Source organism: Arctopsyche grandis, chromosome 2 (assembly GCF_051622035.1).
Source record: "Arctopsyche grandis isolate Sample6627 chromosome 2, ASM5162203v2, whole genome shotgun sequence".
NCBI lineage: Eukaryota > Metazoa > Arthropoda > Insecta > Trichoptera > Hydropsychidae > Arctopsyche > Arctopsyche grandis.
In genome coordinates, this window is record NC_135356.1 from 12,196,528 (window position 1) to 12,484,885 (window position 288,358).

The 288,358-nt window shown below is 33.6% G+C and overlaps 10 protein-coding genes and 1 long non-coding RNA gene across 12 annotated transcripts; 6 read left to right on the plus strand and 5 right to left on the minus strand.

Annotated features, from left to right (window-relative positions):
• Nucleotides 1–16,151: 16,151 nt before the first annotated feature.
• On the minus strand, nucleotides 16,152–96,952 carry twz (BTB/POZ domain-containing protein twz). Its single transcript, XM_077445914.1, has 5 exons — nucleotides 96,761–96,952; nucleotides 31,662–31,784; nucleotides 29,711–29,923; nucleotides 20,423–20,628; nucleotides 16,152–17,283 (listed from the first exon to the last, which is right to left on the minus strand). The coding sequence occupies exons 2-5, from the start codon at nucleotides 31,691–31,693 to the stop codon at nucleotides 16,862–16,864; spliced, it is 873 nt and encodes a 290-aa protein (XP_077302040.1). The 5' UTR covers nucleotides 31,694–31,784; nucleotides 96,761–96,952; the 3' UTR covers nucleotides 16,152–16,861.
• An 18,296-nt stretch (nucleotides 96,953–115,248) lies between these two features.
• On the minus strand, nucleotides 115,249–128,343 carry LOC143922268 (intermembrane lipid transfer protein VPS13B-like). The gene is made up of 28 exons (XM_077445494.1): nucleotides 128,304–128,343; nucleotides 127,821–127,993; nucleotides 127,634–127,752; nucleotides 127,454–127,557; nucleotides 127,239–127,399; nucleotides 127,065–127,189; nucleotides 126,844–126,975; nucleotides 125,299–125,398; nucleotides 125,048–125,221; nucleotides 124,820–124,975; nucleotides 124,644–124,745; nucleotides 124,181–124,275; nucleotides 123,889–124,087; nucleotides 123,629–123,817; nucleotides 123,269–123,437; nucleotides 123,045–123,196; nucleotides 122,895–122,957; nucleotides 121,848–121,908; nucleotides 121,645–121,761; nucleotides 121,336–121,502; nucleotides 121,007–121,268; nucleotides 120,062–120,348; nucleotides 119,785–119,920; nucleotides 119,532–119,708; nucleotides 119,286–119,456; nucleotides 119,017–119,210; nucleotides 118,615–118,773; nucleotides 115,249–115,745 (listed from the first exon to the last, which is right to left on the minus strand). Exons 1-28 carry the CDS (start codon nucleotides 128,341–128,343, stop codon nucleotides 115,668–115,670), a joined length of 4,062 nt encoding a protein of 1,353 aa, XP_077301620.1. The 3' UTR covers nucleotides 115,249–115,667.
• A 1,495-nt stretch (nucleotides 128,344–129,838) lies between these two features.
• LOC143922947 (intermembrane lipid transfer protein VPS13B-like) lies at nucleotides 129,839–153,476 on the minus strand. Its single transcript, XM_077446378.1, has 55 exons — nucleotides 153,219–153,476; nucleotides 151,872–152,049; nucleotides 151,731–151,797; nucleotides 151,479–151,660; nucleotides 150,392–150,530; nucleotides 150,246–150,317; nucleotides 149,363–149,544; nucleotides 149,137–149,291; nucleotides 148,848–149,060; nucleotides 148,527–148,747; nucleotides 147,086–147,228; nucleotides 146,791–146,984; nucleotides 146,587–146,711; nucleotides 146,378–146,504; nucleotides 145,314–145,500; nucleotides 145,053–145,229; nucleotides 144,847–144,969; nucleotides 144,708–144,777; nucleotides 144,465–144,634; nucleotides 144,319–144,383; nucleotides 142,585–142,722; nucleotides 142,266–142,498; nucleotides 142,085–142,188; nucleotides 141,768–142,012; nucleotides 141,627–141,694; nucleotides 141,399–141,447; nucleotides 140,632–140,724; nucleotides 140,325–140,536; nucleotides 140,157–140,248; nucleotides 139,774–139,987; nucleotides 139,572–139,700; nucleotides 139,444–139,501; nucleotides 138,539–138,735; nucleotides 138,340–138,463; nucleotides 137,983–138,029; nucleotides 137,752–137,911; nucleotides 137,583–137,683; nucleotides 137,317–137,505; nucleotides 137,130–137,239; nucleotides 136,909–137,056; nucleotides 136,688–136,793; nucleotides 136,476–136,607; nucleotides 136,221–136,383; nucleotides 136,039–136,139; nucleotides 135,842–135,938; nucleotides 135,541–135,772; nucleotides 135,301–135,469; nucleotides 133,651–133,781; nucleotides 133,425–133,566; nucleotides 133,201–133,357; nucleotides 133,015–133,130; nucleotides 132,490–132,674; nucleotides 132,259–132,417; nucleotides 130,285–130,498; nucleotides 129,839–130,212 (listed from the first exon to the last, which is right to left on the minus strand). The coding sequence occupies exons 1-55, from the start codon at nucleotides 153,306–153,308 to the stop codon at nucleotides 129,868–129,870; spliced, it is 8,040 nt and encodes a 2,679-aa protein (XP_077302504.1). The 5' UTR covers nucleotides 153,309–153,476; the 3' UTR covers nucleotides 129,839–129,867.
• Nucleotides 153,477–157,104: 3,628 nt separating this feature from the next.
• Nucleotides 157,105–158,530, plus strand: LOC143922948 (uncharacterized). Of its 2 annotated transcripts, none has more exons than XM_077446379.1 (2): nucleotides 157,105–157,294; nucleotides 157,373–158,530. In XM_077446379.1, exons 1-2 carry the CDS (start codon nucleotides 157,172–157,174, stop codon nucleotides 157,580–157,582), a joined length of 333 nt encoding a protein of 110 aa, XP_077302505.1. In that variant the 5' UTR covers nucleotides 157,105–157,171; the 3' UTR covers nucleotides 157,583–158,530. The 2 variants fall into 2 exon arrangements, 1 of the variants encoding a protein (XP_077302505.1); XR_013261673.1 differs by having other exon boundaries at nucleotides 157,166–157,808; nucleotides 157,889–158,530.
• A 4,869-nt stretch (nucleotides 158,531–163,399) lies between these two features.
• On the minus strand, nucleotides 163,400–164,956 carry LOC143922270 (E3 SUMO-protein ligase ZBED1-like). Its single transcript, XM_077445495.1, has one exon. The coding sequence runs from the start codon at nucleotides 164,954–164,956 to the stop codon at nucleotides 163,400–163,402; it is 1,557 nt and encodes a 518-aa protein (XP_077301621.1).
• A 1,505-nt stretch (nucleotides 164,957–166,461) lies between these two features.
• Nucleotides 166,462–169,776, plus strand: LOC143922949 (uncharacterized). The gene is made up of 2 exons (XM_077446380.1): nucleotides 166,462–166,901; nucleotides 166,989–169,776. Exons 1-2 carry the CDS (start codon nucleotides 166,782–166,784, stop codon nucleotides 169,530–169,532), a joined length of 2,664 nt encoding a protein of 887 aa, XP_077302506.1. The 5' UTR covers nucleotides 166,462–166,781; the 3' UTR covers nucleotides 169,533–169,776.
• Nucleotides 169,777–178,391: 8,615 nt separating this feature from the next.
• Nucleotides 178,392–180,541, plus strand: LOC143922950 (uncharacterized). The gene is made up of 2 exons (XM_077446381.1): nucleotides 178,392–178,588; nucleotides 178,677–180,541. The coding sequence occupies exons 1-2, from the start codon at nucleotides 178,469–178,471 to the stop codon at nucleotides 180,015–180,017; spliced, it is 1,461 nt and encodes a 486-aa protein (XP_077302507.1). The 5' UTR covers nucleotides 178,392–178,468; the 3' UTR covers nucleotides 180,018–180,541.
• A 3,013-nt stretch (nucleotides 180,542–183,554) lies between these two features.
• Nucleotides 183,555–187,496, plus strand: LOC143922951 (integrator complex subunit 12-like). The gene is made up of 2 exons (XM_077446382.1): nucleotides 183,555–186,849; nucleotides 186,995–187,496. Exons 1-2 carry the CDS (start codon nucleotides 186,490–186,492, stop codon nucleotides 187,325–187,327), a joined length of 693 nt encoding a protein of 230 aa, XP_077302508.1. The 5' UTR covers nucleotides 183,555–186,489; the 3' UTR covers nucleotides 187,328–187,496.
• A 789-nt stretch (nucleotides 187,497–188,285) lies between these two features.
• On the minus strand, nucleotides 188,286–190,381 carry LOC143922952 (uncharacterized). The gene is made up of 3 exons (XR_013261674.1): nucleotides 190,134–190,381; nucleotides 189,867–190,027; nucleotides 188,286–189,779 (listed from the first exon to the last, which is right to left on the minus strand). It is a non-coding gene; the product is annotated as an uncharacterized LOC143922952 (long non-coding RNA).
• Nucleotides 190,382–218,090: 27,709 nt separating this feature from the next.
• Nucleotides 218,091–242,361, plus strand: LOC143922953 (forkhead box protein F1-B-like). Its single transcript, XM_077446384.1, has 2 exons — nucleotides 218,091–219,069; nucleotides 242,030–242,361. The coding sequence occupies exons 1-2, from the start codon at nucleotides 218,241–218,243 to the stop codon at nucleotides 242,185–242,187; spliced, it is 987 nt and encodes a 328-aa protein (XP_077302510.1). The 5' UTR covers nucleotides 218,091–218,240; the 3' UTR covers nucleotides 242,188–242,361.
• A 9,180-nt stretch (nucleotides 242,362–251,541) lies between these two features.
• On the plus strand, nucleotides 251,542–262,821 carry Pgant35A (polypeptide N-acetylgalactosaminyltransferase 35A). The gene is made up of 13 exons (XM_077446464.1): nucleotides 251,542–251,656; nucleotides 251,797–251,930; nucleotides 253,264–253,332; nucleotides 253,407–253,586; nucleotides 253,801–253,936; nucleotides 254,008–254,344; nucleotides 255,277–255,514; nucleotides 257,077–257,222; nucleotides 257,292–257,444; nucleotides 257,509–257,729; nucleotides 258,401–258,530; nucleotides 259,809–259,949; nucleotides 260,030–262,821. Exons 2-13 carry the CDS (start codon nucleotides 251,831–251,833, stop codon nucleotides 260,159–260,161), a joined length of 1,983 nt encoding a protein of 660 aa, XP_077302590.1. The 5' UTR covers nucleotides 251,542–251,656; nucleotides 251,797–251,830; the 3' UTR covers nucleotides 260,162–262,821.
• Nucleotides 262,822–288,358: the final 25,537 nt, after the last annotated feature.

Genomic DNA, 288,358 nt, shown 5'->3' on the forward strand with positions numbered 1-288,358 from the left:
TTTTCTGCCAAATTTTTATTCTGATTAAAATTTTCAACACTATATTTCTCACGCAATATTTATCAGAAGGTAAGATTTTTGCACTACTCGCATTCACTTCATTTTTTATATTAATATGATTTATACAAATGCTGATAAAATTAAAGAGGGGCCGATTTAAGTTTACACGGTGTCACGACAAATCATTCACGGATTTTACACTCAACTTAAATCGATAACATTAAAGCAAATAAATTTTCAATGTAAAGCATTGTCAACAAAACGAATATGGGTAATAGACTCTGTTGTCGTCACTAGGGATTACAATACTGAAATTACCGATACCGGTGGTATCAGTATTTGACCGAAAACAAGTTTTTGGTACTACCAGTACTATAAACTAAATAAAAGCTTTTGAAAATCCGCAGATTTATCAAAATAATTGATCTGACTTTTACAAACGATTGCAGTGATCATAATTTACACGTTAATTTGAACTCTATATGATTTGATACATGTGTCATTGCATCGATCAAAAACTATAAACCGTTGAGTGTAAAATCCGTGAGTGATTTGTCGCGGAACCAGTTTACACACAGGCGGCTGAACTCCTAGGCGCGGCCCTGCAAATTCGACTCAAGTCGTACATATTATTATTTATTCGAATATATGAAAATCGTGTAAATCGAGAATAAGACTCATTCACAATGACCGGCTGAAATATTTAAAATATAAATTTTGCGCAAAAACGGTGTCCTAGATGGGAGGGGAAATACCATGTTCTCCCTGGCGCCCTTTAATTTACGTATTCATATCTTTTGCGAAGCGCATTGCACGGATGAGACCCGAGGGGGTGGTGGTTCTCAAACTTGGAGTCGCTTCAATATCGAACAAGTACATATTGTCGAAATCTCAAAAAAAAAAACCGTACAGAAAGGTTGGAATTTTGAGATCTACATATATAGAATAACAGTTCGTTGTGTGTGTGTAATTCGTTTCTCATTGGCTGTCGTCATGTCGTTTCTGATTGGCTGTCGTTAAATCTACTATATAAAACAATAAAGTTTGTTCGTATATGTATGTATTTATGTATGTACCTACGTATTTCTCGTCAACAGTCTATTGTTCTGACGCCATCGAACAAATAATTCGCTTTTATCCGATTCAAAGGATTCGAAGTTTCCAAGGGCGCAGACGCCGAGGGTGGAGCCCTAGGGGGCGCAGACCCCGGGGGTGTACATATAAATTTTTATAAGAGACTTACTATATGCTTGTTTGTTCGTGGAAGTCAATTTAATAAAAAAAAACAAAAGGGTATTCAAATAAATGTATATAAAATAAAACTATTCAAATAAATTTAATAAAATGTTTACTATCATATTAGTCATGTTTATATTACAAATACCGAGCGAAGCCGGGTAATAAAGCTATATTCAAATAAATTTAATAAAAAATAAATGAATGTGATGAATACCGAACGAAGCCGAGTGGAAACAATATTATTGTATAAATAGTCAAATTACATTAAAGATGGGTGACATAAAAAACACTTGTATATAAAAATGCAATATTTTATTCAGAATAAATACAAACAAACAGTGATATCTTAAAACTAACAGTTTTATATTATTTTACATATACATATGTCGTCTTTATGTAATGTACGAATTTTAATTCAATTTCAAATGCTTTTCAAAAGGTCGTATCTCCATAAGTAACAATACCAATACATAAATGAAATACTTTGGATTCTGAGCTAGTTGAACAAACGCACTGCTCTTTGATTAAATGTAATTCAAACTCTTATTTATATAAAATTCTTATTATGCGTAACGTACATGTGTTATGGGGTAATTGGATTATTAGTCACATTGCGGTGGTCACAAAGACAATTTTTGCCATTAAAATCGCGAATACGCAATATTTGCAACTCGAGTTTTCGTTAGTATGATAGTTATCGTTAGTATGATGGACTTTTCGGCTGCCAGATGTTCCGTTATAGAGATTTTAGTGACTTTGTGACCAGTAATCACCGAACCGTGTTACGGCTATTGATATAAATATGGCGTTATTATAAAGAGAGGGGGGGGGGTGCAAGGAGATTTGGATAGTGTGATTAAGTTCATTTTTTTTTACTTATTTATTAAATTATTAATCATTTATTAAATCAATCAAGCCTCACCCCCTATGCTCCTCCTACCCCATCAACTTTCCCTTCTCTCCCCACTTACCCTTCTCAAGAGGTATAGGAAAATATGAGGAAGGAGAGGAAGAGGGGGAAGGGCGGGGGAGAGAAATAGATGAGGTAAGGGATTGAGTAATTGATAATAACCAGATTTACCATGTGACAATTTGATATAAGTACATATGTATATTATATATATATATATATATATATATATATATATATATATATATATATATATATGTATATATATATATATATATATATATATATCTTTTTTTAAGGATTTACATACATAGAATAAATAGGCTGGAGTGAAAATTGAAAACTTTATTTAGAAAGCTTGCGTCTTTTGTCGTGACAAAGTTATATGATAATTTTCATCGATTTCAAATCATGTCTTATGACTTCAACTGAACAGCACATGTCGAAAGAATACACATAAAATGAGATTTTCTTTAATTTATATTTTATTAAAAGTTACGATCGTTTAAATGCATGTATGTATGTACATATATTATGTACAAAAATACATGAGATAACAATAGCCATATATTGAAGTTTGAGTACGTTGATTGTGATGAGTTTTGGCCGATTAACAAGAATTCAAATTCACTGTACATATATAGGTCTGTTCATACCTATCCAGCACGAACCGGCAGGTATGAACAGACCTTTATACGAAGTCTCCACACAACAAGCATCGAGCTCGTAACGGGTAATTTGTGTGGCGAAAATGATCTTTTTAGAAAAAATCATTTTCTTCAAAATCCCTATGCCATTTTGATTATAAACTATAATAAAGTTCTTTATACGTACATCAATCTTTATTAAAATTATAAAAAAGGAACAAAAAACGAACATACGAATTTCATGAAAAATAAACACGTCAAATTGTCATTTTTTGATGTATTGGGAGATCATAGCAAAATGTAACAATACATTTCACTTTAGCGCCCCATTACGTTAAAATATTGCATTTCGTTGTGTTTATATTTCATAAAATAAGTATTTTCATGTTTTTTTTGTATTTAAAAATACACATTCATACGTGACTTATAGTTCATAATAGCTTTTATAAACAAAATGACATTGGGACTGATAAAAAAATGATGACTTTCCAAAGACCATTTCCACCATACAATTAATACCTATTGTGAGCGTGACACACGTTGTATGAAAACTTTGCTTAAAATGGCGACTTTGAACGGTAGAAATTAATCATAACTGACTCAATTAAACTGTAATAAATAACTGTTTTTTTTTAATGCATTTCTTTTTCCAGAGTTTATTATGTAATGGCCAGTCAAAATTAGGACTCAATGCTTACTTATGACTAGTCACCGGAGTCTGAGGGGGCCGTGTATTGTTCAAAGGTTGTAAATGCATTGTTAAAGGTTTGCCGTACAATGGATAGCACTGTGACTATCCTACCTCTACTTATGACCACACGTTCGCAAGGGGCTCATGAACACCCAATACGCTCATGAACAAACGCTCTCGGCACTTACCGACGAACATGTCCTTACAAAGTGCTTGGAGACAAACACGGGCACGCAAGGCGCTCACCGAAAACCACAGAGACATAAAGTGGACGAACATCTAGCAAATTTGCACGTGTGTGATCATATGAGAGCATTGATTTCAAATTTGGACGGGTCATGAAAAATGTGTGCCATTATTTGTGTTCTTCGAAAAATAGAGAAACATGATTTCGCAATTTAATTTTTAAATCAGATACTATTTATTTGATATACATTATTCTGATTTTTGATTCAATTTATTGGTTATAGAGAGGCAAGCTTTCAAAAACTACTAGGTTCGGTTTTTCGTGCACGTAAATACATATGTATGTGTGTGTGTGTGTGTGCGTTTAATATTCAGGTGTTTCATTTACACTTTTGATTATAATAATATTATATATTTATGTAATTAGCACTTCAACTGCAGTGGTTCAATTTACTTTGACGAAATACAATTGATATTAAATAACAACGAAATAATTGAAAATAAATACAATATTTAATACACCCAGTAATATTGAAACAACTATATGCATGTATGTATATATATATATATATATATATATATATATATATATATATATATATAATGTATTATTAATACTATTATAAATATTTATGAAGCAATAAAAATAGATAATAGCGCTTTAGTCACAGTATCGTGTATAAAAACAACAGCTGAAGCACAAACATAATCTTATATCTACATGTTAATAATTAATAGTATGTATATACGAATGTGTGCAATTATGACAAATTTTCCATTATGTGATTTTTTTTTTTTTATTTCTTTTATGATAATTATACATTTATATGTGTTATTTTAGTAATCCATTACCATTTTACCAGTAAATCCGTAGACTTCTACTAGTATCATAAAATAAATTAACAAAATGATGATTGAAAACACGAAAAATCTGTGCATATACATATGTATGTATGTACCTATATTTTTGAGATTTTAATGTATGTTATGTATGTATGTATTTTAAAAATCGGTACGTGACGATTGGGCGCCCAGGACGATCGGTCGACCAGTGTTACTCGTCACTGCGTCAACTGGACGACGAGACTGGTGGGCACTGCGTCAATTGGGCCCTGCGTCAATTGGGCGATCGTCGACTGGGCGACAGCGACTGGGTGACCGCCGACTCGGCCCGCTGGTGAAGTGGTCGCCAAGCTTACGTAAACTCTGCGTTTTGCGAGGAACGACCGCGACCGTCTCCGTTATAGGAATTTCCGATGCACTGACAAATATTCTACCTACATACATATGCTTTATACCGCTTTATTTTTCGTTTCAGTTTTACCAATTTTTCGTAACAACACGAATGATACTATTAATTTTTTTCGCTATATTATATTACATATGCTGGAATTTTATATTAAACGTACTTTTATAAATACATGTGTAGCACCTTTTCACAAAAAATAATTGTAAGATGACAAATCATATGTACCTACATATTCTCCAAAATAATATAAAAGAAAAATGATCGATTGAATCTTTCGCGCAGTGCTTTTAGTTTGTTTTCAAACGGACACACTTTTTTTCTTTTAAATGTTATATTTCAGTTTTATCAATTGGATAAATTCACACTCTATTCTCAATTTTCCCAACATTATATTAGTTATACATAATTACAAAATATTTTCTAGTAGCGATTCTCAAAGTTTTCAAGATTATATTTTTTTTCAATGATGAAATACGTTTACGAAAAAAAGCGCATACTTAAATTCGTTCGCGGAGCTCGAATAATTTTTTCCAATTCGAATATGATATTGATTTTTGCTGGTTGGTGATCGTTTACGAGATATGAGCGTTTAAAAAAATGCGCGATTTTTACAGTTTTTTGGCTTTTGCGGTCTTTAACTCAAAACCTAGTATTGCTGTGCTCAAAGTGAGTATTGGAATCAATAGTCAGATGTTTTTCCTATTGATTGTGATATTGCATTGCTTTAAAATACTTATAATTAATTGTCTACCGAATTTTAAAAGTTAAAAATATATTTTTTTTACGGATTTTTTCTCCGTGCTATTTTGCATTTATTTGGCAATTTTTTTATTTCACCTCGTTTATAAGGATTGATTTTCTATTTCGATATTTTTTATTTTTATCTAAACGTTCTAACTCGAGCGGTAATTGCAATTTAAATGCTTTCGTTTTTGTTGCTCAGTATTATTATAGTCACATTAAAATCTATATGATAGTTTATAGTAATTAAGGCTCATTTCGTTTATCAATAATTTAATAAGGTATATTTTTACTAATTAATATATTTTGCTTTTGTAAATTCGAAACATACATACATATGTATAACAAATTATGTTTACATCTATAAATGTCATCCAGCGCTCATCTGTTCATCTAATGTATAATTTCTTTAATAATATTTTATACGTATAAAATATTACAAAGACCTACAAGAAATTATATATTTTCAAATATTTGGACCGAATGAACGAACTCATTCAAAACGTTTTTTTTTTACTATGAGTGGCAGTTTTATTGCCTAAAGATAAATAATACAGGCTACAGATGCTCTGCAAGTCGTTTTGATAAAAGAGTTCTCAAAAGGACTTTTAACAACTGTTTCTCGAACTACTTTTTTTCTTGATTGTTTTACATGACATGTTATACATACACATGTAAGGTTTTTCAACGGGTTTTTTCGGTATCATAAATTCATGGCCCTCAAATTTGGTTTAAAATAATGCAATGACGTAAATGATTTTATACCCTTTATCCTTTTATTAAATTCAAATTATTCTGAAATGGTTTTCATCGTTTTTTCAAAACCTCTCCGATAAAATATAAGTTTTTTATTCCAGAAAAAAATGCCAAAGTTTCAAAGCGATCGGAAAAGTTTTAGGAGGTTTGTCCAAAACTAAGATAAACCTTGTAATTTTCAAATGTTATAATTAGCATGGAAATAATTTTTTCAATGTATGTATGTGTTGTATGAATGCATGTACATACATACATATGTGCATATGTTATTTTGAAAATTTTCAATTTAATATTTATTTTCATCATTCATCAATGAAAAGTAAATCAAAAACTTTATTAATACTATGATTTGATGAATATACTAAATACTGGCGATTCTAGAATTGATTTAATGTTGAGAGTTACAAATTTTACACGTTTTGGATTTTCGTAAGATTAAAAATAAGCACCAATCACACGGTTGATCCCATATTTTCTCGAGTTACGAGAATCTCGTATTTTCATAATAAAATACTCTCGAGAAATGAGAATCTCGAAATTTTACAATAAAATATTCTCGAGAAACGAGAATCAAAATTTCTCGAGAATTCTCGAGAAATCTCTAGACAAGATTTCTCGATCACAACCTCTAGTTCTATGGTTATTGTTGAAAATTATGCTTTTTAAATAATTATTTAATAACGAGTCCATAATGTTATGATGCGTTTAGGTACATATGTATGTATTTACATATATCAAAAATTAGCCGTAAGAATTAAAAATATAGACATTTTCGTCATATTAAAATTTTATATGATAGTTTATAGTAATTCATAGTAATTAAGGCTCATTTCGTTTATCAATAATTTAATATATTACTATGTAGGTATATTTTTACTAATTAATATCTATTGCTTTTGTAAATTAGAAACATACATTCATACATACATATATATAACGAATTATGTTTACATATTTGTAAAACTGTCATCCAGCGCTCATCTGTTCAACTAATATATAATTTCTTTAATAATATTTTTGCAAGCCTATTTCAACCGAATTAAACAAAATGTGCTTTTTATGTATTATAGTTTAAACTTATATTTATATTTGTACATACCATAGATATTTATTTAGAAGGTGCAAATACTATTTTTATTTTTTTATTTCCAATTTTTCAATTTTCATTCTGTTAACCCATTTGAACCCACGCGGTCGGTTATGAACTTACACGATGTATGCCAGCGCGGTCGTTCACGGCATTTTACAATTTTGCATCGTAAAATAAAGGGATCACTCAGGCCGGCCGTAAAACCTTTCGTTACGCTTGGTTAGATGTTGGTGATGAATTTTAAGAAAGTCACACGAAATTAAATCAGTTCCTTTTGGAGTTTTGAGGGAATAACATCGAGCGCTTTTCGACTTGCAGATATGTCGAAGAGAAAACATACGTAAGTTTTTTATTTTTACATATTTTTTATTTATCTTTATGTTTCTAATACAGTAGGACTTACTGTATAGTATGCATAAGAGAAATTGCGTTTACATATCTCATATTCCTGAAAAAAAAAAAATCAAAGTCGACGGCGTCGTATATGACTCCTTGGGATAATGACACATATTTTTTTCCAGAGAATGCAATTTTACTACTGCAGAGATACGGGAAGAAATTGATAATTGGGACGAGTCTCAACTTCCGGATTCCATATACATACATACATATTACCACCCCTGGAAACTGATATTCGGTTAAAGAAAAAAGTAGGGTGGAAATCAATCAACCATTTAGTATAAATATGGATAATAAATATATGGGTGGGGTTGATCAAATAGATAACCATATTTCTAACTATAACATAAGTATTAGAGGGAAAAAATGGTACTTGCCTATTCTGTTTTGGAACATCGATGTAGTTGTGAATAACGCTTGGATTCTTAGCAAAAGTTTTGGTTGTAAACTTGATAAATTAGGATTTATCAGACAGGTAACAGAGATGTTGTGCAAGTATTATGGTCAAAAACGAAAACAATTGGTCCCATTCAGACCCGGCAAAGTTAATCAAAATCAAAAGGAAGTTGGAAGACATTTGATATTGGTCAAACAGAAAAGGAGAAATTGTGGACACTGTAAAAATAAAACGTTTTCCGCTTGTGATAACTGTGAAATTCCATTGCATGACAAATGTTTTGTACCGTATCATAATAATTAATTATTTTGTCTTCATGTATTTTGTTTTTACGACTTTTGAACCCAAAATCTCGTTTATGACATTTCTTCTTTTAAAAGGGTGCACCCTTTTTTTTGTTGACGATGTGTATATGTCACAATATATGTACCTATATATTGTGTATATATATTATACCTACGTGTGTTTTGTTATGCGATTTGAAAACATCATTTTATCGAAGAGATGCGTGTTTGTTATTTTTAAAATTAATTTTATAAATTTCTTGTGAGAATCTATAAATCTCCAGTGAGAAAGTATTATAACTGATTATGTGACTCCATTGTGATTTTTGTTTTATTTTAAAAAACATGTTTCATTAGCCCCAAAGGTCGTTCACGACACCACCTTGAAAAAAATGAAAAATGTTGAAAAATCAAATAATTATCCATCCCTATCCTATAAAAAATATTTCCCATGAAATAACTCAAAGATTTTGGAAAATAAACGAAAAAATAGTCCTGGGCACATGGGATATGTGTTTTCACGCGAGCTCTGGGTTCAAATGGGTTAATGCAATTGTTTCCATTGTAAAGGTGACGTTAATCTAACTGTAACAGAATTTAAATTGTAAAGGTAACGTGAATGTAACGGTAATAGAATTTAAATGTCATTGTTTCCATTGTAACTGTAAAGATCACGACTGTAATTATAAATGTCATTGTTTCCATTGTAACTGTAAAGATCACGACTGTAATTGTAAATGTAACTGTGACTGATATCGGAGATAAATGTAACTACTGTAGATTTATCAGTTAGGATTTTTTGGTCAATCGGGACGATTTGACCTAAGAGGGAGGCAATGTTACGTACGCCGCGGATTAAGCGAATAGAATTCCAGAGACTATGTGATCGTTCAAGGGTTATCTGTTATCGGATTAACTATGTAAGTGCTTGCACTTACTTCCAGGATTATATCTGGACTCTAAGTGCATTTAGGCTAAACTATGACCGTTATTAGTTATTTCTCAGAATCGGTGCGGGGGACCCAATGTCGTGGAAATACATATCCGAATACGTGACTATACAACAGGTAAACAGATTAGGCGCCCTGAGAGATCTACCCCTTATAAGGCGGTACGTAGGCGATAGCATGTTATTCTGGACTTAGCAGTGACAATGCGTGTATCTCCTTAATCATCAATAAATGCTGTGAAACGACTGTTGGCCTTTTTCTTGGATCCTCCACCCACCCCTACGTAACACTATAATACAGCGGTTTCCAAACTGGAAGGCGCGCCTCCCAGGGGAGGCGCGGACTATTGCCAGGGGAGGCGCCAACACTTTTTAATAAAAAAATAATTTTCATACCATAATATCTACAAATAAATAAAACTTCATATCGTAGCTTAACACTAAAAATTCAATGCATGAATGTTTATTTTTATTTTTCTTTCATTTTTATATATACATTTAATTCCTATAAAAAATTATCCGGAGAAGAAGATTTAAAAAATTGCGCCTTTGCAAACGCTCTGTTTTAGCTAAAGATGCCCATTTAATTGCATATGTTCGATATGTCGCGGATAATAATATATTAGAAGATATATTATTTTGCAAACACATTCTTGGGAAGACCACATCCATTGAAATTTTTAATATAATAGACAGTTTTGTTGAAGAAAACGACATAAAGTGAAATAATTGCGTTGTGAACGACATAAAATAATAAATGGACTGTGTACCGACGGAGCTCACTAAATGTCCGGACCCAAAGCAGGTCTTAAAGCATTGATCAAAAAGAAAGCACCACATGCTATCTGGACACACTGTATGATTCTCAGAGCAGCTCTATTGTCAAAAAATATGAGCGAGGAACTGAACAGCATTTTTACAAAAGTTATAAAAATTATAAACTACATTAAGAATAGTCCTTTGAGAGCAAAGCTTTTTGCAAAGCTGATATGGAAGCCAATTATACCTCACTTTTGTGTTATTGTGCTGGCTATCTCGTGCAAAAATGATTCTAAAGGGTGTTTGAACTCAAAGAAGAAAGAGCAACCTTTCTCGAAGAAAACCATCATGAAGAGGCACATTTAAAAAAAAAATTAAAGTTATGGAAATCAAATTTACAAAATAATGGGTTGGATAGGTTTTCACTTTCCAAAGATTTCTGGGCCACAGCCAATATTGAAGCAAGTAAAAATATTTTTACCGACCACTTGGATGTTTTAGTGCTGCATTTTTCCAATTATTTCAAAGACCTTGATTTCTCAAAGTTTTTGTGGATACAGAATCCATTTAACTACAATGAAGAAGACGAATTCGAGCTGACAACCATCGAAAAATAAAAATTGATAGAATTATCATGCGATAGCTCACTAAAACAAAAGTTTCAAAATGAAACCATAATTAAATTTTGGATGAATCTTAGTGGAGAATATGAATCTTTGTATTGCAAAGAAATGCAAGTGCTGCTACCGTTCGTAACGTCTTATTTATGCGAAACGGGCTTTTCGGCACTAGCTGCAATGAAAACCAAATATCGAGCCAGGTTAATAGTCGAAAAGGAGTTACGAGTGGCACTCTCCATATTGCCCCCAAGATTTGATAAACTTTGTGCCAATAAACAACAACATCCTTCGCATTCAATTTTGATGTGTTAGATGTAGTTTAATTAGTAATTTAATATAAAAATAAATATATGCACGTGTTCGTATAAATTTATGTTATAGCAAAACCTTTTTATTATTCTGTCTATTGTAGAGTTCAGTATTTTATTTTTAAATAAAGGTTTATTATTTAAAACGTGTCTATATTATTATATCTATTAACAAATAAAAGGTAGGGAGGCGCGGAAAAAAAAAATTTTTTTTAGGGAGGCGTAGTAGCATAAAGTTTGGAAACCGCTGCTATAATACATAAAAAGCACATTTTGTTTAATTCGGTTTCTTTATTTTTTAATACGATTTTTGAAAAGGACGAATTTCATTTGCAAAAGGGTTAATTTTCATTTGCAAAAGTACTAATTTAATTTGCAAAAGGATGAATTTCATTTGCAAAAAGGATGAATTTCATTTGCAAAAGGGTGAAATAGGCTTGCAAAAATATTATTAAAGAAATTATATATTAGTTGAACAGATGAGCGCTGGATGACAGTTTTACAAATATGTAAACATAATTCGTTATATATATGTATGTATGTATGTATGTTTCTAATTTACAAAAGCAATAGATATTAATTAGTAAAAATATACCTACATAGTAATATATTAAATTATTGATAAACGAAATGAGCCTTAATTACTATGAATTACTATAAACTATCATATAAAATTTTAATATGACGAAAATGTCTATATTTTTAATTCTTACGGCTAATTTTTGATATATGTACATACATACATATGTACCTAAACGCATCATAACATTATGGACTCGTTATTAAATAATTATTTAAAAAGCATAATTTTCAACAATAACCATAGAACTAGAGGTTGTGATCGAGAAATCTTGTCTCGAGATTTCTCGAGAATTCTCGAGAAATTTTGATTCTCGTTTCTCGAGAATATTTTATTGTAAAATTTCGAGATTCTCATTTCTCGAGAGTATTTTATTATGAAAATACGAGATTCTCGTATCTCGAGAAAATATGGGATCAACCGTGTGATTGGTGCTTATTTTTAATCTTACGAAAATCCAAAACGTGTAAAATTTGTAACTCTCAACATTAAATCAATTCTAGAATCGCCAGTATTTAGTATATTCATCAAATCATAGTATTAATAAAGTTTTTTGATTTACTTTTCATTGATGAATGGTGAAAATAAATATTAAATTGAAAATTTTCAAAATAACATATGCACATATGTATGTATGTACATGCATTCATACAACACATACATACATTGAAAAAATTATTTCCATGCTAATTATAACATTTGAAAATTACAAGGTTTATCTTAGTTTTGGACAAACCTCCTAAAACTTTTCCGATCGCTTTGAAACTTTGACATTTTTTTTGGAATAAAAAACTTATATTTTATCGGAGAGGTTTTGAAAAAACGATGAAAACCATTTCAGAATAATTTGAATTTAATAAAAGGATAAAGGGTATAAAATCATTTACGTCATTGCATTATTTTAAACCAAATTTGAGGGCCATGAATTTATGATACCGAAAAAACCCGTTGAAAAACCTTGCATATGTATTTATAACATGTCATGTAAAACAATCAAGAAAAAAAGTAGTTCGAGAAACAGTTGTTAAAAGTCCTTTTGAGAACTCTTTTATCAAAACGACTTGCAGAGCATCTGTAGCCTGTATTATTTATCTTTAGGCAATAAAACTGCCACTCATAGTAAAAAAAAAACGTTTTGAATGAGTTCGTTCATTCGGTCCAAATATTTGAAAATATATAATTTCTTGTAGGTCTTTGTAATATTTTATACGTATAAAATATTATTAAAGAAATTATACATTAGATTAACAGATGAGCGCTGGATGACAGTTATAGATGTAAACATAATTCGTTATACATATGTATGTATGTTTCGAATTTACAAAAGCAAAAGATATTAATTAGTAAAAATATACCTTATTAAATTATTGATAAACGAAATGAGCCTTAATTACTATAAACTATCATATAGATTTTAATGTGACTATAATAACACTGAGCAACAAAAGCGAAAGCATTTAAATTGCAATTACCGCTCGAGTTAGAACATTTAGATAAAAATAAAAAATATCGAAATAGAAAACCAATCCTTATAAACGAGGTGAAATAAAAAAATTGCCAAATAAATGCAAAATAGCACGGAGAAAAAATCCGTAAAAATAATATATTTTTAACTTTTAAAATTCGGTAGACAATTAATTATAAGTATTTTAAAGCAATGCAATATCACAATCAATAGGAAAAACATCTGACTATTGATTCCAATACTCACTTTGAGCACAGCAATACTAGGTTTTGAGTTAAAGATGTATTTCATCATTGAAAAAAAATATAATCTTGAAAACTTTGAGAATCGCTACTTCAAAAATATTTTGTAATTATGTATAACTAATACAGTGTTGAGAAAATTGAGAATAGAGTGTGAATTTATCCAATTGATAAAACTGAAATATAACATTTAAAAGAAAAAAAAGTGTGTCCATTTGAAAACAAACTAAAAGCACTGCGCGAAAGATTCAATCGATCATTTTTCTTTTATATTATTTTGGAGAATATGTAGGTACATATGATTTGTCATCTTACAATTATTTTTTGTGAAAAGGTGCTACACATGTATTTATAAAAGTACGTTTAATATAAAATTCCAGCAAATGTAATATAATAAAGCGAAAAAAATTAATAGTATCATTCGTGTTGTTACGAAAAATTGGTAAAACTGAAACGAAAAATATAGCGGTATAAAGCATATGTATGTAGGTAGAATATTTGTCAGTGCATCGGAAATTCCTATAACGGAGACGGTCGCGGTCGTTCCTTGCAAAACGCAGAGTTTACGTAAGCTTGGCGACCACTTCACCAGCGGGCCGAGTCGGCGGTCACCCAGTCGCCGTCGCCCAGTCGACGATCGCCCAATTGACGCAGGGCCCAATTGACGCAGTGCCCACCAGTCTCGTCGTCCAGTTGACGCAGTGGCGAGTAACACTGGTCGACCGATCGTCCTGGGCGCCCAATTGACCGTGTAAAATTTTTTTTTTTAATTTCTCAAAAAGGCATTTACATATGTATGTATGTGTGTTTAACATGTATCAAATATATGTAAGATCGTTTATTATAAATAACGTGACAAAAAAGATAAATGAAATCGATTTTTTTTATAGTAAAAAAATTACTGGTAAACTGGTATTTAGACAAAAAAAAAAGATTAATTAAAAACGGTAAATAAAAATGACGGTAAATTTGGGCTCCCTAGTATACATATATGTTTGTATGTACATATGTATGCAGTATGTACACGTGTATGTTTTATTTAAAACGCTTTTAAAGCACATTCTGAAAAATGTATTTTAAAAATATGTAAAAATTTCATATCGTAACAAAATTATGCAATTCGTCCCGTTTACGAAGGCCTATCCCCACCCTTTGGGAAAGATGCGCAAAAGCGATTCTCAGTAGACGATTCCAGTGTGCGCACCTTTTCCGCGAAGTGGGGCGAGTATTTGTAATTGTGACGAGCTTTATATGACCTTAATGCAAACATTACATTGAAAAAACTATATACATACATCACAGGAAACGATATTTCAATTATATAATATATGCAGAAAAGCTACACAAAGAGATCAAAATACATATATATATATATATATATATATATATATATATATATATATATATATATATATATATATATATATATATATAAATATATATATATATATATATACAAATACAGTATTTGTATTTGCACGTGCAACTACACCCGATTTCGGTTTGGGGAACATCCACTGTTTAGGGTCACAGCGGGAAGCCAAGGCCACGTGACGTCCCATACTACTCAGTGTCAATGTATCTAGTATATACCCAACAATGTAATACGTATTTAAAGCCTGCCCAGTAGATTGAGCAAAATACGCTTTCGTAAGATAAAAACACCGTACTTCAAATTTCATGAGTAGAGGTAGGACCGGAAGCGTGCCGTTCTTTGTTTATTGTTCGCCATGCATTGTTCATTTTTATTATGAACCTTTTTTTGCACTTTAGCTTTGTAGTTTGCTCTATTACCTGGAAAATAGACCCAAAATGCCCTGTATCCTGGAAAAGCAAGCTTCCGGTCCTACCTCTAGTCGTGAGCTAGCAGTGCAAACTACCTGTGTAGAGAATAAAACAGCGGTGGCGAATCTATGGCACGTGTGCCAAACGCGATGCACAGAAATATACACAGAACTTCGTCACTAAATGAAGAATAAGAAATGAGAACTTGGAACACCGTTCCAGAAGTCTTTAAATTATCGCCAATGCCGATATTATCAATTTTATCTTTTACGTATGCTTATTAGCAGTGGCGGCTCATGTCTGGAGCTGTGGCGAAAAATTACGAAAAAATCGCATTGCTATACATATAATCAAAATATCAAGTGATTAAATATTTAACATAACTCATTATTAATCAGTATGTCAAATATATAAATGCAAGTTGTAAAAATTTGGAGCAGCACCGCAGCTTCTATGCATGAGCCGCGTTGCTTATACTAGTCATTTTCTTTAACGATTTTTATAAAATCCAGTTTGAGAAATATGTACATTGATGAATCTGGTACGAAATATGAAGCTGATATCGTCTGTATTAAAGTAGATGTTTTGATTTAATTTTTCATTGAATTTTGATGTAAGTCAAAAAATGAATAATGATTATGGTCACAAAATAGAGATTTTTAAACGGCTTAAAATTTTCGAAAAAATCGATTTTCTCAAAACAAGGATTTTTGACTTGAAGCTTTCTGCCAGTATACCGACGATATAAAGCATTTGGCTTCAAATCAACAGCATCAAAGATTTCATCAAAAAATATTTGTTGTGTATATAATTTCTATGTACTCGTACTTTATTTTATTTTATTCTAATTTTTTAAGATTTTATTAAAATTTTGAGTTACAGATTATTTAAAAAAAATCTTTTAATATACAAATTTTCATGTGAATAATTTTGTTTCAACTATTTCAACAAAATTTTGAAGGCTTCTTTTTTATTCATTAAATATTTCTTACCACACCTGACGCTCAGTAAAATACATAAATATTTGTAAATTTTGGCACGCAAACGTAAAAAGGTTCGCCACTACTGTATTAAATAATTTAATAATATATATAACAATCTGATAGAAGAATAGAAAAAAGCAAAAAGTGGTTCCCTTAAAAAATTCGTCTGCTGAGTTCACGCTTCTGGAATTTTATTCATGACGTCTATAGTGGTCATCCACGGGAAAAAGATTAAGCAATATGCACTAGTAATCCAGAAAAATGTACGGTTAAATTTTGTACGTGGTGCAATTTAAATTATAAAAAACAATGACATTCAAATAAAATAATTAGCACATTTCAATATTGATCTTTGGCTATTAAAGGTGTCGAGTACCACTGAGTTGAAATATAAATATGTAAGTAATAGAAAAATGCACGCGACTCCTTTTTAAACTCGAAATTTAGACCGCTGGTAGAGAAACAATTTATATAACAAAGGTCAATAGAATATAACAAATTTTGGGTGTGTGTGACATATGTAGTATGAAGATCAAGGAGCGTACGTGTATTTACAATTACAAAATCCACTCTCCATGCCGTCAAATGGATGCGGCGGCTGATTTGACAAACAGATACTCGCAGAAATGTTGACCTTCCAATCCTCCACCATTGGACGTGGCCAGGGTGAAGCCAGCATTCAGCAGCCTGGCCACGGCCTGCAGAGAATTCAACTTGCAGTATCCGTTCAGTGGGAACCTGATGACGTGCTTGGAGTCACTCTGGAGATTCCAGGCGACGCCTGATCGGATGTCCATCACTGCCTGGTTGGTCTCCGGAAACAGCTCACTCAGCAGTACCCTGTCTCCGGACAGCATGATGCGTTCTCCCAAGTCAGGACTCACGTGCAAAGAGACACATTCGTGCTTTCGGATCCGCTCATGTTGTACCTGATGTTCGTTTAGCACACTGTTGCCGCTCTTGGATCTGCGCTCCTTCATCATCTCCAACTGATGCACCATGGCTACGGTGAAAAAATTTCATTAGTATACACTATACAACAATGTTAAATCACGTAGTGTTTAAATTTTAAGATTGTATGTATTCAGGATTCAAATCTTTTGGGGGGGGGGGGGGAGACGCGGTAAGGTGTTCAATGACTCATTTGTGATATTTTACATCAAAATATTTTTATTTTTAACTCTGACTGCTACGATGTTTTTAAAAATCTTGGCGAGAAATGCTAACATCAAAAATGCCACTTTGCTCGAAGAAAAAGATAATTTTCGATCAATGCGTTTTGCCAGTGATGGCGTATGGATGTGAAACTTGGACATTGAACGCTAAGATCCAATGCACTCAAAGACGTATGCAACGCTGTATGCTCGGCATAACGAGGAATGACAGGAAGCGAAACACTTGGGTGAGAAGTATGACGAGGGTAGTGGACATAGTGGATAGAGTACAGAGATTGAAATGGCAATGGGCAGGTCACGTGGCTAAAAGAATGGACAAAAGGTGGACAAAATAAGTGCTAGAATGATACCAGAGAGAATGCAAAAGGGTTAAAGGAAGACCGCAGGGAAGATGGGTAGACGAAATTAAGAAAATGTGTGGGATGAGATGCAAAAGAGACGAGTGGAAGCGTGTTGGAGAGGCCTTCATCTAACAGTGGATGGTGAGCGACTGTAGATGATGATGATGATATACATAGGTGTAATCAGCGAAATGTTATAGTAATAGAAGTGCCTTTAGGCGTCATATTGTTGTCAAGTGACGATTGTCCACGGACAATCCCAAATAATTTTAACATCAGTCGTATTTGATGTTTGGTGCTCGACGTATGTCCGATAAAAAGTTCTCTGTTTGTTTATATTATTCGCAAGATGGGCAAGCATCGGTAAAAATTGCACAATGCATTCAAAAACACACAATAAACAACATAGGATACATTTTTATAATTAAATTGATCCGATTGTATTCCGTGCGTTGTAGCGTACTTATAGAGACGTACCGTGTAATATTGATAGCAATTATTTATTCAAGGGCGCTTCTATTATTATTACATTTCTCTGGGTGTAATACATTTAAAGCGAGTATTCTCTCTATTCAAAGGGTTAAAATAAAGATAGATACCCAAGGAAGCCACCCATAATACCCAGAAGATACCATCGATACAAGTGAGTTTATTGTGGGAAACAAAATTGCGTTTTTCTTTAAATAAAGTACATGGTAGCAATAATAATTTGCAATTGTTTTGGAAATAATAAAGGGAGAGTTATAAATTGTATGTATCGTAGGTATATTGACGGTAACGTCACCGTGGAAGTATTTCTATGTTGAAATTAATATGAAATGTGCCTGAAAACACGCTTGAGGCACGGTTGTCTACACAGGGCAGGCAAACAGTTGTACGAGAGCGGAGAACGGCCCCTCATATTTGTACGGGGACCCCCCAGGGCTAAAATGAGATTGCGAAAAATGACTCCGGGCCACTAGCGCCCATTCAAACTAGCCAAAATCTAAAAATATATACATTCATACATATAACAAACCCATTATAAAAAAACATTAACCTACCAACTATAAAAGAGTGTTGGCCAAGATCGATCAAGACAAAACCATATACATACATATATACATATGTATATATGCACATATGTATATTCGTAAAAATTATGTTGTTTTTTATATTTGATTAACATGTTGAGGTTTGTTTTGTCGAGTATTCGGCACAATACCGATATGTTTGTTTAAAAACTGCGAGCATGAATACGGCTAAATTTGAAGTGTACGCCAATTTTTTTTAATTTATATTAGGTCAAAAAAATCGGATATTTTAAATTTAAATACAGATGGTTACAGAGACGATGCTCTAAAGAAAAATAGTATTTATGAATGGATTTATGGTTTTAATGAGATTTGAGAGAACATCAAAGACGATAGTCGAGTGAGAAGGTCGGATCCAGTTTCTAAAGTAAATATCATATTGAAATTATTGCGAAAAGTAATAATTGAATAGCAGTGCAAATGATAGATCAGGTTTAGGGGATTCTAAAACATTGCGAATGTCGAATATGAAAAAAATAATTGAGAAAATGAAAAGTGATGAATCACTGGATGAATCAAGTATCATATCATCTGAAAGATTCCACTTCAATTTTCTAAATACATCGTGTGCATATCAAATAAATATGTATGTAGGATTTGGTTTCGTGTGGTTAACCAGCGTGCATAGTGCAGAGCGTGTACGGCCAGAGTGTTGGGGGACAATCTGATTGTGTATAGGGCGCTTGCCCCTTGGCAGGTTTGGTATAAATATGTATAATAAACGCCGTTTGCGAAATTTAGATTTCTTCACATCCTGATACTAAATGTATACATGTATACATGTATATAAATATATTTAATGAGGTTTGGATTTCATATTCCATGTTTTTAAAATTGTAACTACAGATCAGCATTGGAAGGAAACATTCCATTAGTGTTTAAAGCAAGAGAGAAAAAGCATGGTTATTTTAAATAAATTGACAATAGTGAAACATTTTTTGTGCGAAAAGCATGCACGATAATATGTCTCAAACGAACGGATGGTCTGGCCGTTTAAAAATATGTATGATATTTTTGAACAAAAGATTGACAAGTATTAAAGACATTACAATATAATTTATATTTATAAAAACAGTAACATTGTGATAGCTGTAAAACACGATAGTTATATGTATGTATGTAAATGTGTAAAAATACAATTGCGACAAATTTTAATGAATAAGTAGCATTTTCATATCGAAATAGTCAAACAAAAATCGCTCTTCATTATAAGATTTATATAAAAAATGTTACAAAATAAACACAATGTCATATATAAAATGTTCACACATACATATATACGCATTATTCGCGCGAAAAATAATACTTTTGCATTAATTAGAATGAAATTTGAAAGTGTACGTACATATAGTGTATCATCTCACAAAGGCGTATAGTCTTAAAAAAATTCTATTGGGTGGGTTTTAATGTATGTATAAGAAAAAAAATACTTACATATTGTGAACAATAAATGTTTTATACATGTTTTTATTATAAGCAAACCGAGATATAAAATACGCCTTCATGAGATGAACATAGTGTACATCGCATACGTATATGTATGTGTAACTTACGAGATATTTCGAAATAGCGCGCCTCCTCCAACAGCAGATCTATATCGCCGAAATTTTCAGGAATGAGTAGTTTGGAGTTGCGCATGAAGTTCAAGATGTGCCTGAACATTCGACCATCCCTGTCAATGAAGTAGTGCTGCTTCAGAGAGTCGAGCACTATCGGGATTACACCGTTGAACAGTTTCGCCAGCTTCGAGTCTGAATATCTGTAAAAACCAAAACGCAATCGTAATGATAAACAACAGTTTCACGTACTATTCGAGTCGGGATGACATCCCACTGCTGCCACCAGCTCGCGGTTCAAATTGGTGGCGGCACTGGGATTTTTTAATATGTACATAAAGAGATTAAAAATATTCATTAAAAATAAGTACTCGCAGCGCAATAAAATTTAACATTTATAATAAAATATAAATACAAATGCACACAGTTTAAATACAAAAAAAAATATCCCTACTACAAACAGCCGTGAAACAAAATATGGTTCATGTCTATGATTTATTTTCACATATGTATATGATTTTTTTCAAAAGAATATGTAAATACACATACATATGTATGTACATACGTATACAGACCATATCATATGGGGGCAGACGGGGTAGCTCTCATGGGCTTTACAATTTTAGTGGCTTCAATTATAAACTGTCAGAAAAATACATTTCACGTGGAAAGTCCTATTTTTTGTCTAGCGGTGTGTTAATTATATTATAGAATATTACATCGTTTCGAAAGTAAGCTTTACAATTTTAGTGGCTTCAATTATAAACTGTCAGAAAAATACATTTCACGTAGGACATCCTATTTTTTAATCCTATTTTTTGTCTAGCGTTGTGTTAATTATATTATACAATATTACATCGTTTCGAAAGTAAGCAGCAAAAAAGCTTTTGTGGTATAAACTGTCAGAAAAATACATTTCATGTCCAATTTTTTAATCCTATTTTTTGTGTAGCGTTAAGTGTTAATATACATATATTATACAATATTAGTTTAGAAATTAAGCAGCAACAAAGCTTTTGTGGTATAATTTTACTATGAAAATAAATTAAACTTTTTTATTTTTATTTTTTTTTAAAGTTTTTTTTTTAAATTGTTTTGAATTTTTCAAAGGGGGAAGCTTTCAAAATATCAGTTGCCCTGGGTTTCCCATTTTTTCTAAGAGGACCTGCACATATAAATGTAACTCAGGCTTTCCCAAACTTTTTAATAAATGTATGCGCCGCAGGTGATTATATTGTTACGTACGCCGCGGATTAAGCGAATAGAATCCCAGAGACTATGTGACCGTTCAAGGGTTATCTGTTATCGGATTAACTATGTAAGTGCTTGCACTTACTTCCAAAGATTATATCTGGACTCTAAGTGCATTTAGGCTAAACAATGACCGTTATTAGTTATTTCTCAGAATCGGTACGGGGAGACCCAATGTCGTGGAAATACATATCCGAATACGTGACTATACAACAGGTAAACAGATTAGGCGTCCTGAGAGATCTACCCTTTATAAGGCGGTACGTAGGCGATATCATGTAATTCTGGACGGAGCAGTGACGGTGCGTATATCTCCTGAATCATCAATAAATGCTGTGAAACGACTGTTGGCCTTTTTCTTGGATCCTCCACCCACCCCTACGCAACAATATCTAAACTCAAATTAAATCTTTTCGTCAAAAGTTGCAATTTTGTCATTTGTTTTTAAGTTTATAACATACTAGTTGTTTTAAGCGGCTTCGCTCAGTATTTGTAATATAAACAGCTTAAACATGGCGAATCTAATAGTATTTTTTTTATTATTAAATTTATTTGAATCGAAAAAATATATATATCTAATCGTCGTCATAGATATTTGTTTTCGATGTTACCAACCAACATTACAAACATACTTACAAAGTCTTTCGAAATTCCATATTAGATTCATAATTCATTGCGGAACACTTGCATACTTTATACGTGGAACGCTATTGTTTACAGAACATGTTTGGGAAAGCTGTTTGTTTTAACTTCTCAGCATATTAAATAAGAGGAACGTTACATAGTATTTCCAAAATTCTAATCTGTCTAATGTGATGAAAATAAAAAAATATCATTCAATTTAATAAACCGGAAGTGGGATTTTTTGCTCTAAGCAAAGTCAAAAATTTTGTGACCATACGATTTTTTCCATACCAATGAACGTATCAAGTTGAAATTTTATATTTGTATTAAAAATATACAAAGCTGGAGTTGATAAGGTTTTGGCTAGAATTCGTGAACCGGAAGTAGTAATTGTTTTTAAAAACAATATTTCATTATTTTATTTTGACCTTTTGTCTTCTTGATAAGTTTATAATATTTATAGTGATGTTAAGTAATAAATAAATTTTGAACAAAATTTGACAACCGAAGGTAGAACTTTTGACTTGCGTAAGTTTCTCTACATTTGCATTCAATTTTTATCGGAAATGCTCTTATAGCCGGTATGTGTGAACGTGTTTGTATGTTTCATTATCGAAGTTTGTTTTTTATACTTCTTATATTTTTCAAATACATACACAGATAAAGTCGAGAGTTGGTGGCATCCAATTTTTTTTAATTAACTTCCCATCCCGATAAAATGAGATAAGAATCAGGGCTGCCCTCCAGTGACTATAAAACCATGCGAAGACAAAGTTCTCAAATATAATATTATAGAATTATAGTAGTTTCTGGTGTTTATATTTATGTACATATGTAGTATTTACACACGGTTACAGGAAACAGTAGTCGTCAACCGTTATGGAAGGAGTGTGTACGATCCGGATTAAACGAGATCCCAACGCGCCGGTTCGGAACATCGCGTGTGTCGATTCGAATCGATTTATGGTCATTGTTGGTCTCTGTACGAGTACCAATTCGAGTACCCCGAGTGCACGGAACACGTTAGCTGGATATCTATCTATTCCTGTATCATAATCGCGATCGCCACCAGAGATTTACAGCGAGCTGTGCTTAAACGAGGAGGCTGTGCCGTACGACCGCAAACCTTATCCGGGATCTTTTCTGTTGACTCGACGATTAATCGGACGTTGAGGTGTGTTAACCGTTCTCGGATACTTCTCGGATTTCCGTACACGCTTACTCCGTCACAATGATGATTGTTCGTAGAGACGTCACAACGATAATGCGAAGTTTATTATAACGGTGTTCACTTTTATTGATATTGGTGGTATTGCGTGTATCGTATCGTTGGGTCAATGTTGTCATAATATGACGTTTCCAAAAAAATTCATATGCCATACAGTGGAGTCACCCCAATTTTGGAACAACGGGTTTCCAAAATAAAATTATTTTGAAAAAAAAAAATATATATACATTTTTTTTCGTCCAATTTTTTTGTACAATTTTTGACAAAAATTATATGAATTTTTAGATTAAATAACGGGTTTCCGGAAACTTTTGATTTTTAACAACGGGTTTCCGGAAACCCATGGAAACCATTAGGGTGACACCATTGTGCCCATGCATACTTTCGTTAGTACGCGTGCACTCGCTACTTCTTACGACGTCACGTCGTCCGTGGATATTTCCAAATTGGCCAAGGAAAACCGGTTTTGCTTGATGCGTTGCGGTGATATGTATGTCCTGCTGAATAATATAAATAGATTTTGTCGGCTACTGGTGCTACGCAGAGTGGCATTTGGCCTAAAAAGCTAGCCAAAAATCAAAAAATTTTACTTTCACAAATTGAGTTTATATGTTGGGGTCCCAAATCAGGTAGATAAATATTTTATTATACATCAATTAATCAAGCACACTCGTCTAACAGATTGCTCCAAAGCGACGAGTGTGCTAAAAAGATTAAGAAAGGAAAAAAAGTACATGAAATACAAGTAAAAATACATAAATAGAAGAAAAGAAAAATAAATAAACATGACGTAAAAATTCTTAACTGATCAAACTAACTCAACAGTTCTAATTGGTCGCGACCTCCGTAACCTAGGAAGTGGTGCAGAAAATGACGAGAGATGTGACAAATGTCAATGGCACCATCCAGTGAATTTAAGAAACGGAAACCACGAGGAATGGGAGAATTGCTATAAGCCACAGTTCTAGCCAGAGGAGTGTGAAAAACGGAACGATGGCGGGTCCATATCAAACTCTCCGGAGCATGAAGACCCAACTCAGCCAGTATAGCCGGACAGAAGGTAGCAGGACGTTACACTGCGGAGTCCTATTTCAAGGTGAAAGGGTATGTTTATCGACCTTGAACTATCCCCGTGTCAATTAATACGAGGGGTTATCCTTTATGACCAACTTGTCCGGTCGTGAATGCCCTATATTAGATAGATCTGTTTTGATATAAACTTTCTGCTTTTTACGAGCCCCTACGATGTTTACCTTCGCTCGTTCGTCTGACAACATTTGGATTTGATATCCTACATTCTTCCGATCGTTTTGATCTACTTTGCCATTTTTCGCGATTTGGTCAACAATATATGTACATATGTATATTCAAAACAAATCCGCCAGTACGATGGTGAAAAATAATCGTAATAGACAATTTTAAAAAATGCTATAATTTTGACCATCTTGACGTCTAATGGTAAGTTGCCGTATTTATTTGCCTGTCCGCCACTCTTTCACTTTGACAGATTTTAATTGCAACAATTTCAACATTAGTTTGGCTTCTCGTGTCAGTGTGAATCGGGTGCTTTTGGCGAGATGCGATCTCGATTCGGCCAGAAAGATCTGGGCGGCTCTTTAATGAAGTATTTAACCAGGGGGAGGTGTTATCGGCCGATCTGGCTACCGGCAGACACCCACTTCCTCGATCGGACCAACTAACGGCCGACAAATAGACGCTCGATTACGAGTGTGTATGGCGGCCTCAATCACTATCGGTCACATCAAACTTACTTACATGTAGGTATTCACAATGTATTGTACAGATGAGACGAAGTTTTATTATATTTCATTTTTACCATAGTGCCGTTAGTCTAATATATAATTTCGAAAGAGACTTTGTATGTATGTACTATGTAAAATTCGTTGGGACCTTTGTAAACAAGTCAACTGATCCATGGCCAGTGACGGACTGGCCATACAAACGACATTGTCTAATGGCAAGTGGGCCCCGCTATCTATTAGAAAATATGGGCCCTCAGTAAAATTAAATAACTTTTTAACTATTTCAATTTATGTGTATCTATAAAAAAATTACAGGATATAGCACTTTGAGTATTTCAACAAAACAAATTTCTTTCGATATACACAAATAACTAATACCTGCTTTTACAGCCTAACGATCGGTTAACTTTTTTTATAAGGGTCGAAATGTAAGTTTTCAACATTTGCGTGGGTCCTTTTGCGCGGGCCCATTTCCAAACTCAAGATTATGCATATATCCTATCAAAATTGTTTTATGATTTTTATGCGTGATTTTTAGCGTGATGGAAAGAAGAAAATTTTCTTATATGGGGGGGGGAGGGAGACAACTTTTTTAACTCTGGGTGAGCCCCCTTTGACTCTTGGCAAGCACTGATTTCAATCCAAGTCCGCCACTGTCCATGACGACATGAGGACGAGCCTTCGCCTCTGGGGCGCAGGCGAAGGTATACATATAATTTCGAAAGAGACTTAGTATATACATAAGTTTGCTTGTTCGTGACAGTCAAATTAATAAAAATAATTATTGTACATAAAAAAAAAGTTTTTTAAAAACATACGCCTTGTATAATTTGTATATAAAATTATTATTTTGAATAAAAACACCAATATTTTTTTTTTACTACCGCCATCAATGTATAAAATTAATGAATACCAACTGTCAAATAGAATGTCGGCGGACAAATTACAAACGCGTCTTACACGATATATTTGTACCATAGTAATGGCGGAGGCTCCATTTACTTATATTGATAACCAAAATGAGCAATATGGCAAAGTATGAAAACGATCGGATAAGAGGCAAACTTTTTCCTGAATTTTAATCGTAAGTGAAACGTTAAGGAGGTATGTAAAAAAACAAATGAATATTCAAATAAATTTATATAAAATAAAGCTATTCAAATAAATTTAATAAAATGTTTACTATAAGATTAGTCATGTTTAAGCGGTTTAAATTACAAATACCGAGCGAAGCCGGGTAAAACCACTAGTCTAATATATAATTTCGAAAGAGACTTTGTATGAATGTAAGTAACATTGGTTGGGAACTTCGTAAAAAAGTCAAAATTTCTATGACGATGAGTCGATTTTTTTTTTCGATTCAAATAAATTTGATAAAAAAACGAATAAATATTTACTATTAGATTCACCATGTTTAAGCTGTTTATATTACAAATACTGAGCGAAGCCGGGTAAAACAACTGGTATTATATAACACAAACTGTAACAACAGGTTGTACCAAATCGTACGTAATATATACATTGATGACAAAAAGGGTAAGTAACCAATTTGTGAGGAACCATTTCAACAATCAAATAAAATAAATTGGTCAATTCTGATTAGGAAATGATTGACGAATTAAATAATTATGAAAACATTTAAGTTTCAAGCATATTTCTTTAGAAGGCGGCTTTTGAACTCTGCCTAAGGGCAGCATATACATATGTACATGTAGTCTCAGAGCGTCACTGATCGAGCAACATAAACTAACCAGTGAGCTTATATTGCTGGCAATGTTACCATTTTTCGGTTCAACAAGTTTAGTTTTGATTGAAAAAGTTTTGACTGGTTGAAACAAAGTTTTAAACATCTATAGAGAGAGAGTCGCGGCACCATTGTACGGCGACATAGCAAAGCCTCGAGGTAGTAGTGTTTGACGCGTGGTTGTTATGCAAATGCGGGAATATAGTCCCGTTCGTTTCGTCGGCATTTTCCACACGGGGGTTAATCCAGGTGAGGCAAGGGGTTGGTTGGTTCATTATTTGCGCGTTCAAGTTAAACAGGTGGACCGTAACGTTATTAACTGGGCGGCAAAATTAAATACGGCCTCACTTTTAAATTCCCGCTTTTCCTCCTCGCTCTCTCCCTTTCTCTCTCGGTCTGCTCAAACAACGGACTCGCAAATGACGAAAGTTTCATGACTAGCCGGAAGGTTTATTAAATTATAGAAAGTGGTCCAGACGAAGAGCGGGCCTCGTTCAAACAATATGCGCTGTTTAACATTTTAATGTGGTGCCGATCCTTATACATACATGTGTATGTATAATACATTGTACATATGTGAAGGGCATTCAAAGAGTTCCCTGAATGTGGTTATTATTTGTAAACAGTTTGCTATATTTACACAATTGCCTTGTTTCATAGGGTATTCACAATGCTACTGCACGATTTTCACGATGCACACTTCACCATGTCAAACTTTACTATTTATTTGCCGTTTATCCCGATGAAGGTTATTATCTCAAGTAGTTTCAAGAGCGGCAAGAATGGAAACAGGAATGGGGGAGTAGGTCGAAAATTTTGTTAGATAAAACCAGCAAACTCTTATAAGTGCCGGGCCACACCGTGACTTGGTTGAGGGTGACCAGACCAAGTGTATGCAGTTGGATGGAGCGTACCCGTCAAATTCTTTCCATACATTTTTTCTGGTCACGCAAATAGTCGGCCGATAAAGCCTTCCGATGTGGCCCGGGTCTAAAAGAGTTGATTGAGATTTTATAATCACCCATGTGTTGTCAGAAATGATAAAAACACACTTAGTCATTGAGAAGATTAATTAAAAATTTCAAAATTTAGTCGGGATTTAAATCCATGACCTCTCAGCTGGTAAGCTAGTGAACTCTGTTATGGCTAAATAAGTGAAAATCAAGGTTATGATTATTGATTTGGCTAAATTTATATTGAAATTTAACATTCAATTTAATCCTGAGCTAAATTGAGTTGGAATAAACTTGATATTATCACAGTTTTATATAAAGACATTGCACCGAAGAAAGCAACGAACGGACTAAGCATTTTGATGAGGATCAAGAGAACATCAAAGACGATAGTCTATATATGTACATATGTATGTAGATAGACGATATGTTTCTGCTGAAAACATCCAGAGCCGAATTAAGGCGCAGGCACACTGACACCCGTGATTTTTTAGATGTATACGTAAAAAATTCTAGCACGAATAGCAAACTAGTGAGAACAGTTATAAACAATGCAACTGATTTAGCTTAGCCTTTTTAAAAGGATAAGCTAAATCTTAGCGAGATAAAATATTTTGTAGCTCAGTTATAAGCGGTGGGGGTGGGCGTTTAGAGGATGTAAAAGTGTTTTAAATTGAATGAAAAATTTAATTATTTTTTCATATTTTCCGAGAAAATTTTAAAGACTCCTCTATGAATAAATACGACAAAATCAAGGACATATCAATGCTACAAAAATTGTTATTTGAAAAGTTTATTTTTCTTTGGAAAATTTTAACCTGACTTTGTTACACATAATATGTATTATATGGTTCCGTTCACAAGCTCACAGATATGAATGTTCAGTTTATATAACATATATGTATATATATTTTATTACATACATAATATATTATATTATGGATGTATGTAGGTATAATAAATGAGGAAAAAACTCTGTATATTATGTATGTACAATACATAACAGTTGAAAAAAAACGAAATCAAAAATTGCACGGAGAGGATACAAAATACAAGACTATCGCTGATAAAACACAAATCATTAGCAACGATAGTCTCGCATTTTTATAGAATATCAGTATGTATGCACACGATTTTACGTCATGGTATGCATTTTCTAGGGAATTCATATATAATTGTAGACAAATTTCATGAAGATTGATAATATGGACTAGTAAACGATTACAATAAGAATACGTAATTATAATTTATGTATGTGTTTGTACGAACTACATTATAATACTCTGCATTTCATTTGGGGATTCCTAAAAATGTTTCAAAATATACAATGTTTTAAAGCGATCGGAACAATGTAGGAAATATTGTGAGACCGATAGGAGATAGGATAAGAGATAAGTGAAATATAGTAAAACCTTGTAAAAACGTAAGAGAAAGCTCGTGTACAGTATTTCTATCATGAATTAACTCAAAAATATATTTGTTTTAAAACACATAAACAATTATGTGAAATCAATACATAATGCACATAAAAATAACACATAATAAAATCGCAACATGTCGCAAGCAACGCGTATTAGGGCATACTAAATGCAGAATATAAAGTTTAATGACATTAAAATGTATTTTGGTGCGCTTTGCGAATAAATGTATTTTATTGAAGTGTATGTATATTCTAATGTCAAAAGTGCACAAGTCACACAAAATCGTATAAAAAGCACTCACTTGGTAAGGGTTTCCAATGACGATGTGTAAATGGTTCCTCCGACGTCGATGTGGACCGGTGCGGAGTACCTCAGGGATGCTGCGACCATTGGTATACCAACGATGGACTTTTGGTTGATGCCCAAGGGTATCAAACCTGGTGGTGTAGGACTTGATGATTTCGACATCGTAGTCGTCGGAGAAGTCGCCGGGGATGCGTTCGGCGAGATCATCCTACACAAATCAAAAATCAACAATTCATGACAGTATTCATTTTAAAAGCTCAAGTAGGTGGAGCAATTTTTCATACTAAATCATGAGAAATTAATAGTATTTTACGAAAATTGAGTTATTATATCGTGAGTTGGGTTTTAATCTAATCTATAATTTGGAAAGAGACTTTGTATGTAAATATCCTTGGTCGTCGTCGTCGTCCGTAGATCGAACACGTGATTCGATTTTTTTTTTTTCGATCCATGGGCGCCGATTTTTTTTTTCGTTTCAATGGATTCACCCCCGCGGGGGCGCAAGGCGAGCTTCATGGGGCCCCGCCAGGGGCGCCACAAGGGGCGCAGCCCCGTGGGGCCCCGAAGGGGGCCCGGAGGGCGCAGCCTTATGGGGCGCAGCCCCATGGGGCTCAAAAGGGGGCGCAGCTTTATGGGGCACAGCCTTATCGGCCGCAGCCTTATGGGGCGCAACCTGATGGGGCGCAGTCTTATGGGGCGCAGCCTTATGGGGCGCTGTCTTATGGGGCGCAGCCTTAGGGGCGCAGCCTTATGGGGCGCCGCCTTATGGGGCGCCGCCTTATGGGGCGCCGCCTTATGGAGCTTAGCCACATGGGGCCCCGAAGGGGGCGCAAGGGGGCGCAGCCTCATGGGGCGCAGCCCCATGGGGCCCCAAAGGGGGCGCAGCCTCATGGGGCGTAGCCCCATGGGGCCCCAAAGGGGGCGCAGCCTCATGGGGCGTAGCCCCATGGGGCCCCGAAGGGGGCGCAGGGGGGCGCAGCCTTATGGGGCGCTGTCTTATGGGGCGCCGCCTTATGGGGCGCCGCCTTATGGGGCGCCGCCTTATGGGGCGCCGCCTTATGGGGCGCAGCCTTATGGGGCGCTGTCTTATGGGGCGCAGCCTTAAGGACGCAGCCTCATGGGGCCCCGAAGGGGTCGCAGGGGGGCGCAGCCTCATGGGGCCCCGAAGGGGGCGCAGGGGGTGCAGCCTCATGGGGCGAAGCCTTATGGGGCGCAGTCTTATGGGGCGCTGCCTTATGGGGCGCCGCCTTATGGGGCGCCACCTTATGGAGCTTAGCCGCATGGGGCCCCGAAGGGGGCGCAATGGGGCGCAGCCTCATGGGGCGCAGCCCCATGGGGCTCCGAAGGGGGCGCTGCCTCATGGGGCGCAGCCCCATGGGGCCCCGAAGGGGGCACAGGGGGGCGCAGCCTCATGGGGCGCAGCCTTATGAGGCGAAGCCCTAAACGGCAACTGATCATGGGGGCGAAGCCCTAGACGGCATTTAATCATGGGGGCGAAGCCCTAGACGGCATTTAACCATGGGGGCGCGGAGGGGCGAAGCCCTAAAAGGCATTAACTAAGGGGGGCGAAGCCCTAGACGGCAATTTATCATGGGGCCGCGGAGGGGCGAAGCCCCAAAAGGCAACTGATCACGGGGGCGAAGCCCTAAACGGCAATTGCTCATGGGGCGTGGAGAAGCGAAGCCCTAGAAGGCAAAGGCTCAGGGGGGCGCCGAGGGCGAAGCCCTAGAAAGCAAAAAAAAAATTTTGATTTTTTTTTTTTTTTATTTTTTTTATTTATTTATTTATTTTTTTTTATTTTTTTTTTAAATTTTTAAATTTTTTTTAAATTTTTTTTTTTTAATTAAATTAGCTTAGTCATGTTTAAGCGGTTTATATTATAAACACTGAGCGAAGCCGGGTAATACAGCTAGTTTACTATATATTCAAAATTTCGTTGTAATTACCTCATTTTCATGGAATTTGGAGAGGAATACATGATGTTAGTTCTCGGCACTGTCAATTCTCTGGCCGCAGACGAGTCGATGTTGACTTTAGTTTCACCGTCGATTCGTATGTCATTTTTTCTCCTGCAAAATTACAAAAGCGGGTAAAATGAATATCTTGTTTTTTACAGCAAATTTGGCAATAGTAAAAATCGAGGTGTGACTTTCCTCTAAAATTTTTTTAAAAAATCTTTTTTTTTTCACCCCGAATTTGTACAAATAGATAGTAAGTTTTTTTTAAATTGACAAACGAAAATAAACCGAATAAACCGACTGAGAGTCAATAATAAACCGAAGAATTTAAAAAAATCAATAATTAATAATATAAATAAATAAATAAATATAAATATTAGAAAATGATCTTCTAAATCAATCAAAATTATGGTTTTTGGGACTTTTAAAATGCAATACATATGGTTATGTACATACATATCCACATATTAATTTTTTATTTTATTCTCCTGTTTCCTTATATTCATTTTTATGTACTATTTTTCTTTTGTTTGTTTTATTATGTAGGCCACTGTGGCGCATTAGGTTCTTCCTGTAATGCCACAATAGTCGAAAAAACTATAAATGAATAAATAAATATATGTAATCGGTGGCCGTCACCACATCGAAAAATCTAAATCTTTATTCATGTTCGTTTACCATGCATGCATATGAAGAGCGAGTGGTATATATGTACATATATCAGTGGCGTGCGGTAAAATTTTCTCTCTTTTTGTCGTACAGTCTTACTTAATGTGCGCGAGCAGGATACAAGAGGAACAGGCTGTTTGTATCCTGCCCGTGCACATTAAGTAAGGCTGTACGACAAAAAGAGAGAAGTTCACCGCACGCCACTGATGTATATTATATATACGTAGTACCGTTTACCATGCATACATTCGTTTAGATCTTTCGACTTAAGATCTTTTGATTTTCGATTTTTGCTTTCCGATATTTGCTTTTTGATCTTTCGACTCGAAGGATCGCCAACCGTCCCGTTACTAACAGCTCATCCCGTTACCATTAATAAGCAAAATATATTACATTTGAATTTTATATAAACATTATTATTATTATATTATACATACATATATGTGTATATGTATTATAATAGTGTTAATGTGAAGATTTGTGCGGCGCGTGTCCGAAGCGGCCAATTACCAGAGTGAACGAGGCGCTAATGGCGGTAACTGGCTTATTATCATGTAATAAGGCTACCGCTGTTTTTGTAGCCTAAATTAACACACGCTGTCCGCCACACACCGCTTTATCATTATTAAAACGTGTTTGTGTGTATATTTTTTTCAACGGGCCCATAGAGCTGGAATACGATAGCTAAAATTTCATATGTGCATCACATTTTTAAATTCTGACCATTTAATTTGTTGCCATAAATAAATAAAAAAATAAATAAATATGAAAAAAATGATTGTTTTTCATTTCTTTAGAGCTAAAAATAATATATGTATTATGAATTTTTATAATAATTTTAAATAGGTTTTTGAACTAAAATTATATAATGCTTTATGTACATACATATATATATATATATATATATATATATATATATATATATATATATATATATATATATATATATATATATATATATATATATATGTATATAAAATTGTCTGTGTGTGTCTCAAATAGGCTCCTAAACCACTGAACCGATTATGATGGAACTTTAAGGATTTGTTGTATGCATGTCCGGGAAGATTACTGTGAAAAAACTTGCCCAAAAACGGGAACGGAAACGGGAATGAGTATCATTGCAACACTATAATTTCAAATGTTTTCGCGTCGTGACCAACGTGTTCGCTGCCTGCGTTTTTCCGACAAATGGGAACGGAAACGAGAACAGGAACGGGAACGGGAACGGGAACGAGAATTGGAACGGAAACGGGAATTGCATGCGTTATTGTGACATTGCAACGCATGCCGGGTTCAGCTAGTATATATATAAGAACAAGTAAAATATGAAAATATTTTAAATAAACACGAATAAGAAAAATAATGTGTAAAAAGATAATGATCACTGGATCAGTAACTATTAAAATAGACTTAAAATTGAATAATATTTTTTTATAAAATAGTAGGTAGCGGAAAAAATTTAAAAATGGCTCAAAAGAAATATTATATACCTAAAAAAAGTCAAAAACAAATCAAAGGTGATCATAAAACGAGCGGTTATTCTAGAAATTAATAGTCTGGTGACAGCAACTTATCCAAGAATGGTTATCATTGCCAATATTTGGACGTTTATGTATTATACATACCTACAATATATTCGTCGTTGCCGAATCACGCAAGCTCCCTCGTTTAAGCCGAGTTAAATCAACAAGATTATCGTCGATTGTGCATATATTGGAGGATTTGAGCCACAGGCTGTATCATTTAACCCGATTACGGGCTTGATTACGTCGATTACACCGACCAGCCGGGGTACAATTTACACGACTTAATTGGATTGGTTTTCATCGAATTGGGTTAGATTTAATTTTTTTATTTAATTTTGTAGACATTAAGCGTTTTTTGCGGTGAAAAACCAACCCGGTGATGGCTTTTTGATACGTGACAACTTTTCAAATTTAAATTAAAAATTTTTCAAAAAGGTTTGAAACTGCTGACGTATGAAATATATTTTTTTTACTTTGTTTTTATTTTATTTCATATGAATTTTTTCCTGGTGTTGTCTTTCGTCTGTTATGATTCGGGGATTTGGGTTCGAGTGTCCTGAGGGCGAATTGACGACATTAATTATTATTCGGCTTCGGCTTGAAGGTATTGATTATGTTGTCTACGCGTTGTTGTTATCGTTCCGCGCCAAAAGAATGACAACTGACGTTTCCTCGGGTTACTGTCAACTTTTGAAGGCCCTCATCACAACAATTGACCAGTGGCATGAGAACGAGAACTATTATTTAAAAAAAAAGAAACAACGCATCTTCGAGATGTTTTTGTCCATTAATCAAATTTCGTTTTTCGGATAAAAGGACGAACAAACAGGTGAATATCAAAATACATACATATATTTATAAATTCTAGATTGAAACTTTTACCGGTGATTACGAATTTAACTAATGTGGCAATTAATTTCCAAAATCACATGTTAAAAATATCAACGGACACAAAACTAGTATGTATGTATGTATGTAGGTATGTATGTAAATCTACATACAATGAGCGACAAAGTTCAGAAGTTCATTTGCCTGTTTGCGTTTTAAAGTTATAAGTCAACTTTAAGACTCAATTAGTTAGACAATTTCTCGTAGCGACAAACTAGTAAGTGGTAAGTTGAAGACGCAGGTGGAGCAAGAGTGAAGGTGCAGACACACAGAGTGGTACGCGGCATGTGTTGTTTTTTTTTAGTTTTGCACATGTAAAAAAATGCCAGCACGCCTGATCTATGACGTCACTATTCAGTGAAAAAACTCACCCTCTGGAGTGTTTTTGGTAAAATTTCATTCTTGTATTGAAATTGGTTTGACAGTTATCGATAACGGTGATTCCCATATTTGAAGAAATGTAGGAGAAACTTGTCTAAACAATAAGATCTAAATATGTACTAATTAACAATAGCACGAAGATACGCCTATCACAGCTGGAAACCACGAATACATCTACGCCTTTTGATCGTGTGGTGGGCACTATTTTGGGGGCGGAATTTTTATAATGGAAAATTTATGACATTATTTTTAGAATGGAAAACTTGTTTCAATAAAAACTTTTATAAGCTTTGAATTTTCTTTTTTACATTATATTCTTACCAAATTCTAAAAAGTCTCTTATCATAATTTAACCCTTTGAGTGCTGATGTCTTTTCTGTTGAAAGCCCGCCACACTGAAAATTTCACCATCATTTCAAAACTAGAATTATTTAAAAGCAGGTATAATAATTGTAGCCAATCCAAAAAATACCCTAGATAACTACCGCCGAAGATTTCGAGTTTTGTAAAGGTGTGTTTAGACTCTCTAATATATCTTACAACAATATAAAATAAATAAAAGAAGTCTATTAATGAATGCATTTTTCGAAATCTTCTTCATTGTTATTAAAATGTAATGCTCACAATCTAAAATACCCAGCAGTTATGGATTTCCATCGGGAAATTCTGCTATGGTTACAAATTCAGAAATTCCGGTGTAAACTGGTCTTTATAAACGTTGAAAAATAAATGACATGGATTACACAACCCATTTTCAATGCATTTTTTTCAATGCAATTTCAAGGCTTAACGAGTAGTATTCTTGTTTACTTTGCACATGCTCAAAATATAACGCCGATCGGCGTTTTTTAGGTCCATAGACTTGTTGGCAAAACGTCGATCGGCGTTCGTCAGTATTCAAAGAGTTAATATATGTACTATAATTTTATATTCTGATAAAATATTTTTCTTATTGCAGCAGCCTGTGCTGTTAATCTAGGTTGATCAACCCTAAAATAGAAGATTCAATGATTCTCCTCTTCATTATGTTATATTATATTTTCATAGCAATGCAAATTTCAAGAAAGCCGACATGCTGTAAGTGCGATAAAGATTGATGGAAAAAATCCCACTACATCAACAAGAATCATGAAGTTATATAAAATCGTATAAAAAAGTAGACCGTTTGGTCTGGAAAGGTTATATTTGAAAATTTCTTTAATGGAGTCACTTTGATTAAAGTCTGAGGTTTGAGTTTTGGCCTTGTCTCCAATTTTAGGAGGGGGGTTGACTTTTGCTGGGCAAACGGATGTAATAAAGCTCGTGGTCCACGGGTCGCCTCTTCGATGGCCTGAGGCACCGAAGCTCTGGTCCAGGGACCTTCCCACGCTCAGCATCAACGAAGAAACTGCCTTCGGGTACTCATTGTCTCGGAGACACAACATGTCCTCATCGTCGCCGAGGTTTTTGATTTATACCAAAAAATATTACATATCGTGCGAATACCTGTAATGCCCACTACTTTTTGTACCTGATCTGCGGACACAATTCATCCCAAATGATCCAACGGATTCACCTTATAAAACTAACTAATATGGGTATGCATACGTATAATGATGTATGTACATATGTATACGATGTTGAGAATGTTCAAGAATTAGTTGGGCTAGTCCAATTAACATAACCGTGTACATATATTTGTAAAGTGCTACAGCCACTATTTATCATATATTTATAAGTAACTAGCTGAACCTCGGCATGCGTTGCAATGCCATAATAACGCATGCAATTCCCGTTCCCGTTCCCATTTGTCGGAAAAACGCAGGTAGCGAACACATATGAAATTATTGCGTTGCAATGACACTCATTCCCATTTCAAATGGACTTTATATACATATATTTATGTGACAATATATACCTGAAATTTATTTTAAACTATTTATGATTCGATTTAGGTTAACGTTTTTAGGAAAAGTTATCGCATGCAGTTATCTAATTCACTTTTTTTTTTATCATTAGGCCTTTCAATGCTAAGCAACGCCGATCGGTGTTTTGCCGAAAAGTTCATGGGCTTGAAGAACGTCGATGTGCATTGTACATTTTAAATGTATATAATAAACAAGAATACTACCTGCTAAGCCTTTCCAGGTAGCATTGAAAAACATGCATTGAACATGAGTCGTGTAATCCGTGTCATTCATTTGTCAAAATTTATAAATTATAAAGACCGGTTTTCTCTGGAATTTCTGAATTTATAACTATAGCAGAATTTCTCGATGGAAATCCGTAACTGCTGAGTATTTTAGGTTGTGTCTTGGCATTTTGATTGTGAGCATTACATTTTAACAAAAATAAAGAATATGGAGCTAGTTTTGGAAAAATACATTCATTAATAGACTTCTTTTGTTTATTTTATATTGTTGCAAGATATATTACAGAGTTTAAGCACACCTTTACCAAAATCTAAATCCCCGACGATAGTTATGTAGGGGTGGGTTGTTTGGATTAACTACAATTTTTATACCTGCTTTCTATTGGATTTTAAAATAATTCTAATTGAAAATGTGGGGGAACTTTTTAAAGTGGCGGGCTTTCAACAGAAATTACTTCAGCACTCAAAGGGTTAGCCGGTAAATACAATTTGCCGATAAGCTGTTGCGTGCGGCAACAGTTTGATAATCTGTTGCCCTGGACAGATACCTGGACATTAACCCCCCGTGCAATAAAACCCCTGAAAACTAACCCCCACCATGAATAAAAATTGACAGTATCTGTAATAAAAATTAAGTATTAATACTAATTTATTTCAGTCAGAAAAATACAATTCGGATAATAATTCAAAAGCACCGACAACTTTATCTGTCGGAACAAATGCGAGAGCTGGTATCATTCGTGATTTCAGTGCAAAATAGGAATCTTCTTGGAAACGTCGTTGCATCCCATTCTCTATAATTTTCCGATAGATATTTTGACTTACATACATAGATGAAAGAAACATTCTTTTAATTTCGCAATCTGGGAAACTTCTTTCTAAACTGTGCCAATTCAAAGTCAACCATGATGATGGTTGGACTTGGAATTGGCATTCAATATATTTAATGTCTCGAACAGTTCAATGTAAGTATCTCGTCTTTTGTTTTGTAGTAAAACACAAAGACAAGGAATGGCTCGGTCATGAATAAGTGCATTCATCGTGTATAGTTGAAAAATAACGCAGGAGCAGTTTCAAAAGTCCCATACAAGAACCAGTGCGATGTTGGTTTTAACAGCCAAAGCCAAAGATTAATATTTGATTTTTATCCTCTCAGCCGGAATCATTTAAAATTATTAATTATTTATTACTTAAATAATTTTTATCCATGGCGGGGTTTATTGTTCAGGGGTTTTTTGCCCGGGGGTTAATATCTAGGGGGTTTTTGAACAGGGGTATATGTCCAGGGGGCATGTGTTCTATAACCTTATTATACGAGGGTTTGTCGGCGCGGCATTGTCTTGACTTTTTCATCATTCACCATTGTGAACATAATATACTAGTGGTTTTACCCGGATTCACTCGGTATTAGGAAAGTTAGAAAAAACAGTCCGCTACGCGAAATTTTACTAATTTTACTTAAAGCGGCATAGATAAAGCGAAGTATTATTTACAAACAGAATGCAAAATGTGAATTTTACACAGAAAATGGTGGCGTCGGGTGAAAATAAAAAGGAAAACTCGAACAATTGCTAATCCAACAGGTTGAGTTGTCTCCGAATGATTCGGCGACGGAGGCGCCTCCCAGTTTGGAAAGCTGGGGGGCCCCCGGGGCACAATCCCGGCCGGGGCCCCCTCAGAGCCCCCTTCAGCCCCCCATGGCCCCTTTGCGGACCCTCCCACCTGGTGGGTACCATTAAAAACGAACGCCTCGGGCTGAATTCCTCCGCCGGCTTAAATATCATTCTCCGCGCATACAAAACGAAACGCCCTCAGGCTCTCTGCCTGCCTCGTCTCATCACCAACACACACACACACACACACACACACATAAACATAAAGCATCCAACACACATGCACATTTGTAAATAATTTACCAAAAAGTTATACAAGCCTAGAGCGTTTTTACAAAAGAAATTAAAAAAAAAAAAAAAAGTTATATACAACTACGCATAGTATAATATACTAACGTGGAATCATATCACCCATTATATATATATATATATATATATATATATATATATATATATATATATATATATATATATACATATATATATATATATATATATATATATATATATATATATATATATATATATATATATATATATATATATATATATATATATATATATATATATATATATATATATATATATATATATAGCGTCATGGTACAAATGCATATATAGTTAATTTAAATTTTCATAAATGAGTCCTCATTAATTGATGGTGTACGTAAGCGACCTTAGTGATGTGTTACCGGGCGCATTATTAGAATACTATGTATTTTAAAATTTATAATCAAACTGTTTCAAAATCGAGTCGAAAAATATAATTCGGTTGTTAATATATCGACTCTTAATAATATGAAAGAATTTTTTTTCTATGAATTTAGGGAAATTGTGAAAAGTCGAAAACAAAATTCGATAATGACGCACAGATATGTATTGGCTACGAGAACTTTCTCGTTTGAATGCTAGTGTAGGGATTCACATATTTTCGAGTTTCAGTTAGACAAAAGTTTGCTTTCGTTTGACGGATCTTTGCTAAATTTTATAAGTTGGTAATAAGCTAAAACTTTTATGTATGCAGATATGAAATTTCAGTTCAATTCACTGAAAAGTTCTTCTTGTAATGCCACAATGTTACAAAACTATAATATAAATAAAGAGCAATAGAATTTGTTTATTTTCTTATTACTTATATGTATGTATTTTCGGTCAACTAAATACATTGAACGTTGAAGTCTGCTATGCTCGAAATTGGATATTTTATTGTTATATTAAAATTGTTTTCGATTTAAATATGTATTCACAGCCACAAGACTTCAAGTAGAGACGAGAGTAATTGCACATAGAATCAATACACCTCTGTTTCGATTGTTTGAAACATTGAAAACAAAGTTTTCAGACAGACGTCGAATTCAGTCGCCGATCAAATATCAACCTTACAACAAAACCATTTGATATCATCGAGAGTACTCATTGTATTCGAGTGAGTACTCACCCTATTCGACTTCTACGATAAGAAATATAATAACAGATAGCAAAATTTCAGTTTAAATATGTACAATGGAAGTTCTCGTTCCCAGTGAACACGCACTTTAAGAAAATATTCGTTTTTCGTCAAAATAAAAAGGAAATATGTCCTGTAGCAAAATATATTCCCAGATTAAAGAATTTCCCATCACCATATGAATACGTTCTACTAAGAACATACATCGTTCTACGTCAAATGGAAGTAGATTTTACACATGGCAGAAGCCCTGTTTAAATAGAGTTTTATTACATCCCTGCTCCACTTAAATGCGTACTCACACGAATATATTATATATGTACATACATAGCCCTCTGACAAAAATACAAAAACCTTACATATACATATATACATATGTACATATAATATGTCGGACGGTACGTCAAAATATGATACTAAGTTTGTAATATTTTTGTGTTTAAAATCTAAAAATGGATAACCAAGGAAGCCCTCGACAACTTTTATATTCAAAATAATGTTGGAAATATGAAAAATATTGCGATTTTCTGAAAATATCATTTCTGCCATATAAATGGTCGTTATGAGAATGATCGATTTGTCTATATAGGAGTTTCTGTTAAAATCGGGGGAGTCGCTTCAAAATTTACCAAATCAAATTAGACTTGAACGATTTTAGTAAGATAGACTTTTCTTGTCAATGTATAAACTTTTTAGTAATAAAAGTAATAGCAATTTTCAAAATATAAACAATTAAAGGAATTAAAATGTAATCCAATATATTGAATTATTGGCAATGAAATTGGTATAAATAATAAATAAGTACATTCATAGTGTACATACATATGTATGTGTATGACTTTCATACACAACCAAATCAATTAAATAAAAACAAAAATAAAATATGACACGTAAAAAATAATCGGGTTTAGCCATAGCACATCGTTAAAAAAAATAATAAAAACAGAGGTGGATGATTTTGTACGACTCCGATTCCGACTGGCTTCGTTTGGAAAAGAATGTTTCAGACACATGTCGAATGCAGTCGCCGATGAAATATCAACCTCACTACAACATAACAAAACCGTTTGATATCATCGAGAGGGTTGATTATTTCACAAAGAACATGGATATAATACATAAGCACCAGACATAATACATATGTATGTCTAGAAAAATACTAAGTAAAAAAATAAAAGTGAAACTCGTTAAAATGCTGCCCTGAACGATTATACTATGTTGCGAAGCTATTGCCATTGCGTTCTAAGACCCCGACACGAATGTTTGTAAATATTAGACAAATGTATTTTCATATGTTATTCAGATATGTCATCTGAAAGCATACAAGTGGGAGGCTGAGCCGTTCTGAGCCCACGTCCTCTGATTTATTTAACCCTTCGCATGTCGTCTTGGAAAGTTATCATCACGAAGACGCTCGATAATTACATATATAAAATAATATATTTTTAATAAAATAGCGCTCTAAGCATCACGGCGTGATATCACTGTCGTAGAGAAGCTTATAAATAACACAAATTGTTACCCGAAGCTATTGTGCATGCATATGCATATGTACGTATAATAGAACCAAGTGAAACGTTAGCGGAATCCAGCTTACCTGTTTATTTTTAAATTTTATAAACGTTGGCGAAATAAAAAAAATGACATTGATGGATCTGCATAGTTGTAGTACTATTAATTTTTGTAAATAATATGAATCTATAGTGCTAGATATTAAATTTATATTTTGGCGGGGATTTAAATTGTGGAAAGTTAATTTAAATTGGCTTACTGATTAATACTAGTCTATCCGAGATAACGTATATCATTCGCAATGTACATATATTTGTATGTACATTGCGAATTTGGCTTAGTGGTAGCGTATATATTTAGCACCACTGAGGTCATAGGTTCGAGTCCTCGCCACTGCTGGTTAGATTTGGGGGTTTTGTGACTCCAAATCGATCGTTTCTCTATCAGAGTTTGCCAATTTTATCTGTTCATTGCTGAAACGGTTCCTGAAAATTGGTATTAGATCTAATCCTGTTGTCACAAAATCTGCCTATGTATAATTTGTAATAATTATACACAGTAATCTGAAATCTATGGATATCTCTATAGACATCTCTATAATTCCGTATTTATTATATGTATAAAAATTGTATTAAAAAAAAAAAAATCTAAAAATAATCCATAGATGTCTCTATGATTATTATTTCTGATTAATTGTTATATGCTATATATTCTGATTGTATATGTATGTATTACTGTATTTCTGATTTCTGATTGTTTATGTATTCCGTATTTCGTTAACGTACACCCGTCGCATTGGAGCAAATCTGTAATGGCGAGTGTATATTGATTTGTAACAATAAAAAAATATATATATATGTATAAATATAAATATATACATATATTTTTATATTCGGCGTAATTTTGGAAATATACATATATGTACATATACATACATAGGTACATACAGTAAAAAATGCTTTTGACTGAAAATGGGGCTTGAGTATCTGAAACAGCCATTTCCTACGATATTGTTCATTTTATGCAAATGCTACGTCGCGTTGTTTTTATCGTTTCCTTTTCAATTGTTTTAATGAAGTGTAGCTTCTTTAATTGAAAAACATGGGAATATTCCGAAAACATGGCAATCAAGTGAAGGGAACAGGGCTCAGATTATTTTAATAAATTTTCAAGGGTTGAGATAGAAAAAAATTCAAACGACTTAAATTAGCGCGATGTGCTGTCCAAACGACATTAAATGGATATAATGAGATTGCTTCTACAAAAAATCGACAGATAATGGAAGACTAAGGAAGAAAATATTGTCAAGATCCCGTTTTAACGATCACATTTATTAATCCTGCTTTCATTCCTACGATTGATTCATTCGAGTCATTTCTATATTTCAATATCTTTTCAATCCTCGAGCTTGATTAGAAGTCCCGTTTTTTACTAACCTCTTATTGGGATTTTGAAAGACATTGTGAAGTTGAGAACCAAGAATGAAATAAAACAGAAAAATAAATGAGAAAAACAACGCGATCAAATACTGATTTACGTAAAATGGACAATTTCGTATGTTTTTTTTAAATAATAAGCAACCCAAGGAATAAAAATATGGTTAAACAATAGAGGAATTCTTAGTAAGATGCGATGCAGGTAGTGGCTGTTTAAAATACTCGAATATTTTTGGTCAACACCATTTTTTACAAGTTGCCTAATACTGTATATAAAAGTATGCATATAATTTTTTGGAAGGCAGCGTTTATTTATTTGTCTTTCAATGCCAAAATCATTACTACATTTTCAAATAATCGAGTTCTAAAGATTAAAAAAACATTTTGCCTTTTCGATGATTTTAACGCTTAGAGCTCGAATCTTTCGGAATTAAAATAATCTGCACATTGACATAGAAAACGACTAGTTGATATTGACAAAATAAGCTTTTTTATTACTGAAATTTGATGAAAATACGGAACAAATATTCGTTTATTTATTTATCGAAAACGATCAATATTTAGGGAAGGTTTTAAGTGTGCGAGTCTAAGTTTTCAAAAGTTTGCCGTTTCGACGGTTTCAAAAATCGCAATTGACGTGAAAGAATCTAAAATGCAAACTGAAAGGCAAGCGCAAATTTGCATACAAAAGCTCGAGAAAATTCTGCAGAAATGGGAAACTCTTTGAGTCATTAAAAAATGAACATAAATTATTCAATTTATCTGCAAGCATAAAACATTTACATAGATATCAAAAGTCACTTTAATACTTGTACATATTACATATAAGTACATATGCATATGAGAAAGTTTTTTATGTTATTTTAGTTAAGTTAGGACTATTATATTGTTTTATTTTCTGAAAAATATATTTTTCCTTTTTAATTTCATGATCGAATGTTACTTTTCAATGAAGGTTAAAATGACTGACCTACATATTAGAATTTATGTTCGTTTATATAGTAAAATTTAGTGTGTTTACTTGCCTGTGCAATTGTAGATTTTTCAATATATGTATGCAGAACTTCCAATCGTGTATTGGAAGGGGTTAAAGTCCATTGGTGGTTTTTCCCCCAACTTTCATTCAACAGAACAAGGGCTGGCTATGCCCGGAAATGCATGGTTTTTCCGAGTAACATCACGCAGTACTACGTATTTATGTTTATATATACATACATACATATACATATGTATGTATTATAAGTATGCATATACTTTATATTTTTTTTATTTGCTAGAAATGAATTTCGCCAGAATTTTCAAGGAAAGCGTAGGTTTTGTGGCAATTCGTTCATCCCACCCACTAATGAATTTGACATCTCTGCTCTATTTAAATATTTACTTTAATAGTACTCAGTCGAATATTCTACGTTTTATAAGTATAGTCGAATATTATAAGTTTTTCGATAAAAATACGGAAATATAATAACAAATAGCAAAATTTCAGTTTAAATACAATGGAAGTTCTCGTTTCAAGTGAATAAGCACTTTAATATACATATGTCCTTCGTCAAAATAAAAAGGAAATATGCCCTGTAGCAGAATATAATCCTAGATTAAAAAAATTACCGTCACTGTTGTTATATGAATACGTTCTTCTAAGAATATACATCGCCCTACGACAAATGGAAGTACATATTTCACATGGCAGAAGCCCTGTTTAAATAGAGTTTTATTACATCCCTGCTGCACGTAAATGCGTACTCTCACGAATATACATACATAGCCCTCCGAAAAAAAAACCTTACATATTTATATTATACATATGTACATATATATAATATACGGTACGTCAAATTATGGTACTTAATTAATTATTTGATGGTACGTCAAAATATGATACTTCATTTGTAATATTTTTGTGTTGAAAATCTAAAGATGGATACTCAAGGAAGCCCTCGACAAGTTTTATGTTCAAAATAATATCGGAAACATGAAAAATATTGCGATTTTCTGAAAAGATCGTTTCTGCCATATAAAATGGTCGTTATGAGAATGGATCAATTTGTATAGGAGTTTCTGTTAAAATCAGGAGAGTCGCTTCAAAATTTACCGAATCAAATCAGACTTGAACGATTTTTCTTGCCAACCTTTTAGTAACAATTTTCAAAATATAAACAATTGAAGGAATTAAAAAATCACTACAAATTGACATGTAATCCAATGTATTGAATTATTGGTATGAATAATAATTAAGTACATTCATAGTGTACATATGTATGTATGTGTATGAATTTTATACACAAACAAATCAATTAAATAAAAAATAAATAAAAGTATGACACGTAAGAAATAATCGGGTTTAGTCATAACCACATCAAAATAATTCAACGATTTTATTTAGTTGAAGACTAGTTGACACGTACCGTAATACTAATAATTAATGAAAATAATAAAAACGGAGTCGGAGTCGATTCCGACTGGCTGACGGAATCAGGGCTGGGCATTCGCTGGAAATACCCAGCCCTGATTTTAATGTAATTAATTCACATTCTGAAAATATTCAATCAATTTCCTCACCAAATGTATAATGAAATGGCTGTTTAATGAAATCTGTAACTTATTTCTCACATTTTTTACTAAAAATGACTAGTATATCCCAAATTATTTTCAAGCATTATTTTATTTTATTTTATTTTTATTTTATTTTATTATTTAATTATGAATGTTTGCTGAATAGTGGTAGAAACATTTTACAAATGTAAACGGCGACTTTGAATTCTCATCAATCGCCAAAGCTATATTGAGCGTTAATTTTATTTAAAATCACGAGAAATATTTCGCTTTAAATATAAAGTTTTGCGTTTAGCAATATTTAAAAATACTGGTGGCCTGTAATACGTTTATTCTGCTTTTCCAAGATTCTCGACATATCGAATTAAAAATAAGTGATGATAATTTGTGAATTAAGCCAAACTCAAATAATGTTTTTGGAACTGAAAATGGGATATCTGCCACTTTCAAATATAACGGCTCACATGTATGTACATATGTATACGAAAAAAAAAACATTATTTTATAATTTTTTTTATATAAATCGATAGGTTATTTTATTTATTTTTTATTTTGAAAAAAAATTAATTAATTTTATTAATTGAAAAATCAACAGACAGGATGTACATAGATATGTATAAAAAAACAAATAGTAAATAAATAATATATGTAACATCCAAGTCCAATAATAGATTTTTACAAAAATGAAAAAGATAAATATGAGGAAAACAAATTAAAAAGTAAAGAATAAAGGCATGACAAAATACGTAGAACATTGCATAATTAAACTATAGTATTAAAATATTTGGAAAAGGTTATAAAATAGAATATAAGAAGAAATTGAAATTTACAAATATAAAACAAATGAAAAAGGTAAATACAAAATAAACAAATGAAAAGGAAAAGAATGAAAGCTATAATATGATTAAATAGCACATTACATAACTAAACTAAAGTATAAAAATATTGGAAATATTGGAAAAATAGAATAGGAGAAGAAATTAATCAATCGGTCAAGATTCTCTTGATGTTAGACCTGAATTGATGTAGGGAAATACCAAATAGATCAACCTCATTCAGCTCTCCGTTAAACATACGATAAACGCGCTGCAGATAAAAATATTTTTGGGAATTAGTATTGAAAGGATCAAGTGAAAAGAGTGCAACGCGTCTAGAGTACCGAACTGGGATTCTGAAATTAACCTTATTCAGTAAATCAGAACAATCAAGGAAACCATTTATGAGCTTAAAGAAGAATATAGCATCAGTATGTCGTCGCCTGACAGAAAGATTGTTAAAAGAAAGGATTTTTAAAATATCGGAAACAGTAGAATGGGTATAGGTAGGAAAAAGGTAGCGTAAGGATTTAATAAATTTAAGTTGAACTTTCTCAATACAATTAATATGGGATAAATAAAAAGGTGACCAGATAATTGAGGCAAATTCAAGGTGAGACCTTACAAAGGAAAAATAATGTAATTTTAGTACATAAAGATCATTAAAGGGTTTTATAGGCACAGAACATTGTTTTAAATCGATGAGACTTTTTATTTGAAAATCTTTCCAGTGGGTTCATCGTGGGAAATCTAAAATGTTCATTTTTCGCTCCAGTCTGACATACGTATGTATGTACATGTGTAGGCAAATATACCACGAATATACATCACTCTACGTCAAAACATAGGCAATATAACAGAACAGGAACCCCAGTTTTAATATCACTGAGCTAGGAGACGAATGTGTGCCTGTGTGTGTGTTGATTGTTAAAGGTTGAGGGCAATGTGTTGCTTTTGAGCGAATTACGAGTGCATTGTGTCGGTCGCTCGCCTATCTGCCCACTTGGTTGCCATTTTCGTAAGGCCCCAGGGTGGGCGGCTGGTGCGAGGAAACTATGTATATCAAACGTATATATGTATACATATATGTATATGTATATATATATATATATATATATATATATATATATATATATATATATATACATATATACATATATACACATATATGTATGCATGTGCATACGATATGTCCATACATATATACATCCATAGGCACAGGGACGTAGCGCAATAAACAACTGAGGCAGCGCCCCGGGCGCAAAAAATCCCAATATTTATGAGCAGATGCTGAAGCAGGCCGGGGGCGGCGGCCGCGACCGCGACTCGTCCGCGCCGACCAAGACTTATCTCGGAGCGCCCGGGGGCAGAGCGCCGCGGCTGGGGCCGGCGCCCCCGCCCCGTCAGATCGATAGCTCGCCTCTTATCTGCGACGGCCGCCCGCGGTGAGCGAGCAAAGCCCCGGGGCGCTGCGCCCTCGCGGGGCCCCCGGGCGCCCCACAACGACACTAACTCACATCGGGACATATCAACGTACCGCAGGAATATTCAACCGTTTTGAAGATTAGGAGTCGTGACTTTTTGGCTGGAGAACATTTAAAGTAGTACATACATACATACATACATACATAGATCCAAAAGACGTATGTACATATGTAGGTGACTCGCTGTTTATTAGCTTCACTCTGTCAGTTTAGTGATATTCCTGCCCGTAAAAAAATTGTGATCTGTTTTTGAACTACTTCAAATCTTCGTGTCGCTTTGGTATCTTACCGACATACGGGGCTAGCTAACATTTAAATAAGGTAATGTCTCCGACATGAAGCTAGAGGAATCTAATCACTAACGAACTCATTGAAAATTACACTCGAATTTTGTGTCAGATTGAAGAGACGAAAGCTAGATAACCAAATACGTCATTCTAGCACCCCTTCACAACTCACAGGCTAAGCAGTTAAACGGTTATAGCAGTTACTTTTTTTCACACTCATTTGTGATGCTAATAACTCGAATTTGCGAGAAACTGATGGGGAGGATACCATTGACCCGTCACAACAATTAAGCAAAGAAAATCGGAAAATAGACGGCATTAGACGGTCGATCTGCGTTCTTAAACCATAAGATCTCGGCAAACAATGACATTGAGCTGTTTTACTTATGGTTTTAAAATCGATGCTCTGATGCTATGCGCAATATATGTACATATGTACATATACATGCTAAGCGCATGCATAGTACATACAATGTGCACAGTATGTACAACTATAATCTTGTTGTACATAATGTGCGCAAAGTGTGAACGTCTTTGTGGAAGGTAGGGATTTTTAATCAAATCACAATTTTATTTAAAGCGGCTATTTAAAAAAAAATATACATAGATCTAGATAAGTCATCAATCTTGTTAGTAAATGTCCACGAGTACATATGTTATAATGCCGATTGAGTACCCCTGAATTATTTATATGTATGTCCAGTGAAAGCACAAGATTCATTTTTCAATACTAAAATATCAAACTCGCTTTATTTGATTTGGTAAAATTGAAAGTAAAAGTCAGAAATGGTACAATTAGCTGATGGTAAAACTTAACATACTCGGCGTTTTTTCTCCTAGACGAAGCAATGGGTCGGATCAGTCAGACCAAAGGAGAGGAATGTGATAAAACGAAGCGAATATGCTTTGTTTTTTTTTCTTTTTTTTAAAGAAATTTATTCATTTTAAACACACATATTACAAATATATAAATAAATCCGCCAAACTATAACAAATAGTTTGTTGGCGGAGATTTACTAGTAAAAGTAATAATTTACCGAAAAATTACCGAGTTATTTTTCAGCTCATTTACCGGTAAGCCGGTTATGGGCTCCGTAATACACATGTAAATACATATGTACATACATACATACATATATAAAAATATATGTACATGCATACATATGTATGTATGTATATATCAGAAAGACTTTGTTTGTTTGTTTGCCATAAAATTACTACCCTAGATAACTACCGCCGAGGGTTTCCAGTTTTGTAATGGTGTGTTTAGACTCTCTAATATTATATATCTTGCAACAATATAAAATAAACAAAAGAAGTCTATTAATGAATTTATTTTTCCAAAACCAGTTCCATCTTCTTCATTGTTGTTAAAATTTAATTCTCACACCCTAAATGCCAAGCCACAATCTAAAATACTCAGCAGTTAGGGATTTCCATCGGGTAATTCTGCTATGGTTATAAATTCAGATATTCCGGTGTAAACGAGTATTTATAAACGTTGACAAATTAATAACACGGATTACACGACCCATGTTAAGTGCATTTTTTTTTAATCCTACCTGGAAAGGCTTAGCGGGTAGTATTTATTTTTACTTTGTAAATGCTCGAAATACAACGCTTATCGGCGTTTTTTAGATACATGGATCGGCGTTAGCCAGTATTCAAAGGGTTAATCGACTTTGACTGATTTTCAATAGTGTCCTATTTTACCTAACCTAGAAAACGGGCATATACATATATATGTAGAAAAATAACTCAAAATGTCTACAGAAAACGGCTTTTATCAAAGTCAACTATGTAATAACAATGGTCATTGAAGTTGATAGAATAAGATAGGATGAAAAAAGTAACTGTTACATATAACTGTTTAAATACGATACATTTGAATATGTGTGGGGGTGGTGAGGTTTGGGGGTGGTGGCTTCTGAAAATCCAACTATCATAGTGTCGATCTGACAGATGATTATGATTAAATTCCTCTAGCATCATATCGAAAACATTTGATTACTTTAACGAGAGTTAAAGAGATAGGAACAGTGGAAGTTATTCGAAATCAGCTAAAAACTAATAAAAAGCTTGTAAAATGACAAATATTGATACACTGCGTTTCAGATGTGCATATTTTGGATAGTGGCGAGCCACTTTCGGCTATTGATTCAATAAATACATACATTATTATTTATATATCAAAATGAAGGCGGCGCTTACAAACAAGCATCTCAATCTTCATACGCGTTTGAGATTCGCGAAGAGCTGCGTCTGGGCAGTGTTACTAGATGGATGTGAACGTGAAGACCAGGATGATCAGCCACATCGAAGCTTTTGGGATCTACAAGCGTATGCAGAAGATCCCGTGGACACAAAAAATATCAAATGAAGCTGTCCTCGGCATGACATGGAGAGGCAGAGAACTTTTTTCCGTCATAAAGCGGAGAAAGATGAAGTACCTCGGACACATGATACGGGGTCCAAAATACGAATTTCTCCATTTGATAACCATGGGGGAAAATAGAAGGTAGAAAATTGATTGGCAGGAAGAAGTTGTCTTGGATTCGAAACATGCGCACGTGGACCTATGTATATGAGCGCCGAATAGCTCTTCCGAGCCGCTGAAGACCGATGCGGATATCTTCAAATAATCGACGAGGTGGCTGCCAGCGTCCGGATTCGGACAAGGCATTAAGAAGAAGAATAAGAAGATTATTATATAAATCGGAGTCGTAGTCATTTGAATTTTTAACGACTCCAACTTCGGTATCAATGTAATACTGAACGTAATGAAACTTTTCACACCTTTATAGTGTGCAATTTAATTTTTCGCTATGAAAAAGAGACCCGGTCATGAAGATGATGCTGATCTGCCATCTTGATTTCCCCCAGGGCCGGAGCGGGAATAAACGACCCGCTTTTGTAATTAGCCGCGGCCCGCTCGACACGCACGACCCTGTCGCCGTCAGCGCTCCATTTCTCTAATTCCACTCTATAATCGTTTCTGACAATTCTTCTCTAGAGACAGAATCCTAGGTTGATCTTAGTCCATTTATAACGATTTTTCAACCCTAAGCCCTTAATCCTCAGATATGAATACATGCGACCGGAAAAACTTAATTGTACAAAGAAATTAACACTTCAAATAAACATACATACATATATGTACATAATTTTCATCAATCAAAAATTGTACATACATATACATGTGTATGTACAATTGTTGTCCATATTGCATTCATTAATCCTTAGATTTTCAATTTAAGAAAAAAAACTACCTATGTAGTACGTATCGTGTCCTCGATGATATGTACTTCTGTTCACTACTAACTGATAGTTACATACATATATCTATGTACATATAATGTATTGATTTATAAAGTAAATTGCCGTTAATATTACATACTATATCATTTTTTTTATTTTTTTCATACATATTTTTGTAGTTTGCGCCTTTATGGCCAAGTATGTATAATCATCGATAAACAATTTATATACCACCATAGAAGACATATATGGAAAAATTCGACAAACATTTTCACAGCATTTTACAATATATCAGTAAAATCAGATAGGACAGGTTGCCAATTTGTTGGAACCGTTTAAATGAAATCAGATAAATTGGCAAGCTCACATATCCAAGGTCTAGCCGGCAGCACCGGGCCAGGGAACGAACCCGTGACCACTCATTTGAAAGCATTATACACAAACCACTGAGCTACATATGCTTCTGGTTTAATTAAATTAAAATTTAAATCCAAATAGAATTTCCCGAATGGAGGCTTTGAAAAAAAATATTTCGCCTGCAGCCTATGTTTTTCATTCATAATCATTGAAAAATATTATATAAGGAAAATATTTTGCTTAACGTTTTAATATAAATTGTTTATTTAACTTTTCCTACATGCGCATATATCTAAGTAATAAGAGATGAAGTTTTTGTGATCATACAAAAACTCAAGATTTGGACTCATTTGAATCCATCACTGATCACGTTTCCATGGTTTCAACAAAAACGTGTGTGTGTGTGTGTCTGTATCTTTTGGAGATAATTTAAGTGCCGCTAGTTTTATCAAACTGAAACTTGATATCAGTTATTGAAACGCTTATCGTTGCTATAAACTTTTTTCAAAAATTCAAGTTGTACCAGAAATTGTACCATAACTGGTTCGTTGCAATTGCAAAAAACAAAAGACCGTTCCATTAGTGTTCAAAGCAAGAGAGCAAAAAAGCAGGGGTCTTCTAAGAATTAACAACAGTGCTCCCTTTTTTGTGACCATTGCACCCAATAGTAGCCGCCTTTTACATATGAAGACGCAGACACACAGAGAGGCATGCGGCACTTTATTAGATAGTTTTGCACATAATCACCACGCATAATCTGTACTATGGCACCCGGGCCTAAAATCCTTGTATTGACATAGATTCCACATATCTATATAACGGCGATTCCTATATCTGAAGAAATGTCGAAAAACATCCCCTTCAGTGTGAGACATGATTTTTTACCACATGAGGCCAAGAACGCACCCGTGGCGTTCGATCCAGTATGTTTATGCCGAAAGTCTCTGCCTATTGATTAAATTGTCTCCTAAACCACCCAACAGATTGGATGAAAACTTTTTTACACGTATAATATAAATTATGAATTTCACGCACTAGAAACTTTTACCCAAGACAATCGAGATTTTTTTACGTTTTTCTCCGATACCTTTCGGATTGAACTGAAATTTCATATTTATAATTTTCAACGTAATATCAAGTAATATAATAAATTTTTTGAAGATCCGTCCACCGGAACTGGCAGTTTGCTCGTGCTCGCTTTTGTGTGCTTTGCTATTCACGAGAAAATTACATTAAAAAATCAAGTGTCCAGTCAAAATTGCTCGGCACATAAGCGCCCTGACAAAATTGCGCCAAAATATATGAAAAAATTAAAATATCAATTTAGATTTCGACTTCGATTTGATTAATATCTCTTTCAACGCTAACTTAGGCAACGCATCGCGGCACATTACGCATGCTTTTGTATCCTACGAGTTGTCCCATAGGAATTGAAGTAGTAATCGACGTCTAAATCAAAATTGATATTTCATTTTTTTCATTTATTCTCCCGCGGTTTTGTTTCTCGCGCAGTGCCGGTTTTAGCCGGCACCGCCCGAGGGCGCTGAGTAAGTTAGGGCGAGAATCGATGGACCGAAAGCGCTTTGAAATTTTAAAATAGAGCGCCGAAGGTGCTACAAAATTTTAGATTAGAGATTTAGAAATTTTAGATTACTTTACTTACTATGCTCAAAATTTTGTGCTCGGCAAATTCTATTCATTGAGGGAAGGCGCATTCTCTTTATATTATATTTCTATTATGCCTCTCAAAAACAAGTAGTTTCACATTTTAGTATCAAAATAGTATTATTTTTAATAGGTTTTGTTTCTCGCGTAGTGCCGGTTTTAGCCGGCACCGCCCGAGGGCGCCGAGTAAGTTAGGGCAAGAATCGATGGACCGAAAGCGCTTCGAAATTTTAAAATAGAGCGCCGAAGGTGCTACAAAATTTTAGATTACTTTACTTTCTATGCTCAAAATTTTGTGCTCGTCAAATTCTATTCATTAAGGGAAGGCGCATTCTCTTTATATTATATTTCTATTATGCCTCTCAAAAACAAATAGTTTCACATTTTAGTATCAAAATAGTATTAAGCTGAAAATTTATATTTGTATTTTTTATGTATTAACTTAGAGTTGATAAGGTTTTGGTCAGAATTCGTAAATTGAAAGTAGTTGTTTTTTTAAAAACAATATTTCATTTTTTTTTATTTGACCTTTTAAATTATTTTTGTTTTCTTGATATTTAATGTGTATTTATAGTTATTTGATGTAATAAAAAAAAATGAACAAAATTCGACAATTGCAAGTAGACCTTTTGTCTTGGGTAAGTTTTCCTAGATTGGCGCTCCATTTTTATCGAAAATGCTCTCATATCCGGAATGTTCTCATATACATATATATGTTTATTTAGCGATTTTTTGTTTTGTTTTGTAACCTTCTTATATTTCTCAAATGCATAGATAAAGTCGTAGGTTGGTCACATCCGAATTTGTTTCTAGGGGCGCCATAGGGAGTTAAGGCAGGCACTGCTCTCGCGGTGTTGTCGCTGCGCGGTAATATCGGGGTGGTTATGTCGGGGCGATTTTGTTCGGGGTACCATCAATTTTTTTAGCATAATATTTTTTTCATATACATACACATATATATTTACACATTTATACACACATACATATAAACAAGCGTATATTTTTGGTATTACGTACGTATGCCGTGGATGAGGAAATGTTGCGCAGCATTTCCGCAAACAACTGCAATGAACGAAACTATTGTTAATTTCAATGATGTGTACAAAAATAGAGTGCATACAATAAAACGATAAATTTCCGCAGTTTTTCGAGTGTTGAACGACGTGTGCAGCCAAGCCAACCCACGGGGGTGACACACGTCAAACAAGGAATTTGCTTCCGTCGAAAGCTTTTGGCATGAAAATTGACACCGATACGGTTCGACCAAAGGCTCTCATACCCGCAAGTTGAGAATCCGGTCGCAATCTAAGAATCGCCGGACCGGGTGGATGGATGGATATATGGGGAGAGCGGATGGAAAGCAACGCGAACAAATTGACTCGGTGCAAACATCTCTATTCAACTGTCGTCGTCGAACTTTGCATGCAATTTCAATGCGATCCGACCGGTCGTTTTTTACATTATTTGCATGGATGGCGTGGTCGCCATTAGTTTCCTCGTCGACGAACGTAACTCTGCGGCCTGGGAAACCGTAAAAGTACATATGGGAATAAGTAACGAAGCCAGTCCGGAAAATGACATGTGATGGACAACATCTAATGGAGGAAAAATGTCGCTACCACATATGTACATACATACATAGATTTAAACATAGCCAATGGTCACAGTGGTTGAACTACGTACCTATGTATGAAAATCGCGAATATGGAATATTTGGCACTCGAGTTCTCGTTAATTTGATAGTTATCGTTTAGTATGATGGACTTTTCGGCTGCCAGATGTTCCGTGATAGAGATTTTAGTGACTTTTGGGCGAGCGCTTTGTGACCAATATTCACCGAACCGTATGTATGTATAAAGATCGCACTGGCCAATTTTTATAATAATTAATAATAAATTATTTATATGTCGGTGTCAGTGATCAGTAGTCAAAATAGTGAAATTTCATCGGGTGTATTTTTTATATACATATATTTTTTTAAAAACAGCATCACAACCAAGGATTCCAAATATTCGTCAAATGAATTAAATTTTAAAATTCGAATATCGAATATTAAAATCATGAAATATTTTGAGTATTCGAATATATTTGAAAAATTATATAAATTTGTAGACGTTGAAAAGAAAAAAAACGAGCATATTCATAACAACAATATTTATTTTAAATTTAAAAATAAAACTGCATTAAAAGTCTTAAATTTCAGATTTGTTCGCAGTTTCGTCTTGATTGATCCCGTTGTATAAAATACTCTTTCAGTTGCGGTCGATGTAGGCTTATTTAATAGATAATAAATAATCATATAATATATTTAAATTCTCGTTTATTTTTTTTTAATTGGTCGAAATTTAGGAACATACTTTTTGTTTTGTTCATTATGTCTTCGCAAATTGGGTCATTGTTTCCGGAAAATGATCCAATTAAATTACATATAACAAATAATAATCGAATAAAATTTAAAATATTCGATTTTTCAAGTGTCAAAAAAAAGCCGAATATATATATTCGAATATATATTCGAATATTCATTTTTAATCCCTAATGATAACGTATGTACATACATACATCAGAGGTGGCCACGCGGGCTTTTTTTTGGCGTAGTTCCTTTTCTAGCATTACCCTATTTGCCTATTTTTTCTATATATGCAGTTGACGAGAGTTTTATATATTAAATATAGTATGTATTTTAGTTAAAATTCATCACAATAAAATTTAAAAAAAGTACCATGTATTATAATAAAATGAATCAATAATAAAAATGTAAATATTTTAGATAAGATCCGTCGTTTCCTTTTTCACTTTGTTGAGGAGATTTATACTTACTTTTGTATTTGGGCTTGCACTTACATTTAACGACATCCGTCCGTAGTAAACAGTATTTCCTATTTTTAACTATTCGGCTCCTTTGAGGGTATTATTTTTGAATAAAATGAACATCCCTACTGGCAGCTTAATAATGTCTTGCTTACAGAAAAAAGTATTTAGTTAGCAGTAACTTCATAACACAAAAAGTCTCAATGAACGAGCATAGCAGATATTAATATACTATTCGTATTTATTGCAGCTATTTGTTTTCGAAATATGTGAGAAGCATTGAAGTAGAATTATACTTCAATGGTGAGAACAATATCAATTTCTTGACTAGTACTCGTCCTTTATTAGTCGAACAAAGGTTTACGCCTAAAAGTGGGACTCGAACCCGTAACCACTCTGTTCAAAGCATTTGTTCGTAACCACTCTGTTCGAACATACAAACATACGAATATCGCATTCGTTTTTATATATATTATAATCAGGCGTGTAACTACCTAAAGCACGGGCATGCGGTGCATGCGGGCCTTTTAGATTTAGGGCCCAAAAGGTTTTCAAATAAAAATACTAGACATTTTTCTAATAAAAATTTTGAAAGCCTTCTTAAAATTATTCATATGACTAATAAGAAACACCATTTAAATTGTTATACTCCAAATTTGATACGCAATACATTGCGTGTCGAATTTTCACCCATGTGTTCTCCTTCTCATGACATTCAATAGTTTTCTGTAATGGTACAGTACCAATAATTGTCTGCAATTATCTATAAAAGCGATGTTAAAATGAAATGTCTTTGAAATATGTAATTGCATACTTCGCGACGACTTTGAAAGCGAGGATAAAGACCATTTAAATTATGTGAGCTCATTACAAATTAAATTTTAATAACAATAGTACTAAAGGGGGCCATTTTCTAACATTTGCATGCAGGCCCAATTTTCCTAGTTACGCGACTGATTATACCTATGTATGTATAATGTACAATTCGACGCGAGCTACTAATATATTCTGTACCTACCTACATATGTATTTGTAAAAGCTCAATACCTACATATTTGTAAAAGATGGAAAAAAAGATAAAGTAATAAACGGTACAATGAATAATAGCGTAAAAATATTCCCATTGAAGATATCACATTACGTACTTCTAAATAAGTATTGTATTTATGTACACTAAAGTGATTATATTTCAAAGCACTCAATTTATGCTTACAACGTCTCGCGTATCTCAGACGAGAAAGTCTGTCAAAACAACATGAAGTCGCAATGCTACACACAATACCCAAATACCAGTGAAATGTTGTATCTAGACGGAATTCGTCAAATAATCAAACTACAGAGTAATTAGCAATTTATATTAATAGGAGGATCATTTTTATTGGTTAAAAAGCTTACATACACATGTATGTACCTATAATAATATAACAAACATCAAAATACGCGATTTCTATTGGTTAGAACATGGTTGGGCGTGGAGTTGCAATAGGAGTCATTAAAAAATTGAACGACCCCAATTGTGACCAAGTCGGTTGATACTTTCTACTTCGCTTATATATGTATTATATTTAAATTATGAAATCACGATTTAACCACTTTTTTATTTATCGGCATTTTCAAATATTTCACACGCTGCAGATTCGTTAGAATACAATAAATCTATTTCTGAAAAAAAATGCAAACGATATCATAATTGTTTGTTTTATTTTAAACTACGATTAAATTATTCCATATTTTGTAAAACCAAAATTAAATTTTTAGGAAATAATGAAAAGTATTTTATCAATTATATTTTACATCGGCTTATCGCCCTTTTTTATGACCTTTGTACTTTCAGAGGTATTGATTTGAAATTTTACATAAAACAGAATCGAAAGAGTTATAAATGGATGTACTTTTCATATTGGAAATAAAAGCGCACTTTGTAAATCATAAAGCTATGGGAAATAAATTGGCAGAGCGAGCGAGACGGCACGAGACACGGCGCGCGCTTAAGTGAGCGGCGCGAAGCTTGCATGCGGTTGGACGTATTTTGCGGACAACTACAAACTGAAGCACAAATTTTCGTACATCGGGAAAATAAATGTCAAATCATTTGTCAATTAGCAACCAAATCCCGTTTCTCGCAAATTTGAGTTTCTAGATTTGTTGATTATTATAAATTAGTATTCTACCCGTTGATTTCAACGGGTGGTTTCGGAAAGGAAAGATACATGAATTAAAATAAAGTAATATGTTATATACTTAAAGGCGCGGGCGCGCACGTAATATTGTGCTTTATCGGCTGTCTGCCAACCCGTACAAATGACGAATGAATGTTTGTGTGTAACCCCCCCCCCTCACTTCCCCGCTACCTATTTACTGACACACCGTTTTTATATACATATGTATATTATGCTACCCATTTTAGTCTGTAAAATGTATGTATTTCTCGAAAAAGATTATGTTCATATCCGAAAAGTAATTAAAAAAATATTCACAAATTCTCTGTCTGTGCAATTTTCCTACGCGATGAAGATGATCCTGAACTATATAGACCATGGACAGCTTCAATCTGTATTTTGAACATGTACATAGAAAGTAAACAATGATACTACCCGTTAAGCCTTTCCAGGTGACATTGAAAAAAATGCATTGAACATGGGTCTTGTAATCCGTGCTATTCATTTGTCAACGTTTATAAAGACTGGTTTACACCAGAATTTCTGAATTTATAACCATAGCAGAATTTCCCGATGGAAATCCCTAACTGCTGAGTATTTAAGATTGTGAGCATTACATTTTAACAACAATGAAGATGAAACTAGTTTTGGAAAAATAAATACATTAATATACTTTTTTGCCTATTTTATATTGTTGCGAGATATGTATATCAGAGAGTCTAAACACACCTTTACAAAACTCGAAATCCTCGGCGGTAGTTATCTAGGCTAGTGATCTAGGGTTTGTTTGGATTGGCTTTAATCTTTATACCTGATTTCTATTGGACTTCTAAATAATTCAAGTTGGAAATGTTGGTGAAATTTTCAGCGTGGCGGCCTTTCAACAAAAAAGACCGCAGCACTCAAAGGGTTAAACAGAAACAATAACTTCAACATAATTACAAAACCTAAGTGTTAACTGGACCATGTCTCGACCTATTTACAATTTACGATTTAAAAACCTATTTACAATTCTTGTTCTCGTTAGTTTGATAGTTATCGTTAGTATGACGGACTTTTCGGCTGCTAGATGTTCCGTTATACAGATTTTGGTGACTTTTGGGCGAGCGCTTTGTGGCCAATAATCACCGAACCGTATGTATGTATAAAGATCGCACTGGCCAATTTTTATAATAATTAATAATACATTATTTATATGTCGGTGTCAGTGATCAGTAGTCAAAATAGTGAAATTTCATCGGGTGTATTTTTTATATACATATATTTTTTTTAAAAACAGCATCACAACTAGGGATTCCAAATATTCGTCAAATGAATTATTCGTATATCGAATATTAAAATCATGAAATATTTTGAGTATTCAAATTATTACATAGATACATGTAAATCTTAAAAATATCTGACATCTATGGTCAGATATTACAAACATCGTATGAATACGATTAGAGGTCGGAATCTGAAGGGGCCGGAAACGTGCCGCCTATTGTTCCATTGTTGTAAATCCTTTGTAAAAAAGGTTCGGCAAACCTTTAGCAATGCATTTACAATCTTTGAACAATAAACAGTCCCTTCAGATTCCGGGCTCTAAATACGATAAATAACGATGAATAACTTTCATGTAACAATATGAATTTTTTATTCGATAAACAACCACAGAGACATCTATGGTGAGCAATATGGCGAAACCAAAGATATAAGAATAACTAAAGGTTTGCAACAGAAAATTGGGATGGGAAGGAAGGAAACGCCAATTTTCACAGGAACCGTTTCAATGAAAATCAGAAAAATTGGCAAATTCTGATAAGAAACGATCGACCTTGACAAACAACGAGACTTAGTGGGACTCGAACCCGTAACATCAAGTACGAAATAATTCAACATTCAGCACTATACCACGCTGCTAGTTAATATGTACACCGTACACGAATAATTGATAGTACTATATTGAAAATGACAGTCTGAGAAAGTTGGACTACAATGAGTCGAGCGGTAGCGAAGCTTAAGGGTCAAAGCTTGTTTCGAGACAGGTGGGGAAGATATAATATGATATTATACACAATAATTGTGGCAGAAGGCGCGTGCGTGAGCCACTTGAGACCTACTTGAGATCAATCATCTCGAAGAAGTGTTATGACGCCTCGGAGGCGCCTGTTTTGCTCCGCACGATGGCGCCCCGACGCGACGATGAGTCACGCGTAGACAGTGGCGCCCCCAACGGTAAAAAGACGCGCCGCGACGCCACTGCGGCGACCCACTGAACCCGCCACAATTACCACAAATTTGCACGCTCGCAAACAGACAGACGGACAGACACTCTCCTCCTCCTCCCCTTACCATCGTTTTACTCCGGTGAATCATCAAGGTAATCCATAAATTCAAATTGCAAATTATGTACGACAACTATAGGTTAAGCTAGGCTGTAGACTGTGGCACCATTGAAGTTATAAATCTGATATGATCATCCATTCATTGGGTATACCTATTATATTTTCACTACGAGAATTACATATAGATTAGTGAAATTATAATTTTTGAAAGATTAATACAATCGTAAGATTATTTTATATAATGTTTTACAATTCAGTAATTAATTTATATCTCGTATCAAATTTTTTCTTTTGCTTTTATACTAAGCCTATTGCTTAGATTTTTTTTACCAATAATACTATAAATATTATAAACATGAAATAAGTTAGTACATGCCTATAAATAATACAAATATAAATTTTCAGCTTGATACGTGAAGGGGTGTGGAAAAAATCGTGTGGTGACCAAATTTTTGACTTTTCTAAGAGGAAAAAATCCCACTTCCGGTTTATTAAATTTGATGATTTTTTTTATTTTCATCACATTGATACATATGTAGATTATACTTGAATTTTCTCGTGAAGAGCACAGATAATTAAAGGCTGAAAAAAATAGTGGAAGAAAAATCGAACAACTGCCACTTCCGGTTGATGGGTGTTTACCAAATTTTATACATAACTTGGTATTAACTTCCATATGTAGATATGTAATTTCAGTCCAATCCACTAAAATGTTTCAGAGAGAAACAAAAAGTCTTGATTCTTGATTGAGGTAAAAATATGTTTAAAATACAGGTGTATTACATTTATAATTTCTATTGTATACATGTAAAAATAATATTTTTACCTCAACCGGAATCAGTACATTTATTTTTGCATGTGCCAAACTATCTAAAAAAAAAACACGTGCCATATGCATCTCTGTGTGCTTGCGCCCTATCACAAAAGAAATTGTAAAACAGATAATGATCACCAGATCAAGGGTTATTAAAATAGACTTAAGACGTATGAATATGAATAAAAACAATAAAAAGCTTGTCCTTTATGGCCTAACCGCACAAGGCGACAGTGCGCTGCAGCGACGCAGCGCAGCACTTTTATATCACAGTTGATATAAAAGGCAACTTTGACGCACACTCGTAGTGTGTTCTCATACAATTTCATACAAAACATATTTGACCGCGCTGCGTCGCTGCAGTGCAGTGCCGCCTAGTGTTGTCTAAGCTTTACCCGCACCGTAATCTCGGTGTTCAGACTAATCTCACAAACTGAAGAATCTTTGAAGTAAAACCAGTGCGGAAGTCCACTGAAGGAAATTTAACATCACGAATAGATACACGAAAGTCAAAGGCATACATACACCTGTGTAATATTTGCAAATATGTACTTCAAAGGATTGAAAATCAAACGACTAATACCTCAAAGATGTGCACATTCGCCTGCATCGATGCATACGTGAGGATTAAATTGTATACATGTACATACATACATACATATATGTATCCTTACTATTCGCGCTTTTGCAAACGCGTATCTCAACATCAAATCCTTGTTAATTAAATATCGATGTAATTAACTTTAAACGTTGCGGCTTTGTCGGAGCGAGTTGATTTGGGATCAATATCCGTATTAAATATCGCAACTAAGCATACATATATTATATTATACACCCTGATCTTCCCGCAATACGTCCCGCAATTGCCAATTACATTTCTTTTCAGTTGTTGTTGTTTAAGTTGGTCAAGTTGTTGATATTATCAATTTATTTATGGAATAAGTATATATTTTATATCAATGGAATTTATATTTTTTAGACGATAAAAGTAATTATCAACGTCATGTTATGGACAACTAAACTTACAGTAGTATTATTAAATACCTTGCATTGGATTATATTGTAATAATATTATATAGTTAAATAACAAATAATTAAAAAAAATAAAGATATTATTTTACGTCCTATCAATGTTACAAAACATTGGACGAATGCGACAGCATGCTCGGTTCTCGTAACTCTCGCGCCCATCGGATCGACTATAGTCTGTATTTATCCGTGATATATGTATGTGAATACGATTTATAAAAGTACGTTAAATTGACGAAAAGTGTTTCTCTCATGGCGACTTGCCGGTTTTCAAGGTATTGTATAAACAAATACAGCACCTTAGATGTTCAAATACCTTTTTACAAGGTTTTTATTTATTACCTCCTAAAAGATTTACACTTTGTATGTAGGTATATACTATTAAAAAATGTGATATCAATATGTACTGACCATTAATTATTTACGTTGACAGCTTCGATACTAGCCGGTGAATAAATATCGATCGTCCACATTAGAATACTGACCAAATATATGTACATATGTACACAATCTTTCGCTGAACAGGTTGTAACGAATGTAAAGTATATTATATGTTTGTAAGAGAAAAACAAGGGCTTGTCCGACCAGTTTCAGATCAACGCGGAATTCTCGACCGAGTGTTGGACTTGACCCTCAGAAACTGCAATATCATATCTACCGTTAATTGACTGTCGATTCTTCAAAGTAACTAATATTGCACCCACATAATATCCCCACACCTATTACAATGTGTAGCTATCTAAAAAAATCCATTCAAACAATAGCCGTAGTTAATAACAATACATAGCACTGAGCAATAAAAAAAATACCGCAGCGGATACTAATCAATCTTTTCTTAGTATGACCCACTGAATTAGAATATGATAATAGTTTTTGTTGGTTTTCTTTTTTGTATGCGATATGAACTTGTAAAAAATGCGCCGTTTATTTTTTTTACAGATTTTTGGTATTTGCAGTCTTTTAACTCAAAATCGAATATTGTAATCAATAGTTAATTTTCTAATGAATCTTCTATTTATTGCATTAAAATACTTATAAGTTAGCGAAAAATAATTTGTGAATTTTAAAAGTCGAAAATATACTTTTCTTACAATTTCTTACAATATATGTATCTATTGGGCCAGTTTTATATTTTAAAACGTTAGCCAGGATTGTTTTTCAATTTATTTTTTTTTTCAAATCATTTCAACGTACTTATTTGAGTGATAAATGATTCGCATTTGAGCTCTTATAATAGGTTTTTTCACACTACTTAATGTAAGCTTTATTTAACCACTTACATAATCGCCATAAGCGAACCGGTGCGCGCTCTTTCGTGTTAAAGACTATGACTAGAAATTAATTTTGGTTTCTTCACAGTGACATCTAAAAATATCCTGTGAGACTAGTAAAATGAAAAAAGTCAATATTTTTTCTTAGTTTGTTATATTATATATTCAAGAGGTAGTATCAAGGGTTGGCACTAAATACAAACATAAAATAATCGAATCGGTTTCTAAAAACGCGTGGCGATTAAGTGGTTAAGGACTGCCTAGTAATTATTTTCATTATACATATAACCAGTAACACAGTTCAGTGGTTAGCTTGTAAAGCTTTCAACTGAGGGGTCATAGGTTCATTCCCTGGCCCGAAATTTTTTTTTGTTTAAATTTTCAACTAAGGTATTGCACAATCGCAATCTGCGATGTCAATCAACAACGATTACGCGTCTCTTAACGACGGTTAACGACGCCGTTGCGTTGCCGTGACATCTTCACGCTCGTTTTCCGGTGTCGGTGTCGGCGCCGGCTCGTGCCCCGACCGGTTTTCCTTACTTACACACACACATATATATATATATATATATATATATATATATATATATATATATATATATATATATATATTTTCCGCCAGATCGAAATAAATTATAATAAAAAAATGAAAATCGACTCCGAGTTTATCAGCTTACTTATCGTAATCATCCGTTCGCAATACGTGGGCAACAATTACCCTAACGCGCCGTCTACTTTATTAGTTAACCGGTGCGTGTCATACGACATATGAATATATAATACATATGTATATACTCGCAATGTCAATGAATCACCGATTCGTATCATGATACTCGAAAGTGGCACGTAGACGCCGTCTCGATGACACACGCTCTATTACGTCTAGACCTGTCGGTTATTCCGAAACCGTATAATCCTATCTATGCATGTCGAAGCCTATACAATTGGAAGAAGATGAGTCATCGCGACGGCTTCGAATATATATAATCAAGTATTTTCTAACTTAACCAGGCGCGTAACTACTATGCCGCACGGGCATGCGGTGCATGTGGGCCTTTTAGATTTAGGAGCCCAAAAGGTTTTCAATTAAAAACATACTAGACATTTTTCAAATAAAAACCTTGAAAGTCATTTTAAAGATTACTAGGAAACAATATTTAAAATTTTATACTCCAAATTTGAAACGCGACACATTGCGTGTCGAATTTTCACCCATCTGTACTACTTCTCATGACATTCAATAGTTTTCTATAATAATTGTCTGCAATTATCTAAAAAAAATTACGTTAAAATAAAATGTATTTGAAATATGTAATTACAAACTTTGCGACTTTGAAAGCGAGGAAAAAGAACATTTAAATTATGTGAGTTAAATACCAATTTAGTTTTAATAACAATAATACTAAATTGGGCCTTTTTCAAACAATCGCATGCAGGCCCAATTTTTATTCTATTTACGACCTTATACAAGGAGGACCCGATACGTATACGAAGTATGTTAATAATAAAGTAATGAACTGATGGCTTTTCCTTTGAAAGGGAGTCAACATCTAATGCGCCTTTTAGTAAACTGATTGTTTGAGTGCATTCTGAAAATGAGAGATAAAAATTTCGAGCAATTGCACTTATCAAATTTTGATTCAGACTTTCTACGGAATGCGACGGAAAATTTTGCAAAACTTCAACAAAACTATTGAGTGTTTGCCACCCTTTTTCAGGCGATTTAAGATATTCTTAGAAGAACAAATCCAAGACAAAGTGCAAGCTGATTTGCTTTTTTGATAGTCGGGGATCGTACATAGAGAATTTGTGCCTCAAGGCTAAACGGAAAAACAGCATTTTTACCGGCAAGTAAAAACAGCTCTCTTGTTCTCCAGTCCCTCTTATTCACCAGACTTGAGTCATCGTAACTTTTTCCTTTTCCCGATATTGAAAATTCACCTCAGAGGATAGCATTTTGCGACATTGGAGATCATTGAAAAGATCATAACCAACCACCTGAGTGATTCCAGCACTGCAATTAACGGTAAGAACACACTGGTCATTGTAAAGCCAAAGAATTTGATCCTTAAAGGCCTCAATATGAGGCAACCCCCCTCCCCCCCAACGAATACAGTCTAAGAGTCAGAAATGTCCTTTTTATGATATAAATAGTCGAAGGAACAAAAATAAAACTGTATATGCAACCAGACAGTTTATAAAGCAATAGCATAGGGTAGGCATTTTAGGCTGTAAATTATTATTCGATGTCAAATGCACTTCCTAGCCGCGGAGGAGCTGCAGACTGGTTTTCGGTTTCAAAGTGCCTTCAGAAGCAGAGCTCTCGCATAATTTAGATACAGGCTGGTCGTTAATTTCACAAGACGTAGCGTCTGTCTGTGAGTCTTGACTCTATTGACTGCAGTCTGACGTACACGAAAAGCTCATTAAGGTGTTCTCTCTCAGGTGGGCGGTCACCTTTTGCTACCGGTATTGTCTGTGGACCACCTCGAACACGTTCTCGAACACAACAGATGACTATCGCCATACATATAGGTATGTATGTAGTTACATACATATGTACATATATGTATATTGATAGCGTACAAGTGGTAGATGCAGTGCATGCCCTAGGATTCAAAACAATGGCATAAACTTCAACTCTCCGTTCAGGCTCAGGGCAACACTCTTAATTTGTCCACTACTCTTGGGTACCATTCCAGCTCTTCTTTCGATGACATTTCATTGCATTAACCATTCCATGGAAAATTACATCTCTTTCTTCTATCTATATATGTACAATACGTGTTAGGAACTCCTATCATACCTACATACATATGTATGTTTTCCAATCTTTCTCATTAGTACATATATGTACATACATACACAAATAGTACATGCATACAATGATTTATATTTTTTTGTGTGTTTTGGACCTGTTAGATTCAGTTATTTGTGTTACATTCAGACATTAAATTCCTAAGCTTCGTATTTATTCCGTACAGATCAGAGATCCCCAAACTATGGCCCGAGAAGGATTTGTCTATAAATCAACGAAATGAATAAATATGTCGATTACTGCAATATGTATAAGCGATAAACACCTGTGTATTCCTAGAATTTTAGATGCTAGGAATTGAACACGTACAATATCAAAATGAACATTTTTTTTGCTAAGCGTTTTGTTGATCACGGTTTTTGGACTTTGACATAAACTTAATCTCTACCATCTTGGCGAAAACAATTTAAATTTCTATCGGGGTCCAAACCTCGAAAGTTGGCAAAGTTTCAAAGCGATCGGAAGAGTTTGGGAAGGGACCACGTATTTTCGAACGAAGTGAAACTAATAAAAACATTGTAAAAATACTGTTTGGAACTGAAAATAGACATGTATAATCAAACTCAAAAAATATGTATATAAAAACACAATATGAAATTAATGTATATTTTAAGTGAAGTGTCATTTTCTCAAGTATATTTATAAGTTTAAAAAATAATAATCAAAAAGATAAACGTATAAAAAAACATTCTAGCTAAAACTCACTTTGGACTTACGCCACTTTCAAATATAACGGCTCACATGATTGCAACTAAAAACCAAGTACATTGTTCGCATTAATATACATAATACTTAAAATGTTGTCTTGAGCGAATTCTTGTTGAACACACCTGGGAATCTGAGATGAGAAAAGCATATACACGAATGGTAATATGCTTCAAAGTGATTAGAATTGATCAGATCTCGATTGAGAAACACTGAAATGCATTAGTGGACAAATATGTATAGTATCAAGTCACCTGGGCGTTGCCGGCGAGGCATTGAGGCTTATTTATTATCAAAGTTGAATTCACAATTAGCAATGCCCAAGGTAAAATCGTCGTTAGCAATGATGCTGTTAATGCATACATATGTATATATATATACCTATACATAATATAATAAAATATTATAAAATGAGAGAAATGGAGCGAAGTCATTGGTGGCACAGAGCGAACGCATTTCCTGAAACACGTTAAACATTTACAATATGATTTATATGCTTATGCAAATAAATTTCCCGTTTATACATACATATGCATTGGGTGCATTGTACTAAATAAATCCGAGTTCCTCGAGCTTTTGAGGCCAAAAACCAAAGCAATATCAAAAATACCAATAGAAAATAAGCGAAAAAAAAGGCGCGATCTGTGCACTTACGAAAGCTCCCGTATATCATACTACATACAAAATATACGCATATTTAAATTTGAATATTAGCCATAAACACTATGTAAATGTAATATATTCCAACTGGCGACATTCATATTCGAATACAATTCAACTAGTAAATTCAATCTCTACAAGCGCAAATACACTTTCAACAATGTGCGCCAGTTGTGGTTTTGATAGCTCATATGCTTTTACGAATGCTTTGGAATTAAATAATGCGCTATTATTTGCTATGTATTACGAATAAAGGTAACGAGTTTCGTATTGCGATAACTTTAAGAATGTGTTCAAAATAAAAAAAAAATGTGACTTTTTAATAAAATTTACAAGTCGAGTGACGTTTTGACGAAAACCTAACCTTTCCATCTCCCTAGTACCAACGAATAGATGAACTGTATTTTCAGTTGTAATATAATTTGACCAGTTGGAATGTAATCCGCCGTATGAATAGGGTTGCCGGATTCCTTCTATGTAAGTCAAACCGGGACAAATCAACAATATTAGACCACTGAGTTTTTTCAAATAATTACATTTGGCAACAATTGAAATCATACATAGTTTTCAATGCACTGTAGAATACTTTCAACTAAATCTCCATTAACGAGAATATAATTTAACTACCCATTTTTCTACAGCTATTTTTCCATTCCTATTTGGAGATTTTAATTCTCTTTTTAATATAATTTTAATGCAACAAATTGATTGAATAAATATGTGACATTTGTAATAATATTTTTCGTATTTAACTGTTTAACCGTTAATATCTAGCCATTCAGGTAAGCTCATCCAGGAAAACACAGAATATTGTGTAATGGTATTGTCCACTGTTTCAAATAATCTGTCTGTTTCATGAAACTTTGCTACTTCTTTATTATCGAAAATTGGGACTTTTGGGCGTCCCGAAAGATTCTTACGGGATACTGGGACACGAGGCTTAAAACGGGTGACATTCCCGATTAATCGGGACACCTGGCAAACTTACGTGCGTAATACGGAATATATTCCAAATAGTCAAAATATATTACAATTGAAAATGCGCTTCAACTATGTATAACGGTAGTTGGTACTAGGTTAGATGGAATATATTCCAACCAGTCAAAATATATTAGTGCTGGAATATACACTTCAACTGTAACATAGGTATAGGTATATACCAATTTGAAAATCAATGGACAACAACGTCAAATTTCCGTTTGCGGAATTGTGCGATCGAATGTGCATGTGCAAGGTACAACACGATGCAACTGAAAGCGTTCCTTGATTTATATAGTGTTCCCTCATTAAAATACAAGACGCCGAGAACGAGTTGTCGATGCTGCGATTGACCCTTTCTAATCGTAAATCTCTCACTTCGATCCTCTTGGGTAAGACAAGCGATGTTAGAGATCGTGGAGCTCACTCCCAAATCCGGAAAATGGTCCCCAATAACAATCAATCGCACCTACGCAGTGAGCATTACGTGCATACAAGTTGTATGTACGATACCAGCGGTCATACCCAGGTCTGTACAGGTAGTATAGTTTGTATATGAATGTACGTGCATTCAGTGTCATAATTAAGCGGGAGTAAGGTCAGGAAATGTGCAGGGGGGGACTTCGAAAGACCTCCGCTATACAAATCTACAGTTTTGAACTTGTACAGTATACTATTTCATTGCGAACACTAAATTGTATGACTATTTCATCGCGCAGAAAATTTCATCGCGGGGCAACTTCATCACGGTGGCATTTCATCGTGGGAACATTTCATCGCAGGTACATTTCATCGCACGAACTTTTCACCGTCGTGGCATTTCATTGCGGGAAAAGCTCGCCGACAGATTTCATGCAAATATATATTTTAATTATAACAAACTAGTAAAAAAATTCAAACAAAATATTCTAATTTATTCTATTTCGTTGAAGCTTGAAAGTTTTCAATTAACTTTAATAAAAAATAGCAATTAAATGTGATTCCAAACAACATTACTCCAAGAATTTGAATAACGGTAGATGCTCTCAATATTTCATTAAAATATTAACATATTTACATTTCACAAAGTACATAAAAAATTTAAGATTAATATTTTGGATAATTTGAATATTCTGGATATTCACAGTAAAATAATCGTGGACAATGCAACGTTTATATTTATTAACAGAAATATTGATCTCGATTCAACATTTTCAGGAGCACGATTCTTCTTGGTGGAACATTTAAAATAAGGATTGTTTTTTTTAATAAACCTTATGTGAAAAAATCTATTGCTTGAAATAATAGTTTTTATCAAAATCAATTGAAAACATTCAAGCTTTCTTTTATCAACAAAACCGAATAATTTATTTTTATTTTATATATACAGGTACATAAATACCCATTTATTTTTTAAACATTACAATCATCAAAGAGACATATGTATGTATATGGATACATTTTAAATATCATAAAATATTGAAATGCTGTAAACTCAAATTTTGCCAGAAATGGACATTGAAACGTTTCCAATGAAGTCAGATAAATTGGCAAACTCAAAAACAAAGGAAACGATTGACCTTGGAGTAACATATCCAAGGTCACAAAGCCAGGAATAGAACCCGTGACCACACACACAGTCGAAAGCACTACATGCTAACCACTGATCTAGGTCGCTGGTTATAATATTTAGTTCGAAAATTTTTACTGTAGTACTAGCTGAATCCGGAATGCGTTGCAATGCCACAATAAGGCATGCAATTCCCGTTCCCGTTCCCATTTATCGGAAAAACGCAGGCGGCGAACTTGACTAAAAAAACAATAGAAGGCCGCGAACACTTTTTCAATTATTCAATTGTTTGTTTATTTTACCCCAACAACGTAGGTTGCGAACTGATTTGAAATTACATATTTGCCATGCAATGCCACTAATTATTTGCCATGCAATCCCGTTTTTGGGGTATTTATTTTTTACAAACCATCGCGGACATGCACACAATAACTCTTGTAAGTTTCATCACAATCGGTTAAATTCTATAGGAATGCATACGTGACAGACAAACATTGATTTGTATATACACACATACATTTATATATGTTATAATTGAAAAATATTCACATGAAATCTGTCTGCGAGCTATCCCGCGAAGAAATACCCACGCAATGAAATGTATGAACGATGAAATGCCACTGCGACGAGATAAAATATGTCCGCGATAAAACGACTGGGAAGAAATGACCGCGAATCTTATTAATTGTACTCTAATTTAGATGGGGGGGAGAGGGGCAAAATTGAAACAAATAAGTTTAGTATTGAATAAGCTTAAGTCTACATGGGAAATGTGAATTGATTGCAAGGTTAGTTCGTTAGTGTGTTGAATAAAAAGGGAAATAAAAAAAAATTGATTTGGCTTGGAGGAAAAAAGACTTGGCGACGACTGTGAAAATTATATTTTTTCTGTCGACAAACGTCTTATCCTGTTCGTTGTGGAAATGTTCATCAGTGTTGTAGGTGGGCAGAAATCGCCCCGGGCGCCTCCCTTGAACCGGGCGCCCAGTTCAAAGTTGACTTTAATAGTCGAAGAATGTTTGTATTGTGGCTAAAACAAACTGTTCTCGTTCGTTCGACGACGCCTCGCACTCGACTACAGGACGCTCTTAAACGAAATAATTTTTCAGAAATAACCAAATATATGTACATATATGTATGTATTAAATACTTTCTTCTCTTTTCTCTCGGTTGCTCAATGCCGAGCGCCATGGTCATTGATGTCATAATGCATACAATTGACGATCCGCTTCCGTGCTAAGTTAAAAGCGTCGAATTCATTGATGTGGTCAGACCATCTCTTGGGAAACCGTCGTCTCACTCGCGTTCTCTCCAGCGTTCCGGTGACTACCAACCTCTCCAGACTCTCCACATTTTTCTTGGCCCGTATGGCCATATGACCAAAGTATGAAAGAACCCTTTTTTTCTCTAAGAGTCTGTCGAGACTGTCTATTTCGAGTCTCTAAGAGTCTGTCCGAGACTGCTAGTTATTCGAGGATGGAGATGTTCATGCGTCTTGCAGTCCATTTTCAATTAAATATGTACATATAAACAGAAATATGTATTTACATAGACGTAGTCAACAGTCATTTATATTTAAGGCGAGCAGAGGGGGGGGGGGGAGGGTGGATTCTACTTGTTGCCCGTGCTCCTTAAAGAGTCCGATTTCGGGAAAAAATTGCAAACATCTCCCTCCCCGTGTTTGGATATTACATCATATGATCATTTCATGGCAGTGGCTTATTATCACTGACAGATTTCATGCAAATATTTTTTATCCGCAAAATTAACCTTTAATTACTTTATCTATGTACGTAGTAACAATAGATGAAGTTTTGTGTTCATGCGAAAATTCAAACTCGAGATTTTCACTGATTCTAACATTTGCGCTCAATTTGTATCGAAAATGCTGTCTTAGCTATTACATAGTATTTCATAATGCTGCCGATGTGTGTGAATCTGTCTGTACGGTTCAATATCGAATTTTGTTTTGTGATCTTCTTATATTCCTCAAATACATAGATAGTCATGGGTTGGTCACATTCAATTTTTTTTCAATTTTATGTTGACTATGTACTTTTTGAAATGAATATTGAAACTTAAAAAACTAATTGAAAACTTTCCAGCTTTCTTTTATCAATAATTATGTGTAATATATTTTTTATTTATTTTATTTGATTTATATATTTATACCAGGAGGGCCTAACAGGTATATGTTAAGAGGGCTGGACACCAGCGCCTTGTTGCATAGAAAATATTAGATAGCACAGTTGCATAGAAAATATCTTTCTATTTAAATTATTAATTATAAATTATTTTTTTTTTAAAAATTGGTCCAGTTTCGGAGGAGAAAATTGGAGAATACGAAGCCTCGATTTTGTCGATTTAAAATACGTATTATCTGGTCGAAGCGCAACTGTCGCATTCACTCAATATATATGTATATTGATATATATTGTCGCATTCACTATATATATTGATATATATTGTCTATATATAATATATATATATATATATATATATATATATATATATATATATATATATATATATATATATATATATATATATAATATATATATATATATATATATATATATATATAATATATATATATATATATATATATATATATATATATATATATATATATATATATATATATATATATATATATATATATATATATATATATATATATATATATATATATATATATATATATATATATATATATATATATATATAAATATATATATATAAATATATATATATATATATATATATATATATATATATATATATATATATATATATATATATATATATATATATATATATATATATATATATATATATATATATATATATATATATTGATATATATTGTCGCATTCACTCTATATATATATATATATATATATATATATATATATATATATATATATATATATATATATATACAGATATACACACAACCCCACTCCCCCCCCACACACACATGCATATGAATGCATAAATGACGTGCCATGAAAATCTCTGCTTTTATCGCACAACTTTACTTACGTGTGCGCGCGAGCGAGAAACAAGGTGACTCGGTATGACGTCACGTAGTACCCTTGTATTCTTCTCTCTCACACGTAAATAAAAACAGGGAGATTTCCAAAGCACACCACTAGTTTGTATGCATATGCAAGCAAAATTGTAAACGGAATAAGCCGGAAGTTTTTATTTTATCCACATTGGATCAAGTACTGTGATCGTGCAAACATTCAATCTCGGTATTTCGGGATTAGAAATCTTTCAATGTATTATTTTAGTTTCTGTATTTTAGGAACCATTTCAAGCCTGTGGAGGGCGCACATCACTGCATATACATATGTACATATGTACATATGTATCTATACGGGCGTTTGACGTCATGGCGACAAAATTATTTGCAAGAGATGTTTCTACAAGTCGAAAGAAAATATAATGCAATGGCATTTAATGCGTCATTGAAATACGGTTCGAAACTTTCAAAAACATGCAAGTGTCATTCGGTTGTTGTTCTGACAGCTGTCTGGATTGGAATCGAGTAGTTAATTGTTATGTTTCTGTTCAAACGTAGACATCTATTAATATTTGCGTAATAAATAGCGTCTCTTCTGTTATTTGTAAATGATAATACATAGTTCTTATCGTGTTCTTAGATCTCCATCCTCCCATCCCTAGATTGATTACGTATGGCGATGGCTATGGTGATTCGATTAAACATTAAACATCGATCCACAGAGACATATGTACATATATGGAAATCAGCGAAACATACAACTCGAAATTTTGCGAGATGGCTAAAGGTTGCCAATTTTTTGGAACAGTTTCGATTTAACGCTTTGAATAAATTAAAGTGGTCACAGGTTCAAATCCCACTGGTTTCTGCTGGCCAGACCTTGAATTTGTGACTCCAGGTCGATCGTTTCCTATCCACCTCACAGAGTACAGCGGTCGGACTACATGCCATCTCGCTTGCACCCAAATATTACGCGCTACAACCATATACACAACGAAAGCATTTAAATTGCAATTACCGCTTGAGTTAGTACGTTTAGATAAAAAAAATATATTGAGATAGAAAACCAATCCTCATAGACGTGGTGAAATAAAAAATTTGCCAAATAAATGAAAAATAACACGGAAAAAAAATCCGCTAAAATTCGCTAGACAATTAATTAGAAGTATTTTAAAGCAATAAATTATAACAATTGATAGAAAAAATATCTGACTATTGATTCCAATACTCACTTTGAGCGTAACAATCCTAAATTTTGAGTTAAAGACCGCAAAAGCCAAAAAACTATAAAAATCGCGGATTTTTTTAATCGCTCATATCTCGTAAACGATCACCCACCAACAAAAATCAATATCATATTCGAATTCAGTGGGCCAAACTTAGTAAAGATTGGCTAGTCTCCGCTCTGGTAACTCAAAAACGTGATTTTTTGTTGCTCAGTGTAATCAATAAAAATATTTTTAGGTGATACCACCACGCACCCCTAGCGAGCCCACTGACATACATATGTTCATACTTATAAAGCAAAATTCAGTTAAAGGCGTAAAATGATGCTGTGGCGTATGAGGCAGATTCGCGCGCCTAGCTCCAAAGTCAAAAATTGTAGGAACGGAACGACAAACCCGGTATTGGAACATTCGAAACAGACCGAAGAGGAACACACACAGGAAATAATATACTATATGTATAATATAATATGTACGAAGGAGCGCGATCATTTTCCCGGCGAAGGTAAATTGCTGGGATGTGTACACACCGGCCGTCAGCCTTAGAGTTAAGAGCGAACTTTTTAATAAACCAGGAAACATTTTGAGGGATGGGGTCGGAGTTGGGGTCCACGACGAGGAGGTGGGTGGTGGGTGGCGGACGCTAAGGGGCGCCGGCCCTACCCTTCATAATAAACGGCTCCGCTGTTTGATTTGCAGAATACGCAGATATTAATAACTTGCCTTGGGCGCGTACTTGCGCGCTACGGGATTTTATTTAATGCGGACTTTGTTATTTAACTTGCGACTTTTGTAGAAAACATAATACGTTGTTGGGCAATCGGGAGGGGAGTCTCAAATCAGAATTCAACTCGCGAACCGCAAGTCGATAGCTGTTTTTCGTATTAAATTTTGTTTCAAAGAAATATCGGGAGAAAATATCAGTCAAACCTCGCAGACAGTATGTGATCGGATTTTAATGAAACATTGCACAAAACTTAATTGGGGATGAGCCCTATTTTCACACATCATCTCCTCCCATCTCCTCACCCATTATACTCTTCCTGGAATCCTTCTATATATGTCCCCTTTTCTCTTGAGTATTATCTCACAAATCTAAATTGCCTCTTACCTGATGTGTATGTAGTAGATTTTACTGTTTTCCTTTATGTACATACATCATATACATATATATGTAGGGTCTACCTCACGAGACCGAAAGTGAAAAGGTCGAAGAAGCAAATATCGGAAGGCAATGATTGAGTCGAAATATCAAAAAAAAAGGGTGCATGGTAAACTGTACTATGAATATACATATAATATATATATCAGTGGCATGCAGTGAAATTATCTTTCTTTTTGTCATACAGCCTTGTTTAATGTGCGCGCGCGGGATACGGGAGGAAAAGCCCGTTCCTCTTGTTTCTGTTGTATCCTGGTCACGCAAATTAAGCGAGGATGTACGACGGGGGGGGGGGGGGAGAGAGTTTTACCGCACGCCACTGATATATATACATATATACTAACCGTTTTTCATATGTATGCATGATAAACGAAGATTTTCGACTTTTTCACGGTCACCCACATATATAATATCGCTATTTTGTCTGTCTATCTGTCTGAGATAACGCTCGCCGTATTACAATAGTAGTTTTGATTCGATATATGTATGTACATATGTACGTCACAGCTAAACCATTGCCAAAACGTATATACGAATACAATAACAGAAGAAAAAAACTTTTATATATACACACTACTAGTGATTTTACCCGGCTTCGCTCGGTATTTGTAATGTAAACCGCTTAAACATGACTAAATTAATAGTAAACATTCATTTGTTTTTTTATTAAATTTATTTGAATTGAAAAAAAATAATATTCAACGACATCGATATTGTTTTCGATTCACAAACCGACACATTTCTTTTATTTATTTTTTATTTAATAACTTAATTTGCCAACACCCATGCGATGATATGTATGTCGTCAGGTACAACACTAGTATGTATGTACATATATAATAACAATAGATGAAGTTTTGTGATTATGAGAAAGTTCAACCTTGAGATCATGTTTTTAAAAATGAGTGTGTGGTAGTTTTTTTATTTATTAGATATGTACATATATGTAAACCATTATTCGATTTTCATTTTCGACGCGAAGCGTGAGAATGGTCGTTTGCGACATCGAAAAGCCGAATGGGAAATTCGTCGTTTCGCATGCGATGATGATGATTCGTCGTGATTTCGCCGTACATGGTCAACCCTTTGACTGCATCATCGTCGAGTTTCTCATAGACGTACTCGCATTCGTACATACCACGGGAACAACTTCAGGTGGGAGGTGTGGGAGTGCGGCGGGCGTGGGCAAAACGGTCACGAAGCCATCTTGTCCTCACGCGAGGCCCTCAAGCCCTCGCCCGCGGATAAATCCGAGCCCTTCCGGTGGGCGAACGACCTCCTCAAACTTTCCTCCTACCCTCACCCTCCCCCCACAAATCCTAATATGATCTAATTAATCTAATCGTACTGTTGACTTATTAAAAAACAAAACTCCAACTCGGACTCTATCGAATTGCGTTAATTTTCGAAAATCTCTGGACTACTAATAAAGAGTGTCGAATACATACATATGTACGTATATAGTGAATCATTAACTTGATATACATTTATTTTTTACAATCTTTTTATTAGCTTCACTCTTTTAGTTCAGTCAAACAATTCTGATCTGATTTTGACTCTCTTCCGTATAATAATAGTACAAAGTGGTTCAAAATAATTAGATAAGCTAATGTCTCCGATAAAAAGCTAGAGTTTAACTCATTAAAATTTAGATCGGAGAAATGACAGCTCGCTTTCCATACGCTTATTTCTACCACCCCCTTGCAAATCAATTAAATAGTGGTAAAAGCTGCTTTTTTATTATTACTAGCCTCTTCTTACTTCGCTTTCGATTTTTTCGTCTGATTTCGTCTGACAAAATTTGGGTTCTTATCCGATCGTTTTTAAACTTTGCCAGTTTGCTCCGTTTGGTCATCAATATATATGGAAATCAAATCCGCCAATACGATCGTGAAAAATAATCGTAATACACACGTTTGAAAATATACCATTATCGTTCTCGGTGACGTCTATTGTCCACATTGCCGTATTTATCCACACGATGCCGATCGTTGTTTCCCTCTTCACCACCCTCTTGCTATGTCAGATTTTAATTGTTTAAACGCCTATAACTTTTTCTTTTTTCACTCTATATTTATTAACTCTCATCTCATATAAATTTAAAACTACATGCTTTAACACTTTTTAAATAACTAATAGATTAAATAATTTTTATTTATGATAACACAAATGATAACGGATTTGTCAAATATCAATTTTCTCCTTCAATGGACCTAAACATGAGAAAAAGGCATAAATAGAAAAGCTCTATCTCGGATCTCTATCTCTATCCCTATCTCTATCTCTATCTCTGATGATACTCGAGGTATTGGTGAGCCACACTTAGTTGGAAATTCAACATTTAAATATATATTATTAAGTAAAAATATGTACGTATATGCGATTTAAATGCAAAATTGGAGTTGGAGTCACTCGAATTTTTAACAACTTCGACTCCGACACCGACTCCACAGCTTTGGTTTTAACTTCAATTTCAAATCACGTATCAATAATGCATGTAAAAAACTAGCCGTGTCATTTTTTAAGAACTGTTAATTTAAAAAATATATATACCAAAAATCTATATACTCAAAATTAGGTTTATATCTCAGAAACACGAAACTATCAGAACGAAATTTAATACTAAATAAACTAATTCTAAGAATGCGTACCGTCCGCAAAGAAGTTTCCTCTTAAAAATAAAACTTGTTCGCCGATCTCTGCTTATGATATGCAACAATGCGAGTCACATTTGAATGGTATTTAATGCGTTTTTGAGACTTCTACTTTGTGACCGTAAAGTGTTGTCGAAAAAGAGATGACCCGAGGCCAGAAATCATGAACATCTGTCACTGGCTCTGGCAATGGCTACGGTGCGGCCCTCGAAATGGACACGCCTGGCCTCTCGCAAAACCAAACAATAAAACGATACAATTCCATGGCGCCAACGGTCATTCGTAGCCGCCTCGCCCCGGGCCAAACATCGCACAACACATATACCTATTATATTATTTGTTATAAACACTGCCGTTTTAAATCACAGTGGATTAAGTCCAATTTTCAACCTCAATTAAAAAAAAATAGCTTACAAGCCTCTAAAATCTAAATGAATGTAAACGTTACAGTTAAAGTGTATCTTCTAGTTGTAATAAATTTTGACTAGTTGGAATATATTCCGTAAGTCGATTCATATGGCGAATTCCAACAGGTCAAAATATATTACAACTGAAAATAAAGTTCATCTATAAGTTGGTACTAGGTTAAATGGATAGGTGAGGTTTTCGTGAAAACGTCACTCGACTAGTAAATTGAGTTAGAAAGTCAACATTTTTTTTTTGTTTTGAACACATTCTTAGAGTTATCCAAATACGATACGCGTTACCTTTATTCGTAATACCTAGCAAATATTAACGCATTATTGAATTCTACAGCATTCGTAAAAGCATATGAGCTGTCAAAATTCAACTGTTATATTACAATTAGCGAACAATGTTGAAAGTGTATTTGCGCTTGTAGAGATAAAATTTGGATGTGACCAACCTATGACTTTATATATGCGTTTTTGTAAGAATATAAGAAGTATTCATAAAAAAAAAATCGATAAATAATGACCCACACATAGAGGCTATGAGGCATTCTCGATACTTTTTCAAGCTCTAACGTATGTAGAAGTATTCGCGTTTTGGCTTTTCAGTAAGATAAAAGATCTACTTCCGGTGGTGAGATTTTGTTCATATTTTTTTCATTACTTAATGCCACTATATAAATTATAAGCATAAAATATCAAGAAGTAAGACATAATTTAAAAGGTCGAAATAAAATAATGAAATATTATATTTAAAAAAGATATGGATTGAGTTGAAACTTATACTTATGACGATTTTCACACATACCTTAATATAATATTTTTTTTTATATGTTGACCTCAACCGGAAGTAGTGCTTTTATTCTAGACCTGTGAAGGTTTTTTTATGTTACTCATTAAAACTTTTCGGCCCATTGATTATTTTCCATTTATATTCAAATAATAAATAATTATCGATTATAGATTTCCATATTACATGTTATTATTTATGTAAATATTATTTATTATTAAATTTAAAGGATGATGCTCGTTAAACTCAATCTATATTATCTATGGTAATTCATTTTTTCGAGTACAATAAATGAAAAGTGAACATTCAAGATCCAGATTTCTCAGTGGAACCCAACAACACTTTGCCATGTGTACTTTGTACATATGTACATATATCGTTTCATTACCAACAATTCAAAAAAATATTGTTCACGAGCTAAAGTTTATATACGAAGACGTTTGTATAACAAAGGTATTCGGAAATGTTACATTTTTAACAAAAGGTTCGTGTAAATCCTTGGAAAAGTACACCTATTCTACGTTCAGAGAAAGACGTGCATATTTGCATAGTAGAGGAAATGACACATAACGTGGCTTTTAACAATGACGATTGCAAAATTTTGCACGACTTGACATTTTCCAAAAACGAAAAGAATAACCCAGAGACATCGACGAGCGGTCCATAGAAAAACTCTTATGTTGCACTGCAGTGATGACCAACCGTTCAAACCGTATTCCGATCGAGGCCTTCGAGACATTTACAGTTGAAAAATACTTGGCCGCTAGCATTTATTTAAATTAAGATTTGTCTGTATATCGACAAGCTTGTCTTTAGTAATCTGTCTATTGCAGCGTCTCGTAACTACGACAAATGTCATCCCCAGACGCTCTTCAAGATGCCAGTGCAAACAAATCCATAGATATATTTAGGTATATATGTATATATATATATATATATATATATATATATATATATATATATATATATTTATGTCATCCCCAGACGCTCTTCAAGATGCCAGTGCAAACAAATCCATAGATATATTTAGGTATATATGTATATATATATATATATATATATATATATATATATATATATATATATATATATATATATATATATATATATCTATGGAATTTTTTTTTAGATTCTATATCTCTGGACAAATCTTTTCGTGGATGGCCACTTTTAGAACTATCACATTGGCTTAGAGCTTGCTGAAGATTTCTCCATGTAAATGAATTCACTAAAAAATATATACACATATTCAATAAAAATTCGTAATGCAGATTTTAAACGAATCACCATGTTATGTTTGTGAGGGAGCGGGATCAGTGTTGGTGATGTCTCCAGGGCAGCGTCGTCAAATCAAAGATGGTTTTTGATATCTTCGTTGTTTATTCGTATAATCCGACGGATTATAAGTATAATCCGACGTGGTCGTATGTCGGATGGCATTCAGCGTCGTTTGAATACATAGTATTTACGGTAGCTTAAAGTGTACGATCGACATGTTGATATTTGTTGATCGACAACTACTGGGAAGAGGATGATACTCCTCTTCTGCTCGATAGGTGCTCGACTAACTGTTGGGTATCAACTGATAGTTAGGTATCGACTGATTCTAATTCTAACCGAAGCAGGACGTTTTATTGTAATTTTATTAGAAGGGAGGAGGTGTCTTCCTTTGAATTCTGATGCACACCTGGATATCGGGGCAGCTGCAAGGACATCCCTAACAATGCGGTTTGCGAGAACATTCCGATAGAATGATGCAATAAGGACCAGGTGAACCTTTGCCGTGAACATTGAAAATATATTGAAAAGACATTAAAAATGTGCATATATGTACATACATACCCTTAATGGTTTGCATGTGACGATGCATTGATTTGATAATAGGAAGATGCGTTGATTTCTAAGGTTAAAAATGTCAATGCGTTGAAATCTTCAAGATTTATAATGGTAAGGGATTTCAATATACATACATATAACAACTAACATTGATTATAATTAAAACTGGACTCCAATATATGTATAATATAAGTAAGTATCTAGCGTTACCATTTTTTCTGCAATCAAACCAGTTAAACTAGCATTTATTCAAATTGATTGCTTTAAACTTCCATACTATGTACATATATACATACATACCTACCACATTCAGAAGTATTATATTATATAACAGATTTATTACAAACTTCACATAATCTTCAGCTAAAAAAATTCCGATTCTAATGTAAATTATTATTCTAATAATAGACAGGAATGGTGTTTTTTATTCGATTATTATTTAATGGATCACTCTATTAATTTCAATTTAGAAGATCACTTGCTTCGACAAGACACGAGAAAAAAAAAACGAAAAATTATCCACAAAATGATATAAGACAGGAATGAGTTAAAACGTTATTTTGCAAACAATATTCATGTAGTCGAGACAATTTGGCGCTGTGTTTATTGGCTACGTATTTCTACGACATAATACAATAATGCTTATAATCAAAATCAAATGAAAAATTCATCATATTATCATTGAAATAATTTTCCAAACATCAAAACAGTATGTAACTCCGTAGTTGTTGGTATATTTATCATTAGGCAAATTGTTCACTTTCAGATTGTATTCAATGGAAGATTGTAATTGTAGAAGTAATAATATGTAGATAATACACTGTATACAAAACGAATAATTTTCGTATCTAGGACAAATTGACTAATATTGTGTATATACATATATTTTATTTTACTAGTCTATTATACAGAAAATTACTCATTCAACGATTTGAAATATGTAAAAACAGCTTTATAGAATACTAGTTGTTTTACCCGGCTTCGCTCAGTATTTGTAATATAAACAGCTTAAACATGGCGAATCTAATAGTAAATATTCATTTGTTTTTTTATTAAATTTATTTGAATCGAAAAAACATTCAACCATATCGAATCGTCGTCATAAAAACTTTGATTTGTTTTTCGATTCCCAACCAACCTTACATACATACATACATACAAACTCTCTTTCGAAATTATGTATATATTAGATTTGTTTCCTATAAATTAACACAATTTATATATTATGTTTTTACTTCAGAATTTACATATGTATGTACATATTGCAAGCTCGGAAATACGGATTCTTAATATAGCCAGCTCGGAATTAATTTTACGATTTTTCACATTCCAAATGTGATACAGGTTTTTCATTCCAAATTGACCCTTTTTCATTTCAAATTAAACCCTTTTCATTTCAAATTGACCCCTTTTTAATGCCAATATTCCACGCCGCAAGAAGTTGTGTTAAATTTTCACAAATTTTATATAGATACTATTATGTACATGTGTAAAAAAACGCAAGCACGTTTGATCTATGCCAAGACAAAACTCACCCCTTGGAGTGTTTTCTGCGATATATTCTCCTTGTATTAACATAGGTTTGTCAGTGCTCGATAACGGTGATTCCCATATTTGAATAAATGTAGGAGAAATTTGTCGAAATAATAAGATCGCAGGAATGAACAATGACATAAGACACGCCCATTCACAGCTGGCGTCCCCTAGACATGCCGTGCCATACGCGTCTAGGTGTGGGTTCGCGCCTTTAGCGTGATCGTTCCTCGTGCACTTCAAATAGAGATAAATCAAATGAACTTTTTACTATTAATAATAATACAAAAAACAACAGAACCGTTCCGAGCTAAAATTTTACTACACATTATTGTCCGCTATGAACGAGCACGAACAGATAGGGTTAATTTCGTTAAGAGTTAACTTGCCTCGAGCTAACCGCAGGCGTTTTGTTCAATTCTGAGTTCCCCTCGAACACATTATATGTACATATATATACGTATGTACATATATGCATGTATGACGTACATACGTACTATAATATGTATGTATATATCTATATCTATGCGACTTTAAATTTCATACGGCAGGACTGGATTCAAATTTAATTTGAGCCGATCATAACTATTTATAAATAAAAAGAAAAACTAGCGAATTTACGCCCAATACAGCGCGCTTGATCGAAATTTCCCCCTCGGAACCGGAACCGGAAACGGGACCGGGACCGGACGTTCGGAAACAACGTCACATACGTGCATTGTGTATGCATACTTACTAGTTTCACCCCTAGAATACAATTCAATACAAAATTTCACATCAATACAGCTTCAACCAGCCTTTTATGTATATTAATTAAAGGAATTGATTTCACAAGAAATTTCAATAGATTTAAAAAAAATGTATATTTATTATATGCAAATGCAAACATAATGTGCAAAATATTCATGAATAAAACAATACTTGCACTCCTAATGAATTAAGATTTTTTTACATATTTACTCTTATGGTCGAAGTGTATTTTCAGTTTTAATATACATACATATAATATTTATTTATTTATTTTAAAGTTCACAATATTGTGGCATTACAGGAATTCCTAATGCGCCACAATGGTCAAAAAATAATATATGTACATACAATATTCGAACTGGTGTTTTAGGTAATTCATATTCGAATACAATTCAACTAGTAAATTATAGCTCTACAATAACAATATCACCGCATATGGATATGGTTAGCTTTTGACTGTTAGCACTTAAACTAAAACTAATAGTTCGTGTATGAGCAAAACTAGTGCGAACTGGAGTGCACAATTATACTATGTATATTAATTATTATTTTTATAACAACGGACGGATGTATGTATGTAAATATGTTTGTTTATATGTGTGAGTGCGTGGACATGTATGGAGATTTCAAATAAACAAATTTTAGAATACCAGGAGTATACGTTATGCATAGGGATGTGGCGTAGCGACCGATCGTGTCAAGGAGACGCAGGGAAGCGGGGAAACGAGGTAGCGGGGAAGTGAGGGTGTGTGGAGCGTCTGACATGTGCTCCTGATATTGAGCGAGTTGGAACGGGTGGAGTCAGCGTGAGATGCGCTGCGCGGGATCGTACACACACATTCATTCATCATTTTGACGTGGGCGAACGGCGCATTAATATGTGAGCGCGCCTACAAATTACCTTACATTCGATTTATTTCTAATATAAAATTTCGTAAGAGACTTTTTGTATGAAAGAATGTATATATGTAAGTATCTTTGGTTGGGAACTTCGTATACAAAACAAAGTTTCTATGATGACAATTCAATTGATTGAATATTATATTTTTTTCGATTCAAATACATTTAATAAAAAAAAAAACAAATTAATATTTACTATTAGATTCGCAATGTTTAAGCTGTTTATGTTATAAATACTGAGCGAAGCCGAGTAAAACAACTAGTATATAATATATAACTTTATTTTAATTGGTGTATCATTCCTTTCCGAAGCCAACACTAGTTCGTACATAATTCGTGAAAAATACTATACAAATTTGAGATCTGTTTTTTTATAGTTGGAGATCAGTACTACTATTATTGTTGAATTGTAAAAATGTTCTCTTGTGGAGAATATTCACATGTGCACGAAATTGTAAAAATTGGTCAAAACAGGAAGGAAAAAAATAAAACATTATTTACCGACCATAATTCATATAATGTGGGTGTACAAATTTTTTAGTTTAATACTATTTGTTTTATACGATAACATATCCATACGAGAGCAATGAAAACGGGAATAAAACTGCATTGAAAGCCAAATTTATATATGTAAATTGTATCACCATTTATCATAGCACCGATTAGTCAGCGGGGCAAAGCAGAGTCCACACGGTGTCGGAAATGTGCACGTTCATAATATACGATGTGTGTGTACATACATGAAATAATAATAGACAGAGATTAGACAGTCACACGGAACAATGAGATTTGAACAACAGACGCGATAGTGAATCGAGTCTGACATTCAAAGAGACGTAAAAGGTGTACAACAGCCTCGCCGGGGGCGGCTTCATGACCGAATTTTGATGAGGTAATTGGTCAGCTTCACGCACAACTGTTACGTTACGGGAACTGACACAAATCCCAAACCCGTGTGGAATTACTAATAATATCTATATACGTATGTATATATGCATGTATGTACATACAGTGCCGGTTTTAGGAGGAAGGGCTGGGTCGGGTGGTGCCCGAGGGCGCCAAATAAGTTAGGGCGCCGCTTGATGCGACAAAGGCGCTTTAAATTAGAGCGCCATACAAAATTTTAGATTAGAGCGCCAAAGGCGAAATTTTTTTCTAAGGGTGTTTAGAAAAAATTGCCCGAGGGCGCCATTGGGTGTAAGGCCGGCACTGTGTACATACATTTCCCGTAACTCGTCAATTAATCCATTAAAAAATAGAACCTTCAAACCTATACAATGTACATATGTTTGTACATATATATGCACATATCGGGGGTAAGTCCACGATTTGTCTAAATTGAGTTTTAAATGCAGTATTGGTCGTATTAGAAAATTTTCATTAAAGAACTGTGCTAGCTTTCAATATTTACAACTTTGTTAAATTTTTTCACTTACAAGTGTAAAGCGAACATATGTAGATTGAAAATATTTATTAAAAAACTTATGCATATATGTATGTACTAATTACAAAATTTACAAAATTTTTGCATATATGTTCATATGTATACAAAATAATAATTTGATATATCAACAAATTAAATTACTTTAAAGTAAGTAAAATATATCAACAAATCACAATTCGATTGTACATATCCACTTTGACCGACATTAAAAAACAATACATACAAAAACAATCAACCATTGTCCGTAGTAGAACAATATATGAATATATAATATTGGGCACCCCGACAAAGCCGCGCACGACAAAACCGCGCCGAAGATGCCGCGAAGTCAAAAGTAAATTCCTATATATTATATCTTATATCCAATAAAAATACAAACATACTCATAATTAGACATCAGAGTTATGTGAGCGAAACATTGACAAAAAAAAGTTTTTGTAAGAACCCAATTGGGGACTTCATACTTTTCACAAAATTATCACATACCTAATATTGGTTTTTTGGAAATTTCCGATTGCAGTGAAAATGATTGAAAATAATTTTATTTCAATGGTATCAAAAACGTCAAACTATAACGGAATATAAAGTAAGTGCCAACAAAAGTTATAAAGGTTTATGACGGTTGTAGTTTAAGCCTAAAACTACAGATGATTTTTTAAATATTTTGAGTCTTTCAAATAACCGAATTCGATTGCATAAAGTTAAAGATAACGAACCTTCTATACCAGTACTTCTCAAACAGACTTTTTTTCCCTATCCTTCCGTCACCTTAAAATAACTTGTTTTATTAAATCAAATTATATTTTTTGCGCGGCACTGACTGGGCTGTTCTGCGCGTATTTGTCGGCGCGGTATTGTCGGCGTGGCAATGTAGTGCGCGCTTTGTCTAGTCACCATAATATTCCCTTAGGCGACGCCCGGTATATATGTATATGTACAAACATGTGTGTTTAAAACCACCTTATATGGTAATATATGTATTATATACATACTGAATAATCTGAATAATCTTTCAATTTTGTAATGAAAGTCTAATGGTTTTTGCATTGAAAATGTGTGCTAAAACTCATTTATATACGCCGCAGATTGAGGAAGTGCGTCGCCTAAGTAATTATAATTCGTCTTCTCTATGTATTATATTATCACCAGATAGATATATGTTCAAGTAGGTATATATGTATATACATTTTACATATACACAATAAATACACATACAAATATGTATGTTCGTTACTAAAAACCGAAGAAGTCATACATACATATGTACATAAAACATGACTGGCTTGGGCGACGCCTAGTTCCTCCACGCACATATGTACGTGCATTTGTATATGCAATTCTGGCATATATTTCATTAAGTACTAGTTGTTTTACCCGGCTTCGCTCAGTGTTTGTAACAGCTTAAACATGGCTAATCTAATAGTAAATATTCATTTGTTTTTTTATTATATTTATTTGAATCGAAAAAAAAATATTCAACCAATCGAATCGTCATAGAAACTGACTTGTTTTCGATTTCCAACCAACTATAGTAACAAACTTAAAAGTCTCTTTCGAAATTATATGTTAGATGTAATTATATATTAGATACCAAAATGCGGCAGCTCCCCCTGGCGCCCCCCGAGGGCATTCGCCCCCAGCACCCTTCGCCCCCGGCACCCCCCGCCCCCCGTCCTCATGTCGTCATGGAAATTTTGAATTGTTTTTGTAGTTCTCAACCATTCTCAAACCAACAATATTTATTTACATACAAAGTCTCTTTCGAAATTATATATTAGATATAGCATGTATGTACAAGATAATGTTCCGCAAAACTTAAACGATGCTATCATAGAAAACTTTTCATTTATTTAAAACAAGTTTTGTCTTATGTTTAAAATTTAATATAAATTAAATTTATAAGAAGTACATATTACATTCATTTATACAAATTTTGGCCTGCTGATATATTTATTTCATAAAATTTACATATTTTTTGTTGTTTAAGATAAATATCTCTCTAATAGCTATGAAAAACTTTTTTTATACAAAATAATGACAGAAGCATATAAATGGCCGTTGTGAATGTGGCGCGTCGTGTATGAGAGTTTCTGGCAAAACGGCGAATTTGAATTCTAATCAATCAATTTATTAATTATTAATTATTTATTACTATTTTAAACAATTTTTATCCATGGCGGGGGTAACTTGCACGAAGAGTTAATGTCCAGGAGGTTTTTTGGCCGGGGTATGTGTCCGGGGGGTACGTGTCCAGGGGGCTCGTGTCCGGATACCACTACCTAGTATTCCTTCTTGAGAATTTCTCGAAAAAATGCCAAATTAAGAATTCTCATTTCTCGAGAAACTTTACAAAACATTTTTTATTATACAAAATATATATATATATTTTTTTAATATTTTCAAAAATTTTCCAACCACTGCCCTTTATAAAGCTACTAGCTGTATTACCCGGCTTCGCTCAGTATTTATAATATAAACCGCTTAAACATGACTAAGCTAATAGTAAACATTTATATAAAAAAAAAAAATTTTAAAATTTGAAAAAAAAAAAAAAAAATCGGAATTTTTTTTTGCCTTCTAGGGCTTCGCCCTCGGCACCCCCCTGAGCCTTTGCCTTTTAGGGCTTCGCCCCTCCGCGTCCCCATGATTAATTGCCGTCTAGGGCTTCGCCCCCATGATCAGTTGCCGTTTAGGGCTTCGCCCCATGAGGCTGCGCCCCCCTGCGCCCTCTTCGGGGCCCCATGCGGCTGAGCTCCATAAGGCGGCGCCCCATAAAGCTGCGCCCCATAAGGCTGCGCCCCATAAGGCAGCGCCCCATAAGGCTGCGCCCCATGAAAGCTGAGCCCCCTTTGGGGCCCTATAGGGCTGCGCCCCCTCTGGAACCCCAATGGGGCTGCGCCCCCTTCGGGGCCCCATGCGGCTGAGCTCCATAAGGCAGCGCCCCATAAGGCAGCGCCCCATAAGGCGGCGCCCCATAAGGCTGCGCCCCATAAGACAGCGCCCCATAAGGCTGCGGCCGATAAGGCTGTGCCCCATAAAGCTGCGCCCCTTTTTGGGCCCCATGGGGCTGCGCCCCCTTCAGGGCCCCACGGGGCTGCGCCCCTTGTGGCGCCCCTGGCGGGGCCCCATGAAACTGCTCGCGTTGCGCCCCCGCGGGAGTGAATCCATTGAATCGAAAAAAACAAATCGGCGCCCATGGATCGAAAAAAAAAAATCGAATCACGTGTTCGATGACGTCACCGATCTACGGACGACGACGACGACGACGACGACGAAGGATACATACATATTTACATACATACAAAGTCTCTTTCCAAATTATAGATTAGAGAAGATACATACAAAGTCTCTTTCCAAATTATAGATTAGAAGATGTACATTAGAAAGTGCAGGTTTATACCCAATGTGCATACTACTTAGAAGGGGTCTGGGAATGATTTCTAACTTTCTAACGTACCTTTTCTTATCTTATTTTGACCTGGACATTGCAAACGCGTCAATCTTTCGAAATACTCAATTATCCTCTGAATGCATATAATACACCGTAATTTTTGACCCGACTTTTTTTCTATTACTATTTATTTTTATAAGACTCGGCAGAATGCAAAAAGATTTAAGAATATTTTTCATTTTTGGTAAACCAAAAAGGTTTACTTTTCATGTTGTTTTTGTAAAATAGCAACGGTTATTAATGGAGAAAGAATTTAGTATATTTGAATCGATGGGCAATAGAACAAATGATTGACAGTGCTTATTTGAAGCCTTGTTGTCAATAAAACCAACGTCAACACAAAACGAGAGAAATTTTTCCATGGCCGAAAATAAAGAACCGGGATGGGATGTCTGTCTCTTCTTTAGATGGCATGTGTTTTTTAAAGCGATATTTTAAAAATAATATGTAATAATGTATCTAATATTAATTCATACATATGTAATAATAAAATAAAATCAACCTTGTAAGAGATTAAGTTAAATGTAAATTAACGTTGTAATTAATAAAATAAAATTGAAATGTGTTACTATTTTTCTAGTTTTTTTATTATTTTAATTATGTATGTATACACTAAGATAATAAATACAAAAATTACATAACAATAAAGCCAAAACATATATTTGTATTCTTGAATCCAATTATGTCGAATAAACGATACTTTACTGTGTTATATACATTTATTCATTTATCAAAATTTCTCGAGAATTTTCGAGAAATTTAAGAAGTTAAATTGAGAATTGTTATTTCTCGAGCCATGAAAATCGTCGAGAAATCAGAATCACCCACTATTTGAATATTTAAAAAATTATGTATATATTGTATATGTATATAAATTAATATTGTATATGTATATAAAGTTTAATACTATAATATGTCGCTCGGGGGCAGCCAGAAAAATGGCTTCATGGGAAAATATAATTGGGTTTATATAAGCTTTTCCCAAGTACATATATAAAAATATACCTTTATCCATGCCTAACGATGCTACGCGAGACACAATCTCAGACTTACATACATACAGCCATTTTAAAGGTGACACAATTTTGTACCCTCGCGTATAGCGTAGTTCTACATGTGTATCATCCCTTATACACACTAACATTACATTGTGGATAGTTCTACGTCGAATCGCGCACATTTTAAGTACATCCCTACATATGTATAATATTTTGACATGTGAATTTGAAAACGATGAAATGTATCAAATCGCCACTTGGTACAATCGACTAGACTTGGTCCACTTTAGTTCGTAAATGTGTGTCGATAGTGTCCGCCTCGGGCGTGGCCCGCAGCTTTGCGCCTCGACAGCATCGGCAAATGAATATATATATATGTACATATGTATCGATGTATGTATGTATAGTTGCTATAACGGGGATGCCCCGGGCCTGGTTTCGTGTTCACATATCGAATACACATGTGTATGCACAGGCCCGTGCAAAACTGTCAGATTTGCTGTAGACAAATCGAAACTGTATTTAAAAATTTCATAAACCGCTCAATTGTGAATACAAGGGGTCGTCTATAACAGTGCTTCCCAATTACTTTCATGTCACGACCCCTTAAATCTGAAATAATTAATTCCCGGCCCCTAAAAATTTTTTTTTCCCAGTTAAAAGGTTTAAATTTGGCAGTAATTATTACAATTATAATACACATATTTATATTCAGCACAAAATTATAGGAACTTGCTTAAAAACTATACACACATGAAACAATTTAATGCAATAGATGAGGTCGCATGATATCGGGTTCAATGTCAGAAATGCTCACTCGCAAAGCATCTACCAAAGTCTCCGTGGAAAGGCATGACCTTTGCTTATTTTTTAATATAAGTAATGACGAAAATGCTGTTTCGCATGCGTACGTAGTCGCGAAAGGAATAAGAGTTAACAGGGCTTCTTTTCCAATATCAGGATATCCTTGGTGTCGCCTTAACCAAAATTCTGAAATATTTTTTTCATTAAATTCCACTTCAAGCAAATTATCTGATCTGATATCGATCAACTCTTCTTGGGCTGTCCACGTAGTATGATCATATTTTAAGGACTTGGCAAATGGTGTTCTTATCCAATTGTTCCATATTGATATATGACAAAAGTCAAATTCATATCTTACAAAAGTCATATTGATATCTTACAAAAACCATTAACTGTGCGCAATTTGTAATATCAGTAGTTTCATCGAGCTGTATTGCAAAGAATTTGCTTTAACAGAAATTTTAGCTGACTTAAATATATACATACATTCACTAAATATGTAATGTGGAAAAATATTCAATTTGTACTTTCTACTGAATATTTTCGTGGCCCCCGCGAGAAATCCTACGGCCCCCTAGGGGGTTGCGACCCCCAATTTGGGAAGCACTGGTCTATAATACGCTATGTAAATATGTACATATTAAAGTGAAGGAATGCGTTTCAAAAAATGGTTCTCGTTGGCGAATCAGAAAGATATGAAAATTAACATGACGCCAAATTCGAACTGTATCAATTAGTGATAAATGAAATGCTGCGGAAATATGTATTTAGACCTCAAAATTAGCTGACAGCGACACATGTAAGTTTCCGACCAGGTTGCATTCCAAAGCGTCAATCCACATTAGAGCGAAAATACATCGAATTGTATGGGACGTTACGTGTCCTAGGCTTCCCGCTGTGATTGTAAACAGTGGGTGTTCCCCAAACCGAATTTGACTACTTGCATGTGCAGAATGCAGAAAGCATCTTAGAAATATTTATGAATAAATTTTGACAAATATTTGATAAACATTTTTTTTCTGGATAAGTCGACAGCTATAAGGGCGCGATCACACAGCGAGGGAGCGGTATGCTATACGCGGGATATTTTTTTTAGATAGTTTTAAACACACACAAGTTGTAGGGTCATACCCGGTACGATACGCCGGATCTTACGGGATCGTGCGGGATCGGAGTGGTCTCGTTGAAATTCTATAGAATTGTTTATACTAACTTGACGGTGATATATACCAATTCGTCGACGCTCGGACGACGCTTGACAGTGATCGATAACGGTGTATCCCATATTTTTTTTGACATCTCCTCCCAAGCTTCATTGCGAATGTTTTGGTCCTTATATTTTACGGATCTGACGTCATAGACACATTCGTACTGTGTCTATGACGTGTCTAATTAAGTAATTAATACAATCCGACAAGCGGAAATAGAACTTTTGTCTTATTGAAAATCTAAAATGTGTGAGTTTCCGAACGTTTCCTCAAACGTTCTCATTGCCGGTAAGTGTGTACATATGTATGTATGTATGTGTACATATATTTCTCAAATGCGTACAATGCGAATTTTTCAACATTAAAAAATGCATTCAGATACGAGAAATCTTTCAAAAAACACTGCCGAGACGTTTGAATCGTACGGATTTGAGCAGGGCGCTTACGTCATATTTGAGTTGGAGGAAATATAAAAAAGTTAAAATCAGTGAAGAAGCAAATTTCGAGTGAGACGTACGTACATAGGTATGCATAGAGGTCCAACGGAGAAAATAAAATATTATGGTATTAAAAAAAATGGCTTCTCGGATGCGAGCGTAGCTTGAGGCCCGGCGCGGCCCTGATAACGCGGTTGGGCCCCTGGGCCCTGAAAGCGGATTTCGCCCCGGGCCCTATTCTTCCTTGAATCTCTACTAATTTTGTTTAACCCCTAAAGCTCCACGCCACATTTCATCCTGTCTATTATATTATACATATACATACATACATATATCTACTATCCTCCCAAATTACGATAGCCATCAATAGTACGAAAATTATCCGCGCTAATGTTAAATTAGGACCCACCCCATCGTAATTACATACATACACGTATGTATATAAATATACATATAGATTTTATATAAATACAATAATAATAATACATTAGCTCCGGGGGAGGAAAGACGCCGAGCATGCATTCACGCCATGTACGCTCAATTGCGTGAATGTTTAACAATTTTACCATCGATAGATTTCAATTATGTGTAGGTACATTCGTTTGTATGATTTTTCGACTGTATATGATCATTAATAATTATTATCAAATGAAACTCTGATCCAATATTTACAGAATCCGATTCAATATTCACCATTTTTATGCATATTTGTCTTTTTTATGTTGGTTCCTGAAATAGTTTACGAGACCTATGTACATATATATGTAGCTATTAAAGCAATATTTTAAATATTGCAATAAATCAGGAATAGTGAATATAAGATAATGATAATTTTTCATTATTCACTTCAGTTAACTGTCCCACAATTATTAGTTCCATTGGTTTCTAATTCTACTGGTATTTTTCTCGTTTACATTTTAATTTTATGAGGCTTCGAAAGGGAATTGACATGTGATTTGAAACTACAGTTGTAACTATCGCCCAAAACATATTACGCTATATTGAAAAGAGAACAGGAACAAAACAGCATTAATAACTCAATTCAGTCTTGATTGTATATTGAAATCATTCGAGTATGTAAGTTGAAATAATTACAAAATTCTACAGAAATATTTGTTTTGCTTAATGCAAATCTTCACACAATTCTTCACAAAGGTATTCTTATCTTGATACACACCTTCTTGTTTTATTTTATTGCATACAAATTAATACATACATTATTCATATATGGTAAACTTCTGGAAAGTAATATTGTTTGAGACTATTTATTATACATGCATACATACTGCAATTTTCTTTAAAACAGAATTTGATTGCAGATACATACATTTGATTGTGATACATACGAAAAAATTTGTGACTGACAAATGAACCCGGCAACCCCCAAGCTCAAAGATTAGTGAACAATGTGTTATTATTAGACACCGGATAGTCACACAGCTATCCATTGTTCCATTGTTGTAAATCCTTTGTAAAGAAGATTCGGCAAACTTTTAACAATGCATTTACAACCTTTGAACTGGGCCCGGTGACTGGTTATTATCATTTAAATTACGCACAAAAATCTTTCGTATGCATACGTATATATGTATATGTTGTATTTATCTACATATGTATATCTATAACAATGAATGTATGTTTATTTGTCTGCTATTTTCAACACAAGACCGCCAAATTAAGCCATACTATCTCATGGCACATTAATTCAGACTGAAGACGAGTTTTAAAAGATAATTCAAGGATATATTTCCAACTTTCATCAGCCGAGCAACGTCGGTTAGTACACTAACTAAATTAATAAACTTGAAAGTGTTATTTTGTAGATGCGTAACATAAATGTCAAAAACAAACTTAATAAAAGAATCACTAATAAGTTAATAACCATACTCATACACTTTTGAAGTATGTATCTCGGTAATTACAACAAAATTTACATTGCAGGTATTACAGGTTACACTAAAGACAATGAAAATATAAAATCGACTGTACATATGTAATTATGCCCCCAATATTAAATATTCCAAAATAAATCATCAGTTTATCACATTTCATACTAACCTGAAAAAATACAAAATAAATCCCTTAAAATAATTTATAATACACCCATATATACTAACCTGAAAAAACTGCATGCTATATATAATATTCCGTTTGTTACAGACATTACTAACAAACTAACCAGTAGATTCTATGAAAGAATCACTAATAACCATACTAACACACTTGTGAAGAGTCTCGGTGATTACAACAAAATGTCTATACCCTTCAGGTATAAACACAGATTACCTAAACACAATCTGCTTTAGGTCATCGACTTTAGAGAGTCTTTAATTAATATTATGTATTAGATGTATTATGAACATTTATAAGGATTGTAAATAGGTTTTTGAGCTCTTTTTCCTATTATGCTTTAGATTAACATTAGAATAATATAATACTGTGATTACTAACCAAATTAAATTAAAATTGTAAAATAGAAAATGATCAGCAGATCAGTAGCTATTAAAATCGATATAAGATGTATTGTGAACATAATTTCGTAATAATAAAAAGCATTTAAAAATCAAAATCAAATACTAACCCGAAAAGACTAAGTTCTAAAAAAACATTCCGCTAGTTGTAAATATTGCCAATAAACTAACTATGAGATTCTACACATGACAGAGTCACTAAAAACTATACTATACACTTGTAAAGAGTCTTTGAGATTACATATGTACAACAAAACGTTTAAGAATTAATACAGATTACTTAAGCACAGTTTGCTTTAGATCGTTGATTTTAAAGTGACTTCAGTCAAACAGTTCAAAGTGTATTATTAACATTTATAAGAATTGTTATTGTAAATTGTAAGTTGTGCGGTATATAATATATAGGTATACATATATTCATTAACATTAATAAAACAAGTGAAATAATATATAAAATAGACAAAGATCACTGAATCAGTAGCTGTTACATACGTAGATATATATGTATATTGTTAACGTAATTAACATACGAACAATAAAAAGTATTAAAAAAAAAGCTTGCGTGTTTAATTATCTCAATAAATTAATTGTTTCGAATTCCGCATTCAAATATAATGTGTGTGTGTGTGTGTGTGTGTGATTGAGAAAAAAAACAAAAGAACGCTTTTATTCGAACACACTCAATTGTTTTCAAATGCACATTCGTGGTGTCAAAATTTTGCGAAAACCGCTCAGAGATGGCGCGCGCTGCGGATTCGTGCGGCGGCAATTCAAACGACAAATAAAATTTAGATATTGCTTAATTATGGCGGTTAATTATTTGAAATTCTTACCTTTTGGGGCTCGAGGCCTCCTGAATGATAGCTCCGCGGCCCTCCAGCGCGCCCGGGGGCACCCTGAGCAAGTCGTGGGGGAAAATGATGGTGGCCTTTGAACGCTAGAGCGAATGTGTCGTGTCGCGCAGAGTCACGTCGCGTCGTGCACGAGCCGCAAGTCTACACTCGACAACGCGCGCAACACTACTGAGCGAGGTCTCCGTGAAATCGCCTTTTAGTACTACGGACTTAATTGTCTCTTTCCCTCTCGCACTCTCCACCCTTCGCATCGCTGCGTCTCTTTCGCTAGCTCGCGCACACAACCCCTTCCCATTTTCCGAAAAGGTTATCGTTTTTCAAATCGCTTACGGAAAATTTCTTATCCACCTTCGTCCACATATCAATGTGTAAAATGAGTATATATGTATATACATGCATGTATTATCTACTCAGAAGACCCTAATATTCAGGGCAGTCTTTTAAACAGGCAGAGCTTGATACTGAAAATAGTCGGATTTATTTTAGGAATTTTAGAAGTATTAAAAATAAAGTACTCAAACGCTCTCGATACACATTTGAGCGCTAATGTATTAAAAAATTCACACATTTTGGATTATCAGTAAGACGAAAGTTCTGCTTCCAGTAGTTTAGATTTTCTTCATATTTTTTTAAATGATTACTATTAGTGGCATAAATATTTTAAACGACCAAAATAAGATAATGAAATATTGTTTTAAAAAATAAATACTTCTTTTATAAGCAAAACGGTAAGATAGTACATAAAGAATACAAAATTTTAGCTCGATACATTCTAAAGTTTGAAAAAATCGTGTGGTAGGAACATTTTTAACAATTCCAAAAGGAAAAATCCGCACTTAATATAATCTATATATATGTATGTACATATATATAAAAATGAATGTCTGTGTGTGTGTGTCTCGAATAGGCTCCTAAGCCACTGAAGCGATTACGATGGAACTTTCAGAATTTGTTGTATGCATGTCCGGGAAGATTACTGTGAAAAAAATTCGGGAAAAAACGGGAACGGAAACGGGAAAAACGGGAATGACATTTGCTATAATTTCAAATGTTTTCGCGTCGCGACATGGTGTTCGCTGCCTGCGTTGTTCCGAAAAATGGAAACGGGAACGGGAACGAAAACAGGAAAGGGCAATGATAAATGGGAACGAGAACGGGAACGGGAATTGCATGCGTTATTGTGGCATTGCAACGCATGCAGGGTTCAGCTAGTCTAATATATGATTTTGTATATTGTATATATAGATTTTGTATATATGTATATGTTATATGTATGTATATTTACTAAATAATATAAAAAACGCAAATTGAATCCATGAAATTGTTTCGTTATATGTGTCAAAATACAAAATAAAAAACTGAGAACTTCTGGAAAGTAATATTGGTCGAGACGAGAGTGTATTTATTATACATATACAGAAATTTTCTTTAAAACATAATTTGATTGCAGATACATACATACATATGTACATCGTAAAATGGGCAAGGTTTTAAAAATTTCGACTTTTTAATTCAAATCATTACGAAAATGAGCCACTGAAAAAATTTGTGACTGACAAATGAACCCGGCAACCCCCAAGCTCAAAAATAAGTGAACAAAAGTGTTATTATTAGACACCGGATAGTCACACACCTATTCATTGTTCCATTGTTGAAAATCCTTTGTAAAAGAGATTCGGCAAACCTTTAACAATGCATTTACAACCTTTGAACTGGGCCTGGTGACTAGTTATTATCATTTAAATTACGCACACAAATCTTTCGTATGCATACGCATGTATATATCTATGTATATCTATAACAATGAATGTATGTTTATTTGACTGCTATTTTCAACACAAAACCGCCAAATTAAGACATACTATCTCATGGCACCTTAATTCAGACTGAAGACGAGTTTTAAAAGATAATTCAAGGATATATTTCCAACTTTCATCAGCCGAGCAACGCTGGTTAGTACACTAACTAAATTAATAAACTTGAGTGTTATTTTGTAGATGCGTAACATAAATGTCAAAAACAAACTAAATAAAATAATCACTAATAAGTTAATAACCATACTCATACACTTTTGAAGTATCTCGGTAATTACAACAAAATTTACATTGCAGGTATTACAGGTTACACTGTATTACATTGTATTAAGACAATGAAAATATAAAATCGACTGTACATATGTAATTATACCCCCAATATTAAATATTCCAAAATAAATCATCAGTTTATCACATTTCATACTAACCTGAAAAGACTAAGTTCTAAAAAAACATTCCGCTAGTTGTAAATATTGCTAATAAACTAACTAGGAGATTTTACATATGACAGAGTCACTAAAAACTATACTATACACTTGTAAAGAGTCTTTGAGATTATATATGTACAACAAAACGTTTACGATTACAAAACGAAGCGATTACGATGGAACTTTCAGAATTTGTTGTATGCATGTCCGGGAAGATTACTGGGAAAAAAATATGGGAAAAATCGGGAAAAACGGGAATGAGTGTCATTCGCTATAATTTCAAATGTTTTCGCGTCGCGACCAGGGTGTTCGCTGCCTGCGTTGTTCCGAAAAATGGGAACGGGAACGGGAACGAGAACAGGAAAGGGCAATGATAAATGGGAACGAGAACGGGAACGGGAATTGCATGCATTATTGTGGCATTGGTTCAGCTAGTCTAATATATAATTTCGAAAGAGACTTTGTATATACATACATATGTACATATGTATGTACATATATATGTAACATTCGTTGGGAACTTTGGAAACAAGTCAAAGTTTTCATGACGACATGGGGACGGGGGACAGGCCTTCGCCCCGGGGCAGCGGGGGCGAAAGGGTGGCGGGGGGCGCCGGGGGCGAAGGCCTGAAGGGACCGCTGGATTCTGGTATAATATCTTATATATAATTTCGAAAGACACGTATGTATGTAACTATCGTTGGTTCGTAGAATCCGCAACGTTAAATTTAATAAAACAAAAACAAATGAACATTCAAATAAATTTGAATAAAACCAAACTATTCAAATAAATTGTTTACTATGAGATTGGCCATGTTTAAGCGGTTTATATCTCACTCGTCTCTCAACGCTCCGTGCGAACGGACGTACCGAAGACGTACTCTCTGTGCGAGCGCTCATAGTACAGCGATACGCCATACCATCAAAAAACCCACACCTTTTAACATACACAACAAACACCTCCCACAAAACGAACACCAAAAGAACACATGTTGGCACCATGCGAGGATCCAACCTGAAAAAACGACTGAAGAAGACACTGATAACTTCAACCGAAGCTCCTCAACCAAGCTGCTCTCAGACCGCTCAGATGGAGACCGAGTGGCAGTTTCCAAAACATACGGCAAAGAACGTGAAATATGTTGCTCCTGAATTTAAAATTCAGGAGAAAAACAAATTTGAAGGGATCTCGGAAGTTTCCGATGTTCCCAGAAGCGGTGGAAGAATCCCGCCCATCATCATGACAGCTACTGGCACTCACGGCAGCATGATCGAGTCGATCAAGAAGTTTGTAAAAGACTTCACAATGACTTACATTGGTCAAAATAATGTCAAGATACAATGTAAAAGTCTTGAAGACTTTAAAAAACTTCGGGATGGATTGACACCGGACCGACAATTCCATACCTTTTCCAGAAAGGAGGAAAAGGAAATAAAAAGTGTCGTACGTGCCTTGCCGAAATTGCCGGAAGCTGATATTAAAGATGACATCATCAGACAGGGATTCCCAGTAACCAAAGTCGTACAGATGAAGATGAAGGAGCCTAGGAGCAACGCCACCGAGCTATACTTGGTGTTCTTCGAGCCATCGGTATCGGCAAAGAAGATTAAAGAAATCCGGTACATCTGTTACACAAAGGTCAGTGTCGTTAAGTATACTAGTAAATCTCAAAATATTACTCAATGTTTCAGATGCCAAGAATATGGACACGCTGCGAAAAACTGCAATCGGCAGGCCAAGTGCGTCAAATGTGCCGGCGCTCACCTCACCGCACAATGCAATCAAGGGATAGTTACCCCTGCTGTGTGCTCAGGCTGTTCAGGATCTCACCCCGCTAACTTCAAAGACTGTCCAAAAAAACAGAGCTATCTGAAAATGCTGGAATCGAGGAAGAATCGAGCATCAATTGTCAAAGCCAACCCTTGGAAACTCCCAGTGGTGCAGTCACAAAATATCCCGGTCGTTAACGAACATAACTTCCCAAAGCTACCGATCATTAAAACTCCTTCACCAAATATCCCTAAAAAACCCCACCAACCAACCAATCCCAACACTCAACCAACAACAGACCTAACTTCCATGGCGTCTATGACGAAGATGTTGAAGATCCTCCAGGAGATTCGTGCCAAGGCCAGCGGTTGCACCGACAAACTAGAGCTGGCACTCATGCTTGTAGAATATCTCGATGTCTTTGATTAACGGGAGGCGCCTGAACATTCTAGCTTGGAATGCTCGTGGACTTAAGAATAAGATTGACGAACTAGAGTCGGCGATCGGTGAGTACTGTGTTGACATAGTTTTAATCTCCGAGACCTTCTTAAAACCTCATATCCGTATTAACCTACCTAGCTTTAACTGCTATCGCGAAGACCGAGAACAGCATGGAGGGGGAGTTGCCATTTTTATAAAATCCTCAATTAAACATTGTCGCGTAATAACTCCGCCACTTAAAAATTTAGAACTAACCGCCATTGAACTAACAATTAACAACACCCGTCACATAGTAGCATCCGCTTACAATCCTCGCCAAAAACGATTATTGGCATCCGATCTTAACAAAATATTTAACATTGGTAGTTCGGTAGTGGTAGCTGGTGACTTTAATGCCAAACATCCGTTATGGAGTTGCGTAAACACTGACCAACAAGGCACAACTCTTTTTAAATACATTCAACTAACAGATACAATCTTACTTCATCCGGATACATACACACACTATCCCACAAATAACTCACAACCATCCACACTAGATCTTGTCCTCGTCAAGAACTGCCCAAAAATATCGACACTAAATGCCCTTCAAACCCTGTCGTCTGATCATCTCCCGATAATCTTCTCAATCGACGGGAAACCCGAGGAAATCATCAAGCATAGTTGGGATTACGGGAGAGCTAACTGGCGAGAGTTCAAGTCGTACATAAATGACCAAACTATTCTAACTTCTACCACACTCACAAACAAAACAGAAATCGACAGCTCCATAATACACCTTACGGAATCAATAACTCGATCCAAACACCTCCACATACCTAGGACACAATACATTGAACGCAAACTAGAGATATCTGACTTTGTTGCAAATCTAATTAAAAGTAAAAATAAACTCCGTAAAATTTGGCAAACATCAAAAAATCCAGCATTGAAAACATTAATAAATAAGCTCACATATCAAATTAAAATTAGAATCAAAGAAATCAAAAATGAAGTTTGGTCTAAAAAATTAGAAAAATTAAGCTCAGTTGATGGCTCTCTATGGAAATTAGCTAAAGCGATTCGCAGGACAAAAAACTCGATTCCTCCATTAGATGATGCAGGAATCTCAGTGACGCGTGATTGCGACAAAGCAGAACTATTATCAAAATTTTTCCAAAAACATCACACACTCACACAACATTACAATCACATACCAACGCATAATAAAGTCAACCGGTCCATTAAAATCATCACAAAAACTCCCACTAACAGTACTAAAAATATAAAATTGGTGCATCCGTGTGAAATCCAAAATATAATACGTAATTTAAAAAATAAAAAGGCACCTGGGCGAGATTCAATAGATAATATCATAATCAAACAACTTCCGTTTAAAGCTTTAGTCTCACTATCTAAAATATTCAACGCATGTTTACTCACCGGGTATTTCCCAGAATACTGGAAAACAGCCAACGTAATTCCCATACTTAAGCCCGATAAAAGCTCAAAAAACCCGGCCAATTATCGACCCATTAGTTTACTTTGCACGCTTTCAAAAATTCTGGAAAAAATAATATACACTCGTTTACTTAAAGTCGTAAATAAGAAATTAATAAATGAACAATTTGGATTTCGCACTGGACATTCCACGACCCAACAACTAACAAGACTAACTGAACACGTGACGAAGAACTTTAATATGAAGAGAAGTACCGGAATGGTATGTCTCGACATAGAAAAGGCCATCGACACGGTTTGGCACGATGGACTCATTCATAAGCTCCTTATTAACAAAATACCAAACTACCTAATTCTCATCATCAAATCGTACTTAACTCGTAGAAAGCTTGTTAGGTTAGCGTAAATAATGAATTATCGTCTCCAAAAATAATCGCAGCTGGCGTTCCGCAGGGGAGCTTGCTTGGCCCACTCTTGTTCTCCATATATATAAATGACATACCTATTCCAAAAAAACTGTCACATAGCCCTATATGCAGATGATACAGCTTGCTTCACAAGTAGCAAAAAACCAGACACTATTCTTAAAAATCTTGAATTTGCAATTAAAACAATGACTGAACACTTCACTAAGTGGAAAATTCAAATTAATCAAACTAAAACAGACGCCATATTCTTTAGTGTTAGAAAGCATAAGCCAAGTTCAGATCTGAAAATCCCCTCTGGAGAAAGTCTGAAATGGCAGTCAGTAATAAAATATTTAGGAGTAACGTTTGATAAAAGAATGAGATGGGCACCTCACATTGAGGCAGCGAAATGCAAGGCGATGCGGGGTATATCCTCAATATATCCAATATTTAATCGCCATAGTTCTTTATCAACGCTAAATAAAATAAAATTATATCGCGCGCTCATATTACCATTATTAACCTATGCTTCACCTGTATGGAACAACGCCTCGAATACTAACCTTTCCAAGCTCCAAGTAATACAAAATAAATCCCTAAAAATAATTTATAATACACCCATATATACTAACCTGAAAAAACTGCATGCCATATATAATATTACGTTTGTTACAGACATTACTAACAAACTAACCAGTAGATTCTATGACAGAATCACTAATAACCATACTAACACACTTGTGAAGAGTCTCGGTGATTACAACAAAATGTCTATACCCTTCAGGTATAAACACAGATTACCTAAACACAATCTGCTTTAGGTCATCGACTTTAGAGAGTCTTTAATTAATATTATGTATTAGATGTATTATGAACATTTATAAGGATTGTAAATAGGTTTTTGAGCTCTTTTCCTATTATGCTTTAGATTAACATTAGAATAATATAATACTGTGATTACTAACCAAATTAAATTAAATTGTAAAATAGAAAATGATCAATAGATCAGTAGCTATTAAAATAGATATAAGATGTATTGTGAACATAATTTCGTAATAATAAAAAGCATTTAAAAATCAAAATCAAGCGGTTTATATTACAAATACCGAGCGAAGCTGGGTAAAAACACTAGTTACATACATACATATAACTTATTCTCCTTGTTTTGTAACACGATTTAGTTATCAGCACTCAAAATCCTATAGTTACGTTTGAAAACACAAATCAAAATTCACATGAATATATATATTTATGTACATATGTACAATTAAAGATAAAATGTGTTATGATCCACGAAAATTAAAATCTTTCTGGGAAAAGTGGTAAAGATGACATCGCTTTTCATCGCGCCATACTTCAATCAATGGATGTGAATGTAAATAAAATTTATTTTAAATTATATTCATTATTCCAAGTATTATATGTATACCATAATATATTGCGATTGTAAATAGGTTTTTGAGTTATTTTTCCTATTATGCTTTAGATTAACATTAGAATAATATATTACTGTGATTACTAAACAAATTAAATTAAATTGTAATATAGAAAATGATCAGTAGATCAGTAGCTATTAAAATATATATAAGATGTATTGTGAACATAATTTCGTAATAATAAAAAGCATTTAAAAATCAAAAAAATAATATATTGCACACAGTTCCTGTGGCTGTAGACATACATATTTAGGGTTTCTGGACTCGACCTGGCCGGGTAATGTCTTAAAACCCGGACCTGGACCCGGCCTCCAAAGCCCGCCGGGTCCGGGTATTTAAAATTTCGAGTATTAACGTAAAAATTCAAAATCATTTTCAGTTGATACATTGAAAATATCCAAATATGTATGTGTTATTTATAGGTTCTGCGTGTACATGTTATATATATGTACATGACCTTATTTGTTCGAGAACTTGTGACTTCTGACTTGTGACATCTGAGAAAACTGTGAATGGAACGCAACCGAAAACGATACATACTAAAATTTCGCTAAATTTAGAATTTCACTCATATACGGCGTACATATTTTTAAGTTAATTTCAATAGGTTACAATGTTTAACAAAGTTCATTGATTGAAAAATCCTCGGGTTAAATAATAATGTAGCAATAAGGAATTTTAAATTTAAAAATCAAAAGCATATTGATTATTTTAATTATGAAATCGTTATGAAACGTTAAACATAATACATCAATATGTGTATGTACAGCAGTGGCGGCTCGTGATAATTTTTAGTGGCGGGGCTGCACTGAAAATATGTCTAAAAAATGTCACTATAATTATTCTATCATGTCATAACAGGACAAAATAAGCACAATTTTTGGCGTACGACCACTTACATGTGGATTTAAGTATTATTGAAAAAAAAACTAGCAAAATTCACCACCCATTAAAGGGGTGCGTCCAAACGCGATGAAGATTTCGAAAAATACGCTGCTACTCCAGTAACATTGCTAAAAAAATTCGTTCTTGCTGGTTTCGCGACGCGGATTAAAAAAAACCCCAAAACCTTTCAAAAACTTAACCCCCTAATTTGTAACGAAAAACATTAACCTGTTGACAATGCATCAATACATCGGTTGTTTCATCTGCCATAACAGCTAGATAAGTTGCTTTTTTTTATTTCAGCACTTATTTGTTCCCTACACACGTTCAAAATACAATCTAAAAGTTAATTTTGAATAGTTTTTGATGTCCCTTTAAAAACCGAAGAAGTTTGAAAATGTTTTTTTAAAGAATCGTTGAAATTTTGTGAATATTCTAGAAGCCCCCGAAAAACTCCTGGATTTTTTGAATTATCTGTTTCATCGTGTCCCCTCATTGGCATTTCAAATTTACCGCAAAATTTAACGCAATCAATAATTTTAAATAAAACATCCCGATTTTTTTTTGACGTTTTCGTTATGCTTATCTATTTCCCGTCGACAAGCTTCCCAAAATCGTGAGATTACACAAATTTTTTAAGTGTTCGACACTTACCTCGTGTTTTTAAATTTATCGTTTACATAAATGTTTTAAGTCAAAAACTCCTGTTTTCGTCCAAGATGCTTCGCCTGGCGACTCGCCTCCAAACAATAGACACGGATAACAAAATAACGCGTTTTTTTCTGTACATCTCGTTAACCAATTGTATTTTTTATAAATGTCTGGATTAAATTTTCGCGAGTAACTAAAAGATCTACTAGTTGCAGGCTGTGAAATAATTAAATTGGGCGTGAGGCAGCCTAATGCTTTTATAGCGACTTTTTCGGTAAGTTCTAGTCGCGAAAAGTGCAAATTTTGTAAATATTTTACTGAATTCTTTTGTTCTTCCATTTTTAAAAGAAAAAAATTCTTAATATATTTAAATAAAAAATTACGAGAAAAAGTTAAACAGATATGAAAAAAGTTTGCTGTTATCAAAATGAAAACGACTCACCGAAGATTTGATGAGGGCTCGTACACAACCAATTAAGAGTAACGAAAACAAATAAAGCTGTGATCGTGCGATTCAACTAATCAAATGTAAGATCAAGCGCGCGAAATCTTAAACAAACTGACAGATGAATGTCGAAGGCGAAGACTGCCGACTGTAGACGGCAGACAGGCGAAGGCTGCCGACTGTCCAGCCCAAAATGGCAGAGTGAGTGAAAGAGAAAGAGCTATCTGCAGTTGCAAATAGCTCTTTCTCTTTCTCGTTCCGAAACTCCGGGCTGCGCAGCGTTCAGCTCGGCGCTGTAACACTTTACAGCCAGTACAGCAACATTTTAATTCATCTGTCACCATACAAGTTAGTGGGGTCTTCAAAACTATCACCCTTTTGGATATGGGTGATATTGTAAGTAATATTTACTCTGTCGAAGGCCCCAATAGTTAAGTCCATCCAACTAATAAAAAAAATATCATTAATAAATAAAATATTAAATGTATTATTAAATATATATCTTAGAATTTTATAGGAGGGCCTGCAGCCCGGCAGCCCATTAGGACGAGCCGCCACTGATGTACAGTGATAAAAATAAACATCAAACGTAATAGTTATATATAATAGATGATCTTAAAAAAAATACAATTGATGATAAAACCCATGTCAAAATAACAATTTTAGCCAGTTTCATATAACATATATGCACCGTAAGACAAAAAGGATTAGTTAAAAACCTTTTTAGCGATAGTGGACTTTTCGCTACCGTTCCTAAAAAAGGAAAAACCACAAGTTCCTTTTTTACGGGCTACATTCAGTCTTAGTTAAATTTTCGTTTAAAACGTTCATTCTTTATTTGTTTCATTTCATTTCACATTTATCCGGCCTGTTTTTTTATTGATTCGCGACTATTGAACTTATCTACTTGACTTCCCGCTACACATCTACAACCTGGACCGCCCTTGGATTCATCTTAGAGAGTGCAGTAATTAAATAAATGTATGTATATAATTTTTCTTTTAATTAATCATTTTGAGATTTTTTATGTTGATGTGGTGAAATCTTAAAATTAATTAATATTGGGTATCTTATTAAGTTTCACGTGTTTTGAAATTAAACAATACACTTATGTACCTTGAACCCAACAATGAAATATCATGATATCATAAATTCTATTAGGACAATGATACATTAAATTATTGGAATTTCATCCGTTTTAAACTATGAAACTTTTTAAACTTTTATTTGAATTTGTATTTGTATTTCTTTATTATATATTTGTATTTGTATTTCTTTATTATATATTTGTATTTTTTTTTTATTATATGTTTGTATACCATATTGTATTTGTATTTCTTTATTAGCTTTAGATCATCGACTTTAGAGAGTCTTTAGTTAATATTATGTATTAGATGTATTATGAACATTTATAAGGATTGAAAATAGGTTTTTGAGCTCTTTTTCCTATTATGCTTTAGATTAACATAAGAATAATATAATACTGTGATTACTAACCAAATTAAATTAAATTGTAAAATAGAAAATGATCAGTGGATCAGTAGCTATTAAAATATATATAAGATGTATTGTGAACATAATTTCGTAATAATAAAAAGCATTTAAAAATCAAAATCAAGCGGTTTATATTACAAATACCGAGCGAGGCTGGGTAAAATTTCTTTATTACGTGTTTTTATGGCCTTTTACATAATGAATAATTTAAAATCTAGAAGATTTTGATTTTGGACCCGGACCTGGATCCGGACCCGTCGGGTTTTCAAAATATTGGACCCGGATCCGCCGGGTTTTGAAAACCCGGGTTTTCAGAAACCCTAGACATATTATATTTATACTATCGATATGTATAGAATGAAAATCTATTAACTGCCATACTCATATTTTCTAATATATAATTTCGAAAGAGGCTTTGTATATATGTAAGTTTTGGTTCGTAGAATCCGTGAAGTTAAATTTAATAAAAAAACAAATGAATATTCAAATAAATTTAAATAAAATAAAACTATTCAAATAAATTTAATAAAATTTTTACTATTAGATTAGCCATGTTTAAGCGGTTAATATTACAAATACCGAGCAAAGCCGGATAAAACCACTAGTATTATATAAATTACATCATTTTATATTATTGATACAAGTACTGTATTTATTGTAATTTTTTTACAATGAAAATGCTTATTGAAACAGTAAAAGCAGAAGAAGAAAAAGCGAATAAAAGTAAACTGCCACTAATGACACACTCAAAAGTGCAGCACGTGACGCGTGCGTGGATTCAAGTTGTAAGCGGCGTGTCTTCATGTCATTATTAAATCGTAGTTTCTCTTACATTTCTTCAAACTAATCACTGTCAAACATATGAGAAGGGACACGGCGGTATAGATTTGGCGTTTTTTTTTTGCATGTTCAAATCTATATTGATGTACATCTTTACTGTTTAGTACTTTTCCTAAATGTTATGTTGCATTTCTTTACTAAAGCATTTCAGTAGCTCATACTTCGTTTCATTAAATGGGATTAGTGGTATTCGAATCACCTCTAAAATACACGCACAGTTTTTTTTGAAAACTAAAGAAACGTGATCGGTGAACGACTTTGAGTTCAAATCAGTCAAAATCTCTAGGTCGAATTTTCTTATGATCACAAGACTTTATTTATTGTTTCTATGCATATATGTATAATAGATAAGGTTTTATATTTATAACTTGGAAATGTACACTTGACGTACTTGTACACTTTAACGGTGCAAGTGCTTAATGTTGATTATTTGATATGGTAACTGAATAAACAGACATAGCTTCTTATGTTAAAATCAGTGAAAATCTCGAGTGCATCATTTATTTTATTATATTTAACATGATTTAGTAAAAAGATGTCTCGTAGACACCACAGAAGGAAAGAGTTGATATTACTAATAAACATGACAAAAATGCCCTTTACGCTATCACAGTTTTCAGCTGTTGACATTAGAGTTGATTGTTATAATGTAGTCACTTTACGAAAAACCGCAAATGTTTCGAAAACCAACTACAGAATATTTTCATCAGTAGTCAACATTTAGTAATTCAAAATCGTACAATTCAGTGTATCTTCCTCAGCAAGAGTTTTGAGAACACCAGCACAGTAAAGCCGTTTCATTGAAGATATGACACCTTGGTCCATAGGTTGAAATAGACTTATACTGTAACGTGGGAACATGAGAGAGAGAGAGTATCCACTATCTAAGTACATCCGGATTAGGCTAAGTATGTAAGTGCCCGAACAAAAGATACGCTGGAGTTTGCACCGAACAATAGACTCATCACGGTAGACCTTTACGTGCCTAGATTACAATAGATATATAAATGGATCGGGGAAGCTGTGATGTGCAACTTTTCCTTTATAAGGCGGTACACACGGTAAATCAGATGACTTTGGAGTGAGCGGTGGATCCGTGTGGACCTCTTTAATTGTTGAATAGATGCTGTGAAGCGACTTTGGCCTTCCTTTGGATCCTGAACCCACCCCTACGCAACAGTACCATTATGCAATAAAAATTTAGCTATCATAAAACTTATTCGTTTCATTCGGATGAGGAATATTATTTATTAACATTACTGCTTTATTTTTTAAAAAATCTCTCACATCAGGAACCCATTTAGCTTTGAACCAATCTTTGAAGATCTCTCTATACAATCCATGCTCCTTTTTGGTTATAATAATCAACAGGAAGATTTTTTATTTTAGTCCCGCCTTAATGATCTAGGGTTTGTTTTTGCTTTTCGAAATCTGAATCTAAATTTTCGCATGATGACATTTTCTACTCTTTCGTTTGGAAGGACATGCAGTAGATACTATCACAGTATCTTGTGAACGCCTCCATTTCTTTTTTTTTGTTTTACTATGTATGTATGTATGTATATCTCGAACAGTATGATATTTCATATTCTTTGGCGAAAACACACTGAGTGGTATGGAACGCCATGTCCTTAGCTCCCCGCTGTGACAGTGGATGTTCCCCAAACCGAATTCGGGTGTAGTTGCACGTGCAGAGTGCATATGTTTCTCCAACATTTCTTCAAATATCGATCACTGTCGAGCAGGGATAAATACAAGGAAAAAATATCATCGAAAACACTCCAGGGGGTGAATTTTGGGACTGCGTACCATGCATGTGAGCTGGAGGTGCTGCGTTTTTTTCGCACGTTTAAAAGTATCTAAAATAAAATATGTACCACGTACCATTCAGTGTGTTTTCACCCTTAATGTGGATTCCCCATTTTCGAATCTCTCAATAATATAATTTTTTATTTAATACTGAGTAAAATTTTCTTGCGTTTATTAGATCTATGTAAGATCTAAATTTTTTGCGTTGAAAGAGTATCTAACGTATCTAACGAAAAAATCCCACTGATCGACCAATACTCCAAATCTACTCATTATTACGTATTACCATTCAAAAATAATGAAATAAATTAATTCATATCAAGCATGGATAATCCGCAAGCCGGATAATCCACACCCGGATAATTGAGAGTACACTGTACATTTAACGCGTCAATCGATTTAATTTGTTGTGGCTCTCTGAGTAATAAACAATGTTTTAAGCAACCCAACGAGTCTCATTATTTTACACTACAGCCTATGCCTCCTGACAACCAGATTCTACAATATGGTTAATAGACAGATTTTTTTTAAATAAATATCACGAATGGCTTACAATTTGTTCGATTATCTCACCATAACAAGATCTCAAGAATGAGCCAGTGTGTTGAGGAGTTGAACAACCACGGCACGGTTTACGAGTTCACGAGTATATGTACATACATATTTGTACGTAAATAGCTCCCCTTAATCTTAATATATAATTTCGAAAGAGACTTTGTAAGGTTTAATGCACATACATACATATGTACAGTGGCGGACTGGGACTGAAATAAGTGCATGCCAGGAGTCAAAGGGGGCCCACCCAGGGTTAAAAAAATTGTCCCCCCCCCATATAAAAAATTTTTCTTCTTTCCATCAGGCTAAAAATCAAGGGCAAAAAATAAATAAAATAAAAGGCATAAAAGCGGCTTTTACTTTCGGTAGAAAACAATCAGGGACGTCATTTCAGCTTTTTCTTGGGGGGCAGGCAAAGATTGGTCAAATGAAATTTGAAAAAATAAACTTATTTTTGAAAAAATAATTATAAAAAAATATTATGTAAAAAGCCAAAAAAGCGCCTCAGGCGAAAAATTTTTTTCCAAAAATCTTCACATGATAAACAAAAATCGACCATAAATCGAATCAAAATTTATCACTATATCAAAAAATATACGAACTTTCGGAAAAATAAACGATACACATCTGTTTTTGAGAAAAAAAAAAGTAAAGGGGACCTTTCTAACGATTCGCTCCATGGGATGAACAATTTCTAAGAATGTTACCCAAAGCATACCAATTAAAAACCAAAATATACTTGCTTCAAAATAATAAAATCTTTTTTTTTCAAAGCACATAGCAGCGATTATTTTATTAGTTACCCAAAAGTAACATACATAAGAAATAAACGCAGCATTCATAGATCCATAGTATCTCATTAATCATTAAATTCATAATATTTTCTAAATTCACACTATTCTTTAATTTAGGGGGGCGAGTGCCCCCCCAAATTACGTCCCTGAAAACAAAAAATGCATAATATTTTCAATTAATATTAATCAAAAATTGGGATTTTGGGGAGGGGGCCCCTATCCTATGTTTCTATATACATGGATGTGTCTAGATTAGGAATAGATTTTATATTCGGAAACTGTTTAAAATTGTGTATTTAAATCTTACTATATCGTCGAAGTATAATCAAATGCTATTTTGAAAGTATGTATGAAGTAAATTTAAATCGCTGGTTTATGATGAATCGTCCTATCAAAATTGTTTTAAGCAATTCAGTTTATATTATTCATGGAAATTTGTTTATTCCCATTTTTATTTCAGTAGGTAGTTGTTACATAGGTATTGGTGTATGCATAATCTTGAGGTTGGAAATGGGCCCGGTAAAAAAACTCACACAAATGTTGAAACTTACATTTCGAGCCTTGTAAAAAAAGTTAACCGATCCTTGGGCTGCAGGTATTAGTTGTTTGTGTATATCGTAAGAAATTTGTTTTGTTGAAATACCCAGACTCTAGGTCCCAAAGTGCAATATCCTATAGATTTTTACACACGTGAAATAGTTAAAAAGTTATTCAATTTTACTGAGGGCCCATATTTTCTAACGGATAGTGGGGCCCACATGCCATCGGGCATGTACGCTTGTATGGCCAGTCCGCCACTGCATATGTATATATGTATGTAAGGTTTGAGTGGTAGAATCAACAAAAAACCTGTATATTGTTTGCTATCAATATTTCCTATTGGAAAATAGTGCCACGAGCATTTAGTGCCATCTACTGAAAATTGATTTAATTAATAAATTAATTTTTCTATTGGTGTTCTATTTTGTTTATATTTATATTGGTAGTTTTTACTTATAAAACACCCGATTAAATTGTTATCGAGTATATCACTGGTATTTTTTATAAATATATCTCTTTTATTTGCTAAGGAGTTGAATTTCAAACCTCCTAAAACAAAAGACTGAAGAAGATATCTACTATGTAGGAACCACGTACCAAGTAGCCATAGGTATTCATAAATAGATAATCCATATGTGAATTAAAATGTATATAAGAATAATGTAATATTTTAATATACAGTGCCGGTTTTAGGAGGGTTGAGTCGGGTGGCACCCGAGGGCCCCGATCGAGGCGCCGAAGGCGTTTTAAAATTTAAAATTAGAGCGCCAAAGGCCCTACAACTTTTAGATAAGAGCGCCAAAGGCGCCTCTACTTTCTAAGCTCAAACATTTGCACTCAGCTAATTCTATTTATTGGGTGAATTTGCATTCTCTTTTGTATTATAAATAACGTTTCTCTGTGCCGCAATGTTATCTTGTACCATACGACGCTGCGAAATCCTCTGTAACATCGCAACCTTTTTTCGATATCCTTCAAAGATTTTTTACACTATTTTCAGCTTTAATATATCGCTGGAAGATTCTAACTGATTACGTGCAATTATATTTCTAAAAAAATTTTCTTAGATTCGAACAGTCAAACGACTATTCAAAAACGTGGGGTTATTTGTATTTTGTAAACAATCTACCGGAAAGAGCCGGTCTTCACAGTAAGCTCATCGCGAATTCATAATCTGATATTATTAGTAATGAACTTATCAATTTAAAAGCCTTTCTTTCAAATAAAGTTCAAAGTAAAATTATTCCACTCGTTGTGTTAAATTTTATAAAACAGCATAATTTACATCCAAACATTTGGGTTTGTTATGTGAATTTTGCTGACACTGCTTGAAACTGAAGCAATTGGTGAATGTATTTTTTTTAAACTAAAATTTATTAAAACTTATTTCTGGTCTACAATGTTACAAAATAGATTTTCCCGTTTTGGAACTCTATCTATTGAAAACAATATCCCAGAAAATCTAGATTTTTCATTTAATTAATTTATCGATGATGTTTATTGAAAGTGATGTGGTGCATTTATTAGATTGTGATAACATAATAGATAAATTTGCGGGATCAAAAGCTCGAAAAGTACCAATTTAAAATATTTTCCTTTTTTTCTTGATTGTTTGTAAATAGATGTTTGTTTATATAATTGTCTAATATATAATTTTTTGTTTGTATAAGTTTGTAAATAGATTTATATTATTTAATAAATAATTGTAAATACAAAATAACACACGTTTTTTTATAATGTACATACCTACAATTCACAATTGAAAAATAAAGTCACTTTATGATTAGTGGGGGGGGCCTCTAAATTACATTGTGGCCTCCGAAACGCTTAATCCGCCACTGCTTACACCCAATGGCGCCCTCGGGCATTTCTTTTAAACACCCTCAGAAATGTTTCGCCTTTGGCGCTATAATCTAAAATTTTGTATGGCTTTTGGCGCTCTAATTTTAAATTAGAAAGTGCCTTTGGCGCATCATGTGGCGCCCTAACTTATTTAACACCCTCGGGCGCCGCCCGATCTAGCCCCCCCCTAAAACCGGCACTGGTTGTGCCCGATGAAATATCATAGCATGGGTTATGGCATATTAAGATATTAATTTTAAAGAAATTAAAAGAAATGGTCGGTCCTGTGTTAGATCCGCACGCGGTCGTATATTTTTCAAATACCTTTTAAATATATTTAATTTAATATTTATATTTAATTGTTTAATATGAAAAAAATGGTAAAAACTACCAATAGAAAAATTAATTAACTAATTAAATAAATTTTCAATAGATGGCGCTAAATTCTCATAGACTTATTGCCTTAGAGGAAACATCGGTAGCAAACAGTATACATATATATATATATATATATATATATATATATATATATAGAAGTATTTTTCTTTTGTTATTGTATTCATATATACATTTTGGCAGTGATTTAGCTGTCTGTATTTGACGTAAATATACAGACAGACCGAATAGCGATATTATATATGTACATATATGATGATAATGTAGTCGAAAAGCGGATAAGAGCTTTTGAATTGTGGATCGAAAATCTTAGCATTTTTTATGCCCTGTCAATTCTCTGTCAATTTTGTTCAATTTTGATACCCTGTCAGTTGAAGCTATGTATGTACATTTGTGCTCAAACAAAAATAATGGTACATATGTAGATGTATAAAAATATAGGAATGGGAATGTAAAAATGAAATAAAAACAATCGCTTTCGACAAAGTGAGATCCACTTTAGAGTACGTGCATGTTTTATTATATTGCAGAATTTGCAAATTCGCAATTTTGCACGTTAATGAAGAGAGAAAATGCCCTGAAAAGGATGGTCGGACGTGTTGTATTTTCGTACGATGTTCGAAGGGCCCGAGGCGATATCCCGTTGCTGGGATGCTGGGCCTGACAGCGCCTCGGGGCCCCCCCCGGCTGAGCCGGCTTGACTGGCACCAGGGCAAGAGATGAGCCCTCGGGGCATCAGCCCGGACGAGGGACACTTAGAGGGGCACCGCCACCCCTCTGGGTGGAGAAAAGGTCGGGGGAAGAGTCGCTGGAGGGGTCTGTGTCTTCGCCCTGTGGGGTTACTCCACGCCGCCCACATTTGTGCGTTACTCATTTTATCGCTTCGGGCTGAAAACCGTCAGAAATGTTTAAAACAGATATCGACGATTTCCTCTCTGTGTTTATTTAGTTCGTGTGTTTTATTTTGCCCGTCACACTGAAACAATTTCATTACAATTTAAATAAAAAAAATGGCATGTTTACATGACATGGTTCGCAAACTCGTTGCTAAATTTAAAACAGTGTGTAAAGTGACATCTATTGTGCAACAACAAAAGCTTTTTGAAACTAAAAATCAAGTTCATTTGTTTTCATTTAAATTATTTTAATTTTGAGTCACTATTTTACAGATTAATTTTATAACTGGATGGTCGGCTGCATGCTCATTTCGATTGAATTTCAGCATGTACGAAAGACGAGATATTCATGGGGTTGCGCAGATGACGTTTCGATGTACATTAATTCTTAAAATTGAGTTGGATCTTTCTGGCAAGTTTAAAATGGCAAAAGCCGAGACAAAAGTATGAAATGAGCATGCGTCCGCTTGGTTTGCAATCGTTTGCGGCGCAGGGAGCAGAAGGGTAATATCCTAAACAATCGAGAGATCGAAATTAGCCTTCAACGTTACAGAAATATTAAAACATGTTCCCAATCGATATGCATTCTAAATCAATAACAGAATAGTACATGAATCCCCAAACCACGGTCCATGGCCGTTTTTTGTCCGGCCCTCATTTCAAATCTTAAAAATCTATATAAAATCCATAAATGGTAGACAACTCTAGTTAATTTTGATTAGAAAATACAGAATATTCATATATATATATATATATATATATATATATATATATATATATATATATATATATATATTGTGGTAATATTATATTTAGCCCTCGACTTAAAAACATCCTGAAAATGATGTAAACAACTCACTTTAAAAAAATCATATTTATATATATTTATTTATTTAATATATTTGGGTTTTATTTAGATGTACCGTATTCGCATTTTTAATCTGATAACTTTTGTGTATTGGAAATGTTGTTTAAAAACTTATCGTACATTCTTATGCAAAATGATGTACATATATATTATAAGAAAAAACATACAGTAAATCAAATGGATAAATTATAAATGATGCAGATATGTTATGATACTGAAAAGGATCATCTGACTATGCTTGATTGCCTTGTAAAATAAATAAAACTGTATAACATAAAAAATTTATTCACATTTGAAAACGACGAGCACCAGCAATAAAAACCATAAATAAACAAAATACTCAATAATTTTTTATAAACCATGAATAAAATATCTCAAAATACATAATATATTATTATTAGATATATTGCTATAATGAATCAGTCTTGAGGCAAACACGCTATAATTATAATAACTGGAAGTAATTTATTTATATATATGTATATATAAATAAATTATATATATATATATATATATATATATATATATATATATATATATATATATATATATATATATATATATATATATATATATATATATATTTATACATATTAAGGTACATCGAAATAACGAATTTCGAAATTTGGAAATATCTTAATATAATCATTATGATACAGAACGTCTTTTCCAACTTAAGCCATTTCCAAATTACAGAATTCGCTGTTTTCAATGTACCCTAATACACATATTTAGTTTTATAACACGGGAAAACCTTGATTAAGACTATGAAGACGCGCGAATAAAATCATGGAAGCACAATGACTTGAATGTTGTGAGGAAAGAGTTAACCGGTACAACTTTTCCTCTAAATGCTGGTCTTCGACTACACCGACATATGCTGCGATTCTAGCTCTTAAAGCAGGATCCATCTACAAGTAAAAAAAAAAACAATAAACAAACTCGTTTATTAATCAAATGATATGTGTATTGAAAAGGATACCTGTAATTCTGGTTCTAATTTGGTATTTGATGAGGTGCCGAGTGGACTAGCTCCGGTTTTTCTCAATCCCAAAACTAGTTCACCAACAATATTATCACTTTTGATGACTCTCCAACAGTCCAACTCAACCATTTCAATCACTTTATCATTGTGAGTATCCAGCAATATTACCCACTGTTGAAAATTGTATAATTATATATTACACAAACTTCAAAATATAAAATCAAAAACGATATCTAAAAATACAGTGTAATAATTGTGTAACTTCATTCAGTACAAAATTTATGTAATAAATAGGGCAGTGGAGTCAGAGCATTTTAAGCTGAGTCGGAATCGTAACAACCGACTCGAGCTTATTTTTATTACAGTATGTGTCAACTAGTTATACTGAACTCCAATTAAACTGAAGTAAATCTACTAATAAATTCAAATTTAATAATTTCTTTATAAAAACGTGATTTTAAATTACATTATTTAAATATTATTATGTATATGTTGTGTGACTAATTCTATTGCTTGAACTTTAGTTTTTTATAAATTGTATGTATAAATATGTATTTAATTTCTAGTTATTATTTTTTTTTCCGTTATATTTTTGACCATTGTGGCGCATTAGGAATTATAAAAAAAAATCGTATTTTGATGTTTTGTATCCAAAATCGATAATTTCCTCCGTCTCATATTTCTCTTATTCTTATTTTACGTATTGATTTATCGGTGCATGAAATTCATACAAATGTACTTAATTTTTATTTATATCTATTTCATTACCAATAATTCAATAAATTGGGTTACATGTTAATTTTTAATAATTTTTTTTAATTACTTTAATATATTTATATTGTGAAAATCACTATTACTTTTATTACTAACAATTTCGTACGTTGGCAAGAAAAGCCGATCTTACTGAAATCGTCGGAGTGGGAGTCAATTTACCAAGTCCAACTAAAATTGGAGTGGGAGTCAAATCATAAAATAAAGTCGAAGTCGGAAAATTTAGATCCGACTCCACAGACCTTGTAATAAATTTAACACATTTGAAAGTCGAGACTCGGTTTAGATTATCGTTTGTGTAAAAAATAAATAATGAAGAATATACCTTATTGGTAATAACAATTGTAACATTCAATCCCGTATCTCTATTGATTCCTTGACATATGTACAACAAGGAAGAACACGCAAAAGTATTTCCCAATTTCAATCTAAAGTTCTCATTCTTAGAAGGAGTCGAATTATTCTTTATTGGGGTCCAGCGAGGCTGCAAGACATACAATAAATATATACATACATATATCAGATACATTTTCATTATAAAGCAAACCGTGAAGATTGAAGACAGATAAGATTGCACAACAATGATTTCAACAGAGTACCAGTACACATTCAATAACGGACTTGGTCTTAGAATCTGACGAAAAGTATGATGAAATGAACTCAAACTGACATTTAGTCAGCTTTTCAATCTTACCAGTCCTCATACCATCAAAACATAATCAGTTACCATAGGATGTTGATCCCAACCAGCTTGACACAGCAATCCCTGTCCGGTGAGAGCCAAGAAATCCGCAGTCGCGCTGAGAGGCTTTGTAATAACACCCATGAGTCCACGAGTCAATCCAGCTGCTACGGCCACCGGACTGCCACCTTTCTCATACCCGACGACTAGAGCTTCGTGAGCAATTCCACCAATCGCTCCTGGAAAAATACAAACGATAAATGAACCGGTGCTACTTTAAAACGTCGACGTCACTAGAAGCGTATCACAACTACCGAGTAAACTTAGGCCGAGTCCTTGTAAGCCACGTGTGAGAGCTTGCACAAGTCCATCGGGTCGGTGGCGTCTCGCCCGCTCCGTCCGACGCATGTGGTCTTCATCCAAACTCAGCCTGTCCAAATTCCTTGCCACGCTACCCATCACCATGCTCATCGACTCGACGGTACCTGCGCAAGCGAACATTTAATAATAAAAATGAAACATTTTTAAACGAAATATCAATTACCAGCATGCATACACACCTTGGGTTAAATGTTTCAGTAATGATGCTGATCCGTGCGTCATTCCGACCACGAATCCCCAAGGACCTCTCATCAGTCCCCGACAAGGCTCTCTAACGAGATCGCGAAGCCCAGCACTGACTCTGCGAGCGAGTCCACCCGGACTTCCCAAAATTTCCAACGATCCAACGACCCATCCTACACAAGACCAAACGATTCAATTAGTACGCATTCAATTGAAATATCGAATTTTTTAACATGTAAAATGTCTCACCGGCTCCGAAGATGGCTTCGGACAAATAGTGCATCGTCAAGGCATGACCGAGACGATAGCTAGACGTTAGCACGTTGATTCTTTCAAATTTGGCAAATTGCAATGGACTGTGGTCTAGCGCTATATATAATACCATCTACAAAAATAATACATACATACATACATGAAATGTTTTTGAACAAAAAATCAGTGCACAAAACAGTGGGCGAAACTCAAGCCTTCCAAACATATTGTGTACGTATAATAGAATAGTTCTCACATTACACGTGATACTTACACTCGAGTGCAGACTGAGTAATATATTCAGCGGGTGTATCAGCAACTTTTTGAATTTGATCGGATGTGCTATGGCCGATCCCTCCCATATGATATACTCGGGGATGCTGACGAAGGTAACGCTGCCATTCTCGTCAGAGTCTAGATGCGTGAAGTTGTTCACGTGGGAACAGGTCGTCGGCAAGGACACGGGCACGAAATCCGTGAAATAGTCGAGCAGCGTCGATATGTAAGTGTCTTCCACATACAAAGAAATCGGCCCGATCGTAACTTGCAAGTCGTACAGTCCTGAAAAATATACACAACCATGAAATGATGATGTCTGCCACGCACATAATTATTAGGGACATAAAGTTTTAACTGTTCCAGCAACGACGGGTATGACATATCACCACGTATGTAGAAATCAAATTAAGTGAGGATGTACGACGGGGGGAGAGAGAGTCTTTTACCGCACGCCACTGTATGTATACTAACCGTGTTTCATATGTATGCATGGTAAACGAAAATTTTCGACTTTTTAACATTCGATGCGGTGACGGTCACCCAAACAATGGATACCCCGAATTGGCCTAACGGGACTCAGTAAGTGGCTGGTAGAATTCTCAGAACCTGAGAGCGTGAGACTCACTTAAAACTGTATGTGCCTAAACAATGGTTAATAAATGGATCGGGGAAGCTGTGGTGGGCAACTTGCCCTTTAAAAGGAGGTACACTTGGTACAGCGGGTATTCTGGAACGAGCGCTGGGTGCGTGTGGACCTCCTGAGTTTGGTCTTTCATTTGGATACTCAACCCACCCCTATGTAACAGTATTTATCTTTTTTCAAATATATTCCACTAAAAAAACTGTCGGCGAAAGTATATTTATGAAGATACATATTTAAAAATAAATTTCCAGAAACTGTTAAAAGGTGTTCTCTAACTTGAAAGTGTTTGGTTCGTACCTGAATATGTGACGGAGCACTCGTCCCACATTTCCATGTTGACTTCGCATTTGAACAAGCAATTCTGTCGCAGCGCGTCCACCACTTTAGATATGTTGCAAATCTGGGAGCCGATCAGAGGTTTCCAATCGATCGAGGCGTCTGTGGAATTTTGAAGCGCCGGTGCCTGCTTGATGATGACGACGTGGAAATCAAAGCCGCCGTTGGGAAAGAGCGGGTTGTCGATTTGCAGATCTCCGATCGTCAGGTGCGTCAGGAAGCCCTGTAGCAGAACAGGAGTTACTCATGGGAATAATTAATTGAAATGTGCACAGACGATGATGACGGACCTTATTGCTCGGACTGCAGGTTCCGACGACGCTGTCGCAAATCAAAGAAAACACGTTGCAGCTTCTCGAGCCTTCGTTGGCGTCTTTGTTCATTATCATGCAAATGTTCACACCGTCGAATATGGACGTGATCTTAAACACTTTCAAAAACGTACCGAGATTCGAATCTGAAAAAAAATATATACGTTTACAGGACGGCTTTGGTTATATGGATAAATGTCATTCTATTGCAAGTATGTACATAAAAACATTGAAAAATGAATTGGATTTGTATGCAGTAAAGATTTCGTGCGTTCGAATTTCTATTACCGTTGAATGAAAGTGATGGAGAAGGTTCTGTATTTGCCGAGTATGCGTTTTCTAAAAGCCACACATTTTCTTGATCACTCTGGCAATCACTTGTTTCAAAGTTGTCATCTCTTTCTGCTGAAATTAAATATTATACGATTAATTTAGTGTATGCCGGTTACATAGGTTTGTAGAGAAATAAACATAAACATTATTTTAGTCACCTAAATCAGGCAATTCGGGTGATTTTGACGAAAAATCATGAACATTTTCCAAACTCGACTCCTATTTATGAATGTAGAATTAGTAATAATAAAATAAAATTTTATTTAATAATATTAATTTACATAAGTATATGGTTTTGGTAAATGAAACCAACCAACCCAAGTAATTTTAACAATTTGTAGTGCAGCATACATTTTCTATTAAAAACCTAATATATGAATTTTTTTTTACAATGTACTCTCAATTATCCGGTTGCGGATAATCCGTGTTTGAAATAATATATATATTATTTAATTTCATTATTTTTGAATGAGAATACGCTTCTGTTGCGATATGAAAGCACGAGACATCTTGAGCATTGGTCCGAAATGATTCGAATGTTCAGTTTTTTTATTTAATTGATTTTTGCTTTAAATAATAACCTCGTACAAACAGGCAAAACCCTGAAAAAAAGCATAAGGCGCACGCAACAAGAAAATTGTACTCACTAGAATACAAAAACTTGCGTTAATTGAGAGATTCAAAAATGGGAAATCCACTTTAAAACTCGCCGAAGAATTTGGAATTGGTGCTTCAACTATTTATCAAAAGATATAGCAAAACAGAAAAAGAAGTTGGAGAAATTCACAAGAGATTTTGATATTACTGCAGGTGCAAGAGTATGAAAATGTCATTATATGAAGAATTACATTCAACCATGCTTACATGGTTTAATCTAAAACGATCAGAAGTTGATTAGATCAATTTCAATGTTAGGAATAATCTTTCTCCATGATCGAACCAATGTTATTTGTTTTACTTTCGACTAAGATTTTGCTATTTCGTATATTCTGCGATTCAAATGATCTGAACTTTCAATGCACGAGTGATACGGTTATCACTCAAACAATAGAAACGGTATCAAAAATTGATAGGTCAGATTATCCACGTTTTTCAATTATCCGCGCCCCCAACATTAGTCTGGATGATCAAGAATACACTGTATATTGAAAAGATTACTCATATGGGTTAGTTCTCTTACACAAAACAACCTCCATATATCTCACCATGATTTCAGTCGGCATGCTGATCAATAAACGTTGTCTTATATCACTTGCAGAAATGTCATCCTTAAAAAATGTTTTTTATTTTAATAAAAATTGTAATATATATATATATATATGTATGGATATAAAAAAAAGGTAAAAAAAATCAACCTGAGTCACATTATTGACAATAACGGTCGTTGCAAAGCAATGACTATTAACCATAACCTTAATATCTTCAACATAGCCAGGCAGTTTGACAAATTTTTCCAAACTGTTAGTACCAACGTCGACGGGAACAGACCAAGTGTGAGAATTACACTCTGAAAAACGGGTAAATCCACCATCAAAACTCAAGTGCAACGATTAAATTTCCATCACTCAAGGTTACATACCGGTATTTTTTACATATGCAAACGTAAGGTACAGATTATCTTCAAATCCTGATGACGTTCCGCTGAATAGCTCTGGATATTGAATACTCTGCATCGGCATGGTATAATAAACTTCTTCACCGGGCTGTAACGTACAATGCCAATCACTATTCCAACATTCTTCCACGACCTGAAAAGTCGAAACTGTTAAAAGCATGTTTACACGAGGAGCATTTTTGGTTTTATAAGAAAATATTGATGTAATTGTTGGAAATTCTTCACGTGTCATAGATTTATCACCGTTAAAACAACACCATCAACAACAAGTCGAGTCAAAACATGCTAAGAGCAAGCAATTGGCTGTAACTAAGATTTACTTACATTTTTAGGAAGGAATTCATGTTTGGTATCATAATTGTAAGTGTCTGTGGTGACGAATTCTTTCAACACTTGAGCAATCGTTATAGTTATATTAGCTTTGTTCATGATCAGGAATTGTGGAGAAGTGTCTTTGTGTGCTGTTATAAATACTTGTCCTCGGTATTCTTGACACGAAAGTACAACGGGTATCTGAATACACACATACATATTATAAACATAAAATAATACACACTGCGTACATATATTATTCAAACACTTACACTTTTAGAACTGCTTTTCACCGAAACAGACCTCCGCTGCGAGAATTTATCCAATCTAATCGGACAGCTGAAGGGTGAATCGAGAGAATATCTCAAGTAAATATAGAGCAAAAAATTTTCATCTTCGGAACTATCTTTACTTTTACTAGTCGACGGTGTCGGAAGAACGTGAAATTTATTAATCGGTATTCCAACGCAGCTGTAAAAAAAAAACCCGACAAATTATTGAAGCAATCTTTTATATACGATAGTAATTATTAAGAAATTTGATGTTAATATTGTATATTTTCACCTATTTTGAGTTGAAGGAATTGTGACAGACATTTCTGTGGCATTTTGGGGAAGATATATATTCGGCGTTGATAAATGCATCGCAATTGGAAGCACCTGAAATTAAAAAAAAAATACATTTATTAGTTTATTTATTTACAAGCAAAGTATTCGCTTAATTAACTCATTATGGGGCGCCCGAATTGTTTCAAAACTCTCTATGAGAGTCTGCGTATTTTTCGTGAATTATCAGATCAGTATTTCTCAAACTGTTATGATTGCTGTATACAATTTATATTCATTTCAATATATTTTCATGTAATCAGCGCCTATCTTATATGTACATCATTGTGTAATTAATTAAAATGAAAGGTTCAATTTGAGAAATATGTGTTCTATTAGATTGTTTTGTCATGTTTTAGCTGTTTATATTACAAATACCGAGCGAAACCGGGTAAAACCACTAGTATATTCAATATACAAACCATTATATCTAGCGGCAGTTGATTGACAAACACATAATTGGAAGAAAGTCTGAAAATATTTATATTCTGCTTCATTTCATACGCCATACTAAACACGCAAATCTAAAAGCAAAAGAAAATAAACATTAACAATATTTAAAACAACTCGCCTTCAGAACAGACGCAAAATTACTTACGCTTTGATTACAATCTACGGTGAAGGTCGATGTACCCTCGTACGAGACACAACCTTGTGGTTTCCGTTCGTATGGACCTAGAGCGGTCGACAAGATGCGAAGCGGTCCGGAGAGATACGTCTCCGACGTGAAATGAACCCGACAGAAGAACGACTCCTGAAACGCAGTCAATGATAATCAAAACCATGCGATACTACGAGATTAGAACTAGTAGACGAACAATGAAACCTTAGTTATAATAGGCGGCGGGATGATCACTTCTAGGTGGTTGACCGTGCACAGCTCCTCTCCGTTCGGTCCATGCAGATTCACACGCAACCCTGAACAGTTTCCGAACAGGGCCCATGGTGCCATGTCGACGACCATCGAATCGATGCCGCGTATAGCCGGTAAATATCTCACCTGCGATGTAATATACATACGTATATAGAAAAAAATTCATATGAATGTTTACATTTGCTTTATGTTATTTGACGTACGACAATGTCGGTGCTGTGCTGGTGTCCGACGGGGTTCCACTGTAACCCGTCTTCAGAGAAAATATACGGCCATTCGCATTCGCTCGTGCTATTTTCGCTCCTGTAAATTGTGTGATTCAAAATGTAAATGTTCACTCCGGTCCGCTCGTAAACATACCAGTTTGTTCATACAATAGAATTGTTGGTTTTGGTTTAAGTGCTAACAGTCAAAGGCTATCTTCAAATTTACTTCAAATCGCATGAAATTTCAAATTGTCAAAACCTTTGAGATGTCAAAACGCTAACTATTTGATTCCTATAGAAACCACATTACAACGCTACTATAATTCCCGTTTCCGGATTTTTTTTTAATATTGCAACCCAGGTAAGCATACATAAATAGAGGATGGGACAATTATACCTAATAGTTTGTGCATAAACAAACTAGTTTGTCAATTTGTTCTTGGATCATGTATGAACAGAATAGTATGTTCAAGAACGAACAGAATGTACACTTGGACTGTAACATGCGTATATAAGTACATACATAAGATTAAAATATGATATCTTATGTTTATGAAAAAATATGTATTTGGATTTCTCTCCATTTTTTCTCCATTTTCTCTCCATATATGAATTTCAATGTAAATTTTTATTTATAAGAAAATGTTTTTCATTACGTAGTCAAAATAGTATCTAATATATAATTTCGAAAGAGACTTTGTATGTGTGTAAGTATATATATATATATATATATATATATATATATATATATATATATATATATATATATATATATATATATATATATCTTTGTTTTAACCCTTTGCCCGCGGCAATAAATATAGCGAACAAGCTCTGTACGCGGCACCGTTTTCGCAAATTTGGCAATCGAGTTTTCGACCTTAAATACAGATTTTAATATTTACTCAAGTAACCAGATATGTTAATTAACACATAAAGTATTATTTTAAACAATAAAATACATAATATATCTCGTAGTTTTGGATTAATTGTCAAATAATCATTCTTCATACAATTTAGACGTATCGTCGCCATTGTTCAAAAGACGTGACGTCACATAAACGAGGTTTCAGTATGGTTCCACAAAAAACTAATTTTGACTGGTATATATTCATTATAAGCAAATTGAATAGATGTCATTCAACTCTCAGTAATATATTCAACCAATTTTGAACCTTAAAACAGTTGAAATAGGCGCATATAAGGCTCAAAATCCCGTGCAAAGTTCAGAAATTCTATGGAAGACAGCCGCGCTACAGACTTGTCGCGCAAAGCTTCCATAGAAGACGGCCGCGGGCAAACGGTTAAATACAAAATTTATCTATTCAAAATTTATATGACGACGATACGATTTTTTTTTTCAATTAAAATAAATTTAATAAAAAAACAAATGAATATTTACTATTAGATTCGCCATGTTTACGCTGTTTATATTACAAATACTGAGCGAAGCCGGGTAAAACAACTAGTATCTTATAATAGAAACGTCAAATGGATGAAAAAATATCGACAATACAAATCACTCTGTCTAAAATAATTTACCATTGCTTCATGTTGAATAAAATAGCATCTATGTCCACCACGTCTTCCTTGTTTGGGAAAAAAGTGAGTTGATCTACCATATCGTAATGAAGACATATTTTGTTATCGCACTCGTTCAAATTTGCATTTTCCCTAAACAAAATTTGAACTCGATTAGAAAAAACAGTCAACAGTGTGTGATCAAATATTTACATATAAACGTTGCGAAAAATATTAATTACACATTGCTGACGACAAGTTCGTGTTTGGTCTCCGTAATTCCCGGAGTGGTGATGAAATGAATCGAGCCTCTTCCGTCGACCGAGTACACCGACGATTGAGAATATTTTTCCGTATGCAATTTAACCTGAAACAATTTCGATAAGAATTAATTTTACGAATCAAATGAGACTTACATATTTGTTGCACGATAAAGCCGGACTCACTGAAACATTCGTGGGCAGATGAGATCGTAAAATGTACAGAGGACTCAAAGTGACCAAAGTTCTTTTGTGGACGTTGTCCTTGGTGATTCTACACCATATTGAAATATATTGTATTTCACCTTTGACTGGAACTGTAATTACATTTTTAGTATTAATCAAATTATAAATGCGATTAATTTTAATACAAAATTGACCGTCACCTTTAACCAACCAAGGCATGTTGCCCTTCGAGCATTCGATCAACGGAATATCACCAGACCATCCACTATCGGAATCCACAAAATGTAATCTATAAATCAATAAAAATCATTAAAAAAAAAAAAAACCAACAACAATTAATAATACACTTAATAATTCGATCATACCTGATGGCACTTTCTGTGCTGGTATCGAACAGTAGCGACGGAGACCTGACTCCGGCGTCGACTGAAACTGTCGCCGATCCAGATAAGCCGTGCAGTTGTAACACTTTCTTGTGATACAGCTGAATGAAAACAGTTTTATTAAATAGAATATAATCATTTCGGACACTGACGGAAACAGTGCACTTACTTTCATGCTGAACTTGTTCGGTAGGACGTTCATGATAATCAACTGTCCCATGAAAGTGACACAAAGTTGGACAGGACTTGAATTCTCCACTAAAACAATAATCGTCAAGGGGCTCAGATCGTTTTGATGTTTTAACTTCAACGTTGTGATGCCAGCTTTTTCAATACAAATCCCTAAAATGACACGTCAAGAAGATCGGTCGTTAAAATTCGTATTGGAGCAATGCGTTAAAGGAAAAATCATCAAGTGAAGGCAACTTATTTTTAATACTTCATATATAGCTTAAATGACTTGCAAGGAACACTAAACGCAATTGTTGTGCATAGCTTCAGAACGGGGCTAACACTGAATGGCAGAAAAACAAAGTAGATGATATTCAGTAAGTCAGCTCATAATATTTAGATTACTCTCTAAAAATGGACAACAACATGGTGGAGGGAGTTAATCATTTCAGATATCTTGGGTGAAATTTGTGAAAATAACCAGGAAATTCACGCCATAGTGAAGCAAGCAAGAGCTGCATTCTTAAAAATGAAAATTTTCTAACCATACGTAATCTCAGCATAACACTCTGACTAAGACTTCTACAATGCTACGCTTTCAGCGTCTTTCTGTATGGGACAGAAGCATGGATCATGTGTAAAAAGCTGCAGATCTTTGAGATGTGGACATACAGAAGGATGCAAAGAATCTCATGGATGGCACGTAGAACCAATGCCGAAGTACTGGCCCTGATGGGTAAACATGTCGAAGTGCTCAACAATGTGAAAAGGCACCAATTAAGGTATCTTGGAAATGTGACGCTGAACCAAAAATACGATCTCCTGCACCTAGTAATCCCAGGAAAAATTGTAGACCAACGCAGTCGGAGCCAGCGGAAAATATCACGGTTGAAGAATATTCCTCAGCACCCGAGGACTATTCAGAGCAGCCATGGACAGAGTACGGATGGAAATTCTGGTTGCCAACGTTTTAGGAGGACAGGGGTATACGAAGAAGCAGATATATATATGGGAAATATATAATGAAAAGAGTACTTGACGGATGGAAAGGTGGCATAACAATAGGCGACAGAAAGATTTATAATATAAGATTTGCGGACGACACAGCGTTGATGGCTGGCAATGGGGATGAAATGGCTAAACTACTTCCTAGAATAGAAATAGAAGATAAACACCTGGATCTAGAGATAAACGAAAATCTTAATAATTGATAGATTCGAGTCTCTCATAAAGTACAATGCTTTATAAGACTATGAGGAAGTAAACGATTTAATCCGAAAAAAGAATAGGATTGGCGAAACCAGCAATGATCAGTCTGACAAGGATATGGAAAAACCGTTATGTTCGGTGCGATCTTGGGTGCTCCTCATTGCATTGTATGGAGTTGAGACATGGACGCTTAAAATGAGAGAAAGAAGCATGTTAGATGCCTTCGAAATGTGGTGTTGAATCGCAAGACGCCCGAATATCTCCACCCTCAAAAGGCTGACAATTCAGTTAGAAGCTCTCCACAACATGTAGGAAAAGGATTCTTTCCTACTTTGACCATATTGCCACAAAGAATGTGGAGAGTGAGAGGGCGATCTCCCATAAGATGGACAGACCAAAATAAAGAACTGACAGGATTATCCCTAAACGCTGCTTTCAACTTAGCACAGAACCGGTAGGAGTGGAGGCAGATCATCTACTGGATATCAGATGACTAATGACCATGACACTTGTATTGACCAAACGAGAAAGAGGAATAACATGCTTTTTATAATACAATATAAATAGTATATTTTATTTGCCGAGTTATTTTTCCCAATTTTCAGCAGTCTAGATGTAACAAGTTTAAAAACTACTGGTATATATGTAGTATTATAAACATATTATATATATGATGATTATATTCTAATTGAGGGATTGTTTAATTTGAGATCGTAACGTTCTATTATTGTATTTGTTTTATATTCATGTTAGTTTTGTTTTTTTTTTTATTTTCATATAATAGTATACTTTTTTCTTTTTTTGTTTAGCCATAGTCTACATACTATGTATTGTCTCTATGGCAAAATTGTAATAAATAATGATTGCCACACAAGATAAAATAACACACAAGTTGCCTTTACTGGTTGAAAAAAAAAACAAAAAGCACCTTCAGATAATTTCCAATTGCCTAAATTCACCGTCAATCTAAGAAGATTTTTTTTATTCGGCATCCTCCAAGAATACAAATGACATTTCCTCGACTCCAGTATAATATTTTCTTCAGTCTCGATCTGACCGAATTTGAGACTCATATTGGTATCATTACATATCAAATACTTGGTGATCATCATGTCTGCCTTCATATTAGCGCAATCGTCACAAATCTGTTTTTCTTTAATGACAGCATCGTCAATGGAAGGCTGAAACGTAACACGATTTCGTAAGTACGAGAACAACCACTCGAACAGCTGCAAGGTAAAAATTGAAGTTACCGGTATACTCGACGACAAGATGTCCTGCCAGAGTTTGTATGACACATAGAGCATATGAGCGTGTTGAGGACCACCACGTATGTTCAATTGTCGGGCGTGAATCAAAGATCCAGCCGCATCGTCATAGCCTTCACCCTTCCAAAAGTTGATTGAAGTATCGGTACAATCGACTATCCTATCGAGTAGCATATCGCCGTCGTTTATTACGTCACAACTGAAACCGAGACATCAAATATTAAAATAAAATAAAGCAAATATTATATAATATACATATATGTATACAGTGTACTCTCGATTATCGATATATGGTTGATTAGTGGGATGCTTCGTCAAAGAAAGGTTCACTTCAGAACACAAATCATTCAAAGAGCGTATTACATCATGTGGAAATGCATCAGAAACTCATACAATAACGACTAATATTATCACTTATCGTTACCATTTCAACCATTCAATTCTAAATTCATACATCCTCTTTTATTAAGGATCTTGGTATATTACTTAATAATAAACTCGATTACTTTGAAAATATTTTCTTCATTATTAATAAAGTATATAAATCTCTTGGATTCCTACTGCGCTCAACTAAACCCTTTAGTGATCCTGATATACTTAAATTACTTTATTTTTCCCTTGTAAGATCTCACCTTGAATTTGCCTAAATTATTTGGTCACCTTTTTATATACATAGGTATATCCCATATTAATTGTATTGAAAAAGTCCAACTAAAATTTATCAAATCCTTACGCTGCCATTTTCCTATCTACGCCCATACTAGTGTTCTCGATATTTTAAAACTCCTATCCTTTAACAATCTTTCTGTCAGGCGACGACTCACTGATGCTACATTCCATTTTAAGCTCCTAAATGGTTTCCTTGATTGTCCCGATTTACTGGGTAAGGTTGGTTTCAGGATCCCAGTTAGGTATTCTAAACACGTTGCACTCTTTTCACTGAATCCTTTCAAAACCAATTCCCTAAAATATTCCTATCTACAGCGTGTTTATCGTATGTTTAACGGGGGGCTGAACGACGTAGATCTATTAGGTATTTCTTTGCATCAATTCAGGACTGCCATCGGGAGAGTTTTGATTGATTGATCCATTTCTATTTCTATTATATAATATTTATCCAATATTATATCACTCTATGTTTAGTTATGCACTGTTCTATTCAGTCATGTTTTAATTTTTGTTATTTTCTTTTGAATTTGTTTGTCTCTATGTACCATTTTATGTAATTTGTAAAAATCTATAATTGTGCTCAGATGTTATTTTGTTACATTTATTCTTTATTTTTATGCATTTCTACATCTGTTGTCTATTAATTTTTCTATAAATAAATTAAATTAAACTTTTATTAATTGACAGAGCAAAAAACCTAGATCATCTAAGGGGACTGAAATTAAAAATTTTCCTATTAATTATTCTAACCAAAAAGGAGTATGGATGGATAGAGAGATCTTTGAAGGTTGGTTCAAGACTAAATTGGTTTCTGAAGTGAGAGAAATTAAAAAAAAAAATAAAGGGTTGCCACAGAAAGTCAATAAAACAGATTTACCGTGCTGTGGTTCTCAAAACCCTTGCTGAAGAAGATAATGACTTGAATAGTAAAATTTTGGTTCAAAGTAAAGCCAATAACACTGGTTCAAACATGGAGAAAGATTTTTCCTAACGTGGAAATAGATTTATCAGATTTTGAAAAGACCGAGGCAAGTAGTACATCTGAAATATGCAGATTAATAGAAAATTTAAAATGTTGATTGGGAAAATTAAGGAGTGGTTTGATCGCGATTCAAACGAGCAAGGGTTTTAATGCATGAGTGATGCGGATGTTCGAGTAACAATATAAACCATATTAAAAATTGACAGTTTGGATTATCTGTGTTTTTCAATTATCTGGTGCCATACTGCCCAGCATTAGCTTGGCTAATCGATAGTACACTGTATTATAACAATAATTATCATATACACCTTATATCAGAATCGAATTTAAACATTGCCGTATCGCTATTCCAAATATTGGACTGCAAATGGGTGGAGATCAAAGCTAGACTGCAGAATATGTGCGGCGTCGGTAGGCATCCGTCAGATTTGAATAATTTCAAAGAGTCTATAAGAGGTGGTAATGATCTGCAAATGTTTAGAAATAAACGGTATTAAAAGAATACATACAACTAAAATGTAATTTTAATCGTTACTGACCTTTGTCGGTAGTTGTTGTATAAATTTAATTCAGCTGAAGAAATATCGACGGCCATTTGGAACTTCGGAACTAAGTTTGGAGTGAAATAAGAGTCGATTCGAAGACAGGCGGCTAAAGCTTGAGGTCTTACAGGGAAAGATAATTCTTTTGCCTCTAGATCTGAGAGTACAGGTTTGATTGAATCCTAGTGTGTGAAAATAAAACGTTAATAATACTAATAATCGAATTATCACAATAAAAATTAATATATAATATGTATGTATGTATGAATGTAAGTACAAAGTACTTAAGGTGATATTTTTTTCTCGGAAAAGTGCATATATTGAATGAAAAGTGAGCCGAATCTCGGATGGACTGATCCAATTCGTAATTCATGATCGTGAATATCAACTCATGCAAATCATTTCATGATTACATATTTGTAAGGGAGAGAATAGGAAAAGTGGGTCTTATATGTATGTATGTATATCTTCATATTGTCTTTGTCAAATGAAATGGAATATAAAATTGGTATATGTACGTACGAAAGAACAATACGACTCCTTGTTGAAATGGACCACTCTTTTCTGTATTCGTTTCTGTGCAATGTCGCTGTCGTTCAAATGCATCACGACGCGCCACATCGAAGACAAAACCGTACCTAAACGGACAAACCATCGTAATGAAACATGAAATATAAGACGCAAGACGCAAAATAAAGAATATCTTACAATGATCAAACTTCGAATAGTCCAACTTGACACGGTCGTCTTGCTTGATATAAAACTTTGCATAGTAATGGAAGCCGTTGGTAATGTCGCAGTAATACTCCAGAGTGCACACGACAGATTCGTTCAAAGATATTTTCTTCTCACTTTCGTTGGTAATCTAAAATAAATAGAACAATAATCAAAACAACATTTAAAATTTGAAATTTGTTTGATTCGATGCATACTTGAAAGGGCACTGGAAAACTGTGGACACGGGTTATGGCCCGAGGCTGGGGATAACGCCATACTAGACCGTTCAATCCGATGAAAACTTGGTAAGGCAAAGGATAACCAATTCCGCCGTGTATGAACTTGAATGCTCCAGCTCTGTATAATGGCCGTAAAAAAATCATTTTAGTTATATAATAAAATAAAAAAATGTATAATATGTATTACATATAAATATATAACCGTAGATCGTCTTTATAGTGTTGATCATACGCTGTGACTTGGTTCCATAAACAAGGTAGTCCAATTGCGTATATATTTTCTTTAGATTTATTAGCGGTGTTAGAATTCGCAGTTCTATTAGATGACTCCATCTACATAAATCGAATAACAAATATACATACATATAGTATTACTGTAAAACCACATATAATTTTATAAATCCCGGCATTTAACATGATGTATAAAATAGGTAATCAAGTAAGAAAAGTATTCGGATACGCTTAATATTGCAACTATTTCATTTTTACAATTCAGCTAAATCTGATACATGCAAAACGATACCGAGGAACAGCACGTCATCATTTGGTGTCATACTTGGCCAAATTCGATTGGCCTCCATAATGGCCTCCATAAAAATCATTTATAATTGTGTATATACATATATATATATATATATATATATATATATATATATATATATATATATATATATATATATATATATATATATATGTATATATATACAATATATTTATATATAAAAGGGTAAAAGGAAGACCGCAGGGCAGATGGATGGATGGAAATTAGGAAAATGTGTAAGGTGAGATGGATGAGAGTTGCGCAAAACAGAGACGAGTGGAAGCGTGTTAGAGAGGCCTTCATCCAGCAGTGGATGGTGAGCGGATGGCTGATGCTGATAATATGTATATACATATATATATAAATAAACAAATGAAAAAATAAATTTGACCCGCGATAACAGGAAAATACCGAAATTTATATCATTAACAGTTAAAATATGAAATTAAAGATGTAGAGGGTATAACATTCCTTAATCCTGACAAAAATGGATCGAAATTTCACAGAGTAATAGAAAAAAAATTTTTTTCAAATACCTTTTAAATATATTTAATTTTTTAATGTGAAAAAAAAATTACTTACATATAAACAATATAAAACACAGATATAAAAATTGATTAATTAATTAAATAAATTTTCAATAGATAGCGGTAAATTCTCAGCCTAGAGGAAAAATTAGTAGCGATCAGTATATATAGAAATATTTTTCTTTTATTATTATATATTCGTATACGTTTTGGCAGTGGTTTAGTGGTTTGGTTGTGACGTATGTCGAATCGGAACGACTATTATAGTACGGCGAGCGTTATCTCAGACAGACAGAATAGCGATATTATATATACATATGATGGCGGTGACCGTCACCGGACCGAATGTTAAAAAGTCGAAAATGTTCGTTTACCATGCACACATGTGAAAAACGGTTAGTATACATATCAGTGGCGTGCGGTAAAAGTCTCTCTCCCCCCCCCCCCCCCGTCGTACATCCTCACTTAATTTGCGCGAGCAGGATACAACAGGAACAGGCTTTTCCTCCAGTATTCAGCGCGCGCACATTAAACAAGGCTGTATGAAAAAAAGAGATAATTTCACCGCATGCCACTCATATATGTATATTATAAATACATAGTACCGTTTACCATGCACCCTTTTCTTTTGATCTTTCGACTTAAGATCTTTCAATTTTCGATCTTTGCCTTCCGATATTTGCGTTTTCGGGCTTTTCACTTTCGGTCCCGTGAGGTTAGACCCATATGATGGTAGTATAATATTTGGAAGGAGGATAAAGCAGTACATGTGTATATAGATTACCAGTGCATAATTGCAGTTCCAATAATTGAACACGCCCAGCAATATTTTTATGTGTTCAGGGCTCAAGTCGATCAATAACCTGTCGGTCTGTACAAATATTCGTATCAAAGGTGATTTCGACGACTTGCCCATATGTTGCCACATCTCCCAAATTATATTCACATCAAACCTAAAATAATTGAATATTGATTAAAAATTAATAATAGCACGCCACTTAAGACAATTTTTTTTCAAACTCACCCGATCGTCCAAGGGTTTATCAAAATTTTCGTTTGACGGTCGTCGGTTTTTCTCAATGACACCGCTAAAGAATCTATTAAGCCGAGATTGGTGATTTTTTCCGGTCTGACGTTTAGCGCTATGCTGTGTTTGTACGATGAAAAACTAAGGAGCAGTTCGAAGTCGATTTGGTCTTGGACGATCATCGCGAAAACAACTTGAGACATAGTCAAATCTATACTAGAATACGACACTGAAAACAAAATGAAATTTAATATTAAACTTTTAAATATTAATGTATCATAAATAGTAAGCAATTTACTTAAAAATTTCTTCAACGCTTCAAGATACGACTGAATATTTTCGCTTGTCGTTGATGTACTTTCTGTTTTAACTTTGGAATACGGTGAGCCTAGTAACTATAAAACAATTCAAAATTACATATATTGTACGTAAATTTATAATACTGATTTTTATATAAAATATATAACATATGAATATAAATAAAAAAAAACATACGAGTTTCTTGATTTTATTCAATTTCAATATACGATCCAACGAAGATGTGATTCGAATAGGACATTTGATATCAATTTTAATAAAATCTTTTTTTCCTACACCTGAAATGAAATAAAATGTACCATTGATTTTTATATAATATTATAATTATGTCAGTATATAAAAAATAAATTATAACTCACACTTTTCACGTTTGACGGTCAAAAAAGCTGGAGATATTCCACTGAGAGGATCCGAAGTGCCTGACTTCGTTTCGAATAAAGCAATCAAAAAGTCGTTTGATTTTGGTAAGCCTTCACGCAAGCAATCATCGCCGAGGCTCAAAGACACGTGAAAAATTGAAAACTAAAATCAATTATATTATATGTATATACATATATACCTATACAAATGTAGATGTATTTCAAAATACGCATTTCAAAAAGTCGATGTCTAACCTGGCTTTTGGTCACAAAGTGATGATTCGAGAATGAAAAGTTAGGTTGATGAACGACGGCATATAGCAACGGTTTCGAATGAAAGTTCTGAACGGTTCGTTCACCTTTGTCATCTTTTGAGTCAGTATTTTCCTGAAGATGCAATAAATTTCAATTGAAATATCGTCAAACACCAAATACTACGTGATAAATGTTGTTAAAATTTCACTCACAATTACAGAAGGAAAATTAACATCAGATGTGAATATCTCAAAAATATTCAAACTGATTTTGCCAAATGTTATAAACACATCGAAGTAATCTGCCGATGGTGACAATCTGAAAAAACGTTTGGAAAAGGGTTTTCAATATTTTAAAAATGAACTTCAGCAAAATAAGTAAACTGTCGTCACTTTGTGATGCACACATGTATCTGTATAATAAAAACTGATACCTATCTATAGCACTTTTGGAAGAATTTGAACTTTTCACTGCATATTTGGGTGAACCTTTACTAGTGCCAGTAAAATTTGACATCATATCACTAACTATACCAGTATCCACAGACGTGGGCGTATTTCGTTCAATGTTAAAATTTGATTCTGAAAATTAAGCACAAAAACAAAATTTAAAAATAATTTCAATAATAAAATTGCGCAATCGTTAAATAATTACCTCTAAAGTGTTTTATGAACACTGTATTATTTATATACTTATAATACGAACACACCGAAACACCAAATCTTTCCAATTCGTTGGAATTAGGATCTGACTCCGCCTCAGAACTGAAATTATAAATGAAACATGAAAGATGCACTCTGAATACTATATTCGAATTGTAATTAAGTTCAAAGTTCATTACATTGACATTTTCTCTTTGATTTTTTTGATCACAATTGAAAATTCGTCAGTTAATGTCTGAACCAATTTGAATTGCGGAATTGATAAATATATTTCAATATCGGAGACGATGCTGACATCTATAGTCGGACCGCATACCAGTTCCGAATGATGGAATATCGACAAAGCCAACACCATACACACGTCGACCCTGAAATTGCACAGAAATGATTAAAATACACACCGTCCGATATTCAAAAGTACGTATACAAATGATAAAATATATACTTTTCTAGAATATTCACGGTGTACGGTGAGCTCGACTGTTTCGACAGTGTGCTGTTCCACTGAAGGGCAGGATTTTCACTGACCGTAGGCTGTGATTGTATCTGAACAAGAGATTGAATCAAAACTCGAAAACAGCACATAAAAATAACATACTAAATCGATTGCTTACATCTAATGCATAAGAATTTTCAATCTGTTGCCATTGAGTTGTATATAAACCGATTCCTTTAAGAGTGAATTGACATTGCCTGTCTTCTAATTCACTCCCCGGAATGTTGAGAAAACCTATTCTGGCCGCTTGCTGATAAAGATCGGGTCTCAGAGGTGATCTGTGATAAGATTCAATTTCAAAAATTATCTGTTTACTTTTTATTTTATTATATTACAATATTATACATACCTGCAGACAGGATTGTCGGCGACTGGAAGCAGACTTATTTGATCTATCTGAAAATTCAGAATTGTGTCATCGATAAATTATTCAAAAAATGACATTCATGATTAGGACATTTGGAACCAGTATGTAGATGAAATGATCAAATGAAGGACAGTTTCAGTAATAAAAATTGGATAAAAAATTTAAGATCATTCGTCAATGGGTCGGACTATTTCCATGACCCGTGAATTGAAAATCTAAAGATTTCAATTTAAGTTTATCCTGTTTCGTCTGTTGTTGATAGAATCAGGAGTTCAAATATTTCTCTAGACTGTGGAAAAAATCGATAAGAGGTACATATATGAAAAAGAAAAGACTCACCTGTAATATAAGCGCGTTTTCCGTATTAGCATTGTCACCTAATGAAACAACGGGCATTATGATTCTAGTATGATATCCTTCAAAGTAGCATAAAGCGAGTTTCTGAGAATCCCAAGACTTGGCACTGGAAAAAACGATAACAATAAAACAAAGAAATTTTTTTAAAACAATGAAAAAGTGAAAAAAAAAAAACACTGACATGCTTCTAGAAACATTTCTTTCACGGATGCTATTGGGAAACGTGTTATTTTCCATACTAGTCATATGACATTTGACAGATGAATTTGATAACAATGATAGTAAGAACATAAACGGCTCCAATGATTGCAGATTTAGAATTATATCCAAGGCCTGCAGTGAAATTTCGATTTCTGATATGAACAAATTGTCCGAAACCTAAAAATCAAAATTAACACAAAAATATATGTACATACATATACAGCCGTGGATAAATTTACTAAGCCATTTGTAAAAAAGGGTTTTAACAGAATATACTTTGGTATTTGAACCTGCAACGCATCTTACTCTATTGCTTAATCGTACTTTTTTTCTTCCTTAGGTTATGGAAGTTTTTCTTTCTTAAATTCATACGATCGATGAAGAAAATTTGATATTTCATTCCCATCACTTCACCAGCTAGCTTAGAAGGTCCATGTCTGAGATTTGTAAAGACACGGTCGTTAAAATAAGATCAGTGTTTTCTTCTTTATTCTTTCTATTTTTGATCGATTTTTTATAGAACCAATCACACTGTATCTCTTTAAAGTCATTTGGACTGCATGTCGCCATAATTTAAGTTGTTTAAAATTTTTTTCTATCCCAACCCTTGAAAATGTATTAAAATAATCTGAGCCCTGTTCCCTTCACTCGATTTCATTTTTTTTTTTTTAATAATAAGCAACACAAGGTAGAGAAAGTAGGGTCAAACAATAAAGGAATATCTAGTACGATGCGATGTAGGTAGTGGTTGTTTCAAATACCCGAGTATTTTCGGTTAAAACCATTTATTACAGGTGCCCTGATGCATTTATTTATCCACGGTCGTATATTTTATACAATTTAATTTCATGTGAATATTTTATACGATTTCATTTCAATACTTACATGTAATTTGGGTTTCGATTTGCACATGTCACCCCACTTATTGTGCACACTGGAACATCTGAAAATTTACATAAAATAATATAAAAATCCTCACAGAATGTACGAGTAATTTACAGAACGATAATTACCTGGCTCTTGTCACGTTGACGAATAAAAAACAATTATCGCCAGACGACTTTGGAATTTTAATCAGTTCTCTACCCTTGAGTATGATGCCACAAAAGTTGCCTAGTTCCCACGGATCACTGAAAGAGCATCTAGAAAAAAAATCACGATTTAAACCTAAATTTATTTACATCTACACAATCGCATACGTTTCTTCATGTATACCTTTTATAATGATGAATACTGGCCGTTACGACTTTCATATTCCACTTCAAATATTCAGGTTGTAAATCCAAGCTGGACACAATGTCATCGGCCGCAAACACCAGCTTTAATTCTTTACCATCATCACCACCAGATGAAGCATACGCTTTCATGCTAATCCGTGACACGGTCCATTGAATCCACGCACTGATCGTAGACGTGTTTTTTCTAGCATCTATAAAATTTAAAATTTAATTAGTTTTTGTATAAATATTATAAATGTAATAATATATATATATATATATATATATATATATATATATATATATATATATATATATATATATATATATATATATATATATATATATATATATGTGTATAACGGATTGTTAATAAGAAACCTTGATTTGCCAAGTTCGCAATATCTTCCACTCTATTGTCAATTTTATTCACATCGGCAATATCACAGCTGCTATCTACCAAATCGGAATCTCTGTAAAGAAATTAACAATTGTATATTAATAAAAGTCTAATCTGTTACGCAAATTATATAAAACTTGTGCAAATACTTTGAGAAATCTTCTTCTTGTAAGTTATCGACAATGTTATCACTGTTGCTGATGTTGCGTTGCTTCCTGCCGTAATTGTTCACATCTTGCACGAGATGTATATTATAAGCCGTATCCTCGACGTTTTCGGAATATTTTTTTCTAGCGTGTATGTTCATTAAGATGCCGAGAAGTTCCAAATTACTGTGAATAATAGAATTCAGCAAGATCATCTGAAATGATTCGGTGCGAAAACAGTCAATAACTACAAGGAAATAAGGTATGTACATATGTGTGTATAATAATATGAGAAAATATTTGAAATTACCTGGATTTGGTTTAAAGACACCGAAACGAACTCTGTATCTACATGTATGCAGATTCCGATAGATGTCAAACAACCTAAGACAACATCTGTATCCTAAACGATGGAAAAAACAATAAAAGGTGAAATTTACCAATTATGCCATCATCAGTGTACATAATGGCGAAATTGACAAGCATTGGTTTATTTCGTAAAAAAATTGACTAATTAAAGCCATATTTGACTCTACACTCATTTAAATCTATTGACAATATCAACTTGATCGATTTGTCACTGAAAAAGCAAAGCTTTTTCTGATAGACTAGTAGTGTATGTATATATAATAGTGCATTTATTGTTGTTTGTTAGATTAGTGGTTTTCAATCTTCCACAGCTACAAAGCAGTGAAATAAGAAGTAGTGCTTTGTTTATTATTTTTAAATTAAATACACATGAGCCGTTATAAATTCTTCTTCATTAAAACATTAAATATAATGTTGAGTTTAACAATATTTAAAAATAGTCGTGACCTGTAATATGTTTATTCTACTTTTCCGAGATTCTGGACATATCGAATTAAAAGAAGCGATAACAATTTGTGAATTAAGTCTAATAGAAATAGTGTTTTTGGTACTGAAAATTGGACTTTTACTACTTTCAAATATAGCGGCTCATATATTGAATACTATGACTAAAAACCACTGGTCTCCATATAATGGGTCAGATTCTAGTTTATCCATTTTTCTGGCATATGTAATTATATATGTATACTATTTTACAAATATACTTACGGTATTCGACAGATCAGAGGAAGCCAAGTTCAATTTAAATTTTGTGTTACTATTGAAGAAAAATAAAATTAAATGTATTTAAGTATGTTTTTTTTTTTCATATTTACGATAAATGCAGTCAAACTTGTTTATTACGAAAATATTTCTATTAATTAAGAAATTATATCAATACTTCGCGTTTCGTAATAACCAAGTTCAATAGTAATTTAATTAAAAAAAAAAAAATACCTTTTAATATTTATATTTTTTTCTAAATTGGTAGTATCTTGATTTTCACCCACTTTTGGAGTGTTTACCTTAAATTATAACATTGAAAATTGTAAGCAAATACAATTCAAGATATTTTACGATTTATTTTTTTAAATTTACCAGTACGGAAGATTCTTTACACGACGCCGCATTCTCTTTGGAAACAAACTTTTCCCTTTGACATTCATTCTTCTTTTTTCCCATCTTAGGAGTAAAACTAATAGTCAAATCCGACGAAAAAGGTTTGAGAATGTACGTTTCTTTGATTTTATTTTCAGCAACGTCATTTACAATCATTCTACAACACGACAATGTGGAACAGCTGAAATCCTTCATCGCGACCGTCCAAGGATAGGAAATTTTGGCTAAAAAAAAAAATCATAAACATAACATTTTTGCACAAGATTTGCACTGCAAAACTGCTCAATTCGACTCACTATGATCCCAAGCTTCACCAGGCAATTTAACGGGAAGGCCATATATGCAAAAGGGCAACAGGTTTTGCTTCAAACTAGAACTTTTTAGAAGAACGCTAGGCAACCTGAAATAACACATGCATACATAGAATGAAACGAAAGTATGATTTGAATTAAATTTAGCACTGAAATAATGCGATACCTTAGGATTAATACATTTTCACGCTTTTCCCCGTCGTAGTTCTTGGAAACGCTCTCTTTTATAGCATCGCCGACTAAATGAAAATCGAGCGCAGAAACGGCTTCGATTGGGAAATAAACTGTCACAATCTCCAACTCGAAGTATATGGCGACATTTTTGTGTTCGAAATATTTCTTAATAAAGCCATCAAAGAAATACGACTCTTGTTTCGGCTCTTCTTTTTTATGCATAGACTGCAATATATATCATTAAAAAAATTTCATCAAATTAAATACTCTACTATGTATATAAACAGATCAACTGAGTGGTGAAATCTCACCTGTAAAACATCTTTAGAATTGTTATTTGATTGTGGTGTGCTGTTGGGCGCACCGTGAATGTAATCTTTTTCTCTATCGGAGCTGGATTGGCCTAAGGAGATTCTGTTCAATGTTCTACTACTACCTCCGATTCGATTCTAAAATGCACATAAATATATAATGAAACAATCAATACCTATATAACGACATGTCGCACTAAAAAGTTTTTATATTATGATATACAAGCGACGTATGTATTTAGACCGGAATATATGTACATATCAGCCGTATGCGATGGGTCTACCTCACGGGACCGAAAGTGAAATGGTCGAAAAAGCAAATATCGGAAGGCAAAGATCGAAAATCTAAAGATCTTAAGTCGGAAGATCAAAAAAAAAGGGTACATGGTAAACGGTACTATGTATAAATAATATATATGAGTGGCATGCGGTGAAATTATCTCTCTTTTTGTCATATTCGTTAAATTGTTAAGTTAAATTCGTTAAATATCAGTATTCGTTAAATTGTGTGCAACCATTTTTAATGCACATACATACATACATATATTGAAGAAGATAATTGGGATAGGCGCTTAAACTATTGCTATGGAGACTACATGCAGCTGGTGATGAAGGGCTGCAGAGAAGTTTGACTGTCATTGATGGAATATTTGCAAGACAATGTAATGTCGCACTGCAATCGACTCTTTAATATTGCTCGATGAATTGGTAAGAAGAACATATACATATATATGACGGAACTACTATAGCAGCTTCTTCAGTCGAAGAGTTGAATGGCAGGGGTTGTCGCACTGTGTTTTCAACTCATGTTTTATGTAATGATGGTATTTGGTACTTATGTGCAAAAGTTTGACCATAGGTGTCTTGGGTAGCCTATGATCAAAGTTGTGTACATAAAAGTGTCTTGGGTAACATTTAGTGAACCAGTGACCACTAAGTTTGAAAGAATTACATGCAATTAAGTAAATATAAATAAACTTTTTGTAAATTTTTATGACATATTGTATGTTTCTGTTTTTAAAAAATAAATATATATACATATATGTACATAGTACGGGGTGACCGTCACCGCACCGAATGTTAAAAAGTGGAAAATGTTCGTTTACCATGCATACATATGAAAAACGGTTATATATATATATATATGTATATATATCAGTGGCGTGCGGTAAAAGTCTCTCTCCCCCCGTCGTACATCCTCACTTAATTTGCGCGAGCAGGATACAACAGGAACAAGAGGAACAGGCTTTCCCTCCCGTATCCTGCGTGCGCACATTAAACAAGACTGTGTGACAAAAAGAGAGATAATTTGCCACTCATATATATTATATATACACAGTACTGTTTACCATGTACCCCTTTTTTTTGATCTTTCAACATAAGATCTTTCGATTTTCGATCTTTGCCTTCCGATATTTGCTTTTTCGGACTTTTCACTTTCGGTCCCGTGAGGTAGACCCATGTTCAAATGTCATAATGCATGCAGCCTTAAACAATATACACACAATATGCAAAATGCATTAATTCGCAAAATTTTATAAAAATCGCTCATTGATACAACACAGTAGTACATAAAAAAAAGTCGCAACAATATTTAGCCCCCTTATTAAAAACTTCGGTTAAATAAGAGGGTTAAAACTTAAGAGTAAACATAATTTTCAGCAATTTGCAGCAGGTTCGTAAAAGTAAGCCAACATTCAAAATATAATTAAAAAATATGATCGTATTCATTACCACAATTTCGTCCAAGGATCTTCTACTGTGACGTTTCTGAAGAAGGTTTTGGCCGCTGTCTGTCACTGTGAACATATCGACAACATTAGAACATCGAGAACATTTTCGATGCCATTGTTATCACGAACGAATTTAAAAACACTCACCAGGCGTGGAAGACATCTGACTTTTCTCGTCGATCTGGTGGTATGAATACGTGAGCCATTGGCAAAGTAACGGATCCATGACCAGTGAACATTCTTCGACTTTAACCGTCACGAACGTAAGATATTGTTCACTTGACGAAAATTGAGTGACTGCCTTGATCAACGGAGTGCTAAATTAAATAAATACCATTAAAAATCTGTAAGCCTCGGTTGTTTTATAATATTTAGCACTTATTCTATTACCTCAATGAGCTGTTGCTCTCGGGAGCCGACACGATCCATACTTGTTTGACATTTGATACATCAGGCGAACCTTGGAAAAATTTTTACGTGCATTTAAATATTTAAATTTGATTTTGATAAACATTTTGAAATAAGTTACCTTTGGAAGAACCGATTGCAAACACTTTAACTGCATTTAAGACCATTCTATGTGTTTGTGTTTCTGAAAGGAAAACACTCCTGGTGGATAATCCTTCAAAATTTATATCTAAATGAACCATTTCTGAAAATTAAACGCAAAAATTATTACTACACACTATTCAAAACTACATGATAATGTGCAAAACCTCCAAAAAAGCTGCTTACCACTATCGCCGAATGCATCGTTAAGTATCGACGTATTCATCAGCATCATTTGACTTTTGGAATATGTCACATTAGATTTTTCATTCATTTTAGATACATCAGTTTGGGGAAGTGCACTCATCAAGATGTGATAAGCCGCTAACATTTTCGCCAAAGTACCACACACTGTTATATTTTCTAAAAATAAAGATAAAATTAAATAACTATTGAATGTAGTAGCACAACGCCTCATTTTCAAATCTGATGTGTTTTTTGTCTAACCCATATTGAAATTATAGTCGTCGTGTAATATCAGGTCGTTTTTCAACCAGTATTCTTTCAAAAGTAGATGTTTCGCCGACAAATGAAAGCTGCATTGAGTAATAAAAGGTATGTTAACGTCATACGAGCTTCTAAAATCTTCATCGTCACAACTCATATCCAAAGATCGCAAACTGGATGTTTTTATCTGAAAAAATAAAACATCACTATAATTTATAATAATTAGACGATTAATGAACACTTCAAAAGCAGATAAACACATGAAACCAAACTAGACAGTACAACATTGAGTCACAAAATTAATTTTTGAAAATAATATCACTCGGATGAACCCAACCCCATTGTCGAGCATTATTCATTATCGAATCATTCATTGAATTTCCACTGAGAGTGAAATAGTGAAATACTTCTGGATAGTTTGAGGTCGGTGAGCACACACTTTATATCTTTAAATAGCCCCAAAGATAGAAATCGCAAGCGAATAGATCAGATAACATCTTCAAAACGAAACATAACGCTGATGTGACATTTTGTGACGTGTGCTATTCTATATATGTATATACCAAGGTTATTGAGTCGCTTTAAAATTTACCGACTCCAACCAGGGCTTTACCTTATGCTTCGACTACTACTTGAACGATTTTAGTAAGATTGACTTTTCTTGCCAACATATAAAATTGTTAGTAGTAAAAATAATAACGATTTTCAAAATATAAAAAAATAAAGGAATTAAAAAGTCACTAAAAATAGACATGTAACCTAATTTATTGAATTATTTGTAATGAAATAGTTATAAATAAAAGTAAGTACATTATTTATAATGTAATTTAAATTCATGATTTTTATAAAATTATTAATTGATTTACTTTAATAAAAGAGATTCGGGTTGACAAATTCCGTAATATTATTAATTAAATAAAATAATAAAATGGAGTCAGAGTCGGTTTATCTTTTACGACTCGGACTCCGCTTGAAATGCTACAACTCCACAGCCCTGGTATATACACATTTACACTTCCATTACAATAAATAAAAGAAAAAAAAATAATAAACATATATCAAACCTTATCCTTTTTTGCTTTGTGTACAAGAAAGCATTGCATGTTTGTAAAATTTAGATTATTATATTTATAACAAGTGTCCAACATGATAGCAGGTGGATCAGGTAATTGACACGTTACGTAAGTCAATCTGAAAAAAAGAGCATTAATGATATTATTACTATTATTCGAGGTTAAAATTTAGGCGCACAAAATAAATCATTCTAAAATACCTATTTGGATACATGGGGTTTGAAATGGAACCGGTCAACGTTTCAATCTCGATTAAAATAGATCCTATATTTTTCAATTTTTCACAATATGATAAGTTGCTTTCGGCTGCCGTAACCGACACTTTCTACAACAAAATGAAACTGTTAGGTTTATCACAAATAAAATAGTATATTTCACATAAAGATTTTGAATACAATAACAACCCTGCGATTGATTAAAGGTGTTCCAGAGCTGGACTCGCAGAAGGGAGGGTTTTTAATCGACGAACAGTGGTCCCAAATGGCTATGTGAAATTTGGGCTTTACCGCTGTTACTTTAATGTTACTTTTCGGAACGTATTCAGATAGTGCATCATAGTCGTCTGTTGTCGGAGGGGGCAATTCGAATGACTTTATAGCTGCAAATTCGATGTGTATATAATAATACAAGTATAACGGTTTTTAAACGTCTTAAGTACATAAGAGATAATGCAAAAGGGTAAAACATAAGGAAACATACGAGGTTTTCGGACGTAATACGGAGCATAGTCGTAAGCATCAGCGGCAAGTTTTATAAGAGACAATCTGTGTATCATTCCGGCACATATGAATGCGTCAAATGGTCCAAAAACGGCATTCATCGTAATGTCTTCCCTAAAATTGCTGAAATACAACATATTTTAATACATTAACCACTATAATATGAGCCATTATATTTGAAAATGGCGAAAGTTTAATTTTCAGTTCCAAAAAGACTATTTCTGTTTGACTTCATTCACAAATTATTATCACTTCTTTTAATTCGATATGTCCAGAATCCCGGAAAAGCAGAAAAAACGTATTACAGGCTACTAATAATTTTAAATATTGTTAAACGCAAAACATTATATTAAATGTTTTGCTAAATATTTCTGGAAATGAAGAAAAGTGTACTTATGTTAATTTCAAATATAACTGCTCATATACATACATATGTAAATACGTATGTTCATACAATAAAAAATTAGACACTAATTTTTATTGTATGAACGACGAATTTGAGCGATTTGATTATTTTATCGTTTCAAAAAACTTTATTATATTATTAGATTCATATATGTACATTTATATTAAGTATGTACGTAATTTGTATATAAATTAAGGGAAGATCTTTTTAATTTATTTGGAGAATACATAATAAGAAGAGTACTCGACGAATGGGAAGATGAAATAACAATAGGTGGCAGAAAGATTTCTAACATAAGATTCGCAGACGACACGACATTAGTGGCCAGCATGAGGATGAAATGGCTGAAATATTTCATAGAATAGAACTAGAAAGTAGACACCTGGGTGAGATAAACAAAAATCCTATTTGTTGACAAATTTGAATCTCTCATAAAGTCCAATGCTCTAGTAGACCATATTGCCAGGAAGAATGTGCGAGAGGACAGATTCCTAAGAGATGGTTAGACCAAATCAAAGAACTGATGAGATGATCCCTTAACGCTGCCTTCAACTTGGCACAGATCCGGGAAGAGTGGAGGCAGATCGTCTATTAAATTCCAGACGACATCAATGACCACGACGCTCAGTATTGAATAAGTGAGGAAAAAGTATAAATAAATTAATTAAGAAGAGATTGAAGTTAAGGCTATTTCATTAAAGTGATTTTGGAAATTGGATGAAACAGTTGTCTTTTCCGTTTGGTCACTAAGAAATTATGATCAACCTACATAGGTCTGGAGGAACTTTATCGAGAGTCAAAGGTCATATTATTAAGGATCAATTAAGAACATATGTTCGCGACGAATTTTCCAAGTTTTGGGGAAGAGAGGTTTATTAAACCATATATTGATCCATTTTGATTGAAAAATTTTTCCCGGGACACAGGACATAAAACATTTCGTGATTTTCCGGGAATTTCTGTCCTGGGTCGACTCAGGCAAAAACCATAATATACGTATATGTAATATAATAACCTATATTCTAAATCTGTTCCAATTGCGTTCATATTCCCTTTGCTTACGTCCGGTATGGTGAGGTGATAAACATAAGTGAATGCAAAAGCTGGACAGACAGCCAACATTTCTTCTTCTTTAAGCGATTCCACGATACATTGCGAGTCGTATTCAATTGGCCAACTCGATTCTTCTTCTTTTTTATTTTCAATTGACTTATAATACACTTGATTATTAAAATCCTGAAAAAAATATCATACAAAACAGTTCAATTATATTTTTGTTAAGATAATTTTACATCCCAAGCGAAGATAGATAATATGCAAAAAAAAAAATAAAAACTTGAATTGAATCAATGTCGTTGGCTCCACACGCACAAATATTCTCCGGATAAAATACGATATGTTGAACTCCTCCTCGAAAACAAAACCTTTCAAAGCCGTGTGAAGAAGTTTCACACAAGACGTATTTTAATTTCAAAGAACAAACATTGATGTATCGAAATTTACGCTGATTGTTATATATTCCGGTGATGTCTTGCGCTATATCAGGGACCTGAAAATTATTCAATATAAAAATAGTTAAAAAAAATATTTAATTCGTTACAAGCTTAACATGCACATATTTGCACCTTGAAAGAAAAAGCGACTTCATCGAAGTTAATGCTGAATAGAATAATAGGATTTGTGTTGAGTGATGAATCTTGTTCTTCACCGTAGCCCAGAGGAAATGGTTGTACGAAAGACCACATCCAACCAGACCACGTCTCATCGTAATTCATTTCACCTACAAGTAAAAAGAAAGAATCAACAAGTTTCTAAAAGAAAACGTACGTTCAAATACAATTTGAAATTTACTGGAATCGGCAGAGCCGTCGTGTCTGAGAGATTTGGAAGATTTTGGTGACGTGTGACGAACATTGTCAGAAGAAGATTCAGAGCCTTCGTAAATGCCGAGTTTTTTTTGTTTGAGGGCTAAGAATAGTTGAGTTATTCGAAGTATCATGGGAATTTGTTGATATGAAAACCCAAACTCCAACCTGAAACATTTACATACAATTTAATTTTGAAATTATGTTATTATACATAGATTGTATTGATATTGTTTGTATGTTTATTCCACAATTATGAATATGGGATCATTTTTTTTTAGAATATTAAAACTAACAAAAATAAAGAAAATTTAAATGTATCAAAGATCATCAGTTTTTAATAATACTTCATTCAAAGGCTGTCAACACACTGTGTTTTTAAATCCTCCAAACTTCATACAAAAATAATTATGATTTAAAAGATTCGATTTCAAACTTCCATTCATAGATATTATACTAGCATCTTTATCCAAAATATCGATAAATAAATTAAAAAATATATACACATTGCTATGGTTTGAAGCTTGACTTTTTTTCCAAAGAATTCATCGATAATATCCAAAACATAATATTATTCAGAAAAGATTTCAAATTCCCAGATATGGAAATGGATTTGGTTTTTTCTCGGGTAACATACATATTTCCCAAATTGAATCTTGCATTTAAACGAATAACACAATGATCTCTAAGATAGATATTGTTTAATTGATACAAAGGCTTAGGACTTATTTATGATTTACAAAACCTATTATTTTTACCGTTAACTTTCCGAAAAATACTCATATTTTCAAAATACTCAATTAATATAATTAATTCTATATACATTTGAAAAACTAAAGTACAGATATAATAAAAAATGTAAAACTTACTTTGGACTGCGTATTGAAATTCTGGTATTTAACGGTCTTTTGTTTGATACTCCTAAATAAGTGCTATCTAATCTGAAAATTACATTAGCATTGAATTTAGAAACGATTTTTTTATTTAAGACAAGACTTTTAAAAATAAAACAAACCTCAATTCCAATTCACACTTGTATAATAAGGGTTCTAAATAAGTTTCTATTTTTCCAGCTGCATTTCTTTTGTCTAAACATAGCGTTATATCACTTAGTGATATTAATTTCCTAGTGTGCAAGTCGTCTAATGTGATTTCTGTAAAAGAGAAACATTTATTTACTTACGTAATGTTATATACCTCGCTTATTAATCAAATTCACTTTTCAAACGCTCATGTACGTGCATAACAAAACTAAAAAAAATCTTATAAGGGGATATTCAGATAAGACAGGATTGCCAGATTTGGTCAAAACATCACATAAGAAATCATTTATATACATACACCTTTTGATAGATATTTCTAAAATTGTAGTTTACATAAAAATGGAAAACTTATATATTTACTACAGATACCATTAACCGTTTGCCCGCGGCCGTCTTCTATGGAAACTTTGGGCGACAGTCAAAAATTAGTTTTTCGTGGAACCATACTGGAACCTCGTTTATGTGACGTCACATCTTCGTACAATTATGAAGAATGATTAATTGACAATTAATCCAAAACTACGAGATATATTATGCATTTTATTGTTTAAAATAATTCTTTATGTGTTAATTAACATATCTGGTTACTTGAGTAAATATTAAAATCTGTATTTAAGGTCGAAAACTCGATTGCCAAATTCGCGAAAAAGGTGCCGCGTACAGGGCTTGTTCGCTATATTTATTGCCGCGGGCAAAGGGTTAACTACTTAAGCAGAATATACCTATAAATTATATAAAACTTACCCTTTACATATACCTCATACAGACACAGACATTCATATCCTCATTCATTATACCAACACACAAATATCAGTCATTGGAGTATCAGTCGACGATCAATCACACATTGGAGTATCAGTCGACGATATGAGTTATACTATTTTTGATAATTTAGAAAGTAATTGTAAAAATATTATTAACCAAATTTATATATGTAACGAATTATATATACTTTCCACACTAAGAGCTATACGTATATTATGAAACAAAATTGCTAAAAGAATATTACTAAGAAAATACCTAAATATTATAACACTTGAGATCTAAAAATAAATATACCTGCAAAAGTCGGCACCCAGTTTCCATCAACATTGTCCAAATGAAACTGTTTAATATTAATCGAAACCACTATGTCTTCTTCCACGTACTTTAGTATGATGTTATGACATCGAAACGCAATATTACTAACAATACGATTGACTAACGATTGTACGTATCCGGGCGGAGCATCCAACTTCTCGCTGAAATCATCATTCAAAAGCTCAATACATACAATAACAAAATGCAAATCGATCAAATTCTATTGCAAACCTATTTTTCGGCGGAACCGTAACTGTAACTTGCGGCTGCTTTCCATCAATCAATTTAAGAACGCATTCTAAAACATACAATTGTAAATTTTACACGAAAAAATGTGATAAACTTGTGAAGCATGACAGCGTGGTTTCTCACCGATCGTGTTGATGGTGACTACGATCGGCTCAGAGACTATTTTCATCCATGGAACCTGAATGAGCAGCTCATGTATGTGTCCGGAAGACAGGGTGAAGGGAAGGTTGAGTTCTTGCTGTATTATATCCGGTCGTAGTTCCAAATTGTGCAAACTCACACTTCCCCCCCATAGTGATACCTTTGGAATAAATGTAAAATATTAAATCAGAGTTTAACCCTTTATACTCACAAGCTCCTCCTTTTCATGATAGGTCTGAGTAAGCTTGTTCAGTTCATCATTTTACTGACTGAAATACAATGGATGTACTATCAATATTACTTGGCGATTGAAACTTCTGTTTCTACTTTTGTGTGTATCTCGGGTGACTATTTTACTTCAGGTAAACTAAGAAGTGGAGAGACTTTGATAAGAACTTGGAAAACTACGCATCGCTCAGTAATTCAAGATTTTGACGATCTTGGTTACAAAAATAAAATAAAAAAAACGATGATTTTCTTTGGATTCTTTTAACAAAAATGCAACAGATGTAATCAGGGATACTATGCCTTGAATTATGAGAGACTAATATTTTTTTGCAAACTAATTTAAAAATTGCTGACGTACAGCTAAAAATTGAATATTTCGCGAATGGTAGATAGCTGGTTAAAAATCCGTTTTTATATTACTGATTTGTGAATCGCTATTAAATAAATTTTATTATTAGTTTATAGAAATCAATGTTTATCTTCCGAAATGAGTTTAAATCTAGTTAACTATGTTTCTCGCACCCAAACACAGTATGTATGTGGATTAACTCAAAATCATTAGGCTTGCTTTTAAAATAGTATATATTTATATGTATTTACGAGTTACTCGTTTAGTAGCTAAGGATATGTTTAGCTGTAAATAAATGTATGATGCAGAATTCATATTTAATCATTATTGATATTTTTAATATACGTATATGTTTAAATATAGGTTAAATTCCCACACATTAATTTATAGTTGGCCAATTGAAAAAAATCTGAAAGGAAAGGATTAAGAAAAATAATGTTGAATACAAACATAATCTTTAAAAGTTCTTAAAACAAGAGTATTCGAAAAATAGATTCGTTAAAAATTTTAACCACACAATGAAATCGATACTAAATCAAGATTAATTGCGTCGACTGTTAAGAGGCACATTTTAATGTGCAATATGTAAGCGATAATTTTTTTAAAAATAAATATATATATACATATATTTAAGGCTTCAGCTTCGTTTGTAGTGAATAAAAACGATTGGAATAAAATATGATTCAATAAACACGATTGGAATAAAATATGCGGTAAAAATGCACGTGACGTATAAGAGCTGTCATTCGTACTTGCGTGTCTTCTGTTTTGAAGTCTTTGATGTATTTCTCGACGTAGCTCAAAAGGATGGGCGTGACGTAAGATTGGATCTTGCGGAACATGACGGTGGACCGAAATCTTGAACTTTTCTACGAAATCATTGTGGAAATTATTAAAATTTAATTCGTAAATCCAAAAAAACAGTCGACAGCTACACAGTCAAACGTCACATAGCCCAACGGCTGATTAACAAGTGTCTTAACGTCAACAGTTACGACCAGTAGCGAATACTTTAAATATATATTTTTCATGGTAATTGGACGGTTCAGTGATTACTAGTCAAATGTGAACCGGTCATAGGACAACCGGTCGCTCTAGATCAGTCACACGTGATCACGAGGAAACTGGTCACACCCTAAAACTGGTCACGAGAAAACTGGTCACACCCTAAAATCGGCCAACCAGTTTTCTCGTGATCGATTTTCTCGTGACCAAAGGCGCCGGGGGCGCTGGGGGCAAAGCCCCCACGGTGCCGAGGGCATCGAGGCGCTGGGGGCCCCGGAGGCCCCGGAGGCGTCGGCGGCGCTGGGGGTGAAGTCCCCGGGGTGCCGAAGGCATCGGGGGTGCTGGGGGCGCCGGAGGCGTCGGCGGCGCTCGGGGCGAAGCCCCCGGGGTGCCGAAGGCATCGGGGCGCTGGGGGCCCTGGAGGCGTCGGCGGCGCTGGGGGTGAAGCCCCCGGGATGCCGAAGGCTTCGGGGGCGCTGGGGGCGAAGCCCCCGGGGTGCCGAAGGCATCGGGGGTGCTGGGGGCGTCGGCGGCGCTCGGGGCGAAGCCCCCGGGGTGCCGAAGGCTTTGGGGGTGCTGGGGGCGCCGGAGGCGTCGGCGGCGCTCGGGGCGAAGCCCCCGGGGTGCCGAAGGCATCGGGGCGCTGGGGGCCCCGGAGGCGTCGGCGGCGCTGGGAGTGAAGCCCCCGGGATGCCGAAGGCTTCGGGGGCGCTGGGGGCGAAGCCCCCGGGGTGCCGAAGGCATCGGGGGTGCTGGGGGCAAAGGCGTCGGGGGTCGGTGATGCACAAAACGTAATTCGTAATTCGTAATCACTTCGTAATTTGTCATTCGTGCATCAATTTCTTTCCGAAACCAGTCGATTCAATATCTTCAACTTTATTTTTATTCGAGTTTCAATTCCTTTTCGAAACCACCCGTTGAAATCAACGGGCCCAACACTAGTAACATTATATTTATTGACTCATCCTGTGATTTGTGACGTCATCCTGTGATTTGCAAATACACACTATAACTTTTGTTCTGACAGAAAGTATAGCCAGCGCTGTTCCATTAGCAGTTATCACTACTAAAGTCTAACAACTTTTGAGAATTTTTCAGCATTTGCTCTTTTGAAAGATTTCTGGGGAACATAAATCCAAAATATATAGTGACTGCCGATTCTCATGCCGAACGCTTAGCTCTCACTAATGTTGTTAAGGATTTGGAGATGGATCTATGATTGGAGTTTTAATAGTGGATAGACAGATATGATATAGATTATTTAAAAATATAATTATTTCCAACTCATCCCATCTCATGAAGCTGAAATAAACTTTATTATATTTAATAGTTCAGAGGTATGCAAAAAATACTTAGACTGGTTTAAACTTTTGTTTTCCATAAAAATATTGTTTATTTATGGTTCCAAACTGACTTAAATATCACGATTAGATTATAACCTTGTTTTCACATTGTTCTACCAGAACTTAAAATTGATACATAAATTTTTTTGTATATATGTATGTATCTTCATATTTTTTAAATTATGTATATATGTTTTTAACTTATCTAAATAATTAATGTTTTACATATATTGTTTGTTTATAATGTTTTACCTTTATTACTTATTTATATTGTTAAAAGCAATTTTTCTTAAGATGTGTAATTCTGTTATTCTCATAATTACATATATGACTTTAATATTAATCAGCTAATCACTCACCATATAAAGTTTATCTCTTTTAATTAAAATAATTTAATAGTTCTAATCATTGTCTTTTACCTATTCTCTTGCGAAAAGTCCATTATCGATATTGTGTCTTAAAACTCATGAAAAGAATTCACCGAAGAACGGAGATATCTGATTTTTTTTTATTTGGTGATTCTTCAATGATTCAATGTTGAAATCACTTATTTCATGTGTCTTTTTTGTGTTTTACATTAATGAATATATATTTTTTGTTACGATTGTTTTAAATGTTATTAAAATTATATTTTAATGCTTTTATATGAATAAATGCTATTCTGTTGCTTGAGTGGCCCGTATATAAACCCAATTACCCGACTCTTATTTCAATTTAAAACCGAAAAATCAAGGTGGACGAGAAATGGTCAAGCATCAAAAAAAAAAAAAAAAATAGCCAATGTTTGGGAATTCCGAGTTATATTATATTTACACGATCAATAATAAATTGGGATTTATTTCAGTGAATTAAGATTTCGAAACATACTTAAGTAATTATAACTCTATAAAATTGCAATATGATACAGTTATTTTCTTTCTTAAATATAACATGTAAATTAAAAAGCAGAAATAGTAGATTGTAAGCAGAATATACTACAATGACAATTCATATGTGTGTAGCGGCTGGCGAGCTTTTCTGAAATAAAATTATTTTGTGGAGTGAATAGCTTGTTACAGGGACGAGGAAGAGATGATAAAAATTATAACCATTATTCTCAAATGCTTATATTATATTTTCCAAATAGCAGTTTTGTGTAAACAAGATTTAGGTAGACAAGTTTTGAAATTATGAAAGGAGTATCTATACAATCAGAATGATATTTGAAAGTTTAGATTTGAATAGGATGTGTGATTGTAGAGTGTTGAAACAATAAAGGTTTTATTTGTTTATTTAAGATATAGCCAAGCTTAATAACTAATTATATTCAATCACACAAATAATAATGTATTAATATATACACATACATTCACATATGTACATAGATACATACACACTGTTTGAGGTGTTACCTTACAGCTAACATTAGTTTATCAATATTACAAGTATATTTGTAATTTCATCTGGCAGCTTATTATAAGTAACAACACTTCCATACATACACGTTTTTCCTACTCTTATTTAATTTTAAATTCTGTGATTTATTGCTACCTTTAATGCTATATTTATATAAATGTAACCCTCTGTGGTGACCGCCGGGGTTCTGGCAGTACCAATGCGATGCACGGTCAGTCACCGTTTTGCGGGAAGCATTCTCTTCGTCAGAATAAACAACACCGTCACTGTTGCACTCGCCTTTCCCCATACCTCTAATAAAATATCTATCGAAATACCTAGGTAACATTTTCTTATCTAACTTATAAATAAAAACCGACATATATATTTTCAGAGTATCATCAAATTTATAAAATACTTTAACACGGATCTTATACTAATATACCTATTTATGTGCATCTAAGATACTCTTCGTGGCTCTATTCTGTAATGTTTGTAGCCTATCTTAGCCTAGCCTACAGAAAAGATCCACAACACATAAAATGTGGTCGGACAATTGCATTATATATGATAACTGCCTCCACCACATCCACTACACTATGAAAATAGCATTGAAATCACTTGGAAACGATCCACCTTGAATTTGTTAGACCAGCATACAATGAAATCCATCCCGGCAAAAAGCTTTATGGATAAACCGTCATCTGATGTGGAACCCACGGGGTTATGTTTGTATTCTTTAGAAAAGATGGACATGATAGAGGAGGGGCAGTAGATGTTAGATATGCGTTCAGCTATATCAGCGGCTTCGAAGAAAAGTGACTGACTGACTGACTCATGAATGGATTATATATGTCGCGGTATGAATGGACACACGTCAAATGTCAAATGTGAAAACGTAAACAAATGTCTGTTTGTGTGAGTGTGTGTGTGAGCTATCGACGCGACACCGGTGGCGACTACTAGTAATTACGTCAATTCGGATGGGAAACTTAGATATGCGTCTTGGACCAGCTCCGGCCGCATCTTCCGTCTCCAACTTCCAGAGACCAGATCCTCATCCAGAGCGTCTGGAGCAACGCATTCGGACCTGCTGTCAAATTCAGGTCGGTGCTGCTTACAATTACATACATATTGTGGTTAACTCTTCTCACCGCTTGATCCTACTATTTTTCCATCTGCAGGTCAAAAGAGGCGATGGATTGCCAGACAGGGTGTGTCTTTCGTGTAAGACCAGTCTGGAATTGTTGATCAGCTTTCGAAAGGCTTGTTTCCGAAACAACGAATCGTCTCCACTGAGGTTAGACGATTGCTCGAAGATCAAGAATGAAGTTATTATTGGAAGATTTAATATGGGACGATATGGGACAATCGACAATTCACCGAAAGAATAGTGAAATGTGCTTAAAGTCATTTCCCAGTGAATCTGAACTTAATTTACTCAAAAGATCACATCCTGGGGAAAAGCTGTTCAAATGTGATATTTGTTCAACATCATTTACTAATAAATATAGACTGGGATAAAACCACATAAATGTGAAATTTGTCTAAAATCATTTACTCAAAAATCTAGCCTCTGGACACATAAAAAATTACATGATGGGATTAAACCACATAAATGTGAAATTTGTCTAAAATCATTTAATCGAAAAGATGCATTTGTGTTACATTTGAGATCTCACACGGGGGAAACGCCATAGAAGTGTGAAATTTGTCTGAAATCATTTACTCTAAAATCTTACCTCGAGATACATAAAAAAAATTGCATGCCGAGATAAAACCACACAAATGTGACATTTGTTTAAAATCATTTATTCAAAAAGTTACACTTGTGGTACATTTGAGATCTCACACAGGGGAAACGCCTTACGAGTGTGAAATTTGTCTAAAATCATTTTCTCGAAAATCTAACCACGAGCAACATAAAAAATTGCATGCTGAAATAAAACCATACAAATGTGACATTTGTTTAAAATCATATATTTATAAAAGTAGACTTGTGTCACATTTGAGATCTCACACGGGGAAAACGTCTTACAAGTGTGAAATTTGTCTAAAATCATATACTAAAAAATCTACTCTCGAGAAACATAAAAAATTGCATGCTGGATAAATCCACAAAAATGTGAAATTATTACTCGAAAATCTATCCTCTGGTCACATAATAAATTACATACTAGAATAAATATAAAAAATTGTTATGATATAAATACTGTTAATATTCTTACATTTTGGCTATATGCGTGCCATAATGTTTCTGGCGCCCCCCTTATTGCAGTTTATTTAAATAATTTTAAGAGAAATAATAATTGAAAATTAAATACACAAATCTATTATTTGGCTTACTCGTTTTATTTATTTTAAATGTAATAATTTTTATTTATTGGATGAAATTGAGATAATTTTGGTAAACGTACTTCATCATCCTAAGCCCGGGGTCGGCAAACCGTGGCTCTTTTTCCAAAGTACTGTAACGTAGAGATTAAGTAAACGGACTACTAGACAAATTTGAACCGGTCTCTCGTGATCACCCGTCACGCTAAAACTGGTCATATACTAAAACTGGTCACACCCTAAAATTGGTCACGAGAAAACTGGTCACACCCAAAAATTAAAAATTGGTCTTATGATAACTGGTCCGCAAAAAAATTTTTTTTCTGATTATTTTTTTAACATTTTTTTAATTTTTTTTATACACCCCGGGTAAAACCGGGTAATAAAGCTAGTAACAAATAAAAATAATATTATATATAAGTAGTAAAATTTATTTTGTTGAATTCAAAAAAGTACAATATCTATATATCATATATGTACTTAGACAAAAATGAAAAGTGAAAATGAAAAAAAAACTAATGAGACATGAGCTTGTTTGTTATTAGGTAAATTATTAAGTCGTGGTATTGTCGAAAACAATTAATTCCACACGTAATGGATCATGAATATTTACACTATTACGATATTTTGTCTTTATTAAACTAATGGTTGAGAAACCAGTCTCGTGAAGGTAAAAGAGTTTCAGTGCATATTCTTAAATATCTGGGAAGAATTCTGTTTCAATTTGATCTAAAAGGACGCAAGTGAAGTTGTGGTTTTAAAACACTTTTTTAATTCTTCATTTGTAGTCAAATCAATTAGTTTATCTTCCAAATTAATTAATTAATATACGTTATAATAAGCTATTGTTTTAATTTTTTTTACTTCTTTGTGCACGGACCGGCTACAACCGGCACACGGACCAGTACTCGGCCGCGTACCATAGTTTGAGTAGCACTGGACTAGACATACATATAACTAGTCACCGGAGCCTGAGGGGGCCGTGTATTGTTCAAAGGTTGTAAATGCATTGTTAAAGGTTTGCCGAACAATGGATAGCACTGTGACTATCCTACCTCTACATATCACATATGTATCTTCGAGCCAAAAGCCCTCGTGGGCGTTGGTTGTGGTCGGGGGAGCAGTATTTAGCAATTGGTCGAATGCAATACACCTAAATCAATTCACCGAATGCTATTCCACCAGTGGCGGTTCGGGCATTGGGCTGCAGCACTCCCAGTACAGTACAAATGCATGCTATTTTTGTCGTCCTCGTGGGCTGCGGGGCTGCGAACCTTCCTGTATAGTACATATTCAAGCTATTTTTCTTTTCATTCTCACGAGCCGCTACTGTATTCCACTAATGACGCTTTTACCGAAAATGACCGTAGGCCGAATGGTAAATTCGTCTAATATCTTTATATCGAAAGACAAATTCACCGAATTTCGAGTTTCAAACCAGTAGTAGCCGAGTTTCAAACCAATAGTAGTAAATTTTATTATTTAGAAATTTTTCGACGCGATATCAACAGATGGCGTAGTAACATAGACATAAACATAATGTTATAACATTTCTTTGCAAATAGCCCTTAAACTCTACATACACCATATTGCACCCCACAGAAGATTTAAAAAGGATTTCCCACCTAAAGGCGAGTGAACTGAATTAAGGACAGAAAAAATTAATTGCTTTTGTAGCTTTGTATTACCTTTTGCTATATATACTATACTATATTGTATAGCAACCATTGTACATATTTACAATAAAATTTATGATAAAATAAAGTAATAAAACGGAATAAAATAAAAAAGAATCAAAAAAGATACAGATTTTTTTATATATTTTTTCCAATCATCAATATTAAAAAAAGGTGAGAAGAAAACGCATATACATACATATAATAGACAGACTACTACAATTTCCACGATTGCAAATATTTAAATATACGTAATGAATATAAATTATTATGAATACATTTTTTTTTTTTTTTTTTTTTTGGTGCCATCTTATCGATTCCCGATAAATCATCACCAGCGATATCGTTGCTCTTCAGATCATGTACGGGCACTACGGAATCATCACTCCGTCCCCAAAATTGTGAATTGGGCTTCTGAATCTCTCACATTCAGAACACCAATTCGTGAGGCTTTTTTCGCTTTAAACGCCTCTGCTGGTGAGTTGTGTCCAATAGCTGCAACGCTTCTATGTTAGGGTGACGGTGCAGTCTCAACTCGTGCCTCCCGGCGCATTCTCGGATGACTTCTTTTACTTTTTTGATTTTAAGATCCTTGTGGATCTCTTCATTTGTGACGAAGCGATATGCATCGGTGATAATCCTCAAAAACTGGTTTTGACATCTTTGCATTTTTTCGATATTGGATGGCTTACTGCATCCCCACAGTTGTATGCCATATGTCCATATTGGCTTCACGATTGCCTGGTATATCAGTTTTTTGCATTGTAGGTCTAATTTGGAGTGTCTTCCTATTAGCCAATGCATTTCTCTTTGTTTAATTCGAATCTGTTCTATTTTTTTTTTAATGTGATGCCTCCACGTAAGCCTTGAGTCAAGATGCAGTCCTAAATATTAAGCTGACAAAGCTTGTGGAACTTGGATTCCGTTTATGAAAGTCTGAGTGCTGACACTATTTCGTCGCAGTGCAAATGTGACCTGCATTGATTTTAGCTCGTTGAGTTTCATTTTCCAGTCCTTGGTCCATTTGCTGATCTTGTCCAGTGCACGCTGCAGGCGTTCAAATGCTTCCTTCTGTGACTCGCTCGATGACATAATGACTGTGTCATCTGCAAATGTTCCAATGAATGTCTCTTCGCTTGTCGGGATGTCAGCAGTGTATATCAGGTACAGTATAGGCCCTATTACGCTTCCCTGTGGTACTCCTGCAGAGGCTGTGAAAAAGTTAGAGAATGCCTCCTCATGAGCAACTCTGAATTTGCGTCCGGATAAGTATGATTCCAGTAATTTGACATAATTTCCAGGTAATGACTTGCTGATTTTGTGGATAAGTCCTTCGTGCCATACCCTGTCGAAGGCCTGTGAGACATCAAGAAATACAGCTGGACAATACTTTTTTTCCTCTAGCGATTGCTCTATTTTTGAAATAACACGGTGCACTTGATCGATGGTAGAATGTTTCGACCTAAATCCAAATTGGAAGTCGGGAACATCGGTTAAGGGCTTGAGTCTTTTTAATAATAGTTTTTCGAATAGCTTAGAGATCGCAGGCAACAAGGATATTGGTCTGTATGATGTCACTTGTTCGGGTGACTTTTCAGGTTTCTTCAACATTATGATTTGAGCAGTTTTGAAGCACTCTGGCACATGCTTGAGCCGGAAACATGCATTGTATAAGTACATATGTTAGCATGATAATAGCCTTTTTTGAAAGTTCCTTGAATAGTCCCGGTGAGATTTCGTCAATTCCAGGTGCCTTTTTAGGATTTATATTGTCATCTATTTCTTTAGCTACTTCCATAGGGGTGACAGTTTTGATTAGTTGCTGTGGTTGATACATTGGTGTATAATCAGCATCAGATTGAATATTGTGTGGTTGGAATACTGTCTCTAAGTGTTGTGCAAACAGCTCAGCTTTTTCTTTGTTGCTTCTTATCCACTCTCCTTGCGCATTTTTCAGAGGTGGTATTTGTAGAATTGGTCGTTTGAATTTCCTAGTTGCTTTCCATAGTGAGTGATTTTTATCAGCTGCAGGGCCCAAACCTTCCAAATATTTTTCAAAACAATTTTGTTTATGCTCTTTAATAAGTCGGTTAACTTTGTTACTTATGTGGTTAAATTCTCTTTTGTCTGCAATATTTCTGGATTATGAATACATAACAAATGTAAATCAGTTAGTAATTTATACTACATATGTATTGTAGATTGCAAAACACAATGAAATATAAACAATAATAAGAAGACAAGAAACAAGCAATACAATAAATAAATATTTGAATTGAAATAAAATAGGGCTAAAAATTAAAAAATATAAATTCAAATGAAATTAATATAGTTCGGTATCCAATTAGCGGTTTGATTTTAAGCTCATAAGTTCTTAAATATTGTGTGTACACATGTATTATTTTGAATGCGGAAGCATTTAATGCATTTAATCCCAAAGCACACTATTTAAAAAATTCGACCTCATTTCTTACCATTTAATGAAACTCACCATATATGATAGATGTGTCGAAAATGTTTATTAGGTATTATTGTAACTCTTACCTTTAGTTTTTCATATACCTGATCACAATAAAATATACATTTTAAAATACAACTTATTATATTATTTTGTTTTAAATCAACTTGAAATTATCAATGCAAAAGTGCCATCTATCAACGTAAAACAACTTTCATCCGATCGATTTGTATTTCGACATACTGAGGTTAGGTAAATATGAAAATAGGTTTGGTCGTCGTCCGGTATCTTGATATTCGACCTACACGCTTCGGTATACTCGTATTCGGCGAATTTACAGTGAATCTGTGGTAGGCTTGGGCATAGTAGTTCGCAACTGAGATCGCTCAGTTTAGTTCGCCGCTCCTAAACGAACTAGTTCGCTCTTCTAGTTCGTCAGCTCCCAGCTCGAATCAGTGAAAGGCAGATCGTTCGCTCGTTCGTTCGCGTGATCGTTCGCTCGCAGATTGTTCGCTCGTTTTGGCTCGATGAAAGAATAACACATGACGCAAAAAAGAAAACAAAAATAATCAAATTTTTTATATTTTTTTAGAAATAATCAACAATTATATTACTATTAGGTACTGGTTAGTTCTTGTAAAAAATATCACTTACACTTATAAAGTTGTTACCTAACAATTAAACATAATGACTTGTTTGAGTGAGATCGTATGTATAAAAAAAAATAAAATTGAAAAAAAATATTACATATTACTGTGTAAAAATATCAATTTGGACACTTTATTCGATGACAATAGTGTTCTACGTTCATTAAGGACTTGACCCGTCGCTGAAAAAACGCGTTCGCAGGGCACAGATGTTGCTACGGCACAAAATCTTTTCAAAACATACGCGTAAACGTGAGGGTATATCAAACGACGTTCATGCCACCATTGAAGCGGATCTTCTTTACGATTTAGATACTCTTCATTTAGGTATTTATCTAATTCGCGAATGCCAGCAGCAAGCTGGTTATCTGGCCTAGTAATTTTTTGTATTTCTTGGTCGTATTCATCCCATATGCAGCTATTTTTATTACTAGGTATAGATGTTGATGCGTCGCTGGAAGTAGGAACAGCCTCTGGAGTATCCCCTTGAACTAATTGTACTTGGCCGATTTTATTTCTAAGGGCTTGTACTACCATTTCACAGGCTCTTTGATTTTTGAATCCCCTCGTCTTAAATCGAGGATCCAAAATCGTACACTCTGCGTATAACATATTCTTCTCTATATCTTTGAAACGATCTTCCATGCCTTTCTTTAGCAGAGACTGCACATCAACTATTTTTGTATTGTAAGAAACATGTTTTTGTAAAAAAATTTTTAGTAAATTACACAAAATTATTATTTTAGATAAAGTGACGTTTTTCTTGGCACTTATTTCTACGGTAATCTCGTAGAATGGACTGAGTAACGGTAAAACTTCCTCTATGACTTCCCAGTCCCCTTCATTTAAAGTTAAATCAGGGCGTAGAAGTGCAACGGTAGCAATCACTGCATCCTTTACCTGTACTATTCGCTTGAGCATGTCAAAAGTGGAATTCCAGCGGGTTTGTACATCCTGCTTGAGCTTAAGAACAGGCAAATTCATTTGCTGCTGCGTAGCAGCCAATTTATGTTTTCCTTGTGTGCTACGATTAAAAAACTCGACAATATTTTTAACTCTTCCCAAAACGTCACATATCTTTTTCGTAGCTTCTTGTACAACAATATTTAGAGAGTGAGCGAAACATGAGATGGACCGCCAATCACCAAGTCTAACAGCAGATAAGATATTTGCTGCATTATCGCTAACAATGGCGGCAACTTTGTGTGAAATGTTCCACTCTGCCATAACAACTTTCATAAAGTCGCACAAGTTTTGACTAGTATGTCGCTCTTTATAATTGATACAACCAAGTAATACTGAGTGAAGTTTAGTCTCTTCATTTATAAAATGAGCTACAATAGCTATATAGCTGTCGTTATTTCTAGACGTCCAACCATCAGTACTAAGAGACAACGCTGGTGCTGCTTGTACCTTTATTTTTGCTTCAGCCATGACGTCATTGTGAATTCTTGACATTAAATTTTCCGATAACGTTTTTCTTGATGGTAGTTTATAGCCTGGGCATCGAGAAACTAATTCAATAAGTTTACGAAATTCTGTTTCTTCTACGATTCTTAAGGCGTGATGCCCTTTAGCTACCATCTTGACAAGTTGTTTATCAATTTGCTCAATCTTTCGAACTGGCGGTGGTCTACGAATGTATTGGGTCATCGATTGTTGGGAGTCTACTATATTTGATGATGCTGAAATTATATTCTCCAATTCACATGTGCTTTGACTTGATTGAAGTGAGTTTAAACTAGGTAATATCGGTGTTTATCTTTCAGCAGTTAATGGGATCAAAAGGTGTTTTGTTTTCGTATGTCGGGTTAAATTACCATTCGATCCGCCCGCAATACTTATTATTGTTGAACAATGGTTACATTTCGCTTTTTTATTATCAATGTCTTCTGTAAAATGAGTCCACAAGGGGCTATGTTTTCTTTTTGATGACATCGTAACAAATAGCCTATAACAAAACACATTAACCCTATACGTAAACTATTTTTAAAGTATATTAAAGAAATGAATTTGTAGGAATCTCGTCATCGTCATCGTCATCGAAACATTCGAGAATATTCCACAACAACAAACCACATTCCTTGCAGAACTCACACACGTAAACAACCCGTGCACTTCTTGGAATCAATCGCCAAATCCTTCGAGAATGATCCACCCTTCACACTCGAGCGGAACGAAACCCAGACGACGCACACCTGCAGCCATTATATTAAACTCAGGCGGAACGGCGCCAAATCCAACTCAAGCGGAACGGTGCCAAATCCTTCGAGAATGATCCACCCTTCACACTCGAGCGGAACGAAACCCAGACGACGCACACCTACAGCCATTATATTAAACTCAAGCGGAATGCCCCTACCAGTCGAGTGGAACCAAAACGGTCGAAACACGCCGCCACCATTAAACTACATCGAGCGGAACGGCGCCAATCGTTCCAGAAAAGTCCACCCCATCGACAAAAGCAAATTCCTCGCTTACGCATCAACAAACCACCACCATGGGTCAGGTGATTCCAGAAACACTATAAAAGGAGGTACAACCCAAACAACGCCAGTCGACCCACAGCAGCAAGCGTCGACACACAGCAGCAGACCAGTCGACATCCAACTCCTGACCTGCCACCACTGCACTACGCGGACTTGGAAGATCAACCAGCCGAACGAGCCAGCAACACACTGCCATATCCAGAGACCTTCCGAACATAGCCGAACGACGAGCCAGCAACACACTGCCGCCTCCAGAGACCTTCTGAACATAGCTGAATGCCGAGCCAGCGACACTCTACCATATCCAGAGACCGCTGAACGACATACTTTTGCCCACAAATATAATACCTTTGTACAACCATAGGCAAACAATAAAACTTTATAAAACAAGCACAACGGTGTTTCGTTAGGCTGGGATACGGTCAACACATCGCTACCCCGCCTACAAATTAATTGTTAATAGTAATTGTTATTATACATTAGAAGCATAAGCTACCTGATAACGACAGAGTCTTATTATTTTAAAATTTATTTAACGTTCGGTTAACGTCACTCTCGTTCATTCGGTCACAAACTAATGAAATTCTTGTGTAGTTCGCGAACGAACTGTCTTGTGTAGTTCGCGAACGAACTAGATCGTAAGAGAGTGAACAAGACGCGCGCGCATGCGCATGTGCAGTGAGCGAGCGGCAGTATTGGTAGTGTAGTGCTGTCCCACTCTCACTCATTCGGTCACGAACTAGTGAACTAAGGAACGAGGAGTGAGGAACTAGTTCGACTAGTTCGACTAGTTCACCTGTGGGAGCGCTCTTACGACCTAGTTCGTTCGCGAACTACACATACGCATAATCTGTGGTCGTTGCGCCGAGTTGGTGGCCAATGACTACATGCTACCAAATTTAGACTAAATATGTCACTAATTAATAATTAGTAATAAAAAGCAAGGCGTGGCAAGTAGTTGCTGTCAGAGTTGATGGAGTGCAGAGACGATGGAGTGCAGGCTTTGTCTTGGACCAGCTCCGGCCGCATCTTCCGTCTCCATCTTCCAGAGACCAGATCCTCATCCAGAGCGTCTGGAGCAACGCATTCGGACCTGCTGTCAAATTCAGGTCGGTGCTGGTTACAGCTTACAGGTTACAATTACTTATTGTGGTAACTCTTCTCACCGCTTGATCCTACTTTTTTTCCATCTGCAGGTCAAAAGAGGCGATGGATTGCCAGACAGGGTGTGTCTTTCGTGTAAGACCAGTCTGGAATTGTTGATCAGCTTTCGAAAGGCTTGTTTACGAAACAACGAATCGTCTCCACTGAGGTTAGACGATTGCTCGAAGATCAAGACTGAAGAAGTTTTATTGGAAGATTTCATATGTGACGATGAGCCTTCGCAATCGACAATTCACCGAAAGAATAGTGAAACGTGCTTAAAGTCATTTCCCAGTGAATCTGAACTTATTTTACACAAAAGATCACATCCTGGAGAAAAGCCTTACAAGTGTGACATTTGTCTAAAATCATGTACTAATAAATATAGACTTGTGTCACACTTGAGATCTCACACAGGGGAAAAGCCATACATGTGTAAAATTTGTCTAAAATCATTTACTCAAAAATCTTACCTCGAGAGACATAAAAAATTGCATGCTGGAATAAAGCTACACAAATGTGAAATTTGTTTAAAATCATATACTCGTAAAGTTGAACTTGTGAGACATTTGAGATCTCACACGGGGGAAAAGCCTTACAAGTGTGATATTTGTCTAACATCATTTAGTCATAAATCTAGCCTCGAAACACATAAAAAATTGCATGCTGAAATAAAACCACACAAATGTGACATTTGTTTAAAATCATTTATTCGAAAAGATGCATTTGTGTCACATTTGAGATCTCACACGGGGGAAAGGCCATACAAGTGTGAAATTTGTCTTAAATCATTTACTCAAAAATCTTACCTCGATATTCATAAAAAATTGCATGGTGGGATAAAACCACATAAATGTGAAATTTGTCTAAAGTCATTTATTCAAAAAGCTACACTTGTCGCACATTTAAGAACTCACACAGGGGAAAAGCCATACAAGTGTGAAATTTGTCTGAAATCATTTACTGTAAAATCTTACCTCGAGATACATAAAAAACTGCATGCTGGGATAAAACCACACAAATGTGACATTTGCTTAAAATCATATGTTTGTAGAGCTGAACTTGTGAGACATTTGAAATCTCACACAGGAGAAAAGCCATACAAGTGTGAAATTTGTCTAAAATCATTCACTGAAAAATCTATTCTCGAGAAACATAAAAAATTGCATGCTGAAATAAAACCACACAAATGTAACATTTGTTTAAAATCATTTATTCGAAAAGATGCATTTGAGTCACATTTGAGATCTCACACGGGGGAAAGGCCATACAAGTGTGAAATTTGTCTGAAATCATTTACTGTAAAATCTTACCTCGATAGTCATAAAAAATTGCATGCCGGGATAAAACCACATACATGTGAAATTTGTCTGAAATCATTTACTTACAAATCTAACCTCGAAGCACATAAAAAATTGCATGCCGAGATAAAACCACACAAATGTGACATTTGTGTAAAATCATTTATTTCTAAAAGTCAACTTGTGTTACATTTGAGATCTCACACGGGGGAAGAGCATTACAAGTGTGAAATTTGTCTGAAATCATTTACTCAAAAATTTCACCTCGATAAACATAAAAAATTGCATGCTGGAATAAATCTACACAAATGTGAAATTTGTTTAAAATCATATGTTCGTAAAGATGAACTTGTGAGACATTTGAGATCTCACACAGGAGAAAAGCCTTACAAGTGTGAAAAATCATTTACTGAAAAATCTAGTCTCCAGAAACATAAAAAATTGCATGCTGGAATAAAACCACACACATGTGACATTTGTTTAAAATCATTTATTCGAAAAGATGCATTTGTGTCACATTTGAGATCTCACACGGGGGAAAGGCCATACAAGTGTGAAATTTGTTTGAAATCATTTACTGTAAAATCTTACCTCAATAAACATAAAAAATTGCATGCTGCGATAAAACCACACAAATGTGACATTTGTTTAAAATCATATGTTTGTAAAAATGAACTTGTGAGACATTTGAGATCTCACACAGGAGAAAAGCCATACAAGTGTGAAATTTGTCTAAAATCATTTTCTCAAAAATCTAACCACGAGCAACATAAAAAATTGCATGCTGAAATAAAACTACACAAATGTGACATTTGCTTAAAATCGTTTAGTTATAAAAGTGGACTTGTGTCACATTTGAGATTTCACACGGGGGAAAAGCCTTACAAATGTGAAATTTGTCTGAAATCTTTTACCGAAAAATCTAGTCTCAAGAACCATAAAAAATTGCATGCTGAAATAAAACCACACAAATGTGACATTTGTCTAAAATCATTTATTCGAAAAGCTACACTTGTCGCACATTTAAGAACTCACACAGGGGAAAGGCCATACAAGTGTGAAATTTGTCTGAAATCATTTACGGGAAAATCTAGTCTCAAGAACCATAAAAAATTGCATGCTGGAATAAAACCACACAAATGCGACATTTGTTTAAAATCGTTTATTTATAAAAGAAGTCTTGTGATACATTTGAGATCTCACACGGGGAAAACGTCTTACAAGTGTGAAATTTGTCTAAAATCATATACTAAAAAATCTTATTTTGAGAAACATAAAAAATTGCATGCTGGTTAAAACCACACAAATGTGAAATTTGTTTAAAATCATTACTCGAAAATCTATCCTATGGTCACATAATAAATTACATACTAGGATAAATATAAAAAAAATTGTTACGATATAAATACTGTTAATATTCTTAAATTTTGGCTACATGCGTGCTATGATGTTTCTGGTGCCTCCCTCATTGCAGTTTATTTAAATAATTTTAAGAGAAATAATAATTGAAAATTAAATACACAGAAATATTATTTGGCTTACTTGTTTTTATTTATTTTATATGTAATAATTTTTATTTATTGGATGAAATTGTGATAATTTTGGTAAACAAACTTCATCATCCTAAGCCAGAGGTCGGCAAACCGCGGATCTTTTTCTAAAGTACTCTAAAACAGGTCTGGGCAAACTTTTTGGATGAAGGGCCATTAGAAATTAAAAATGAGTGGCGGGCCGCAAGTAAAATACTATTTTTAGATATTTATTTATTTATTTATTTAACATATTAGCCACAGTGACATTACAGAGATCTCCAACGCGTCGCTGTGGCCGGTCATTCAGTAATAATAACATGATAACAGTAATAATAACAATATTAACACAACATTATAATTATAACAATATTAACACAACATCATTAAAATAACATCATTATTATACATTATTCATTATCGTTAAAGGAATTAAAACATAATTCTTTTTTAGTTAAAACAAAAGAGTAATTTAATTTGACGAATGAAATTGTTTTAGAGTTCGTTCGAAGAGAAAGAAAAATTGGTTCAGTATGTGTGCTCGTATGTACATACATCCTCAGTTTGGCTGCGGCTGTCAAGGCGAATCCACGCCTTTTTTGCTATTTTTTAGAGACGTGGCTTTAAGTGACAGTGTGGTTACGAAGTTCCCGAGATTTTCCCAAAATTATAAATAATAAATGTTAATTATTTTAATAAGTAAGTTATTCACAATAGTTCGACCGTATATCGTATTATATATCTACTTTTTTAAAAACACTTTAGATAAATGGAGAGACATAGCCAAGCAAAACAGTTAATAATAAATGCTTGTTAATTGGACTATTCGTCACATTGGGGTGGTCACAAAGACAATTTTTGCCATGAAAATCGCGAATACACAATATTTAGCAATCAAGTTCTCGTTATTATGATAGTTATCGTTAGTATGATGCACTTTTCGTCTGCCAGATGTTCCGTTATAGAGATTTTAGTGACTTTGTGACGAGTAATTTGAACCAAATGCTTACATGTGGTGTGCACTTACACAAAGATCTAATTCTTCGACGATTCCTCTCATTGATATAGATTTATGCAGGAGCCCCAAAAGTTTCCAAATGTTCATGAAGAAAAAATATCAAAGAGAACATGTCTGTCTTCTCCAACAGCAAAAAAAAAAATAGAGAAACCCAAAATCCTATGTAGACGGTTTTGACGAAGACGTCATTAGGCGTACTTTCAACAACTTTCATGTGACCGAAAAAAATTTGCCAACGCTTTCTCGAATATTAAAAAAATTAAAACAATGCATAGGGTTTACAGGCAAGCGCAATACTCTTCATAAGCTTTTGTAAAAAATTGGATTCCACTGGGAAAAAAATGTGCGATAACAGGAAATTGTTATGTGAGAAAATGTGCATTTTTTTATAAAAGGATCACATTTTAAGGTCGATAGCTCGATTTACGTAGAGCAGAAGGAAGACCAATCGTGTATACCGATGAACCATACATACATTCAGCACACGTTAAGTCAATGGCGTGGGGAGATTCTTCGGGAAGTGGCATCCAAAGGAGCGAGGTTTATAATTGTACACGCAGATACAGAACGAGGCTTTATTCCAAATACCCTTTTCATCTATAAGGCTCACCAAAGAACCGGAGACTATCACTATGACATGAACTTCGACAATTATATGAAATGGTGAACCGAGAAATTGATTCCAAATTTGGAACCGAATTCTGTTGTGGTGATAGATAATGCTTCTTATCGAAATAAGATTCTTGACGCAGCGCCGACTTCAAATTTCAAAAAAAACATAATGAAGCAGTGGTTGACGAAAAAAATATTTATTTCGACCAGCAAAGATAATACTTTATAATAACTATTTTTTTTTTTATATTTTGCATTTTTATTTGTATTGTATTGTAGGATTTTAATATAAATGATTATAATTTATGTATAATAATGTGGGTAATGCCGAACGGTTGTTGCACGTGAGTGCTATAGTATTAAGAGTTGGTACCCCAACTGCCGGCCAGTCCGGCTGAACGCTGATTGGTCGAGAGCCAGTGGGCCAGAGTCATGTATCATAATCGTTACGAGATAGTGCGTACGCGCACGCGTGTATACTTTAATGTACTATAAACGTGCATTGATGAACCAAGATCGCCTTTAACTATCTCTCCTGAAATCCACCCTATATCTCAACCTCTACAGTATTTGTACTTTTTTGGATTTTAAATTGCATTTGTTTTTTTTATATATTGTATTTATAAAATGCAATAAATCTAAAAAATAAAGTTACTTTCATTAGTTTCATTTTTGAGAAAAACTTTAAAAAATTAATTGCATATATGCGACGCATACCTTGCAGTCAACCGGTAGTTTCCAATACTGAAGCAATTTTTCTTTCTCGGCGATCGAACTCTACATCTTTAACAGTTTTTTAATTTTCGGAGAAAATTTTGTAGTTGAAATTCTTAAAAATGCTGAAATTCTTAAAAATTTTTCATCTGATGCTTGATTGTAAAGAATTTTTATTGATATTCATGATTGAAAATGTTTGTTTACATATGTAGGTTGATCAAAAAACCACCAGTTTGTCGAATTTTTACCAACCTCCTTTATGTTTCACATTAAGACGTCTTTTTTATTCCGTATTAAGGGTGTTGTAAAATCTTTCAAATTTCTTCATGACGATGTAATTCCCTTAAATCAGCATCCCACTGTAAATATATAATCTTAATTTATATCCCGTTCCTTATTAAAATTACTTAGTCTTTAAGAACATTGAAATAATACAGTTTTTATATTACTTTGATTTTTATTTTTACCTTTATATACTTCTTGAGAACGTGACTTAATGCTCTGCATATGGAAATAACAGCTTCACTTATAGTAGACGTCGAAAGAAAACTGGAATATCTCAAGCACGTGAAACTACTGCCAGTTGCAAGGTACCGTAATGTTACGGCAAGTTTCTCTCTCGGTGTATATTAGCAATGAATCAAACAAATCTTCACTCATTCTAAAAAGGTTCTGGTTATCGTTCATGACATCGCCTAGAACCATTTCTTCAGCGATATTCAAGTGTGAATATCGATTCTTCTGAAGCAATGAAGCATCCACTGCTTAATCCACCGCCTTTTACGTTTGGGCGTCCTCAACGCATCCTCGAGTATGATCGCCAAAGCCGCTTTTCTTCTCATGTCCATGTCCATCTTTCGCAAAGTAATGTAGGCATATAGTAAAACTCATGCTATATGATCTCATCAGGCCACTGCGGCACATATCCAGAAAAGTCGATCGCCTCATAAAGAGGTCGGTGCACCGTAGACACACGGCGCACGGCCCCATTACCCCACGAACGACGTCCAGGCGCACGAACCCATAAAAACCACGCTCAAAAAAACCACGAGTACCAAAAACAAAGCTTCTGCGCTCAACACGTGTCACAAGTACACGTGCCCGAAACCAGGTCATTGCACGTCTAGAGAACAAAGACACGACACGTGTCCTGGAAATGTATATAAAGCAACGCAGCAACTCCAGCCAGCAGAGTGAGCCTTTAGAGTTCAACTATATCACATCTCCGAAGAAACTTCTTCGTACATACAATAAAGCCCGCTCCACAATCTCGGCAAAACTGTACGAGAACAGCCAAATACGAGAGTGAAGTGAACATATTCGTTAAGTCCCGCCTACATTCGTGCGGTCTCCATTTCGTGGCGGTATTTTGGACCCGAATCAAAGGGCTCTCGTGTAGTTTTGTGTTCGCACGAGACCTTCCCTCCACACTCCCGTCGCGTCAGTCGGCCGCCAGTAACCGCACTGCGCGCTCGTCGATTTTATTAACAAAAATGCCTACGAATTGGACGCACGATCTCGAACTAACATTTATGGAAATATACCAGTGTCATCCTATTATATGGGATCCTAAACATCGGGACCATAAAGACAGAAACAAAGTACACGATGCGTGGAATAAAATAAGTGAAATAATGAATATACCTCTCAAAGAATTGAAAAGCAAGAAAGACTCCCTTATGACAACTTATAGGATACAAAAGCGAAGAATAAAAGCATCGGAACATTCAGGCGCCGGCACTGATGATATATGTATATACGCCGATATGGTTCGCTTTTAGCGTGATGGATTCTTTTTTGGGGGATATCATGGATGGCAACAGTAATAAAAAATTCCAACGTCTCTTAATAACTATTTTTTCTCGAATTAATAAAAAATTGTAATATGCTATTGCACATAATGCTACAGCGACAGACGTTTCTAACACGTCCATCTTGTATGACTACCGAACAGACAAATGCGCGAGCGAGAATGTGGTGAGCTACTTTCAGTCTCGTGTTGTTTCGGCGAGACCCGAGACCGAGAGTCTCGACGAGAATGTGGAGCCCGCTTAACCATTGTACCAATTGAACAAAAATAAACGATCCTCTTTCAAACCACACAACATGTGTTTGGTTGGGTCGGGATACGGTCAACATACATACCTTCCCTGCCTTACAGTAGTCTCGCGCGTACCCTTCTAAGCGCGAAAAATAAACAGCTTACGCAGAAATTACAGATCGATTATACTTATTACAAAGTTGTATTAATTTATTTGAACTCTTAAAGGTCTGTTCATACCTATCCAGCACGACCCGTATCCTGCAAGTGTTATGCTGCGTACGGACCAAACCAACGACGATTTTGGTCCAACGTTTTAACCAGCAGGATAAAACCAGTAGCGTACAATATATCGAAATAAAAATTAAATTTAAAAATTGAAATTAAATATCAAAATTAAAAATATTATTATTATATTAAAATTAAATTCAAATATTAAAATAAAATTATAATCAATATATTAAAATTAAAATAAAATATTGAAAGTTAAAACAGAACATGCCCAATTTAAATAAATTTTCGAGATTGACCTAAAATTAGATCATCAACAATCACATACAGGTAATCCTCGACTTTTGTTTGTCGAAGATGTTTTGACTTACGAAGATACGCACTAAGATCGAAAAAAAAAATCAAAGAATTATTATTTTTAGTTCCCCGTAATGCGCAGTTACTGAGAATATCTCATGTATAAGTATGGGTGACCGAGCGATGGTCCCAACCCGGTATGTTGTCGGTTTATCAAACGAAATTTTTTTAGTCTTCAATTGTTTCTCTCGTCGAAATAAATCAATTAATTAAATCATTTCAGAGGTAAATTTTATCGGATAATGTGTGATTATTAATTTTATTTCGACGAAAGAAAAAAAACCCTTTGACAAATCACCGACATCCGACACCGCGTTTTTTTATGAATTGTTTTTTTTTTATCGATCGTTGACGGTAGAAATACAGTAACATCTCGTGACGACTTTAACAATATTTTTTTTTTCGCTCGTAAGCAGAGAAATTATAATATTTCTCTGGTTTTAAATGCGCATCGTCGTAATTCAAAACATTGTTGTAATTCAAAACATCAACGATGATCTAATTTTAGCTCAATCTCGTTCTTTAGCTTGATTTTGATATTTAATTTCAATTTTAAAATTTAATTTTTATTTCGATATTTTGTACGCTACTGCTGGTTAAAAAGTTGGCCCAAAATCGTCGTTGGTTTAGTCTGTGGCGGCTCGCTTATACGACATGGTCGAGTTTGGTTGCCTTCCTGCGAGTGGGAACCAACTCGGCTGGGTTCGGAGAGCCACTACTCACTCTGTCTTCAGCTGTCATATAATAAACACGTGCATTAACATGCCAGTCGTCTCATTCGTTCATCCTCCATAAGTCCGTAAGCACCATTATGCAAGTGCGGATAGTATTATGGAGGATGAACGAATGAGACGACTGGCATGTTAATGCACGTGTTTATTATATGACAGCTGAAGACAGAGTGAGTAGTGGCTCTCCGAACCCAGCCGAGTTGGTTCCCACTCGCAGGAAGGCAACCAAACTCGACCATGTCGTATAAGCGAGCCGCCACATCACTCCCCCCCCCAGCATCAGCGATACCAAAATTACAAAGAAACAAATTTTACAAAAGAAAAAAATTATTGTTACACAAAGAGAAAAAAATATTACGTGGGGAGAAAAAAAATTGTTGACGTGGGTCATCCGCTGTGTACATAGGTGTACCGCCCTGAATGGTCGGTAGATTCGAGGGCGGTGACGTCGCGAGCAGGACGGTGGGTGGTCCGATGGTCGCGCCGATGCGATGCGATGCTGCGGCGGCGCCGCTCTTCCGAGGCTGATGTCGGTTGGTGGGGCGGCGGGGGCGGCAGGGGCATCGATGTGGTTGATGATACTCCGAGCTGGACCGTGAGTCGTTGTGGCTCGTGGAGGTGTTGTAGCGCTACCGCCCGTCTCGGCGTGACGACGCTCGTGGGGACGGACGGGGCCTTGATGATGATGATGATGATGGTGCTGAGGTGGTGTATGTCTTGTGGTGCTGGATGACCGTTCTATGTGTAGTGGATCGCGCATGACTCCACATCCAGCTGTCAAGATCGTCGTCTCATTCGCTCCCCCATTTTTTTTAAGCACCTGTCATCGACGTTGTGGCTGGACTCCAGTCGATAGGTAGGTAGGTAGGTAGGTAGGTAGCCGTGTCTGCTCGTTTATTGTCACCCGCGGGCCGCGACGCGTGTTGATGGCGATGGGGGCGCGGCGGGTAGCTTCCCCGCCTGGATCGGCGAGGCAGGGATGAGCGGCATGTTGAAATTGATCGAGGCTGCGTGGCTCGATGTCGGGGGTCACCAGTATGGAGGATGAACGAATGAGACGACTGGCATGTTAATGCACGTGTTTATTATATGACAGCTGAAGACAGAGTGAGTAGTAGCTCTCCGAACCCAGCCGAGTTGGTTCCCACTCGCAGGAAGGCAACCAAATTCGACCATGTCGTATAAGCGAGCCGCCACAGTATTCTTTGGTACATTCTACATACATATATGGACGCGCATGAATGCATAAATGCGCATGCGCGAATGGAGTATGAATACGTCCATATAATGTACCAAAAAATACTATCCGCACTTGCATGACACCTGCAGGATACAGGTCATGCTGGATAGGTATGAACAGACCTTAAAACAGATACTTTGTACATAAAAATAATTTAGGTTTTTGTTGGTGTCAATTGACGTTTGTGTGCCTAACCTCATTTTTGTTAAGCTGAACCCCCCAGGTACTGGCAGTAAACCAAGGTGCAACGGCAGTAAACGAGGTATAAATCGCGGGTGCTAACGCACTCATAATGGCGCTATTTACCGGCGATATGTACGAAATTTTCCATATCCAGTTCCCATATTGCAACCTATGGTTGATATTTGGGAACTGGTTATGGCAAATTTCGTAAATATCGGTGTAGATATCGCTAGTGTAAACGGTGCCACGCGTACTATTCACGGTATTACTAGACCTAGAAATATCGTTCGTTGGGTAAGCGAACTACTAGTCAAATGTGAACCTGTCACAGGACAACTGGTCGCTCTAGATCGGTCACTCGTGATCATCCGTCACGCTAAAACTGGTCACGAGAAAACTAGTCACACGCTAAAACTTGTCACACGCTAAAACAGGTCACGAGAAAACTGGTCATACCCAAAAATTTAAAATTGGTCACAAACAAAAATATTCTCAAATACTTTTTATTTACGAAATTTTTATTACTATCGACTAGACATATGTTCGAGCCAAAGACCCTCGTGGCCGTCGTTTGTGGTCTTCGCGAGGAGCTCGCGGGTATCTGTCAGCTCATCTGACGCTCTCTAGCCACGCCGAGAAGGTTGGCAATCACTTTTGCGTTCATTTCGCTTTGACAGTTCGAATGTCAAATCACTAATCTTAATTCACCGCGGTAAATGTACCGCGGGAGGTCTATGAAAACACTGATTGTGTTAGTAAGAGGATCCTTTATTTATGTTCACTTGTTACAATAGTAATTATATGTATCTTTTTGTCCCTTGGCCAGTTTTTTCGTGACCAGTTTTAGCGTGTGACCAATTTTCTCGTGACCAGTTTTAGCGTGTGACTTATTTTCTCGTGACCAGCTTTAGCGTGTGACCAGTTTTCTCGAGACCAGTTTTCTCGTGACCAGTGTTCTCGTGACCAATTTTAGCGTGTGACCAGTTTTAGCGTGACAGATGATCACGAGTGACCGATCTAGAGCGACCAGTTGTCCTGTGACAGGTTCACATTTGACTAGTAATCACCGAACCGTTCGTTGATATTGTTGCGTCGGGGTGGGTGGAGGATCCAAGTAAAAGGCCAACAGTCGTTTCACAGCATTTATTGATGATTCAGGAGATACACGTATTGCCACTGCTCAGTCCAGAATCAATTATATCGCCTACGTACCGCCTTATAAAGGGTAGATCTCTCAGGACGCCTAATCTGTTTACCTGTTGTATAGTCACGTATTCGGATATGTATTTCCAAGAGATTGGGTCTTCCCATACCGATTCTGAGAAATAACTAATAACGGTCATTGTTTAGCCTAAATGCACTTAGAGTCCAGATATAATCTTTGGAAGTAAGTGCATGCATTTAGTTAACCGATAACAGATATCCGTTGGTCTAAGTACAATTCGCTCAATCCACGGCGTACGTAACAATATCTTATGTGTTTGACGCGGCCATTTAGACCAAATATGCCACTGAAAAAAAACAGCAAGGCGTGGCAAGTGGTTGCTGTCAGAGTTGATGGAGTGCAGAGACGATGGAGTGCAGGCTTTGTCTTGGACCAGCTCCGGCCGCATCTTCCGTCTCCATCTTCCAGAGACCAGATCCTCATCCAGAGCGTCTGGAGCAACGCATTCGGACCTGCTGTCAAATTCAGGTCGGTGCTGGTTACAGCTTACAGGTTACAATTACTTATTGTGGTTTACTCTTCTCACCGCTTGATCCTACTATTTTTCCATCTGCAGGTCAAAAGAGGCGATGGATTGCCAGACAGGGTGTGTCTTTCGTGTAAGACCAGTCTGGAATTGTTGATCAGCTTTCGAAAGGCTTGTTTTCGAAACAACGAATCGTCTCAACTGAGGTTAGACGATTGCTTGAAGATCAAGACTGAAGAAGTTTTATTGGAAGATTTCATATGGGACGATGAGTCTTCGCAATCGACAATTCACCGAAAAAATAGTGAAACGTGCTTAAAGTCATTTCCCAGTGAATCTGAACTTATTTTACACAAAAAATCACATCCTGTAGAAAAGCTGTTCAAATGTGATATTTGTTTAAAATCATTTATTCGAAAAAATGGACTTGTGTCACATTTGAGATCTCACAAGGGGGGAAATAATAAATTTCATGATGGGATAAATCCACATAAATGTGACATTTGTTTAAAATCATGTATTTCTAACAGTAAACTTGTGAGACATTTGAGATCTCACACAGGGGAAAAGCCTTACAAGTGTGAAATTTGTCTAAAATCATTTACTGAAAAATCTAACCTCCAGGTACATAAAAAATTGCATGCTGGGATAAAACCACACAATTGTGACATTTGTTCAAAATCATATGTTCGTAAAGATAAACTTGTGAGACATTTGAGATCTCACACGGGGGAAAAGCCATACAAGTGTGAAATTTGTCAAAAATCATTTAATCATAAATCTAGCCTCGAAGCACATATAAAAATTCATGCTGGGATAAAACTACACAAATGTGATATTTGTTTAAAATCATTTATTCGAAAAGATAAACTTGTGATACATTTGAGATCTTACAAGGGGGTAAATAATAAATTTCATGATGGGATAAAACCACATAAATGTGACATTTGCTTAAAATTATGTATTTCTAAAAGTAAACTTGTGAGACATTTGAGATCTCACACGGGGGAAAAGTCATACAAGTGTGAAATTTGTCTGAAATCATTTACTGATAAATCTACTCTCGAGAAACATAAAAAATTGCATGCTGGAATAAAACCACACAAATGTGACATTTGTTTAAAATCATATGTTTGTAAATATGATCTTGTGAGTCATTTGAGATCTCACACAGGAGAAAAGCCATACAAGTGTGAAATTTGTCTGAAATCATTAAGTCATAAATCTAGCTTCGAAGCACATTTAAAAATTCATTCTGGGATAAAACTACACAAATGTGATATTTGTTTAAAATCATTTATTCGAAAAGATAGACTTGTGATACATTTGAGATCTCACACGGGGAAAACGTCTTACAAGTGTGAAATTTGTCTAAAATCATATACAAAAAAATCTTATTTTGAGAAACATAAAAAATTGCATGCTTATTAAAACCACACAAATGTGAAATTTGTTCAAAATCATTACTCGAAAATCTATCCTATGGTCACATAATAAATTACATACTAGGATAAATATAAAAAAAATTGTTATGATATAAATACTGTTAATATTCTTACATTTTGACTATATGCGTGCCACAATGTTTCTGGCGCTCCCCTCATTGCAGTTTATTTAAATAATTTTAAGAGCAATAATAATTGAAAATTAAATACACAGATATATTATTTGGCTTACTTGTTTTATATGTAATAATTTTAATTTATTGGATGAAATTGTGATAGTTTTGGTAAACAAACTTCACCATCCTAAGCCAGAGGTCGGCAAACCGCGACTCTTTTTTTTCTAAAGTACTCTAAAAGAGGCCTGGGCAAACTTTTTGGATGAAGAAATTTAGAAATTAGAAACATTAGAAATTCACATTTCCATTGAATTATTTACTTTTAAATTGAAATAACATTATAATGTATGTAATGTTAATATGACATAAATGGCAATTAATACATAATGTTTATAAAAATAATCATGTTTTTTATTTGTTTTTCTTATAATTTTTTACTGTGGTAAAGGGGGCGATTCTTTCAATATGGTTAAGAAACACTGATGTACATTATAGATGTTCGAACCAAAAGCCCTCGTGGCTGTGGCCGTTGGTTGTGGGAGCTCAGGAGCTCGGTTTTGGATTTGTTATCGCACTAAAGATATATTAAAGACATTGGGGTGGTCACAAAGACAATTTTTGCCATGAAAATCGCGAATACACAATATTTGGCAATCAAGTTCTCGTTACTATGATAGTTATCGTTAGTATGATGGACTTTTCGGCTGCCAGATGTTCCGTTATAGAGATTTTAGTGACTTTGTGACGAGTAATTTGTGACCAGTAATCACCGAACCCTGAAAAACACCGTTCTAGCTCAGAGGTAGTTGAAGTTATAAGCAGAATTTGAATAAGTTTTGTTATTTCCACACGAACTTTGTATAAATTGATTGCAAAAATAAGTTTTAAAAATATTAATACTATGCATTCCTTTCCTTGAGTAAAACCCTTCTAATTCAGTTTGAAATTTTTCTTTATCTAGCATTCGATATGATTCAACGGTTAGTAGTAGATCTTCCATTGGCATTTTCTTTCAGTAATTATCAAAATTTTCTTTATTAAATAATTTCACAGCTTTTACTTGATTAGAAAAAGTATATTTTTCTTTTATATCCTTAATAATAACATCGCACATATTTTTGGCTTCTATAATATGTGCGATAATATATGCATATAATATTGTTACGTACGCCGCGGATTAAGTGAATAGAATCCCAGAAACTATGTGACCGTTCAAGGGTTACCTGTTAACGGATTAACTAAGTGCTTGCACTTAGGATCAACGGATATCTATTAACGGATTAACTAAGTGCTTGCACTTACTTCCAGGATTATATCTGGACTCTAAGTGCATTTAGGCTAAACAATGACCGTTGTTAGTCCTTTCTCAGAATCGGTACGGGGAGATCCAATGTCGTGGGAATACATATCCGAATACGTGACTATACAATAGGTTAACAAATTAGACGTCCTGAGAGATCTACCCTTTATAAGGCGGTACGTAGGCGATATCATGTCATTCTGAACTGAGCACTGCCAGTGCGTGTATCTCCTTAATCATCAATAAATGCTGTGAAACGACTAAGGCCTTTTACTTGGATCCTCCACCCAACCCTACGCAACAATATACATATGTAGGTAAAAGTGAAAACCCTCGACAGGACGCATATCTAAGTTTCCCATCCGAATTTACGCTATTACTAGTACTCGCCACCGGTGTCGCGTCGATAGCTCACACACACACACTAACAGACATTTGTTTACGTTTTTACATTTGACATTTGACGTGTGTGCATTCATACCTACCGCGACATATATAATCCATTCATGAGTCAGTCAGTCAGCTGATATAGCTGAACGCATATCTAACATCTACTGCCCCTCCTCTATCATGTCCAACTTTTATAAAGAATACAAACATAACCCCCTGGGTTCCACATCAGATGACGGCTTATCCATAAAGCTTTTTGCCGGGATGGATTTCATTGTATGCTGGTCTAACAAATTCAACGTGGATCGTTTCCAAGTCGATAAACATTCCCGTGATTGGGTTCCACTGATTTCAATGCTATTTTCATAGTATAGTGGATGTGGTGGAGGCAGTTCAACAGCATGCTGCATTTTTATATGAAAGAGGTGGAAAAATGACTAGTATGATCAAGGTAATGAATATTATGACAATGAACATTTTATAAAGCTACATATGTACATAATAAATTTAAAATTCTTTTCTTACAGAAAATATACATTCAATGTTAGACTATTCAATGTATAGGGAGAATAGGAGGCGCCAAAATTAAATTTATAGAAAATCCCTTTACTGTAATAATCACAACTCCGCTAATGAAGAGAGACCAAACCATAATAACATTATATTTATTGACTCAACGTCATCCTGTGATTTGCAATAACACTCTATAACTTTTGTTCTGACAGAAAGTATAGCCAGCGCTGTTCCATTAGCAGTTATCACTACTAAAGTCTAACAACTTTTGAGAATTTTTCAGCATTTGCTCTTTTGAAAGATTTCTGGGGAATATAAATCCAATATATATAGTGACTGCCGATTCTCATGCCGAACGCTTAGCTCTCACTAATGTTGTTAAGGATTTGGAGATGGATCTATGATTGGAGTTTTAATAGTGGATATACAGATATTATATAGATTATTTAAAAATATAATTATTTCCAACTCATCCCATCTCATGAAGCTGAAATAAACTTTATTATATTTAATAGTTCAGAGGTATGCAGAAAATACTTAGACCGGTTTAAACTTTTGTTTTCCATAAAAATATTGTTTATTTATGGTTCCAAACTGACTTAAATATCACGATTAGATTATAACCTTGTTTTCACATTGTTCTACCAGAACTTAAAATTGATACATAATTTTTTTTGTATATATGTATGTATGTATCTTCATATTTTTTAAATTATGTATATATGTTTTTACCTTTTCTAAATAATTAATGTTTTACATATATTGTTTGTTTATAATGTTTTACCTTTATTACTTATTTATATTGTTAAAAGCAATTTTTCTTAAGATGTGTAATTCTGTTATTCTCATAATTACATATATGACTTTAATATTAATCAGCTAATCACTCACCATAAAAAGTTTATCTCTTTTAATTAAAATAATTTAATAGTTCTAATCATTGTCTTTTACCTATTCTCTTGCGAAAAGTCCATTATCGATATTGTGTCCTAAAAGTCATGAAAAGAATTCACCGAAGAACGGAGACATCTGATTTTTTTTTATTTGGTGATTCTTCAATGATTCAATGTTGAAATCACTTATTTCATGTGTCTTTTTTGTGTTTTACATTAATGAATATATATTTTTCGTTACGATTGTTTTAAATGTTATTAAAATTATATTTTAATGCTTTTATATGAATAAATGCTATTCTGTTGCTTGAGTGGCCCGTACTTAAACCCAATTACCTGACTCTTATTTCAATTTAAAACCGAAAAATCAAGGTGGACGAGAAATGGTCAAGCATCAAAAAAAAAAAAAAATAGCCAATGTTTGGGAATTCCGAGTTATATTATATTTACACGATCAATCATAAATTGGGATTTATTTCAGTGAATTAAGATTTCGAAACATACTTAAGTACTTATAACTCTATAAAATTACATTATGATACAGTTATTTTCTTTCTTAAATATAACATGTAAATTAAAATGCAGAAATAGTAGATTGTAACCAGAATATACTACGATGACAATTCATATGTGTGTAGCGGCTGGCGAGCTTTTCTGAAATAAAATTATTTTGTGGAGCGAATAGCTTGTTACAGGGACGAGGAAGAGATGATAAAAATTATAACCATTATTCTCAAATGCTTATATTATATTTTCCAAATAGCAGTTTTGTGTAAACAAGATTTAGGTAGACAAGTTTTGAGAGGAGTATCTATACAATCAGAATGATATTTGACAGTTTAGATTTGAATAGGATGTGTGATTGTAGAGTGTTGAAACAATAAAGGTTTTATTTGTTTATTTAAGATATAGCCAAGCTTAATAACTAATTATATTCAATCACACAAATAATAATGTATTAATATATACACATACATTCACATATGTACATAGATACATACACACTGTTTGAGGTGTTACCTTACAGCTACCATAAGTTTATCAATATTACAAGTATATTTGTAATTTCATCTGGCAGCTTATTTTTATATAAGTAACAACACTTCCATACATACACGTTTTTCCTACTCTTATTTAATTTTAAATTCTGTGATTTATTGCTACCTCTAATGCTATATTTATGTAAATGTAACCCTCTGTGGTGACCGCCGGGGTTCTGGCAGTACCAATGCGATGCACGGTCAGTCACCGTTTTGCGGGAAGCATTCTCTTCATCAGAATAAACAACACCGTCACTGTTGCACTCGCCTTCCCCCATACCTCTAATAAAATATCTATCGTAATACCTAGGTAACATTTTCTTATCTAACTTATAAATAAAAACCGACATATATATTTTCAGAGTATCATCAAATTTATAAAATACTTTAACACAGATCTTATACTAATATACCTATTTATGTGCATCTAAGATACTCTTCGTGGCTCTATTCTGTAATGTTTGTAGCCTATCTTAGCCTAGCCTACAGAAAAGATCCACAACACATAAAATGTGGTCGGACAATTGCATTATATATGATAACTGCCTCCACCACATCCACTATACTATGAAAATAGCATTGAAATCACTTGGAAAAGATCGACCTTGAATTTGTTAGACCAGCATACAATGAAACCCATCCCGGCAAAAAGCTTTATGGATAAACCGTCATCTGATGTGGAACCCACGGGGTTATGTTTGTATTCTTTAGAAAAGATGGACATGATAGAGGAGGGGCAGTAGATGTTAGATATGCGTTCAGCTATATCAGCGGCTTCGAAGAAAAGTGATAGGTTTCGACCGTTTCCCGGTCTATGAAAACTCAGTTGGGTTTTGAAGAGGATCTTTATTGCTCGATTAATACTGTTCGGTGATTATTGGTTACAAAACGCTCGCCCAAAAGTCACTCTCTATAACGGAACATCTGGCAGCCAAAAAATCCATCATACTAACGATAACTATCTTACTAACGAGAACTCGAGTGCAAAATATTCCGTATTCGCGTTTTTCATGGCAAAAATTTTCTTTTGGGCGATCGCAATGTGACTAATAATCCAATTACCGATTAATACAGTTGTATTTGTTTGTACGGCGAAGTAGGTAGTTGCTTCGCCGGAATAAGCCAGGTCGAGCTCCTGAAACTCACTGACATCTGAGGACGATGCGCTGGTTTATATACTCGTTGATTGTGCAACGCGTAGCTCGGCTGGTGAGATCATGTTCTGGAAGATTCCTAAAGGGTCCAAGGTCTTCCTTTGTGTGCTGTGTTTGATGCGTTGTTAGTTGGCTCCTTGGGGGTTCCAGTGTACTCGTAATTGCGTATCTGGAGCGAGTTTATGGTGTCTTTGCCCTAGTTCGGCCAAGGATGACTTTCGTGTTCGAGCAGGATGTCATTTGTACAGCTTAAGTTCGATGAGGAAAATAGGTGATATCATCGACCTAGTTTCGTATAGTACAAGTTGTACTATATTCCTACAACTTGAATGAATCTAAACGTTTTCGTGTAGTGGCAGTACTTTAAATGTCCAATTTGTATTTGAGTTGGATATTAGTTATTGTCGTTTGTTCGAAATGCAAGTGGCAAATATGTCGATCTCGGAATTCGAAATCGTGGATATAAAGAGTTTATTTTTTCATCCAAAGTAATAAATTATTTTCAATATCGTTATCTTGTGTGTGGACGGCCCCATTCTCAATTAAAAAATACAGTTTTATGTAAAAAACTGTATTTTAAATACAGTTTTTATAAAAACGGTTTTTTTCCAGAGGTCCTGGTTTTTTATCATCTCTAGTCATATCCTTTATAGTGTTTACTTTTTTTGTCTTTTACCATATTAATGTTTTATCTCATTATCTATACTATACTATCGGCTTCCGCCGTCTTCCCCATGTATTCTCATAAATAAATAATATATTTTGTAGAAAAACACCTGTTGCTTTGTTCTGTCTTAAATAAAATAGCAGTGAGATTAATTGATGTCTAGTGATGATTCGCAATAAAGAGCAACTAATTGTCTAGTGATGATTCGCAATAAAGAGCAACAGTTGGTTTTTGTACAAGTCATGCAGTAGTCGACCATTATATGGGTCACTGAAGTATTGATTAAAACATTTGGCCTTCAGTTAATATTTTATCGGCTAGCAACACAGAACTTTTTCACTATCGGTTTTTCGTCAGCCACAGCTTGTCAGTCTACGACGTCACGATGTGTGCTTTAAAGCTGGACCCCAGCATCTGCGAAGCTCTGCGATTGCTGCACTCTTCGAGCAGCGATTCTACCGACAAATTGCGTTCAGCTTTAGATGAGCTGATCGCTAAAATTGACCCATCGCGCACCATGGCTAACGTCTTGCCGAAGAAATATTTGGATATAGGGCGAGAGAAGGAAAAGGAACGCGAAAAGGAGAAAGATAAGGAAATGGAAAGGGAACGTGAACGTGATTGTGATGAGATTTCCCTGGAGTTGCTGGAATTGGAGCTCACCTGTGCTGTCTGTCGCCATCTAGCCATAAAAGAAGGCAACAAGCTCATAGAATGCGATTTCTGCCATAAACTCTATCACCAGGTATGTATATATGTATATATATATATATATATATATATATATATATATATATATATATATATATATATATATATATATATATATATATGTAAAAACATCTGATTAAATCTCATGACAAAAGAAACTCAACCTTTGACTTTTCTAGGAGTGTCACAGTCCAATTATAAGCGAGACCGATGCAGAATCTGCCTGGCCGTGTATGACTTGTCTCGACGCTCTAGACTTCGACAATGCGAGCAGCATTAATTCTCCGCTGATGGTGATCGAATGTTCTTCGTCGTCGACTGCCAGCGGTCCGATGTCTCCGGAAAAAGCCAATTCCGTGAGCCCCCCGCCTCAAATCCCGTTGGACGAGCTGCCTACTCCTCCCAAGGTTGTAACACCGACTAAAAACATCATATCGGGCGATCAGCGGCTTCAGATTGTCAAAAAGAAGTCGAACAAGCATCGTGAAAATAAGCGAAAGAATAAAAAATAAACACATTGCAATTTTTGTTTAACGTTTAACTTGTATAATCGTAATGTTACATTTGGCCTCTTGGTGGTATATTCGGTATGTTGAGAAAATTGTGAAATGTAACAAGAAAGGGTAGCCCTGAAATACTACATTCTTTAGATTTAATTTAATTGAATGTTTCAAATTATCTAAAAAAAAAAAAAAATATATCAAAAATTAAATAAGTTTATTTGTGAAATTTACTAAATGTTTAAAATAAATAATTTAATCTCAAAATTGATGTAATATTTAATGTAACAATATGTCCTTACTAAAATGAAATATTTGAATCTCAAATTGATGTATTGTGCTTACTATTATTTATTGTAATGTTATATCATGAATAATATCAAATATTCTAATCTCAAAATTGATGTAATATTTATTGTAACAATATGTCCTTAATAAAGTAAAATATTTGAATTTCAAATTGATGTATTGTGCTTATTGTTATTTATTGTGTGTTCCACGCTTCTGAGGGATTTCGTAACTACTCCTCGGTGCCTCCACATGCATGCACTAATCCGTCAAAAACTGCAGCCGTCGAGCCTGATCGCTTATATTTCATCGGGAGCAATTCAGTTCGTAGCTTTGAGATAAGATACATGCACCAGACCTATATTTTCATGTTTCGTACATATATAAAACATTGCTAATTGTTGAATATGAGTAAATTGAGTAATTGTTGAATATGAGAAGTGAAAAATATGGAATAGTACAAGTGATATTGTTTTGAGTCGCTGACTATCACCGATTTAATTACCAATGTATTGATAAGTAAGTAATATGTATGTACAATAGAACCACGATTATCCGTATTGTTAAAAACAAACACAAAGTTTACGATTTTGCTGCTTTGAAATGCATAACATAAAAATTCTAAAATATATATGTACCTAAATCTAAATTACAGGGACAAAATTAAAAAAAAACCTTTTATGCACAGTAAATACAATGATTTATTATGTTTTCAACACATTATACATAAACATATTCTTGAATATATATTATTTGGTTTGATTTTTAAATGCTTTTTATTATTACGAAATTATGTTCACAATACATCTTATATCTACATATTTTAATATCTACTGATCTACTGATCATTTTCTATTTTACAATTTAATTTTATTTGGTTAGTAATCATAGTATTATATTGTTATGTGGTACGATCTTACAACCTATGTATATACTTATGTATAATACCCTTTAACCTTAAGTTTGAACATCCGTTTCATTTTTAACTACTTATGATGTTATCTTTATATTGTTGTTTATATGTTATTTATAAGTTATCCCTCATTATTTATGAGACTTTCAATATCTGTATTGCTTCCACACTGTACAATCAACTATTCTGTTCAATCCTATCTACTTAACTTTTATCTATTATAATTTATAGGAGTTTCTAGCACGATTGTTATATAAGACGACATAGTTAATGACCTGTTGAAATCCAAAGTATTACTTTTAATAATCTTTATTGCTATAGCTGCATTTTGTCCCACGATACGTGTAAACCCTAAAATATTATTATCACTATTTATCTCTATGATAAATTGTGTTTCTACTCAATAATGTCTCGATACTCTCAAAGGATACATAAATCAAATATTAAAACTGTCTTACACATGGATGTTGCTCTGTATCTTAATCACTTTGTTATTTACCAACATTCTGTGATTGGTTAAAACTTATCATTCTTTTGTGTATAAATGCTCATGTTAGATCTATTGAATCTCACTTGCGATCAAACACTCTAACTGATCACTTGCGATCAAACAGTCTTGTGATTAAACTGCCTACTAGTAACTTGTGATTACTACATAGTTACTTGCGATCAAACAGAGTCTCACAAGGCACTTGTGATTAAACTGCCTAACTAGCACTTCGAGACTAGTAACTTGTAATACAAACTTGTACATTAATCTCGTTTATATTTACTGCTAATTAAAGAATATAATCATTTGACAAAATCTGTGACTATAATATTCTACACCATCTCCTAGTTGTCCCCGTAACATAAAAATTGGTGGCAGCGGGTGTGGATATAGCTGAACAACTGGACATCACTACTAAAACGAAGGAACAACCGTTGTATATACAACTTCGAAGTGGACCAGGTGGATTTTCATCCTTTCGAATCTAGCGAAAAATCCAACTACCAGAATCTTCTAAGCGGAGACTTCTGACGTCTAACTGGACAACTGACAAGAAAGCAGACAGTGTGCAGAGCCAATTCACAGTATGCAGAGAGAGCAGATCTACCATAGAATCTTCAAAGGAAACGGTGCAACCTGTGACGGTGACATCGCAAGTCCGTGACGCAGAACTAGCAGCACGTACGAGTACAACTCAAGATCCAAGCAGATCCAGCACTATGTGTATATCATCATCAAGTTTCATCAACAAAAAGGAGAAAGAGCTCAAAAACCTATTTACAATTGAATATATATTATAATATATAGATTACATATACAAAATGTTTTACAATGTAACAAAGATAAACAAATATTGTTACCGACGATTTATTTATGTAGATGAGATGTAACAAGTTCATTATAAAATGACGAATTCACTTTTAGATACCGTCCATATTAAAGATGATGCCGATGGCATAATCATCGCTCTTGTACAAAACATGCAGAATGAATCTCTGGCAGCGTCCCATTGGCTCCGAAGCTGAGAAACGAAAACGACCTTCTTTTTTACATATAATTACTATTGTAACAAGTGAACATATATAAAGGATCCTCTTAGTGTTAGTACACAATCAGTGTTTTCATACCTCGTAGCTCTCTGCGGTACATTTAGCGCGGTGAATTAAGATTAAATTTTGATTTGACATTCGAACTGTCAAAGTGAAATGAACGCAAAAGCGATTGCCATGCGAACCTTCTCGGATGCGAACGTCAGATGGGCTGACAGATTCCCGCGAACTCCTCGCGAAGACCACAAACAACGGCCAGCATATCTAAGTTTCCCGTCCGTTTTTGCTTTGCCACCGGTGTCGCGTCGATAGCTCACACACACACTAACAGACATTTGTTTACGTTTTCACATTTGACAGTTGACGTGTGTGTACTCCATACTGCGGCATATATAATACATTAATGAGTCAGTGTACACTTTTCTTCGAAGCCGTTGATATAGCTGAACACCATCTTACCCCTCTATCATGTCCAACTTTTCTAAAGAATACAAACATAACCCCCTGAGTTCCACATCAGATGACGGTTTATCCATAAAGCTTTTTGCCGGGATGGATTTCATTGTATGCTGGTCTAACAAATTCAAGGTGGATCGTTTCCAAGTGATTTCAATACTATTTTCATAGTATAGTGGATGTGGTGGAGGCAGTTATCATATATAATGCAATTGTCCGACCACATTTTATGTGTTGTGGATCTTTTCTGTAGGCTAGGCTAAGATAGGCTACAAACATTACAGAATAGAGCCACGAAGAGTATCTTAGATGCACATAAATAGGTATATTAGTATAAGATCTGTGTTAAAGTATTTTATAAATTTGATGATACTCTGAAAATATATATGTCGGTTTTTATTTATAAGTTAGATAAGAAAATGTTACCTAGGTATTTCGATAGATATTTTATTAGAGGTATGGGGGAAGGCGAGTGCAACAGTGATGGTGTTGTTTATTCTGACGAAGAGAATGCTTCCCGCAAAACGGTGACTGACCATGTATCGCATTGGTACTGCCAGAACCCCGGCGGTCACCACAGAGGATTACATTTACATAAATATAGCATTAGAGGTAGCAATAAATCACAGAATTTAAAATTAAATAAGAGTAGGAAAAACGTGTATGTATGGAAGTGTTGTTACTTATAATAACCTGCCTAAGTTTATCAATATTACAAGTATATTTGTAATTTCATCTGGCAGCTTATTATAAGTAAGTATGTGGTCGGACAATTGCATTATATATGATAACTGCCTCCACCACATCCACTATACTATGAAAATAGCATTGAAATCACTTGGAAAAGATCGACCTTGAATTTGTTAGACCAGCATACAATGAAATCCATCCCGGCAAAAAGCTTTATGGATAAACCGTCATCTGATGTGGAACCCACGGGGTTATGTTTGTATTCTTTAGAAAAGATGGACACGATAGAGGAGGGGCAGTAGATGTTAGATATGCGTTCAGCTATATCAGCGGCTTCGAAGAAAAGTGACTGACTGACTGACTCATTAATGGATTATATATGTCGCGGTATGAATGCACACACGTCAAATGTCAAATGTAAAAACGTAAACATTATGTCTGTTTGTGTGAGTGTGTGTGTGAGCTATCGACGCGAAACCGGTGGCGAGTCTAGTAATTACGTCAATTCGGATGGGAAACTTAGATATGCGAAGTGGAACGAAAAAAAAAACGGTTCGGATCCCTGGTTATAATGTTATAAGATCGCCATCTACCGAATGACTGAGGCTAGTGGATGTTTTATGTTAGGAGAGGCATCTAGCGAAAATCATTTGGATACATATATTCGATGAAAGTTTTATTCGTAGTTGTTGATTTCAAACAGAGTCCATTCCTTTGAAACACCTATATATTTGTACTGAGTACAAATAATATTTATTCTTATTATTTAATACTGATCATTTCAATAAAATAATACTGACCATTTAATTAAATATGTATATCTATAGAAGTGACCATTAGAATATTATAGTAGACAGCGAGGCACGAGCAATTTTTGAAAAAGGGGGGAGGGCAGTAGAAAAATAATTCAGGGCAGGGATGTTATTTCAGCTTTTTCCGGTCTCTTTTTTAGTCTCTGCGTGTATTTTATTAGACCATTTTTATTTGGGAAGAAGTTTCTAATTGACATGTTTAAACTTATTGTAGTTTCTGCTGGCCTAATCTTTTAGTAACGAATAGTTTATTTGATTAAAATGTTCAAACCAAAGTTCCTGGCCTGGACAGATCTGGGGGGGGGGGGCAATACCACTCCCCCTCCACCTCTCAAATAACATCCCAGATTCAGGACAGTGTTTTAAGGATTGCAATAAATTAGGGGGGTTGAATATAAAAATGAACACTCTTTTCCACTATTAAAAGTTCGTTGACATTTTCTAAACGGAATTGATATGTAATTTGAAGCTAAAGTCAACGTTTTATAATGTTTCAATGTTGTATTGACTGCTAAAAAATTGGGTGCTATTTGAAAAGTTACTAATATGCTTTGATAGAAAAAGAAAACGGGCATAAAACTGCATCACTAACAAGAAAAAAAAAGTGTATAACAAACAACGTTCTATTTTCCCAATATTATTAGATACATATCAGGAAGGCCTAACAGGTAAACCCCAATGCGCCTTCCTAGCCAATTACAAGCAATGCACCATTTTTATTACACAAGTCGCTGAATTACGAGACACTGAAAACCTCGAAATTAACGAGACATCTATGAATTTTTGTAAATAAATTTTATTGTACATAAATCGTACTCAAATAATGGTGACATAGAGGGTAGTGTGGGGTTTTAGCCAATTTAAAACTCTGATAGGAAATGATCGACTTGGAGTCACAAATATCCAAGTCTGACCAGCAGCATTACAGATAATATACTCGGAATAAATTCTTTTCAATCGAGGTCAACTGACGGTTTCGAACCCAGCGACCTCTCGGCACTAGGAAAAAGCCCATCCACTGAGCCATGCTGTTGTGACCATAACACCGACGAGTAGCCTACCTCTACTCTACCTACTCATGACTAGTCTTCGGTGGTGGAGTTTCCATTTCCCAGGAAAGAGGGTTAGCTATTGTTAATTACTATTGTCCTACAAAGCTAGAGATCAAAAATAGACACTGGCAATAGAAATCGACAATAGTGAACTTTTTCTTTTTAGGCGAAAGCATCCTGACCGCCTTGCCTTTCCTTACTCATGACTAGAGACCGGCGGTGCGTTTCCATTTCCCAGGAAAGATGATTGACTAACGTCAATTACTATTGTCCTACAAAGCTAGAGATCACAAAAAAGGATGATAATAGAAATTGACATAAGTAAAAAGTGAACCCATTTTTGCAATCTGGCGCCGATCCTTACTCATGACTAGAGCCCGGATAACCAAGGTGCCATTTATTGTTCAAATGTTGTAAACGCATAGGTTTGTTGAAAACGTTAAAGGTTTGCCGAACCTTTCTTACAAAGCATTTACAACAATTGAACAATGAGCGGCACCTTGGCTATCCGTACTCTACTCATGACATATCTTATTGTGGATGTATGTATGTACATACATCAGTGGCGGCTCATCCATATGGGCTGTGGGCTGCAGCCCTCCCAGTATAGAACATATGCATGCTATTTTTGTTTACATTCGGTCACCGGCATGGTCAACAAGCTACCACAGTCCGATTCATCTCTGCAGCCCCACTACTGTGAATTCCCACGAGCCGCCATTGACATATAGCAAACGTAATCAGAAGACTATTAGTATTTAAAAAATATCTTTGGGTATATATACAAGCTAGAACAATAGGAAATAAATGAAACGGATCTCGCTAAGAACGCAGTAGGTGCTCTGACTCAAATACGATTTCCAGAATCTCGAAACAATCGCCAGAATGCGAAGATTTTGGCTAACGACCCGGACACTCGTCGAGAATTCTCAGAGTGGTCGGCCGAAGACAAAATTTCGCGATTCGAATAATGGGCCTTAAGATTTGTGATCTGACATGGTTCTGGCGCACCGTATGGTTAATCGTTCCTCAAAGGAAGTATTGTTTATACGATCGACTGGTGCAATGAGGTGATGATACGCGATTCCCGGACAAATGTTTACGTTGGGCCCACCATGTATCTATCTGCCAGCGAGCCGGCAAACCGCCACTCCCCAATCTGTAAAATATAATAATATACCACATGAAAATAATACCTATCCATCCAAAAATCCGATCCAGGAAATTGCCCCCTCTTTGATTTTAAATGATTTTTATTGTTCATATATTATGTTCACAATACATATTAAGTCTATGTTATATATATAAAATTGAATGTCTCTTTGTCTGTCTGTCTGTCTCGTATAGGCTCCTAAACCACTCAACCGATTACGATGGAACTTTCAGGATTTGATGTATGCATGTCCTGGAGGCTTACTGTGAAATAAACACGGGAAAAAACCTCTTAATAATAATAGTCGTAATTACGATTTTACCATGAAGCGCCATTGTGTAGTCAAGGAAATGTGTTTGTTGGTAGCCGCGTTACCAGTTGTTTCACGACTACACGGTGTTGAAGAGACGTTACTCCGTGGCGTTAAGTGCCAACCATCACTTGAAACGGGAACGGGAACGGGAATTGCATGCCTTATTCTGGTATTGTAACGCATGCCTGGTTCAGCTAGTTCTAAATAAAAAATAATGTGTAAAATAGCTACTGATCCAGTGATCATTATCTATTTTACACACTATTTTTCTTGTTAGTATTTAACCAGCGGAATAAACTAGTGGTGAGCATACATATGATGCTTTGAATAAAGTACTCACGGGTTCAAATCCTACTGCTTTCTGCTGGCCACACCTTGGATTTTTGACTCCAGGTCGATAGTTTCTTATCACAGTTTGCCAATTTATCTGATTTTCATTGAAACAATTCCGACAAATTGGCAACCTTACCCATTTTCTCTCAAATATCGAGTTTTCAGCACTCTGAATTGTATAAAATGCTGCAAATTTAAAAAATCTGAACATTAATGTATCTATGAATGCTGATTGATATGTATTTTCTGATTTTCGCTGAATTGTTTAAAGATACTGCAAATTTACAAATTTGACCATAGATCTCTCTGTGGATATTAATGTATTTATTTTTATTTATTTATTTTATTTTATTTATTGAAAAATCAACAGACAACAGGATGTACATAGATATGTATAAAAAACAAATAGTAAATATATAATATATGTAACATCCAAGTCTAATAACAGATTTTTACAAAGATTATAAAAAAAATGAAAAAGATAAATATAAGGAAAACAAATGAAAAAGAAAAGAATAAAGGCAAAATATGTAAGACATTGCATAATTAAACTATAGTATTAAAATATTGGAAAAAGGTTATAAAATAGAATATAAGAAGAAATTGAAATTTACAAATATAAAACAAATGTACTTTGTATGATACTAATAATATTTGTATCAAATGTACAATGTTTCTGGCCAGAAAGGGGCATTGGGGTTACCTGTTAGGCCTTCCTGGTATAATATTGAAGCGTATGCGGAAAGGAACTGCCGCGGCGGTTATCTCAAACGACGTGCCGTTTGACATAATTGGTTTCGAGGATTATCTCCAGGCAGTCGGCTAACAATGGAGAACACCGAATTGACTCAATGGTCGTTTATGGCAATCGGTCGCTTCCTGCTAGAGTTCTCAGAACTGACAGCGCGAAAGCGTGGGACTGCGTGCCTTGGAACGTGGGACTGTATGTCCGTGTACGTCAGTGAGCGACCTGCCCTTTATAAGCAGCTACTTAGGCCATATCAAGGCATTCTGGACGGAGCACTGACTGTGTGTGGATCTCCTTAATCACCCAATAAATGCTGTGAAGCGACTTTGGCCTTTTATTTGGATCCTCCACCTACCCCTACGCAAAAATATTAATATCGTGTTTTAATGTTAGCATATGTGTTACAGTGAAGTGTATCTTTCAGTTGTTATATATTTCGACCAGTTGGAATATATTTCATGTAACCTGGTACCAACTACCGTTATAGTTGAAGTGTATTTTCAGTTGTAATATATTCTGTCTAACCCACGTAAGTTGATTCATATGGCGAATTACATTCGATCTGGTCAAAATATATTACGACTGAAAATATAGTTCAACTATAAGTTGGTATCAGGTTAGATGGAGAGGTTAGGTTTTCGTGAAAACGTCACTCGACCAGTGAATTGAATGGAAAGTCACATTTTTAGAGCTATCTTAATACGGCACTCATTACCTTGATTCGAAATACCTAACAAATATTAACGCATTATTGATTTCTAAAGCATTCGTAAAACATCGGAGCTGTCAAAACTCAACTGTTATATTACAACTGGCGCACATTGTTGAAAGTGTATTTGTGCTTGTAGAGTTATAATTTACTAGTTCAGTTGTAATCGAATATGAATGACCAAAAACGCCAGTTGGAATATACATATGTATGACAACTGAAAATACACTTCGACTTTAACATATACAGAACTATAAGAAAAAAAGGCTCAAAAATCTATTTAGAATTATTATAAACGTTAATAATACATTTTATACATATACATATGTGTATTATTTATAACTAAAGACTACTTAAAGTCCATTATCTAAAGATTGTCTTTTGGTAATCTGTGCTAATAATACCTGAGGAGTATAGACATCTTATTGTAATCACCGAGACTATTTACAAGTGTTAGTAGATATGCTTATTGGTGATTCTGTCATAGAATGTCCTGGTTAATTTTTTAGTAATGTCTAAAACTAACAGAATACTATTTTGAGACAAGTCTTTTTAGGTTTACTGATCCATTCCCCGTCACTTTTTTTTCAAATACGAACACATACATATTGTTTGTTTTCAACTTTAATTCAAAACATTCACACATTAGTTAATTTGATAAAAAATATACTGAATCGTTTGCGAAGTAAACCTTAGAAGAGGCTTGTAAAAATTAAGCACCGTTTAATTTTAATCCTTTTAAAAATTTTAAAAACCTTTCTAAAATTATATAGATTTTAGTGTGAAATAACCAAGCGAATGTAGATTCGTTATTCATTAGATTTTTTCTCCTGAATCGAGGTCCTTCATTTACCATGGGCCCCGGGGAATTTCCCCTCCCCCTGTCATCCCCAGTATGTATGTAAATACTTAATAACAATCCAAAAGTATTTCAATTTATTAAAATATGATTAGTAAGATTACATTAAATTTTATATATATTTATTTATATATATTTTATAAAAAAATTGATGGAGATTTGTCTGCAGACAAGTCTCTGTTCGACACGAAAAATGGTTCAGAGACGAGATATGACTTTTATTATAGATCTATGCCCAGTAAACACGAATCTGGTAATAAAAAATGTTGATTGGCTCGAGATTCGGAGATGTGTTTTTTAAATCTTGGTGTTGTTCGGTCGATGTCTCAAAATCTGTCAATTTTCTGTTCAAAATGGATATAAGAATCTATAGTTGGGTATTTTCTCTTCCATTTACTACTTTTAAGTACTTTTCAGCATTCAAATCTTTCTAAGTAGTTGCCCAGTTCAAATCAAAAGTCAAAAGTACGTATTTTCACTTGTGATTTTTTCCCACTGTTAATACTATTTTATATTAAGTTTTTTCTATTGAAACATGTTTATTGGGATAGTGTTCTGACCATACTATTTTTTGTTTTTGTTTAAAACGATTAATTGAAAGTGTGCTGAGCTTTAAATCGGTAAAATTGCGAGCAAAAAGCTCATACTAGTATTTACTCGTATTTACACGAATCTGAAGTGAATTGATAGGGAAAATTTATTAAATTATCTTTATATGAGAATTAAATAAAATTGCACTTAGAAAAATCATATTTCGATTATTCTTTTGGATTAATAACATAAATTCTATTGATAACTGGCTTACCTCGATAAAAAAACGATTTTTTTTTAAACATTTTTTATTACCAGATTCATGTTCACTGGGCATATACTTATGTATCTATATGAAAAGTCAAATCTCATCTCTGAACCAAAAAAAAGTCGTCATTTGTCGAACAGTGTAATTGATAAATAAACTTAGTATTATTGCGGTTTTATTATGTCGGTTTCATTGGGCTGACCCACTCATCACGTGAATTTAGTTTTGACATTTGCTAAAATTGAGTCATTATTATACATATATTCATGTAATTCATTACAAGAAAATAGCCCCAATTTCCTTTAATAAAAATCTCCATTTTTGAATTATTATTTTTTTATAAACAAATTTAATCACAAGCGGAACTGACTAAAAATACTTATGTTATATACTTTATAGATAAAATCTTAAAATAATAAAATTATTTTAAGTTCATTATTCATTTTTTATTATTTTATAAATTTTCATATCATTGTGTGAATTTACATGTGTATATTTTGTAAACGGTTGTGGCGATTGTTGAGAAGCACTGTCGAGTTTAATATAATGGCATTCGAGATACTAGATCTGCTTTAAAGATGCCTCTCCGTAGAGAATTTTCCCGCCTGTAAAATTTTAAAGTCGGGCTTTGAAAAATCAAATATAACTTTTATTCCGTTTTCTAAATTCATTAAATCAACATTGAAACTGATTTTGAAACGCGTCAGATTAATCCATCGATTTAGATTAATCCAAAAATTTAAAAAGTTAAAATATTTATTATGCTTTTGATAATTTATCGTTTAATATGATACTTCACGTGAAAATTTTCCATTTGGTAAAAATAATAGGCATGTTAATATAAGTTTAGTAATATTGAATTTTTAACGTGAAATTTGATATACAATTATTTCTACCTAAATACAGCCAAATTTCGCAATAACGAATACCTAAGTAAAGAAATATACATCCAGTTTTATAATAACAAATTTTCACTATATATACATATATTTATATTGTAGATCATTACAAATTGCACTTACTGATATTAGTAATTCAATTTTATATAAGTACTAGATGTTTTACCTGGCTTCGCTCGGTATTTGTAATATAAACCGCTGAAACATGACTAATCTAATAGTAAACATTTCATTAAATTTATTTGAATAGTTTTATTTTATTTAAATTTATTTGAACATTCATTTGTTTTTTTATTAAGTTTAACGTCACGGATTCTACGAGCCAAAACTTACATACATAAAAAGCCTCTTTCGAAATTATATATTAGAAAATACGAGTATGGCAGTTAATAGATTTTCATTCTATACATATCTACTATTGATAGTAAAAATATAATATGTCTACAGCCACAGGAATTGTGTACAATATATGATGGTATAGAATACATAGAATAATGCATATAATTTAAAATGAATTTTATTTACATTTACATCCATTGATTGAAGTATGGCGCGATGAAAAGCGATGTCATCTTTACCAATTTTCCAAGAAAGATTTTCATTCTAGTACTTCTCATTTTCGTGGATCATAACACATTTTATCTATAATTGTACATATGTACATAAATACTTATTTTCATGTGAATTTTGATTTGTGTTTTCAAAAGTCACTATAGGATTTTGAGTGAACTAAATCGTTTTACAAAATAAGGAGAATAAGTTATATTTAACTAGTGTTTTTACCCGGCTTCGCTCGGTATTTGTAATATAAATATCGCTTAAACATGGCCAATCTAATAGTAAACATTTTATTAAATTTATTTGAATAGTTTTATTTTATTTGAATATTTATTTGTTCGAGGACGTCACGGATTTACGTACCAACAACAATTACATAGTTATTAAGTCTCTTTCGAATAATTTAATATACACAATACAAAAAAGTTAAATATGTATGTTATTTTTAAAAAATATGTCCTCTAAATAAGCAATTTGAAATTTGTAGTAACTAGATCTATTCACAATGAATCTTCAGAGAGACCTAATATTGCATAATTTTATGGTCCTACCAATAAATAATATTGCACCCAAACTTTAATTTTGGGGAAGGGTTAGTTAAACAAATATTTCTTTATAGAAAATCAATAAATCTCAAGCATTTTTAAAAAACTCGCTGAAAGAATAAAATTCGGCTTTCTTTTTTATTACAAAGAGGGCACTAACTATTTATCATTAGAGGTTGCAATTTACCGTAAAATTCCCTAAACCGGTGAACTACCGGTACAGCGGAATTTACCGGTTAGTGAAAAAAAGATTTTTTTTACTTTACTTTTTCTAAAAACGTTTACCTAGATTGAATCGCTAAAAATTAAAAATAAACCTTAGATAAATAATGTACATAAAAGTAAATTCGTAACGATAAATAAATTAAATTTTTCTATTATTTATGTATAACCATTTGAAAGTTTCGATTATGATTGAAACAACCGTCTGATCGCCTTTTTATACGATTTGGTTGGTCTGTGTTGGCCAGTGTATTTGTCAATTTAAAATTGCCACATTCAATACTGAAAATAAACAAATTCCAGACAACCTGATCCACAATACATACGCTATTTACATCAATTTTTACTTTATCTATGTACGTAGTAACAATAGATGAAGTTTTGTGATCATGCGAAAATTCGAACTCGAGATTTTGACTAATTCGAACTCAGAATCGATCACTGATCTCTGATTTTTATGATCTAGAAAAAATGTGTGTGTGTCTGTGGATTTTTTGAACAACGTTAGTCCTATCGCTTTTAAAATTTTGTTTGTTACTGAAATTCTTACAGAACGTATTACGTCCAGATTTCGATTCCGATTTCGATTTCGACTTTGATTTTAGTTCCGATTTCCGATTCCGATTTTAGTTCCAAATTCGGATTCCTGTTTCAGTTCCGAATTCAGATTCCCTTTTCAGTTCCGGTTCCAGATTCCTTTTTCAATTCCAGTATCGGATTCCTGTTTCAGTAACACGACCGGATTTCGATTTCAGTTCCTGTTTCAGTTCTGGTTCCAAATTCTAATGTCAGTTCCGGATCCACATTCCTATTTCTGATTGGTTGACGTTAAATTTTTTTATTTGATTCAAATAAATTTTATTTACCATTACAATAGCCATTTTTATGCGGTTTTTATGTATATATATATATATATATATATATATATAAATGAATGTCTGTGTGGGTGTCTCGAATAGACTCCTAAAACACCGAACCGATTACGATGGAACTTTCAAGATCTGTTGTATGCATGTCCGTGAAGATTACTGTGAAAATAAACGGGAAAAAACGGGAATGAGTGTTATTGCAACGCAATAATTTCAAATGTGTTCGCTGCCTGCGTTTTTCCGACAAATGGGAACGGGAACGGGAACAGGAATTGCATGCGTTATTATGGCATTGCACCGCATGCCGGGTTCAGCTAGTAGTATATGTATAATATATTTAAAAAGTACATCGTTCAGATCATGTTCGATAATCTTGTACGGATACATTTGGCTTAGTGTTGCGATGATTTTTCAATCACAAATTTTATAATTACAAACGGTATTTGGTAGGTTGGATTTTAATGATACCGATTTAATTTAGTATGAAACCGTCTCAACAATAAATGTCGGATAAAAGTCGTCAAACTTTGACAGGAGTCGATCGATCGGTAACCTATAGATTTCTACTAATCATTATTACACTGAGACAGAATATTGAAAAGGTGAATTTAAGGGTTGATTGAGAGAGTGGTGACTTAGCAAATCACTTTCTCCGGAATGGGTGGATGTGTGGGAGTGATTGAAAGGGAGAAGGGGGGGGGGATGCACGTGTTCTTTGAGACCCACCATCGTCGGCGCCTTTGCGGCGCGCTGACTCTATTTACGCGAGCCGAGATTAAAAACTAACGTTTGTTTATTGGTTCTGGTGAAGACTTTCTACGCAGACGTTGAACGTACAAAGCGCCGCCCACTATTAGCGCCCTGGTGCGAGGCCTATTTTACTCTCAGTCGGGGCCCCCTAAAATCTACACCCGACCGTTCCACTCTCTACTACCCACCTCTGGATCGATTTTTTTTATAATTTCATACTACATTTTCTAAATGTGTGTTTCAGTTTTTAATTTAGAATAAAAAAAAAAACTGCAAACGTGCAATGTATTTCGTGATACTCAGACGTCGGCAAGCTTTTTTGGCGGGTCAAAATCTGACAATTAACAAAATGTTTTGGGTCAGTGGGTATTTTAATTTTTAAATTATTTTAGTGATAGTAAAATACATTTTATTGAGAACTTATATAATTACATTATTTTGAACTTGAAACAAATAAAAAAAATAAAAATTGTCAATTTATGAACGTTCTCTTCGTTATCAATGGTTCCCCTGAATTTGAATTGGTGACATCAACTTAGTGAAGTCTGATTTATATTTAGTCACCTTACGACGGTTACAACAAGTGTATGAATTTTCGATAGTTGAGTTGCTCCTACATACATATAGTAAAAATATTTTCTTACATGAACCTAACGCGGATAAAATGGCAAAGCCTATTTTTTTCATAGATGAAAACTTTAGGAAGTGATATTCAACGCTTTGATTTGATTACCTTACGTTTTTCCTAAATCTTTCTTCAATGTTTTGAATATATCCGTCTACGACATGGAACTTTTAAAAGCAAACATTTCTAAAATTAAATTGTCAATTCAATATTCAAGTGGGTCACTTGATATTGTCAATTAGGTCACTTAGTGACTTGCAGTTCATTGGTTGCCGACGCAAGCTCTAACAAACTGTAAACTTCACAAAACTGTAAAATAAGTTTCACTTTTTACTTCTTTACTTTATCTATGTATGTACGTAGTAACAATAAATTAAGTTTTGTGAGTATGCGAAAATCTGACCTCGAGATTTTGATTGATTCAAAATCAGAATCGATCACGGATCACATTTTCAAGATCTAGAAAAAAATTGTGTGTGTGTATTTTGGAGCCGATTTGAACACCGTTAGTCTCATAAAATTTAAACTTCGATGAGTTACTGAAATGTTTATCGAAACGATGTAAATTTTTTTCAAATATAGCGGTTCCAAAAGGAATCTTTTACTCCAAACTAAGGTTTTTGATTTTTTCGAGTTTTTCTCCGAAACCTATCAGCATATTAAAATTTAGTGAACAACCCAATACCGGAAATCGCAGTTAACTAAGCTTTATCTTTAACTATTTTTTTCGATACTTTTAAAGGTTTGCACTTTTAGGTTTGCACGAAAAATTCCAGTATAATTATCCAGTATGAACGTATCGAGCTGAAAATTTATACTAGTATTCTTTATGTACTAATTTTGAGCTAAGGTTTTTGTTAGAATTCGTAATATTTGTAATAATTTGTAATAATTTATAATAATGATTTGTAATAATTTATAATAATGATTTGTAATAGTTTGTAACGATTTGTAATAATTTGTAATAATGATTTGTAATAATTTATAATAATGATTTGTAATAGTTTTTAATGATTTGTAATAATTTGTAATAGTTTGTAAAAATTTGTAATAATTTTTAATAATTTGTAATAATTTGTAATAATTTGTAATAATTTGTAACAATTTGTAATAATTTGTAGTAATTTGTAGTAATTTGTAATAATTTATAATAATTTGTAATAATTTGTAATAATTTGTAATAATAATATGTAATAATTTGTAATAATTCATAAAAATAATATGGAATAATTTGTAATAATTCGTAAGATTCGTAAAGATTTGGTTAGAATTCGTTAGAATTCGTATTCAAATTTTGATTTTGAAACTTTTTGTATTACTCAAATTCATACATAGATAAAGTCATGGATTGCTCTCATCAGAATTTTTATTTTTTTTTACTTTTGATCGATCAATTAAGAATAAATAACAAAAAAATACGATTGATTTTCAAATGCATAGGTTTCGAAACACATGCGTTTGTATTTCAGGAGCCCAAACGACTATTTATTTCCCATCACATCGCATACTAAGTACCAACACATGTACCTATGTATATAATGGGAAAAAATTTTCTTCGTAAAAACTTCGTTTTCACTGCCTTTTTTCCGCTTGTTGGGTGTTCCCGTACGGTTCAACGATGTTTATGTCTATTTTTTTTTATTTTACTGAATTCCGACGTCCTGTTTTTCGGATGCTGCTTGAACCAGAAACGCACATCGCGCCCTACACGTTGCAATCTGTCGATTTGATCGCACGAATTTTATAGTAGGCATATTATATTTTATATCCCATATGTAATATATCTTCACATGCATACATACACGTATATATAGATATATCTGGAAAACGTCAAATTCAAGGTCTTTTCCGAAGTTTACGACCGTAGTTTACAGCCATTTATCTAATTTTGATATTATGTATGTATGTAGAAACTCGACAACTCTCAAAAGTATATGTAATTAACACTGCATACAATAATAAGGTGATTTGGTGTTTAGGGAGGGGGAGGGATGGATGGCATTTTATATTATTATCGCTATACTGCTAGCTATCTTTTGATGCGATTATGTACAATTTTAATTATGAAAGTTAAATACAGACTGCAAAATTGTATCTTTACGTTCTCGTTTATTGCGTTTTCTCGAATCGAAAGTCGAAATTGATGTTTATTTTCCGTTTCCTATTTTTTTTTGCGCTTGTGACGTCAATCAGCCAAAACTATAAATATCTAGGTAACGTACATTTAATCGTTGTTTCGACCTTAATAATATGACCTCAGGATTATTCGTCAACGATAACGTTTTGATAACTATATATTTATGTGAGTAACAAACTATAGCAATCATGTAAAAGTAGGTTTTAGCGGAACTAATCCATATAAATCATTTTTTGGCATATATGTACATATATAATTTACTAAACAGTTTCTATGTGGTTTTGTTTAGCTTAAATTGAGTTGATCTTCCTTTCAAAACCTATACTGTCAAATACAATGTCTGAATCGTCAGCGAGAATGATATAATATGTGGAAAATGATAGCTGTTTACTTAGTTACCATATCAATTGTGTTGAACATGGACAAAGATTATTGCAATCAATTTTTGAACCACTTACTCCAAGATTTTTTTGAAATTTCTCTTGTACTTTTGTGCCTAATAAAAATTGAACTTTATAAAACCAAATTGAAAAGTGTTATATATGTATTTTATTTTATACAAAAATACTAACGATTACAATTGGTTCCAGGACATTTCATTGTACGACCATAAATCTTCTTCAGGACAACTCGCCGACAGATTTCACAATTTGTTAATTATATTATATTATACGGCAATAAAATTTTTCGAACGAAATACATTATTTATTTATTTATTTTTACACATGTATACCAGGAAGGCCTAACTGGTAAACCCAATGCGTCAAGTATTATTAGTATTATACGATAAAGTAAATCCACATCAATTAACATCCACAGAGACATCTATGGTTAAATTTGTAAATTTGCAGCATTTTATACAATTTAGCGAAATTCTAGATTGCTGAAAACTCGAGATTTTGCGAGAAAATGGGTAAGGTTGCCTATTTGTTGGAACCGTTCCAATGAAAATCAGATAAATTAGCAAATTCGGATAGGAAAAGGTTGACCTGGAGTCACAAATCCGAGGTCTGGCCAGCAGAAACCAGTGGGATTTGAACCCGAGACCACTTAAATGCTAACCACTCGTATATGCTGCTGTTTTATTGTTTGTTGATAAAAGAAAGTTTTAAATTAATTTTAATAATATACTACCTATAAATGTGTATGATGCAAAAAATCGTTTCTCCAAATGTCCAGACATGATTACAATTCAACGTGAATGTTAGTGTCATTTACATAATTCATTGCTATTGTTTTTTATGATTATGCTTTTTTGTCTGTGTATATACATATACATATGTATACATATATTTATTTTTCTTTCTCTATTTTTTCTTTTTATAAGAAATTCCCTTCTTTGTTTTTTATAATTTGTAATTATTATTATCCGTTATTTTATAGCTTATAAATTTTTATGAGTATGTTAAATGTGTTGTTTGTGTATATATGTACATATATGTATGTTTTGTTTTTGTCATGTCTAATTTCTATAGTTATTAATTTGTTTCTTTTCTTTTCTGTTATATTTTTGAACATTGTGGCGTATTAGGAATTCCTGTAATGCTACAATGGTCCAAACTTTAAATAAATAAATAAATTATTATAAACATATATTAATTTAGAGGTAGGACCGGAAGCGTGCCGTTTATTGTTCAATTGTTGTAAATCCTTTGTAAAAAAGGTTCGGCAAACCTTAAACAATGCATTTACAACATTTGAAGAATATACAGCCCCCTCAGGATCCGGGCTTTAAATATTATACATTGGCTATGGACCTTATGGATATGGACCTTAAAGTTTCGTATGACATTTGCAATGACGTAAACTTTGCTTTTCAAATAGTCCCAAAGAAAAAAGTCTTGCGGTGTTGCAATTTTATATTACATGGATGAAGTCTCACCTCAAAACATGACAATCTAATATATAATTTCGAAAAAGACTTTGTATCTATGTATGTAAGGTTTACGGTAAGTTCTACGTAGAAGACCGAGCTGGATCAGCTTTGAAAGCGTACCTAAAAATTATAGGTAAATGAACTATTTGAAACTTTTGTCATAACATTTGGAAAGTACATAACAGTGCGATATGGTGTCATTGTAAATTATCGTTAAAGAGAACACACACGAAAGGGAATTTTTCTCCTTGACGGTGACGTGTTTCACTCTTTAGTGACGAAGTCCGAAATATGCATCAGCGATTCCCAAGCGGCAAAAAAATTGCGGTTTGAAAAAGTACCACTTTACCGGGTGGTCTTAGTACCGTTTTAGCATGACCTGTGGTTTCGTATCAATTCTTGTCAATTTTATATACATAGGTTTACCAATAATTGGTGTCCCGCCGATCTACTTTTACCCCTTATTTGACTCATGACCTTCACAAGCATTCGCATTATTTCAAAAGGAAACTCTGCAGTTCCGCGAAACCGTTTGGCCTTTAATTAAATAATATGAAAATGAAGCTTTTGTTTTACTTCGATTTTTTTTTTCTTTTTGTCTAATACATCATTCAAACCGTGTGGTTTTAACTCAAGATAATAATCTAATACTATTTTTGGTTCATATTATCATCACTACCTTACATACATATGTAGTTACCAAAGTATTATACATACATACATTCCATTTTATTCTGTTCGTAAGTGTAATTTTCAAAACTAGCCGATTACAGAAAATACTTCAATGCGTTAATAAACAATTTAGTACCTATACCAAATTTGATGGTTGAATAGTTGAAAAACATGTATTATATCACTTCTATATACATATGTGTTTAGATTACAACGGAGGTACTTGTATTACTATTTTAAAATATATATCTTCAATAGAAAGGGTGCTTGGTCGTGAAAAATCCACTCGCTGTGCATTTTTTGACAATTTTGAAATAATTTGTGTTGAAATACTTAAAATCTTCTATGAAAATGTGTCTTACTGAAAAATATTCTGCATTAAACAGAATCTTTATAGTGCATGCATCGAAGAGAGTAGAATCCGATTGAATTTAAATTCCGAATAAGGTTTTCCGATTGGACAAATTTGAAACTTCCGACTGATCCGTAATCTTCTATAACTCTTTGGCTAAGACATTTGCCGTAGATGTAAATGCTACGACAGACCCTTCAAGAGATAAGATTGAAAAATTTTCTGATTTCACTTCGAAATTTTTCATCAAACAAAATCTATGTTTTCAAATAAGATTTTGGAACCATATTGACAAAAAAAACTTTGTCATTTCCAAAAATCAGCGTTGGGTAGATGCTTTTTGCACAAAAAATGGTTCACTTTTGTCAACCATGCTCTTTTGTTCTCTTGCCTTGTAAATTAATGGAGCGGTTTATTTTTATTTTAAAAGCACCAAGCCAACACCTAAGGTTAGTATAGTCTATATAAATAGAATATATGAGTATGTACATACAAGATATTTTATTTATCTCTCGCATATTCGAGTATATAAGCATCTCGAAATTGCTGATATTATAAAATGCTACCCACTCGGCCTATATGATACTGTATAATTCTTTGTAATTGGCCAGGAAAGCGCATTGGGGTTAACCTGTTATTTATTTATTAAATTAAATTTATTATTTTAAAATAATAACAACAATAAAATGACCAGTGTAACCTGACAGGTTGCCCCAAAGCGTCACACCAATTATATATATCTGTTATGAATTTACATGAATTACATATTATATCTACATATGTATGTAATTTCAAAAATCTTGAACCTCATTGTTGATATGGCGAGTATAAAATCAGACGCATTATTTAACAATATTTTGAGTTTTTGAAAGAAACTTGTTTGCAGATACATACATACATATGTCTGCAGCATATCTTTTCAAAAATGTTATTTTTGAAATTATTAAATGTCATACTTCACACATTTATATCTCTCCTCTTCATAACAAACGTATTACGCTTCAAATTTTGTATTCATTTTAATGGAAAGTTCATATTCATTGTATTTATCGACAGTCAGCATCATTAGCATTCGTACGTCAGCGATTAAAGCATATTTTTATACTAAGCGTATTACAATATGAATTATATGTAGGAACAATACCAACTTTATGATGAAAAAAGTTTTCACTAATAAATACATTAGATACATACATACATACATATCTATCTGAAAATATATGCAATCTTTCGTTCTTTGAGAATAGTATTAGTTTTTTTTTATTTTCGTTATTTTTTTTGTTGTGGGGGATGTTTCTGGCTCCCTCGGTTTATTTTCCTGGAATGGTTTTATTTGGGGACCCCGATTGTGCTTCGTCGTTATTTTTATGGTTTGGTTTGTTTACGCGCACTGCAAGACGGTTTTGAGCGCCACATACGCTACCACCGCGGCAACATGTGTCGAAGAGATTCACCATATTGTTTCGAATCGGTTAACCCTTTCGACGCGGGAATCATGCCGATGTGACGAGATGAATCCATGCCTCGTCTACAATGAATAAAATAATAAATAGATACATTATTTTTTCATTTATGGCACATTAAACCATACATATCATGTATGTATTTGTGTATATACTTTATATACAGAAAAAAAAATAAAAAAATATATAATTGTCACAGTCGATGGTTCTGCCGTTTAGTTGGAAATTAAGAAGAGATTTTTCGGATGAAACTAGTCTAAATACCGGGATTACGGTGCTGGCAGAAATTTCTTTAAAAATATTATTTTTACAAAAATAATATGGAAAAAAACATAACACAACATTATATAATGAACAATGGTGATATGAGTAATGACAGTCATATTCCATTTGTTTGCCACCCATTTCTTCCACCCGTTTCGACGCCAGCTTGCCGTTTCCACGAAATGGTATGAACGGCCTGTATTGTGTCGCAGATATTGTGCTCAACCGCAATGATGTTTGAAGCATATTTTAACTGATTCGAACTCAGACTCGACCACTGATCACGCTTTCATGATCTAGAAAAAATGTGTGAGTGTCTGTGTTTCTGTGTGAGTGTCTGTATGTTTATTGTGTGTCAGTTTATTTTGGGGATTTTTTGAACACTGTTCGTCCAATCGAACTGAAACTTTTATCGATACACCGTAATATTTTTCAAATTTTTAAGTTGACCGGAAATGGTACCTCCTCTTATAGGTATCCTCTTTCTTTTTAAGTTTTTGAATTAAATTATATCCCAAACGCCTCATCAAATCGGACTGAAATTTCTTGCTTGTAATAGAAATTATTAATATTATACCCTAATATTTTTTCCTAAGCCGAAAGTAGTACTTTTAATTTAGAGAATCAAGATTTTTATGTTTTTCTAAGAAATCCTTTAATTTATTGAACTGAAATTTTACCAAGTTATGTACATATGTATATATAAGGTTTTGGTCGGAATTCGTAAGCCAGAAGTAGAACTTAGGTCTTGTGTAAGTTTTCCTACATTTGTGCTCAATTTTATTGAAAATGCTCATAGACGGTATGTGTGAACGTGTATGTATGTACATACATATGTTCGATTATCGAATTTTGTATAGATAAAATTGTAGATTGGTCACATCCGAATTTTTTACATATAGTAAATGTAATTGGAGTTTTTCTTATAATAGGTGGATTGTTTCGATGAATACTTACTAAACGGTACAAACTATTTGTAAAAATTTAATCAATTAAAGCGATGTTTTTAACTTTATTTAATTACATTTTCAGATGTGTTTTATTTAATCTTAGAAATTTATGGATGCGAACCGAAAATTTAAAGAATGTAGCCAAACTCTCAAAATTAGTACGCCAATACGAGAGTATTTTTTGCGTGAAACATCGGGAGACTTTGCAAAATGCAATTGAACGTTTTTGAAATATGAGAACATGCAATTGAACGTTTTTGAAATATGAGAACATGCAATTGAACTTTTTTCTTATACATTTGAAATCGGATCGGAAATTCCCAGCACCGCAAACACGGTGCTGAAGTAACCTTCCGGGATTGGAAGCACTAGTGAGTACGTACCGTTTACCATGCACCCTTTTTTTTATCTTTCGACTTAAGATCTTTCGATTTTCGATCTTTGCCTTCCGATATTTGCGTTTTCGGGCTTTTCACATTCGGGCCCGTCACGGAGACCATTCAAAAAATCCCCAAAATATACAGACAAAATATTTTTCTATATCCTGAAAACGTGATCAGTGATGGATTTGAATCAAATCAGTCAAAATCTCGAATTTTCCCATGATCACAAAACTTCACATATTGTGTATAAAGTAAAAACGTAAATTATGAAAAAATATATTGATTACAATATCTACATAGTGCTTGGAAGACAGCGATCATTATAACTAGGATCATCTGATCAATTGTTATAATTCATAATATTGTGTGTGATTCATAATTTTGTATGCGATTCGTAACTTATGAAGCAGTAAACAAAAAAATTGTCAGACAAGATACTAATAAATTAAAAACAACTAAAAAATTTGTCTTTAAACAAATATGTATCTATATATGTACATACGTGAAAACTCGCTCGTTTTTTAGATTAATGGTAATAATTTAATGAAGAGGTTTTAAATTTGGTGTTTGTGTTTATTTGTTTATTATCCAGGAGACTTATTTGTGTATTATATGTAAATAAATGTTTATCTCATTGAAATTCCTTTGAAATGATATATCTGTGTACATAATTAAGTACATAAATTCCTACGTGGTAGTAAAAAAGTGTAAGCTGGGCTTATCGGAGATGAGATCATCAGATGATGAGGTGACACCAATGTCAGTATGCTACAATGTACATATATGTACATACATACATACATATATATGTACCGGGGCTCGAAATGGACGGAAGCGTTGGGAGCGCTGCTACCTTTCGTGAAATCCAGAAACGTAGCGCTCCCTTTCGTGAAAAATTACAAAATTTCTGTTCCCTCTCGTAAATTTTGAAAAACAATGAAATTCAATAATTAATGCGGAAAACCATAACAAATAAAAATAAATACCAATATTGACAATATTGTTCGACTATATATGTATATTAGGTTAAAAGTTTTTTTACATAACGATCAATTTGAGAAACCCTTACTTATCACACACAAATTTGTCAATCTACATACATATGTATTATGGTCTGATAAATGGTATGATAAAATTACATTTATTTATATAATTTTAGCTATTTAGCTAATTAAAAAAAATATTCTTAATTACTTCACTCTAAAATTTTATGTTTAACTTATATGTATGTACTGTCCCTCAAAGAGGTGTCTCCTTGCACCTCGCAAGAATGCATCCACGGTCTTAGAAGACCTGATGCACTCAGGGAGGGCATTGTACATGAGCACACCCCTGTGAAAAACACCCCCAGCTGTCTTCTTTTTCTTACTCTACTTACAACTAATTTGTCCTTATTTATACTATAAAAACTATGTATATCTCTATTCCTTTATTGTATAATCCTTAAAGTACTTAGGTAATAACTTATGATCTAACTTATAAACAAAAGACAATATACCAAGATTTAAACTAATACAAATACTCATCCATCCCAATTCACCTAACATACTTCTAATACTTTTTAATCTACCCACATTCAAAATACCTCTCATAGCTTTATTTTGTATTTTTTGTATCATTCCTAAATCTTGGCCATTAAACATGCTAAGCACAGTGGCACAATAAACCACACGTGGTAATTACAATTGTATTATATACTAAAATTTTACTTTTTCTGCTTAAAATATTTCTTAACCTACATAATACACCAACGTTTTTAGCCATTTTTTTAATGATGTATTCAACCTTAAAATTCAGTCTCGAGTCTATGTGGATTATTTTATATTATCAACTATTTCAATAATTTTATCATCAATTCATTAAATACATTTTTATTATTCAACCACAACATTTTTGTTTTATTCACATTCAACTTTAATTTATTTTCACACAACCAATCATTTACATAATTTAATTATTTTTTAAAATTTCAGACATTACATCAACATTTTTTCCTATGATATATATTAATGTATCATCTGCAAACAGATATATTTTACATTTATTAACTATCCTAACAACTTCATTTATATATATTATATAAAGTTACGAGTAATCTATCACCCCCATTAAATTAAGATTAACTTCTCCTTTAAATAATAGGTGTAATATCTTATTTTTGCTTAAGAAGTACTTATTGATAATAATAATAATAAAATTACGTAAGGTTATTATAGTACAATAAAAAAATCAAAAACATGATTTGAAAATTATCGAGCGCTCACATTCGTGAAAATGTTCATTTCGAGCTCTGGTGTGTACCTATACTAAGTGTAAATTTCGTTAACGATAAGAACTGGGATATTTATTTTCGTTAATTTCATTTTGTATCTGTTACTAATTCGTAAATCGTATAAAATAGACATGTATTAACTGTAAAATGCTAGTTTATTGTTATTTAGTAATAGCTACCGTACTTATTTATAATAAAAATAGCGATAGATTCATTTTGGGTTTGAATCAGATACATCTTACTGAGATGAACCACAACAAAGAATACATAAATCAATACTAACCTAGACAAAATATTCCAGATTAAAATACTTAAAGCAATAATTATATACAGATAAATGTAATGGTTATTCAATAAGAATCAACATTACATTCTTAATTTCAAATTAAAAATAATAATATATATAAATTATAAAATTGAATACAAGCATACTGTTGCAAACATATTGCTAAATTTAATGAGCTTACTTCTTACATAGTGCATAAAAGATGAACTTATCATCATATTACTTGGTCAGATCCTTTATGCAGAACTATATTTGAATTGCAGATATCATTTGATAACAGCCACAGTGTTGTTGCAAATGAATTATGCATATTGTTTGACTCGGGCTTAAATAGACATTCAAAAATGCAGATTGTCTCGATTTTCCGAACTGAACGGAAGCCAATGCGAGATTTCAAGATTTCAAGAGATGTAAATTGTAGTCTACGAATTGAAAGTATCCATAGTTTTACACATGTAGACGTGTATAATTCAATGTTCAATAAGTGTACATCCTAGAAATATTTCAATAATACAATTTAGTGTAACATCGTATCATTTGCTTTCGGATCTTTCGTTTGCATCACGGAATAATTGCAATTATATAAAACGTGCATATATCTAGATGAAAAAATTCTATTTACATTAAGTGAAAATGTTTGTGCGAATAAACAACTTAATTACTTTCAAACAAAATGTTAAGGTTTGCCGCAGACGTGGCAAAACGGGAATTAAAAACGGGAATCCACATAAATGCCCGTCTCGTTGAGTTCACATTTACTTCTAAAGAGTTCAAGTTGGTTGAATAACCAACAAGTTGAAAAGTTGCCGTTTGAGCTAAGGTTAATTAAAAATTTGTTTTTTTTTGTTCAACGTGAATGAATTGTGAAATTATTTATTTTAAATCGTCGATCCATTCTGGCTGTGATAACGAATGGGTACATTACCAATGTACAGGAATGTGTTATTTGCACTAATGTGTGTTATCACTAATTCCAGTTTTTTTTTAAATAATACAATATCTCTAATCTAATAACAAACAATTTCTTACATATAATACTTTTGTATAATGCAATATTTTATTCAAAATATTTTATTCGTATGTCACGGGTTTTCTATGATATTCCCCATGATATTATGTGCTAGGTCACATTGACCTAGTACACGTCAAAAATTACAGGATTCCAATTTCATTCACACGTTGATAAAACCGCGATAAAATTACATATCCTTTTAAATAAATGTATTACTAATGACCTTTTATACAGCTGTTGGGTAATAGAGTGATATTAAATTGTTATGTACAATGCACTACATATGTACATAATATGACAGGGAAAAGGGATATGATAATAAAATTTATTTGTGATTTTGTTTAGACGGATATTCGAATATATGTATGTATGTATATATGTTTATTTTTGTTGTTTTGTTATGAAAACGTCATTACATAACATTCTGTATTTTCCACAAATAAATTCTGAAAAATACAAAAAAATATTTTTATGACCCTTTTAATGTACTAAATCAGGAATAAATCAGGAATGGCGCAACTAGGCACGCGTGCCAAAGGTGGCACGTTCAAACATTTTTTTTACAATTTGCAATTTTGTCAGTTGTATGTAGAGCTTCGTCAAATAAATTCAAAAAAATATGCTTAATATGCTTAAAATGTAGTTTTCTAATAAAAAAAATCAAAACAGAGAATTTTGTTTGCGGTCGCTTTGTCGTTGAATCTAATGTCGTGTAGATTAATGGTCGGCTGGATCTTTTGTCGTTGACTTACATACAGTCGTTGGATCTTTTGTCGTGGAACTGTTTTTTTTTCTTAAACAACACTGTTCGACAAATGACGACTTTTTTTTGTTTCAGAGACGAGATATAACTTTTCTTATATCATCTGCAAACGGATTCGTGTTTTGTGCGTTTACGCTGAAGGCGCGAGTGTGTGTCACTTCTCACAAATGTTGAAAAACTCTCATTGGCTGTAAGTACGATAACTCACTATGCTAGCGCTCTTTTCGTTGTATACTACTCTATACACCACTCTATATCGTTGTATACAATGACGCATATTACAGCGTACAATGTACAACACAACACAAATCCGAGCTCTACTAATATGAATTTTTTGCTCGTAAATTTACCGATTTTAAATTCAGCACACATCCAATAAACCCTTTTAAACGAAAACAACAAAATAGTGTGGCCAGAAAATTATTCTAATAAACATGTTTCAATAGAAAATACTCAATATAATATAGTATTAACAGTGGAAAAAAATTCCAAGTGAGAATACGTGATTTTGACTTTTGATTTGAACTGGACGACTACTTAGAGAGATTTGAAAGCTGAAAATACTACAAATAAAAGATAAAATACCTGACTATAGATTCCAATATTCATATTGAACTGGAAATTAACAGATTTTGAGAAATTGACCGAACAGCACCAAGATATAGAAAAATCGCGCGATTTAAAAAACACATATATCTCCGAATCTCGAGCTAATCAACACTTTTTATTACCAGATTCGTGTTTACTGGGCATAGATCTATAAGAAAAGTCATATCTCGTCTCTGAACCATTTTTCGTGTCGAACAGTGTTGTACCCGATGAAATATCATCGTAGGGTGTTGGCATATTAAGTTATTAAAATAATATATTAATTAAAAGAAATGTGTCGGTCCTGTTAGATCTGCACGCGGTGGAATTTTCTTAAAATATCTTTTAAATAGATTTTTTAATATTCATAATTAATTGTTTAATATGAAAAAAATGGTAAAAACTACCCACCTTCCTACATATAAACAATATGAAACACCGATAGAAAAATTATTTAATTAATTTAAAAAAAATTCCAATTCATGGCGGTACATTTTCAGAGATTTAGCGCATTTAGACATGGGTATCGAACAGTATATATACATAGAAGTTTTTTCTTTTGTTATTATTGTATATATGTAGTGGCTTAGCTGTGACGTACATGTCGAATCGAAGCGACTATTATAGTACGGCAAGCGTTATCTCAGACAGATAGACAGACAGAAAGAATAGCAATATTATATATATATATATATATATATATATATATATATATATATATATATATATATATATATATATATATATTTATATATATATATATATATATATATATATATATATATATATATATATATATACATATATATATGTATGTATATGATATCGAGCAAAGGGACTATTTTGTTAGATTTTTTTTTAAATAACCCTCCCCCCCTCGAAAAATATTGGAGGCCGGATTTTTAAAATAATATTTGACGGCCCTGCGCGGAACTGATAACTATTCTTAGGTGGTGGAGCGTGCTTTTGGAACAAAAAATTGGGGTTTTGGGGCTATTTTCCAGTATAGAGGGCAAACTACAAAGTTAGAAAGCAAAAAAAAAGGTGCACCATAAAAATGAACAATTGTGCGCAGGATTACTATGTGCACATGATAACTAATTGTATTATACTGATAACTAGAGATAGGATTGTGCATTTTTATGGTGAACCTTTTTTTTTTTGCTCTCTAGCTTTGTAGTTTGCCCTCTTTCCTGGAAAATAGCCCCAAAACTCCCATTTTTTGTTCCAAAAGCACGCTCCACCGCCGAATACTACTGATATTGATTTTTACTGATATTGATTTTATACGTTACTGATTTTTATTTTTTATTTTTTAATGTTTATTTTTTATTTTTTATTGTTTAAACTTTTCTTTTTCTTTCACCTACATACATTCATATATGCGAAAGTTTATAAAATAGTTTTTCTTATAATAATAATTTTTTGTTATCAATTTTGTACTTAATAAAACTGTAAATTTTCCTAAATAAAAAAAAATAACTAAGCTTCGGCACGACCCTGCGCACCATTGTTCATTTTTATAGTGAACCTTTTTTTTTTGCTCTCTAGCTTTGTACATGGTTTGCCCTCTTTCCTGAAAAATAGCCCCAAAATTCCCATTTTTTATTCCAAAAGCACTCGCCACCGCCGAATACTACTGATATTGATTTTATACGTTACTGATTTTTATTTTTTATTTTTTATTTTTTATTGTTTAAACTTTTCTTTTTCTTTCACCTACATACATTCATATATGCGAAAGTTTATAAAATAGTTTTTCTTATAATAATAATTTTTTGTTATCAATTTTGTACTTAATAAAACTGTAAATTTTCCTAAATAAAAAAAAAATAACAAAGCTCCGGCCCGACCCTGCACACCATTGTACATTTTTATAGTGAACCATTTTTTTTTTGCTCTCTAGCTTTGTAGTTGGCCCTCTTTCCTGGAAAATAGCCCCAAAACTCAAATTTTTTGTTCCAAAAGCACGCTCACAGATAACAGCTTATCACATTTCCTTTGAAAGTTGTGTTGTGGTAACGTATATGTACGTACATATGTATGAGGTAAATTAACATGAGCGTGTGTTACTCATTGATGATAAGTTCACGGCGAGAGTGCACAAAGTTTGGTTCGGTGATTACTAGTCAAATGTGAACCGGTCACACTAAAACTGGTCACACCCAAAAATTAAAATTGGTCGAATTTTTGGCTGTGACCAGTTTTTCGTGACCAATTTTCGGGTGTGACCATTTTTCTCGTGACCAGCTTTAGTGTGAGGGGTGATCACGTGTGACCGATATAGAGCGACCGGTTGTCCTGTGACTGGTTCACATACATATGACTAGAGGTAGGATAACCAAGGTGCCGCTCATTGTTCCATTGTTGTAAATGCATTTACAACATTTGAACAATACGCGGCACCCTCTGGGTCCGGGCTTTACATGTGACTAGTAGTCCGTTTAGCCAAAGTTTCGTCGACGAAAGCACAGACAGATAATGAAGATGCGTCGTGGGAGGAGTGAAGCTTGAGCACGCCTACGGAGCGTTGTGATTGGTCGAGGAGCGCGTTGGCGTCCCACCCCACTCTCTAGAGGTGCGGCTCATGGTAGAGCTTGGTGAAGGAGAAGTACTCTGGCTTATAAGCCGAGCGCGCTTCGCCACACATGTTTGTATATGTTTACGCGCCGCGCCGACGCGTATTAATTATTTGAAGTGAGAGCGGCGAGCTCAATGTAAATGTTTACCGCCGCGTCGGCTCCATAACAATTACATTATAAAACCCGACGCGATATGATGAAGAGCGGCGGTGGAGAGAGCGCATTCGACGAGGCGCCACTCGCCGAGCTGGCCAAGAAGGCCGGAGGCTGCCCCTCGGCTGCACCCCTAAACGACCTGGTGAAGAAGGTGAGTGGAGCCAGGCGGCAGGAGAAGCCTCCATACTCCTACATAGCCCTCATAGTCATGGCCATACAGCACTCGCCCACGAAGCGGCTCACCCTAAGCGAGATCTACTCCTTCCTGCAGCAGCGCTTCGCCTTCTTCAGGGGCTCGTACCAGGGGTGGAAGAACTCGGTCCGGCACAATCTGTCCCTGAACGATTGCTTCATCAAACTCCCGAAAGGGTTGGGACGACCCGGAAAGGGCCACTACTGGACCGTCGACCCGGCTTCGGAGCTCATGTTCGAGGAGGGTTCTTTCAGGCGCAGACCGCGCGGCTTCAGACGCAAGTGCCAAGCTTTGAAGCCCCAGTTTGGACCTCAGGGAAACTACTTCGGCGGGGGGTCTTCTGGAGCTTCTGGAGTGCTCGGGAGCGTGCAGCCGCCCACGTCTTTGTACGATCATCAGCCTTTGGCGCCGCAGGGTCAGGACTATTCCGCCTGTTCGTATGGACCCCCTCAGTCTCAGATGATGCCCTATCTGCAGCCCGTGTACGAGTATGGGGGTGGAGGCTCTCCGATGGGGTTGTACGGGTCTTGCGGCGGGGAAAGGGAGTGGTCCTCGGCTCAGCCGTGCATGAAGCCCTCTTTGAGCCCCATCGGCGAACAGCCCTCCAGAGATGCCACACCGCCCCACGTGGACAACTACATCAACTACCACTACAACATGGCCAACGATCAAGGTAAAAAATGTGATTTTATATAACGGATGAACGGTGGTGAACGTTTAAATTGTCAAAAATACAAATTGTTTAGTTTCGTTTGAAAATTTAATTAATATATCTAATTTTCTTATAATTGATTCCACAAAATACGAAAAGGTTAAAATCATTTGAGAACATATAACACAGCAAATTTGTACAGAATGGAACAATTTTCATAAAAGTTTGAACAATTAAAAATGATGCGTGATTCAGCCATACAATATTTTAAAAATACATATGTACTAATTACATATAACCTAAAATTTAATATTATAAATATCATATTCCTCTCAATTTTCTCTCTTTTTTATTGCATCGTTTAATTTATGAATATAATTTTAAATCTACTATTTTAAAAAGTTGTTCATTATCACATTTTATATAAAAATTATATATTATTGTTCTATTTTTGTTATTTGAAAACTAGCTTGATCATTTTATTGGTTATGTACAAAACAGTTTAAAAGTTCACCGCGAATATTTTATTGAATTACTTAACCACAATTTACACAGGTATGATAATTAACACTTATTATAGACGATAAATGAATTATTTTTAATATTAATCAATGATACATATTTCCGAGCGACAAGAAAACGTACATATTGCTTCAAAAAGAAAATGATATTTCAAGTTATTGTTTTTAATTCGTACACCTGAATTGTTTGGCAAATTTTATTTATTCGTATTCACTCGCCGATTATCGCAAAATAAATATTTTGCCTCCGTTCGATGTGTTGATTACAATATCAAAACTTTTATTTGTTTAACCTAAACAAATATTTATATTTTGTCTTGTGCTTATTTGGGCCGTTAAGAGCCTTTTCAATAACATATTATATGTAACGTTACCTCAAGTGGATAAGTGGATTATGACATGAAATAATATTGAAATCGGTATTAATGTTCACATAAAATTGATCTGTTAGATTATCATAGCTAATAACGAGTGATTTTGAATGGTTCTAATATTTTCCAATTAGCTTGCGGTTAAAAATGATATTTTTATTTCGGACTATTTCAACATTTTCGATATTTTACATTTTACTGTTTGTTTTTCATAAAACATACATACAGACATAATGTTTAATTTTGTTGATCGCACTTTTGCAAAAACTTCCGATTGGCAACTTAAATATTTACAAAGTAAGACTAATTGAGAAGAGATGTTTTAGTAATACGACACGTCTATGCCAAAGCATTTCATCAAAATATTTACTCTATAATAAGAACGACTATTGAATTATTGGCACAATTTCTGATGCAAAAATTAGTAGTAGAAGTGTATGCACATACATACATATGCTCTATTGTCAGAATAGTAGAATGACGCGTCATTCAAACGTCAATTTCATTGTATTCATCTCAGAAAACATTGTCTTAAGATTGGACGATTTGACAGTTTGACTTGTCCGGATAAATGAATTCATGCATTTTTCATACAAAACTACTGCTCTCCGTGAGAAGTACATATGTAGTTATCGATATTGGAATTTATTTTAAATTAATTGAAATATTGAATTATTTCAATGAAATTATGTATGTTCATATAACATATGAATGGTCAAATAATAAAAAAAATGTTAGAAAGAAAGTTAATAAAATATGCAATCATAATAAATGTTTTCAATCATAAAACATCAAGTATAAATGCATCGACATTCGACCCTTCATTGATTAAAATGAATTTGCAATATTTTTAAAAACCATTTTAGCGAGAAATTAACAAAGAAAAGCGATACGTTTAGACCACCCGAGTCGCATTTTTTTCATGGGTAAAAATTAGATCTTACAGAATAGATAAATAGTAATTCTAGCAAGTAGTGGTTTCCATCAAAAATTATTTCAATCAAATAAGTCCATTACTCATTAAATTTATGAAGAATTTTTATTCCATTTGTAAAATATATTTGTAGTAAGTTTACATATTTTTAATTTCGGGACCTTTGTATGTATATATATGTATAATATATAGTCAAATTTTTTCCCACTCTATTGATTCTAAATGTCTAAAATATTGATAGTAACTTTTTAAACATCAACCACACGAAATGTTTTGGTACTCGATTACATAGACAAATTTGTATGGGGTTAAAATTTTAGAAAAGTTAATTGATTAACTTATTTTATTGGTTTAGTGATCATTTTCGATATCTTTTAATGTATATAAATTTGGGATTGATTATTTTGCAAATTAGTATGGAAAAGAGTCTATTCTTTCTAAAAAATATAAAAAAAAGTTGCCTTATTAATAACGAAAATAAAAAATATGTAAAAATTAAATGATATCCATAATTTTTTTTCAATCCGCTATTATTTTAATCAAACTAAATTTGATGACGAATGTTCATTGTAATGTTCATTGACATTTTACAATAAAAAAGGACATATTATTATAATATAAAACAAACAATATTATATTTAAACAAATGTGCAATTATGAGCTATGGACGTGCACATTCACTCTATTGTCACGGATATTCCATTAGATCCGTCTTGTTGAAGCGTGTGGAATCTATTGTCGATTTGGGTATCACTTTTGATCCTCAGCTCACCTTTCACAACCATATCAAAAAAGTCGCTGACGTTTCCTTTCGTCGACTTGGATTTGTTTTGAGATATGCAAGATTATTCTCCAATCCTTTGTCTTCTCGCTTGCTTTTCAATTCGCTTGTGAGAAGTAAGCTAGAGTATAATGCGATTGTGTGGAATCCGCATGAAGCAAATTACTCTCTGATGATTGAGAAAGTGCAAAAAGCATTTCTTCGTTTCCTATATAGGAAAGAATATGGGTATTACCCATATCTCTACCCCACTCCTTTCCTTTTGGGCATGCTTGGGTATAATTCCCTTGAACTTCGGAGAAACTTCTCATTAATTCGTTTCGTTCTCCTGCTCTTACGTGGTAATACGTCATGCCCGTTGTTGCTGGAGCAGTTGGGGCTTTATGTCCCTATTCACTATGTGCGTGGTAGACATCATCATTTGCTGGCTGTACCTCCTGCCCGCACAGTCCTTTTTCGAATGGCTCCTATTCCAAGAGCTATCCGACTTCTTAATGAAATCGTTGCTGCCGAGACTGAATGTGATATTTTCCACCTTAGTGAGCGTAAATTGTCGGAAATTACTCTAACCCATTTATCTGGTAGTCTGCGCTCATCATTGTTTTCATGATTGATTGTGATTTATGAGTGAAATTTTGATTAACTCTCTTCCATTTGGGCCTTACAGGGATGTTTTGTATTTGTAGTTGTTTCTTACATATTTATTGAAACTGGCTGTAGGTGCAAGGCATTCCTTATGCTATATTTTATTTGATATTTTTACTTTATCTGTTATTATAAATGCTATTTTTAATGTATGTATGGATGTATTTATGTTTATGTTTAATTGTTATTTTGTTTTTTTTTCTTTTTTGTGTTATATTTTTTGACCATTGTGGCGCTTTAGGAATTCCTGTTATGCCACAATGGTCTGTTTAAAATAAATAAATAAATAAAATATAGCATATTATCAGTCAATGTGCTAAAAAAAAACTTAACGTTCAAATTATGGGGTTTTCATATTTTGCTATCGTCTGAAATAAAAAACAGCATGCATTAAGACTTTTTAGCTTAAAAGTTTTCATGAACATAATTTCATTATTATTACATAATAGGTACATATTGGAAAAATACAATTTCATAATGCAAGTACTGAATGTCGATTATTTGATATGGCAATCAAGTAAACAATTTGTAAGTATTCATGTAATAAAAAATGGTATTATATCTGAAATTAATCATTAAGATGATACTTTTTGCACTGGAATGTACATACATACATATGTAGATTGATTTCAAATGCCAAAGTTTTTTCATATTTTTTTTCGACGTTTTGGAAAGTCGGAACGCCGGCGCTCGTTCACTTCCTATACTCGCTCGCTTGTATATATCATAACTAAGAATTCCATTATCACCTTCTAATACGTTCTATTTTCTGGCTTTGATCAGCTCGGAATGATCTGATGTTTAGACGGGCCGAGACGCGCCTTTGATAATGGCGCCTTAATGCGGAGCCGAATCCATTATTTACAGACCGACAGCCCCTACGAATACGCCTTATACCTACAGGGTGAATGCAGAATTACCTGTCTTCACATTTTAAGTGGGGTCGTGACTTTCGTGCTGTCGGAAAAAAAAATCGCAAAAAATAATATATACTGAACTGAATGTATAAAACTATAAATTTGTTTAGCGATTAAAATTTGTATAGTGCATACAATTTTTTTTGTTTTCGATAATTTTATTTATTCGAGCGATATTTTTTAAAGCTTTACGGTTTGTCGATTTACACTCATCCCATAAAATAATTCGGCAAAAAGTCTGCCGTAGAGTAATAAAACGGCCCAGAATTAGCAAACAAGTCGTCGGATGATGTCATTTCATATCATAAAATATGAACTCTCTCCGTTTCATTCAATGTTTTTCTTAAATGTGCAACGGCTTCTGACTATGAATACATGTGTTGCTTTTAATCGTACCTACTCGAATCTGTTTGCCAAATAAAAAAAAAAAAGCCACTTGATTAGTCTCGACGATATTTGAACAATTGAACAATATGGGCAAACAATATCTTGTATCAGTTCAAATTACGTGATTAAAACACTTGAAACTTTTACATCAAGATAAATATAATGTGAATCTACATACTGATACTATTATTTTTTTATCGAAAATAATTATTAGATTGAGTCACTTTTGCGTATTGGAAGTATTTTTTGATCAAATTATTCAGCTATTTAATAAGGGCGGAAAATTACAATTATTACTTACATATTCAGATTCGTGAAATAACAATAATAATTTTCAATTTAAGTACATACGTACATGTGTATTAAACAGAAAGTCTTGTAAACAATATGGTTAAACTGAATCATCATTTACAGCCGTTCACCATCCACTGCTGGATGAAGGCCTTTCCAACACCTTTCTACTCGTCTCTGCGATGCGCAACTCTCATCCATCTAACCTCACACATTTTCCTAATTTCGTCTACCCATATTCCTTGCGGTCTGTCTTTTACCCTTTTGTATTCTCTAGGGTAAAATTCTAGCACTTCTTTTGCCCACCTTTCCATTATTCTAGCCGCGTGGTCCACCCATTGCCATTTCAATCTTTTCACTGTCCACTATGTTCACTAGCCTCGTCATACTTCTCACCCACGTATTTAATTTCCTCTCTTTCCTCGCTATGCCAAGCATTCAGGGTTCCATGCTTCTTTGAGAGCATTGAACTTTATGTGGCAACTTTGTGTTCAATGTCCAAGTTTCACATCCATACGTCATCACTGGCAAAACACATCTTTTTCTTCAGGCAAAGTGGCACTTTTGAAATAAAAATCAAAAAGTTCTTTCAAATTATACATACATATAATATTTTATACGTTTATAACAATTTAGAACAAATTATAAATTTAGTTTAAATTGAAAGTTGAAACACATGCCTTAATTCATATTTATGTTTTTCCAAAGGGGTTTAGTTTTTTTTTGTCTCATAGTATGAATCTAGAGCGAAATTTTTAACATTTATTGAATCATAAAAGCTTTATTAGTTTGGGAAGTACATACAATGCTTCAAAGCAAAAGATTTTTTGCTCATGGTGAACACACATGGTTTTGGAGATGCATGCTATTGAAATCGTTCGATTTTTTTGAGGTTTCAAGTCTTTCATAACACAATCTTAGCATTTGTGTGCATTATTTGTTTGTTTGTTTTATTTTAATGACTTAACAATATGTATGTATGCGCGTTCAAATGCAGAGCCGTAACTGACGCAGTGTCAGTTTTCGTTGCATTTATGCCTTTATTGGTGTTAGACCTCGTATCCGGTTACGCAAGGGACAGAAGAATATCCTACCCCGAGAAAAAACGTACGAAATGGGGGTCTACCGAAAATATGTATATTGAAAATTAACACACTGCGCAATCGCGAAAAGAAATCGCTGAAGTGGAGGTACCGAGGGCCACGTGTGTTCTACTAACTGACTAGCATATTGACTTATTTACGATGACTTGCACTCGAGAGCCTTTGCATCATCTCGTGTCACTTCAAGTTCAAAACACTCGTTTCGTTGTCTTCTGGTATATTTCTTCCCGTCCGTCGACACCCCCCATGGTGGTGAAACATTCAAATACTGTTGATCGTTTGCACTCTGTATTTAACCAACCTTATCTTATTAGAGATGCATTAAAACCTGATATATGTATGTATGTACATATGTAGCATCTATCTTCCAGTTATAATATATTTTGACTATGTATATAGTTGGAATATATTCCATCTAACCTGGTACCAACTACTGTTATGTTTGAAGTGTATTTTCAGTTGTAATATTTTTTGACTACTTGTAAATATATTCAGTCTAATTCACATAAGTTGATTCATATGGCGAATTAAATTCCAACTGATCAAAATATATTACAACTGAAAATAGAGTTCAACTATAAGTTGGTACCAGGTTAGATGTAGTGGCTAGGTTTTCGTGAAAACGTCACTCGGCTAGTAAATTGAGTTGGAAAGTCACATTTTTATTTTGAACACATTCCTTAATTATCTTTATTCGTTATAATACCTAGCAAATATTTACGCATTATTGAATTCTAAAGCTTTTGTATAAACATCTAAGCTGACAAAACTCGGCTGTTATATTACAACTAGCGCACATTGTTGAAAGTATATTTGCAGAGATTGTAGAGATATAATATACTAGTTGAATTGTATTCGAATATGACTGACCTAAAATGCCATTTGGAATAACATATATCTAATATAAATTTCTAAATTTAACTATTTTATCAAAAATATATAAAACTTTCATCAGACCTAGACTATAATACGCTTTTAACATATGGAATCATCATTTTAAAAAGGATATTACATGTATTGAAAGGGTTCAAAGGAGAATTACAAAGATTCCTTCTGAACTCAAATCACTTTCTTATAATGAAAGATTGAAAAGAATGAATCTCACTACATTGGAGACGAGAAGAATTAGAGGTGACTTAATCGAAGTCTATAAAATTCTTAATAATCATTATCATAAATTGTCATATGTCTAATCTTATTTCATTCAACATAAACACTCACCTCAGAGGTCACTCGCTTAGACTCCAAAAATATAAATCTAATAAATTGATCAGAGATTCATTATTTTCTAACAGAGTGGTTTCAGTTTGGAATAGTCTTCCTAATGATTTAGTAACTTCTGATAATATTAATATTTTTAAGAATAAACTTTTGTCTATTGCATATACATATGTATAATTTGTAAAATATGTTTGTTCAAACCCCTTGGGCCTATCAGCTTTGCCGCCTCCTCCAAGTATATTAAATAAATATATAAATTCGATATAGACTTTGTATGCAAATATATATATATGTATGTTTATAAGTATCTTGGGTTGGTAATTTCGTAAACAATACAAAGTTTCTATGGCGACAATTAATTGGTTGAATATTATATTTTTTTCGATTCAAATAAATTTAATAAAAAATCAAATGAATATTTAATATTAGATTCGCCATGTTTAAGCTGTTTATATTACAAATACTGAGCGAAGCCGGGTTAAACAACTAGTAATAAATAAAAACTAGTAATACATGATTAATTTTCTGAAAGAAATAATGAGATACGTATCTATTAGGTCTATTCTAAGGCGGATATCATTCTCACACTGACTCTTGAGCGTGGTGCGTACTGAAGTCCTCCTCTCTCTCGCATCTGTGAGGCATGTGTACAAAGGGCTTCCCGCGAAAATAATTATTTCTGTTGATATTGATCAACTTTTTTATTTCGTAATTATATGATTCGAATCATAGAGGTTTTGATGAGGTGTATGTAAAATAAGATTCTGTATTAAGTATATTTGGAGAAATAAAATAACATATAAGCCCTGGTCACTCGCTATCCATCACAGTGTGGCCAGTATGTCCGTTACTAATCTTTTTGTCATTCAATTTTGCAGTAGCTGTATTTTGCCGAAGTTATTGCTTCCGTCAAAAATAGACTACAATCCATTCGTATTGATTTCGATGAAGAGGTTTAAAATGAACGTACAAATATCTCGGGCATTGTTTATTACTGAAATAGTTCAAGTGTTGTAGAACGGTATAAATACTGGCCTACTTTCGAAGCAACAAAGGGTTACCTTTTCACACCACATGTAGGAAGCAAACATAAACATACGAATAGTCATTATAGAGGTTCATACACATCTCTGTGCGCTCTTTGCAGTCAATCGATGATAAATCTTAACCGGCTGTCGTCGGGAGTCACGGCACTCAAAATATGGAATGTAATCATTCCATATGGAATGCAATCATGAAAAGTGATATATTGATGTAACGAATGACCCGTAATTTCGGGACAACATCCGTGTTCACTTCAAGACAGGTTCAAGTGTTTCTGTTGATTCGGGAGTTTTGGTAATGTTTTCAAGTTTATCTTGTCGGTGGCATCCATTTTTTTTAGCTGTCATAAGTGGAAGTACGCGTTATTTTTTTTTATGTAGAGATGCAGCTACATTTGTAACGTATCATTAGATGTGGATTTTGAACCTATTCAAATCAGTTTGTAACACCGAATATTTACTAACGATTCGGTGAAAATATTTTCTCTTATTAGTTGATATGATCACTTTTTTTAATTATGATGCAAAAAATGAAGCTTTCAATTAATACCAATATTTCGTTTCTTTGTCACGTATTTGTAAAATAGGGCGGGACAAATTTTTATTGTGAAATATACCTACATATATGAAATGTGTCGACATATGTGTGTATGTGTAAGCATTTGATCCTAATTTTTTTTCACTTCATGATTTCACATTCAAAACTTCAATTACATCTCACCGCCTCCATATATCATACTTCATGAACATTGTTTCGAAGACAAGTTTGTTCTTTGCAAATTTATTGATACATGTTTGAGTGGCAATGTGGGGATACAATACTCATTTTGGATTTTTTAGTGGGACTAAAATTTCACTTCCGGATATCGAATATATATTATATATGATAATTAATATCGTTATAGAGATTGTAAGCATTGACTATCAAGAAGATATAAATAATTTAAAAGGTCACAATAAAATAACGAAATATTTTAAACAAAATCACTACTTCTAGTCTACAGATTCTAACAAAAACTTCATCAAATAGTAAGTAAAAACTATAAATGTAAATTTTCAGCTTTTTACGTTCAATAGTGTGGAAAAAGTCTCAATTACCGGTTTATTAAATTTGTTATTTTTTTTGTTTACATGGTTGTTGATTTAAAAATTATATATAGGTACTGAGTTTTTCTTATGAAGAGCTCAAGACTGAATAAAACAGTAGAAAGAAATGAGATCAATACTATACATAGCCCATATGCTGCAGGAAGATCGGTGGTCGATTCCGAGTTCAAATCAGTCGAAATCTAGAAATCAAATTTTTTCGCGATCGTAAAACTTAATCATTTAATGTATTTACTAATAATTTATGATCATACTTATATACATATGTACATATTACGGTGTATTTTCAGTGTAATGAATAATGAAGATGAGATAAATTACTTAAAACTGTATAAAGACACATTCAACTGAGCTACTCATTGTGGAGAGATCTTTGAAGTATTTTGAGCATCAGTTGTTTAAAAACAGCTATAACAAACAAATTGGTGAAAATAAATCATTTTGGGCTATACGTTTTAGGATGATCTCTTTTTGAATTTTCCATCGTTACCACTCAATAGTATTATATGTAAGAGCTAAATGACAAACGATCGTTTAAAACTACATAATTGCAGGCGTCGGGTTTTGTTTACTATTTTGTCTAAATATGTATACGCATTCAGAACGAGCTATGTGTGAAAATTACTATGAGTTTATTTATTATTATATGATTACTTTCCGAGTTAGAGTGCCTGGCTTTTCCTGTGTAATAGTTTTAGCACTACTATAAAAATAAGTTGCGAAAACTGTTTCCGGCGACTAGATTTTCTTTATTTTTGAAACCATGTAAGCCATATATTAATATATAATTCAGTGGTGTCACCCTAATGGTTTCCACGGGTTTTCGGAATCCCGTTGTTAAAAATCAGAATTTTCCAGAAACCCGTTATTAAATCAAAAAATTCATATAATTTGTGCCAAAAATGATATAAAACTTGAAAATTTAATGAACTTTCGTGTAATAGTACGTAGAACGAAAAAAAAAATGTATATATAAATTAAAAAAAATATTGGAAAACCGTTGTTCCCAAATTGAGGTGACACCACTGTATATAAATATATAAATTAAATACTTAACTTACCTAAATTAAATTTGTCAATTATTTGAAAGATTCAGCAAATTTCGATATCCTAATGGCACATTTTTTAATATCAGCGAAAGCTGAAAATATTTAACTAAAATTTCTTATACCTACATATGTATGTTTGTATATATCGGATTTGGTGGTTCTTAGTGATAACTGTGTATTTGTATAGAATGCAAACATACACACATATAGGAGGAGAAAGTTCTCGGGGCCCATACCATTTAAAGGGTCCCAATTCTGGAAAAAATCATAAATAGCAGGGCTCACGAAAGGGTGGAAAAGAAGAAATTTCTCAGGGTTATTTGAAGGGCCCCGATTATGGAGAAAATCATAAATAGCCGGGCTGACGAAAGGGTGGAAAAGAATAAATTTCTCATAGTTATTTGAAGGGCCCCGGTTATGGAGAAAATCATAGCAAATAAAGAATCTACACTTACAGTGAAATGTTTGTTATTTTCAAAAGCTTTTTTATAAAAAAATACTTTCTTTTAAAAATTTCAAATTAAAAGTGATTATTTATTTATTAAAAACAGAAACATACAGTATTACCAAAAAGTTTAAATATATTTACAAATCCATTATATGAGCCGTTATATTTGTAAGTGGCGTAAATATAGCGGCTCATATATTAACCCCAACCATACATACATACATTGGTGTCACCAAAGGTTGCCCAAAGTAACACCTTAGATCAAACTTTAGTACATAAGAACCAAATACCAACATCATACATAATGCTTATACACAGAATATGAATTGAAAACAATGTATGACAACCCCTGCCACTGCAGAAGCTGTTATAGCAGCTTCGTCATATATAAATTTTCCCAATTCATCGAGCAAAACTAAACAGATAATTGCAGTGCACCTCAATATTGCTGTCTCTTCACTCAATTCAACCTAGAAAGTTGATTGCACGGCATTACTACATTCTGCAGTTCTTCTTGCAAACATGTTGAGATTATTTATGCGAATTAACAATTACGATGCAATAAAGATTTATTCAATCTGTTGATTAAACCTTTCACTATCACTTATTTTAATACGATACTATTTACATTCAATTATTCAAATATTTTCAAATTTAGATAGTGTTATTTTGATATTATTTTGCCAGAGCCCCGGTTCGTTTCCGGCTGATCTGCATTAGACTATTTATTATTTATTTATTTATTATTTATTATAGTTTTGGACCATTGTGGCATTACAGGAAGAACCTAATGCGCCACAATGGCCTACATTTAACAAAGATAATACAAGTAAAAAAAACAGAAAAATTAGAAAGCAGAATAAAAAAATAATAAAAAGTAACAAAAGGAAAATAATAATACAAATAAAATAGTACATAAAATGTACAAAGGAGAAAGAAAAAGTAAAATAAATCAACAAAATATGAATAAAAAATAAAATCGAGTAGATTAAGATTCCACTCATTCATCACATTCAAATTAAGAAAGTAATGATTAGAGGTAGGATAGTCACAGTGCTATCCATTGTTCCATTGTTGTAAATCCTTTGTAAAAAAGGTTCGGCAAACCTTTAACAATGCATTTACAACCTTTGAACAATACGCGGCACCTTCTGGGTCCGGTGACTAGTAATGATGAGCGCAGGTTACCAGATAAATATGTTAAAATAACATCCGATAATCTACGCTCCCCAAGATGGAAAATATCACATTCAGGGACGGCAGCAACTATTTCATTGAGAAGTCGAATAGCTCTTGGAATAGGAGCCATTCGAAAAAGAACTGTGCGAGCAGCAGGTACAACCATCAAATGATGATGTCTACCACGCACATAATTATTAGGGACATACTGTTCCAGCAACAACGGGCATGACGTATTACCACGCAATAGCTGGAGAACGAAACGAATTAACGAGAAGTTTCTCCGAAGTTCAAGGGAATTATACCCAAGCATTTTTACAAACGTATTTACAAACATTATTTCGCGCGGGTAAATCTTACGGTGCGAATTTTACGTCCCCCGCAGGCTACGAATGCAACGGAAGACACGTATTTCGCGTCCCCCGGAGTGCAAGTGTTAACTTAAACAAATTTGCATATTTTGTACGTGCATACTTATACATACATACATACATGTACAGCCGAGCTTGCGCATTTTTCTAAAGAGAATCATAGAACATGAAAGCATTTCAACATTGACAGACACCCACGTGAGTGTAATTGAAAGGTCCTCCTAATACTTCTAGTCTGTCCCGTGATGAGACAGTGCTGTGCGAGGGTGGCGGAAGTGATCCAAAAACTGCACATACATATATATATATATATATATATATATATATATATATATATATATATATATATATATATATATATATATACATATTAAAATATATAATAATATGTATACATATGTACATATTTCCAGTCGCCGTGTGTGGTCCGCTGTGGTGGGATCGCGTTACTCGCTTGCCGTTGGCCTCAACACCCAGTTACGCGGCCAATTTATTTTTAATTCTAATCGCATCCACCACAACACCAATTAAACGTACACAAGACTGTCTCCCGTGACGTCACGATATTCATGCCTGCCATTGACGCACTCTACCCAGAATAATTACTTTCAGGTCATTGTATATTATTTCTTTATTGAAGAAAAACGGCGCTTTAAGTACATTTGTATTTAAAAGACAAGCTTATTGTATGTGGACAGAATTTTCTTTACTTTGAAATTTTCCAGTTGAAGGGACTGGATCTGTCGTGCATTTCATTGGGCAATTTATCATAGTGACAAACCGGTGAGCAGGAATTTCAAAACATTAAAAAAATGAATCATTTATTTTTATTACGGTCAATTGTATGTGTGTGTGTATATCAGTGTTCAGAAAGTGGGTTCTTTTTAAATGTATTTAATTTTTCCAGAATTATCCCATTTGCCTATTTTTACTTTATCTATGTATGTACGTAGTAGCAATAGATGAAATTTTGTGATCATGCGAAAATTCGAACTCGAGATTTTGACTGATTCGAACTCAGAATCGATTACTGATCACGTTTTCATGATCTAGAAAAAATGTGTGTGTGTGTCTGTGTATTTTGGGGATTTTTTGAACACCGTTAGTCCTATCGAACCAAAACTTGGTATCGGGTACTGAAATTCTTATAGACATGACGAAAATTTTTTTCAAATTTTTAAGTTGACCGGAAATGGTCTCCTTATTGGTGTCCTCTTTTTTTTGTTTTTGAATTCAATTATCTCCCAAACCGCTAACTGAATCGGATTAAATTTTTTTTACATGTAATAGAAATAATAATATCTATAACCTTATATTTTTTAAATATTTTTATCTGAACCGGAAGTAGTAGTTTTACTCTAGAGAATCGAGGCTTTTTATGTTTTTCTCAGAAACCTTTATATCTAGAAGTTTAAGCGTAATAGCAAGTTATGGATAAAATTTGGTAAGCATACCTCAACTGGAAGTGGCTGTTTACTCTTGTTCGATTTATTTTTCTCCTCTATAAATGCAATATATATTTTAATAAAATAAATAAATAAGTACTAAGTAGAGATCGGACCGGAAGCGTGCCGTTCATGGTTAATTGTTCGCTGTGCTTTGTCCAATTTTATGAAGAACCTTTTTTTTTGCACTCTAGCTTTGTAAATAGACCCAAAACGCTCTAATTTCTGGAAAAAGCACGCTTCCTATCCGCCCTTTAGTACTGAGTATTGTGATAAAATAATTCAATAAAAATGTCAATATGTTCGTGCTAAATATTTTAGATGAGATCTGTCGTTTCTGTCGAGGAGGTTTATACCCATTTTGTATATATGTAGGCTTGCACTTACATTTAGCTTCTCGAATGCTGACCAACGCCGTTCGGCGTTTTGCCAACAAGTCTACGAGCCTGATAGGTGTTGTTTTTTGTTGTTTATGTAAAAAATAAACAAGAATACTACCCGCTTAGCTTTACCAGGTAGCATTGAAAAAATGCATTGAACATGGGTCGTGTAATACGTGTCAATGTTTATAAATACTGGTTTACACCGGAATTTCTGAATTTACAACAACATCGGTCCGTCCGTCCGTAAAAATCATTATTTCCTGTTTTTAATTCTTCAGCTCCTTCGAGGGTATTATTTTTAACAATCGTAAGAGAAAGTAAGAAGAGGTTTGTAATAAAATGAACATCCCTGACAGAAGACGATCGATCTGGATTTGATAACCATCCAGATCTTGCCAGCAGCTATAGACGTACTAATCATCGAGAAAATCTACTGGTAAACAATTGCCCAATTAGCACGCCATGCAGTGTTTGCTATCATTGTATGAAAAGTGCCACAATTATAGGTATTACCTTGCGACTTATAGGTATTGCGTTAATATGAAAATGTATGAAATCCCGCAATATTATTTTCAAAAATGTTGTAAAAGCGATACGATGCAAATATAGTTACATAGATAACAATCTCTACGACAGGTAGATTGTTCAATTTGTTAGCGATGGAAAAGCGATGTCACCTTTACCACTTTTCACAGAAAGGTTTTCATTCTTGTACTTCTCATTTTCGTGGATCATAACACATTTTATCTCTAATTGTACATATGTAAATACATACATACATATTTTCATGTGAATTTTGATTTGTGTTTTCAAACGTCACTATAGGATTTTGAGTGCTGATAACTAAATCGTGGTACAAAATAAGGAGTACGTTATATTAAACTAGTGTATTTACCCGGCTTCGCTCGGTATTTGTAATAAAAACCGCTTAAACATGTCCAATCTAATAGCAAACATTTTATTAAATTTATTTGAATAGTTTTATTTTATTTAAATTTATTTGAATATTCATTTGTTTTTTTATGAATCAACAATAATTACATACAAAGTCTCTTTCTAAATTATATATTAGATTTTCTCAAAGTCAGATTATGTTTGTTAAGTATTCAATGTTTATCAATACGAATAGTCAATGCAATACAACAGAATTTTAATATATATATATATATATATATATATATATATATATATATATATATATATATATATATATATATATAATTTAAAAAACTTTTTGGTTGATTTTACAAGAAAGTTGATTATTAGCATTTCAACAGATGACATTGTATGGAATGGTGTATGTCGGATGTAAAAAAATTCAACAGTGAAAACTCCGTATCGTGTTTCGAAAGCTTTCAAGAGCTTAATTTCACACGCGCCTGGCGCGTTTAATTGCCGGGCAAATCAACGCGTTAGAACTCCCCCGCGTGCGAACAAACCGCCACATTGTAAACAAAATGGCGACGAAAAAAATTGCAAAGCGTCGCTAAAATGGCGCAAAAAATGGCGATCGCGTCGTGACATGAAACGAAGCCGTAAAAAGTCACAATAGGTGATGAATAAAAAAAAACGCGAAATGTCAGTGACTTTTAATGGACGAATTCAACTCGTCAGTGAGCTGTACTATAATAGTACATATATTTATTTTTAATTGTAATCAAAAATAGCCTATTTGTGAGGCAAAAATATATATGAGGGATAATGAGAACGTATAATGCAAATTTTATAATATATAGTTTGAAAAAGATGAAGTCATAAGCGTTTAAGCAATTAAAATCTGACAATACGAGTGGGTGGCGGAAAGTCAAACATATAAGGCTACCACTAACCACTAAACGTAAAGATCTCCAAAAATTTCGCAATCTAAAAAGTGTTTATTACGTTTATTTTTCACCATCGACCTATCAGAATCGGTTTAAATTTCTATCGGTGACCATACCGCGCAAAATGGCAAAGTTTGGAAGCCAATCGACAGAATGTGGGAATTTTGCTTGAATCATTAACGAAGTGAAACATAGCATAGCCTTGTTTAAAAAAATCATTTCAATCATATGGAATGTTGATAAAATAAATGCTGATCTTCGAGATTTTGAGATTGATGTTATTTTTTATTATAAATATTAATTAAAAAAAAGTATAGTCCCAAACATGACTTAAATTTTCTGTATCTTTTTTTTTTATTTTTTAAATTTATAATTTTTTTTTTTTATCTTATCTTAACATATACAATTTTGGAATCATGCCTTTCTTGTGATTCGCAAATTTGTATGAATTCATCATCTTTTACATTTCACATAGAGCTTAGACCAAATACTTCAATTTCAGTTCAAAAATTCAATATAATATATCGTTTATGCTTGCTTATATTTTATAAAATTCAAAAAATATTTGATATTTTTTATTTTTAAAATAAAGATCTTAACATCAAAAAGATTTTTAAAAAGACGGCTTCCGCCATACAAACGTTTTAGAGTTGCTGTAAAAACGGTGACTTTGAGTTCTCGTCAATCAGTATAAATAATCATAATCGACCCAATCAAACTGAAAAACGTGACTATTGAGCGTTCATTTTTTTGAAATAATAAAAAGTTTAAACTATTTAAAAAATATATACATATGTACATATGTATGAAAATAGACTAGTCAAAATAAATCGATTGGTTGGAAGCACAGAAGATGGTTTAAAATAGATGATTTTTATATTGAACGTTCCCTTACTACGACTCAACTTTACCACTAGGTCCATCTTAGGGAATTGAAAATTCTCATTTTCGCTCCTGCATAATAATGTATATACATAATATGTGCCTTTAATTTTGACCGCTTGAATTTTGAATCCAACTTTCAATCAATATCTTAATCTATTATTTAAAATCTTCTCTGTCTTTTTTCACTCATTTTTAATAGATGAATTCTGACATAGACTTGAATCAATATCCAAATCTTGTCAGCACTGATATCAAATAGACCTGCTGAGAATTCCGGAAACTTTATATTTATAGGCAGATTCTAGAAAGTTGTATAGAAGTTTTTTGCCTTCAATGATGAGCACGGTCAAGCTATGACTAAGGTTTGCGTTGTTAGTTTTAGAGGTATGAACTTTCAAATACGAAGCATCGCTTTTAGTCCATCGGAGTTCCGGCACTGAGGAGTTTCACCGTATTTATAGTGCGTTTCGTTTGCTTTGATTTCGGACACACTTATTTTAAAATCGTCGGTTGGCGCCAGTTTGTCCGTTGCGTTCATCGCATATTTATGCTTTCGTTCGGCTGTTTTGTGTGGAATTCACAATAAATTGGCGCCAATTTGCAACCATTGTTACTGAAAAACATAATTGTTTGGAGCGCGCAATGCACACTGAAACCGATCGAAAATACAATCTGAACAATTCCGATACCCATTTGCGTCCGTAGACTGTGTAAGAACGAACAGATGTTATATGCAATTATTAAATCTAATATTATTTATACAAGGAAATCTTGAATTGGGATGCTGTTTTAAGCATGAATACCAGCGGCGGTTTACCATACATGAAAATAAGCGCGCGCTGGGGGCCCTGAATCCTGGGGGCCCCGTAATGGGCATTTACCAAAATTTACAACTTACAAATTTTTATCATTGTTCACAATACGTTCGTAAGCCAAGAATAAATAAAATTAATACCTATTTTATTGCAAAAACTATTAGTGTTTCAAAAACATATAGTAAATAAATAAAAAACATGATTTTGTAAAATCTTAATGAAAAAACATATATGTACTTAAAAGCATGGTAAAAAACGATGATGACATTTTTTTTACTTAGGTGGGGGCCTCAAATTTCAAATGCACCTGAGACCCCCATTTTACTTGATCCACTACTGATAAATACCTTATATATCTAATTAAATATCTTTTCATAAAGATTTGATATAAAATTGTATAAAGTTTATATAAATGTAAAAAATTGTCGAAATTTCCATGTTAGAATTTTTGTTAAATTTTATTGAAATTCGTTTCTCATTTCTTCCGAAAAAATGCGAGGTTTGTTTACCTTAAAATATTGGCTAATAGTTTTAGTCTATTTTTTGTCTGTAGGATATATTTTCCAATGCCATTTTAAAATGAAAGTCGAAAAACAATAAATAGAAAATTGCTTGATGTTGAAAATTCGGTAAATTATTTTTTTTTATTAAAAATTTATCTACATATAATCAAATACTACGAAAAATTTTGATCGTTTTTCGAATACTGCAACGATAATACATTTATAATATTTTCCCTATTCAATTTTTGGATTGTGAATTGATCAATAATATGTATAATAGCGATGGTACATTTATAATATTTTACCTATTAAATTATTGGATTATGAATTGATCAATAAGCGCGAAACATTAAAATAAAAATTGAATTATTATTTGAGGAAACTTAATCGAGCTTATTATCTCTAATTATCTTCATATTTTTCTGTAAGTATGGTTAGTATTTCACATTCATATATAATCAGCCGAAACTATTTGATTTATTTTAGACTTTCGATCCTCAACAAGGATGTCATTGAAGTCCTTCTTCTACCCGATAAAAAAGGACAACTTCTTTGTACCTATAATTGCATTTACATATATATGTATTTAATTAGGATGCGTTCTGTAAAGACCGTGTCTTTTTTACCCACCCACTTTTTATATGAAATGAATATCATTATTCTAATTAATAATCATTATCTTGACTCATTCTTGTCGCTTGAAAGTTACTCATTGATATGCATTATGCCTAGGTCACTTTCTGCAGGGAAATACAGGACTACGACTCATAATGACTTGATACATTATATCGCCAGTTATTAAAAATTGACAAAAAATCGTCATCGTTGATTACGGTAATTTTAAATTATATGCTTTAATTTTCATACATCGCGCGTTTTTTTCTTTTGGTGCATATCTGTTGTTTATTTTGCATTTTTGCGATATATGTATGTATGTATATTCATACACATTTTTATTTATTATGATTGAATTATTGCAATATGTACGTCTTGTCCTCGATCATATGGAGCTGTTTTAAATGATTGATCTACTAGATTGGCGGTCATACTTATTTTTTTGTATGTATGTAGTATGTTGTATGTAGCATGTTGATCAATCAGCAAATCTGGAATAAATAAATCACTGGAAAACATATGACTATAAGGAAAAGTTTCACTGTATGGATTACCTTATGTTATAAAAGTTATTTGGTAACTTAAAGCACATTTTAAAACAAATGTATTGTAAAGTTTAGTATAAAACTACAGAATTTGAGCTTTTATACTTTGAATGAAATTATTAGGATTTTATACAAATTTTCGCATTATTGTAATAATAAAATGGTCGAAGATTCATTTGAAAACATTTTTATATTATTAAACTATATTTAATTTTTTTAATTTTGAGGCGATTAAATAACCAATCATAAGTTAACCTTATATGTTATTTTATTTAAATATATGTACATATCGATGGCTTGTTGCACAGATATTGTTTTCCCATTTCTGAATTTGTATATTGAATTTTAAATTTGTAGATGCTGGAATAATTTAAGTGGTTTTCCTTTCAAGGTAATTTATATACATATGTATGTATAGCACATAAATTATCTTGAAAGGAAAAACCTGAATTATTCCAGCATTTACAAACGTAAAATTCGATAAAATTGAAAAATTAAAAAACAATATCTATCCACCAAGCCATCGATAAGTTACATATATTTTTTAAAAGTATTGTTGAAATTACAGTACAATGTTTTTTCCCAAGAAAGCGTTACTCACAAATTCTTCAGGGCACCTTTTAAATATCAACGTATAAATTAAAACTGATATATGTACCTATGTATGTAGTATTTTTCTTGAGAAAAGAAGATGTATTCTTTTTGGGTCCTCAATTATCGTTAAATGAACTCTCCGTTTCTATACTTGGCTAGGTACTAAGATTATCATAGTAATCATTCCAGAAACATTTTCCTATATCTCTACTATGTTACGACTTATCTCAAATTTGAATTCAATATTTATTAAATGCAAATTAATTATTTTTCATAAAAACTATTATCCTAGAAACTTCGATTTAAACGGTTTTGGTATCATTACATACAAATGTACACATGCATATAGTACCTGTAATAAACATAAAATTATTAATCTTATTTAAAATTGATGACAAATTACATATATTCATGCATAGAAACGTGGAGTTCATTTAACGAGAATTGGTGAAACCATACTAACCGATTATTTTTACAAGTGTGACTGGTGAGATAAAATATGCCGTATTGAGATGAAAACAGTATAAATTCTAATATGCATATAACCACAATTATATATAAATAAATACATATTTTTGATAAATACACTGCCGTAATAAAGAAGTATGAATATAACATAACCAGGAGAGATAGGAAACGGAATACGTGGATGAGAAGTATTACAAGGGCAATTGACGACAGAGAGAATGAAGAGGTTGTATTGGAAATGAGCGTGTTACATGGCTAGACGAATGGACGAAAAGTGAACAGAGAAGTGTTAGATTGGTACCCGAGAGAATGTACAAGGGTGAAAGAAAAGCCGCGAGGAAGATGGGGTGAATGACATTACAAAATTGTGTAAGGTGAGATGAATGAGAGCACAAAACAGAAACGAATGAAGAGGCTTTCATCCAACAGTGACTGGTGTACGTACGACTGTAAATGATGATGATGATGATTGTGCCATATATTAAATAAAAAATATATAGATAATGCCAATATATTATTTAGAGAAAATAATCTAATCTCGCGTTTATCGTGTTGCATATAAGCGTGGTTTTTATAATTTTCCAGAGGACTCACTTATCAAATGAGTTACACAATGTATTTACATATGTATGTACCGGTCTCCGTGACGAGACAGAGTGTGAAATTACAGAAAACGCGAATATCGGAAGGCAAAGATCGAAAATCGAAAGATCTTAAGTCGAAAGATCAAAAATAAAAGGTGCATGGTAAACGGTACATACTCACTTAATTTGCGCAAGCAGGATACAACAGGAACAAGAGGAACAGGCTTTTCCTCACGTATTCATGCGCGCACGCAGAATCTTTTTGGCAACTATACGTTGAGGTATGCTGAAAACAACTGTTAAAGTATAAAAAAAAATTGCTAGGTAATTAAATACCCAACAGGGCCAAAAATGTGATAAGCTTTGCTTTGCGCTGGGTGTATAAATATATGTAAATCTGCCTACGTGACCTCCGCTTCATTTTTCGCATATGACGTAAACTTGATAGCAGATTATTCTAATCGGAATATTTTAACCGCATTTTCGCCGTAGATGGAACAGGAAGACGATTCGTCGTTGTTAAACTGTATTTTCGTTCATTATAAAGTACTTAAATATAGAAGTTTATTTTTAGTGAAATTCAATTCCAGTCGGAATTACTCACACGTGCTTTTGCCCATTGAAAATCAATTTCTCGTAATTGAGGAAAAATAGTAACATAGCTTTTTCTCAGTTCGATAAGGAATAGTCTTTTTATATACCACATTCTTTAATATGCATACCCCAATCGGTTTTTATTACCCATTTTGATAAGAAACGACTTTGATTTCTTTTGTCTTATCATTCTTATAATATATTGGTACTATTTACCATCGTATGTATGTATATGTATGTAGACAATTTGACCCAACCAATGATGATCAAGTTCATAATATGCTTTTATTCTTTCTATCCCTTTCCCCTTTCTGAATTGTGTTCTGTTCGATCCCTTATTGTCTATTTGCGAATATTCCATATATGTATATCTATTTTCTACGCATATGTTTCTTGCGATTGACTATTCCATGTAAAATTAGTATGACATGGTTTGTCATTGTTTTTTAAGTGTTTCGATTTCGTTTCGGCAAATCGAGAGATCTCGTTATGTATGATGAAAGCTTATCAATTTTCGATGATACATTTCGGTCTGTTGTTCCTCAGAACCACCAGCTCTATTCAATTTCAACATCTAAAATACATGTATTGTTTATTTTAACTACATACATACGCATGTGTAGGCAATGAGTCTTCAAATGAGTAATTTGAATTTGAGAAATACCTCGCAGAAGGTGATGAAAATTATACAACAGAAATTTCGCTGGGAAAACAGTGTCGATCATCTGTTTTTTGAATATTTCAATATATACCAGTATATATGTATATATATAATATATATCATGGTCAGCCTTTCGCCGTTCATTTTCTTCTGTTACTACACACTTTTATTTATTTTACACATTAAGATTTATTTGCATACAACTTCCAACTAATAAAGCTTTTTTTATTACAACACATGTACAAAATTGATTCAAATGATTTTATTTGCTACCTTTCAAGAACTCAAAATGTTTAATAATGAACTACATTTTATTCAAAAAAAAAAAAATTATTATATGTACATATTTATATATATTTTTTTAACACAGTTTTATTTTTTTATATGTAAATTTGATTGCAAAACACCACTTTTGTTCAACAAAAGATTTTTTTTAGACATATTACGGAACATTTCATAGCACTTTTTTGGATACATTTCGAGCATTTCCTTAGTTGATTCATCTTCCCATACAATCATAATTTATATACATATTCTTGCAGTTGGCGTTTTGCATTTTTGTAAAAGGTTTTGGCAAATCATTATTTTTGTGCGGATTTATTGCAGTTAATTTGTTTACTGTTATTTCTGGCATTGCATTGTTGAGCGTTTTGACTTGTCTTTTAGCGTGTTTCTAATTTTTTTTTGTTATTTTTCAGCCTTTTCTTCTGGAATTCGTAGTCAACTGACGATGACTGTGCCTTGTCAGTCGATGGTCAGCCCTGACCGTAAGCACTATTTGCCACCCCTGGCTCCATCGCCTCTCAACCAACCACCATCTCTCTATCAAAACGTGAAATATGCGACGAATCAATAAGAAATAGTGAAATAAAAATCCAAGAACAGACTGCCGCTGGTTCTGGGATGTTCCACATAGAAGATAGCAACGATATTAATAAACATTATTATATTTATTCGACTGCTAATCAAAGTAATGTTAAAAATAAATACAAATGTAACCAAATAAAAGCTACTATAGCTATTTCAGATTAAAAAATGCATACACTAACGTCGAAAGATCGATTCAGTGGTGTAAAAAAACCAAAGATAGATTAAGGTACGCGAATGATAGAACGAGCTATTAAAAGTACAGTAATCGTTGATAAAAACTAGAGACAGGATAGCAATTCATACAATACAATTATTTATATATAAAAAACCATACGATGCTGCCAGATAAAAATTTTAACAAAAAATAATGTTAAATTTAATTACGGTCCTTAATATGTAGGTGCATCAATTGTACATACATACATATTTACATATACTTAATATAATGTTGAAATTTCTTTCGAAAGAAATGATGAAAGTGAAGACATATTTATTTAAGATAAATTTAAATGAAACCATGAATTGTAATTTTTTTACAACTGGCAACAACTGGCAGCTAAGTGAACTATTTGTAATATTACTCAAAAAATTATATTATATTTAGAAATCACAACGATTTTTTCCTCGTACATACACGAAGATTTTTAAGTGTGTATTATTATTTTGATTATTACTTTTGTTATAATTGTATATATGATATAAATAATATTGGAATTCTGCGAGTTTTTCTACATACAATAAATAGCAAAGTGTGTTTAAAAATTAAGTGTTAAATCATATACGTAATTTATATAAGCAAAATCGAATTTTAAATAAAATAAGCTATTTTAAATTGAATAATTATAATACAATATATAATTTATGTTACTTAACTTTCTACTTTCCATATTTTAGCTATTGAATAAGATTTCTATGTCGATATTGTACTGTTTAAGTATTATAATAAATAAAATTTAATATTAAATTACACAAAGTTTTTTATTATACATATGTACCTTGCCTGACATTATTGAAATTTTAGAAATATATTGAATAAACAACACAACCAACTTTAATCAGATGAAACTTGAGATAATTGCAAGCAAACTTATCGCGTCGCATCTTATCAGTATGCACGTAACCTATGCAGGTCTAAAATCAGAAATGTTTCACGACATACTTCACATGAATTTTCTTATACAGAATGTTTGAAAGATTTCTATTGGATAATAAAATGGACTTAAATACACATGCAATTGGCATTATAATTTGACAAGTAGTCAAATTTCGTGGATACACACAGTAATGTTGGTTTTGACTCACCGTTGCTCAATGGCCTATCATTGACAGAGAAACACACGGTACAGTTCAGCTTCTATTTCGGCTTGAAGTTAAGTGCTTCTGTCTTCACCTCTGTTCTTCTTGGTCTTTCTTTTATGGTCTTCCGTGCTCTGTTGACCCTTCAAGTGCACACGACAGTTTTACACTTACAAGTGCATCTCACCGTATGACATGTTACCTCATTACACGACGTGTATAGTCTACGCATCGAATTATGTACTTTGGTATTTTAAGTGAAAATCGTATGCATATACACATACTTTCTCGAGATGTCGGCATACTTAAAACTTGAAAATTGTTAGTGTTATTATCAAAATGTCTAATAATATAAAAATATTTCTCAATACATACTCAAAATATGTTTTTAAATACATGTGTATGAAAATACAAAATACATGTACGTATCTATCTATCGTGAATTTGTTCCGATTTATTAAAAAAGATTTCTTTGCCTATTTTGAACAACAATTTATAAATAGTTTTTTAGCTATCCAAACTTTTATTGAATAGTTTATTTTCTTTAAATTTATTTGAATAGTTTATTTTATTTAAATTTATTTGATTATTCATGCGTTTTTTTTTATTTAATTTAATGTCACGGATTATACGAACCAAAACTTACATACATACATACGAAGTTATATATTAAATATCACACACACACAAACACATTTTTTCTAGATCACGAAAATGTGATCAATGATCAATTCTGAGTTCGAATCAGTCAAAATCTCAAGTTCGAATTTTCACATGATCACAAAACTTCATCTATTGTTACTACGTATGTACATACATAGATAAAGTAAAAATATCGGAGCAGTAGAGCACAACAAATTTCCGTACTAAATTATAATTCTGTTCTGGCAAACATTTTTATTTAATTCCAAAATATTTTGGCTTCATATAAAAATTCGAAATATTAATCAGTTCATTTCCATCCGCTCTAAAAGGCATTACAAATAAAAGCACCAATGACACATAAATACGTAAAAAAAGCTGAACTGTGCCCGGAATAGATCATGCAGAGAGACACTTAATAAATTCCCTATTTAAACGGTTAGAGGGTTAATTGCCGTTTGTGGCCCAAGCGGAATTATTTACTTAGGTGTACCGTTTACGATTGTATAGTTAAAGAATTGTTATTATTGCTACTACTAAAAAGAGTCGTTATCCTTACCAATAAATCGTATTTTCAAGAATCTGAACAATTTGCTGCAGTTATAGAATATATGTGTATTTACAGTGACTTCATATCATGATAATAATATACATGATATGAAGTCATAAGGAGATTAAATCAACCGAATAGAGTATCATCACTAGTCACCGGAGCCGTGTATTGTTCAAAGGTTGTAAATGCATTGTTAAAGGTTTGCCGAACAATGGATAGCACTGTGACTATCCTACCTCTAATCATCACTGATGATTCATCAGTTGTATCACCGCTTTATTAAATCTATATTTTGTTTTAAAATCTAAATCGGTAATAAATAACGAGATCATTTTACAATACTAGACTAATGTGCAATTAAAAAGTATGGAATTTGGTCAATTTTCTCATCAGTCGTGTATGTTTATAAGGTCATTGGATATTGATTAATGGCGCTTATATAAAAAGACAACTTTTCAATTACATATTGACCGAACTAAATTTAATCTAAAAATATTCAACGTGCTAGTTTCACCGCTGTATAAACATTTGCTACTTTAGAAAGATCTCCGACAAAGATAAATGAAAATAAACATAATTTATTTAAGCTTGACCTCTCAATGATTTTGAAGCATAATAATGACTAATGTAGTCCATCGCCGATAATATATGTACATACATATGTATTTTTATTTTTATTTATTTAAATATCAGCTACAGTGACATAACAACATATTCACTTTAATAAGAATTATACAAATACTATATGTATATAAGAAAATTGGCGAGATAACTACATATGTTATAGATAATACATTTTTAAAATCATATTCAAATGTGGGGAAATGGTGAGTAGGATGGTTTTTGCCAATTTGATGGAGGAACCGCTTCAACAATGAAATCAGATATTTAAATTGGCAAACTCTGATAAGGAAACGATCGAGTCACAAATATGCAAGTCTGACCAGCAGCATTAAATATTATACCCAAAATAAATTATTTTCAATTAAGGTCAGCTCATGGGATCGAACCTGGCGTCCTCTCGGTGCTTAGTATCAACACAACCTACAGTCGAGTAATCATGATGAAATATTTACAGACGAGTATACTAGATATCTTTCAAAGATTCAATATACTACTAAATAATGGACCAAAAGTTTAATTTTTTTCTTATCTCCCTCAAATTCGAGTTCATAGCATCTCGAATTTATTTATTTAATTAAGCATAATTATTTATCGATGTTTTTAATTGGCCATGAAAATTGAAAATGAAAATGTGGGTTTGAACTTTAATTTCGTATTTCATTCTGTACCTTCAGATTTTCAGTGCTAGCTTTGGGATTTAAATTTCAAATTTCCAGCACGGTGTTCCCGGGACTAAAACTGAAAGCACTAATAGGACTATTACAATCACAAAAAATCTAAAAGCATTGATATAATAATAATATATATAAAAACTGACGCGATGCATGTATGTTTGTGGGTATGTGGCGGATACGTCGACCAGTATGGGGATTTCAAAAAAAAAAAAAAAAATTAGAATGCCAGGAGTATACGTTGTGCCTAGAGATATTTAATAAAATAAATACAAGCGAACGAGTAAGCATGAACTAAAACGTTTGACCACCACGTGGACTAAAACGTTTGACCAAGTACATAGAGCAACGGCGATACATTTTGACCAATGAGCGCATTTTACGCATCCGCTATAGGGATATAGCGTGACGACTGATCTTGTCGAGGAAACACAGGGAAGCGGGGTAGCGGGGAATGGGGGTGTGGAGCGTCTGACATGTGCTCCTGATACTGAGCACCTGACTTGGAATGGGTGACGTCAGCGTCAGATGCGCTGCGCGGGAGCTATTAATAATTAACTAATAATATATAATAATATTATAATAATATATAATATATAATAATATTAGCTATTAATAACAAACTAATAATTAACTATCAATACGTGCACGTGCCTATAAATTAACTTACATTATATTTATATATATATAGAATATATAACTTTATTTTAATTCGTGTAATTCACAGTAATTGATAATATCATTTTTAATCTATCCGAAACGATTAATAAGAAGAGGTTAGTAATAAGTGAAAAGTAAAAGAGGTTTGTAAAAATGATTTGATTTATATATTCGGTCGAATGATTTTCTTTCGCCATCTTCACATATGTATGTACATATGTATGTATGTATATATGCATTTGTCCACTCGATCTGCATGTCACCTTTTTTTCTTCTTTTATAATTGGCACTTCAACCATTTTCGTTATCCTTCATTTGGCGAGTCTCTGTTTTATTATTTATTCACTGCTGGATAAATGCCGACTGTTTATTTTGACTGGTTCGCAGGTTAAGTACACATGCCAATTGATTCTCGATGATTTCAAACAAAAAACACCGATGAGGCGACGATTGATATGCAACGATGTCGCATTTATAAACGGACATATGAGTGATTTTAGATTTTGCTTGAAATTTCATTTTAAATTGACTAAAATTGGAAACCAATACAGTACACACTAAATATGTACATACGTCTTCTTCATATCACGAGACACCTCTGAAACTCTAACCAGCTGAAGAATCAACTTTTCACCACTCGCTTTCATCATTTATGAACACAAAGCTTCCTTTGGATCGTCCCAATATTTTTATGCCAAAAATGAATTATGTATAAATAAAGCATTCTGTTCAGGAACAATAACCACTTTCCGGGAACTATTTGAACTATGTATGATTTGAAAATGGTTGGTTTTATTTCTAAACTGATTTTTCACCTTTATTATTTGCATGGAATAAATATCAAAACAAATTTGTTATTCCTCTAATAGAGGGACAAATATCAATATGATAAAATAGGATATTTCAATTACATACATATGTTCGAAATTATGTTCACAATACATCTTATATCTATTTTAATAGCTACTGATCTACTGACCATTTTCACTGGATGTGGATATATATATATATATATATATATATATATATATATATATATATATATATATATATATATATATATATATATATATATATATATATGTTTTGTTATTATTATTTTACACATTACTTTTAATATCTTAATGAATGTATTAATTATTTTCCGAAACCACCCGTTGAAATATCAACGGCCACAACACTAGTCTAAGATTTTTACAATTATTGATCACTAATACAGTTCTAATGTATAGGACATATTTAGATACCGCAGTGTGTTCTCTTCTACTTTGGCACGTGCCAATTTTGATGGTTTCGTTACCTGTCGCAAGGGGCAATAAGCTTTTCAACCAGATTACTGTTGGCTTGGATTTGTTTAATCTTAAATATGCTGATCTAATTGAGGTATATTTTTTAATTTGAGATCATTCTTGAATCCTTTATTTTTACTCGGTGATAGTGACAATCTGTAAATAAATACTATTTGTTTCTTATACATTTAAAGTCTGACCAATAGATTTTTAAATACTCATTAAAACTCGTCAATTATTTTTGTATTTCCCGTCATCTACATTATATGTACATACTTTTGTAACGATTACGTGTTAATTTTGCGGTATTGTCCATCGTATGATGTATTTCGTAAATCTATTTTTATATTGGTAGCGTGGAGCCACTCTTAGTCTGAGGATATTTGCGGAGACCACATCCTCAACTGGGGCATCAGAACAGACCACACAATGGCGAACAGTGTCACCGTATTTTTATATTTATGTACGTTTATATGTATGTAATACCGTTTTCCGACGGACGTGACTTGATTTACTAGAGGACAGAGTTCAGTCAATGAAAAACGTTCCGAGTTTAGTACATACATAGGTACCTACTAACCACATCCAGGTTGACGATTCATTCAAGATCCAGGAAGTTTAGTTTGTTCACATTTCCGCTTTCATCGATCGCCAACAGCGTTTTCTTATTCATCACTTCGTGTTACGTTGAGTTTTCTTATTCGTTGTTAGTATAATTCATATGAAACGAATCTAAAATGTTGGTTATGACGTTTTAAAAATTAATCAGAGTGATGTTTCCGATTGATGAAAAGATTTTTTTAATAAGCTTCTTTTTGATATTGTTGCGTAGGGGTGGGTTCACGATCCAAATGAAAGGCCAAAGTCGCTTAAGAGCATTTATACAAAGATTCGGGAGGTCCACATGGAACCACTGCTCACTCCAGAATATTTTATCTACCGTGTGTATCTTCTTATAAAGGGCAAGTTGCACAGCACAGTATCCCCAATCCGTTGGCTTGTCTATTGTCTAGGAACGTAAAGGTCCTGGCGAATCTATTGTTTACGCACAAACTCGCCCAAGTCTGTGAGAACTCCAGTGTATTATCCAAATTTATTATCCGCCTTTACTCCTCCCGGTTCTGTGCCAAGTTAAAGGCAGTGCTAAGAAGGCTGTACACCAGCACCTTGTCCATACAAACGTATTACACTTCTTTCTTCCTCAATAAGAGAAATTATTTTTTTAATATGCTATGGATATCCACCATTAGCATGTTTCTGTGGTTTTATTTTTTTGATTAGTTATTTTTTATAGGAGCTAGGAGCCGCCAAACATCTATAAAATCGCCTCTTTTTTACACCCACGAAAAGAGTTCAGCGTGCTTATTTAACGGTTGATTTAAAAAAAAATTTTTTTTTAATAATCATTTTTTTAAATTGGTCCAGTTTCAGAGAAGAAAACTCGAGAATACGAAACCTCGATTTTGTCGATTTAAAATAGATATTATCTGGTCGAGGCGCAACTGTTGCATTCACTCAATATATATATATATTGATATATATTGTCGCATTCACTCAATATATAAATTCACTCAATATGTATATCGAAGAAAGGAACGGCAACGAAATTAAGGTTTCGGGTATCCAACCCTCTTAAGGGACAGTCACGCCAGTTCCTTGATTTGTCAGACCATATCTTGGAAGACCGTCCTATCGCTCGCCTTCCCTCCAGTGTTCCGGTGACTACCAGTCTCTCCTGGCTCTTCACATTCTTCCTGGCCATATGGTCAAATTATGAGAGAACCCTTTTCCTATATAATGTAGAGTCTCTTTGAGACTGCCAACTCTTTGAGGATAGAGATGTTCGTGCGTCTTGCGGTCTATGATATGCTCAGCATCCGTCACGAGCACTACATTTCGAATGTATCTAGAATGTCCCTTTCTCTCTTTTTCAGGGTCCATGTACGAGCAGTGGCGGACTGGGACTAAAATCAGTGCTTGCCAGGAGTCAAAGGGGGCCCAACCAGGTTTAAAAATTGTCTCCCCAACCCCCCCATTTAGGGAGGGGGCCCCTATTCTATATTTCTATAAACATGGATGTGTCTAGATTAGGAATAGATTTTATATTCGGAAACTGTTCAAAATTGTGTAATTAAATCTTACTATAATGTCGAAGTATAATCAAATGTTATTTTGAAAGTATGAAGTAAATTTAAATCGCTGGTTGATCATGAATCTATTATGGAAATTTGTTTATTCCCATTTCCTACCTCAGGTACATATATACATAATCTGAGGTAGGAAATGGGCCCGCGCAAAAGGGCCTACGCAAATGTTGAAAACTTATATTTCGACCCTTATAAAAATATTTAACCGATCCTTGGGCTGTAAAAGCAGGTATTAGTTGTTTGTGTATATCGTAAGAAACTTTAGGTCCCAAATTGCAATATCCTGTAAATTTTTATACGTAAAATGAAATAGTTAATAAGTTATTTAATTTTACTGAGGGCCCATATTTTCTTTAAGGGCAAAGTCCGGGCACATCCCACAAATATCTCTACTATAAAAAAAAAAACAAATTTGTGTTTATTTATCCCGCTCACCACATTGTCAGCAGAACCGGTTCATAATTCAGTTCGGGGCAGTCGCTTATCTGCGTGGTCCCGTGGTCGCCGGCTTCGGCTTACCTGCTACTCTGGCACTTGCGAGTGGCGCTGTGTAGAGTGTAGACAACCAGTCGAAGCAGAGAAAAAAGATCGGTATTATTAATTATTGGTACATTTGATTTCTTATAGGTTTTCCAGAGTAAATTATTTTGTATTATAACATATAAAGACTGCATGGACATACATATACTGTTTTATTTTACCTATAGGCCGGTAGTATAAGCGATAATAAATTTAGTGGATCACGAAGGAGAAATATAAAAATAAAAAATATTTTAGGAAACGCTTTATACGATTCGAAAAATACACGACACCGTCAACGTTTTTCGACATTTTCACTATTTTAGAAGATATGCTAAAATTATCAATCACAATGATAATTTTATCATTAAATATTTTTTATTAATTACATTTTTGCTTTTTCAGAACACACAATGAATGAAGTCGATAATTTGTTAATAAAAGTCATTTTTATTAGCCACCTCTGAGTATAACTATATTTAATTTATAGCAATAATAAAAACCAAATATAATTTGCCACTCTTAATCGTCGCCTAATTTGCCACGGGACATCCCTTCCCCTTTCCTCTTTATCATAAATAATCATATTTATGGACGACCTATTGATATTTTGACCATTTATTCAATGTATAATAATTAGAGGTAGGACGGGAAGCGTGCTGTTTATTGTTCAATTGTTGTAAATGCTTAGTAAAAAAGGTTTGGCAAACCTTTAACAATGCATTTACAATATTTGAACAATAAACGCCCCCCCCAGGGTCCAGGCTTTAATAATAATACACAGCTTAAGAGTTAAAAAAAAGCACAAATGTTAAATTTGTATATTTGTATTATTACAATGCTTTCTTGGTTCTCAAATTAAGATTGATTATCATCCAAAAGGCCGAAAATATAGATTGAATAGTTGTAAGCTTGCAATGAACGCTATTAAGTTTCGACAGTTGGTAGAGCTTGTGAGTTGGCAATGCGTTAAGTTGACATCTGGACCGGTTTACACTGACAGTATTGAATTGAAAGAATAATTCGCCCTCGAAAATCAAACTGCACGCCTTTTGTAATCAAAACTATTTACTCATAATCTAATAGATATGTTTATAATATCATAGTACTAAAAATTTGAACGGGAAACACATTGGCTGTCAAATTAATAGTGTCCTTGACGAGCTTAATCCAAATGCTCTGTATCTGTTCCAGGTGCTGTTACTGATGAGCGAATTCATTCTTCAGAATGATTTTTAACAATAAATCATTCATTTGTGGAATCATATGTGCTTCTCTAACATGGGGGGTCTCAGTGTATCTCTATTGGCAGCTCACTTCTTCTAATGGTGAATTTTCATTTTAATTTTAATTAATAATAAAACGGGATGAACATTGAACGCCCCATAAAATATTAAATAACAAAAACAAAGTTTGATTTTTGTGTATATAATAAATCAAATTGTTTAAGTTAAATGCAGTGCTTTATGATGATCCCGTCAATTCTTTGATTTGATCTGACCATCTTGTGAAAGACCGTCCCCTAGTTCGCCTTTCCTCTAGTGTTTCAGTGACTAACAGCTTTTCTAGACTCCACATTTTTCCTGGCAATATGGCCTTTTTCTACATATTGTGGAGAGTCTTCCTGAAACTGTTAGCCTTTTGAGGATGTAGACGTTCAAAACAAGCACCACATTTCAAAGGCATCTAAGTTCCCTTTCTCTCTTTTTTTGAACGTTATTGTCTCGAATCCATACAATGCAATTAGGATCACCCGAGATCGCACCAGACGAATTTTCATTTTCCTTTTTATATGTAGAACGGTTTTTCCATATATTTGTCAGACTGATCATCGCCGCTTTTGCCATTCCTATTCTGCAGATTTCTACTTCTCTTGAGATCAAGGCACCTATGTAAGAGTATATAATCTTTGACTCACTCATATTCTTTTAAAGCATTGGATTTGGAGAGACTTGACTGTTAACAATGAAGTTTTATGTTTTGTATCCAAACGCAAGTGTATACTCTATTGTTATTCTACAGAGTAGTTCAGCCATTCTATCTTCATTACTGGCCATTGAAGTTGTGTCGTCTGCGAATCTTATATTTATTGGAAACCCATCTGCCACCTTTCCATCCTTTCTTATTATGTATTTCTCATATATATGTACATATATTAAAAAGATCAGCAGAAAGTATGCATCCCGTAGGACGCCTTTTTTGCACTTGAAATTTTAATAGTGTTTCCAAAAGAAGCTCATCTATTCTTATATGTATATAAATAATGCCACATTCCATATCTAGTGCATCTCATTCGAACGCTGGTTTGTAAAAGCAAGAAAAAAAGAGAAAGCGATTTCAAAAACCTGTTTCAAATAAAATGCACAATCAAGTTTGGCGCGCTCGGCCAATGAAGTGTGCTAAATTAAATAATACATAATATATTTTTTAAATATTAGCATTTTGAAATACACTATTGCCAAAGGGCTTAAAAAAATGCATTAAAAATTAATATTGAAAAAATCTCACCTCTCGGCAGAATCTGTGAAGTAAATATGATTATCATATTACTGTTTGGGTGTCAATATTGTTGTTGGGTGTCAGATTTCTCAACAAACTTTTGTTGAGAAATCTGGTCATCTCATTTCATTATTGTTTTACGTTTTTGATTATACGTTTTAGATATGATATCAGGCTATACGCGAAAAGGTCCGAACAACAATGGAATCCACAACTCGTTACAGAATGGAGGTATGTCGGCGCTAAGTAATAAAATATTTTTATGATATTATAAATACAATATGTGCACACTATTACTGTTGCAGATAATATGATTGCGTCGTCGAACAAAAAAGATGAATACCAATTGAATTCTAAAAACTCTTTAAGCTACAGCGACAAAAAGTCGGAACGAAAAAAGATGCACGAGTTCAAGAAAACCGACAATGAGAAATTGGAACGTAACGACGTTGTGGATACAACTCCTAAGAAAAGTCAAGATATTGGTAATTCGTAAACAAGTTGATTTGAAAAGTCAACATTATATGCATTACATTAACATGTTCTATGCGCGTCTGTTTTATATTGTTTATTGTATAATCAATTAATTATTTTGTGTATGTTTTCACATTTGCAATTAGCGTTTTATGTATTTCAATTGAGAATAGCATACGCTGATTTATTTATATATGTATAAATATATACTTTTCGTTATTATAGATGAAAATTTCGGCCTGATCAAAACCCCCGATGATAGAATGACCCGAGACGAAGGTTATAAAATGTACGCCTTCAACACTTTAGCATCAATTCGAATCGGAGATTCACGAAATATACCAGACACTAGAAACGAACTGTAAATATATTCTCACTCAATAATTCTTTATTTTTTTAAGTTGACTTATATGTAATTGCTGAACGTTTCAGGTGCAAAGACGAAACATATCCGCCCGATCTTCCCGACGTTTCTATCGTTATTTGTTTCTACAATGAACATTTCAACACGTTGAAAAGGTCAATACAATCCATATTAGACAGGACGCCCCGGGAAATCTTGAAACAAATCATTCTGATCGATGATTATAGTGATATTGAAGAATTACTAGACAACATTTACGAATACGTATACGATCTTAACGTTAAATTTAACAACCATAAGATTCACGAACAAGCGTCCAAAGTAGAAATAAAATTGCTCAGGACTAAACGACGCGAAGGTTTGATCAGAGCTAGACTTTTGGGTGCCGAAAAGAGTGAAGGAAAGGTAATTTTATCAATCATAATCAGTGTTGTCATCCAATTTCTGTAACAATGACAAAAAAAATCTTCCGACGCATACTGTAATTTGCTAAAACTATTCCTTCAAATACACAACTAATAGTATCCTTATAAATATCCAATAAATTATTATATTTTATAACAGTGTCAGATCTGCTTGTCAGGAGACAGTAAAATAAAACTCATTGAAAGGTTCACAGCATTGTTTATTTGTCGGAGCGCCACAATTAACTAATCGTTCGCCGCATTATATGTTACAAGATGACAACTTAACCATTCTTCAACTCAAGCATGCCAACCTTATCATTCATACATGCATTCTTCTAGGTTAGAAAACTAAATCCCACAACAATGTGTCAGTTAATTTTATTATTAGACTATTTTCCAATTATATTCAAACAATTCTGATACTATGGACAAACATTCAAACACACACAAGTTTTTCGTTCCAAATTCACCCTTTTTCATTTCAAATTGACATTTAAAAGGGGTCAATTTTAAACGAAAAAGGGTCAATTTGGAATGAAAAACCTGTATTACAGATTTTTAAATTATATATGTATATGTATATATGATTTATTCTTTTGATGCTCGATGGGATCCAATTTATCATAAATTATTTATAACCATACTGCTGTATAGACATTTCTATAATAAATAAACAATAACACATTCAAGTTAAAATCCGCGATTGAAACTCTTTTCAAATATACAATTACCTTTAAACTTTTATCAAATATTCAATTACCGGTGATTCAAAAAACACATCTGGCAAGTGAAAGTTTATTTATGAATACATTTATTGTAACCACAGGTTTCCGGAAACATTATATGACAGCATTGGAAATTCGTTATATGGCAGCATTGATCATATGTATATGCAGTTATTTTACGGTATATGATGTGTTCTCATCTCAGGTGCTGGTGTTCCTCGACTCCCACATTGAAGTAAATAAAGAATGGCTGCAACCGCTTCTTACTCGTCTGTACGAAAATGTCACCTCGGATAAACCATGGTCAAACCGAGTCGTGATGCCCATAATTGATGTTATAAACGCCGATACCTTTCAATACAAACCCAGTCCGTTGGTTCGGGGTGGATTTAATTGGGGACTTCACTTCAAGTGGGACAACATTCCTAGGGACGTGCTCCAAAGTAAGTTTTTTTATTGTCGTTTTGTTCATGAGAAATTGTTCAGTTGATCGATTGAAAAAATTAAACGATCTTTAATATCAACTTCGATAACTTTTGCATGACACTTAAGGATTAACTTAACTTTTAATGAGACTAACTTTTAACTAACTTTTGCATGAGACTTAAGGATTTGGAAATTTATCTAATTTATTTCATTTATCTAATTTAATTAATTAATTTATTTAATCTATCTAATTTATTTCATTTATTTAAGGATTTTAACTAACTTTTGCATGCGACTTAAGGATTGGGACTTATCGCCGGCAATCCATCATTGCCTGCTATGATAACAATGAACAACAAAAAATCTCATTTTTTACTTACCAGAGCGGAGACTAATCAATCTTTACCAAGTTCGGCCCACTGAATTCGAATATGACGATAATTTTTGTTGGCTTGTTCTTATTTAAGAGATACATATAAGCGTTTAAAAAAAATGTGCAATTTTTACACATTTTTGGCTTTTGCAGCCTTTAATTCAAAATCTAGTATAGTTGTGCCAATAGTGAATATTGAATCAATAGTCAGGCAGTTTTTTCTATTGATTGTGATTTTTTATTGCTTTGAAATACTTATAATTAATTATCCTTCCTTTATCCTTAGTGTTCTTTTTACCCTTTTCCATTCTCTCAGGTACCATTCTAGCACTTATTTTGTCCATCTTTCGGCCATTCATCTTGCCACGTGGCCCGCCCATTGCCACTTCAATCTCTTCACCATATCCACTACCCTTTTCATACTTCTCGCCCACATATTCCGTTTCCTTTCTTTCCTCGTTATGCCTAGTATACAACGTTCCATACTTATTTGAGTGCATTGGACTTTGTGTAACAACTTAGCGCTCAATTTCAAAGTTTCACATCCATACTGGTAAAACACATTGATCGAATATCTTTTTCTTCAGGCAAAGTGGCATTTTTGATTTAAAACCGCATTCATTCATCCAAATGTACTTCATCCTAATTTCATACGTCTCTTTAGTTCTTCTTCATTACTACCGGACATGTCTATTATTTGCTATTACTTTTACTATTTTATCATCTACTGAAATGCTATCAGGCATGCAATATTTGGTAAATATACATATATAATAATAAGAGCACTTGATGGATGGAAACAGTTCTCAACAATGTGATGTGATGTGGAACCAGAAATACGATCTCTTGTGCCTAGTAGTCCAGGAAAGGATCGTAGGCCAATGCAATCAGAGCAGCGGGAAACATTATGGTTGAAGAATCTTCGTCAGCGGTACAGCCTCAGCACCCGAGCACTATTCAGAGTAGCCGTGGATAGAGCACGGATGGTATTTATTGTTGCCAACATTCTAGAAAGACAGAGCATATGAAGAAGAAGATTATCACAATATTACTGTATATTTACTAAACCAGTTCAGAAAATCAGATTCATTTATAACAGTGAACAGATAAATCAATTTTTTCTATGAGTACAATATTACATGTCAAAGCTGTATACAAGTCTGTATTCTATTATTTTTACAATGCTCGAACTGTTTTTGTTTAAAGCAAAAGAAGATTTTGTAAAGCCTTTCAAATCACCGACGATGGCAGGAGGACTGTTTGCAATTTATCGGGAGTATTTTAACACGATGGGCAAGTATGATTCCGGAATGGACACTTGGGGTGGCGAAAACCTTGAATTGTCGTTTAGGGTGAGTGCACTTTCAATGATTTAAACGTCTTAATCGGTCTCGAATTTATAAACAGCGAGCATATTTCAGATTTGGATGTGTGGAGGCACACTAGAGGTTATACCATGCAGTCGTGTGGGTCACGTGTTTCGTAGGAGAAGACCGTACGGCTCCCCACAAGGTGGCGATTCGATGCTGCACAATTCTTTGAGACTCGCCCACGTGTGGATGGACTCTTACCTCGTAAGCTTTCTTACAAACGTATACATTTACTTAAGACGCAAGCTAATTCTCGCCTTTTCGCCAGGATAACTATTTGAAGAAGGTTCCCAGTGCGATCAATGAAGACTACGGTGATATATCGGAGAGGATGGCTTTGAGGGAATCGCTCAATTGCAAATCATTCCAATGGTATTTGGATAATGTGTATCCAGAAATGATACTTGACACAGATAGTGAGAATAAAGTTAAGCAAAAGATGATCGCGCTCGCTGACTCTCAAAATAAATTTCAACCATGGCATTCCAGGTATGTTTAATTTTTTTTAATAAAATATATATATATAAAAAACTCCACAAAATCTAATTGTTCCAGAGAGTATTTTGAATAGTCATACTACAGTCAACTATCTTTCAATCTCTTTAGCTTTTATTTTCTTTGATTTCAAAACAATTTAAACTTTTGTACATTGTTTTGCCAAAAATTGGATATTATTTGGATAAGTTTCCAATGTGCTTTCATAGAATGTGTGCACTGCATTAATAACTCAATTAACTCATTGTGGACAGGCGAAATATTCCGAAAACTCTGTGAGAGTCTGTGTATTTTTGGCAAAGTACCGATAAAAATAATAGATTTTGTAAATTAAACATACATATGTAACTCCTAAACCTTTATATCAATTAAATTTAAAATTAAAACACAGCTTCTTTACAGTTGTCTTCGACTTATATTTCTCAAACTGTGGTGATTCAGTTTTGTATAAAATTTATACATTTCAATATATTTTCACATAATAAACGATATTTATCTTAGTTGACTTGTAAGCTCCTTAGTTGACTTGTCGATGTCATGACATTGAAACTAAATGCTTCCACAAGTATTTCATATTAAAAAGTATCATAAATTGAAACTATAGGAGGTTCTGGCTTCGAAGACATATTGATTTTTTTGTTGTAATTATTTTCATTGAATTTCAGAAAGCGAAACTACGTCGATAGCTATCGATTACGACTAACGAACACCACATTATGTATTCAAGCTGCCAAAGACATTAAAACGAAAGGTGGAAGTCTTATTTTAGCAACCTGCACTCGTACGGCTAATCAGGTAATCCATTAAATACATATTTTATATTTTTATATCAAAATGCCATTTATGAAAAAAAATGATCAAAGTATTGACACATGTTGTATGGATTGATACTATTTATTTAATACTTTGAAAAGGCGCCATAGCCGATGGACCCAATTTTAGATTTTCCCATGATCCCTTAGTGACATTTTTCTAATGCTTTGTTCATATACGAACGTTGGCAACCACCTCGTTGATTATTTGCAAATATCCGCTTCGGTCTTCAGCGCCTCGGAACAGTCCACGTGCGCATGTTTCGAAGCCAAGACAATTTCTTCCTCCTGATTCATTTTCTGCCTTCTATTTTTCCCATGGTTATCAAACAGAAATTCGGACCCCGTTACATGTGTCCGAGGTACTCTTATCTTTCTCCCTATCATGCTGAGGACAGCTTCAATTGTGACTTTTTTGGTCCATGGAATCTTCAACATACGCCTGTAGATCCACATCTCAAAAGCTTCGATGCGGCTGATCATCCTGGTCTTCAGAGTCCACGTTTCGCATCTATATAGCAACACTGACGAGACGTAGCTCTTCGTGAATCTCAAACGCGTACGAAGATTGAGATGCATGTTTGTAAGCCCCGCGTTCATTTTGATATACGCTGTTCTAGCCATATCGATGCGGATTCTTAAATCTTGATCTGGGTCCATCTCTTCACTTAACGCAAGTACCCAAGTGTTTAAATCTTATGACTGTTTCTAACACCTCTTCATCCAACGTTAGATCACCGGTGTCTGTTTGCAATTCGTCACATATATGGTTTTAAACTTGTACATATATAAATTTTGAAATCATATTCAAATAGTGGTAAGATGGTTTTGCCAATTTAATGAGGAACCGCTTCAACAATGAAATCTTAAAAAATATTTTTCAATCATGGTCAACCCATGGGATTGAATCCGGCAACCTCTCAGTGGTTAGCATTAACTCAACACCAAGCTATGCTGCTAGTATTGAATGATAAAATGTTGAATGATGAGAAGTAGTATGCTTAAGAGGAGAGGCGACAAAAACAATGAAGATTTGTTGAGATGGTGATTGAAGCAGCAATGACTAGGCCATGTAGATAGAAAAATAGATGAAATTTAGACAGTAGTAGAAACGTTCTAATCTGACCCAAGAAATTGAAGGTCACGAGTGAAATTGATGTATGAATTGAGGAATGAGGATCAGATAAGAATGTAAGCAGTTGATTATAGCATAATGACAATGGTATATTTTGATTTTAATATATGTAGTTAATGTTTTCAGATGTGGCACGAGACCATTCTGAAAGAATTGGTGTTGGGTAGGATGCTTTGCTTGGACTCGAGCAATTCTGGTATACAACACCCGATTCTATCGAAGTGTCACGAGATGGCCGGAACGCAAGAATGGCACCATACAATTAGAGTAATATGCTCGTTTGTTTAATATATATATATGTATATAATTACTGTTTTGAAATTGAAGTGATGCATTTCTTTCCACAGGATGGGGTGTTCATATATAATATCGCAGCTGGAACATGTCTCGGAGTGGACGAAAAATTGAGGGGCTCGAACATTATCATGAAAATTTGCTCAACAGCCAATGCAATATTTTGGGATTTTCTTCGCAGTTAATAAATTAAAATACATATCTGTATACATATTTTGATTATCTATATACATAATTGTATGTTATATTTGAATACCAAAAATATTATGTAGATCTTAGATTCGATGTATTCGTATTATATACATGTTATATCGAAGTGGTCTTCGTTTTGTTGAAAAATTTTGATCTTTATAGTTTTTCAACGAGTGTTGTTGTTGTTAAGGTTGTTATAAAGCTTTCGGCGAGCCTGTTTATTTTTGGGATTTGAAATTAACAAAATGTCGCACTCTTTTATTTCAATTTTTATACTCCTTATTCATTTAAGGTTGTTATATATGCAATATTAGACTGTAATAATTTTTTATCAAACCTGAACAACTATGAGAGTTTGTTCAAAACGGAAAGTAGCGTTTTTTAGGTTATTTACTTTTGATTGAAGGAGCAATTAATAAAAAAAAGCAATAACGAAGTAATAATTTTTGACTGCTCTTAACTGAACATAACAATAATATATGTTATTTTTAATGGCGTCTTTTCTTAAGTTTCAGTTGTATCAGTTGTACTTTCCATAATCAAGGTTTGACAATTTGAGTAGCCTTCACACAAACCCGGAATAAATTTCATCACAATCATTATCAAAGAACCATTTTATCATGACTGGACAGTGTTCTTCTTTAATGAAATATATTTTCATTCTCAATGATTTCAAGTATTATGTCAATAGCTGAAAGTCATTTCCCAAGGCAGCACTTTTTGTACTGCGTGTATATTCGGCACTTTTAAATTTTCACCAAATAACCGGGGGCAAAATGACAAACTGGCCGGGACCGTACTTTAAAACCAAGACCAGGCTATGTAATATGATTTTTTTTGCTTATTTTAAATTCCCAAACGACTAAAATGATTCTAATAAGAAAGTTGTACTCGTTGGAAATTCCAAAAGATCGAATTTTTTCAACAATGTGAAGAACGCTTTACTAATATACAATAAACACAGTGAGATTTTTGAATTATATGTACGTAGTTTAGTTATTATGTATTTAGATGGAAATGCCTTAAAAAAAAGCTTGTAATAAAAAAAAGGGGTTTATTTTCATTTTCATATGCACTCGGAATATTCAAATTTGAAAAAAAAAACTGTCTTAATAATATTTTATTGCACGTCATGCAATCGGGGTTCCTTCCAATTGTAAATTTGACTTATGAATGATGTATTTTTCACTATTTTTTTAAGTAGTTTATGATTTAAATATAAATGACTTTTCTACAACTCGATACGCACAAAACAAATCGTATTCAAAAGGACCGCTCAAATATATACGGCTTTAATTATGACGTGCAATACAATATAACATGTACCTTATACATATGTATATGTAAATACCGAGTGCGACTTGAAGCAAACAGAACCCCTTGAAGGTTTTCAAAGTTTGTTAAGTTTTTTTTTGATATTATTGAACTTTGCGTTCAAATGACAGCATATTTATCTCTCATTATACGTGCACGCAGGGCCAAAGTTAGATAAAAAGAGGCTCTAAGCTATCCCATATCTAAGAGGCCCCTCCAACCCCCATTCTCACTTTATTAAAACACATAACGATCATTACTTATTTATCTTATATGTCTGTGTGTGTGTCTCGAATAGGCTCCTAAACCACTGAACCGATTACGATGGAACTTTCAGGATTTGTTGTGTACATGTCCGGGAAGATTACTGTGAAAAAAAAACGGGAAAAATGAGTGTCATTGCAACGCAATAATTTCAAACGTGTTCGTTGCCTGCGTTTTTACGACAAATGGGAATGGGAATTGCATGCGTTATTGTGGCGTTGCAACGCATGCCGGGTTCAGTTAGTACATATATAAAAACAATGTTTTTTTTTCTCTTTGTCTGTCTGTCACGTATACGTTTCTATACCATTCAACCGTTTGCGATAAAACTTACAAGAGTTATTGTGTGTATGTCCGCGATGGTTTCTGTAAAAAAAAAAACCGCCCAAAAACGGAAACGGGAAAAACGGGAATGAGTGGCATTGCAACGCAATAATTTCAAATGTTTTCGCGTCGCCACCCGCGTTGTTAGGGTAAAATAAACAAACAATTGAGTAATTTCAAATGTGTTCGCCACCTGCGTTTTTCCGCTGTTAAACGCTGGATAAGTCAGATTACCACGACTTTAACTCGGAAACGGGAACGGGAACTGCACGCGTTGTTGTGGGATTGCAACGCATGCCGGATTCAGCTAGTAATTATAATAAAATATGTACTACAGTACCATAATGTGTTGCTGTTAAATGTAATATGTCGTGATTAATATAACTTATAATTATCTCTGTGATCTATGATAGATTTATGCAATAACTAAACTTTATAAAAAAATGTGGTAATGAAACAAATAAGAATTTTCGAGAATTTAAAATTGTATGTCTATGAAAACCAATTATAGTTATTAAAATATAATACACACATATGTATTATACACATTTGTAACATAAATTTTAAAATTTACAAATTAAAAAATATATGTATGTATACCTTGAATTCCTCGAAATGAAGATTTTTGCACAAAATTAACGAAATCACTAAAGTATAAAATTGTGTTTAACTATTTCAGCCATTATTAAGTATCGAAACCAACAACTCAACTCGAAAGTTACGAACGAAATGATCGTGAAATACATTTCCGAAAAATGAAAATATTTTCTTTCAACACGTATCAACAATATCAGCAAAAATTTGTTAGAAAAAATCATTTTTTACAAAAGAAAAAGTCGGAAGACGGCTCATGACTCACGAAACGTTCTCTGACTTCATAAATTATGATATTGCCTAAACGTAAATTCCCATTTATTTTCTGAATAGAGTCTGTATACTTTAAGCTTTTTTAAACTGTTTGATTTTTTGATTTCTAAATGCTTTTTAGTATTACTAAATTATGTTCTTATGTATGTATATCTATTTTAATAGCTACTGATCTACTGATCATTTCCTATTTTACGATTTTATTTTATTTTTGTTAGTAATCATAGTATTATATTATTCTAATGTTAATTAGTACAGCATAATAGGAAAAATATGATGCTCAAAAAACTATTTACAATTTTTATAAATGCTTATACTAAATCTTATACATATTAACTGAAGACTTAAAAGCAGATTGTGTTTAGGTAATCTGTGTGTTATACCTGAAGGGTATAGACATTTTGTTGTAATCACCGAGACTCTTCACAAGTGTGTTAGTACTGTTTAAATTTTCAATGTGCACATATTTATGAGCGTAAGTTTTTATTATTAAAATGATACACCTTGGCTGGAGGGCCCCTAGATTCGGAGTCCCTAGACTGAAGCCTAATCTGCCAGTAGGGTAAATCCGGCACTGCGTGCACGTTATTCAAAATTGCATTATTTCCAGGGTTTATAGGTTGTGTATATGTGAAATAAGTTTCTTCCGATTTTTATTTTATATTTTGTATAATAGAATAATGAAAATTTTCAATTTTTGTACATAAATAAATGACATATTTTATTTTTATTTTATTTTTATATCATATTGGGTCATGGCGACATAACAGGTATCCCTGAACCGTCACTATGACCAAAAAATCAAAATGCAATGAACACAAATAATACAAAACGCATTATACATACATATTACATTTCTACAAGATGAGATTTTCGATGATTTGATTTAGAAACATATTTTCGTTTACTTGTCTCATATTGAGAATCATTTTGATATTGTCTCTCAATACATTGTTGAATTGTTTGATTGTCAGCTATCGTGCAGTGTTGTTCTACCAATTATACGATCTGTTTGTGATATTACATACTTATATATTGTGCTTGTCACTTTTTTATGATATTTGTATGATATTAATTTCAGTGATATTATAGATTTGTTTTTTTTAAGATCTACACATTTTTATCGATTTAAATTTAACTCACACTTACTCTACAGTATATACACGAAACAATTACATTGGATATTTAAAATGTTTTTACACTAATCTCGAATATAACTTTTTTACTCTTATGTATAAGATTGTTGTGAACAATCGGCTTTTTATTTTCTTGTACTTTTTTTCTTAACAAAGGGATACGATTATTGTATTTTTTTTGCCCAATCAACCATGACAATTAATTTTTGTTAGATAATTGTTACTGAAAAACAACTGTTTTAAAATAATAAAAGCAATATTGAAATCTTGCTAGCAATTTCTTCATATTATATATTTACAATATAATGTAAGTTGAATGAACTGGATGATTGAAGATATTGTGTTTCTTCTGATATCTGGTATCAAACTGTGAACTCAATGTTATTTACGATTCTAATGCTTTTAAATACAATGAAATTTTATCTCACAAATGTATTCGAATATGTATGTATGTAGGTTTGATAATAAACCAAACTATTTTTATCAACTTCACATTTTTATTATCCCGTTACAACTCATCATTCAAAATAAATCACATTGCGTTATATATATGGTAAATAATAATAAAAAAATGATTAACTGATAAAATAAATATAACTTATTTTCCATACTATGAAATATATGCACCAATGATAAAAATTCATAGCCGTAACATTATATATACAATTTTAATGGCAAATAAAAGTGAATTACGAAAAAAAAGCTGCAAATCATCTGTATCCCTTTACCAGCCTTTTTAATTATTAAATATTTATAATAAAAAAAAATCAAACTTCATATATTATTAATGCGTAGGGGTGGGTGGGTTGAGGATCCAAATGAAAGGCCAAAGTCGCTTCACAGAATTTATTGAATGATTCAGGAGGTACACGCGCACCCAGCGCTCGTTCCAGAATACTCCCTGTACCAAGTGTACCTCCTTTTAAAAGGCAAGTTGCTCACTACAGCTTCCCCGATCCGTTTATTAATACATTCTGAATCTGGGATTCTGAGAATTCTACCAGCCAGTTACGCCTCTCGTTAGGCCAATTCGGGGGTCTCCATTGCTAACCCCCGAATGCACTTAGACAGCGGATAATCCCCATAATGTTCCCACGTTACAATATTTTAGGGTTTATATACATACATAATTGGTAGTAAATTTAAAAATTAAAAATTCAAATTTATTTAATTCTTAAAATTTTGTACATAAATCTGCACCATTCTCGTTCTCTTTAAAAATCAGTTGTATTCGAATCATACTTTTCGGGCGTCTGTAAATACATATATTTTTTTTAAATAATTGCAAAATATTGTGTTTTTCTTTTGCGTTCTAGTGTGCTGTTGATTATTCAAATATTCAAATATTACATTAAATAACATTTGAATAAGCAATAAAATATTCAAATATTTTAGTGCTTATTCAAATATTTTATTACATTAAATTTGTAGAAAATATATCAGAAATAGCATTTTTTCTGTGAAATCGTATATATGTACATACATACGTATATGTAAATACATATATGTAAATACATATGTATATGTGGATTTATCGTTTTTTGATACCTACATATAAACATATAGTATTGTTCTTTGCAAAATATGCATACATATTATTAGCTTTATTTTTATACTGGACAATAATATTTGAATGGGTTATTTCTAATTTGCTTTTTTCAGATTTAAATTATATAAATTACTACGATTCTCCTTTAGAAAACGCACTAGTGTCTATTCTATTCAATTTCAAATTGAACGGAACCGCACCGTCCCTAAATTAGGGCTGCCACAATTGATGAGATGCCGTCAATAATTCAAAATCTAAATCTGAGAATTATGGTGCCTCGCTTTCAATTAAAAGCACACAAAATTTATTCAGTCTATCCCTAGTCATTGAAGAACTTTTGACTATTTAAAGTTCACTGAAAGATATTTCAGCTAATGCTGTGGTTACTAGTAAATTTTATATCTTATCATCATATTTTTATAATTTGCAGCTAAATTATATATATATATATATATCAATCTATCAATCAAAAAACTACTAAATGGTCAATTTTTTTTTAATTTTCATTCCAAAGGGAGAGCAAAATCTTTGCATTTAGTATTCCACTTATAGGGCGGGTGATAGGTTCCAACCGTTTCCCGACCTATGGAAACTCAATCGATTTTGAAGAGGATCTTTATTGCTCGATTAATACAGGTGTAATTGTATATATCTATGGCGAAGTAGGTAATTGATTCGACGGAGTGAACCAGGTCGTGCTCCTGAAGCTCACTGGCATCTGGGGACGATGCGCTGGTTTATATAGTCGTTGATTGTGCAACGCGTAGCTCGACTGGTGAGATCACGTTCTGGAAGATTCCTACGGGGTCCAGGTCTTTCTTTGTGTGCTATGTTTGGTGCGTAGTTAGTTGGCTCCGTGGGGGTTACCGTGTGCTCGTGATTGCGTATCTGGAACGAGTTTATGGTGTCTTTGACCTAATTCGAATACGGTTGACTTTACGTGTTCGAACAGGACGTGATGATGTCAAACGGGTTTGGTGCAAACGATCGACAGACAGACTGAACCACAGATTAATTGGATGGCTGCTTTAAACGCAATTCTCGACTTCACGAATGATAGATTGCATATCAGATGACGAGTAACCTTTCGATGTGCACAGATGCAATTATTAAAATTGAGTTGGATCTTATTGGCGAGTTAAATAAGGCAAAATTCGGAACTAAAGTATCAGAAGCACAGAACGTATACAAGGTAGGTATGTTGGGACTTCGGGTAGATTTCGCTTAGTGTAAGTGCGAGCAGTGCGCACGCATAAGGTACACGTGTCGTTAATCTGTGGTTCAGTCTGTCTGGCGCTTGTCGATCGTTTGCACCGCATCGATGTCAAACACCAACATTTTGTTGGTGGAATGATATCAAACACCAATATTTTGAGGGATTCATTAAAATAAAATTGTTTTTTATGGCGTTTAAACAATATGTTAATTAATTCATACTACATATTTTCGTCGACGCTTATTTCCTTTATTAATGAAATTTTGAGATATGAAAAAATGCTAATTTCCACCTAGGACTCGAAGCCCTAGTTCGAGAATAGTTCGCCTCACACGGAACTTTGTATACAATTAAGTAATTATAGGTTGCTCGGTGAAATGGCCGTGAACCGAGCGCAGAAACGAGCATATGGTTAGCTCTGGCAACTCGCATTCGACTCGTAATTCGCACTTGTCATTGGCTTCTTGCCGCCCTAACTTTAATGCTTACCTTGAATTCTCACATTTACTTGTTTTTCTTTTGTTGTTTATGTCTAATTAATATGTAGCTAGATAGAATACTAGGACAAGCAATGCCGCATCTAGGAGTTTGGCCGCTCGTGTGCAAACTTATGTAAATCGGCCGCTCTTAAATCATATTAATTCGGGGTATAGTGTTGAAAATTTTAATCACAATAAAAGTTAGCTAATTTATGAAAATATAGCATTTTTACTCCCAATCCCACATCTAGGACACCAATGCTCAACATCCTTGAAACAATATATTATACGTGGCAGTCTCAAAGATAATAGAACATGAAAGACCGATATATCTGTGCGGACCGAAACTATACCTGCTATCCTAGGGCTTCCAAGCCGGTTTGAACCGAAACCGAAAAGCCGGCTTTTTGACCATTTATCGAAAAACCGAAAACCGGCTTTTTGGCTTGATCAACCGGCTTTTTTAGGTTTTCTTTAATTAATGTTTTTTTCTTCAAAATTAACAATTATGAATTTCAAATTGAGTATAAACTCTCTTAGGTAATAGGCGTATATTTCTTTGAACAAAAAAAGGTACATACTTTCTTTCTTGAGCGGTTTCTTTGAGATTTAGTAATGGACGAAGACCAATAAAATATTATTGAAAGTATGTAGTTTCAATGACCTACCCAACTTCAGGTATAAAAAACGTTACTATCGCAAATCCTTGTACATACTTGTCAACAACAAAACAGTAGTCGTAAACTTAAATGATTTATGGCAAAATGCATAGGAATTTCCGAAATATAATTGATTTTTCTTCGAAGGAATTGGAAGGCCACATACCTACTTTTATTGTGGATTTAAAATGAATTTGTTTATGACATTTGCAACGGCTTGTTTTTGGATTTTTAAGCTAAAACAGATGCGTAAAAACAGCTTCGAAATGTCTTTATCTTTAATATCTCTTTATCTATATCTTTGAATCTCGGTTCCACGATTCCACAATTATAGTTTTTTTGCGAGGTTACACATTATTTTTTTAATAATATATTCGTGATAGTAGCTTATTTAAATCATTTAATTATTTGTGCGTATTTAGGATCTGCCATTTTACGGTTGTGATATATTATACAAATTGTATTTATTGTAATATTTGTAATAATAATATAACATAATGATCTTATGAAAGTTCATAATGTTTATAACTCAATTTAATTCATAAAAAACTATTTTTTTGCATAATATAATATATATTTACATTTTTTTTCGATATAAAAATTTTAAACTTTAAAAAAAATCTTAATTTTCTAAAACCGGTGAAAACCGGCCAACCGGCTTTTTATCTATAAAAAAACCGAAAACCGGCTTTTTATTTCGGGCGGTTTTTTGGAGCCCCTACTGCTATCCAGTTATTTCCCCGAATTATAGTTCGGGTTTGTTACAAGTTGTAACTTGCAACAACAATCCACAAGTATACAACCTAAATGCATTTTAAACAGTACGATGTTTTGTTTCGTAGTTTTTGAGGAATATAATTTTTTTGACTCTCATTTCTTTCGGCCGCCTTTATATTTCGGCCGCCAGTGTGCGTTGCACACATTTATACATATGATAGGCGCGGCCCTGAGGACAACTAACTCATAGACAAGGACGCGGGTTCACAGATCAGTAAGCCGGGACAAGTCCCGGTCTATCGGGACGAATGGCAGCCCTACCCTACATACACCATTCATCTTGGATTTCTTGCATAAATGAAATTACCAAAGCTCCTATTTTATAAAAAAAAAAATTATTTTATTACATTATAAATTTATTTTCGATTTTATAAACAACACGTAAACCAAATAAATAACAACCATCGACTTATGCATTTATTTTGTGTTATATTCTCAAAAATCGTAAATATGATGTTCTCCATGCGAATCGAAACCGTTTTAAATAAGCCAAGTGTATTCAGATAGGGTGTATGTATATGTAAATATGTATGTTACGGTTGAAGTGTATCTGCCAGTTGTATTATATTTTGACTAGTTAGAATACATTCCAACTAACCTTGTACCAACTACCGTAAGGGCGAAAACACACTGAGCGGTATGTGGTACGTGTTTTTTTAAAAATACTTTTAAACATGAGAAAAAAACGCAGCACCATAATAATATAAAAAACGCAGCCCATATAAATGGTACACAGTCCCAAAAAATCACTCCCTATAGTGTTTTCGGTGATATTTTATTTATTATATTTTTTCCTTGTATTTATCCTTGCTTGACAGCGATCGATACCGATGAATCCCATATTTGAAGAAATGTAGGAGAAACTTGTTGGTTGCATATGGATATGCATACACTTGCGACTTCCCAAACAAATGCATTCTGAACTTGAAAATACACCGAAATTCGGTTTGGGGAACACTTACTGTTTATGGTCACGGCGGGAAGTCAAGGACACGTGTCCTTGGTCCCATACTAGTCAGTGTGTTTTCGCCCTTACAGACAGTCGAAGTGTATTTTCAGTTGAAATATATTCCATTTGCCGTTATAGGCCATTCATATTCGAATACAATCAGTGGCGTAGCGTGAATTCCAGGCGCCCCCCCCCCCCTCCATATATTCATATTATTTCCTTGCAGCAAAATAACTTTCCAAATTAATAATTCATACCTTTTTTACGTAGACAAACTTTTTTCTGGAGTCATTGGCAAACACGACTATTTTGTTAAAATTTAATTCTTATCATTGCTTTAATGGTCCGTACGCACCAAACCAACGACGATTTTGGGCCAACTTTTAAAACCAGTAGCGTACAAAATATCGAAATAAAAATTAAATAAAAAAATTGAAATTAAATATCAAAATTAAGCTAACGAGCGAGATTGAGCTAAAATTAGATCATCGTTGATGTTTTGAATTACAACAATGTTTTGAATTACGACGATATTTTTTTTATTTTTTATTTATTTATTTAACATATTAGCCACAGTGACATTACAGAGATCTCCAACGCGTCGCTGTGGCCGGTCATTCAGTAATAATAACATGATAACAGTAATAATAACTTATAATAATAACAATATTAACACAACATCATTAAAATCATAAAATCATAAAAAAAAGAAAAAACATAGATAAAGTAATAACAATCATTAATATTTATAATAGGCAAAATCAACCACTGGCATTCCTCAACAACCACTCAACCAGATTAGTATATTTTATATTGAAGAGGTCAATTTCACCAGAAATCCTGTTAAGCAGATATATCGCTCTAGATATAGGAGCCGTTGACAACATATTTGTGCGAGCCACAGGAGGAACAAACAAATCACGATTTCTCAAGTCCCTGAATTTACAAGGTGCATTAAACCTAAATTCCTTTAGAACCTGACGATTGTGTATTATCCCATTCAACAGCTTAAAAAAGTGTCTTCCCAGTAACATATTCTGACGAGACTCCAATGAGTTGAAACCTAACGCCCCTAATAGGAATGCACTAGGATATAGCCAAGGATAATAACCACACTGTTTCAAATAAAGATATCTGAGAAACCGTTTTTGGATTCTCTCAATCTTCAATGAATGAGTTATATGGGTAGGATTCCATATAATAGAAGAAAATTCTAGAATACTACGTACTCAAGATTCATAAAGAATTTTAATCATCAACGTACTCTGGAAAGATTTGCTAACTCTTAGTAAGAATCCCAGCATTTTTGTTGCACGCAAACAAATATTGTCTATGTGTCGTTTAAATTGAAAATTATTCGAGAACAAGACCCCCCAAATCACAATATTCATCTAAAAACTTTAATTCAACACCACTTAGGCGATATGGATAAATCAAGCGATTTGAAGATCTTGTCACATTGAGAACACAGCATTTTTGAATGCTAAAAAATAATTTATTATCGACAGACCAACTTGACAGCGCATCTAAGTCCAATTGGAGAAGGGCTGCGTCACTATGAGACTTAACTGTCATAAAAAGCTTAAGGTCATCGGCGAATAAAAGATAGTCTGAATACTTAATTATTTTTGAGATGTCATTAATGTAAATTAAAAAGAATCATGCACAGAGTCGTCAAGCCAGGTTTCCGTTAGTACCAGGATGTCAGCACATTGAATAGCCGAGCTAGAACCTAATTCATCCAGTTTAGATTTAAGGCCTCGTACATTTTGATAGAAAATGCTTATATTATGCATTACAACCAGAGAAATATTATAATTACGAGCGAAAAAAACCTTGTTATTGTTTCTTATAAGTCGTCACGATACACCAATGTGTTTCGCCGTCGATGAAATATTTAACAAAAAAAATGTCGGTGATTTGTCAAAGGGTTTTTTTTTTCTTTTGTCGAAATAAAATTAATAATCACACATTATCCGATAAATTTTACCTCTGAGATGGATTTAATTATTTGATTTATTTCGACGAGAGAAACAATTGAAGACATTATCCGATAAAATTTACCTCTGAAATGATTTAATTAATTGATTTATTACGACGAGAGAAACAATTGAAGACAAAAAAATTTCCTTTGATTAAACCGACAACGTCTCGGGTTGAGAAGACATCGCTCGGTCACCCATACTAACACATAATATATGCTCAGTAGCTGCGCATTACGGGGAAGTAAAAATAATAATTCTTTGATTTTTTTTTCGATCTTAGTGCGTATCTACGTAAGTCACAACATCTTCGACAAACAAAAGTCGAGGATTATCTGTATGTGATTGTTGATGATCTAATTTTAGGTCAATCTCGAAAATTTATTTAAATTGGGCATGTTCTGTTTTAACTTTCAATATTTTATTTTAATTTTAATATATTGATTATAATTTTATTTTGATATTTGAATTTAATTTTAATATAATAATAATATTTTTAATTTTGATATTTAATTTCAATTTTTAAATTTAATTTTTATTTCGATATTTTGTACGCTACTGGTTTAATCCTGCTGGTTAAATCGTTGGACCAAATTCGTCGTTGGTTTGGTCCGTACGCAGCATAAGACGATGTTGTGACATAGTTGACCTTAAATAATTTTTAATAAGTTTCAACTTATTAAAAAGCGCGCGCTCCGTAGTGGCTACAGTTATCGGAAGCGTGAGGAACAAGATGATTTAAATGACTAATTTAAATTATAAAAAAAAATTACAAATGAAGAGCTTTGCCAAATTATGAACACGTTGATCTTCTTTATTTTTACAAGGTTTATTTTCTTTTAAGCACGAACGGAAATCAAGTATCTGATCAGGCAATGATTTGTCAAAATCATTTACATATTAGTTGGTTAGAGACATAGCTTCATGGTATACATATGTACATATATATATATATATATATATATATATATATATATATATATATATATATATATATATATATATATATATATATATATATATATATATATATATATATATATATATATATATATATATATATATATATATATATATATATATATATATATATATATGTACATATATGTAAATCGTCACCTGATAATGTTTTGCAGGAAAGCGAACTTTGAAACAATGTTTAAATAACGTGATACGAACCTTCATTTGCTCTTAGGTTACGTTTAGTGCCGCATTAAAAATTGTTCAAAATTTCTTTTAATGGATCCTGGAATCGTATATCATGACTAAGTTCATCGACATGCTTTTAGATTCAATTTTGGCTTCAACCCTAATATTGTTGAAATTGTTACGAATCCTTCAAATTTGTTTCTAAAATTACTGATCTCGTAATATGCATTTCTAATCATAGACTGAGCACTGATATCATCAGCTTTTTTTGATTGAAGGAACTTTGAAACAAAGTTGAGAAACCGAAGAATTTTTCAAGAAGCACGAGTAGGAGAATAAATTCGAAACTTTCCATTTTCTTTTTTAGTCACTTTTCTTTTGATTGTTCATCATTTCTTTTACTTTTTAAAATTATTTCTGTAAGAAAGTTTAAAACATCTGTACATATATGTCATCATCATCATCATCATTTACAGCCACTCGCCATCCACTGCTGGATGAAGGCCTCTCCAACACGCTTCCACCCGTCTCTGTTTTGCGCAACACTCATCCATCTCACCCCGCACATTTTCCTAATTTCGTTCACCCATCTTCCTTGCGGTCTTCCTTTTACCCTTTTGCATTCTCTCGGGTACCATTCAAGCAATTCTTTTGTCCACCTTTCGTCCATCCTCCTAGCTACGTGACCCGCCCATTGCCATTTCAATCTCTTCACTCTATCCACTATGTCCACTACTCTTGTCATACTTCTCACCCACGTGTTCCGCTTTCTGTCTTTTCTCGTTATGCCAAGCATACAGCGCTCCATACTTCTTTGAGTGCATTGGATTTTATGTAGCATCTTGGTGTTCAGTGTCCAAGTTTCACATCCATACGTCATCACTGGCAAAACGCATTGATCAAAGATCTTTTTCTTCAGGCAGAGTGGCATTTTTGATTTAAAAACAGCATTCATCCGTCCAAATGCACTCCATCCTAATTTCATACGTCTCTTTATCTCTTCATCTTTATTACCAGACATGTCAATTATTTGACCTAAATATAAATAATTATTTACTACTTCTACTGGTTTATCATCTAATGGGATGCTATCAGGCATGCAATACCTATTGAACATTAGTTTGGTCTTATCTACGTTAATTTTTAATTCTACTTTTCTACTTTCCCTGTCCAGCTGTGTTAGTCTGTTAAGTAGGTCAGCTGAATCACGAGCTATTAAAACTATATCGTCTGCGAACCGAAGGTGACTCAAGAAGCGACCGTTGATGCTTACTCCGGCTTTGTCCCATTCCAAGTTCCTGAAAACTCCCTCAAGCACCGCATTGAATAACTTGGGCGAGATTGTATCTCCTTGTCTTTTCTTATGCTAAATCTATCTGTACCTGAAGTTTTTAACCGAAGCTGTGGCATTCTTATATATTGCAGCTAACAGCCCCACATAGGGTTCCGGTACTCCCTGTGTTTGTAGAGCGTTAAGTACTGCATTGTGGCTCACTGTATCGAAGGCTTTCTCATAATCGACGAAACCTAGGCACAATGGCCGTTGATATTCGTTGGCGCGTTCGATTAGTTCGCCAGCTACTTGGAGGTGGTCCATTGTACTGAAATTTGCCCTAAATCCTGCCTGTTCTATAGGTTGGTTCTCGTCGAGGATATTCTTCAGCCTTTCTGTAATAACCTTCGTGAAGAGCTTGTAGACCGCTGAAAGTAAACTAATGGGTCTGTAGTTCTTGATATCGCTTTTATCACCTTTTTTGTGTATTAAGATGATAGTTGCGTTATTCCATCCTTCTGGTATAGCTTGGTTCTGGATGCATTTGCTGAAAAGCCTAGCTAAGATATTATTTAGGGGGGAGCCGTCACATTTTAGTAAGTCAATGTGAATATTATCTTCCCCTGGGGTTTTACCGTTCTGTACATATATGTACCTACATATATATCGAAGTGCATTAATAGAGTCTAATCTGGACGACCAACAAGCAGTGCACAATCTGCTTAAAGTAACTAATGATGAATTTTCCTTAAAAACTTCCCACCTGTTAATGTTGACAGCTAAAAATTTATAAATTTTTACGTTTTTACGCCTCATATAATTTTATTTTATTGTTTTAACACGTTGTTTTAACAAAAATATATACAAGAATAAGAGAGAAATGTCAGCTATATGTAAATACAATAAATAAAAATTAACAGAGGTTTTTAAAAAAAATATTTCAAAGAAATTACAGAACAAATTAAAAAATCTGCAAAAAAGGCACGCCGCTTCGCGGTGCCCCCCAAGCCTCGGCGCCCCCCCCCGCATTGCGGGGTCTGCGGGCGCGGTAGTTACGCCACTGAATACAATTCAACTAGTAAACAGGGATGGATGCACGGGGGGGGGGGAGATGAGGAAGGGGGGGGGGCAATCCACCCCTCATAGCGGTTTTCTAAATTCGCAAATTTTCGAAATTATTGGTTTCTTTCAGGACCGCTCTAAGAAGTTCGGTCACCTGTGTGCAAACTTAAATCGGCCGCTCTCTAATTTTGCCGCATTTGTAAAAATTATTTTAATAAAACATTTAAAAAAAATTCGGGTGTGACCAACCCATGACTTTATCTATGTATTTGAGGAATATAAGAAGGTTACAAAACAAAATTCGATATTGAACTGATGACTATGATAGCGATACAAATTGAGCGCAAATGTATGGAAATTTGCACAAAACAAAAGTTCTACTTCCGGTTGTCAGATTTTGTTCAAATTTTTTTCCTTACTAAAAATCACTATCAGTATTATACTCATTAAATATCAAGAAAATAAAAATAATTTTAAAGGTAAAAAAAAAATAATGAAATATTGTTTTAAAAAAAAATACTACTTCCGGTTTACAAATTCTGACCAAAACCCTACCAGCTCTAAGTTAGTACATAAAGGATAGAAATATAAATTTTCAGCTTAATACATTCAGGGGTGCGGACAGAGTAGTGGGCACAACATTTTTATGACCTTACTCCGAGGAAAAAAATCCCACTTCCGGTTCATTAAATTATTTTTTTTTTATTTTTACTTAAAATCACTATCTTTATTATACTCAATAAATATCAAGAAGCTTACAACAATTTAAAAGGTCAAAATAAAATGATGAAAAAATAATGAAATATTGTTTTTAAAAAAAATACTACTTCCGGTTTACGAATTCTGACCAAAGCCCTACCAGCTCTAAGTTAGTACATTAAGGATAGAAATATAAATTTTCAGCTTAATACGTTCAGGGGTGTGGACAGAGTAGTGGGCACAACATTTTCAACCTTTCTAAGTGAAAAAAATCCCACTTCCGGTTTATAAAATTTAATAATTTTTTTTTATTTTCATTACATTACTACAAGAATTATACTTGAATTTTTTTGTGACAAACACACATGTTTAAGGGGTCGAAAAAAATAGTGGAAGAAAAATCTGCCACTTCCGGTTGACAGATACTTACTAAATTTTATATATAACTTGGTATTAAGTTTAAACTTTTAGATATGAAATTTCAGTTCAATAAACCAAAAGGTTTCTGAGAAAAACATAAAAAACCTCGATTCTCTAGAGTAAAAGTACTACTTCCGGTTCAGATAGAAATATTAAAAAAATATAAGGTTATAAAAATTATTATTTCTATCATATTTAAAAAAAATTCAGTCTGATTCAGTTAGTGGTTTGGGAGATAATTGAATTCAAAAACTTACAAAAAAGAGGACACCTATAAGGGAAGGTACCATTTCCGGTCAACTTAAAAATTTGAAAAAAAATTACGACGTGTCGATAAGAATTTCATTAACTGATACTAAGTTTCATTTCGATAGGACTAACGGTGTTAAAAATATCCCCAAAATACACACACACACACAGACACACACACGCACACACACACACATTTTTTCTAGATCATGAAAACGCGATCATTGATTGATTCTGAGTTCGAATCAGTCAAAATCTCGAGTTCGAATTTTCGCATGATCACAAAACTTCATCTATTGTTACCACGTACATAGATAAAGTAAAAATGTATGCGAGTAGTGCAAAAATTTTACCTTGTGATAAATATTGTGAGAGAAACATAGCGTTGAAAATTTTAATCACTATAAAAATTAACCAGAAAACCAAAACGTCTGGTATTGAACAAGACCAGACGATACCAGATACAGTGTTTTTATCCCCAATCCCATATCTAGGACATTTTTCTTTCGATGAACAACCAATACTCAACATCCTTAAAGAAAAACACCGGGAAGTCGCAAAGATTATCTACATATATCTATATATGTATATAAAAATTAATGTCTGTATGTGTGTCTCGTATAGGCTCCTAAACCACTGAAGCAATTATGATGGAACTTTCAGGATTTGTTGTATACATGTCCAGGAAGATAACTGTGAAAAAAAATCGCCCAAAAACGGGAATGGAACGGGAAAAACGGGAATGAGTGCCAATGCAACGCAATAATTTCAAATGTTTTCGTGTCGCGACCTGCGTTGTTAAGTGAAATAAGCAAACAATTGAATTATTTCAAATTTGTTCGATCCCTGCGTTTTTCCAACAAATGGGAATGGGAACGGGAATTGCATGCGTTATTGTGGCATGCCGGGTTCAGTTAGTAGAACATAAAAGACCTAGCTGGGTGACTGTCACCGCACCGACAGTCAAAAAATCGAAAATTTTCGTTTACCATGCATACATATAAAAACGGTACCCTTGCAAATGCACCCGGTAAATGCACCCTTTTTTTTTGATCTTTCGACTTAAGATCTTTCGATTTTCGATCTTTGCCTTCCGATATTTGCTTTTTCGATCTTTTGACTTTCGGTGCCGTGAGGTAGACCCGACCTAGCTCTATGCGAACCGAAGCTATACCTGCCATCCCGTTATTTGTTTGCGAGATCGTTTTGTGCGGAATAATCACCGAACCACATAGGCCAGCGTTTCCCAACCTTTTTTGACTCGCGTACCACTTGGCAGTACATAACGCTAAATTGTGACACCATATAAAAATGATTGTATTTCATGAAATTTGTTTTTGCAAGTGTAACTATTATATATATATATATATATATATATATATATATATATATATATATATATATATATATATATATATATATATATATATATATATATATATATATATATATATATATATATATATATATATATATATATATATATATATATATATATATATATATATATATATATATATATATATATATATATATATATAGTATTTGCATGGTAAGGGATGTTAAGACTAGATACACCCAATATTTAGATCTGTTTTTGTAAAAAAATTTATGGAAAATTTTTTTTTGCGGATTCACAATTATAATATGCTCAAAGTTTAATATACTATCTTGTCATACTTCTATTATTTTTAGTAAAAATATTATTGATTGTTTTAATAAAATCACAAAATTACAAAATATGTACATATTATATATGTAATATGTTTTCTTTTCATTAAATCTCCTTACAAAATAAAAATGCGAGATTTGCCCTTAAGTCTGGAGCTGGATTCAATCAATGTCTATATATGTCTTATTAAAATATATGAAGAGAAAGCTCTCTAGACCAGTTCAGTGCTAGTAAACGGCGACAGAAATTTAAGCGCTATGTCATAAAGCTGTTCATATTCTTCACTAATACCTAGCCAAAAATTAATAACCTTATTTATTTCGAATTCAGTTTTTGAATGCTATAATTTGAAAGTTCGATCAAATTCTCCTTTTCCTTGGTAGCTGTCCGAAATTGTTCATTTTTAAAAGGGTTTGAAATCAAATTGTTTGGGGAAGCACCGCGTAAAAGACGATTTTAGCCCTATTAAATATTCAATTATTTTTTCACGTATATCCTGAGACATACGACTCTTTTTTTCAGATAAGAAATTATGTAAAGTTTCAAATACTTCAGTTTGATCATTTTCGATACATAAATTCAAAAAATCTAATTTTCTAATCGTATGTACTTTCAATTTTATCTGCAACATTAAAGATTATTATTATCGAACTGTTTTCAAGTGTCAAATTCAAGTTATTTATTTATTGGAGCGTGAACGCGGTAAATTTAAAAATGCACTCCAATATCCATGCCGGATCTGAGGAAAACGTATCGATTGCCAGATTTTCGATCATAGATTGTACATATTGACGTTAACGATTACTAATTAAGATAATGTTTATTAATTACTAGTTGTTTTACCCGGCTTCGCTCAGAATTTTTAATATAAACAGCTTAAACATGGCGAATCTAATATTAAATATTCATTTGTTTTTTTATTAAATTTATTTTAATCGAAAAAAATATAATATTCAACCATTTGAATTGTCGTCATGGAAATTTTATTTTGTTTTCGAAGTTTCAAACAAAGATACAAACTTACAAAGTCTATTTTGAAATTATATATTAGATATAAAAAATATTTATATTTTTATGATTGTAAATCATTCATTCCTGCATGTCCGCCATTACTGGGAAACGCTGACATAGGCCATGCGCTGCCATGATTATAGGCTGATTGTTAAATTATTTAAAATTATTAAACTATTTGGAATGCCAGTGGGACTTATTTCAACCACAAGTGATTGGTTACGCATGTTATTTTTGTTTAATAAATACATACATTTTTATGTATTGAGTCGGAAAATTGATTCTTAAATTGAATGTGTTTTTTTTTTGTGTGATGTAGAGGTAGGTGGTCGATTGTCCCGTTTTAATCTGGTGCGATGGGAACCCCAAAAAGGAGCCATCAGGCTTGTCTTGTCGCGCTAATGGGCCGCTATTGACATTTCGTGTCAGGGCTGCCCCCACGTCTCCATCTTTGACCCCACAAACATCCCCAAAAGCCCCCATCATCCCCCACAAAGCCCCCACCACTCTGTCACCACCACGCGACTGGCATTTTTCTCACTGCAAAAGTACGCGGGCGTATTCTTTTGTGTCGCAGCGAACAAAGACTTCTTTTCCCTTCGTATTGAATATTTTTCACTTTACGCTATGCATGTCCGGTGATTTAGTCATTTTTATTAGTATATAGTGAATAGCCCGATGGAATATCTTCGCTTGGGTATAAAATTATTATATACTCGTATAAAACTAAAAAAAATCCGTAACCAGCACCGTTATTTTCGTAGACTCTCATAGATAGTTTTCGATTCTTTATTTGTAAGACTCCGTTTGAAAAACAGCATATGTCCATTTTTTTCGAAATCGATTTTATTGTTGCAAACGATAGTCCTGATCACGGACTACATGCTCACTTTTTATTGGATGTGGAAAAAATCTCTTAGTCACTAAAAATGAGCGTCAAAAAATAGCCACTTTTGGAAAAACAACACTTGTCCAAGCATTTTGTTAGAAAAACAACATTTGTCCAGGGACATATGTTGTTCTTCCTACAAGATCGGCCTCAAACGATGCATGTATGTACGTCATATGTTTTATAACTTCTTCTAATGGTATAATATTCTTTTTTAAAACTATTGAATGGCACAATTTTATATTTTAAAAAATCGTTTTTTCATATTATTACATATTTTTTTCACATTTCATACCTATATGAAATACATATAGGTATATGAAATACATATAGAAATAAATATATGAAATAAATATATGAAATAAATAAATAAATAAATAAATAAATATATGAAATAAATATATGAAATACATATAGGTACATACATATAGGTATGATTGTGATTTTACCTCTGCATATTTACCTCTTATTTCATAACTTCCACATGTTTCTTTACAAATATATAATTACGAAGATTGGAATTAGTGGGTAATAAAAAGTGATGATTTGTATGGACATAAATGTCACCCTTAGCTTATCCCACTTTTGTAGAAAGGATACCGCGTTATACGCTCGACTGCTACAGCGTTTGGAACACATTGATTATTTGTTTAATATTTCTAGAACAGTGATGAAGAACTTTTTTCTAGCTAAGAGCCAAACCAAGGAAAAAGTTGCAAAATTGGAAAGTTTGGGAGCCGCAACATAATAGTTTTGGATTGTATATTAAAATTTAATATAGATCCTACTCATTTATGAGCTGAAAATTGTGGAGATGTATGAAAATCAATTTTTGAAATTTATGTTTCATACACCCTTATCGGAATACGTATTTATATAATTTCACGTAAACTTTAGTAGACAATGAGAGCCGCGAGTTTTGATGCAAATAGTCTCATGCGGCTCCGGAGCCACAGGTTACCGACCACTGTTCTAGAAAGATCAAGCGGCGTAACTTATTAAGTTTGAATATTGTATTTTCAAATATTAAATTTAATAAATAAATTATTTTTCAATAATTGCGCAATTTATGGAAAAACGAATTATTGGTTATTTTATTTATTATTATTTTTTACGTGTATTTTTTAACTTTTATTTTTAAACTATTTTTATTATATATTGTATTTTTAAATATAAAATGTATTAAATAGATTATTTTTCAATAATTGCGAAATTTGTGGAAAAACGACCTATGTCCCACCTGGTTTTTATTTTTTATTATTTTTTACGTGTATTTTGCAATTTTTATTTTTAAACCGTTCTTACTGTATATTATATTTTTAAATATAAAATGTATTAAATAAAGTATTTTTCAATAATAACGGAAGATAAATAGTTTTTTTGCTCCCCTGCACAATTCGTATTTTGTGACATGTGCTGTTTTTCAAACAAAGTCTTCAATTCTTAAAGTTAACGTTAACAAAATGTTAATTAAAGTTAACAAAATGTAATATTTTCCGATTATACACAAACGGTCATTGACCTCGTAACGTTGAATATTATTATTACACATAACAAATTACGTGCGTATACATATGATGTATATTTACAACACGTATTCTGGGCGAGGATATGGCGTGTGGCGCGGGCTCGTGAGAACATTTAGTTTGGATCGGAGGGTCTGAGGTTCGATTCCCGGCGCCCGCGGTGAATGAAATCAATTTTTTCTCGAATATCATCAAAATATAAATAATTTAAATTTAAATTTAAATTTAATTGAAAATAAATAAAAAAAAAAATGGTTCAAAACCTCGCTAAATGAAATTATTAAAATTACGTATTTTTATATGGCGAGACGGAATATTTCGATTAATGTTTAAACAAAAAGGCGAAATGAAGAATTGGATTTGGCGTGATGTACGTGACCATTATCTCAATTTAGACCTATATTCCGGCTATTTGGGGTGATCGGTTCGAGTCGCGACAAAGTCATCTCGTCGAAAAATGAATTTATCGATTTTTATCGATTCGTTCATTATGTTCGGCGAGAGTTACACACACACACACACACATACACACACACTCACACACATACACACACAGATTACCGTCTTTATAAATATGATAATATAACAACACTCGCTAATAGCGGCCTCATTCACAGATAGATTTATCGGAAGATGAGACTGGGACTGCCTACGAAATTCTCCGAAGCGAGCGAGGCCATAAGATCCTAATCGAGAGATAAATCTATTAACTTGGTATATGAGAATCAAACGAAAATTCTTTTTAAAAGTGCAATTTTACATTGATTGTTTTACATCATATCTTCATAAAAAAATCTTAACTTTCAGAAAATATTGTTTTATATTCCATCACTACATAAAGCTAGAGATTTTACTACATATACATACAACTCTAGCAGTTTATCTTATGGTGCGTACGGACCAAACCGACGACGGCTTCTGGGCCAACTTTTTAAACCAGTAGGATACAAAACATCGAAATAAAAATTAAATTATAAAATTACGCACCATTACGTAACAGTTACAAATAAAGCCTTTATTCACAACGCAATACAATCTTTCGACATATATCCTTATCACGTTCGTCTCTATCTTTCAAAGATTAGAAATAATGTATTTTTTAAACATATAATATACCGATGCTCTCCGTTGTACCAACTTGCAATATCTCGAGACTCGTTTTCTCAACTTTTCGTCTGCTTAACCTTTTGAATTCTGACCAACGCTGATCGGCGTTTTGCCAATAAGTCCATGGGTTTGAAAAACGCCGATAGGCGTTGTATTTTGAGCATGTACAAAGTAAACAAGAATACTACCTACTAAGTCTCTCCAGGTAGCATTCCAGGCGTTGTATTTTGGACATGTACAAAGTAAACAAGAATACCACCCACTAAGCCTTTCCAGGTAGCATTGAAAAAAAAATGCATTGAACATGTGTCGTGTAATCCGTGTCATTCATTTGTCAACGTTTATAAAGATTGGTTTACACCGGAATTTCTGAATTTATAACCATAGCAGAATTTCCCGATGGAAATCCCTAACTGCTGAGTATTTTAGATTGTGGCTTGGTATTTAGAACAATGAAGAAGATAGAACTAGTTTTGGAATAACACATTCATAAATACACTTCTTTTGTTTATTTTATATTGTTGCAAGATATATTAAATAGTTTAAAAACACACCTTTAGAAAACTCAAAATCTTCGGCGGTATTTATCTAGGGTAGTGGACTTAGGGTTTGTTTGGATTAGCTCAAATTTTTATACTTTCTTTCTATTGGATTTATAAATAATTATTATTGGAAATCTTGGCGAAATTATCAGCGTGGCAGGCTTTCAACAGAAAAGACGTCAGCAGTCAAAGGGTTGAACAGGAGTTTTTATATTGTATACAAAAATGTTTTTTGTATACATGTATGTAATATCTTTAATATACGATATACATTGTGGTCATTCATAAATTTTGAACCTGTTAAAACACCTTCAGAATATTTAAAAATTAATACTTACTACATTTTTGGATATTTAATTAAGTTAGGAAAACGAATCCTGAGGCATTGCAAGTGAGTGGAACTGGGTAGACCCATAATATAGGTATAATAATTGGTGACTCAACTGAGAAAAACAGAATAAAATTGTCATGCGCGGCTTTTTCAGGGTGCCGTAATATTTATGTGTCGATAAACTTCAAGAAAAGTTTGTCAGATTTGTCTATCGTGGCAAGTAGCTACGACAAATGTAGTAGAAGATCCTACGAGCGATTTTTCTATGGACAGATGATCTTTACGACAAACACACAGAGAGGCTCGCGGCACGTGTTTTTGTTTAGATAGTAAATATAATAAAATCAGACAACCGGAAGTAGAACTTTTGAATTGTGTAAGTTTCCGTACATTTGCGCTCAATCTGTATCGACAATGCTGTCATAGCTATTAGTATCACGGGACCGAAAGTGAAATGGTCGAAAAAGCAAATATCTGAAGGCAAAGATCGAAAATCGAAAGATCTTAAGTCGAAAGATAAAAAAAGGGTGCATGGTAAACGGTACTATATATATATATATATAATACATATCAGTGGCATGCGGTGAAATTATCTCTTTTTTAACATACCTCCTTTACGTTTCACTTACGATTACAATTCAGGAAAAAGTTTGCCTCTTATCCGATCGTTTTCATACTTTGCCATATTGCTCATTTTGGTCATCAATATAAGTAAATGGATCCTCCGCCACTTCCATAAAGATAAAATATCGTTTAAGAAGCTTTTCAAGTCCGAACATTTTTAATCTCGGTGACAATTGGTAGTCATTAATTTTATACATACGTAAAAAAAATTATTGGTGCTTTTATTCAAAATAATAATTTTATATACAAATTATAGAAGAGGTATGTTTTTAAAAAACTTTTTTTTTTGTGGAATTCTATTGCGTTAGTTCTTCTTGAGCATCTTTGAAAGTTTCAATGTCTCGAGAGTGCAACTATCTCGAGCGCATTTTTCGGGTCACCGTGTGAAGGTGTATGTATATTTAATTATCGAATTTTGTTTTATAACCTTCTTACATTCCTCAAATACATAGATAAAGTCGTGCGTTGGTCACATCCGTATTTAGCATTAAAGAAATATATGTATTTTTATGTAGAATAATATAAAATATCAATATCGATCAGTCGAACGTCCCAACACGGGGCCCTTCAAGTAGTCCGGGCCCCAAAATTTTAACCCCAGCTTCACTACTCTCTCAGCGGCCTTGAGTATAGCTCGGTGCTAATGCCACCGAGAGACTCCCGGGTTCGAGCTCTGGGTTGACATGGATTAAAAATAAAGCCTCCACCCACCCCTACGCAACAGTATTGCTGCGTAGGGGTGGGTGGAGGATCCAAGTAAAAGGCCAACAGTCGTTTCACAGCATTTATTGATGATTAAGGAGATATACGCACTGTCAGTGTTAAGTCCAGAATTACCTGATATCGCCTACGTACCGCCTTATAAGGAATAGATCTCTCAGGATATCTTCGACGTCTAATTTGTTTACCTATTGTTATGGTCACGTACGGATATGTCTTCCCACGACACGGTACAGGTCAATTCTGCGAAAGGACCAATACCAGCCAACTCGGTCGCCATTGTTTAGCCTACATGCACTTAGATTATCGCTAATCCTTAAAACCACTTACACCGGTCTCACAGTCTCTCAGGATGCTACCCGGCCTAATCCGATCGCAATTACTCGGCGGCTCTTTTTAGTATACGTAACAGTATTATATTTTTATAATGTTAATCTACAGCATAATAGGAGCTCAAAATAAAAAAAGAGCTCAAAAATCCGTGTGAATGTGTCTGTATGGTTCAATATCGAATTTTGTTTTGTGACCTTCTTATATTCCTCAAATACATAGATAAAGTCATGGGTTGGTCACATCCGAGTTTTTTTTTGTGGTTGCCTTTGTTACATACATACATAACTACTCCATACGTGGAACATAAACAAATTGCAATTGAAAGCATTCCTCTTTGGTATACATCAAAGATTCTATGTATGTATTTATATTCATCAAAAGAATGCGTGTTAACACACACATATAAAATCGGATACGTTTCTTAAACGGTAACCACCCGAGTGTAATCAACCCCCGGTTAGTTTTCCATAATCACCACAAAGGGTCAAACTAGAGGGTAGGGGGATGTATGGGCGTGATCCTGCACTCGGAAAAACACGCCCACCCCCATAATTTCCACCAATAAGAAATGCAAAATGCAAAAGGGGCGCGCGCACTGGAAAGCGGTCAGCCCCCGGACACTCCAATACCACAAGTGGGAGGGTTGATACCAAACCATCAGGATGTCTTCAGCACCACAGTTTCACGGGAAATTTTAGTCTGTTGGCGTGTTGGTGATTCCACAAGCGGCAGAAAATCGGTGAGTATTTCACATCGGTTTATCACCACTTGTTGACATACATACATACGTACATATGAACATACATACTACATACATAGATAGTGATTACAAAAGTGGCCCAGATAAAAATCTAATTATTAATTGTGAAACGTACATACATATGTACATAGAATAGGATTTAAAAAAGCGAGTGACTTTCATTATTAATGCAGTTTTGTTATTGTTATCGTATTCTATCACGGTGCACATTGGTAGCTTATCAAAATAATGTCACTTTTTATTATCAATATAGTGTGGATAAGTTTCGACTACAATTTCAATTCATGTGTCAATTTAAAATGCTGCCCTGAACAATTCAGTTTTAAGAACGCAGCATACATACATACATACATACATATATTACTACTATGTATAAGTGTTAAAAAAATAGTATTTATAATATTAATATTATTTAATTAAAAAACAATATGTGGAGACTGTGGGTATTGGTTGATGTAATTAGTGCACTTGAAATCGTTCAAGATGGTTTATAATCGGTCACATCGAATGTTCTATTTATTATATGCAATTGAGAATGTTAGATAAGACATTATTTACAAAAATTAGAATGGCTTTGTTCGAAAGCAGATTTATATTTTGATATTCTCTATGTATGTATATACTTCAAAGTAAATTTAACATTTTTTTTTGAATGATGGGATGAAATATTTACTAAATTGTTTAATTACATTGAGCAACAAAAAAAAAATCACGTTTTTTTCTTACCAAAGCGAATACAAATCAATCTTTACTAGGTTAAATCTATGTACTGAATTCGAACACGACAATGATTTGTATATCTTATGTAAGAGATATGAGTGTATATACATACATATGTATTTTATATAAGAGATATTGAATAGGCAATTTCTGAAGATTTTCAGCTTTTGCAGTCTTTAACTCAAAATCTAGTATTGCTTTACCAAAAATGAGTATTGGAATCAATAGTCAGATTATTATATATTGATTCTGATTTTTTATTTCTTTAAAATACGTATAATTAATTATCTAACGAGTCAAATATATATATATATATATATATATATATATATATATATATATATATATATATATATATATATATACATATATATATATATGGGAAATTTTTTTTTATCAAGTTATCATGTATTCATTAGGGAAGTTTTATATTTTATTATGTACAAGAACTGGTTTTGAACTTAATATTTTTTTTGCTATCTAAAAGTAGTAATTCGAGCAGTGAATGAGGGCATTTTTTTAAACGCTCATATCTCATAAATGAGATGAAACCAACAAAAATCATTGCCATATTCGAATTCAATGGGTCAAACTTAGTGAAGATCGATTAGTGTCTGCTCCAGTATTTTTTTGTTGTTCAATGTTATTGTACATACATATCCACATATGTATGTATATATGTATGTGCACAGGTACTAATAAAAAAAAATAATTCTTATTTATTAAATAAAATTGCTAAATTTATTATGAAAGCAATCTAACATTAAAATCTGATATGATTTTTAAATTTTATTTATTGTTCATATATATGTATATATGTATTATGTTCACAATTCATGTTAAAACGGTTCTAACAGCTACTGATCCAGTGGCTATTTTCTATTTTACAATTTATGTATCTTGTTAGTATAATTTATAGTATAATCGGTTTATATACATATATTTTGTTTTTGTAATGTCAAATTTTTTTAGTTATTATTTTGTTTCTTTTCTTTTCTGTTATATTTTTGACCATTGTGGCGCATTAGGAATTCCTGTAAAGTTACAATTGTCCAAACTTTAAATAAATAAATAAATAGTGTATACAGAATAAATCTCAAAAACCTATTACATAAAACTTGAAATACATATGTACATACATACATTTACATATGAAGGTACAAACTGTGATTTAAATTTAACATTAAAAATTGAAAATTAAATATTACATAAGTAAACTACGCCACAGTGTGGTCCCATGACATCTAAATAGATAATTTCATTTCATTTAACATCATTATGGGTCTTTTATTAATTTATTAATATATTAAAAATCTTATTTCTAAGTTAGTCAATTTAATCAAATTTTTTGGCATGTAATGGTGTTGTTTAAATTTTCCTAAAATATTATAATTTTTAATTAGATGAAAATTTCGTGTTTTGTGAAATCCATCATATGCATGTATGTATGTATGTATGTACATACATACACATATGTATGTATGCATATATGTATATGAATACATACATATGTATGTAAAAGAGAATTAAAACGTATAATATAACTGACAAATTACGAATAAAATATTTGTCTATATTTAAAAATAA

Excerpts from the sequence above, each read along its gene's own strand:
- twz (XM_077445914.1), bottom strand. The coding sequence starts at position 31,693 with ATGTATTCCTCTCCAAATTCCATGAAAATGAG. Across the intron at positions 20,629-29,710 it reads TCATTGGAAACCCTTACCAA|ATATTCAGACTCGAAGCTGG; the intron begins GTGAGTGCTTTT and ends TGGTTTTTACAG. Across the intron at positions 17,284-20,422 it reads GCGCTATTTCGAAATATCTC|CCATGGTGCATCAGTTGGAG; the intron begins GTAAGTTACACA and ends TTTTCACCGTAG.
- LOC143922268 (XM_077445494.1), bottom strand. The coding sequence starts at position 128,343 with ATGCAGCTCTTGCTTGCTTCACTATGGCGTGAATTTCCTG. Across the intron at positions 119,211-119,285 it reads ACTCGGCCTAAGTTTACTCG|GAGCGATTGGTGGAATTGCT; the intron begins GTAGTTGTGATA and ends GTATTTTTCCAG. Across the intron at positions 118,774-119,016 it reads GTTGGGATCAACATCCTATG|CCTCGCTGGACCCCAATAAA; the intron begins GTAACTGATTAT and ends TATGTCTTGCAG.
- LOC143922947 (XM_077446378.1), bottom strand. The coding sequence starts at position 153,308 with ATGTTCCGCAAGATCCAATCTTACGTCACGCCCATCCTTTTGAGCTAC. Across the intron at positions 142,723-144,318 it reads GATCCTTGGACGAAATTGTG|AATCGAATCGGAGGTAGTAG; the intron begins GTAATGAATACG and ends TGTGCATTTTAG. Across the intron at positions 135,939-136,038 it reads TGAATAAAATCAAGAAACTC|TTACTAGGCTCACCGTATTC; the intron begins GTATGTTTTTTT and ends ATTGTTTTATAG.
- LOC143922948 (XM_077446379.1), top strand. The coding sequence starts at position 157,172 with ATGGGAAACTTAGATATGCGTCTTGGACCAGCTCCGGCCGCATCTTCC. Across the intron at positions 157,295-157,372 it reads GGACCTGCTGTCAAATTCAG|GTCAAAAGAGGCGATGGATT; the intron begins GTCGGTGCTGCT and ends TTCCATCTGCAG.
- LOC143922270 (XM_077445495.1), bottom strand. The coding sequence starts at position 164,956 with ATGACCCAATACATTCGTAGACCACCGCCAGTTCGAAAGATTGAGCAA.
- LOC143922949 (XM_077446380.1), top strand. The coding sequence starts at position 166,782 with ATGGAGTGCAGGCTTTGTCTTGGACCAGCTCCGGCCGCATCTTCCGTC. Across the intron at positions 166,902-166,988 it reads GGACCTGCTGTCAAATTCAG|GTCAAAAGAGGCGATGGATT; the intron begins GTCGGTGCTGGT and ends TTCCATCTGCAG.
- LOC143922950 (XM_077446381.1), top strand. The coding sequence starts at position 178,469 with ATGGAGTGCAGGCTTTGTCTTGGACCAGCTCCGGCCGCATCTTCCGTC. Across the intron at positions 178,589-178,676 it reads GGACCTGCTGTCAAATTCAG|GTCAAAAGAGGCGATGGATT; the intron begins GTCGGTGCTGGT and ends TTCCATCTGCAG.
- LOC143922951 (XM_077446382.1), top strand. The coding sequence starts at position 186,490 with ATGTGTGCTTTAAAGCTGGACCCCAGCATCTGCGAAGCTCTGCGATTG. Across the intron at positions 186,850-186,994 it reads GCCATAAACTCTATCACCAG|GAGTGTCACAGTCCAATTAT; the intron begins GTATGTATATAT and ends TGACTTTTCTAG.
- LOC143922953 (XM_077446384.1), top strand. The coding sequence starts at position 218,241 with ATGATGAAGAGCGGCGGTGGAGAGAGCGCATTCGACGAGGCGCCACTC. Across the intron at positions 219,070-242,029 it reads CAACATGGCCAACGATCAAG|CCTTTTCTTCTGGAATTCGT; the intron begins GTAAAAAATGTG and ends GTTATTTTTCAG.
- Pgant35A (XM_077446464.1), top strand. The coding sequence starts at position 251,831 with ATGATTTTTAACAATAAATCATTCATTTGTGGAATCATATGTGCTTCT. Across the intron at positions 251,931-253,263 it reads GCAGCTCACTTCTTCTAATG|ATATGATATCAGGCTATACG; the intron begins GTGAATTTTCAT and ends TATACGTTTTAG. Across the intron at positions 257,730-258,400 it reads TTTCAACCATGGCATTCCAG|AAAGCGAAACTACGTCGATA; the intron begins GTATGTTTAATT and ends ATTGAATTTCAG.